The following is a 285,283-nucleotide window of genomic DNA, read 5'->3' as shown; positions in this document are numbered from 1 at the left end:
GCTGTGGTAGGCATCTGGGGCTGGTCTCGCCTTCTGGTTGCCGAGAATGTGTTCTGTGAGGATTGGTCATACGGAGTTGTTCGGTCTTCGTCATCAGTACGTTGGAGGTGCACCTGGGTGAGGATGCTCCCTTTCCCCTTAAAAAGGTTTAGTTTTTAAAATTATATGTATGTATATGTTAATGTGGAGGTGTGTGTGTGTGTGTGTGTGTGTGTGTGTGTGTGTGTGTGTGTGTGTGTGTACCCAGAGAGGTCAGAGGCATTGGATTCCCTGGAGCTGGAGTTGCAGGCTGGAGCTACCTGATGTCATGGGTGTTGGGAATTGAGTCCATCATGAGAATAATGCACACCCTTAACCTCTGGGCATCTCTCCAACCCTCTTCCCATTTTTGGTGCTGGGGATGGAACCCAAGGCCTGATGTATAGCAGGCAGGCTCTCCACACAGAGCTGCCCCTCAGCCCTACACACACACAGTTAACCAGCTACCCTCTACTCCTGCCATCATCCTCTCCATCCACCAGAAACAGGGCTGTCACAAAAGCCTGAGGGATGCTGAGGTCACCAAGTTTGAGCATCACCCCATGACCTGGTGCTTCACAACACAGAGGCATCTCATTTGCACCAGCTATTAAATAGGCATTGAGTTAGGTTGAGCTTCAGAGGCAGGTCCTTGGGCACACTGTCCAGAGCCCCCACATTGGGCACACTGTCCAGAGCCCCCACATTGGACATGGAGGACATAAAACATCTCAAGGACATTCTGGAAGGCAGTGGTGCTTCTCTCCATTGTTTTAAAGATTTATTTGTTTTTGTTTATGGGTATGGGTGTTTGCTGGCATGTATGTATGGATACCACGTGTATGCAGTGCCTGCAGAGAACAGAAGAGGGCATTGGGTCCCCTGGAACTAGAATCACAATGGTTGTGAATTTCTCTGTATCCAGTTGCTGGGAATTGAACCCATGTCTTCTTCAAGAGCAGCAAGCACTCTTAATTGCTGAGCTATCTCTCCAGCTCTTGCTATTCACTATTTATGTCTATAATAGAAACACTTTCTACTAAAAAGAAATGTTTCAAAGAGCCCCAAAACCAATGACAGAAAAACCATACAAGTCTGGATCCCCTGAATAGAACAGGCCAGGCCAGGCAAGGCCAGCTGGCTGGATGTTGGGGGAACTGGCCCAAGGAATAGGTTCAGAGATCCAAAATTGGGGCTCAGCCCCTCAGCTGGGCAGTCTGGGGACGTGGCTGAGGCTGGCCTGGGTGGGGCCAGCACACACACTGCTCTGAGCTTTTTTGGAGTCAAGTCCAAAGGCTATCCCGAGAGCTGTACAGAAGTTGGTCCAGCTCTGTGCGGAAGCCAGGGGTACTGGGAAGCAGTGTGGACCTGCTGTGGGAGTCATGCCTTCCTCCTGTTTCTAGGAGAGAGTTTCGTCCTGAGGCCAGGGGACAGCCTTGCATCCCTTCTGCAGAGATGTCTGGTCCAGGCGGGCAACCCAATGGGTTGGGGAGGCCCCAGGGTCTGGAATTCCTTGTCTATGAAGTCAGCGTGTCCTTCTGGCTTCTGCAGGGCCAGCCCCACCCCTATCCTGCCTCCCTCCTTGAGTGTTTTCTTAACTGAACCCGTGCTTCTGGAGAACCTGTGTCTTGCTGCTGACTTTAACACTCATGTGCCAAGTTCTGGCTCTTTGAGGCCATATGACAACTCCATGGGAAAACTTACGTGAAACTCACTTCACAAATGAGGGAACTGAGGCAGAGGCAGAGAAAACCTTTCCTAAGGCCACGTGATGGTGGTGGGAGGGCTGAGTAAGGATCCACAAGCCTTCCTGCAAGCCACGGTCTGTTTCCCACACTGCTGTCACCTGTGGACTCCCGCCTTTGAGCAGAGGTCTGAAGATGAAGGCCAGCCTGTCACCCTCACCCTCCCTAGCACCAGGCTCAGTGACCATGATCTGATCAGGTGGGGGCTGCCCAGGGCAGCTGGCTTTGTGTCCAGGAGCCCAGCAGTCCAGGCCCCATGACTTCATCCTCTCCACGCCCTGTCCACACCCTGAGAGTGACCCAACGATCCCATCATTTATAAGAGTCTTGTGGATGGACACTAGAGGAAAACACAAATCTACTAACACAGCGAATTGCACAAACAGCATGTTCAAGACTCTCCCTCCCCACAGGCTGCAGCACTCACTCCTTGCAATGGATGTTTCAGTCATATCCCAAGACATATTCTGTAGCATGAATCTTAAAAGTTCTTATTAATAAACTCAAACCTGAGGCTAGGTATTGGGGTGAATGCTGGAAGATCAGAGAAGCAGAACAAGCCACAGCCACCTCACCTTGCCAATTCCTCAGCTGATCCTGTTTCCCCAGACTGGAAGCCTCTGAGTTCTCATCCAGAATCAACCTCAGCTGAACTGCTGCTAGAAAGCCTGAAAGCTTAACTAGCCAAATGCTGCTAGTTCCTGGCCCTCATGCCTTATATATCTTTCTGCTTCCTGCCACCACTCCCTGGGATTAAAGGCTCACTTTCTGGGATTAAAGGCGTGTGTCACCATGCCTGGCTGTTTCTAATGTGGCCTTGAACTCACAGAGATCCAGAGGGATTTCTGCCTCTGGAATGCTAGGATTAAAGGTGTGAGTGCCACCATTTTCTAGCCTTTGTATCTAGTGGCTGTTCTGTTCTTTGACCCCAGATAAGTTTATTAGGGTGCACAATATTTTGGGGAACACAATACCACCATAATATTCCTTCTAGAAAACACTCTGACTTCCACCCTTTCAGGGCCCTTGCTGTCTTTGTAGGGGCAGGAATCCCCCCAAAGGTTGGGGCTGTTCGGATTTGGACGGGCACTCCAAGAGAGAAAGCCATGTTCCCACCTGCATGCGCCTTGTCCTCTTGTGTTGCAACGATGGGCTGGAGATGATTAAATGAAGAGTGTGGGAACCAGCCATCAGGTCAAGGGTGCTGGCGCTCCCGAGGCCCGAACGTGTGGAAACTGGAATACCATCTTCCAGGAAACTAATGAAAAACGCCTTTATGAGGCAGCTGTTCTTGGGTGTAAACTTTTAAAGAAGCCAGAGGGTCCAGAGAAAAGTTGGACCAGCCCCTGCCCTGGAGTCTGCAGGCCTTGGTTCAAGCAGGCAGAGTGACTGGCCCAAGTCACTTGACCTCCTTTTAGGAGATGACCTCTAAAGGCTCCTCTGCTCTTGACAGACACAGGGAGCACAGGACTGGGGCTCACTCTGCTGTGTGGGCCACGGAGGGGTGGACTAAATGTCCAAGATTCCCCCACTGTAATAACATCTACTGCATCAGCCTCAGCAGTGGGTGGAACATTTTATCTTTGGTTGTTGTTTGTTTTGTTTTGTTTTTTCTCTCCTTCAGATCTAGCAGTCATTTGCGGACAGCTTCTCCCATGTTTACATAAAGGGAAACCAGGATCAGTGAGGGCAAGAAACTCCTAAGATGGTCCAGTGGCACCATCAACTGACCACAGTGGTTTGGGAGCCTCAGAGGGGTGTGCCAGTGTAGGGACAGCCTGGGCTGCAGTAAGGCTCTGTGTGGACTGCTGCCCTATGAACTGACATCACCCCTCAGTGAAGGACCCCTAGGGGCAGAAGCAGGAGACATGGCCTGGCTTACCAGCACCAAGTGAGGGGAGACCCTGGCTAGCTTGCCCTCAGGGCTCCCCTAGATGTCTCCTGCATGTGTCAAAGCACCGCACGTAGAAACATCACATTCATCATTAGACACAAAGTTCCAGATGAGGCAAAATGCCCTCAAAACAGAAGGAAGGGGGAGTCTTGAGGTGCTGTGGCCACTACACGAGGACCTGAACTGGTGGCCAGGAGAGATCCCAATGCCAGGCTTGGGGCACTGTTTTCTGGGTGGCCCACACTGTGCTTGCCTCCTTTTCTACTTTTCAGTTTGTGCTTGTGTATTTGGGTCCTGCTGCACACCCGTCCCTTGGATGTTCTTCTAACCTTAGTGACATTCCCCTCCCCCACCCTCCTGGCCCAACTTTCCATGGTACCCCCCTTCTCCCTGTGACATGTTGTAGCCTGCGTTACCTTACCATCCCCTGATGGTCCTGTAGTAAACAGGTATCCTCTGACTCCAGATGTTTTGAACCCCAGAGGTGTCCACAGACACCTGGGAGAGTCCAGAAGGTCTTACTGAATGAATCTCGATTCAGCTGACCCCTCAGTTGGAAAACCAAACAAAAGGGTACTCTCTGAGGTCACTTGTGTTGTGTGACTGAGCTGGGATGTCCACCCCACCTCTTCTCACTGTCTTGGGCTTTGGGTTTTATAAAAGAACTGTAGGATTCATCCACAGATGGTCTGGGCTATTATCTCCTTATTGGTGGAGGGGTAGATGGCAGGCTGCTCCCATCTTCTAGACACAGATATTGTGCACTTGTTCTCTTTGTCTTTCTCTCTGTCTCTCTCTGTCTCTCTCTGACCAGAGATGGATGAAGGCCTCCACAGAAGGAGATTCCTGGTGGGTTGTCTCTGGTCTCACAGTGTGGAGGGCCTGGATGTCTGCAGAGTGAGGCCTTGGATCTGGACTTGGTGCCCACTGCTTCAACCCCATCCATGGGTAGTGGTACCCTGTCTGCCAACTCTCACCCTGGAGGTATGCTCTGCTGCTTTCTGCTGCATGGCCCCTGGCGGTTGACCAGCCTCTCGGTGACTCTGTTAGGGAGCTGTGAGGGTGAACGGACGTCCCTTAGAGCACGTGGGCAGCTTGTTTGTCAGCACCATGAATACCTGAGCAACATGGCTGCCTTTGTGTGCCTTCCGCTTTATAGCAACGGGGTGCAGTGGCCCTTTTGTAGAGGGAAGGAAATTCACCAAATAATCCTTGGTGGTGAGGCTGGGCATCTGAGTGCCTTAAATGGCTATCATCTGTTCAGATTGCCCTTCCAAGGAGGAGGATACCACGCCCTCCATGGTGTTGGCTGTGTCTCCCATCACCAACACCAGACATGAAATGCTCTTTATGAAAAAATTATTACATTTGTTTATTCTCTGTAGCTAGCCTGTGTGTTTGTGAGTGTGAGTGTGTGTGAGTGTGTGTGTGTATGTGTGTGTTTGTGTGTGTTTTCCTCTTCCAGCATGTGATCACAGGGATGGAATTGGTGCCTTTACCTGCTGAGCCATCTCACCATCCCATGAGAGAGAGAGAGAGAGAGAGAGAGAGAGAGAGAGAGAGAGAGAGAGAGAGAGAATGTGTTTATGTTTATATTTATGTTAGTTCTTTGAGAATTTTGTACCTGTTTTGATCATATTCATTCTACCTCCCCCAACCATTCCTAGATTTGTTAATATTTTGACAGTAGAATACACCACAAATAATTAGTTGGTTTGCCATCTCTCTCTTTTTTTTTAAAGATTTATTTATTATGTATACAGTATTCTGTTTGTATGTATCCCTGCAGGCCAGAAGAGGGAGCCAGATCTCATTACAGATGGTTTTCAGCCACCATGTGGGTGCTGGGAATTGAACTCAGGACCTCTGGAGGAACAGCCAGTGTTCTTAACCTCTGAGCCATCTCTCCAGCCCCAGTTTGCCATCTCTTTATATAGTTGTAGCTATTTGTTTCTTTCTGTTCTGGCTGGTTTTATGTCAACTGGACACAAACTATTTTGATCGAGGGACCCTTAATTGAGACAATGCCTCCACCAGATTGGCCTGTAGGCTAGTCTTTAGAACATTTTCTTGATTGATGTTTGATGTGGGAGGGCATAGCTCACTCTGGGTGGTCCCACGGGGGCCCCTGGTCCTGGATGGTATAAGAGAGCAGGCTAAGCAAGCCATTAGAAGTAAGCCAGTAAGTAGTGTTCCTCTGGGGCTTCTGCACCAGCTCCTGACGCCAGGTGTCTGTCTGCCTTTGGTTCCTGCCTTCATTTCCCTGATGTTGGACTACATCCTCATCAGGAGCCTTTGGAGGCCACAGGTGTTGGATCTCTCAGAGACAGAGTTATAAGTAGCTGAGAGCCACCTGACTTGAGTGGTGGGAACTGGCGTGTGTGTGTGTGTGTGTGTGTGTGTGTGTGTGTGTGTGCGTGCGTGTGTGTGTGTGTGTGTGTGTGTGTGTGTGTGTGTTCACATTCCTGTGTCCATGTAGCAGAAGCTGCACTAGGCAGAAACTGTCTTAGTTTCATTTTTGTTGCTGTAATGAAACATCCTGACAAAAGACACTTAGAGGAGCAAGGTTTTATTTTAGTTCCCCGCTCCAGGTTACAGTCCATCACAGCGAGCAAGTCGAGGCGGCATGAATTTACAACCACTAGGTGCGTCACATCCACAGTCAAGAGCAGAGAGAGTGACCACATTCAAGCTCAGTGCTCAGTCACCTTTTACATTCTTATACCTCTAGGATCCAAACCCAGGCAATAGTGCCACCCATAGCGCCTGGATCTTCTCATACCAGTGCAATCAAGACACTCCCCCACAGACATGGCCACGAGCCAACTTAATCTAGACCACTCCTTTTTGAGACTCAATCCTAGTTGATTGTATATTGTGTCCAGTTGCCAATTAAAAATAACACACACACACACACACACACACACACACACACACACACACACACATCCTTTGCAGAGTTGGTAGATACAAGCTGTGTAGAACCTTCAAGTTTCATGTATTAAACAGACCTGGGAGATAGCTCAGTGTGTAAAGAGTTAGCCACATGGCATGAAGACCCAAGTTTGATCCCCAGGACCCATATAAAATGCTGGTCATAGAACTCACATCTGTAACCCACCCCATCACTGGAGACGGGACAGAGATAGGCAATCCCTAGGGCTCTGTGACCAGCCAGCCTAGATGAATTGGTGAGCTCCAATTCAGTGAGAGACCCTATCTCAAAAGCTAAGATGGAAAGCAATTGAGAAAGATACCCAATGTCCACTTCTCTGACTTCTACATATACTTGTATACACATATACACACACATGTGCGAGGTCAAGCCATTAAATCTTTTCTGACATGACCATTGGTGTGTGGTCATCTAGAATGTTCTGTTTCACTCTAAGACTGCATGAATCCTTGTGTGGTTCCATTCCATACATCTGTGGTTTCTTGTCTGAAGGTCTAATCTTCAGGAATCTGTACTGGTATGAGGAAGGAGGCAGAATCCAGTTCTTCCTAGAGCTTTCTCCCTCTAAATCACAAGCCATTTATCCCACAACAATTTACAAACTATGCCATACTATCCCAGTGTGTCAACAGGGAAGCTCCCGTGGTTCCTCGGGTTGTATTTATGGGTTCTGCTCAGTTCCACGGAGTGCTGCTCAGTCTGGGGATGTGGCTCAGGCTGTAGAGCACTTGCCTAGCATGCATAAAGTCCTGGCTTTGATTCCCAGCACCCCATAAACTGTGTATGGTAGTGTATACCTGTAATTCCAGCACTAGGGAGGCTGAGGCAGGAGGATGAAGAGTTTAAGGTCATTCTTGAACAGATAATGGGTTCTGTGCCAGTCTGGGCTCCACAGGGCAAAGGAAAGAAGGGAAGGAGAGGGGGGAGAGACTGTTACACCTAGCCTGTTATTTGTCATGAGGAAGGAGAGAGACACTTATGGGTTCCAAAGATTTTATTAATTCACCAAGTAAGTGGATCACTGATCAATCAGGGCTGCAGGACAAGGACTTAGGAGCCTTATTTTTCCAGACAGCCCCGAGCAGGGACAGAAGTGGGATTTATAAGCACAAAAATCACAAACATTTGTTGCCAAGTTACAGTTACAATTTTCACCAATCAGGATTTAGAGATTAGGAGCTTCCTTGATTGTTCCATCATTGTCAATGGATATACAATGTAAGCCTTTCAGTCCAACCAATCAGATTCATTTGTTCCTTCTGTTGTTAGGAACAGCCATGATGTTTCCAGAGAACTAAAGATGTATAATGACTATTTCTATTGTTTAGGGAGGAGATTGACCAGCTATTGGAAAGGTCTAAGCTCCCCTAGGGCTTGGGAACCTGAACTCCATTTCCTACAGGTAAAATGGAGTCTGAAATCAAAATGTCAGTACTCAGGCCAAGGTGCTTTTGCCTGCACCCTTCAAGACAATTAAGTAATGCTACTTCTAGAGCACACCAAATCTCTTCTCAGGAATAATGACTTTATTTTCAGTAAAAATCATCCCCAAAAGGCTGGAGAGATGACTAGGTGGTTAAAAGCAAATACCACTCTTACAGAGGGGTTCAGTTACCCAAACTCAAGTTAGATGGCTCATAACAGCCTATAACTTCCTATAACTATAACTTCAGCTCCATGGGACCCAACACCTCTGGCCTCTAAAGACTTCTGGATTCATGTACACACACACACACACACACACACACACACACACACACACACACACACACACACACACTGTGTTCTCCTTGTATTCACCACTGTGAAGAATATCAGTGGGATTTTAGTCAGCAGGGATGAATTTAGATAAGAGAAAAGACAGGTCTGAATTCCCCATGAGGAATTCCCTTCTTTTCTGTTCTTGTTTTATAGGACTTAATAAATCTTAAGGTCTGTTCCACACAGACCTTATTGCCTTTCAGCATTTTCGTGGGTTCTATGCTGGCTCACTGCTTCTTTACGAGGTGGCTGATTAGTGTACATTGGTTTGGGGTGGGGCCTTTGGGTGGGGCACACATGACCACCCTTGGGCTCAGCCCCATGTGGTTCTTTCCCGCATAATGATACGTTACTAGTTAATTTTAGTTCCTATGCTACAACACCATGACCAAGCACAGCTCATAGAAGGAAGGATTTATTTTGGCTTATGGTTCCAGAAAGGGAGTCCATAACGGCAGGGAAATACAGCAGCAGGTGGCCCGGGACAGGAACTGAGAGATCCTGGTCCAACCCCAGGCAGAAAACAGAGCACACTGGAAGTGGAGCAAGGCTATGAGCTCCCAAAGCCTCCACAGTCCACAGCCAGTGATCAGACTTCCATCATCTCCCCAAGCAGCCCACCAACTGGGACCAAGTGTTCAAATACAGAAGCCTATGGGGAGCGGGACATTTTCATTCAAACCATCACAACAGGTTCCTCCCCTCTCTGTGGCAAATGGCACTTGGTTGAGAATACCCATGCTGTTAGAGGAAGTTTCTTTCTTTGATTTTTCCAGACAGGGCTTTTTTCTGCGTAACCCTGGCTGTCCTAGAACTCACAGAGATCTGCTTGGCTCTGCCTCCCAAGTGCTAGGATTAAAGACATGCATCACCACCATCTGGCCTTAAATTTTGCCACTTATGACCATTCTTCTCCCAAGGTCTGTATAAGTATAAAGATAAATATTTACTGATAATAAATCATAAATAAATTCATTTTAAAACAATCCTTTGATTTAATAGGATTTTACCACTTATTAAAGGCAAAAGCAAATCTGCATACTAATGAGATAAATATACTTGTATTTTGGTATAAAGATTAAATCTTGGCTGACTAGTTGACAAGATACAGCATCTTCAGTGCTGTGCAGAGTAGATTGATATTTTGATTTTATAACTGCCAATGCTGAGAATGCTGTTTCACATAACATTATAGCTTAAAAAAAATGGCAAAAGTATGTTTATAGCCATTTAGGAGATGTTAGCAATTCTGTCCTTATCCCATGCCAAAATTCATTTAATGATTTTCTTTTTTAAAACAAAACTCAAGTTAGCAATTCAGACAGCAGCATTTGGAATCAAGCATTCTAACACATTACAATCCACAGACTTAAGAATCAGTACTCACAGTGAGGGACAGAAGATACAAAAAGTCTTTGTATTCCACAATAAAGCCATGCCATTTCCAGAATAAGAGAAAACTTTGGCCACCAACCTGGGTTCTATCCCTGGATCCCACATGGTAGAAGGAGAGAATGAATCTGCAAAGACTGTTCACTGACCACATGTACAACATGACATGTGCAAAGACACCACGCAATAAATATACAACTGTCTTTAAAAACTCACTGGAATTCATGCAGATTTCCTATATATAGGAGCCTTGAATCTGAGCTGAGGTGCTGGCCGAAGTGTTTGTTGGTGTTGTGTGTCATGAGAGCGCATGCACAGTGCAAAATGCTCATATTTCATGCTCGGAACCAGGGATGCGGTCCCGTCCCTCGATGCAACACCAGTGTGCACCAATAAGAACACCTTGGACACCAGACACGTTTGACTTGGAATTAATTTTTGTATATTTAGAACCCTTTTCCTGTTTCCAGATCTTTATGACCCATGTGCGGTCGTGACCAGCAGTTTATGAAGCTGTGTTGCAGACAACAGTGTGAAGGGGAGCGGGAGGGAACGCCTGCCTTTATATCCTAGACCAGCGGTCATCAAAACAGAGGGCGGGATGCCGGGTCCTGTGGCCCCACCTTGGCCAGCTGAGGATAATTAGCACAGCTTGTAGAAACTACGATTCCCCCACCCGCATTGGAGTCAGCCTAAAAATACCAAGGGCTGAGTCATACACAGGGACCTTCATCTCTGGAGGGCTGCAAAAGGTGGCCCTTTGTCACATCCCAAGAGCCATCCTGGCATCTACATCCTCCTGCCTAGACTGTCCTCCATAGATAGCTTTGTTGGAGGGGTGCCATAGCTTCTAGGAGGGCTCGGACTTGATGGAGTCTGGGGTAGTAGTGACCAGATCGCTCCTGCCATGTGTCTTGTTTGTGTCTCGTCCCTCAGCAGACTCTTGTCTGACCCAATCCTAGCTCCCTGAAAGACACCCCAGCCTGCTTCCCATAGCATGTTCTCAATGACGTCTCCCCAAACTCTCCCAGCAGATGATCACATCTGGTTAAGGCAGGCAGAGTGGCTAATCTCCTTCTCTGTTTGTTACTGGCATCAGTGGGATCCGATAGCAAAGGGGCTAAGGAACAAGAGCCGCACCCAGCCACGTGGGAAAATCTGTTCCCCAGGGGAAACAGACACCAAATTCACTGTGTGCAATATGCTGCTGACAGGCCACAGTGCTAAGACAGGGCAGCAGTCCCCAAAGGGAGGAGCTGAAGCCCCTGATGGGAACCAGCACAGGGACGTGGGGAGAGGCCCCAGGACTTGGCCTGCCCTCATTCCTGAGTTTCCACACACTGGTGTTCTGTCTAGTTGAATAGCTTTTAAACACATCGTATTAAAGAAAAGGATTTTTAAAATCCCAGTCTGGAGCTAGGGAGATGGCTCAGTGGCTAAGAGCACTTACTGCTCTTACAGAGGACCTGGATTTGGTCCCCAGTATCCATCTCAGGCAACTCACAACTGCCCATAGTTCCAGTTCTAAGAACGAACCCTTCTTTTGGCATCTGTATGTACCTGCAGACTGATGCAGGCACACACACACACACACACACACACACACACACACACACACACACACACACACACACGCACGCATGTGCACACACATGCATATAAATAAAAACGAGAAATTAAAAGCAATAAAGTTCTAGACTGCATTCTACTGAGACTCATCTTTCTAAGCTGTGCTGTCCAAACCGGAAGCAGCTGTTTTTCCAGGTCTCAGGAAATTACAGGCTGCATTTGGAATATCAATGACAAGATGGTTGCAGCCATCAAAGGGAGTCAGGGATGGAAACACCGCCTTAGAGCCTGACCCAGCAGAAAATCATTTTTTTTTTCATTTGAAGAGCCCCCACAGATTATTTTTAGCATCTGAAGTTCATCATCCTCCTTCCTAAACTTGAACTTCAAGGAAGCAAATGTGTGTGCCTTCCCCCAGAGCACCAACAAAATGCCTGTGGCCTCATCCAGGGAGGAGACAGACACCCTTCACCGTCCAGTCTGGGCTGAAATTTCACTTTGACGAATGAGTGCTGTGGTGGTTTGGTCTGATTACAGATGCCAGATCCACAATGAGGCACAGTTGTGTGGCCTTTGGGTCTCAGGAGATGCCGGGTGGCATCTCAGAGGACCCTTGCTTGGGCAGTTATGACCTTCTGGGATGACCCATGCCTCCTTTAGTGATTGGTGGACAGGAGACCCCAGCCATTCTGCTCCACAGCAGCCCGGAGAAGCTTTGGCTGATGGTTGGGGAAACTGCAGCGTACGCTCCTTCTGGTGGGCTCTGCATTCTTTCCTAGTAAAGTAACGTGCTGGAAAACCAGAATATACGGTCAGCATTCTTCCTATAAACAGAGCGATTGTACATTGTGAAAGAGTCACTTAGCGATGACTGGAGGGTTGCCATGGTTACCCTCCCCCAGCCATGTGGTCCCAGTGCACTGTGGACGTGGAGCTGGGCGGTTCCTGATGGGAATGTGGCTGTGGAGGCATTGGGTGGCTTCTTCACTGCTCTGGTACCCTTCAAGAGCAGAGCTGTCGTCAGTGGGAAATCCTGCCCTGGCCTTCCACAACTACAAGGTCCTGTTATCATCATGCATGGGATCCAGGGTGTGAGGTAGACGCAGGTTAGGAGGTGTGAGCAGATGCTGGGAGAGCATGCTTCCCTACCCCTGTGTGTTCCCTCCCCCAGGGCTTCCCTGAGATTGCTCAGTGGACTCATTTGTCCCTAGGAAGTAATGGGAAAGTGATCAAACCCTTTCGGATCCACTTGAGGGCTAGTTTCTCACTTAGATGAATTGCATTTGAGAAAGTCCACCTCAAGGCCTAGGGAGGTGGCTCAGTGTGCAAAACACTTGCCACACAAGTCTAAGGACTGGAGCTCCCATGCCCAGAGTAGGGGGAGGGAACTGTGTAAGAGGTTGCATTAGATGCTGCAGGGTCATAAGGGGGCTTCCAGAGGCCCTACCAGCACAGCCCCTTCTTCCTTTGGTCTTCTGTATTTAACTTCTCTTTTGTAGGAATTCCCTAACAGGGATCCCCGAGTAGGGGTTGGATGGAGACATTCCATTTAGAACTAAGTGCCCCAAAGTCTCTCACTCTCTGCGTACTGTTCTGAGTTCAAGTGAGATATTCTGCCTCGATGTGTAAGGTGGAGAACAATTCAGGAAGAAAGACACCTGATCTCTCTCTCTCTCTCTCTCTCTCTCTCTCTCTCTCTCTCTCTCTCTCTCACACACACACGCACACACTCTTTTGTCTTTATTTAAATTTTTTCTTTTCTCTCTTTTTAAAAATTATTTATTTATTTATTTATTTATTTATTTATTTATTTTTGAGACAATGTATCTCTATGTGCCCTGTCCTGAAACTCTCTATGTAAAACAGGCTAGCCTTGAACTCACAAAGATCCTCCTGCCTTTGCCTCCCAAATGCTTGGTTTAAAGGCATGTGCCACCATGCCCAGCCTAAATTTTTTCATAAAACATATTTTTTTTTTTTTTTTTTTTTTGGTTTTTCAAGACAGGGTTTCTCTGTGTAGCTTTGCGCCTTTCCTGGAACTCACTTGGTAGCCCAGGCTGGCCTCGAACTCACAAAGATCCACCTGCCTCTGCCTCCCGAGTGCTGGGATTAAAGGCGTGCGCCACCACCGCCCGGCGATAAAACATATTTTGTTCATATTCTTTTCCCTCTCCAACTCCTCCTCACTTCTCAGCCATCCCAAGTCATGTTCTTTGCTCTCTCAAACATAAACAAACCCAAAACTAAAACCAAAAGTCAAAGCAAACAAACAAAACGAAGACAAAAATACCAAAGCAAAATAAAATAAAACAACAACAACAACAACAAAAACCGTGGAATCCATTTTGTGTTTTCCAACTGTTCCTGGGCACGGGGCCTGCCCTGGAGTGTGGTTGGTATTCCCAGGGAGACTGCATCAGAGACAACTGATTTCCCCCTTCCCAGTGGGTATCGATTACTAATGTCTTCTTGGTTACGGGTGGGACTTTGTGTCCACTGGCCCCTCTCAAGGACCCCATCTGGCTTGAATCTGTGCAGGCCCTGTGCGTGCTGTCGTGGTCCTTCAGAGTTCATATGTACATCGGCTCCACTGTGTCTCGAAGACACGTTTCCTTGGAGTCACCAACCCCTGCTTCTAAGATCTTAACACCTCATCTTCCACACAGATCCCTGAGCCTTGAGAAGAGCGGTTTGATGAAGACACCCCATTTGGAGCTGAGTGCTCCAGAGTCTCTCACTCTCTGAACAGTGTGGGTCTCTGTGTTAATTCCCACTTCCTGCAAGAAGAAATTTCTCTGACAAGCAATGCACCGATCCGAGTCCCCGTCTGGTGTAGTCACTGTGGGTCAAATAAATACTTTTAAAAAAGAAAATTTACCTCTGGCTGTCCAAACACACTCAGGCCCAACCTTCCACAGGACACACAGCCCAGCGGAACACCGACTTATGTACATGGAATTCCTTCTTCACTGGATTTCAGCAGGAAAGCACATGTTTTGAAATAAAAGCCTGGCTCTGGGCTGTGCTGAAAATCCCAGGCAAGAATTCTATCCACACTGTGAGGAGCGGTTTTGCCTCTTTGCACAGCTAGTTTACACGCAGCCGATTCTTTCAATCACCCGTTGAGATGGAGTGGTGGAACAAGTCTCAGTCAGTCCCACGTGATTCCAAGTAATTAAAAGCACACTCACCGATCATCGAGATGGGTCCGTGTAGACAAGCCCTCTGCCACTGGGAGTCACCAATGGCTGGGGCAGTCAGAGAGGCAGCAGCCTCGGGGGTAGGGGACAGTGGGACAGTGGTGTGTCACTGCCTGTGTGCTGCGGGAAGGTGCTAAGAAAGAGGTTGCATCAGATGCTGCAGGGGGACGAGGGGCCCGCCTGAGGGCCTTCCTCAGACGGTCTTCTGGGCTTGTTTTCTCTTTCACAGCCAGGATGGAGTTTTCTCATCTGGCTATAGAGGTGTGCAAAGGTGGGTTCTCTGAAGCCTTGGAGGTGGCAAATTATGTCCCCCTAGGTTTGGGGGTGTGCCGCTGGTAATGGCCAAAAGGCAGCAAGGGACTCAGGCCTAGAAAAAGGGCAGCTACGGTGCGATGCAGCCACCATGGGGCTCTGCTGTCTCTGAGTGGCTACTGCATTGGTAGGTCCCTTTGGCGTAGTTCTGTGTCAGGCAAGGGGTTGGACCTGTTACCAGTAATCAGTTGCCTAGCGCTGGGAAGGGCATGGCCAGGGGCCCCAGCTGGGTGTCATTGGCTGTCGAGGTCCAGGCAGTGCTGAGTGAGAAGCCTCAGTTTTGAAGAGCTTGTTGGGTAACCGGAGCATCACCACAGCTGTCTCTAGTTCTGCTCACACTTATTGTGTGACATTTTGTTTGCGTTCTGACAAATAAAACTTGCCTGGAGATCAGAGGGTGGAGCTAGCCATTTGTTAACCATAGAGGCCAGGCGGTGGTGGCACACACCTTTAATCCCAGCACAATCGGGAAGTGGAGACAGGAATATAAATGAGGTGGGTGGAGACAGGATCTCAGGCCCATTTGGTCTGAGGATTTGTAGAGGTAAAGAGTCTGTAGTGGTTGCTGCTCTGTTTCTCTGGTCTTTCAGGTTATTACCCTGATATCTGACTACTGGTTTTAATTGATAAGGGTAATTGGGATCATGCTCCACATACCGGTCACCAGGCACAGCAGAGCCACCCATCTGGAAGAGCAAGGCCCTGGGTTAGGATTGACCTTTCCCCCACAGCCCCCCACCCTCATGCCACTGCAGTTGGTCACAGAGAGGTATCTGGTGGCCCCTATTCCCTCCTCGAGGCTGTCCTGTTCACCTCTGACCCCAGACTGCAGCTTTCACAGGCCCCGGACTTCCTTCTGTTGGTGACCCCCACTGCTGGCTCCTCAGGTCGGTGTCCAGGTTGCCAGACCCTTCTCAGGCTGCCCATGTACTGTCACATGTGGTCAGGGAAGGATGGCTATGATAACTACCCCCTCTGTTTGTCCCCCAGTGAGAGCTAGTTATTTGAAGTCCATAGGCCAATTTTCCACTAGTGAGACCTATGAATTTCAAGGTGAGGAGTTCCATGTTGCCAGGAGCCATCGTGGAGGTTTGGAGGGCAGTACTTCCTGTCTCTCATCAAAGCATCCTTTCTGTTTGAGAACCTGGATGTCTAGGCTCAGACAAGGGGTGGGAAGCTGATTGCAGGGAGTAGTAGAAAGTGTGTACGTGTGTATGGAAGGGCGTGGTGGTGGTGGTGGTGGTGGTGGTGTGTGTTCTCCCCTTTGTTTCTTAGACCCATGAATTGTTCTCCAGGAGACACAGTACCATCCAATAGTCACTGGCTTGGGATGTGCCATGTCTCTTCCTTCCCGTCTTAGTCTGCTCCTGCTGCTATAACAAAATGTCTGAGGCTGGCTGGCTTAAGAACAACATGTACATATTTCTCACAGACCTAGAGACTAAAAGTTCAAGGCCCATACCCTGACAGGTTTGGTGTAAGCAAAGGGCTCAGTCTCTGTCCACAACGTGGTGTCTTGAATAGTGTGTCTCGTGTGGGAACAAGTGTGATGTCCTCACTTTGGAAAGCAGGGGGCCAAACAAGGCTTAGCGAGGTCCCTTATAAGGGCACTATGCCGACTAGGAAGAGTGGTATCATGCTGACTTAACCGCAGCCCACAGGGCCACCTTTATGACTGCCGTGTTGGCCTTAGGGTCACCAGAAGAGCTTTCAGGCTGCAGAGATGGCTCCATGGATAAAGGGCTCTCTCTCCACCTAAGCAGGAGGACCAGAGTTCAGATCTCTAGAGCCTGCATTACTGCTGGGCAGGGGCAATCTCAGCACCCAGGAGGCAAAGGTAGGGGATTCCTGGGGCAAGATGGTGGAAATGGTGAGTCTGGGTTTAGCAAGAGACCTTGCCTCATTAAATAAAGCACAAACTGGTTGAGGAAGACACCTTGACTCAATTTTGGGCCTCTACACACATACACACGTGTACATGCACGCACACAGCTACACCCAGACACATGTAAACATGCACATACACATACATGAACACACACACACACACACACACACACACACACACACGAACATCACATACATACATATACACACACACCATAGCAAACAAAAAGAATTGAGGGAGCACACATTCAAAGCCCAGCACTGACTTTTATAAAGCATGCCTCCAATGGCCACCCCAGCTGAAAGGCTGGAGGCCCTCCCCTGGCCCTGCCTAGCCAGCAGCAGTGTGCTTATGGGAACCCATTGACTTCTGGGAACCCACTGACTTCTGGGAACCCATTGTGCCTGTCACTTCCCAGCTCCATGCGGAGTAGGAGCTTTTACATGTGGCAGCTGACATGCTACACAGGGAAAAGCAGTGTGCCCACTCATGATTAATCTAGAGAATAAAAAGACTCAGGCAATTCACACAAGCTGGGGATGGGACCCACCTTTTGCTCCACTGCTGAGGGACACCCCTGTTGAGGGGGAAGTAAAGATTTCCTGGGTTTCCCGCCACACCTCTGGCACACACGCACATGTTCTGTTTGGAATTGTGTGCTGAGTGGTGGAGGAGGCACCTGCCCCTGGCACTTGGGCCTCTGAAGGACTTTCCCGGATGACTTGGCTTGGGATCAGGACCTAGGTTGTCCCATGGAGAACTGCCTGAACTGCCTTCCCAGGAAGTCTTCTGCAGGATTTCTGGCTCAGGCTCTTCATTGTGCTTCAGATGTTTGGAACATTCATTTGAAGTGTCTGAGCCAATTTTGTATTTTTTTCTCCTCACCATTAAAAATGAAGAAGGAAGAGAAGGAGGAGGAGGAGGAGGAGGAGGAGGAGGAGCAGGAGGAGAAGAAGAAGAAGAAGAAGAAGAAGAAGAAGAAGAAGAAGAAGAAGAAGAAGAAGAAGAAGAAGAAGAAAAGAAAAACCACAGCAGAAAATGAGGAACTTTTGCCTTCACCGCTGGTTTATTCCAAAACCCTGGTGGAAGCATCAGATCCCACCCCTGTTTCTAGCACTGTGTTGGCCTCTTGTGTGTGTTGTACATCCACGAAGCCAGCACCAGAGCATGGTCATCCTTCCCCTGGGGGCTCCCCCTCTCTCTAACCCTCAAGTGTCTCCAAGCCTGCTGCCTCCACCTCCCAGAATCTGGCTTTCTATGCCCACTCCCTTCTTGGTGTTCTGGACATGTGTGGTCTGTGTCTCCTCCGCTTACACCTCTGAATGGTCACAGGAGACGTGCGTGTCCCTCTCCGAGTTTCAGTTTCATTGATAACATGGAAAGACGGCAAAGAGAATTTGTTTCGTTGTCTTCATCAGCTACAAGAGGTGGTCTAAGGTGTTGAGGATGGTTCTGAGCCGCAGCCTGGATCCCCAGAAAGGACAATTATGATTGATTAACGATATTAGCAATGGGAAGGGGAGGGAAGCATGGTGAGCAGGCACCTATTATTGGCTGTACTCTGAAGTACATAACTTCATTCCCAGCCTCCCTCAGCACCTCCACACCCACCCCATGCTGTTCCCTCAAAGATGAAGATACACCGTGACCTTGGATTAGAGCACAGGAGACTGAACTTGGGCAAGCTGTGTTTCTCAGGGCGTCCACTGGACAGGTAGTCAGGCTGGTGTGGAGGCAGATCTGGTGACTCCTTGCGGGGAAAACCCTTCTTCATCTTGGAGGAGTGAAGTCTGAGGGAGTCATTGAGTTTGGGCTCCTAGGGTTCTGGACTCCCACCTCCAAGTGGAGAACATGGTGGTGCTGGAGCTGGCCTGCAGAAGCCACCGTGACCAGGGACAGTGTCTTCCTTATTTGTGGACCTGCCTCTGGCTTGAATGGAGATAAAGGATGCAGACTACCAAGCAGCAGCCCATCTCTGTGGCATCAGCCTCCCTGGCCAGCTGAAGGAGTTTGTGTGTATGGTGTGTGTATCCAAGCAACTTAATGTATGCACAGTGTGGTCAGATAGGACACCAAGATCCTGCTCTGTGGGTACAGCTGATTCATGGTCCATCTCCAGAGTCCAGAACTTTCCTTTTTTCACATACTGTCCTTCCCTTGCAGAGGTTTGTCTAATTCATCCTTGATACCCCTGGGGCTTGATATAGACCAGAACCCAGAAAGGCCAGCGATGGATGGATTTTGTCTTATGCTAGGAGTTGATGTGATAGCTGTATGTATGCAGCATCAAAGCTGACAGAGGACCCCACATGCTCTCCAACTTCGTGATGGGATAGCCAGCTCCATCTGGTTTTGTCTTAGAAAACCCCACCCCTTATGGAAAACAGATTAAGACGTATAGCCCTCCTCTGACCTAACTCACCACCCTCTGGTGGCTGGTCTGGAGGTTGGGGGTGTCCCACCCCTCTCTAGGTCACCAGCCAGCCTACTTCAGAGCAATTCCTTCACTTACCCTTCAGGGAAGAGCTATTGGTCAGGCTTGCTCACGCTGTTAACTGTTGACTCACAGTCTGAAAATGTGCTCGGGGCCCACTTGTGGCCGGGGAGCCTCAGCGGACTTCTGTGGGAGCACTCCCTTCCCAAGCACGTGCCGTCGTCAGCACCTTCCTGCCAGCTGCACAGCAACCTTCCTAACGGGACCCTCATGTTCCGGCTTAGCCGTTAGCCACAGGCTTTGGCTCAAGACCTGGTCGAGGGGGACGGAGGGAGAAAGCCATCTGGAGAGGAATCAGCGCTCAGACGAGAAAGGAAATTGCGTTGGGATGATTGAGACAGCAAAAGAGAGGGGAGCTTGCACGGCCAAGTTCAACAACGGGGGACCGGGTGAGCAGGCTGGGGCCCGAGATTTGGCCACAAAGGGCCCTGCTCTGCTGATGCTGGGGTGTTGCCCAATCTGGGCAACAAGGGGAGCGTGTCTCCCCTTCTTCTGCCTCCTTGGGCATCAGGAGTCTAGGCAGACCCAGATTGTCACTCCAGAGATGTTCGGCGTCCCCAAAACCATAGCAGAGAAGGCCAAGGTGGATCTATCTAGGGTTTTCCGTGTAACGTATGCGGCTAAGTTGCCCAGACTGGCCCTCAGCCTCACCCACAGTAGGCATCCTCGGGTACTTCACAGCTTCATCCTTCAAGTCTTTTGGGTCATTGGTACCATTTACCCTTTCAGCACTTGGTGGAGGGTTGGCCTGGCCCTTTGCTCCTGTGACCCTGGGGCTGGCTCAGAGCTGCCGGCCACACATGAAGGCCATGCCCATGTCTAGAAGATGAGGTTCTGGCCACAAGAAGCACTCGACTGGCTTAGGCCAGACAGATTTTGCCCTTTCTGTAGAGTGGAAGAAAACAGGCAGAGCTAGGCAAGGTGATAGAGAAGTAGCCAGGGCTAACATGCCTAGTGGTTGTCGCGGGCCTCCAGCTCAGCGGTGGGCCAGAGGTGTCTGGAGACTGGACTGCCTTGGTCCAGGGGATACAGCCCTCACAGCACCCCCTGCTGGTTCCTACCGGCGTTGCCACAGCTCCGTGGCTCACACAGCTCCGTGGCTCACACAGCTCCGTGGCTCAAGCAGTGGATGTGACAGGGGGCTCTTTTCTGAGGCCCGTCTGAACAGCTTATTGCTCAGCAATGACACTTGTCGCCAGGTCTGCTTGCAGCAGGTACCACTTGTGTACCTACTGTGTGTCCACTCTGGGTGCCTGCTAGGCAGAAGGAGTCTGAATGTGCACCAACCTCCTTGCTGAGTCAGGAAAGCGTGGCAGGAAAGCTGGGCCAGGGAGCCATTCTGTACTTTTCTTCTGTTTCCCCTGGGTGCCCGCTGCCCTGTGATGCCTAGAGGGAAGGGAGGGGCACCTCCTGCTCTTGTTCTCTCAGGATCTTAATGGGTATCTCAGTGTGATGGCGAATACTGACTCTCCATTTGGCAGGATCTAGAGTCAGCTCGGAGACAAACCTCTGGGCATGTCCGGGGAGAAGATCTGTAAATTGTGTTAAGGGAAGATCCACCATAACATGGGTGGCACCGTCGTGCGGGATGGAGTCCTGGATTGAACGAAAGGAGACAGTGGCTGAGCACCAACATTCATCTCCCTCTGCTTCCTGACTGTGGGTGTCACGTGAGCAGCCTGCCTCAAACTCCTGCCACCATGCCTTCCCTGGCCTGATGGATTGATGGAACCTGTGAACTGTGACCCCAAATAAACCCTTTTGTGTTCGTTTTCTCTCCACACGAGCTAGAGTCCTCTGGGAGGAAGGAACCTCAACTGAGAAAATGTCTCCATCAGACTAGCCTGTAGGCAAATCTGTGGGACATTTTCTGGATTGACGGTTGATGTGGGAGGGTAGTGACATCCTTGGGCAGGTGGTCCTGGGTGCTATAAGAAAGCAGGCCGAGCAAGCCAGCTCTCCTCCATGGCCTCTGCTTCAGTTCCTGCTTCCAGTTCCTGCCTTGAGTTCCTGCCCTGACTTCCCTCCTTGATGGACTATATACTGTAAGCCAGATAAACCCCTTTCTCCCCAGGTTGCTTGTGGCCATGGTGTTTATTGCAGCAGTAGAAACCTACTGAGCTCCAAGCACACCCTTCTTCATGTCCCTTGTTCTACCACAGCAGTGAGAAAAGTGACACAGGGGATGTTGTCGCACACGGTCCTCTGAGCTGCCATCTTCGCCAGATCAGCTGTGCCTGCTGGTGGAATCTGTGGCCTGGTGACCCTTGCTCTGAAGGAAGGAGTTTGCAGGCAGGGTCATTGGACCCTCTCCTGAGGATCCAGCTACTCTTCCCGGTCATTTGTATGCAAATTCCACACTGATTGCCTGTGACCTGGGGAGGCCTTAGGGAAGAGCTTGAGTACGTGGGCTGGGGAGTGTTAATTCTGGGGCTTCCATCTAAGTGCTGTGGGAGCACAATCATCCATGCAGGGTCAGACCTTCCGGTGTGGCGGCTTTAGGATCACACATGCTCTAGCTCCCAACCCTTTACCCATGTTCTGTAAGGCCAATAAACTCATCGCTTCTCCAGGGTAAACTTTGGTGGAACGGAACTTTGGTTAGTCATTGAGACTTCACTAGGCCAGGTGGACATTGCTTAGCATCTACAGTAGGATACAACTGGCCTTTCCAATAAAGCCAGTCCCTAAATAACAAGGCCAATCCAGAAGGGCTTGCTCTTATGACTGACATCTCTGAAAGGACCTGCTGTTTATAATTGCTCCAATGGCCTGAGTTGCACTGGGACCAGGCTGTCCTTGCAGGGCTGAGGATATAATGCTGGCTGGATTGCTAATCTTCCTCTGTTAACTGATTGCACTAACAGTACACTGCTGGGCAGAGCTCTGGACTCCCCAGCTCCATCTGGACCAGTAAGCAGGCCCTCCAGGCAGAGGTCCAGCATGGTCTACAGACAGCCCTGGAGATATCACAATGCCATGGCAGATGCCACCAACCCATTGCCAAGCTTGTTCCAACTGACTGGAGCTGGTTTTGAGTTCTCTTGAGGCTGAGTCTTCATACTCAGCTCTGGAGTCAGCAGCCATGGCTGCATCTCAGGTGAGACAGATTCCCCTGGTTGTCCTGGCCGAGGGTCCACACACTCCTGACTGTGCGTGACCAGCAGAGAAGGCAGCAGAGCTGCCTGTGCTGGCCTTTGTCTCCTGAGGACAAGCTGTGGAATGCGAGCCCTGGGCAGGGGCCAGAGGATCGCCTGTGAAGGAGAAGAGGTCCTGGCTGGGCATCTGGACACCAGACGTGAGAGGCTTAGCTCATCCAGGGGCCAGGCCAAGCTCTCCCTAGGATGCTGGAGCCAGCTTGGACCTGGGGGCTGGGGGAAGGTCAGGCTGAGGTTTGAACTGTTCAGAGAAGCCCAGAGGATCAGTGGTCCACAGATGCAATGTCCTACTGGGCAGAATGTCCTCCTGCCCTGGCTGGGCCTGGTCCTGGGTTCTTGGCTGCTCTGGGCACAAGACGATTAGGGATCTCTGGGCATTACTGTACTGGTGGATTCTGACTTTTCAAAGACCAACAGTTGTTAAAACTGCACAGATGGAGGGTTAGCCAGGGGAATGTGACTTGGTGGCGTGAACATGCGTGAAAAGGTACAGAAAGAAACAAAAGAAAGATTGCAGGAATTTCTCGCTTAGCTTCAGAGCCTTTTGTAACCCTTAGTGAACTACTATGGTCGGGAAGGGAGCCCCTTGGACTTCAGACAAAAGTGCTTCTGTGCTTCTGATGGGAGTGAGACCTAAGCAGGGCAGAGGCTGTTCAAGGCCCCAGAGCTGGCTTTGCTGGGGGCCTGTGATGCTAAGCAAGTGGTTCTCAACCTCCCTACTGCAGTAGCCCTTTAATACAGTTCCTCATGTTGTGGTGACCCCCAACCATAATATTATTTCGTTGCTCCTTCATAACTGTAATTTTGCTACTGTTATGATCATCATGTAAATATCTGTTTTTTTCCTGAAGGTCTTAGGTGACCCCTGTGAAAGTGTCGTTAGATTCCCCAAAGGGTCGTGACCCACAGGTTGAGAACTGCTGTTCTAAGCCGTTCTCGTGGACCCTTCCCCCTCCTATCAGTGACCTCCCTAGGATGTGATCCTCCCTCAAAGAGCTTCCAGTCTCATGAGGTCAAGTCCAAGTCATGTGAGCACAACTGGGGGCCACTGAGAACCTTTTGTAGACTTCATGCTCCTTTTAGGAGCAAGCTGGCTGAGCCCAGCCCTGCAGGGGTCCTACCCACCCATCTGGAAGGTGGTGACTTCACCTGGTCAGCCCTGAGGTAGTAGGGCTGGGGTGCAGGTTCCAGGACCTGTGGAGGCCTAGGTAGGTGGGAGAAAGCATGGCTGACCCAGAGCCTGATCTGAGGCAGCTGCAGTCACCCTTTCACACAGCTGGGAAGATGAGACCTCAGGAGGCAGTCATTCCCAACGGGTTTGCAGGGTTCTGCTCTGTGCCCCTGGACTGGGTGTTCCACAGAGAAGATGATTCCCACCAGACATGAGGGAATCTCGGAGCTGGGGAGGGGGTTCTCACAGATGGTGCTGGACTGTGAAAGGCCAGGAGAGCTTGCCAGCGCAGCTGGGTGTGGAGCCAATAGCCTGTCCAACTCTCAGACCACGTCAGCGCAGGCTGTGGACTCCGGCCCAGATGGCCTGGCCATCTCTATATGTTATCCGTCTGTGAAGATATGTTTCTGCAAGAAAACAGATTTATACAAGAATGCTGGGCTCCGAGATCCCCCTGGGGGTGGAATGTTCTAGCAGAACAGGAAGTAGGTGGGGGCTGGGCTGCGTTCCTCAGGCACCACACCAAGATTAGGCGGTCCCCGCCCCACCAGTGGATGGCTGGAAGAGCCACTTGGCTGACAGATGTGTACTGAGGCCTGAGAGGGGCTGTGTGTGGTAGCAGTAGGTGTGTCAAAGGATGGTCTCATTTTCTTCCTGTCCCCGAGCTTAGCCACCCTTGGGACACCACACTGGAAGTATTCTGGCACATGCTGCCTTATGCAATTGATTCTGTTACCTGTTTTCTGTCTTCCCCAGGATGTAGTTTCTTCCTATAAATAGGTCGATTTGCTGGGTGAGGATAATGTGGATCTTTTCATAGGCTCTTTTTGTTGTTTTTTTTGAGACAGGGTTTCTTGAAGCTCAGGCTGGTGGAGGATAACCTTGAACTGGTTCTCCTGCCTCTAACTCCCTCTCTGAGAGCTGGGATCACAGGTGTGTCTCACCATGCCTGGCTACTTATTTATTTATTTGCTCACAGACTTTATCGTTACTTTTCAATTTAAGTATTTTATCATAGGAAGGTTTTGTGCATGTATATATGTGCATACATGTGTGTTGTGTATATTGTGTGTATATGCATGTGTCCATGCGTGTTATGTGAATGTGGGTATGCAAATGTATGTTTGCACATGTATGTGTGGTGCACTGGCCTCTGTGTGCACAGAGGTTGAACAGGCTAAGTGTCGATGTCAGGGCATTTCTCTATGGTGTTCCATCGTAACTTTTGAGACAGGGCCTCTCACTGAACCTGCAGCACCATTTTAACTACGTTGGTTGGCCAGAAACATGCTTGTCCCCACTACCTGTTTCTTGACGGAAGCCACATGTGGATCTGAGGTGGGTGCTGGGGACCCAAACTCAGGCTCTCACACTTGCACAGTAAACACTTTACATGCTGAGCCACCACCTTGGCCGGCTCTTAGATAGAAACACTATTGCACTTACTTATTTGTACACCCCATCTTACAAGAGGGGATCAGAGGACGGTTCGTTCCACACATGGGGCCAGGGATCTAACTCTGGTCATCAGACTTGGGAGCAAGCATCCTTACCCATTGAGTCTCTGCTTTTTTATTTGTACATATGCGTGGGATATGATGTGACTTTTGGGGGGAACAGGGTTTCAATAGGTAGTCTGAACTGGCCTCACAATGATCTTCTTGCCACTACTTCCTAAGTGGTGGAATTACGAGTGCACCCCACTCTGCCTGGCCACGTGTGACGTTTTAATAGCATATAGAATTTATCAAGGTAGCTAATATACTCAATCACTTCTTAGATTTATTTTATCTTTAATTATGCACATGGATGTGAGGGTTGATCACGGCTGCCAACACCTCTGGGAACAGGAAACCTCAGCCTCCACTAGATTGGCTTGTGCAGAACTCCGTGGGACATTTTCTTGCTTGCAAGTTGATAGAGAATGGCTGATAGAGAAGCAGCTGTGGGCAGTGCCATCCCTAGGCAGGTGGACCTAGACTGTTTTAGAAGTGCAGGAGCAAGCCAGAAGGAGCAAGCCGGGGAGCCGGGTTCCTTGGTTGGTTTCTGGTTCAAGTTCCCGCCTTGAGTTTTAGCTGACTTCCCTCAGTGACAGGCTAACGTGGGAGTTGAAATAAACGCTTCCCTCCCTGTGTGGGTTTAGTCATGGTGGTTACTGAATCAACAGAGACCTTACTAGAACAGAAATTGATGCAGAGTTGGGGTGTGCTACGGCATTGTTGTTGTTGTTTTTTTCAATTTTTTTTTTTCAGGATTGTGGAAGCATTTGGAAAATGAGCTGGAAAATTTGTTGAGTACTCAGAGCTTCGTGGGCCGTTCTGTGGGAGTTTGGAAGAAAATGCAGGGGAAAATGCAGCTGATGTAGGCTTGAGTTATGAAGTTTCAGGAGGAAGTTTGAGAGTCCCTCGGAGCGTCTCTGGGGCTGTTCCTGTGATGAATTTGAATTAAGAATCTGCAGCTGTGGGTGAGGTGGGGCTGCATCTGGGATTGCCACGGGAGCAGCACCACTGTCGTGAAACTTGCCTTCTTGGGACAGTTGATGAAAGTCGGCCGGGCGTGTAAACTCAACCATGGTTAACCAGAGACCAGCATCACTGAGGCAAAATCTGGGTCAGTGCACAGAGGCTGTGGTCGGGGGGGGGGGGGGGCGCCACGCTGCACGTCAAGGTGGCAGCTGAACTTTGCAGCATGGCAGGATGTCCCACATAGAGCGGGTTTGAAGGTGTAAGAGGGGCATGAGAGAAGATAAGGTCGGCCTCCTGTGTGTGTCAGGGCCTCCTGTGTGTGTCAGGGCCTCCTGTGTGTGTCAGGGTCTCCTGTGTCAGGGCCTCCTGTGTGTGTCAGGGCCTCCTGTGTGTGTCAGGGTCTCCTGTGTGTGTCAGGGCCTCCTGTGTGTGTCAGGGTCTCCTGTGTCAGGGCCTCTGTGTGTGTCAGGGCCTCCTGTGTGTGTCAGGGCCTCCTGTGTGTGTCAGGGCCTCCTGTGTGTGTCAGGGTCTCCTGTGTCAGGGCCTCTGTGTGTGTCAGGGTCTCCTGTGTGTGTCAGGGCCTCCTGTGTGTGTCAGGGTCTCCTGTGTGTGTCAGGGCCTCTGTGTCAGGGTCTCCTGTGTGTGTCAGGGCCTCTGTGTGTGTCAGGGCCTCCTGTGTGTGTCAGGGTCTCCTGTGTGTGTCAGGGCCTCTGTGTCAGGGTCTCCTGTGTGTGTCAGGGCCTCTGTGTCAGGGTCTCCTGTGTGTGTCAGGGCCTCTGTGTCAGGGTCTCCTGTGTGTGTCAGGGCCTCTGTGTCAGGGTCTCCTGTGTGTGTCAGGGCCTCTGTGTCAGGGTCTCCTGTGTGTGTCAGGGCCTCTGTGTCAGGGTCTCCTGTGTGTGTCAGGGCCTCTGTGTCAGGGTCTCCTGTGTGTGTCAGGGCCTCTGTGTCAGGGTCTCCTGTGTGTGTCAGGGCCTCCTGTGTGTGTCAGGGCCTCTGTGTCAGGGTCAGTCTCCCTGCAGGGAGGTGATTAGTGAAGGTGAAGCCTCAGCTGCAGTGGAGACAACAGAATTGAAAGGACCATGGAGAGACGCTGAAGTTCAGTGCTGTGTCTCTGTGCGGGTCCATGACCAGCGCTGTGTCTCTGTGCGAGTACCCGAGGAGGCCAGAGTCATCGGACTGGACCCCTCTGGAGGCAGAGTCACAGGTGGCTGTGAGTCCCACAGCGTGGGTGCTGGGAGTGGAACTCAGGTCCTTCACAAGGGCAGTGCACGCTCTTTATGGCCGATCTGTCTTTCCAGTTGCAGCAATGCACTGAGGTACTGTATCCATCATCTTAATCACATCCGACGTATCAAGGTAGTGAATTTCATTGCACTGAGTCATTCAAAACTTTTGGCGTCTACTTTGGCATGTGCAGCTGGTTGAGGCCAGGGATGGTTACTCTGCCAGAACACTGACAGATGTTTATCCTGCCATCTATACCCCCTAACCAAATTTCTCCCATGCCTCCTTATTCCCAGATTCTTGGTCACTCTGTGATCATTAGAAGTGATACAAATAGTCTGTGTGTGGTGTCCGACACCTACAATCTCAGCACTTGGCAGGTAGAGGCAGAAGATCAGGAGATCAAAGTTATCCTTGTCTATACAGCAAGTCCAAGGCCAGCCTGCGCTATGTGGGATCCTGTTTCAAAAATAATTTAAAAAGTAAACAAATAAGCAATAGTAAGTACACAAATAAGGTATTGGTGGTACACACCTTTAACCCCAGCATTTAGGAGGCAGAGGCAGGCAGATCTCTGTGAGTTCAGGGCCAGCCTGGTCTACAGAGTGAGTTCCAGGACAGCCAGGGCTACACAGAGAAACCCTGTCTTGAAAAAAAGCAAAACAGCTGGGCGGCAGTGGTGCATGCCTTTAATCCCAGCACTCAGGAGGCAAAGGCAGGCGGATCTTTGTGAGTTCAAGACCAGCCTGGCTTACCGAGTGAGATCCAGGACAGGCACCAAAACTACACAGAGAAATCCTGTCTCAAAAAACGGGGGAAAAAAAGAAAGAAAAGAAAAAACAAACAATGTGTTTGTGTGTGTGTGTGTGTGTGTGTGTGTGTGTGTGTGTGTGTGTGTGTGTGTAAAGACAGAGCAGGAGGAGGAGGAAATCAGAACAGGAAGGAGAAGAAGCCTGATGATCCTAATATGCTTCTTGGATCCGAGAGGAGTCCTGCTTGGGATTGTTGATCCACTACCCGTGCCCTTGGAATTGGCCTGGAACTATGAGGAAGGTTAACATCGCATTGAAACAGCTCGGATGCCCACTGGGCTGGTGACAATGAACACACCTGGCAAGAAGCCGTGGTTTGGAAGACGCCCTTCCTCGTCAAGAGGAATGGACTGGCAGGGCCTTGCTCACACGCTGTGGCGTTGGCACTTGGCTCCCCTGGAGATGACACTCACGTGCACCAGGAAATGAGGGCCGTGGCGCCAAGCAGTTTGGCCAGTGCCCGGTGCCCATCAGAGGACGGCATGCCCATGACATGTGAAACAAAACACCTACAACAGAACAAGCCCACAAAGCCACACACACCCAAACAGGAGTAAACTGAGCTCAGGAGACAACACACACACAAACCTGAACACAAACTTTACGAACAAGAGCGGGCATCAAAGCAGCCTGATCTCATGAGTTCATTTATACACCATTCAAACGCAGACAAAACCCAACTGTGTGTTTAGGGCTGTGTAATTAGACAGAGCAACTCAGAGGAGAAGAAAGAGGCAATTACCAGGGCACCCGCACCCAGCCAGTGCTCAGAGGCCGTGCTGGGCTGCCAGCTCAGGGGCCTGGTGAGTATGTCTTTTTGTATGCACACACACGTGTGTGTGTGTGTGTGTGTGTGTGTGTGTGTGTGTGTGTGTGTGCATGCACACACACACTCAGAGGTCAGAGAACAACTTGCAGGAGTCAGTGTTCCCCTTCTGCCTTGTGGCTCCTAGATAGTGAACTCAGGCTGTCAGTCTTAGCAGGAAGTGAGCTATCTCACTGGCCTGACTGTGTCTGTTGACCCAAGAGTTGGGTCCATGGATAGTTGCTGTAGAATAATGCACATATTCTTTGTATGTATATATGTATGTGTGTGTATGTGTGTATGTATGTATGTGTGTGGATGTGTGTGCACACACGTGCATGTGTACATGTGTGTATGGAGGCCAGAGGACACTATTCAGTATCATTTCTCAAACATTTCTCCTATTTATTATTTGATTGTTTGTTTGTTTATTTAATGACACAGAGTCTCTTATTGACCTGGAGCTCCCTCGTTAGCCAGGCTGGCTGCTCTGGGACTCCTTTTCTCCAACACCTTCCCCCCACTCCGCCCCAGGCACTGGGATTACAGGTGGGTACCACCATGCCTGCCTTTTGTGTGGGTGCTGGGGGTTAAACGTGGGTCCTCAGGCTTGCCTGGCAAGCGCTTTAGGGACTGAGTCATCTCCTTTGGGACTGTCACTCTCCCAGACGACGGGACCAGGGAAGCTAGGGGATGAGTAAACTTCCCCCTGATTCCACCTGGACCTGCAGATGGACAGGGGCCACAGGCAGCCCCCACCCCATCATCAGTTCTGCCTGAGCATGGTACAGACACGGAGTTGTGGCCCTGCATCTTTACCTGTGATCTGGGGGGCCAGCATCTTCCTCTGTCTCCTGGCTCTTCCACTGTGGTGATGCTGACTGTTCAGTCAGCGCGGGTTAAGTGCTCACAGTGTTCAGGTCCCAAGTGGGTGTCAGAGGTCCCTATGGGTACCCACTGAGTGTAGACCTTCAGCAAGATATCAGAGGTCACCGTGGAGTCACAGGCATCAAGGCAGAGAGATGGGACCTGCTGCTCCAGTCCCCCACAGCTGGGGGAGTGCATCTGGCTCCGAGAGGGGATGGGCAAGCCAGGGGTGGGGGTGACACTGTGGCTGTGAGGTGACTCAGCTTTTTCTCCCCCAGTGGGCACTAGACCAGGCCTGGGTCTTGTGTAAGCTGGGCCTTCCCAGACTCAGTTTCCTCATGACAGTAGGTACAAAGCACTTGCTCTTGTGATATTGGATGGGGCAAGGTATTCTGGGAGGCTCTGGGGACCCCAAGGCCTCGCCCATGGGGATCCACCTGAGCTCCCTCTCTCTCAGAGGGCATCTCTAACTCTCTGGTGGGACTTTACTTTTATTTCTTCACTCTCCCTGGTGGTTTCCACACAGAAGGTCTTCTAAGGGAGTCTGGGACATGCAAGGCAGACACATGGGAAGAGCTGTCTCTCCTGTTGGAAGCCTTTAGCTGTTGGTATGGTTGGTGTCTCTGCCAACACACACATGCCCTGGCCTCAGCAATTCCACTCACAGCCTGCTCAGACCCACTCATCGAGGGGGACATGGTACTCTGGAACCTGGCCAAGCCTGATCTACTCTGGTCCTCCCACCTACCCTCTGAGGCAGGCTTTCCTGGACCACCAGCCTCAAAATCATGACACAGGGACTGATTATTAATTATGAATGCTTGGCCTTAGCTCAGGCTTGTTTCTAGCTAGAGTTTGTTTAAAAATTAAATTCAGCCATTTCTATTAATCTATGTGCTGTTCCAAGGCTCATTTACCTCGTCTATGTACTGTCTATCCTTCTTTCCTGCTTCCTCCATGTCTGGCTGGCTGGGCCCTGGCTGGTTGGCTCCACTTTTCTCTCTCCCCACCAATTCCACCTATCCTAGCTATTGGCTGTTCAGCTTGTTATTAGACCAGTCAGGTGCCTTAGGCAGGCAGGATGAAACAGCGACACAGCTTTACATAGTTAAACAAATACTTATTCCACAACAACCCTCCATAGCTGGTGAGTGCAATCTACAGGGAACCCATGATGGGTGCCCACCACAGCCACACGAATGAACTCTGATCACCAAATCCACCTGCTTAGCAGAGTGTGTCTGGGTCAGAGAAGCACAAAGTGAGGCAGACGGAGACATTGATCGCTGCAGAGATTTCTGGGCAGGAAGACAGACTCAGAGATAATGACAAAATCATGTGACAGCCGCAAGCCAGGCAACCAGAGTGATGGCAGAAGGTCCGGTCTGGAGGGAAAGTCAGTGTGGAGGGGAGGTGGCGGCTGAGCGGGACTGGGCCGCAGTGGTGTATGTGTGTGTGGGGAGGTGGCAGCTGAGCGGGACTGGGCCGCAGTGGTGTGTGTGGGGGGGATTAAGGGTGGGCTGGCTTTATGTGGGTGTCCTGAGAAAAGAAGAGGAGGTCCTGACTCCATGTCCCAGTCTCCTTGTGGTTGACACGAAAACGCTGGGCTGCACTAACTGGATCCAGTGCACTTGCTCGCCGTGGACATTTCTAAGGAATTGTCACAATTACTACGAGCCCATGGGCAGAGGACCCTCACTCTAGCCTGCATTCAGAGACTATGTTATCTACACATAGCTACTTGTGATGGGAAGAGAGACTCAATGTGGTCCAAGTCTTCACACACACACACACACACACACACACACACACACACACACACACACAGAGGCTTCTATGAGGTCATGATCTTGATGACATTAGAAGGCCCTTTGTCAGGCCCCTCTCCAGTCAGAGCCTCCTTTCCATTCCATCCCTCCGGGAACAAGATCACAGTTCTAGGGATGGGCTAGCTTTCCTCTGTTCTTTGGGCCATCTGCCTTAAACGCACTTCTGCAGACCCAGGGCGTCCCTGCATATGAGAACCCCCACCCCATGCTCTCACGGCCCTAGGATGAACTCAGCCCTACACTGTCTCATGTCCACTGTGATCGCTATTGTCCCTGATGGCTTCCTCGCTGGCTGCTGAGAACAGGGACAATGTCCTCACGTTCACTGCTGGGACCAGCTCAGGAAGAGGCATGGAGCTGAAGCTAAGCACAGGTGTGTTCGGTACAACAGTGATGCCACTGAGGCTCCAGGAAGCGCTAGCTGACAGAATTTGCATCTGGAAGCTTAGAGAGAGGCACCCTTCATTCTAAGAAGTGATGTCTAAGAAGTGATGTGGTTTCTGGCTCTGAGAAGCAGTGGGGGTGATAACTGAATAAGAGGAAATCTTAAAGAGCATCCATACTGGTGGAATCAGACATGGTGCTTAATGCATACACATTAAAAATACTTGACTGAGGATTGTGGGTAAATTTCAGAAACTACTAAACTACTAAAAAAGTAAATTGAAGATTAGAAACAAAACATATGCCTCCTAACCCTTCATGGATGAGCACCACAGTGGCAGTGTGCTGTGCTACTTCTGAATTAGAAAATCAGAAGCTAGAACTAAAGAAAACCTTCAGGCTCCATGGTAGGCAAAAGAATAGAAAATATAAAAAAGTAACATGAAGAGACGAGGAGATGGTTCAAGGGTAAGAGTGCTTACTGTGAATGCACAAAGACCCAAGTTCGAATCCCTAGAACCTATTTAAAAAGCTAGATGTATACACAGTTGTAATACTAGAGCTGTGGCGGGTGGAGACAAGCTGGGGCTTGTCAGCTGCCTGCTGAGCTTCTGGTTTAGTGGGAGACCTTGTCAAGGGATATGGTGAAGAGTGACAGAGCAAGACACCTGATGTCCTCCTCTGCCCTCTGTCTGTGCACCTGCACACACGCACCTCTCTCTGTCTCTCTGTCTCTGTCTGTCTGTCTCTGTTTCTGTCTGTCTGTCTGTCTCTCTCTCTCTCTCTCTCTCTCTCACACACACACACACACACACACACACACACACACACACACGCACGCACGCACGCACGCACTCACGCACCCCAACACCAGTAGCATGTAGACTACATTGAAAAAAAGCAACACTTGGAACTGCTATCCCAGGATGTTCAAGGAGATAGAATGGTGGGAATGCTATTTGATGAGAATTTTTCTGACTTCAAAGGCAAGAAGCCATAGATTTAGTCAGTGCTATTGTCCACAGCAAAATAAATTCAAAGGATACTATGTCTTATAAGAGTGAGGTAAATTTACCAAAATCCAAAGACAAAGAGAAATGTCTTTATTTATTATTAGCCAAAGGAAAACAGTGAGCTTTCAACAAGTAGCCAATCTCTCAACAGAGACAGTGGAATCCAGGCTTGGTAGAGGAAGAACCCACAGGGCTAAAAGAAAAGCCTGCTTCAGAGGAGTGTAAACCCAGGACAGAGTCCCAGCAATGAACATGAAATGATGTTTTTAGGCCATTGGAGCCCAAGAGAATTTATAATCCAATTAGCACTAAATGAAATGCATTGTTGTGAAAACATCTTCTCCAGGGGAGATTCGAACAGCATCTACCCCCTCCTCACAAGGCCCCACAGGAAAGCAGAGCCCACCGGCGTTCACCCAAGGCAGTCAAGAGAGTTTCCTGGGCTTATTCAGAGCATAGGTAAGGGTCACAGCAGGTTAGTTGGTGACCCCAGAGCAGCACTGCGAAGTCTTCACCCGGCTTCACCCAGCATGGATGATGACTGTGGAAACAAAACAATACGCTATAACTTATCAAAAGAGATACAAGGAGCAAAGGAAATTTAATATAATTTGTAAAGAAATTGAATTTTTAATTTAAAAAGTTTTGGGTCTGGTGGCTTGATTATACATTTCTTCTAAATATTCATTAAAGACCAGTGCTGATCATACATGAATTCTTGAGAGAATAGAAAATGTCCCTAACTCTGTTTACTAAGCCACCATTCCCTTGATATAAAATCTGCCAAGAATTTTACACAAAAGGAAAAGCTTAAGTTGATCTGTCTCATAGACATAGATATAAAGATTCCAATCAAAACACTGACAGATTTAATTTGGCGAAATAATAAAAGGCGTGCTACACAGGATTATTTTAGGGTTTAAAATAGCCAAGCAATGGCATGCACTACATTACCAGGATGAGCAGACCAAAGAAATCAAAGGGAACCTCGTTAGTCTAAAAAGGGAATTTGCAAAACAAACAATAAAAAACTCTGGCGGTAACAGATATCCACCACCATTGTGAAATACTAGAACCTACAACCATTATGAAATACTAGAATTGCCTTAGGAGAATGGAGCAAGGCTGTTACCACAGTAACACGCCTGAGCTTCTGGAGAGTGTGAACAGGTGCCAGCATCCGAAGGAAAAAAAGAGAGCATCTCACTCACTTCCCACAGTACAGTGTGCAGCCAGGGGCCAAAGCATGGCCCCGTGAAAGTGTTGGCATTAGAAGTGAATCTGCCAGTTGTGGAATACCAGTAGGAGATGCTGAGGAGGTGGATACAGGAGGTTCACAAGCTCGAGGCTAGCCTGAGCTGCACATTTTAGGGTTCAGAAGTTGAGAGCACTGTTGCTCTTGCAGAGGACCTGGGTTCTGTTCCTAGGTCACAACCCTCTGTAACTGCAGTTCCAGGGGACCCAATATCCTCTTCTGGACTCTATGGCCCTGCACATTTGTGGTGCTCATGCATACATGCAGGTAAAGCATTCATACACATGAAGTAAAGTGAATAAATCTAATTAAAAATAATTGAATCTGTTTAGGAGATGACTATAATGTCAAGGTAAGAACAAAACATTTGCATGATGCTGGAGAGATAGTTCAGTGGTTACTCGATCGCTGCTCTTCCCGAGGACCTCGGTTCATTCCCAGCATCCACATGGCAGCTCACAACTTTCTGTAAGTCCAGTTCCAGGAGGATCTGATGTCTGCTTCTGGCCTCCATGGATCCTGCCCACACACGGTACACGTATATGCATCCAGACCAAGCAGACATACACATAAAATAAAGAAATCTGTCAAAAAGAAAGAGAGAAAAGAAGGAAAGAGAAAGGAAGAGATGAAGGAGGGGAGGAAGGAGGGAAGGAGGGAGGGAGGGAAAACTGCTCAGATGAAAGGACACACTGATACATCATGTGTCTGGTGAAGACTCAATTAGAGAAAATCGTGGCTCATTGCTTGCTTTATCTTCTCAGAGAACTGAAGCCAGATCCCAGCAGAACTGATACGTTGATTCTAAAATTTATATGCAAGTGCAAAGGGGCAAGAATAGTCTGAAAACTACTACAGGAAAAACAAGCAGCAAGACTTGCTCTGCTGGAGAACACTGGAGAGCAGCAAGAGAGCCCTGTGTTTCCGCAGAGCTGGCCGAGGGGACAGAGCCCAAGGGACGCAGACACATGTGGCCCCTGGGCCTGTGACGAGCAGCCTCTGGTGAGGTTAGCACATAAACGGGGTTTGGTCACTCAGGTGTTCCATGCGAGGAGACGGTGAGAAAGAAGAAAGTCTTGACACTCACATCACACCCAAGAATGGCTAAGTGCAGCACAAGGACATACACCTTCTAGAAGGCAGTGTGACCATGCTGATGAAGTTGGAGGGGCTTGTGTGTCCTCCCCAGGTCACAGATAGCATCGTCAGAAAGCAAAAGGCTGATAAGCCACATTGCATTATAACTGGAAAATGCGGTTCATCCAAAGGCCCACTGAGAACACACCCGAGACTCCCGAGTGGAAGGAGACATCAACAACAGGTGTGTACCGGACAGGACTTGAATCCAGAGCACTGACAAAACCTCTGGCAAAGGGGCAAATCACTCACACCTTCACTGGAAAGAACATCTGGATGTGACATTTAACACTGAATGTCAACTTGGCAGCATCTGGAATCACTGAGAAGACAAGGCTCTGAGCCTGTGTGGGGAGGTGTTTTCTAGATTAAATTAATTGAAGTGGGGAGATTAGTTAAATTAAATGTGGGCAGCAACAGTCTACAGATGGGGTCCTGAACTCAGGGAGAAAGGAAGTTTTTATCTCTCTGCTTCCTGCGTGTGGATGAAATGTGAGCAGCCAGCTTCCTGCTCCTGGTGCCATGATGGGCTCTATCCCTCTGGAACTGTTAGGCAAAACATACCCCTTCTTTTATGATCTGCTTTTGGTCATGGTATTTCAGAACAATAGAAAAAGTAACTAATGGGTGGTGGCTGTACAGACTGTGAATGTGGGATAGACTGTGCCGTGGGACAGTTCACTTAAAACAGATCATTTATGAGATCGAACTTCACCTCAATAAACATTTTAAACCAAATGAAATAAGCCGCAATGGCACAATGAGCCAACATGCTTCAAATTAAAAATGGCTGGCAAACCAGAAGTTGAAGGGAATGAGAGCGACTAAGCCCCCTCCCCGTGGGGACGGCAGCAAGACAATGTCTGCCGCTCCTGGACTCAAAGCTGAGAGTTCCACAGACTGTGATGTTGCAACCCGGCTCCTTGAGAGCTCGGGAGGGGCGAGGATAGAGGGTCCTTCCACACAGACTGGGAATGCAGAGGGAAGATACGGGGAATGGGCATTTACAGCTAGTGAGCGGCGTGGCAGGTGAGCCCTTGGGAACCGTGCGGGGGAGTGAGTCTGCTGAGGGCGGGAACCCCATCACCTGTATTGGCACCAGATTACCAGGGAGGGTGTCAGTGGGAGCCGGGCACAGCCCAGAGGAGAGGCATTGCCGAGCCATCGGGAGAGAATCCTAAGGAGGATGAAGGGTCTCCAGAAGGGGAGGAGCCCTCAGAGACTACTAGGGACCCCAAGAGCTGCATGACAAGGCTGAGGGGACCAGACCTGTGCAGGGCAAAGTGTCACCTGTCTGTCAGTCACATTTGCCATATTCTCTTGTCTGTGATGGTTCGATGTTCCAAGGGTACTGACAGCCCAAGAGGCTGAATCCTGAAGACACCAACAGTTTGCCTGTGAACATGCCTTCTAAAATGCGTGCCAACCACCAAGGTTCCACAGCCCCACCTACCTTTCCCATGGAACAACCACACTCTAGGCTGATATTCTCTGGAACACCACTCCTATAGCCCAGCATCCTCTACAACTGTCAGCCACAGGGAAACTTGGTCAAACTCGCCTGCCTCCACTGCCTCCTATGGCCTTGCCTGCAGAAACCACAATGAAGGTCCTGCGCCTTGCATGCCTCCCATCCCCCCTGCTGCATCCTGACAGTCCCAGCACCTTCCAGAGTGTGGTCTGGTGCAGCTCTTCCTCTGGGAACTGTGAGCAGTAAATTCTTCTGTGGAAGGCATAGTTCTCTGTGTCACCTCCATGAATCCAATCTCAGTGCCATGAGATTCTGCCCAGGACTCCCCCTTACTTAATGCCTGCCCCTGCCTCCATTGGTTCTCACTGAGGCAGAGTCCACAGTTCCCAGCAAAGCAAGGACCTTTGCAGATAGACATTCTGTTCACATCCATTGTGAGCAGCCTGCCTTGGGCCTGTCCAACTCTGGGCAGGAGGACCTCAGGCCTAGCACCAATGGACTCCTTTTTTGCATTTTTTTTTTTTTTTGGACAAAGAATAAAGGAATCTATGGAGAGTAGCAATGTCCAATCTGGTATGAAATAGCCACAGAACATGGACGAGGAGTCATTTTTGCCAGAATACCAGTGTAGTTCCTGGGGTATCAAGCTAGAAGGGGCATTTGTGAGTTTCCTGGCATCCCGGAGCCCTCCATCACCCCACCCTACCCCCTCGGAGCGTAGCAATGACAGTACAGCCCTGGGCGATCACTGGCTTAGCAAGCGACAAGGCAATGCGGTGCCATGACCCCTTGGTCGCAGGCTGCCCTCTCCTGCAGAACAATCCACAGTCTGAAGCAGGCTATTTTTATCTGCTCCTCAGGGCAGACCCAGCAAGATGCCTTGCTGGCAGGAAGCCTCGGCCGTTCGTTCGCTGTTGCTGGCTGCTCCTACGGAGCTCGGTTCTTAGAACAACACAGAACTTTCTTCCTCTCCTACGTCCTCTGACTCAGACAGGCCCTTGCCTTTGTGACAGGCCCTGCCTGCCCTCTCTGGTCTCCCTTCTAGTGGGGGAGGGACCTGAGCCTCCTCCCCTGCTGCTGCTGCTGTGGCCATGTGTGCAATGACAGCCCCCCATCTGCTCTGACTCACCCTGCAAGCATCCTCTGGGGAGCTTCTACCCCTCCCAGGCTGGGCCCCAGTTTCCCAGGCTTAGGCCTTGCTTGTGCAATGCCTGGGCCTGGGCTCAGGACTCTGGTGTGGGGGCCAGACACCCCAAGGAGGCAGTGCTGTGACAGACCTAGAGGGACCACACGGAGCCAACTGACCAGAGGGGCCCTGGAAGTCCACCCTGGGTCACCACGGCAGCCAGCTGCAGCCCAGGACCCTTCTAAAAGTAGCAGTGGCTACTCTGTAACTGCCCTTAGGCTGGGGACAGAGGCCTGGTTGGCTGGGGCAGCCATGTCCAGCCCACCTCCTGTCCTCCTAAGACACCTCCTGAAATTTATGAGCAGTTAGATGGAGGGATGGAAATCTCCCACAGGAGGGGGTAGAGGAGGAGGAGGAGGGCAGGGAAATCCTGTTGCCATCACTTCCTGCAGCCTCAGAGCAGCACCCCCCCCCACCCCCATCCTTCTTCCTCCTTCCGAGGCCACCTCTCTTCCTCTCTGAGTTCATTCCCAACCCTCTAGACAATCCGTGGCCATCTTGGCACTCAGCTGAAATTAGTCTGAGCTCTGCCTAGTCAGAACTAGAGCCTTGAGTGCATCATTCCTCATGCCTGCCTCAGTTTCTCCATCTACAGGCAAGGGAGGGGCTAGGCCCTCACTTGGGGGTCTCTGCTGGAACTGAGCTCGTGTTGCAGTCTCGGGGAGTCCAAGATTTGATGATGGCCATGGAACCTGCCACGCTTTCCTTCCCAAGAAGGGACCAGCTTCTCTGGTACCAGCCGGTGAACCTGGAGTGTAGGTCCAGCCTGTCCTTCCCCACTTCCTCTCCGAGAGGCCTGCTCTGCCCGTGTCTTCCATTTCTCTCCACTGTCCCAGTGCAGGGAGAGGGAACTTAAACTCTTCTTTCCCCAAACCTGCTCTTACCCGATGAAATCACAGGAACAAATGCCCCTCCGGTCCTTCCTGGACTGTGGCCCCAGCTCTCGCTCTGCCTTCTGGTGGACGAGCAGAGCAGTCTTGTCCATGGCTTTGAGATGGAGGGCAGCTGTGTAGGTGACACATGTGGCTAGCTCAGAGAAACTGTACTTGGGGCAAAGCCAGGCATCGACCCTCACACTACACCTGGACCATGTGTATACTCTGCATTTTCCCTCCGACAGGATTGGAAGGACGGTATGCTGGCATAGTGGACTCTGCTCTGGCAGGTCCTCACAGGGCCAGCACTGAAGGAAAGTGCAAAGAACATGAGCCCCTGGAAGTGGTGAGGCTACTCTGTCTGTGGCTCCCAGCCTGGTGATTCCACAGAGTCTGTGATTGTCATTAGCCTGCAGGTTTCCAGCCAAGGGACACGGCCAGCTTGTTTACTGAATGGAGCAGACTGAAGCCTCCGTGACACACATTTTCCATGGGCAGGGGGTCTCCAGCCTCCAAGGGGTGTCAGTTCACAGGTCTGAGTGACACCCTCCAGCCTAGGGTGAGTTCTAAGTGTCAAACCTTTTGATGTTTCCAGAGAGAAGGAGGAGTCTGTTCTACAACATCCACAACACAGGCTTCTCCGGGATCTGATGCTGCTGGGCTGCGAGTCAGCTTGTGCTGTTGCCCGGGGAGAGAGAGGGAGGGAGGCAGACACAAGATGTACACACAGACTCTGGGGTGGTGGCTGAGGACGCCATGTCCATCCCAGGGGCTCAGCACTGGAAATCGCATTCTCTCGCCAGCCTCGACTCTGTCTTTTCACAAACACGATGAGGGTGGGTGTGGGGAGATTTGGGAATGAGATGAGCCTGCCTTTGCCAGGCTACTGCCTTGTTGCCTTCTTCCTTTTTGAAGTGTGTCTATTGGCTGTTCCCCAAGCATCAGATAGCTCCCAGCTAATACTTAGTGAGGGGCAGGAAGGACAGGCCCACAGACCATGGAGGACCAAGCAGGAGGAAGGTTCCTGTTCTTCTCTACCCAGATAGGTTGTGGACCCACCATCTTGCCATCCAGCTTCTCCTCAGATATAGACACTGTCCCCAAGCTACCTGCAGGGACCATCATGTCACGATATACTTGAGGTCCCAGAGTAGACTAAGACTTGTCAGCCATGCTCTGGACCTGACTAGCTTTTCATCAGGTTCACAGTCAAGGATGAATGGATCCCCATGGAGGGTCAGCCTGGCCTCCCCTGACTCTAAGGCCTACATAGGGCACCCCAGCCCTACACCCTCTCTGCAAGTTATGTGGCCAACCATCTTCCGTCGAGGGTATCGATCCAAATGCCTTCGAAGTCACAATGGCCTTGAGAATATGTGGGCAGATATAGTGCTTTCCCCTCTGGTCAGAACCATTCCCACGGCCCTGCCATGGTAATAGCCACCCCCACCCTGGGGATAGAGCCTCCGGCAGAAGAATCTGTAGGTGTCAGAAGAACCAGTAAGGCATCTCCAGCCACGAGGCACATTGAGATGGTGAATGCTTGGTACCCAGCATGGCCACCCTGTGCTAATGGATTCAGCAAGGATGTGAGCTCCTAGAGGAAAGGATGTAGCTGTTCAAAGTCAGGACATGACCAAGCCTGAGTGTAAAATTTCCAACCTCTTAGGACCAGGAAGTTCGAAGGACCTGGTGGAGCGGCTGTCTGTCCCCTAAAAGACATGTAAAAGCCTTTTCCTTCCAACCTCATGGGATGGAGGGTCAGGATCACTGATAAAGGAGCAGAAAACAGGCCAGTCTTAAGGTTTTTACCAAATGCTCAGGACAGTGGGCTCTGATGTGATTTCAATGCCGGCGGGCAGCTGCCTTCTGGAAGCACATTTCTGAAAAGAGTGTTCTGGTGCACGGAGGCCAGATGTAAGACAGGGGTCTGAGGTCTGGAGGTCTCCGGATGAGAGGAGATAGCCACGAATCAGCCCCTGTGAGCTCTTGCAAGTGAAGACTCAGAAGCAAGCCGAGAGTAGACTCAGGGTGAGTGCGTTGTCCTTTACTAAATTCTATAGACCAATAGAGGAATTTTCTTTTTCTGTTTGTGTCTCAGTTTCCTGGTTGCAGAGCGGGCGTTCATTGCCGAGGCTTTCTCATTCTGCTACTAAAAGATGTGACGTGGGACTCCTCTGTCATTCCCAATCCTGGACATTCTTGGTGTCTCGCACAATAACCCCCTGCAGGGTTTCCATGTGCAGTTTTACTTTGTGGGTATAGGGCACCCCTGGAAGTTGTCTGAGGTCCTTGAGTAGCTGCACTCCTGGCAAGAGGTTGCATACATGTTTCAGGTTCCCGGGACTGCTGTAGAGCTGACTCCAGTCTCCTGGCAGCACCCTGACAGCAGGGCATGGACAGGGAAGTGCAGCAGCTTCTGGAACTCACCATCCTGGACCAGAGCCCATGTCCCTGCTGGGTGGGCCCCAAGCCTCCTTTGGCGTTGATTCTGCAACTTTTTCCAAACCCAGGGTATGATTCACAGCCCAGATCCCAGCCCGACTTAGTGGAATTTCTGAAAGCCGAGAGCTGAGGTACTGTCTCGCTTCCGAGAGGTCCTAGCCCTACCATGGGGGGCAGCTTGCAGCAGAAGTGGGTGAACCCGCACACATTCTTCTCACATGAAGCACTGTCCTCATCTGGAGGAAGCAGCGATGACAGAAAGAGATGCCATGCTTCACGGGTGCACTCATTAAGCAACTCGGATTTACCTAGTTTGACAAGCCTGTGATAAGCTGGGCCTTAGGACAACTCCAGGCTGTGCTACCATCAGTACTGAGGAACACCGAGGGCTCTCCTTGTCCCTGCCATCCGTCTGCTGCTGACCCAGAGCAGTCCAGGCATCCATACTGCCCCTGCCAAGTCTCCCGAACAAGGCAGCCCCTTGTGAACAGGCTGGTGCCGTGTTCTTGTAGTAGTAGTAAAGAGATCAACATCTCTTGTCTGGCTAATTACCGTCTGAGTTCTCATAGTCATTTTGTTCCCCTGGGGCCTTTCATCTAGGGTACAGGATGGTCCTAGACCAAGCATGAGTGGACATGACCCTGGCTGAGCATAGCCTGATGGGAGATAAGGTCCAAAGAAAGGCGGTAGTTCCCTTGGCCTCTGAGTGACCAGAAAGCAACAAGGCCGCCATTGTGAAGGCCACAATGGGCCAGCTTTCTTTTCCAAACATGGAGGGCCCAATGGGCACTATCACCACAAGGGATATGATGGGGAGTGGGGGGTCTTCAAAGGAACAAGAGCAAGGCTGCTGTGCGTGTAGAAGATGAGCGAATCAACCAAGTTCGAGTGAGTGAACGGCCTGGGTGGTGAAGTTAGATGCTGAACCATGTTCATTGTGTGTGAGAGAGTGTGTATGCACGGTATATGTGCATGTGTGTGTGCATGGGTGCAGAGTATACACGTGGAGGCCAGAGGTATATGCAAGATGTCTTCCTCTATTGCTGTCCACTTTATAATTATTTTTAAATTTTTAATTAATTAATTAATGTCTGTGTGTGTGTGTGTGTGTGTGTGTGTGAGAGAGAGAGAGAGAGAGAGAGAGAGAGAGAGAGAGAGAGAGAGAGAGAGAGAGAGGGAGGGAGGGAGGGAGGGAGAGAGAGAGAGAGAGAGAAATGGGGAAGCACACCTGTGAGGTCAGAGGACAATTTTGGGGAGTTGTGTCTGTCTTTCCTTTTTAGGTGGGTACTGGACGTCAAGCTGAGGGCCCCAAGCTTGTGAGGCAGACCCTCTCACCCACTGGGCCATCTTGCTGGCCCCGATCTCCAGCTTAGTTTTTTGAGGTAGGGTCTCTCACTGAACTCGGAGTTCCCTAATTCTGTTAGGCAGGCTGGCTGGTCAGCCTCAGGGATTCCGCTGTCTCTGCTTCCTCAGCACTGGGATTACAGAAGTACACCATCATGCCTGGCTTTTTATGTGAGTTCTGGGGATCCAACTCAGGCCCTCTTGCTTGTGCAGCAAGGAGTTTGCATTCTGAGCCACCTCCCCAGCCCTATGCATGTGTGCGTGCGTGCCTCTGTGTGTGTGTGTGTGTGTGTGTGTGTGTGTGTGTGTGTGTGTGTGTGTTTGCCTTAGCGTGCATGTGGGAATCTGAAGATAATTTTGTAATGTTTGGTTTTTTTTTCTTCCACCATATGAGTTCTGGGGATTGAACTCAGGCCATCAGGCTTGGCAGTAAGTGCCTTTAGCTGCGGAGACATCTCTTCTTCCCCATGTTCACTTTCATTTATTTATTCATTTATTTTTAATTAATTTTTTGGTGTATGATGTTTTGCTTGCATGTATGTCTGCATACTAAGTGAGTGCAGTGTTCAGAGGAAGATGTTGGATTCCCCTAGGACTGGAGTTACAGACGCCTGTGAGCCACCATGTAGGTGCCGATAGTCAAACCACAGTCCTCTGGAAGAGCAGCCAGTGCTCTTAGCCATTGAGTCATCTCTCTAGCTCCCGCCATGTTTGTTTTTATAGGACAAACAGAGGCCTGGGATTTAGGAGATGCTAAAGGTGACTGAAAGGAGAGAGAGTACAAGGAGGGAGGGAAACACCGTGCCACTCCAAGGCTCGCGGAACCTCCCTGTGGAACTCCAGGACCTTTCCTGCTCCTCATTCAGGAGGCTCCACGTTCAGGAGGAAGACCATCCTGGGTCCCCAGCCAGGCTGCCTCCAGGAGCTGTAATGTGGGTTGTTTCCAAGCTGAAATCCTATTCGTGCCAGTTCAGCTCAAGCTGAGTTTTCCTCTCCAGCCTACCCCTCCTCCCTCCCTCTCTCCCTCCCTCCCGCCCTCTCTCTTCCTCTTCTCCCTTCCCTGCCTCTCTTCTCCCTTTTCCTCTCCCCCATGTAAAGTCTGGGTCCCGCATGAGTTTGGACATGCTGTAATGCTGACCCAGTGATCCCACACATCACCCTGAAGTTCGAGCTCAGCTTTGTCACATGGATAATAGCCTGGGTATCTTCCCTGTCTGCAGCCACTCGGTTCTCAAAGCTGGTTTAATTTTTTCTTCTTTTTATTAAATCAGATGTGGCTGCAACTCCAGGCATGATTCATCCCCAGGCAACTTTCCCTCCAGCTGTAAACCTGGGAAATCAAACATGTTCTGGGCTTCCAAAATAACAAGAGTTGGACAGGCACGGGCAGACGCCCCCTTTGCCAACAGGAGAGAGGGTAGGAAGGGAGACAGGAGGAGTCACTGGTCCCCAGAAAACCTAAAACCTGGCAGGGCAAAGTGACATTTCATCTCACAGCTCTGGGGAAAGCATTCTCGACCCCACACGCTGCCTTCTGAATGCCTTGAGGTGAGAGGGAGAGTCACCGACTGGCCTCCAGCTTCGAAGATGAAGCAGCCTGCAGGTCACAGTCCACGGCTGCTCCCCATGGAGGTGTCAGCCTGGTGACACAGCTCTACCAGACCTCACCCTAGTGGAGACTCATTGGTAAGTGTGTCTTTGAGGTAACCCTGCACCTCGCCAGTCACCTGACACTCCAGGTGTCTGCCAGCTTGGAATTCCACGTGGAAGCAGTCACACACTCCCCACACCCCTGGCTGAAGATGTGAGAGATGGTCCAGAATACAGCCTAACCAAGGCTATGGCCAGCCAGAGCCCTCTGAAGGGCTGACCAGCATGACTGGAACTCACTGTGCCTCACGGGATCCTAATGCGGTGTTGTGTAAAGGGGTTGTTCTGGAGGAGGAGAGCAGAGCTTGGGGTGACAGTGGGCAGGAGGTGTGAGCAGCCCACACTCCTGTGTTTAATTCACTTCGCCTCCCACGCTCTAGGGGCCTGGGCTGGGAGGGGTGAATTGATAACCTCGGAAATGCCTGTGGGAGTCACTCACTCCATTGTCTTATTCAAGAGCTCCTGCTTTGGATGGCCAAATCCACCCTTCCCCATTTTAGGTGTGTGTGTGTGTGTGTGTGTGTGTGTGTGTGTGTGTGTGTGTGTGTGTGTGTGTGTGTGGTATTTGGGACAGAGTCATGCCGTCTTAATCTCTGAGTTCTAGGACTATACAGGTACAGGCCCCACACCAGGTCCAATTTCCCATATTTTTAGGTTTTACTTCCTTTTTGCTTTATAATCCCGCCTTTGAATCATTTGCTGTTTTCAGTTTCCACTGTGAGCATTTGAGAGGCACCAAGCTGCACCTTGAAAACTTTCCTGAGAACCTCTCCCAGGACCCCCTTTCATCCTCACAGTCTGCCTTCTGCACACCCGACCCCTCAAAGGTCTACACAACCCAGCCCTCATCTCTGCTGCTTTGTGACCAGGCTGCCCTCTCTCTGGCTCTCCGGACTGTCTTCCTGCCGACATTCTGTCCTGGCTGTGGCTCTCTCCTCACCTGCCTGTCAGCAGTCACCCTTACCCCCACCCCCTCACAGAAATGCAAGCTTTCTCGGGCCTGTCCCTGGAGACCCTTGGAGACAGTGTGTGCTGTCCACTCCCATAACTTTATCCACTTTGCAGGTGTTGACTCTAGTAGTTCTCCTGCTTCTTACCATAGATTCTTGTCTCCCTCTGTTTGGGATGCTTTAACAAATACCAGATACTAAACAGTTCCTGAGCATCAGAAACATGCCTCTCACTGCCCTGGAAGGAGGAAGCCCACAGTCCAGAAGCCAGCAGGTCCAGCATTTGGGAGGGCCTGGTTCCCCACTCAGTGAGAGTGCCTTCCCTCTGTGTCCTAGTCTGAGGAAGGGCCAGGCAGCTCTGTGATTTTGCCCTTGAAAACTACTCAGCCCCCACTGGCCCCCACTACCCCCCACAATCCTGCTGGGAATCAGGCCTTGTCAAGGAACATGAGAGAGAAAGAATCATCCAGACCACAACACTGATTTTACTCCAGTCAATAAATGTTATGGGCCAGCAAGATGGCTCATCAGGTAAGGGTGCCTGCTGCTAAGCCTGAACCAAAGTCCAATCTCCAGGACCCACATGACAGAGGGAGACAACCAGTTGCCTCAAGTCACCCCTGATTGCCACACGGCCACTGTGACATGCGCCTGCCCCACACATACACACGAAATAAACAAATGAATAATTTCTTTTTTGGATAAGAGCAAGACTGAGCAGCCCATAAAGCTACTTCCCATGGACCGTCTGTATCCCTGCATGCCACAGCCCTCTGCCATGGTGAGGCTTTGCTACAAAGGGCAAACCACATTCATATTCACCCCAGGTCTAGTCTCCATGAGGGCCCACACTCCCTTTTTAAATATATTTAATTATTATTATTTATTATTATTATAATTATTTTTTTTGAGACCGGATTTTCTTAGCTGTCCTGTAACTCACTCTGTAGACCAGGATGTCCTTGAACTCACAGAGATCCACCTACCTCTGCCTCCTGAGTGCTGGGATTAAAGGCGTGTGCCACCACTGCCCAGCCCCTTTTATTTCTTTAAGACTAATTTTTTTAATTAATGTATATGTGTATCTCTGTCCATGTGTGTATGTACATAGGCATTCAGTGCCATCGGAGGCTGGAAGAAGGTGTTGGATCTCCTGGAGCTGGAGTTACATGCTAATGTGGGCGCTGGGAATTGAACTCTGGTCCTGGGTGCACACCAGTGGAGGTCAGAAGACAGCTTGTCAGAGGAGGCACTTGGTTCCTTCCTCCATGTGGGTCCCAGGTGTTCATGCTCCCACACTTCAAGGTATCACACGGACTATTGCAGCCCTCATTCTTTCTATGAATCTCTTGACTTTCTAGTTCATTAAAGTCTACTGTTTGCCTGGAACTGCCACTTACCTGGCCACACCTCTTTTTCTCATTGGCTGCTTGGACTCAGAGTTCCCTTTTCTAAGAGTCCAGTGGACTCAGATCGGGTGACCCAGCCTAAGAAGGCCTATAGGCTGTGCTTTATTCTGGAGTGCAGTTTGTGGCACAGGCCTTCCAGGCTCAGGAGTCCTGGAAGTATTCAAGAGATAGATATGGGGGATTCCTTCCTAGTCCTGGATCAGACTTGGGGGGCTCCTTCTTAGTCCTGGATCAGTCGTGCTGGGTGTATTATATGAAGGGGAGACTCTACCCACCGTCTCCTGGTACTGCTGGCCCAAGTATTTTCAGCATGAGGTGCTAACCTTTCAACTTGTCCTCTGCCTCTGAAGTGTCTGAACCTCGGCTTCCCAGGGCATCCTACAGGGGGGTGAGTGGCCTGTGCACAGGGCAGGGCAGGGTCAAGCGGGTCCAGTGAAGCTGACCTCTGTCCACGGAGAAGTGAGCCCTCTGCAGGTGGGAGGGGCCCCAGCATCACCGGGCAGCCTTATCCCTGTACATGACAGTTCTTGTTTGCTTTCCAGCCAGTCTCAGCAGCTGTTATTCCAGTGGAAACACAGGACCGGATTCTACGAGGTAGGAGAAGGGAGTAAACTGCCTCTTCAAACAAGGTCAGGAAGACCAGAGTCCCCTTGCCCTAGGACAGGGACTGCAGACGGCCCCTGCATGGAAGCTCAGAGCTGCAGCCCGCCAACCTGGCCCTCCTGGTGCTGCTAAGTCTGAGCTGGCCCCATAGACACCTCCCTGAGCACCCAGCTCTCTGAGACCTCAGTTCACCCCTCTCTGGGCAGCTCGGGCAGCCCCCTGTGGCTGTAGACAGGCCTAGACTGATATCCCCACAGGATCCTCGACTCCTTTTGTCTGGAGGGTGAAACCCCAGCTCTGCACTTCAGGCCTACTTGTCCACTCTGGTCTCCCCTATGGCGCTCATCTCTGGCACCTGGTCCTTAGATCCAGAAGCACAGATAGGGAGCTCTTGGAAGGCTCCGGAAGCCTTCTTCCCTTGTCCACACAACTGGGGCTACCTCTTATTCCACTTTCTTATTCTGTCTTGGTCTTTATGAGCTTGCTGTCGGCCTGCACATGTGGATTCTCATGCAGGAGCATGCCAGGTGCTGGCTCCTCTGCCTCACACACCAGCCATCTGCTCTGGAGCATGGTGGCCAGCACCGGAACCCTCCTTGGCTGCCTTTGCCTCAGCTCTTTCTGCCAAAGACAGGATTTGCTATTTTCCACTTCCTTCAGTCCATCTGTATTTCTTTGTCCTTAAGCCTCTTCCCCATCTTTTTCTAGACTCTCAGACACTCCTCGCCTGCCAGCCTGGGAGTCTCTGGTGGCCAGGTGGATGATGGGCCCAGTGAGCAGGGCTCACCTTCTTCAGAAGGATGTCTGGGAAAGTTCTGCAGGATGTCCCAGGGTCTGTGGCAGGTACTGGGTCTAAGAAGGATGGAGTTTCCTAACCAAGCTGAAGGAAAGGCGAGGTGCTCACAGGCCACGTGCAGAACAGTCCGGATATCGTGTACTTCTGGCTGTGGCCCACTCTAGGGTTCTCCACCCAGGTTTTTTGTTTGTTTGGGGTGTGTGTGTGTGTGTGTGTGTGTGTGTGTGTGTGTGTGTGTGTGTGTATGTGTGTTGTTTGTTTGTTTGTTTTGAGACAGGGTCTCACTATATAACTCTGGCTGGCCAGGAACTCACTATGTAGACCAAGCTAACTCTAAACCTACAGAGAGTTCAGGGATTAAAAGGCACAAACCACAACGCCTGCCCCCTCTCTCCCAACTGGCTAGCTTGGAGTATCTCTCCCTCCAGCCATGGTTTAGCTCTGGCCTGGACAATGGATACTCTTTCTATTGGGTTCTCTGCTCTGTGTTGTTGAGCATGTGGGACTCAAACCAACTCTGCAATCAAAGCCCATGTTCCCATGCTTTTCTCTCTATGACTACCCATGCCACACAGTGGGTGCCTCATGGAAGGGGGCTGTGCAGTGTCACACTGATATTCCCAACGTGCCTAAGAACATCTGGAAAACTGCAGGAGTTCAATAACTATCAAGAAGACCAAGGGAAGGTGAGCCACATGCTCCATCAGGACCAGGTGGAAAGAGAGCCGTGAGATAGGGCTGCAGGGTGTGCAAGGTGGCGGAAGGACAAAGAAAGATGCGGAGAGAAGTGGAGCTGTGTGGAGGGACACAGAAAGATGCAGGGATGTGGGGCCTGTGGAGGAGCATGGGAGGATGGCTTGTACTGAGCCCCACACCTGTGTGGCGAGGCTTTCCATTAGCGGCAGGGCCATCCACTTGGCATCCTGACTCTCCACCTGTCAGGCCCGCAGTTTCCCTTGGGTGTCTCTCAGACGAAGGGGCAACCAAGGTGCTTCTTGCAACACTTGTGGTCTGTGTGTGGGCGGCAACGGGGGGCGGGGAGTAGGGGCAGGGTAACATATCATCTGGAGAGATAGGCTATCTAATCTGCCTTTCCGCCTCTGAGCTTGGCAGAATTAGGAAAAGCTGCTCCATGAACAGACCTGGATCTGGTCATTGTTGGGGCTGCACAGAGGGCCTGGATGGTCTGCCTCAGACCCACAGTTTCCCATGCCAACTCAGCCAGGGATAGGGTGGTTCTGCTGGGCACTTGCTTGGTAAACCCATCAGGGCACTCCCCACTGAGGCCTGGACTGTTCCTTCTGAGGACCAGAGTCACTTCCCCTGACAGACAAAGGAAAAGATGTTGGGAGAGAGGACTAGATGGGAGCCTTGTGAAAATATTCTCCCTGGGGAGATGTAAACAATGTCCACCCCTTCCTCATAAGGTCCCAGTGACAAACCAAAGTACAGTTCCACTGAAATTCACCTTATGGGAAGCAATGAGTTTGTTGGGCTTGTTTATAGATCACAGGTGAGGCATTTCTGCCTGGAGTGTGGAAAACCCCAAACAGCTGCATTGGGAATCTTTACCCAGCATGGATCATGGCTTCCTCCCAGCCGTACATGGACTCCATCTCGGTTAAGTTCCCCAGCCTATGTACACACCAGCATCCCCCCACTAGCCAACCAAAGCCATGTGCATTTAGGGCAGAATTGCATACAAAAGGCTAAGAGCAGCCTCTGGAATCTCAGAGTAGGGCCAAACGACCCTCCATGCTCTCCCCTTCTGAGGGAACCTCAGACGTCCACAGGCCCAACAGTGATGGATCCTTGCAAGCAGGCACAGGTGATCTGACGGAGGTGGTGGCCGTTTTGCTCAGGGTATTGCACCATACAGCAGGAGCTGACTGAGGCCAGAGCCTCTCTTCCTGCCTCACCGGGTGGGAGAATCCTGAGGGTTGACTCTCCCAGCTCTAGGAGAGGACTTGAGGAGGCTTGGTGTTGTGGAATGGCCCCTATAGACTCGTGTGTCTGGATGGCAAATAGGGAGCAGCACTTTTTGGAGGTGTGGCCTTGTTGGAGGAAGTGTGTCTCTGTGGAGGTGGGCTTTGAGGTCTCATAAATGCTCAAGCCATGCTCAGGGTGGGTCTCAGTTTCCTTCTGTGGCCTGTGGATTAAGATATAGAACTCTCAACTCCTCCAGCACCACGTCTGCCCGCATGCTGCCATGCTTCTCACCATGACAATAATGGACTAAACCTCTGAAACTGTAAGCCAGCCCCAATTAAATGTTTTCCTTTATGAGAGTTGTTGTGGTTATGGTATCTCTTCACAGCAATAGAAACCCTAACTAAGGGCATATTATATTTGAAATGACAATCATCTAGTACAATTCTCTGTTATGGCAGAGGGAAGTGAGCCTAGAGCACTGTTTGATGGCCTCAGGGTCTTCCAGCTGGTAGGTGCTAGAAGGTTCCAGTTGGCCTGACACCTGGTGCCTGGTATGGTGTTCACATCATATCATTCCCAAGGCTTTCTGTATAACACACATGGAAGGGGCTGCGGAGTCTCACAGCACATCCAACTTTGTAGACAGACGGGGCAACCCTTGGCAAGGAACGCCTTGTCCTCTTCGGCATGGCCATAGCAGATGAGAAGATCTAGAACAGGGCTCTGGGACCTTTGAGTTTGGGCTATGTATCTACATTTTGTTTCCTGTAAACCTGGAATTAGGGGAAAGAGCTTGTGCCTTCTCCAGCAAGGTGTATGGTGGGGTTTGGTCAGAGCATTTGACCGTGGTGCTGGTCCCTGGGATGGGAGGGCCTGGCTTCTCCCCAGCTGAGCTCTATGAAGGCCACCTTCACACACTTGGCTGGATGTGCACCACTTGCACAAACGGCTTTATAGGCTCCACCCTCGCCTGCAGCCAACGTGTCGTGCCTTCAGACAAAGTGAGCAGTTGCCCAACTGCGACCCTAATTGTGTCTCAGCTTCAGCACCCTAGATGGAGTCCAGCAATTTTGGTTATGGCTCTCCCTGCCCTAACTACAAGTACCAGTTAGAAAGGAGAGATGTGTGGATGGACTGAGCTATAAATAGGATGTCTGGTCCCCGGAGGGCAGGCTTCTTGGGGTGAGGCATCTGGGAAGGGTTTGTGCAATAGTGAAGAACGGTGTAGCTGTGGAGATGGGTCTGGGACCTCCCACTTCCCCTCCCAGTCACCCACCTAAGCCTGCAACGGAATTATCCTTCCTGCTGCCTGACATGTGGAGTGACCAGACGCTGATAAGCCAGGCTCAGAGGTGGCCCTGCTGTTGAAAGGGGCTGGTGTTCCTCACAGAGCGGGTTTAACCTGGGTCACTAATTAACCCAGCTGTTTCCCGTCAGGACAGTCCTTCCTTCCCACACATGCCCGTCCTAGTTGGGAGAAAGCTGGAGCTTCCACTGTACCAACACGGGTGACCCCCTGGGTGACCCCAGGGTCACAGTGCACAGGCCTGCCTGTGGGTGAGGGCTGCAGGCCACAGCTGTAGGCCAGGCTTGAAGCAGCTCCCAAGGAGGCCACATGTGGCTGCTTCCTCTGGACTAACATACTTGGCTTATCTATAAAAGGGGGGATGTGGGTTAAAAGTGGGGCCGATAAACTATGGTCCCCGTGGCCTGAGTTGATGGGCCTTTCAAGCTAACCGTGGGTTTCTTCAAATGGCTGGGGAGACCAAAGAATATGACATAGACACAACATGAAATCCAGAGACCTCTCATAGCCATTCTGCCCATTACCCCGTTATTGCTTCCCCTACTCACCCCCCTCTCCCTCCTCCCTCCCTTCCTTCCTTCTTTCTTGTTTCTTCTTCATTTATTTACTGTGTGTGTTGGCAAGTGGAGGTCGGAGGACAACTGGTGGGAATTGGTTCTCTCCTTCCGTCATGTGGGTTCCAAGGATCAAACTCAGATTCCCAAGCTTGGCTATAAGGGTCCTTACCTGCTGGGCTCTGTTAGTGTGACTTTTGTACCCGACACCACAAAGCCAGGTAGTGGCCAAAGAGATCCTGGCCCCTGCCCTCAGCCATCAAGACAAAACTGTGCATCTCCTGATCCTTCTGAAGTTCCCAGACCAAGACTTAGACCCTTTAAGGGTGTGGGCCTCAGGAACAATGCTATGAAGGTCACTGTCGTCCTCCCCCCAACCAAGGCATACTGCATAGACTGTGTTCCCTGAACAAGTCTACATTCTATGTAGAACAGTTATCTTCAATAGAGAGTAGTTTTGCTTAGGGGTGTGTGTGGGGAAACATCTGGGGGTGCTGCCCCTGGCAGAATGAAGTGGGGGTGCTGCCAGCATTGGCTGGACAGAGGCCAGGGAGGTTGCCACTCATCTTGTGTGGCCCAAGATGCCTCATGCCAGACAGCCCCGAGTGTTCATGGTGCCAAAGCCAGGAAGCTCACTGTAAAGAAACACAGATCTTTCCTGTGGTCATATTCCACCAGATAGGGTGGACGCGACAGGACAGGGCTGGAGATAGCGGGGAGGTCTGGAGGCAGGCAGGCATGCTGCAGTCTCAGCAGCAGAGGTTGGAATATGCTGCCTGCATTGGCATGTGGTTCTGCCTGAGCCTGTGAATCCAGGGCCTTTGTGCTTCCTCTCGTAGGGCTCCATTAGTCAGGCCTGGCACTCAGTCCCGAGGTGCCAGGGGTGCACAAGGAGGCTAACCCCTGCTTTTAATGCATCTTAAAGACAGCAGGGGAAGGAACTCAAACCAGTGATGGCAGACAAGACCCTCTGATTGACAGACTGCTTCCTGTCCTCTGATGGTCCGTGTGCGGTTCTGGGGAGGCCCTACCTCACTTTGCTCACAATTCAAATGTTTATCTTTTAATTCCTGCATCCAGGCATCCACTCAGCACAGTCCGTTCTCCTTTAACCATCTACCCCACTTTCTCCTCCTCCTCTCTCCCTTTTCTTTCTCTTCTTTTCCCTCTCCTTACTGGGTCCCTCTGCAGCTCCACAGCTGTCCTCTCCCTATTCTGCCATCCCATTGCTGAAAAGAGGGTCATTGCCACCAAACCTGAACTTCCCAGAGGCAGATGCCGAGCCTTCTTCCATGTCGTGGCCACAACACCCGGTACCCATGACATCCAGAGCTGGTGCATCTTGCTGAACTAGTGACTTCACAGAGGTCTGAATAATCCACCAGCATCTGCCACCCATATATGGTCACTTGGAAGAGGATGGCCTCAGACTAGAGTCCACTGGGGACTCTATAGATAACTGGGAAGGTCCACAGACAGAAGCACACGACTGTGTGAGTAGGGTCTCCAATCAAGAGCAGTGGGAGAAACCAGAGTTTGACAGATAGGCCTCCTCGGGCCTCCTCTGGGTTACACTGATGAATTTTCCAGAGCTGGAATGAACTAGAGCAGACAGAAGTCATGTACAAGCTAAGAGCCTGCCCCAGCCTTCTACCTACCCTATGTGATTCATTTCCAAGGACCTGGCTCCTTACTCTCCTAGCACTGCGCTCTCCCTCCCTCCCTCCCTCCCTCCCTCCCTCCCTCTCTCTCTCTCTCTCTCTCTCTCTCTCCCTCCCTCTCTCTAAAAGTCTTTTCCATTAGAACTGTCTGTGGGGCTGAGGGTTTTTTCAGTCACACCTCATCTCACAGGACGGTCACAGAGCCATCAAGTGGGTTCAGCTTGCAGTCTCAGGTAGCCGTAAAGACCTGCCCACACTTTCCAGCTAAGATTACAGAATACACACTCTGCCCAGCTGGGAGAGTTTCATAGCACACGCTTGTTCTTTGCCTTGCCAATATCCAGTATCGAAGAAGCTGAGGTTAGAGAGGAAAAAGAGACTGTCCAAGGTCACCTAACAGGCCCGCATGGCCCTGCAGGCCCTGGTTCGTCTGTCTCCCAGAGGACTGAAATGTGCCCTCCCGCAATCAGTGGTAGAGAATGTGTTATATGTTTGCACATTTAAACCCCCCGAGTTTATTTCATCAGAACTTGAGGTGGGGGTGTCTTCAAACCCTATAGAAAGAATGGATTCAGAAACTCCATTGGCCACATGGTCTCCCCTCAGAACGTCTATTGTGGTGGCTGCCACAGAAGCCTCTCTGTAACTACCATGCTGCCTTAAGCATGCTGAACATTGGAGCTTGATATTGGCGCTGGGTCAACCATTGCCCTGCATGGCTGTGTCCTGTGCCATTCTGAAGTAGCCTCCCCCACTTGTGGCCCACCTACCTCAGAATCTTTGTACCTCCATACCCTTCAGTCACTACGCCGCTGCTCATGGGCTAGGATGAGGCCTGCCTGGGGACTTGCCCACTGCACAGGAAGATGCTGTCTTCATGCCTCCCAACCCCCTCTGTCCAGCAATTGCTCATGGCCACTGAGGTGACGGAGACTTTCCTGTGGATGGACTCACTCAGCCTGGCAGCCAGGGGAACGTGGGCTTTCTGGAACAGTAAGCTTGACTAAGGAGGGGAAAAGTAGGTCAGCTATCCAGATTAGGCAATCCCTGACCCTCCTTACCCCAGGCCTCCCTGGGCAACCTGTCTCTCAGAAAAGGCATTCTTCCAAATCCATACCCACCATCCACCCCAAAAGGGAGCCTGGGCTTCCCTTTACAAGAAACAATAGGGGCGGCGAATCCCAAATCCAGCCACCAGGGAAGGAAGAGCTGGTGAGTCATCCAAGTTAGGGGTAAAGACATACCAAAGCCCAGATGTGCAGACGGAGTCCAAACTCCAGTCGACACTCCCTATCCTCCCCCAGATTCTGATTTTACCTCAGAACTGCACAGAACGGAAGGCATTCACAGCTTCAGAGGTGCAGGACTGTTGCAAGAATTAAGTGTGGTGTTGGTCTGCATTGAGTCTGCACAGTGCCCAACACGGGCCACACGCTCCCTACACAGGATCCGCTCTTGGCATCATACTGTCCTTTATTTTATTTTATTTTTTTTTAGGAACTTGCCTGTCTATATGGGAACAGGAATGGGGAGCCAGGAGCCAGGAACCTTGAGTTCTCAGTTAGCCGCACACACAGCCATGATGTGGGCAACACTTGACTTCTGCAAGCCTTCCATGTTCTCCTTGCTGGTTTGTTCTGAGGTACAGAAGACAAAATGTGCCTGAAAGTATTACATAAACCATAGCCTTTTCCAGTGATGTTCAGTATTCATCTTCAGACAAATAGGATCCCTGCTCTCTCCAAACATCATCAGTTGACCCAACTTTCAACCTAGCATTGATAATTGCTTTAATTTGTTCAAAAAGTAAACAAAATCGTGTGTTTTGTATCCAGGATGTCCGGCGGTGGCTGATCTGAAGGAAGGCCAACAGTGCAGTCCTTTGTGAGTACAGCTCCAGTCCCTGCTGGGGTCAGGAGAGAGGGTGTCTAGCCTAGTGAGCCTCAGTTAGAGGCTGTGATGGCAGCAGCAGCCTCCTTGGCCTGACCGAAAGCTGGCCTGAGGCATTGGCTTTGAACTCCCCACCCTCGAGTGCCAGCTTTACCATCCCCATTCTTGACACAAATGTGGCCGTGCTCTGAGATCTTGCTGGGCCTATGCTAAGAGCCGGTTTCTGTTTCCCAAGAGGGCATCCGGGAGGCCTGGATGGGAAAGTGAGGTGTGGCCAAGCCCACAGTAAAGGTGACTCCTTACTTTCGAGGTGAGGGGAGTTTTGGGGGTGCCCTTGGATGAACAAGCCTGAGGATAGCCTTGTAGGGTCTGACACACGGGGTAAAAGAAGATAATCTCCCACTGTACAGCCTCGCTCCGTCTTCTCTCCTCCTGGCCCATGCAGAGCGATTTTTCTTCCATGTGTCAACCCTCCAGATATCTATCTGCAGGCAGCTGGTGAGGAAGACGGTGTCTGAGGAGAACAGATGGCCGCCTGTCAGGAAATCCCAGCTTTGAAGAAGATAGGAGGAAAACTTTCCTTGCCACCTGGCGGGGAAAATGGCGTCCCTCCCCAGCAACCAGGGGGAGAGCAAGGTCAGAAACCAGGACCATACTGGGGAAGATTTAATGATTCAGGACAAAGGCCTCGACCATTTGCCCACGGCCAGCTGCACACAGTCCTGCCCTGCCTGATTTTAAGCCATCAAATGATACCATGGGCACAGCTGGTAACAGCATCGGCCATCTATGCCTAATACCACTGCCTCCTCACGCCAGAAAGTGGGAAGGATTTGACTGGCAGGAGGGGTTAAGATTAGGGCTGTCGGGATCTGCAGGGGCAAAGGAGAGGGTCAGTCCAGAGTCACTCTGGGCAGGCACAGACCTGTGAACCCACTGAATCCCTGTGGCAATCAATCCTGTTGGTTCTCACATCACAAACCAGGAAATTGAGTTGTTGGCCGCAGTGCCTGGACCTCAGGTTTGCAGGGAGGGAAGCCCCTGGGGGACAAGAATGCCAGCCGAGGAGCCAGCCAGCCAGCCAGCCAGCCACGGGAAAGGCTGGAGGCTGACTGCTGAGTGTCTTTCCTCTGCTCCTTCCCTTCCTTTCTGAGGTCCACAAACTCCGCAGCTTCCCACCTGGGGTGGGAAGTCAGGCTGCTGCTGTTGAGACCTGCAGGAGTGGAAAGTCTGCAGCCCGGATCTGCTGCTTCTCATTAAAACCAACCTCCTTGTTGACAAAAATAAAGAGAAGCAAATCAATGCCAGCACGCACCATCTGCGGGTTGCTTTAATTTTCCTGAGAGGAGCTAGAGCCCAGGGTTCCAAGCTGGCCCAAGCCCATAGGCTTCAAAGAGTATGGGGATGCTCCTGAATGGGAAGGGGCTTTGGCTGGGTGCCCTAGGAAATGAGAACACCTCCTTAGGGGGCAGGAGCCAGAGATGCCCAAACCCAGGGTCTCATTAACACTTGTTACCCAACATTCTGGTACATTTTCCTTGGCGCACAGCTTGGATTTTCCTAACCCAGAGGTGGGACAGGAATGCAGAATGGATGTCATGGTGAGCTTGGACTGCAGTGCCAGCATTTTTGAGCCTAAGAGGCCACCGATAGGTGGTCAGCCATAGTGCTAGGTACCTGAGAGGACAGTGTTTGGGAGACAAACGGGACAAATCAGCAGAGCAGGGGTGAGCAGCAGGCAGGGTGGATCCCCATCACACCCTCTGCCAAGCTGAGAATCCAGCTGTCCTCTCACAGCTCTGAGTTTCCGGTCTTCAGAGCCAAGTGGCTACGGAGGAAAAGGTATACCGTGCAGAGATTCTGTGTCTTGAAGCTGTTGTGACAAAACTGCACCACTTGGGGACAGAGACAATACTTGCGTATTTTCCCACGGTCTTGGAGGCCAAAGGTCAGAACGGCAGCCGTGGAAGGGTCAGCTCTGTCTGGAAGTTCCTGGTCTCAGCATCTCCTGCTCATCTCATCTGTACATGGCCTCCCCTTTCCTCTCGGTGACTCTTCTCTGTGCTTCTCATGTAAGGACACCTGCCACTGGATTCAGTGCCACCCGAGTTATCCACGCCAACGCCATCTCATGTGTTTTCACTGATGTCTGTAACCACCCTTCTTCCGAATTAGGTCAAGGCCACAGCCCAATGTTTGCCCACCTAAGCTCATTATGCCGAACAATCACAACACCATTCCCTGCTTATTCCCTGTCCGGTGTCCCTGGGGACTGCATTCTGCTCTGTTTTCTCTTTCTGCACATCCTCCTACCTACCTCTCCTAGCCATTTGGAAGCGACCAGAGGACATTTTTCATGTCCAGTGTCTCTCAGAAACTCACCGAACACTGTCCCAAGCCTAACCTCCTCTGATGTGAATGTGGGTGGGTAGAGGGTCTCACATGATGTTTGGAAGGGGACTAGGACCGGACAGGCCTAGGCAGCCTTCTCATCTGCTCCCAACCTCACCCTGCGAGTCTCCCCGAGGCCCACTCCTTTTCCTGTATTCATGCTACCTGGAGCATCCCGCACTTCCTGTTGCAGATTGCCCAGGCCCTTGCCATCGTGGAACTGCTCCTGTAGCTGGGACCCTCAGTGTTTCTAGTTGCGTTTTCACTCAGTGGGTGATGTTCGGGTCATAGCCCCTCCCGGATCCACATGCTGGCTAATTTTATGTCGACTTGACACAGTCTGGGGTCATTTTGGAAGAGGAAACCCTGTCTGAGAAAATGTTCCCGCTAGATTGGTCCAGGGGAAGCCTGGGTGTGTCTTCTTGACTGATGACTGATGTAGGGGGCCTGGCTCACTATGAGAGGTGTATCCCTGGCCTATATAAGAAAGTAGGCTGAGCATGGGGATCAAGCCAGGAAGCAGCGTTCCTCTGCTTTAGTTCCTACCTTCAGCTTCCTATTTGAGTTCCTGCCCTGACTTCCCTTCATGTTGGACTACAAGCTGCAAGCTTAAATAAACTGTCCCTCCCAAGTGCTTTTGGTGATGGTGTTTCATCCTAGCAATAGAAACCTGACGAAAACACACCAGAACCCCTGCTTGAGATTGTCAGGGAAGTGGCACACAGGGTTGGCCAGTTCCTCGTAAGGACCAGAGGGAGAGGTGCCTGCTCTGTGTCCTCTATGTCCTCTCCTCTCTGAATCCAGCTGGGCTGGTGGCAGCAGGCATGCAGGCTTTCCTGGCTGCGTCCCCACCTGTTTAGGAGCGACCTAGGTCCTGTTCCTCTTCCTCCGTCCAACTCAGGAGGGATGCCTGAAGGATGTGTGACCAGGTCACCAGCCACCTGAACCCAGTCCCGCCACTGGTTCTTCCTACCCACCCAGCTCCTCCCAGCTGACACCATCTCATTTACTCTGAGATACCCTGGACTCTAGGCTGTCCCCTTGGCCAGGAGGCCTCAGAAGGGTTGTGTCCTAGCATTCTGGGGCTTCCATTACAAAATGCCACAGACTGGGTAGCTTAAAAAGCAAGCTCATTCTCTTCCAGGTCTGGAGCCTACCTGTCTAATATCAGGGTGTAGACAGGACCATGGTCCCTCTAGAGTAGTGGTTCTTAGCCTGTGGGTTGTGACACCATCAACAAACCTCTAGCTCAAAAAAAAAATACGTTATGATTCATAACAGTAGCAAAATTACAGTTATGAAGTAACAATGAAGATAGTTTATGGTTGGGGGCCACCACCACATGAGGAACTTTATTAAAGGGCCACGGTGTTGGGGAAGTTGAGAACCACCGCTCTAGGGGCTCCAGTGGCCAATCCTGCCTGCCTGCCTGGTCCTGGTGGCTCCAGGTATCCCATGGCGTATGTGAGCATCACTCCAGCTGCGCTACTGTCACCAGAGTTTATCAGTTGTCTCTGCCTCCCTCTTGGGAGGATCTTCTTGAGGGCATCTGGGCCCCACCAAACTCAAGATGGGCTAACTCAGCTTCATCTTTCTAGAACTTTCTTCTAGATATGCCAGCAGTCACAGATGGTCGATGTGGCTGTGGCCCTCTCCGTTGTCAGCCACCCAGGGCACCCCACCCCTTGTCAGCACCTCGTCCCCTTCACACCTGTCCCGCTGGGTATCAAGCTGAGCATCACCTGTAGCCAATCTTCCTGGAGGTGGACAGCAAGGGCATACATCCCAGGGGACATGTTGGCAGTGGGACTCTGCATCTCCACCTAGAAACCCTGTTGTTCTGAGTGCCACTTGGGGGTCCTGGATGCTCTTTCACTATGACTGAAGTGAGGACCTAAGCGGGTATCTGGAACTGAGGAGATACTTGTCTGTAAGTCTGAGGCCGCCACCAGTTTTATCTCTAGAACCCACCCAAAATAGATGGACATGGAGCTGGAAGGATTGTTCAGTGGTTAAGAGCACTTATTACCCTCACAGAGGATATGAGTTCTGTTTCCAGTACTCATATTAGATGACTCACAGGGAACTATGACTTCAGCTCCAGGGGACCCAATGCCCTCTTTTGGTCTCTGCAGACACCTGTATATTGTGTATATACTAACAATCTCTCTCTCACACATAAACATATACATAAGAATACTTTTTTTTAAAGAGATATGGATATGGTAGTGTGAGCTTGTATTATCAGTGCTGGGGGAGTGGAGACAGAAGGATCCCCGGGCTCAATGGCCAGCCAGGCTAGAATATCCTAGTGAGCACCAGGTCTCTGCCAAAGACTACCTCTAAAAAGAAAAAGAGAAATAATTGTCTCCTAAAGAATGACATGAAGGCTGTCTTCTGGCCTCTACATACACACCCATCACTCACAAGCATGTGTACCCGCACACATGTACTTAAACACACACACACACACATACACACACACACACACACACACACACACACACACACACACACTATATTAAGGGGTCAGATAGGTGGCTTGTTCTGGAGTCTCACCAATATCACCCTCCTCCTCTTCTTCATCCTGCCCCTCCCCAACTCCCTCCCACCCTCCCCTAATTACATACATCATCCTCCCAGGCCAAACTCTCCCTAGGAACCAAACTCAATGACTTTGAGGAACAAGTGAATTCAGCTTCTGGGTGAGACTCCAGTTAGAGAGTCTTGTTTTAAAGGCTAAATCCCTTTTTTAAATTTCCTCTTATGGAAGAAAGTCTAAGAGGGCCGATATTTCCATCAAAAACATTGGTTTAATGCTCAAAATGAAAACAAATAAAGTTAGAGCCTTCTGGAAAAACCAACAGTCCCAGTTGGAGTTTGGCAGGCACCACCATCTCACACTGCTCACAGCCCAGTGGCCAGTCCGTTTGCCAGCTGAGCCCTCCTGCTGGGAACAGGCTCTCAGAGCACAGGAAGCTGGGTGGTGTCTACACTGGCACCCAGCTGCACTGCAGGCCCTATTTGCCCTTTGTTCCAGGCCGCAGCTGTGGAGCCCAGCATCTTCTTGGCTCAAGGAGAAGGAGGGACTGGAGGGCTTGGGGCATGGATACCTGTCTTACTGTAATGCGTTGACCAGTGGCACAAAGTTCTATGTTTGTATCCTAAGCCTTGGAGCTATAAGTGTGACTTAATTTGCAAATGGATTATGTAGATGCATTTCAATTAAAGACCTTGAGATGGTGGTAAGGGCATCTTGAACTGCACATGTCTGTCACAAATGTCCTTGCTAGAGAGGCCTAGGATAATTACAAGGTGGTGTGTGTGGAGACCAAGACGGACTTCGGTACCCTGTCAGAGAAACTTGTCCCCAGCAGGAGCAGAAGAGGTATGAGGGATCCTCCAAGGACCTCTGGAAGGCAGGTGACCTGGCACACAGTCTTGCAGTCTCCAGGCTGGAGAGGTGGCTTTTGTTGCTTTTAGTTCCCGGTTTGTTCGGGTGGCAGCCCAAGATGCTTCGGTGTGGTCATTGTACTAGAACTGAGAGCAAAGCTAGATGCCTCTGCCAGTGAGTGGGTGCATTCGCCCTATCAGGGTGCTTGCCTGGCCAGGGTGTCTCAATGCCCAGGGTGAAGAATGGACGGGGGTTAATGGACCTCAGACCAAGAACCATGTAAGATGGCATTTCCAGCTTTGGGAGCTCTCAGGGGGTGCTCACTGTACTTGGGGGACCCAGTTTCAAACCCCAGCCTCACTAGGTCCTTATGAGGTGACATTAGCCACTAATGTCCTCAGGCCTCAGTGTAGGTCAGATGGTGGGCAGATGAGAGGGACCAGAAATCCACGATGCCCCTTGGCTCCTTGCTCAGGGAGTTCCAGGCCTTGGGGAGGCTTGCCTACAGCTGAACTTCGAGGCATCCTTAGGATGTGTGCATATGGCAGTAGTGGCTGCTGGGAGGGAATGACGCAGCCTGGCTCTTAGCAAAAACAAGAGTTATCACAGACCTGGATGGGTACAAAGCTCTGCTGTCCAAGATCAGCTGGGTCCCTAAGGCCCCAATTTGGTCATTTTTGAAATAGGAGTAGTTGCCTTTGAGTTCCTCACAGGGATGCTCAATTACCAGGGCTAGACAGGTGACTGAGAGTCAGTGGTAGCTATGGAGAGGAAGGTGTGTGTGGAGGTGCTAGTGGAGAGAGTGAAATTTCTGTGGCAGAACTGGTAGAACCCTGTTCTTCTCCTGTGATGGTCATCTTGGGCGCTGGTTCCTCTATCTGTGGTCTGTGCAGGGCAGAGGAGGGCAGGTCTCACGCAGGAGTGAAGGGCTACACGATCCTGGGCTGAAGGCACACCGTGATGGACAGTGGGGAGACATTTGTGCATGTCTGTGGGGCCCTGCAGCCCTTGCTTCCTGGAGTTCCAGGACATTGCTGCTCATCCTTGACCCTGCCTTCCCACCCCTAGTCCAGATAACCTCTGTTTCTGTTCTACTTGGCTTCTCTTGGTATTTTTTTTTTTTTTTGAGACAGGGTTTCTCTGTGTGGTTTTTTAGTGCCTGTCCTGGATCTCGCTCTGTCAACCAGGCTGGCCTCGAACTCACAGAGATCTGCCTGCCTCTGCCTCCCGAGTGCTGGGATTAAAGGCGTGCGCCACCACTGCCCGGCTCTACTTTGCTTCTCAATTGCTGTGATAAACACCTGACCAAAAGCAACTTAGGGAAGAAAGGGCTTATTTGGCTCACAAGCCCCGACCACAGTCCATCACTGAGGGACTCAAGGGTAAGTGAAGGTGGGGACTGAAGCAGAGACCATGGAGGAAGGCTGATGATTGGCTTGCTCCCAGTCTCCCATTCAGCTAACCTTTTATATCTCCCAGGACCACCTGTCCAGGGATGGCACCGCCCACAGTGGGCTGAGCCCTCCCACATCAATCAATGACCAAGAAAATGACACACAGCTATGCCCGCAGGGCAATCTGAGGGAGGACATTCCTCAGCTGAGGTCCCTTTCTCCTAGATGACTGTAGTTTGTGTCCAAGTGACAAAAACTAATCGGTACACCTCCCCAAAAGTGACTGTTCAAAGGAGCCAGAGATCTTTTCTGAGAGCAGGTGTGGCAAGGCCTCTCCCGCCTAGGACTGCCTCTCATCCCTGAACTCCCCACATAACTGGCCTGGCTGGCTCCGCATCAGCTGCCTATAATCCCGGCCACCATGCACACGCAGCCCTGTGTGGAGATCGGATCCTTGTGTGGGAGGGCCATCACAGACGCGCAGGAATTGAGGTGATTTTAGGTGACTTCACTGACCCTGGGGACAGTCCTCTGCAGTAGGGGCATTATCTCCACCTCTGCAGACGGCTCTTAAAGAGGCGAAACAGGAATTTCTCCCATGGACATTTTCCTTGGCCTGAAGTCTCAAGCCTGCTCTGTAAAACAGTCTACCGGAGACGATCTGTGCGCCAGCTGCCACCGTCTGGAAAACGCATCTCAGGACGCTGTCGTCTGATTCCCTGCGAACCTGCTTTTCATGCCAAAAGTCAGCCTACTGTCTCCTGAGCTGTTTTGCCTGGAAATCCCATTATTTTTAAAGGCTTGTTTGGCACCAGAGGGGAAAGGCTGGCCAGACTAGGTTAAAGAAGCCAGTCTTGGTGGACAGGACATGGAAACAGCTTGGTGCAGGGAGCGGCTGGATACACAGAGAGAAAAATCCCAGGCTACCCTGCCCCTCGGTCCCAAACCTGCCACCTACCTTCTCAGCTGAGTCTTTGGGAATCCCAGAGTCAGTTTCACCAGGTCGGTTCACAGGTGACAAACATCTCAGACAGGGAACTCCTATGAGCAGGTCCTGCAGCTAGTGGCATGCGCCCACTGTAGTGCTGGCCTGACCTCTGAAGACCTGCCGAAGGATGGATGGATGGAGCTCTCCCCTGGGCACAACACAAAGGCATCCCTGCTGGTGTGAATATCCCTAGCCATAACTCAGAACCACAGCTCATTCACAACTTTCTGTACTTACTGTGGAGCCTCAGAGGCCTGTGACTTGTTGGAGGGCCTTGGAGCCCTGCCTATAATGGTGTGAGGACAGCTGTCTGGGATACTCCATGTGCTCTGAGAAGGAGGGAACCACCTCCCACCCCAAAGAGCTTCCCCTTTGCCTCTCCTTCCCCCGGATTCTCAGGTAAAGGTCTGATGACGTTCCCTGCCCTCTCCTTCCATGAGAGCATAGCAATAGTCCACAAGCCTGGTCATGATGGACTCCTGCAAGCAGGCACAGCTGACCTGGTGATAATGGCAGCTGTTTTGCTTGGAGGACCGTATTCGACAGCAGAGAGTAATGGCATGTATGGTTGGCTGGGACATGCAGGGGCCACTGGATGGAGGGCAACCCTTTTGGCATGCCACTAGCAGATGCATATGGCCGGGCAAGATTGAAAGAGAGAGGTGCAAGCATAGCACCACTCCCATGATCATGGAATCCCGGTGCAACATCTCAGGCTGGTGTAGATGGGGCCCACGGGCAGCTTGCTTCCTGCAGACTCCCTAGAGCCTGGAGTCACGCTGGCAAACAGACTGAACAGTAAGTAGATTTCCAAGGACTCTCCATTACAATGAGATGCCACTGGGCACAGGAGGATGCTGGGTCTGGGGCTGCCTGGGCCTGAGCAGGATGGCTTGGATGCTCCTGCTGGGAGGCAGGTGTTTGAAAGTCTGTATACCATGAAAAAATAAGAATCCTGTGCCTAGTGAGCAGCTGCGGGGACTGGGCACAGCAAGTTGAGTCATAGATTTGGGGCTCTGGGTAGGCCCCTTACCCTCTCTGACTTTCCTCACCTACAGATGGGAAGAATGATCTCTCTTGTTATGTGGACCTGATGATGCAGGTTGGCGACATATGGGCCGTGTCAGCTGAGCCTGGTGAAAGTCTTATGGATGGCTGAGGCCTTCACACCCCATAGAACTCAACAATGGAATGGTAGCCCACTCTCCTACCACTCTGGGTCTACATCAAGGCACCCACTGGGAGATTTTTCTCTGAGTTTCCTGGTGAGATAAGGAACTCATTTCCCCCAGATCCAGAACTGGACCCCATTAGAAACTTTGTTTGCCAGCTTGGCCCAGTCACTGCATGGCTTACTCCTCAGAGGGTGTAAAACGTGTGTCTTAGGGTTTCTATTGCTCAGACAAAACACCATGACCAAAGCAACTTGGGGAGGAGAGGATTTATTTGGCTTACACTTCCACTGTCTATCATCAAAGCAGTCAGGGCAGGAACTCAAGCAGGGCAGGAACCTGGAGGCAGGAGCTGATGCAGCGGCCATGGAGGGGTGCTTCTCACTGGCTTGCTCCTCGTGGCTTGTTCAACCTGCTTTGTTGTAGAACCCAGGACCAGCAGCCCAGGGATTGACATAAAAACTGTCCAGCACAACATGTCTGTGTCAAGCCCAAGCTTCCCATGGCTCACAACAGGGCATTCCAGGACCTTGGGACGAACACTTAACTCTGGGCTCCTCAGGGACCAGCTTCCAGACTATCAGAAGAGAAGCTCATGTGTGCCCAGGGAAAAGTGAAGGCATTCCCCAAGATGGATGGGAAGGCCACACTGCTTGCTGGCAACCATGTTGCTGACCAGTGTCAGCACTCCTTGTCCACAGGGAGAGGCTGATCTTCTTGGAGGTGGGGGTGGGCCACTCCAGATCAAAGGGGTGTGGCAAGGCCTCATGGAGTGCCAGAGGGAAACTTTCACTCAGTGAGGTGCATGGGAAAGAGAGGATCAGAGGTCCCAGATTAATCAACACACATGCATGTACATAATACATGTAACAGACGCACGAACACATGCACATAACTCACACACATGCACATATACTTTACATATGTGCACACACACACCTTATACATATGCACATGTATGCACACATTCTACACAACATGCACACACAGGCACACAGTATACACTGCGCACACACGCGTACATGCCGCACATGTGTACATAGGCACACATGTGCACATCTCACTGCCACTCAGACAACTCATACACATACATAATTACTCCCTAACCATCTATCTGAACTGTACAGATGACGTTTAACATTTACTGTGCCATGCCTGAGGCTGTCTGTCTGCTCAGCTGTGTCCTCATGCCTGTTTTTCCTCTCTTCTCTCTCAACCCCAGCGCCCTCCTCTCTGTGCACGGTGTGATGCCCACTGTAGGGATGCCCCACACTTAGCAAAGTGTGGCTTAAGCCTGTCCTAGTCACCTGTACCCAGATTCAAGAGCCAGAGCAAGCTACCCCAGCAACTCCTGACTGCCTGTACCCCTGACTGTCTGTACCCTGACTGTCTGTACCCTGATTGTCTGTACCCCTGACTGTCTGTACCCTGACTGTACCCCTGACTGTACCCCCTGACTGTCTGTACCCTGACTGCCTGCACCCCTGACTGTCTGTACCCTGACTGTACCCTTGACTGTCTGTACCCTGACTGTCTGTACCCTGACTATCTGTACCCCTGACTGCCTGTACCCGACTGTCTGTACCTGACTGCCTGTACTTCCTGACTGCCTGTACCCCTGACTGTCTGTACCCCTGACTGCCTGTACCCAACTGCCTGTACCCCTGACTGTCTGTACCCGACTGTCTGTACCTGACTGCCTGTACTCCCTGACTGCCTGTACCCCTGACTGTCTGTACCCCTGATTGTCTGTACCCTGACTGTCTGTACCCCTGACTGTCTGTACCCCTGATTGTCTGTACCCTTGACTGTCTGTACCCTTGACTGTCTGTACCCTGACTGTCTGTACCCCTGACTGTCTGTACCCTGACTGTCTGTCTGTACCCCTGACTGCCTGCACCTTGACTGCCTGTACCCCTGATAGCCTCTGCCCTCCTGGTTGGAGAATGATGAGAAGAAAGGACATTTAGGAATCTCACTGGGGTCTGAAGATGTAACAAGAGAAAGGAGTCCCAGCCAGATGGAGTCCCATCACTCCAAAATCCTCCCAGGCGGAAATGTGTTCAGAGGCAGCCATGGCTTTGCATCTGAAAGCTTTCTTAATTCACTATGATTCTTTCTAAACAAACCCTGAAGCCCTTGGAGAAGGGCAGGGCGGTGAGTCAGGCTCTAGCAGGGCCTCCTGGGCCTGGAGAAATCTGGAGACACTCCTGTCTCTCTTTGCTCTGGATGGGGATCTGCCAGCTCTGGAAGGGGGTTTCTTCTTTTCCTTACAAGTGGTTGGGGCACTAGGGTCAGTAGGAAGAGGGTGGGGTGGGATTTGAGGCTAACCTTCATCTGATTAATAACTTGGTTACCCCAAGTCCACTTGAGGCCCCTCTGGGCATCCTTGACAATCTAGTTATGGGAGAGGTGGAAGGCGGGTCCCCAACGCTAGGTTATTCTGTCAGTCACAGTCTAGGGAGCCCCTTCTGGCTGAGTTACAAGTTGTGTCTCCGCCCAGAAGAGGAGCTCTTGGAACTCCTCCTTAAAGAGAAAGTCCGGCGTGGTAGAGCAATCTCTCTCTCTCTCTTTTGAACTCAAGCGATCAAACTTTGGGATGGGAGGTGGGGGGGCTCAACGCTAGCTCTTGGAGTCTGGCCAGGTCGGGGCACCTGGGGCGGGAAGAATCGAGGACCAGGGTGGGCCATCAGGCTCCGGAGGCCGCCGCCCAGAGCGGGGAGAAAGAACGGGGGCGCCGCCCCCGTCCCACGTCCGCTCCCGCCCCGGGCCAGCCCCTTCCTCGCCGCGACTCGCCCGCTGTCCCCACCCCCTCGCCCGCGGCGCCCAGTGGGAGGCGGGGGCCGGCTTTACTGAGCCGGGCGCCGGGCTCTGATTTGCTGCGGGCGTTGGGGATCGACAGCCTCCGCCGTGTCTGCCAGCAGCGAGGGAGGGAGGGAAAGGGGGGAAAAGTGCTGGGCGCCGAAGGCGAGGTCCGCACTCCTCGTCCCCGCGGCTGGCGCAGGACCTCACTCCAGCTGAGCGCCCACGGGGAGCGGGTCGCGGGGCGGCAGCGGCGAGGAGGCCGAGGGACTAGAAGGAGGAGGACAGGGCGCGCGCGAGCAGCCAGTGAGGGGGTCCCGGCCGTCCCGGGCCATAGTTGATCCCCGCGCCGTGGGCGAGCGCGCCCGCCGCCCCTTCCAGGACAGCCACCGCCGCGGGGGAGATCGGGCGGGCGCCGAGCTTCCTATGACTCCCTGAAGTTGTCGCGCTCCTTTCTGCGTCCGCCACCCGGGCCGTGTCCCTGGTCCCCGTGCATCGAGTGCGCCCCCGCTCCCCGGCCCGCGCGCCCCGCTGGCATGGACGTACACACCCGCTGGAAAGCTGCGCGCCCCGGCGCCCCGCTGCTGTCCCCGCCGCTGCTCCTGTTTCTGCTGCTGCTGTGGGCGCCGCCTCCGAGCCGCGCAGGTAAGGGCGCTCGGGCCTCGGGGGACCGGGCCTCGGGGACAGTAGAACGCGCGCGGAGCCGCCGGGCCGCTGTCATCCCAGACGCTTTCGCCGCCAGCCTCCTCCGAGCCTGCAGAACTTTCCCCCTTGGCCTGTGGAATGCACCGGGCAAGACAACGAATACCATTCGTTGGGGGCCCGGGAGAGGGAGCCGGGCCAACTCCATCCCCGCGGGCGTACCGCCCCCTCCTCAAACGGGCCAGTCGGGTGGGGCTGTCGCGCGAGTCAAGGAAGAGTCTGCCTCGTGTTAGATCCGAGCAGAGGTGGTCACACTTTTGTCCCCAAACCTCACATTCCCTGTCCCACATCACAGGCGACCCGCTGCGTCCCACGCAGCCCTTCAGCAGAAACTTCCCCTTTGAAAGCTGGGAAGGGCCGCCCCCTAGAGTCAAAGCCATTCAATTCCTCGGGGACTCCTAGGGGTGAAGGGGATCCCAGAAGTTTGAATCCCCAGCTTTGGACTTCCCTCGGTACACACCCTCCCGCTTGTCTGGGCTGACTCTCTGCTTTCCCAAGGGACGGGGTTCCCTGCAGTCCCCGCCAAGCGTTCAGGGGGCACTGTAGAGCCCTGTTAGGTAGTAGGCCAACTCTGCTCCTAAGCTGACCGCAAACCTCCTAACCCTTTAGAGGTAGTTTGCTTGGGCTCTCTGCCCAAAGATGGGATGAACGGAGAGCCAGGCCAGGAGAGGGCCTTGGAGTCTGGACTGGGAGCTGCTCAGATGATCTGCAGATGTGAGGCTCCTCCTGCCAGGATGGGCCCTTCGAAGGAGTCCTGGTCCCTTGGGAAGAATCAGGGAGGCACTGATTGTCCCTGTCTGGATTCCAGCACTTCCAGGCTCACGTCTGGGCAGCAACATTATTCTCAGCATCACTTTTGTTAGTTAGCTGTGGGATAAATCTTCCCAGACCCCTCAACACCATAGGCCAGGGCAGGAAGGCTTCCAGGCATGCAGCACTGGGGGAGGTGAAGGCGGTTAGGAGTTCAGGCAGCAGAACAGTGGGTGGCTGCAGCGGACTGGCCAGCCCTCGTCCAGGACAAGGCTCTTCGTAGCTGGAGCTTCCAGGACTAGTGGGAGAATCACTTTCCATGCTCCATGGCCAATTACAGTATTCTTCTCCTGCTTCCTGGCACCATTGGTGCCCAGTGGGTACATGATATAAGCAAGAGTAGGATTGGAAGGAGCTCCAGGGCCTTGGGGGACAGAGGGAGAGCATGGCAGATGCCCACTTGACTGTGACTTGGACCAACTGACTGGGATTTTGCAGGGTTCAGTTAGAAGTAGGGGATGATAAAGACTCTCAGAAAACTGGAAGATGGGCAGGATGGGGTCAGCCTCCTGCCTTTCCCCACCCCCCACAGTGCTCCCCTGGTACTTAGCCCTGTCCAGCTACTTTAGTGGGGTTTCCCTAGAACCTCAGGAGGGAATCCTTCAGTGGAATCCTCACCCGGGCAGCTGGGGTTACCGTGGGCATAAGTAGGGCATTCCTAGCACCAACCGTTGGCTCCAGCCCTGCCCTGCCCATGTCTCGGCTTCACTCCATCATTGTGCTATGTCACCCCCACCCCTGCTTTCCTTTGCTGTTGAGGGTGCGGCCACTTGGAAGGGGCTGCCTGGGTCCTGGCTGTGGTGTTAGACACTTTGCTTTGGACAAAAGACTTCAAAACATGCAAAGACACTGCATTTCTGGGTGGGCCCCAGGAGGCTTTCTCCTGCTCCTGTGGTGGGACCCACTTGGAAGGCATCCTCAGTGTGTGGCCGGAGGGGCAGCAGTCCACTTTCGATGCTGGCAAGTCAGGAGAAAAGTGCAGGCGGACCCTACCCTGTTCCTCTTCCCTCCAGGCTCTGCCAGATGTTTTCCGAGTTTGCTGTGAGCACAGTTCTTCTGCCTCCTTCTTGGCCAAGTGTGTGAAGGAGTGAGAAGTCAGATTGCCCTGGGAGCTGCTAAAAGTCTTAACGGGGGTGGGGGGTGATGGGAAATGAAACGTGACCCCAATATTTGGAAATTGAGGTCATCTCCTCCATGTGCTATTGGTGGGCTCGAATCACATGACTGCTTTTTGCAATCATTTGCAGGGCAAGGCAGCCAAGTTTTGTGAGACTTGACAGATACTGAATGGTTAAATTTCCTGTGACTCAATGAGTTGGCTACAGGGACATCCTTGGGCCCTCCCTCCATCCCTCCTTCACTTTCCCCACTCAGCCCCCTGTAGAAGCCCTCTGTGTCTGTCAGGGTGTATTACTCTGGCTGCAGGGTTGGAACTATGGGTCCTCTTCAGCTGTTCTTACCCAGCTGCGGTAGTAGAGCCCCCTCCTGGGGCTAGTTCACAGCCTCTTCTCTGATGATGTTGTCCTGGGGGCTGGTCCTGCAGTGCTGGCTAGAGACTGCCTCTCCACCCCACCCTGTAGATATTTCTGGATGCTCCTCATAGCCACACCCTTAGCGGAGGCCAGCTGATGCCCGCTGCCTGCCCCTGCCTCTGGCCGGACGCCTCTTTCTCCATTCTTTATCGCCTCGCTGAGTCAGCCTGTACCCTCTTGCGGAGGTACAATTGTTGAGTGGAGTTGGGATCGTAAGGCTCTAACCTGGCCCCCTCCTGGCACAGCACAGATGGTGAATGGTGCCTAGTGTGCCAGGAAAGCACTATCTCCCCCACCCCAGGACACCATTTACTGTAGTGTGGGGTTGTCCAATCTGCTCATCGATGGCTCTGGGCACAGTTAATGCTGGTGGCTAGTTTGCTGGTACCTATGTGGACAGAGCTCAGTAGAGGGTGAGCAGAGCCGCTGACTACCTGGCGAGAGCCCTGAGTGAACGGCGGCCCTCCGGCCTGGCCCAGGTCCAGGCATTCTGTTCTTTGATTTCACATACATTTCTTTGCTTTCCCCTGGGAGAGCCAGTACCCCGGGCTATAGTCCCAGCTTGGGGTCCCAGTCCAGTGATCCAGAGCAGATGCAAAGTTTATGCTCTTTTCTTTTGCTACCTCTACCTGATCTCTCCTTCTCTCCTCCCTGCACCCTCCTTTCCTCTGTCTCCCTTCTTTCCTCCATTCTCCCTCCCCTCACCCCTCATTTCTATCTCCTTTTGGGGGTCTGTGGCTTTCTGAAGTGGGTGTCAGTCTTCCATCTCCTTTTGGACCACCCAGCTACCTCATTGTCAGCTTTTAGCTTGCACTTGGCCTGGAGGTGCTGGGGCCAGTGTAGACGGGGTTCCTGATGCCCTCTTGGCACCAGACACCTTTCTTCTTGTTCTTGGGCCACCTCGGACATGCTGGGCCCTGTGGAACCATCTTGGAGGATCTCTCCATGGGGGTCTCTGGTGGCCTGACCCCTTTGCTTTTCATTATCCTCCCCACTGTGTCCTCTCCTCCTGACTTTAATCTTGCTCCTGTCCCTCCTTCCTCATTGGATATTCCAGACTTATCCAGGGGGGTCACCCTGGGCCCTCTCCCTCGGCTGGAAAGCCCCTCATCAGTGGGTTGGCAGGCCCCCAGTTCCTGACTGCCTTGGTGACCCTGCACCAGGAGCACAAAAGTGCCAGTGAAAGAGAGCGAGCAGGGGTCCCCAGAGCTCCGCTAACTTTCCCTGGAACCCCCGTCCTTTCGGGATGGGAGGCAGGGCCTGGCACCGTGCTAGCGGGATATGATATAGACCAGATAGGCTTTGACCTTGCCTGTGGGAACTCTGGGGATGATTTACGGGGGACATTCCTCGGTGGTGAGGTTGCTGCGGCTTCAGGGGACGTGCACAGCTGAGAAGCTGGCGTGTGCTCTCTCTGCCTCCGAGGTTGAGGGGTTTGCTAGGCCAGTCGGAGTCTCTGTGCCTCAGTTTCCATTCCTGAAAAGTGGAAAGATTAGCACGTGTCTCTTTGAGGGGGCCTGAGACTGACTGGCTGACTCTGCCTTTCAGGCAGTGGCTTAGGCTCGGGGACTCAGGTCTGTCTCACAAGCTGTGCTCTGTAGTAATTTGCAACAAGAGGTTCCCCAAGTCCTCTCGGAACATCAAGAGTCTAGAAGCTTGAGGAGGGGGGCATATGGGGAAGGAGGTACCATGCAGCTCCTGTCTTCCTGCCCTGGCTCTCATCTGCGTGTGGCACGCTGCCCAGCCCCCTCAAGGTGGTATTGTAGTCACCTGAGGAGTGTGTGTGAAGGCACTGGACAGGCCAAATCCAGGGTTGTTTCATGGATGTAATGTGCGTGTCAGATTGTGTATGTGTAATGTGCTCGCCCATGTGGGACCCAGGTCCCTGTATGTGTGAAACAACTGTGTGTGTAACTGCACATAGGTGTGGGGGTATGAAAGCACACACATGTGCGTGTGTGTTTCCACAGCTCTTCTGAGCAGTCTGTGTACTCTGTGCACAATGGGAGGTGAAGAGGTGCTCATGGCCCTGGAGCCCTGGAGCTCCTGGTGACCACAGGCCCTGGGTTCTGCCACCAAGTGGACTGGTCCACAGGTCCCCCCAGTTTGATGTGAGTCATGTCATGTGACACCTGGGCTCCCCATCTAGTTATGTTCTATGTAATCAGCTCATCTGCTGGTCAGCACTTTGACAGATGCTTGTGGCAATTCTGGCCAAGCTCTTGGATGTGCCAGGATACAGTGGGTGGAGCCTGCCCAGGCCCTTCTCACAGGCCATACTGCGGTCTCTGTGGGACACGGCCTGCCTGCAGACCAGGTGGTAGGAGGGAAGAGCAAGTGGCTTGGGTGAGGCAGCCTGCATACCCTTCCTGGCTCCGATTCTTCCCAGCTCTGTACTCAATGGCCTGGGCCTCAGTTTCCCCATTCGTGAGCAGATGAATGATTACAACTACAGCAGATTCTTGGGAGAGCAATACACAGTCATGTGAAGCGCAGATAAGTGCTACAATTTCTGTTATGATTGCTGGGGTTCTTGATGTTGCTAGAAGCCGCTGTCATGTTGGAGTCACCTGCCCTATTCCCTAGAGGGCCACACTGGGTCTTCAGGATGGGGTAAGCATGGGAAGCAGTGACCACCTCACCTCTCCCAAGGCCCCAGACTCAGCCATTGGAGGTGTGTCCTGTGCAGTGTGGACCAGGTACCTCCATGCCCTTCCCTCTGTAGCGACCTCTCTCTGAGGATCTGGGGTCAGGAAGTACGAATGGTCCCGGCCATTCATGGCTCCTGGCCACCTCTTCCCGCTCTGGGGAGGGAGGGGTGGAATGAAAGAACAGGAGATGAGACGCATTCCTGGGTGCACACTGCAGGCCACAGGTTCACTTTCTCTCACCACGACACGTAGTCTCAGTCGTCAGCATTTCAGCTCCTTATGAACACAGTCATTTTTCTGGAATATTCCCAGCTTCAGTAATGACCCCACACCAGTGGTAAATGTTACTATTATTTGGTGACTCAGACCCAAGACACGAACCACAGACTGACCCACTTTCCTCAAAATGTAATAACTTGGAGTTCCAGGGGCAGACTCTGAGATGCTTCTGGCCATGACATGGGCACACCTTTGCTTCCTTTTTATGGAGCTCTTTCTTAACATTATTTTGGTTTTGCATTTATGTGTGTGTGTGTGTGTGTGTGTGTGTGTATGTGTGTGTATTCAGAGGACAACTTGCAGGGGTCGGTTCTCTTCTATCATAAGGAATTGAGTTGAGGCTGCAAGGCTTGGCAGCAAGCATCCATAACCTGTAGAGCAATCTTTACGGCCCTAGAGCTGGGTTCTTGTGGGCAAATTCCGTTTCCATCCTTTCTTTCTTACCAGTGCCTTAGCAATGGGGAGTCTAATATCACCCTTAAAAAAAGAGAAATAAACGGCACAAAATGACATCACGATGTGTGTGTGTGTGTGTGTGGGGGGGACTGGGGACAGCTTGGAAAAACTGACTTACCAATGAGACTGGTGAGCGTCTTAGCTTAAGTGGACATTGTGGTGTGGTGAGAGTCGGAGCAGGCGGGCCGTCCTCCTGCATTGTGCAGAGGGGAAGCCTAGGGCTACCGTGAGGAAACTGGCCTCGGTGACATTTAGGTCTCATAGATTTTGTGGGTGCCAGGGCATTGGTGAGCAACTGGCGAGCCATCCCTGGCTGACAGGAACTTCTGGAGTAGGATGTGTAGAGGGGACAGACATCTGCACAGGTGAATTTGTCAAACCAAGTGCAGTTACAGTGGGAAACAGAAAAATACTCATTCACCATTGGGTGTTGTGCTAGTCATTGGCGGTACCTGCCAAGATGAGGTCGTTCCTGCCAACCCCAAAGAGGCTTTGGAGAACCAAAAGAAGACACTTGCCAGTCCCTAAGGAGCACTGGCCAATCAGAGACCAGCTTGCTAAGCACCCCGGGGTCCACCCTTTGCACAGTTGAAGGTAGGTGTCCCTTGATGGATGCAGAGGACACTTTGCCGTGCTGTTCTTTTCTGGCTCATGTTCACCTTCACTTTTAATCTTGTTCTCCAAGCATGGCCTGCTCAGAACTTGTGCTCCTTAGTGCTCCCAAAGCATGACCTGTGAAGTGCTCCCTAGGCATGACCCGTGGAGTGCTCCCCAGGCATGATCTGTGGAGTGCTTGTGCTCTCAGTCATCTTTGGATGGGACTGATCCTTCCAGGTGTGTATATGGAGCCTCTGCCAGGCCAGGTCACAAGAAGCCATGCAAGTTTGATTTTGCCTCTGGTTCTTACCACAGTCATATATACTGACGGCTTTTGACCCATGCTCAAAGCCAGTGAGGTGGACATGGCCTGGCTTCCCTGTTTCCATCAGACAGAGGTGAGTGATTCAGGAAGACAGAAATGTCCTCACCCAGGTACTTGGTGGTGATTCTCTTCCCTTTCTGATACAGGACCAGGTACCCCTGAGGCTTCCTCCTTTGGGAGGGCAGTGGTCCAGGTATATGCCCAGCTGACATGCTGAGCCCAGCTAATTTCCCTCCATTGTCAGAGCTCATAGAGGACAGTGGCAGACAATGTGGGTGTGGGAAAAGCTGGTCTCTGCCCTAGTATGGGACAACCTGCAGTTGCCATGGTGGGCACAGGGAGAGACGCTTGAATTTAGTCTGGCTCTGGGATGCTGAAGACATGGGAAGGACCTTTAGGGGAGGTGCTCTCTCAGGTCCTCCTGATAGGGCTTGAATTTCAACATTGGAGGGCCTGGCTGGGGAAGTAGTGGAAGGAGAAGCTGTGTGAAGGCTGGGTTGCCCCACAAGCCCCCTTCTTTATATAGCCTCTCCTGCCAAAGGACAGAACACTGCCTCCTTCCTGTCTGTGGGTTACAGCCATTCTTCTCCAAAGGCAAGACTCTGATGTTCAGCAAACTCCTGTCTACTTCCTAGCAGATCTTAGGGATCAGGGCTGGACTGCAGTGTATGGGAGTGTGAGGTTCTGGAACATGACATGGCTGTCAGTCTGTTAGCACTGAGGGTAGCGGGGGAAATGTCAGGCTTAGTACAACAAGGCCCCATATTCTACATGCCCCTAGGTCTGCCCACTGCCAGCCTTGCCTCATCCACCCCACCCCAGATTTCTTAAGTGGATTTCTGACACCACCTGCTTTTATTAGCGACTCTTTGGGCATATGTCTCTAAAAGCCAGCCTCCTAGGTAGAACTCGTCCACCTCTCTGGGCTCTGCCTGTTATCCTCCAGGGGTTCCCTCCCTCTAGGTGAGTCTGCTCTGCTGAAGCTACATTAGTGTGGTCTTGAGACTGCCCTTTCTTTTTGGTGACCCATCTGCGTGGGAAGGACGCCGAGAGTCACCAAGATGGAGCTTAGAGAGGGTCATTGCCCCGCAGGCCCCAGGCCAGAGGGGCAGAGGACAGCTGTTTCCCACACCCCCGGACATGCAGCTCACAATCAGGGATTGGGAAGGAAGGTCCCTGCATCTTGCCCTTCCCTGTGTACTGGGACTTAGCACAACAGAAGCATCTACCATGCCTTGGTTTCCCCATCTGCAGGGTGGACATAAAATGCTGCCTCGTCTCTGAGGCAAGCTCAGTGGGGACGGGGTGTCTGCTGTCGCCGCTCTCATTGTGTGGTGGCACATATGATGTCAGCATGTACCTATGTCAGTACACATGGAACTGCAGGACTCACATGGAGCTGTACTGCCTGGGGCTTACTAAGGAGCTGCAGGGAAGCCTGGGACTGCCCTACTTCCAGCCACCCATGGCTAGGCCGATGGTGCAGGCTCCAGCCCCTTCTCCCAGCTCCGCTATCCCCTAAGCAGATGATTCTGAGGCGGGAGGGCCTGAGGTGCCTCCACAGAGCTTGTCCTGGCTGTGTGGTTCTGAGGCCTCGGGCTGGTGCACTGAGTGACAGCCTGGGGCTGAGGAACTGCAGTGACTGCCCGGTGTGTGACACAAGGCGGGTGCTCTGTGTATTGCGCCTGTATCAGGAAAGCTGCAACCCACATGTTTTTGTACTGTCGCTGCAGCTGCACCAGGGCCTCTCCCGCCCTCTAGTAATGCCCTGGCACAGAAGGCTGGTCCCCAGAGGGCTGAATGCTAGAGGGCCTGTGACCCTGCCCAGACATGCCCATGTTGTAGGCTGATCCACTTCCTTCAGAAAGGACCTTCAGGGGCTCGGCAGGGGACCCAGAGTGAAGCCAGTAGGTGGAACCCAGCTTCAGTGGCCCCCAGGACCTTGCCTCGTGGATGTGGGTTCACAGGGGCAGTTCTAAGAAGCTCCCTGGGACCCCTTCCCCCAAATTCTGGTGCTAGTGACCCGTTGAGGGAACTTTGGGGCAGCTCTGGGCACAGCAGGCAGGCAGTCCCTGGGAAGGAGCTCAGTTGCATCTCAGACATTGGAAGAGGAAGTTCTGCAGATACTTAGAGAACAGGACAAACGAAGGGTCCTGTGAATCAGGAGAATGCGTGTGTGCTCCTGGCTGTGGGCTCTTGAGCATGCTACTTTATCTCTCTACTTGGAAGCAGAGCTGACTGTAGGAGGTAGGGGGGTTCCTGGGGACATTGAACCTGTGATAGTGAGTTGCCTCCAGTCCACGTGGGTAGTGGATGGCTGAAGAATCGAGGATGGCCTGCCATGTAACTGTATCTTTGTGACTGATTGGGATTGAGGACCACCCCTTTAATTGGTGAGAAGTGTGAAGCTGGCATGTGTGAGTACAGTGCCACACTACCTCAGTACCTCTGTAGAGCCAGGGGTCCCACTGATGATGAGGGTGAATCTCTGGGACACTCCATCCGACCTTCCCTGCATCTAACACTTGGGAGTTAGTTCAGAAGGTGTTTTTCTGCCCAGGAGTGGGAGGGCCAGCTGGCTGCTTTGGAAGGAGCAGACAGATACCCTGCAGGAGGGCTTACAGAATCTGGGGTCTGGCCTCCAGTTTCAGGCCACTTGCAGATAATGGTGCTCAGATGAGTTGGGCATTTCTGAAATCATAGGTGGTGATGAGAGGGGACTGGACCCTTGGTGATACCTGGCAGAGAGAGTCCATCTGCCATGATCCTGGTGCTGAGAAAAGGAACCTGACTGTCCTGAATCCAACCAGCCTAGTCCACCTCTTTGCCTCTGAAGGCTGGAGGTCAATGCAGGCTGTCTCATCCGGGGCCTTCCTGTCTGAGCAAGCACTGACCATCAATGTTCCCAAATATCTCTGCTCCGGATGGCGTGCAGGCAGGAGAGCCCACTCTGTCCCTGGCAGGTGCTGTAAACTACCTCCAACCCATGGTGTTAATGTAACCAAACTCGGCCAGCTTGAGGCTGGCTAGAGGTTCCCTGTTCTTTGGCAGTGACTGAAAATGGGCTTTACGTAGAGGACTCTTGTCTTTTCTGCCTTTTTAGGCCCGCCCCATTTCTTCACTGTGGCTGGCTCTGTCCATGGGGAGGGGCAGCCCCGGGTCTCCTAGCCTCGGAGCTGCCTGTCCTCGAATGCCCCATGACTCCCTGGGTCCAGCCTGTGGACACGCTCCTCCTCCTCTGCTTGGGGCCAGGGCTGGGCCGATTGCAAACAGCTGCTTGGCCCTTGAGGAGGATTTGCAGGCTCCTGGAGGGACTGCTGTACAAGGGCATGGACAGTGTGGCAGAAAGGCCACATGGAGTGTCTTAGGAGAAAGCCAAGGCCCTTCCTGCTTGCCTCTGTACCCTAGAAAGGGTGGAGAATGGGGGGCGGACGGCTGATGTACCCATTGTGGTCCTTCAGGTACCCTGCCATCAGGTCAGGACAGCTGAGGCGGGTCAGCCTCTGGACTGGAGGGTGATGGGCACTGGGCTCCAAGCAGGCTTTGGTGTCTAGTTTCTCCCCAAAGCTCCCCCCGGGTCTGGTGACTTGCGTGTGGGTTAAGATAGAGGGAAGGAAGCTTCCATACATGAAGAGGCAAGATTGTCCAATGGTCACTGAAGGTGAAGGGTAAGACTCACAGGTTGCTGTCTTCTCCTCTTCCCTTTCTTACACTCTCCTCCTTTTCTTCTTTTCCTCCTCTTCCCATTCTTACTTCTCCTCTACTTTCTCTCCCTTCCCTTCCCTTCCTGTTCCTTCCCACTCCTCCTCCCCACCCTCCTCCTCACTCCTCCTCACCCTTCTCCCTACCCCTCTTACCCAAGTTTTTTCTGTTTCTAAACCAGGCTTGCTTATGTGTTCTGTTTGAGACTCCCTTCTTTTCACGTGACCCTGGGTATACAGATACATAAAATAGGCACACAACTCTAACGTTTATGGATAAGCGTGAGGAAGGTTATTTTTAAAACAATTCTTTGCTATACACATTTTACTATCTATTAAAGATGAAATTAGGTTTGCATGCTAATGAGATGGATACACTTACTTATCTTTATGTAAAGATTAAATCTGGGCTGAATAGTGCCATCGCCAGATGTATAGTGGTTTCCATATTTTCCAAAGCCGCTCAATATCTTGATTTTATGATTGTTAGCTGAGGCCACCACTTCATGCAAGTGCATAGTACCATTTGGCAGAGGTGTGTGTGAGGCCATTTGAGAAATTGTTGGAAATTCTGTCCTAATCCCAGAATTCACTTAATGATTTTTGCTTTCATGAACAAAATTGATTTTCCTTTTTTGCTCAAATCAACAGATCAAATGACAACTTTTGAAAAATCAAACATTATAGCATAATACAATCCAAAGATATGCTAGCTTGATACTTGCACCTGAGGGATGATGGTAGGGAAATATGAAAAGACCCAGGCCCACAGAAGCCCTGCGACTGGTAAGGGACAGAGCTTGAGCCCTTAAGACAACATTTGTGCTCTGGGAATAACTCTGTCCAGCATGAGGGGTGGCACCCAGGCTCAGTGTCGGGGCCAGTAGAGAAGGCTGTGGCAGTGACATTTCAGTCTCCACTGAAATGTCTTTTTTGGGGGGGTCTCCATCCTTGTAGTAGGGGTCAAGAGGGGAGGGTCTGGGGATGGTGGCAGGGTGAAGGGTCCTGCGTCCTTCATGCCACCCCTCCCCCTGTGCCTCTGGCTGTGTGTGTGTTATCGGGGCTGGGGCTCAGGTCCCTGCCCCTCAGCATTGCTTCCTAAAGCCCCCAGCCCAGGGTTCCCTGTCTTCCGCTTGGTCTGGTCTGTCTTTGGAGAGTGCTGTGGATCTCAGCAGCAGCCAAGTGCAAGCAGCCTGTTGGTTTAGGAGTCTGAGTCACGTTTTCCATTTTAGTGGGAAGAAGGTCTGATAGTGGGGATTATGGCCAGGTAGGGGCTGTCTGCTCTATCTCAGCTGACAGCTGATGAAAGGGATATGGTGGCTGCTCCGGCACAGCCAAATGCGGATGGGGAGAGCGGGTGGGGTTGCCGGGTGGGAGTTGAGTCATCAGTCAGAGGGTGCAAGAGTTAAGCTGGTACAGCTCAGCCGTAAGCTCAGTGGGGCCAGAGAAGTCCAGCAGGGTGTGACCCACATCTTCAAGTCATGGACTTTTCAGAAAAGAAAATTCAAAAGGCAGAAAACAGTGTGACCTGGCTGTCTTGGTGTGCCCTGTGGGGCTCTGATCCTGTAACTGGTGCTTGCTGCCCAGGCCACCCACCTGGTCCCACGGTGTGCCTGGGACACTACAAAAGGAAGTGAGGGGTTCCACCTTGCACTTGTGATCTTAGACATTTTGAGCTTCAGGTCACCCAGTGGACCAGAATTCCCAGCAGACGGTAGCAGAACATAGTCCTAGCTCTGTGGAGTGGCCCTGAGGCTTGGAATTCGGGTCTCTGGCTGTAGGGGGAAGAGGGGAAGGCATCACCTAGAGGCCAAGTGTGGCATTACACCTCAGTCCTTTAAAATTGGGTGCGGTTTGGGTAGCCAGTGTGACTTCAGACACGACTTGTCTGTGTGTGTCTCAGTTTCTTCATGGACAGAGGGTGGAATGGATGATGTCCACATCTCATAGGCTTGTGGAACCTAAGAAGGTAGAGTTGAGGCCGTACAGAACCAGACAGGTCTGGAGTTTGCTGCATCTCACAGTGGACCAGCATGGGCCATGCCCACTGAATACTTTCTGGACTGAGCTGATAGTAACTTGCAAACTCTAGGGTGTTCGCTGAACAAGAGTGTAGCCATGGTGGAGTAGCACTTGGTGTTGTGAAGCCAGGGAAGCCCTGGCCCACTCTACTCAGGCCATTCTAGGGCAGGGCACAAGAGTCCTGGAAGGGCAGTTTGAGTGCTGTAGAATCGACTACTAGGATGGATGCCCTGATATCTGCAGGGAGAGAATGCCCAGTGTTTGCCCAGGGACACCTACGGACTGTGGGTTGACCAAGGAACCTGCTCGTCAGTATGTGGTGGATCAGAATAGTTGGTTTGTGGTTCTACAGCACTGTCCCCTCTCAGACACAGGTCTAGACCCAGAGCTGTGCATCAGGGTTCCAGTGGAAATTTAAACTGCCCTGGGTCTTTCAGCGATGCCCAGGAAAATAGTAGACTTATGTCTGAGCATGGTGATGGGCATCTAGGTTCTTACCCAATCTATCTGATGTCTCCAGAGAGTCCTGTGGGCACAAAGCTAAGCATGTCTTGCCTCCTCATGGAGGTGAGGTCCTTTTTATGTTATAACCTCAGGTCAGCATCAAACTCACTATGTAGCCAAAATGACCTTGAACTTTTGATCTTCCTGCTTCCACCTCCTGAGTGTTGTGATTATAGCTGTGCGCCACCACATTCAGTTTTATACAGTGCTGGGGATTGAACTCAGGGCTTTGTGCACCTTAGGCAAGCACTCCCCCAGCTGAGCCACATTCCCAGCTCTCGGCTTACGTTCTGTGTACCCTTCACCCCATTCAGCAGTCCCAGGTAGTCGCTACCCTGCCCCTGCGAGGACTTCTCAGATGGCAAGCTCACGCGGAGCCAGCCTGAGGTTGGGTTGGCACTCTTCTGGGATCTAGACCCTTCTCTGCAGCTCTCTGTTGGCCAGCTAATCCTGCCATCTTTCAGAGTTCATTCCCCAGCTGCTGCTTTCAGCCCCAGCTCATCTAATTCCAGGATCAAGCATTTCATCCCATAAAAACTTCCAGCCTTGTTTTGCAATGATTTAAATACTGCCTGCTCCTACCCACTTTCTCCAGCTACTTCTTTATGTCTGAGCCCCTCCCTGAACAGCTCTGTCATCTAGGACTTTAGGGCTGGGAAATGAGACTGTAAAGGACTCCTCGCTCTGGACACAGGCATGCTCCCAGCCCGCCCCCTCACCTCCCCCCAGGGCTAAGACTAAGCCCAGTGGAAGACACCAGGCCCTTGCCATGCTCTTTCTCCCTCAGTGCTCGCGCCTGGCTGATATCCTGGCCAACAGATAAATTCCTCGGCAGAGAGGCAGTCTGATCTCTTTCCAGTCCCTTATAAAACTGTTTCCTGGTCCGGTTCCTCTAGCGATGTTGCAGCCAGGACAGAGCCACACCCACTCAGCCCTGGCATTCCACTGTTGCTCCGTTCCATGCGGCCCCACCCCTGGGCTCTGTCAGACTGAGTGACTGGTGTGATGCTCCCACAACCTGCTTCTCTCCTGCCTGTCCAGCTACCACCTTCCTTCCCATTTTGACATCCCAACTGGCCCCGGGACTCCATCTGTAGGTACCTGAGAATCTGGCTTCCGTTTTCCCTATCACTTCCTGACTCTTAGTTGGGCACATGGAGTTCTCTGCCCAGTGACTCTCAAATTTGAACCTCACTGGTGGGGCCCTTCTTATGTACCTCAGGGGGTCACCGGTGGGCCCCTCCTACATTCCTGGGGAATCGTCACTGGTGGGGCCTCTCTTCTATCCCTGGAGGTCATGGTGGGCCCCTTCTATATCCCTGAGGAAACCTCACTGTTGGGGCCCCTCTTGCAGCCCTCAGGGGTCACAGGTGGCCATGGAAGCTGATGCCAGATTAGCGCAGGTGGCAGGGATTCTTGCTAGGACTCTCCGCCCTCATCCTCACAGCTCTGTGGCTTTACCTCGCCTCTGATCTCACTCCTGGCCTGTTCTCGAAGCTCTTCAAGGGATGGGTTTGCGTAGATGCCTGCTTGAGTGGAAACCAGCTGATGAGCTCCGAAACCGTTATTGTGTCTCTGTTGGGCCACAAATTCAAACTAGCGTCTGTACGGTGGCCCTCAAGTTCAGAGCTATTAGCCATGGAAGAACCTTGTTGGCCTCCTTCCTGGGGCTGCTGTACATCTACCCTGCCTGCTCTGCTAAACCCGGAGATTCAACTCAGCAACCCCTCTGTGGGTACCGCCAATGTCCAAGGCACTGTGCGGGACTTTGCCAAGGAGGTTAAGGAAACCTCATTCCTGAACTGCAACACAGCGAGCGAGCTCTACACACCTGTAATTGGCACAGACCTGGCACAGCCCCAGGAGAAGTGTGACGTCCTGGCTGGGCCATGGGGTCTTTGAAATCTGGGCTGCATCCTGGAGCCAGGTATGGCAGCCCTGTGGCTTTACCCAGCATGAGGCCTGAACTACCCCCACACCTCCAGTTTTCATTCCAGCAGAGGCAGGGAGGAGGAACAGACCCCATTTGGGTTGGGTCCCCAGGGGTCATAGGTCAGTCTGGTTAGGACAGCAGGAGCAGTCAGGGTTTAGCTGGCTCCGCTCCCCGCTGAAGGTGGCCGCACTGCGCGTTTCTCTCTCCGCCTTTCGTAATGGCCATGCTCTGTGGTTAAAAGATGAATCTCATTGTAGTGATCGTAGAAAATAGGAAAATGAATGAAGATGGAGCTAAAATTCACCTGTAACTCTCCAAGTCAGAGCTCATGAATGCAGAGAATAAAGACAGGAAGGGACGTCTGTCACAGTGGCTTCCTGGGGGAGTACCCGGGCACCGTAGCAGCTCCTGCGGCCACTATGCCCACTGGGCACCCCTCCCTGAAGGTGACAGCCTTGAGGCCTGAGGGCAGCAATGAGAACTCACTGTCCTTTGTCCCGTGCGCTGCAGGTTTTGCTCCATCCATCCTGACCTCTGTGTCTGATTTGTCACAGCGTCTCCCTTATTGATGGGCACTTGGGTGGCTCCTGTGCCTCATATTCCAAGCCACCTATTACAGAGAAAGCATGCTGCAGGGTGGTTGGCAAGGAAGCTCTAGCCTCCTTGGGCTGCATTTAGGGAGGAGAACACATTGGGGGGCTGGTGAGCATTCTGTGTGAGCCAATCGGGTGCAGGTGGGGAATGTATGACCCTGGTCCTTAAAAGCCAGGACACTGGCAGGAATTTAGGGTCTAGTAAAAGCTGCAATTTCACATGGGCCTTGGAAGAAAGGATTAATCACGGAACTGGGCTGGGATGATTCAGAAGCCATCTGGGGCAAAGATGCTGCTGTCTGCCCCCCTTTTGTACTAGATTCATTCCAAATGGATCAAAGATGTGAACTTTAAAAATGAAACCACAGAACCACTAGCAGAAAGCATGGGAGGTAGGTGTTTATGGTTACGAGGCGGTGGGGGTGGGGTGGGAATATGACATTGTTAGCATGACATAAACCTCAGAAATTGTAAAAGCAGATTATTGGAGTTTTTCTGCCTGGCTGAAGGGCAAAAACAACCACCGTTCCCAAGAAAAGAATGTGAACCCATGTGGCAGGAAAAGGGTCAATATGGTATAATATGCAAAGAGTTCCCACAAATCAATAAAAAGGTCAAAGGTGTGACTAGTTCTCAGGAAGGAAAACGTTTGGAACTTTTATACATGTGAAAATTGTGTAACTTCAACAAGGACAGCATGAAGGTGAAGCCTCAGGACCACAGATACACCATGGACTGTCAGCTGGGGAAGGAAACCCCTGCTTCAGTAGGCAGCCAGCGGTAGCTGTTGAGATGTTAACATGCATGTGCCCTTTGACCCAGCAGCTCTGCCCCTTGGGGTGTGTTATATTCGCCACTCCTGTGTGCAAGGCACTGCTGGGAAGAGCAGAGGCTCAAAACACCTGCAGGTTCACCAAGAGGAGCCATTTGTCCAGACAGACTCTCCTGAAGTAGCTGGCCTCAGTCGGGGTGCTGGGATAACAGGCATGCACCACCAGCCTGGTCACGGGGGAGGTATTTAAATACGTTATGGTGCATCCCCGGGACAGGACACAGCATAGAAACTGATGAAGCTTACTTTCTCCTTATGGCTTCAGATTCACAGAGCAGTGCTGGTCTTTGAGAAACTTGAAGTGAATCCCAGAAAAGAAAGAGGGCTCCTCCTTGCACGAACCCTTCCCTTCCAGAGGGAAAACACCCAGATCCATGCTTACACATGTGTCAATCATGGGAAAGGATGCTCAAATATCCAGACTCAGGTTTTTTCCTAGAATGGGTAGCAGGTCCCCAGGCCACACTTCTTACTTGCGTCTGAGAGATGAATGCAGAGTCTCAGAAGGCGTGCTGCTGGGAAGCAGGCAGATATACGGCTACAGAAAGCAGGCTGTGGAGCGCGAACCGGCTGCTCTAGGATGCATGCCTTTCCCGCTGTCAGGTGGCTGCCTTTGGCTGAAATAACAGTAAAAACTATTTGTGGCCTTAAAAGTTCATACAGCAAGGGCTGGGAAGACGGCTCAGTGGTTCAGAGCTTCTACTGTTCTAGCAGAGGACCTGAGTTTGGTTCCCAGTACCGACATCAAAAGCCTCACAACCACCTGTAACTCCAGTTCCTGGGGGATCCAATGCCCCTTTCTGGACTCTGTGGGCACCTGCACACATGTGCTCATACGCCCATACACATAATGAAAGGGAATTTTTAAAAAGTCCACGAATCTGCTGAGTGGCGGTGGTGCACACCTTTAATCCTAGCACTCTCGAGGCAGAGTCAGGCGGATCTCTGAGTTCGAGGCCAGCCTGGTCTACAGAGCGAGTTCCAAGACAGCCAGGGCTACACAGGGAAACCTTGTTTCAGAAGACAAAAGCAAAGCAAAACAAACAAACAAAAAAGTTCATAAAGCAGACCTAGGATAAGTCTGGAAGCAGCTGCCAATAGTGCTCTTGCCCTTCCTTATGTCCTGGATGTGAAACTGGCCGCTGAACGGCCGTGGCGCTAGCGGTCTCCATCCACTCACTTTACGGGAGGAGAAACTGAGGCTGCCACATGCTTCATCTGGAGTCACTTGGAAAATTGGGGTGTCTGGGCTCAGTGTAGGCTCCCTGGACTCTTCTGCTCAGGTACTGGAGTCTCTTTTCTGCAGAGCGGATTTTGGCTTCTGATGAATCTATCCAGGAATAAGAGTCCTCCCTGTGTCTTTCAGAACTCATTTTAAGTACAGCCACCCAGACTCATCCACGGGCTACACATTCCAAGAACCCCAGGGGATGCTTGAAACCACAATTATAAAGAAGCCTGGGTGTGCTGCATTTATTCCTGTGTATACACACCTGTGGCAAGCTTTCATTCGTAGACTGGGCGCTGTTCCAGACTAGCAACTGCTAAGGCAGGGCAATTGTAACAGGATGCTATAATAAAAGTTACTTAAAGTGTCTGGATTATTTTTTTCTGGACCTTTGGGTGTCATATTTGGGGACTGAGACGTGTACTGTAGCTGAGCACACTGCTGTACCAATAACTGCTGCTCTGGCGTTGGATCTGGGCTGCTTCCAGCTGTGGGCTATTGTAAATACAGCTTGGATGAACATCTTCCCAGAAGAGCCTTTCTTCCCCTCTGATTGTTTCCTTAGGGTGAATTCTGAGACACTGACTCACATGCCAAGCATAGGAATAGTAGAGCCCTGGTGCCGCTGAATTTCGTTCCTGCCGCAGTGGGCAATTACCAAGTAGCTACCACATCCTGGGTGGTGTGCTTCTCAGGTGTCAAGCCCAAGCAGACCTCACCCTGTGGAATGAGGGAGGTGGTTCAGTCTATCGTGAAGAAGGAGTCCCCTGTTTCTGGTTCTAGAGAAGCAACAGGGGGTTTTTGCTTAAAGTTTGGGACCCAGCTTGGCCCTTGTTTGTGCCTGTGACACATGCCAGGTCCCCTGGGCCTTTAGGTGAATTTTTTTTTTTTTTGGTTTTACGAGACAGGGTTTCTCTGTGTAGCTTTGTGCCTTTCCTGGATCTTGCTCTGTAGACCAAGCTGGCCTCGAACTCATAAAGATCTTCCTGGCTCTGCCTCCCGAGTGCTGGGATTAAAGGCATGCGCCACCACCGCCAGGCTTTAGGTGAATGTTTTACCCATTCTGGAGAATGGGGGCAGTACTTCCAAGTCACAAGGGCAACATGAGTACCTGAACTATTAGGAATAAGAACAGCACACATGCCAGACGTGGTGGTGCACACCTTTAATCCCAGCACTCAGGAGGCAGAAGCAGGAGGATCTCTATGAGTTCGAGGCCAGACTGGTCTACAGAGCTAGTTCCAGGGAACCAACAAAACAAATAAACAAACAAAACCCAACACACATACCTCTATGCTTCATAGCTCTCCTTCCATTAGTCAGAAATCATGATGGAACCTTCTGGAACCCAGTAGATACCTAACAGGTACTAATCACATCCCTATGCTCCCTTTCCCTTTCTGGCCATCTGTATTTGCCAATTTCTAGTCGGGGCTCACTGAGCAAGCATACTGCATTTTGCTGGTGTTAGGGTCTCCTCGACAGGTGTCCCGCTGATCGGCTGTGCTTGGGAATTACATCACAGTTTGAAATATCTGTGAGATAGTGGAGTGGGCTGGGTGAGGCTGAGTGGGGTGGGAGAGGGGCCAGCCTGAGCTGGAGAAAGATGGGTGTCTCGAGTGGTCTCTCTGCAGCCTGTTCTTAGGAAGGCGTTGTCCAAAATGCTAATTATTTCTGTGCAGCCCCATGCACTATACTCATTCACACCCAGGAGGGCTAGCTGCAGCTCCGGAGCATGCAGAGTGACATGGAGAGTCCCTTCATATCCACTCTTGGGAAGACCTTGAGAGTCAGTGTCATTTACTCATGAGAGGGGGCAGTGTTCAGCTGCGGCATGGGCTGATTGGAGGAAGGAGTCTGAGTCCTGTTCCTCAGCCTTGGGAAATCATTTCCCTCCATCACAGAACTGACTCTGAGCTTTGGGAATGGAATTTTGCATCATGTAATTGAAAGAGATCATTTTGGAGCTGTGCAGATAATCAAATAGAGGGACAGAAAGGCCGTCAGAAAGGTGTCCATCCACTCGCTGTTGTAAACAGCAAGAAAAACAGCTGGAAACTGCCTGTACACAGAAGCAGCAAAATGCCTCCTGATGGGGTGCAGTCTCTGATTGACAGTGGCGTCATTCAGACCTGGAGATTTGTGTGAATGGATGGTGTGTCAGGGTGTAGGACTGTTGGTGGCACCCGCAATCTGAAATGTACCCCATTAATTTCCTCTCCCATGTTGCTGTCTTTGCAGCAGTTAATAGGTGCTAAACCATCTTCAGGGGCCAATTTCCTTCTCTTTCTAAAGCCGTCTCTTCTAACGAGAATTGAAAGGCATGCCAGTTTTTTGCCACTGCCGGGAGGAGCGAGTGGCCAACAGACACATTTGCCTTTTGTCCACATTTTAATCTGAAAGGGCAAGGGTGAGGCAGACCCAAGGCTTGCCAAGGGGCCCTGGGAGGACTCATGGTGTGGGGTGGCCTCCTTCAAATGTCACTCTCCTGTGAAGTGTACACAGTCCCAAGAATTGAAAACGGTTTTGTTTTAGAAAGGCCAGCTGAAAATTGCCCATTATCAAGGCAAAGACCACGGGCACTGGAACCATCTTGCAGTTTGGAGTAGACATAAAGAGAGAATGTGCATTTATTCATGTAATGCTGTTTCCTGCTGGGCATTAACTGGCACTCATTCTCTATATAATATGCTGTAAAAGCAACATATGTTCATATGGGAACATTAAAAGTTACCAAGAAGCAGAGAAGAAACAAAAGCATCATAATCCCTTATTTAAGTTATGGTGATGGCAGCAATGATGATAGTGGCGACTATGATAATGACTGTGATGGTGGTGGTGGTGGTGGTGGTGATGGTGGTGATGGTAATGGTGATGGTGATGGAGATAGTGGTGATGGTGATGGTGGTGATGGTGATGATGATGATGGAGATAGTGGTGATGGTGATGGTGGTGATGATGGTGCTCGTGGTGGTGATGGTGATGATGATGGAGATAGTGGTGATGATGGTGGTCGTGGTTGCAATGGTGATGATGGTGGTGTTAATGATGACAATGGTAATGATTGATGATGGTAGTGGTGATGGTAGCGAAGATGATGATGGTGATGCTGTTGGTTTCTATTAGTTGAAGTCAAACATGTTACTAAATGAACACCTTGATGTGTTTACTTTTTTCTATTTGTTCTGTGCCCTTAGACACAATCTTGGGAATACATGTACTTTGTACACATCTTTTAAACGTAACTTAAACTTTAATGGAAGCAAGGAATAAAAGGGATGTCTTCAATATGATAAAAGTCTTGGATGTAAAATCTGTGTCGAACACAGATCAAGGAGCAGGGTGAGGCCCATGTTTTCACTCAGCCTTGAGTGGAAATCCTCGCCAATGCAATAAGGCAGGAGAAGGAAAACAAAGGGCTTAAGTTGAAAAGAAAGAGGAAAATTGTATTTGCTGACGATGGTTGTCTAAGGAATCTACAAATAGCTTCAAGAACTAATAAGACTGTTTAGGAAGGTAACAGAGTATGAAGCCAACATACAAAAGTCAGTTGTATTTCTAGATAGAAGCAATAAACAGTCAGAAGCAGGGAACTTAAAAGCCATTACAATAGCATCAAACATGTAATTCTTGAATTTGATAGACTATAGCAAAACATATGGGATCTCTATAGTGGGTATTACAGAATATCACTTATCAAAATCAAAAATTTAAGCACACAGAGCTCTATCAAGCTCATAGATCATAAAGGCTCAAATCTAAGTTGACCTGTAATTGAATGGGATGCTGGTTAACATCTTAGGCAATAGAGAATGGGAAGGTAATCATGAACTTTTTGTGTATATGTAGTATATATATGTGTGTGTTTGTGTTTATGTGCAGCTGTGCGTGCATGTATGTGGAGGCCAGAGGCTGATGGGTGTCTTCTTCAATTGCTGTATTATTTTTGAGACAGACTCTCTCATTGAACTTGGAGCTCATCCATTCGAGAGGCGACAGAGCTCCAGGAACCTGCCTGTCAACTCCCCCGCCAGGTCCCCCTTGCCCATCACCAGCACTGCGGTTACAGACATGTACCACTGGCCATGCCGGGCTTTTACATGGGTTTGGAGGAGTAAGTCTTCATACTCGTGTGACAGAAACTTTACTGAGACTTTACTAAGTCAGATTATGAAACTTTTAGGGAAATGAAAAAAAAAAACCTATAAAATAACTAAAACCACTTTATTCTTGAAGTGTCAGAAGACCCAACTCATGCTGTGTCAGTTTAAGTCAATGGTTCTCCGCCTTCCTAAGGCTGCGGCCTCTTAACACAGTTCCTCATGTTGTGCTGACCTCAACCATAAGATTGTTTTCATTGCTGCTTCATAACTGTAATTTTGCTACTGTCATGTGTTGTGATATAAATACCTGCTATGCAGGATATCCGATATGTGACCCCCGAAGGGAGAGCCGCTGGTTTAAGGCTTGGCGCCTGGAGTGATCAAGGCAGTGCAGTGTTGACATATGGGCTGAGCCATGGGTAGGCCAAAGTGCAGAGGGAGCACCTGCATTGGAGGTGTTGAGTTCCTGCCAGCAGACTGACCCCGCCCCCAGTGAAGAGAATCCCATCCATACTAGTTGTGCCGTTTTTAATGGACACAGAGGGGTCTTCATTTAATTTGAATGTATTTACTCACCAGTGACATTGAACTTCAGTTGGTTGTTAGTATACCCTCCTTAGTAATTGCAAGATGTCTCCTGGGGATTTCTGTCATAAATATACCTCCTTGTTTTTCATCAGCCCCATGTAATGTTTATCTTTGCTGCCTGATGGCCACTAGAAACCCGGTATTCTGAAACAGCCCTTATTCTGCATGTGGATCTGCTTTTGGGGTGGGGCATGCCGGGATGGCTCGTTCTCTCAGGGTCAGTGGTGTGATGTCTCAGGGCTTAGTCTCCAAGCTAGCTTCCCAGAGTGTGCAGTAAGGCCTGGCTGGTGGTCAGGGTCCTGAGGGGACTCCTCATCCGGGACCTTCTTGCCAGGATACTCTGGGTTTCTGAAGCCTGACATCTGTGCTCCAGGAGTTGAAGAGGTAGGGCCCATGGTTTTCAAAGTCAAGGCTGCAGAGTTAGCACTGTGTCCCCTTGGTCCCATGCCCTTCTCACTTTCCATAGAGCCCACCTCTGTTAGAGACAGCACCCCTTGACAGACACTAGAATCGAAGAGCTATGGCTGGTTTTAAATGCTCACACTTAAATCTTTTTAAGATTTTTTTTTTAAGTAAACAGTGCAAGTTTTGTATTGGCACATACACAGCTCTTCAGAAGTAGATGCTGGTGGGTGGCAAGCACACATTCTCCCTCACCTATCTGTCCAATCTTGGATCCATCCCAGGGCCATCGACCCCTGAGCCATTTGTTCTGGATCCTATATGTGTGGGGTGGGTTTTTAGAATCCATCAATTTCTGTTTCTTAGTTTAACACAGAGTGCTGCATGCTATCAGTGTCTCTGAACACAGTTATGTCCACTGAGCAGTGTGTCCTGGCCACCTTCTCATGTCAGGCTGTAAAAGTTGACCCCTTCCACTCGGTCTTAGTAGTGAGCTAGACAGGGACAGCTTTTTTGGATCCAACAAGTTCCTTCTTGATGGGCATAGGCCTTGCTTTTATCTCACAAGCAATCTTGCACACCCTGGTACAATATCAACCTTTCTATACAATCTACCCAAAAGGGGAGATGCCAGGTTCGTGTGGCCTGGCATCAGTATCCTCACCAAGACACTGCAGGGCACCCTTCCGCATCAAGGCTTCTTCTACTAGTGGCTATCTTTAGCTCCCAGGGCACAAACTTCTTTTATTTGTTGCCTGGTTCATTTTTTCATTGTTTAGTTGGTTCATTGGCTCGTTGGTTTGTTTGTTCATTGATTGATAGGTTGTTTCATTTGTTCATTGATTAGTTGGTCAGTGAGTTTATTCAACAGTTAGTTGGTGTGTTTGCTTGTTTATTGGTTGGTTAATTTTACTCATTGATGTGTTAGTTGATTAATTTGCTCATTGGTTAGTTGGTTCATTTTTTTCATTGGTTACTCGGTGGGTGGATTTGTTCATCGGTATTTGGTGGATGGTTCATTTGTTTATTGGTTAGTTAGTGGGTGGCTCATTTGTTCATTGGTAGTTAGTGGGTGATTTATTGATTAGTTTCTGGTTCCATGGAGCATATCAGCACTAAGGAAGGTGTCTTTCATTGCCTGTGAGCCTTGAAAACCCTGTCAGAGCATCCAGGAAAGCTTTGTGTCTCTGGTGGTGACAGGTCATCCATCTGGAAATGCTTGGGACAGGGCAGCTTTGGCCCTGCCTGGCTCTGGAATGAATCAGAGGAGCCACGATCCTTCAGCACGCTATGGCACAGCAGGTGCTCATGGAATACTGCTGAGGAAAGGCAGCCCAGAGCCGCCTAGCAGGTCTCAGTGACCCTATGGTCAGTGGGACCCTGAGAGGGTCTGACTTGCAACTGGCCCAGTTATGTAATCATCTCTGTCACCTCATCCTTAACACAGCTTGATGACCATCGAGGTGCTGAGCCTGGACTAGCCTACCCCTGAGTCTTCCCAGGAGTTGGTGGCACCCTATGAGTCACACTCACACAAGCACAAGCAACCCTACAGGGCAGGAACCGTCTGCTGGTATCATCCCCCACTTCCTTCAGAACAGCGAGGTAAAACTATCTTTGCAGAAACAAGATGAGCCGCCTGGTTCCTTGCTCAGCTCACAATGAGTAGAGTCTGCTGGCAGAGCCCATATGCAAGGAGCCTGGCACTCAGCCTGTCCCTCTGGGACACATCTTGTTTGGCAGTTGGCTGTGGGCATAATGTCCTTGACACAGGTTGTATTCTGTTGCACTCGTAATTCTTTGAGAAGGGACAGGGTGAGAGAAACCTATTTATTCATAACCATAGATGAAAAGCAGCAATGATCACCCAGAAGGAGAAACAAGATGTTGAGCAGATTTGGGAGAAGCTAGACCATCCCATTCTGAGAGTATCTTGTCCCTTGGCTGGTGACATTTCCTCCCAGCCCCTGATGGAATGGAACATAGCACCCACAGCCACTAGGACAGGCCTTATCCAGGACTCTCCTGCTGCTCCCTGGTGTGAGGTACTTCACTCCTGTGCCTGGCACAATACTCATGTGGCCCCAGACTCTGCATGGTGGCATCTGCTGATTCCCATATGGCACTGCATCTTCCTCTCTATCCTCCAGGGTTTGGCCCGGGTCTCTTTGCAGGAGCCCTTTGCATATGTTGTCTCTCTCCTCCCCCTTCCCATCCCCCTTCCCCTCCATGGAGTCTGTACTTGGCTCTTGTTTGAGTAACAGTATGTGTGTATTACAGGTGATCTTTCATCTCAGGTATCACACCTGTACTGTAGGCAACTGCATTAGGGAGAATTGCAGGTGCATGTGTTTGAGCCTTGGCCAGTGTCTGGCTTATATTACAAAGTAATGCAAAGGTGCCAGGTGTCTAGATTTCAGGTCAGCCTTCAGGAGAGGTATGGGCAGTCACAGACTAAGGGAGAAACTCTGGGCACTGACCCCTTTCATAATAATTTGTTCCCAAGCTCCCCCTTTTCCTTATTTAGATTTTCCATAAAACTGTCTATCTGGGCACAATGGTCAGTAGCTTTCTGGAGCTCTTGGCTTTCTGGCGAGGAAGGAAGAAGTGCCTTTGAGCTGGAAGAGAAAAAGCCAAGTGGTCAGAGATGCTCGCCCTGCCCAGCCATGGAGCCAGGCAGGGCACTGAGCAACTTATGGCTGGTCTTTGCTGGGGGTGGGAGCTGGGCAATGATGACTTATGTGGCTCATCTTGAGCTACTTCACTTCCTGGGGGAAGTAATTTAGTTTTAGTCTTTTCATTTGTGGTTTATCCTTTTGTATCTATTCCTTCTTCTAGCCGTGACATTATCCATGGTTTGTCTATCCATCCATCTATTCATTCATCCACCCAGCCATCATTTGCCTATCTATTCAACCATCATCCATCCATCCATCTATCTATCCAACCATCCACATATTTAGCAACCCATTCCTAAACTACCTATCAAACCATTCATACTTCATTCAATCATCCATTCATTTACCAACCATTTATTTTTCCATTCATTCAACATCCATTCAGTCTTCACCCTCCATCTACTCATCCACACACCTATTCATCCCTCTGTTCATCTAATCATCCACCCACCCATCCAGTCATCTTATCCATCCATCCATCCATCCATCTATCCATCTGTTTGTCCTTCATCCATCCATCTGCCCACACCACAATTTATCTGTTCATCCAATTATACATCCATCCAACCATTCATCCACTGCTTATCCATCTAACTACCTATCATCTAACCATTCATCTTTATCCATCCATCAATCTATACCACCGTCCATCCATCCATCCATCCATCCATTTGCCTCACTTTTGAGACAGGGTGTCTCTACATAGCCCTGGCTGTCCTGGAACTCACTCTGTAGACCAGGGTGACTGCAAAGTCATAGAGATCTACCTACCTCTGCCTCCCAAATGCAGACACTAAAGGCATGAGCCACCACACTTGGCTTATCTATCTATTCTTTATTCATCTTCCCATCTACTCACAAAATTGTTCTTCAACTCTTTTTTTTTCTATTTCCACCAGTCATCCATCATTCTATATCTGTTCTTCCATCCTAAGGGTTGATGGAACTTGCAGCTGTGGATTTTGCAAACAAATGACCTGTCTTTCCAGGGTGCTTTCTGAATGACCAGGATCAGTATTTTGATGCTGTGGAAAGTAAGATAAGGGTGGTATTTCTGCTCACAGCATGACCTCCTTGGACCCTGACATCTTCTGGAGAACAGCTCTACCCATTCTCCCTGGAGTGACCTCACCCTGTCCTTGGCCCTGTCCAGCAGTCTCCTGCATGTGAGGAGTGGGACTCAGCAGCACATCTGCTCTGGAAGCATCCTACCAGCCTCCTGTCCCATGACATAGAGGGAAAAATCAAGACTTTAGATCCCAATATGTAATTGGTTGACATTTGGCCACACCCTAGGCATCTTCCCCAATCTGTTGGTGGGGTTTCTTATTTGCTCTTGAAAGGCAGGCTCTGAAGACCGTGAGAATGAAGGAGGTTGGGCTGGAAGGTGCATAGTGCAGAGCCCCTGTTGTCCCTTCCCAAGACAAGACAGTTCTGCATGCCTTGGGGAATCTCTGTGTGCAGAGATGTCAGCCTGCTGGACCTAGTGCAGCTGCTTGCGCCCCTGGAGACACTTCCCCTGCACCTGCTGCTCCCCTCTGCCTTTCAGAGAGTGTTCACACGCTAGCTTCTGCCACTTCCCAACAGGGGTTCCCTCTTGCAGTCAGTGACAGAGACCCCATTTCCTGATATGTTCCAGATTTCTGGACTGCCCACCACCACGGCCCATGTGGGTCCATAGGGCTTATCCTTTCAGACAAAGTTCAGGGCACTGAAACGAATTTGGCAGTTACTGGGGAGGAAGGAAACATTGGGGCACCCCAGGGGGAGGAGCAGAGCTGTGCACAGTAGAACAGCATGCAACACAAACACACACCCAACCCTCCACACGTGCTCTTTTGAGGCAGAACCCTGCTGTCTAGGGAACCCTGCCTGGGCTCTCATAGAAAGGATCAGGGAGATGGCTGCTGGGTGGGTGGCCTGTGAATCTGTGTAGAGAGAAGCCCTGGGTTCTGCTTCCTAGGGGCAGACCGACTTCCAGCTACCACTCCGTGAAGAGACCCCTCTGCCTTTGGTTGCTCAAGATATTCTCCAGTTTTAATCAATCCTCATGTCTCACCCTCCACCCAATACCACGATGTCACTGCCTTTCTTTTTGTTCCATCCCTGGCTTCCATGTCTTGTCGATGGGACTGTCACCTGTACCTTACAGTCCCTCCTTGTCTCCTGCCCTATGGGGCTAGTGGGAAGTGTCCAGTAGGTGAGGCCATGGTAGAGAGGGCTGGGCGGGGCAGGAAAAGCAAGCCCTTCCAGGTGCAGGCTCCTATCAGGCTGATACTTTATGTTCATAACTGCCCTTGACAGTCTAGGTCCCACAGCTGGGACCATAGCCTCAGGCTCTTGCAGAGGGAACCAGACAGGTTCCCAGGAGTTTGGCCCCACCCAGCTCCTCACTGCTGATTCTGCTACGCTTTGGTGTCTGTCACGGGTGTGCAAATGGTCTTGTTGCAATCTGGGGCTAAATGGGGAAGGTGGTCGTGCTGTGCACCGCACAGACCCAAGCAGGCTTTGCATGGACCACGGGGGGGGGGGGGGGCGGGCGGGGCGCGGGGGTTCCCTGCAAGGCCGTGGCTGTGATGTGGAGATAGGCCAGCCAGCTCAGGGCTCCTGGGGTATGCAGTGGAGTGAGAAAGATGCTGTGTGCCAGGCTGAGATCCCCTTGCCTGGAGCAAAGCTAAAAGTTACCGAAGAGTTTGCAGGTGGGTAAAGGGACCCATGTCTGTGGTGGCATCGAGCCTGGCAAAAGGTCTGAGGTCAGGGCACCAGCGATCAGAGGCCTGGGGAGAGCAGGGGAGGGAAGAGGGCCTGCTTGGCTCCAAGTGGCCAACACTGTCTGCCTGCAGCCCTGGCCACACCCTCTGTTGTCCCCAGTTTTAGTCACAGGAGAAGAATTTTACCAGGGCCTCCAAGATACCCCGTTTGTTTTCCAACCTCCTGGTTGACCTCAGATGAGGCCACTCTCCTCAGGGAGAGCTGGTGGGAGGGACCTGGGCAGACTCTCCAATCTGCCATTCCTTCTGGCTTGACTCTCTGGCCTTTACTAAAATGGGCCCTTTGCCCTAGGAAGCCACAGGGAAAGAGAGGCATGGAAGAGAGTGAGAGGATTGGCCGCCCCAGCTTGTGAAAGTTGCTGTCCTGTCCATATGGTCAGTGCAGGAGCTGAGTAGGCTGGGCAGCAGCATGCTGTGTGGTGTTGGTAGGCTAACTATACCTCTCTGAACTTCTTTTGCTTTTCTAGGACGGGGGCTGTGAGTCCAGGTCTTGTTACTGAGCCCTCTGACGCTTACTCTTTTGTCTGTGAACCTAAAGAACTGGACCTGGGCGCTTCACTAGAAGGCTCGCACATTTTTTCTCTCACAGATAGTGAGGTTGACTTCGGAGCTTGCAGCAGGAAACACATCACTGCTTCTCTGCTCTCGTCTCTTCTGTCTGTCTTTCTGTCCTCAACCCTGTCTTTCTCAGCAACCCTGTCTTTCTCAGCAACCCTGTCTTTCTCAGCCTATCTCTTCTTCTATGTCTCTCGGTCTCTGTATACACCTCACTGCTTCTCTGCTCCCGTCTCTTCTGTCTGTCTTTCTGTCACCAACCCTGTCTTTCTCAGCCTATCTCTTCTTCTATGTCTGTCAGTCTCTGTATACGCCTCACTCTCTTTCATTCTGGCAGTCAGAAAAAGGTGGCAAATGTGACCCACAATTTCTCCCAGCAGGTGTGACATGAGGGAGCCTTGGTGGCTGAGGCAGGCTGTGGATCATGGGAAGAGGCCTGCTTGACCATAAGGTGGTAATAAACCAGCCATAGCTTGGCCTCAATGGGTCATAATGCCCCCCTTGCCTTTGCTGAGATACTAGTCACCAGTGAGCCACCCAGTGGGACCAAGGCTGCACTGGGGATTCTGGGCCAGTGACCTCCCTGTGAAGGTCACAGAGGGCACATGAATCCCTGTGGAACTTCTGGGGGATGGAGCTTTCCCGGGCACCTGTCAGGAGGGGACAGGTAGCTGGGCTGGAGGCCTCCTGCTCCTGGCAAGTACTTAAACATATGCAGTTTATTTGGGGTGTGTGCACACTGAATTGGAGCAAAGGGCAGTTATCACCCAAGTCTGTTGGGTCAGCAGTGCGGCTTCTGAGGACCTCAGACTGCTTCCCTGCTGCAGCTCCAAGGCTCATAGCTCATCTTCTCAGCTCACAGCTGCTCTGAGAACAGAGCCTGGTGGGAGACGGAATGTGGCAGCCAAGGTGAAGTGAGTTTCATTCATGGAAGCAGAACAGGAGAGCTGAACTTACTCACTTCCTTTGGCCTCTCACGTATAAAAGCCATTGGCTGACCACTCAGTCATTCAACAAACCCATCTGAGTGTTGGCTGTGCGCTGCTCCTGCCCAGCACAGGACAGAAGGCTTCTGCCCTTCTTATTTTTTTTGATGCCCACTCCAGTGGGGGTGGGGTGCAAGATGAACCCTGCACGCTGTCTCATGTAGCCCTCCTGTGGTGTTCCCTGTAAATCTCTGTTGTCCCCAAGCCTCCTGCTGAGCTGGGCAGCTGATGTGCTGAGGTCAGGGCTTGGCCCAGGTCCCCTTTGAGTGTTTCCACTCCCTGGGGTGGGCAGGACTGTGGTGGCAGAAAGCATGGAGGCGGGGATTTTAAATTCTATTCTGAGGGCACATCGTGAGTGGCTCCAGATGGTGACCCGGCCGTCTCTGGTCTTCCCGGGAGCAGGCTGCGTTTGCAGTGTTGGCACGGTGGGCCCCAGTGCCAGGCTGCTGAACATGGGGCTGGTCCTGCCGTGGAGCAGGCTGGTGTCCTCACAGATGTCACCCCTTCCGTTTCTGAGCATGAGCTATGCCATCTTTCCCCAGGCACCAATTCTGTTCTTCCTAAAACAGACTCCTCATTCCCTCTGCTCTTAGAGCCTGGGTCCTCCTGGTGCTGGGCTGCTGAGTGATGCTTCAGAGCCTGGCCGTGAGCTGTCTGCCTCATTTGGTCCTTCTGAATGGAGCGTAGGCAGAGCCTTGGGCCGCATCCTCATATGTCAGCGGCTCAGTTTTAGTTGTCCGTCTCTCTGGCTCAGGAGAGCCCATGGGCTGTGGCCACTCCAACGATGCTTCAGTGTCCTCTGTGAAGTGAGTGCATGGGAGGCATCAGGGTGACATAAGCTTGGTCACTCCAGGGCTCAGCTCTGGAGAAGCATAGAGCAGCCAAGTGCTTAGTGGTGATGAAAGAAGTGTCTCGTGGGGAAGGGCAAGGCTACCCTGTGGTTAGAAGTGACACTGTCTCTGGGGTGTGAAACATGAGAGTGATTATCCATTTGTAATATCTGTCTTTGGCATCTGCCTCCTGGTTTTCTCCATTCCTCTTTTCATTTGCTCATTGAGTGATTGATTAATCCTTCTTTCCATCCATCTACTCACCCACTACTCACTTATCTTTTTGTCCACCATCTACCCACCTGCCATTAATATCCATTCACCCACCCTCTCATCCATCCATCCATCCATCCATCCATCCATCCATCCATCCATCCATCCATTTATCCATTTATCAATCCACCTACACATCTATCCTCCATCCATTAATAAACTTGACACTAATATCCATTCCTCTGTCCATCCATCCAGTTTTCATCATCCATACATCTATCTATACATAATCTATATCTATCAATCTACCCACCTACCCCACTTACCATCCATATTTATTCATCATCCATCCACTGGTCTGTTCATTCATCCTATCCGTTTATCATCCATCCACCCACCCACTGTTCATCATTCATCAGTCCATTGGTCTGTTCATTCACCTAACCATTGAGGAATTCTGTCCTCCAAGCATGATATGGCTATTGCTGTCTTGAAATCAGAGCAACTATAATTATCCACATGAGATTCTCACAAAGATTGAGTCTACTAACATCTCTTCTAGAGGGGAAAAAGGGCTCACAAGGTGTTCTAGATGTTCACAAATGGCTCACATGGCTGCGCATGAGGCAACGTACAAGGCCTTGCTTCTCCCTGAGGATACAAGTGATTAACTATTCCTGGGTGGGGGCATGTCTCTTTCTTGTCAGCATAATCCCACCTAGCTTGTCCATGTTCCTGTAAGACCTGAGTTAAACTCATTGGTTCGCCAAGCTAGACTTGGGAGGAAACCTTTCTTTGGTCTGTCACTGTTGCTTTGTCTATGGTGAATTGATGTTTGTTCATGTCTTCCCAAGAAAACTTAATCCACCACCAATCCACCCATCCATCCATCCATCCATCCACCCATCCATCCATCCATCCATCCATCCCCTCATCCATCCACCCACCCACCCTGCCATCCATTCACCCACCCACCCATCCATCCCCCCATCCCCCACCCACCCACCATCTACTCACCCATCTACCTACTCATTTGCCCACCCATCCATCTTTCTCTCCATGTATTCACTCATCCATTCATTCACACACTCTTCTACCCACCAAACAGTCAGTCATCTGCTTATCTACCCATCCATCCATCCATCCATCCATCCATCCATCCATCCATCCATCCATCTTTTTGTCTATTCTGGCCCCTTTATTTGAGCCCTTTGGTGGCATGGCTCCATTTGTGTGTTGAATATCCAGAACTCAGCTACATGCTTCTAACTGCTTCCTTAATTACCCCTCTTTATCTTAGAACTAATCCCACCTGCATCCACTTTCCTGTTTAGAGATATCACGCCTGGTTTCATTAGCATTAAAATGGCATGGGGATGCTGGAGTGTTAGTAGCAAGTGTTTGGACTGACCGTGAACATACATGAGAGGCTGAGTCCAGCCTCTTAGGTCTCTGTCCACTGAGGGATGGGCCAACATCTGCTCCTTTCTGTGTCTAAAAGTGACAGCAGGGCTCCTGTGTCCTAGGGACTGTGTCCTTGTGTGCTGTGATGCAGACTGAGGCCAGTGGCCTGGTACTGCCCATCCCCCTCCTGTATGCTCCTCAAAGGCAAGTGTGGCATATACATAGCCCAGTAGCAGGCTGTCTGGGGGAAGGCAAGCTGTCTGGAGAGCAGATCCTGCTGGAGTCAGAAGTCTGAGGTAACATTCTAGGTCATGCTATCACAGTGAGGGTGTTACTCATGTGACCGGGCCACTGTTGCAGTAGTATGGAATCCGCTGAGGCTGGGCATCAGGCCCAAACACAGGGGTCTTAGTGTTCTGCCCACCTCACTGACACGGCTCTCAGGCAGGTCGGGGAGACTATTACTACTCATGTTCCACTTTAGGATAATCTTTGATTGGTAGGTTCTGGCTTGCCGCAATAATTCTTACTGCAAAGGCATCTGGGAAATGTAATTTTAGTCTCTCAGGCTGTGGAGCAGGACTCTCAGGGAGGAGATTGGGTCTAGCTGAAGTGAACGGCCCTCTCTTTGGAGTCTAATCTGATCATAGGTGGAACATCCTTGAAAGAGCAATGGAGTTCTTACATGCAAAAGCATTTGGAGGCGGTCTCATTTGCAGAGGGTAGTGGGTCTCAGGATTCTTCAGGCTCACCGAAGGGACTCTTACTTAGAAGCACAGGCTTCTTATTGGGAGCAAAGGCCATAGATGTATTACCATGCATTTCCTTCCCCTGAGTTTTTGGGACTCAGATAAGTCCTAAAGGCACCAAGAATACCATTCCCCCCGCCAGGGGGCCCTGCACTTGAGCTGTGGAGTTCTGGGAACTGTCCCTGGCAGGTTCCAAATGGCTTCTGCGGCTTCTTTAACTGGCTTCAGTTGGCATGATCACCCCTCCTTCAGTTGGGGAGGGGTGACCCTGCATTCTTAGCACATTCACCGTTCCAACATCCCCGGGCCACTGCAGATTGGAGGTGCTCAACCTGGGTGCGGCACTGGTTTGAAGAGCAGATGAGCATCCTATGTGGGAAGGAGAGTTTTCCAGAAGCCTGTGTTCTGGACACTACTCTGGTGCTCTCCACACCTTGTTCAAGACTAAATATATCTTGCTCTCTGGCCCAGAAAGGTCTTGGCTAGCAGGAAGGGTGGCATTGGGCCTAGGCGAGATCTGGTGGCCTTTTAAACTTGTTGCAGTTCAGGTCTGCAAACATCCCCAGGCAGGCTCCTGTGAAACCGTTCTCTGCTTTGACAATGGGGAAACCAGGCTCCGGCTTGGTCTGGGAAGAGCATCACAGTATAGATGCTGTGATGTAGGTCCAGGAAACCCTGCTGGGATCCCCATCTCTCCCCTCGGCCACTGCCAGCCTTGGAGCTGAGTTTCCGAGATGACCCAAGGTTCAGTGCTGTGTCATTCTGGCTAGGTGTGTAGGCAGTTGGCACAGCCATCTTCCCACGGCTGTGTCCAGGCCTGGGACTGGGCCACACAATCCTGCCGGCACACTCGGCATTGCCTCTGATGTACACTGGACTAGGGCCCAGGGAGGGCTTTATCACCACACAGAGTACCTGGGAGGTGCCACAGAAATGTGAGTAGCTGACACCTTAAATGGGACTGGGCACTTGGTAGTGGCTAAAAGCATCTAGGATTGTGAAATGGGTGGAGGCTATCCTGGATCAACATTGGGCTGGCTGTCCACACTGTGCCCTGCTGTCCTTCATCATGATTTCCTGTAGAGGTGGGGACCCCCTCTCTGGAGTAAATGTTGAATGATGCCAAAAAGTTGGCTGCAGACCTGACCCCTTAGGCAGCCTTGGGGCACAGGGTAACATGTGTCAGGCTCTAGACTTGGTGGCTGCTGCTGCTGCTGGAGGATGGATCAGAAACCTGCATGATCGTCTTATGTTACTACCTTCTTAAAAACAGCCTAACTGTCCTCCTGGAGAGTCCCACAGTAACACCCCCTTAGGGAGAAAGGTGGGAAGTTGGTAAATTGAGTTTGGGAGGGACAATCAAGGGATGAATTAATTTCAGCCTCCTGTGGCCTTCAGATATGGGTGCTGAGATTTTAGTTCAGGATGTGGTATTCTTAGACAGATGGGTATATACAGAATGAGCACATGGGCGTGTATAGATGCCCTTCAGGCATAGCTGGATCCAGATGCGCACTTAGTATGGCAAGAGTCTGCCTCTGCACACACCAGAGATAGCTGCCCTCTCTGTGTGTGCAGCCCACATACAGCCAAACAGCCGAGTCCTTTTCCCGGAGGAAACCACAGGATGTACAACACTGGTCCAGCTTGGTCATGTGACAGGAGGTTTCACACCCTTATGGTACCACTTTCTTCTCCTCTGGATAGACAAGAGCTTCCTATTTGTTGCAACTCAAGCTGAACATAGGTTAAACAGGAAACTAAGTAGTCTGGGGCAGGCACGTGTGGACTCCAAGGCCTCTTGATGTGAGGAAAGGGGCCTTAAGGGAGCTCTGACAGAGGGGCATGTTTTGTGTTTGGGGATGTTCCAGCTTCATTTCTGTCACTGTGACAAAGCACCCCGACAAAAAGAAACTTAGGGTAGAAAGGAATTGATTTCAGTTTACAATTCCAGGTTACAGTTCATCATTGTGAGGAAGTCAAGGCAGGGTCTTTAAACAGTTGGTCAGCACATCCACAGTCAAGAGCAGAGAGAAACAGATGCACACACACTCACCTGCTTGTCTGTGTTCAGCTTGATTTCTTCACTCTTATGCTTCAGGACCTCATGCCTAGGGAATGGTGCCATCCACAGTGGGCTGGGCCTTCCCACATCAGTTAATTTAAATTCACCCCCCCCCCCCATGGAGATGCCCACAGGCAAACCCAATATAAACAATTCCTCATGGAAACACTCCTACAAGGTTAAGTTGACAATTAAAGCTAAACTTTTCGGGGGCGGCTGATGAGCTCTTGGGCAAGTACCTGTATTTCAGAGATCAGCGGGTCAAGCTTCTGCCTTTCTCTGAGTGGCTCCCAAAAGATGGAGAGTCAGAAGCCTTCTCAAAGGGATCTGAGGTCCCTGCCAGCACTCTCCTGCCCTGGGTATTCAGGCCTAGGTATTCAGGTCTTGTGAGGGCAGACAGAAATTGGGTATTTGCTGTGACCTGTTGTCGGAACACGAAGGACAAAATGACACCAGTGGCAGTGGAGGCAAGTGGAGCTGGTGTGACTCAGGCCAGTCGAGGCTTTAGAGTGAGAAGTCCTTGCAGGCGGTAAAGCAGGAAAGGTCAGGGCTGTCAGAGGGTGTAGGCTTGGCAGCTGATTTGCAGGAACAACCTCGGGCAGTTGATTACAGGAACGGAAATAGGGCCACTTCTAAGAGGTGTCCCTCCTGGTCCCGAGCAGGCCTGGTCCCAGCCTCTCCTGAACACCAGGTGTTTGTTGGCAGGGGAGTGTGAGGGGAGGGTTGAGGGCTGGCTTCAGTTGTCTAAGACCATCCTTCTCTTGGGGTCTCCCTCAGCTGTATCCACCCTGGGGCTGACACAGCTTCTCTGTCTTTGCAGCTCAGCCATCAGATCTTCTGGAAATGCTAGATTTTCACAATTTGCCCTCAGGGGTAACGAAAACCACAGGTTTCTGTGCCACTCGACGGTCCTCCCAAGGGCCCGATGTTGCCTACCGAGTCTCTAAAGATGCACAACTCAGCATGCCCACCAAGCAGCTGTACCCTGGTAAGTGGCACTTCTTCCTGTTCTGGGTGGTGGAGGGAATGCTGGGGACTCCAGGGGCCAATGAGGAAGCTGGAGTGGGTGGTTGCAGCAGAGGCACGGGTGTGCTTTCTGGGAGTCTGCATTGTAGTGAAACCTAGTACCCACCCATCACTTGTGTGCACAAGGCCTCGTCTGTGCTTTGAGAGGTCCAAGCAGGCATGTTTCCACCAGTGACGGACCACAATGACAAAGGGCAGAAAGAAGGTGGATGCCCCCCAGGGGTGAAGTGAAGAGAGGTCTCAGGTCATGGGAAAGGAAGTGCTTGCCGTGGGGAACATGAGCCTGATTGGGGCCAGTGACATTAAGAGACACAAGTCCAACATCCTGGCTAGCAGCTAGCGTGAGAGATTCTTAATGAGAATCTGCTGCCAGGTGCCAGACCTCTGCTTTTAATTATGTATCCAGAGGGAGCCATTTTGGATGGAGGTATGCATCCAGATTATTCACCCACTTGGGTAGTTAGCTCCTATCCTCCACGCCCATTGGCACTGATTAAATGCTCTGGGAATATTCTGTGATGGGCAGGTGATGGATTCCTCTTTCCCTGCCTCAGGAGGGCCCGCTGGCTCAGTTTGAGGTGCCCTGACCCTGCTGACCTGAGTAAGGTGAGCCAGGCAAAAGACACTCCCTCTCTGCAATTAAAGTCTGTGTTCAATCTTTTGGTGGTCTGGACATGACCTCTCAACATTTGACCAGAATCGGGCAGTTTTAGCAAGCTGTGCTGTCCCGGTGAACCCCACATCTCTGCTGTACCCCTGAAGGATGCTCTTGCTGGTTGTATTCACTTCTGGCCTTCTGCTGTCTGGGTTTGTCCCCCACCTCCCAGGGTCTCTCTGAAGTCATTGTGATTTTAAGTTTGTATCTGCAGGAGAGGCTGGGTGCTTTGGTCCAAAGTGTCGTTTTTTGGATGGATGGGTATCATGCACAATGAACATCCCTTGCAACGACAGGGGAAGCAGCCTGGGGTTTCCAAGGAACGTGCCTTTGGTGCAAAACCACCCTGGGTCACAGGTGCCCAGTTTAGAGAATGCATAAATCATGATGTCCCACCATGACCCTTTCTGAGTAGGGACCCCACCCTTCATCGAGGGGAGTTGCAGGGATACTGTACCTTATTTTTGGAGAGAGCATATATTTTGAGTGGAGATCACCTTGAGAATTCCCATCTCATCTTTTTCCAGAGAGTTGTACTTTTTCTACCTTGTGGCCCAAGAGATAGAATTCCTCAGTTGGAGACATGGAGGCCTGGGCCCAAGGGAGGGCTGGAAGAGGCTGGCCAGGGACAGCAGGGTATTCTGCTGCTGTGAGTATGGCTGTGGAGAAAGGCCCCCAGCCAGGGGATAATAGACAGCCTGCGGATAATAGTTTCTCTGACCACTGTCACTCAAGGCAGGAGCGCTAGCAGAACGGGTTGTCACAGTTCCTATCTCTCACTCTCCCCCCACTGGGCTAGCTTACGGTAGAACTCTCTCGCAGTATCAGGTCACTGAGCCTAAGAAATGGAGGGGATTCCTGAACCATAGGAGAGGGGGTATTTTTGTGGTTGTTGATTAGTTTGTTGTTATTTTGTTTTTGAGGCAGAGTCTCACAGAGGCTCAGGCTGGCCTTGAACTTGCCAAGCAGCTAAGGAGACCCTGGTCTTCTGCCTCCACCTCCCAAGCGCTGGGATTACAGGCATGTGCCTGGCTTCAGTCTGTCCTGAGCTCATAGCCTCTTGCCTTAGACTCCGCCATGTGGGGATCACAGACCTTTGCCACCAGACCCCCTGGGATTTCTTTCTTTCTTTCTTTCTTTCTTTCTTTCTTTCTTTCTTTCTTTCTTTCTTTCTTTCTTTCTTTCTTTCTTTCTTTCTTTCTTCCTTCCTTCCTTCCTTCCTTCCTTCCTTCCTTCCTTCCTTCCTTCCTTCCTTCCTTCCTTTCTTTCTTTCTTTCTTTCTTTCTTTCTTTCTTGATAGAGTGTCAGGTATTCTAGGCTAGTCTCAAATTTTGCTTTACCGCCAAGGTTGACCTTGAACTTATGATCCTCTTGCATCCACTTTTCTCACCCCAAGATTGCAGGCGTGCACCAGTATGAGGTTTATGTGGTGCTGGCGACCAAGCCCAGGACTCCTTGTGGGCTAGGAGAGCACTCTGACAACTGAGTCCCAGTCCCAGTCCTGGAAAGAGTTTGTTTTTCTTTTCTCCTGCCTTCAAATTAGTAACATGATTAGACACTCAGAGTCGCTCTAACTAGGCGGGGCGGGGCTGGGGCGGGGCACTGGGCCGTGCAGTGAGTGCCAATGGCCAGTGGAGCCAAGGTGGCTTCAGAGTATTTGCAGAGGAATTTCTGTGACATCATCTCAGGTCCCACAGGTCAGTCTGGGAAAGCTGTTCAGGGGACAGTGTTATATGTCATCTGGTGTACGAGGCTGCGTACCTCAGAGCAGGTGGTTAATCCTGGAAAATCCTGGAAGGTCCTGCAGGCTTTCTGACTGGCAAGTGCTCAGGAAACAGGTCAGACCTTGTGGGATGGCTTCCACAGGCCTCCTGTGGTCACATGCCAGCCGTTGCTGCGGCCTAGGTAAGAATGGGAGTGGCTGCATGCTACTGTGCGCTTCCTTCCAGAGTGCAGGGCTGCACCAGGGCGGGGAGGCTGGCTGTGGCAGGGGCTGCACCAGGAGACCCGAGGGCCCCAGGCAACTGCAGCGAGGCTGGGTTGTCGGTAATCGTTTCACTAGTCTTACTCTAGTGAGCTGCTTGATTTTCCGTTCATAACCTGTGCACATCTGGGTCTCTAGATGGCTGGGCATGCTTGTCCAGGGAGTAGGATCTCCCGCAGGGTGGGTACTGTACCCAAAAGAAACTACCAGGCCCTGCATGAAGGTGGCCATGGATTCTTCCACAGCCAAGCTTTATGGTCCCCTGTATCTACCCAGCCATCACCAGCTTCTTGTCATGTCCCCCTAAGTCACGCTACGGCAGGACCCCTGGACTCACCTGGGTGTAGAGGCTCAATGCCCACCTTTCTTGAGCTAGGCACTGAGATCGTCCCTTTGCTATTCAGCATCTACTGTGAGGAGGTATCCAAGATGACCGGCTAACTCAGGACTCTAGGCAGGGTGGGTTGGCCTGGAGGCCTTTTCCTCATCACCCTTGCCAGGGCTCCGTCTATACTCCAGGATCCTAAGTCTTCAGCAGGCCCCAGGCTCTAGAAGTGGCCCCAGCCCAACAGAGCAGCCTGCTGCTCCGATCGCCCCCTCCCACCCTCGCCGGCAGAGGCCCTGGGTCCAGCTACCCCACTGTTGACCATAGGACGAACCACTTCTTGGCATGCAGGCCCTGGTCCATGGTCATGGGTGGAGGGCAGGGTGCTGGCTGCCTGAGCAGGCCCCATATGACAGAAAGACCTAGGACGGTGTGAGAATCCAGTACCAGGCCAGAGACACTGTATTCCTTCAGTGAGCAGAACTGTGTATATTCCCTGAGAGGCCATGCCCATCCCACCCATATAGTAGTATGTGGGATTCCCTGGTTGAGGGCTACCTCAGCCCATTTCCTACACAGTAAGGTGCAGAATCTCTTAGTTTGGCAGTGTCTTTCCCTTCCTCCCTCATACAGTGGGATTACCCTTCCTCCTTCCTCCCTCATACAGTGGGATTACCCTTCCTTCTTCCTCCCTCATATAGTGGGATTACCCTTCCTCCTTCCTCCTTCATACAGTGGGATTACCCTTCCTCCTTCATAAAGTGGGATTACCCTTCCTTCTTCCTCCCTCATATAGTGGGATTACCCTTCCTCCCTCATACAGTGGGATTACCCTTCCTCCTTCCTCCCTCATACAGTGGGATTACCCTTCCCCCCTCATACAGGATGGCCTTTGCCTTATAGCCCCATCAATATGTGAAATCCTTTGGTTGAAGGATGGCCTGCCTCTTGTCCCCACATAGAGTGGTATATGAATTCCCCCAGTTTAGGGATGTCTTGTCCCTTGCACCCCTACACAGTAGGATGTAGGGTCCCTTGTTGAAAGATGCCCCATCTCTTACACATCCCATACTGGGGCATGTGAGGGTTCCTTTGGGTAGATGGACCTTTGGCCTCTGCTTGGTGTTGGAAGTTCTCTCCCCTCACTCCGTGATAGGTTCATGGTGATAGGCCAGCTGCAGGTGCCCTGTCCTCACCTGAGGGCCTGGGGATCAGACTGGGTGGCCCCAGAATAACCTCACCCTGCAGGAAATGACAGATGACAGCTGTTCTTCAGGCTCGTCATCTTCCCCAGGGCCAATGAACAGTCCCAATGAGAATCCCTCTGGCCCACCAGGGGCCACTGAAATGCCTTGCTACCCCCCATCTGTCTCAAGTTCTCCACACCATGCAGTGATGTCCCGCCCCTTGTCCCTCCAAATAACCAAAGCCACGACCCATTGGCTATTATCCGAATAACTTACTTATTGTTTCTGTCCCTTATGGAAATGTCACTTCCTGGGAGCGAGGGGCCAGTTTGTCCCTTGCCTTCTCCCTGGAGCCTGGCCCACGTTGGAAGAATTGTCGTAACTATTGATTACCTCACCAAGGCAAGTGACCCATCGGCCTGCCCACAGCCATGGCCTTAGAATGAGACAGTTCCACGGCAGCTGCTCTCGCTGGCCTCCTACTGTACTCCTGACGCGGATGGTGCCTTTGGGCGTCAGTGGAAGGAGGGAGGCTGTGCCATGAGGGGAGCGGCTGGCCCTCTGCCGTGCTCACTTCTCAGCGGTGGCTTTTCTGAGTGAAATGAATTAGGAAGCACCAGGCAGCAGATGCACTCTTCTCCCAGACTGCCCGGAAGCCTGGAGTGCAGTGTCTGCGGCCGGCTCCTGTCATAGCTGAGAAGGGACCTTCTTAGAGTGACTATAAATCCATTGTTATTTTGCCAGGAGAGAGATTAATGTTCAACATAATTTATCTTTTTCAACTTTTGTCTTAGCTGAGAAAATTTGTTACCATAGTGATTTTAAACATTGAGAAAGAGCATTTTAATGAGCTGGGAGAGACGGGCCGGCTATCCTCAGCCGTAGATCATGATGGAGAAAGAGGACTCCCCCATGTCCCACTCTTCTTATTCTTCCAGTCAATGATGGCCGCAAGGGACAGAGTCAGGGTGGATGCAGAGGTGGGCAAATGACTGCATGGTCCACCCTGAGTGTAGACAGTGACCTCCAGACTGCTATAGGGACCTCTCCGGTGTCCACTTCCTATGGGGACAAGGCCCCGCCTCTGGCATGGCTAACTGTTGTTCTTCAGCTGTAGGGACTGCCTCTGGTATGCATGTCAGTCCTCACTGTCCACCAGCACGGGCTAAGGCTGAGACCTCCATCTTCCTTCACATCCCTGAATAGTGGAGGCTACAGTGTGATGCCCAGAGCAGCAAGGCAGTGGTGAGATCTCACTTGTCTCCTTCCAAGCACCTCCCTGAACACCCAGCCTTTTACATAGGTGCCTGACTTGGGCTAGGACATGTGGCTGTTCCATGTCAGAGTCTGAGGGCCCCTTAATGAGAGAGGTCATGACCCAATGGAGTGGTTCTTCCACTGGCTTCCTAACCCACCATGCCCTCTGCCACCCCTGGGACCTGAATAGTTTCACTGCCAAGAGATCCCACAGCCTTTGCAAGCTCTCTCTGCCTGTGTCCTACATTGGAGTGAGAAGGAACCAGAGTCAAGTGTCCCCCCCCCCACCCCAGTACTCCAGGTCCTAAGACATCTTACTTTTCCCACAGCATGGCGGTACCTGCAGCATGCAGATCTGTCAGCAGAGGGCACCCTTGGATAGCGTAGCATGGGAAGTGTGCAACCTAGGCTGGCTACAGCCGTGACTAGTGGTCTTCTGGGCCAAAAGGTTGACCTCGTTCCAACTCTAAAGGAGAAGTGGGGATAGCCAGACACTCCTGCCCTGTCCCAGCCCATAACTCAGACTCCCAGCCCTCTACAGAGAGGGCAGAACATGTCCTTCATCAGCCTGTTCCTGCTGACACCTTGCTGGGTGTCGCCCTCTGAGGGATCTGAGAGGTCTACCGTCCATGGGTGGGAGAGGGAAAGAGTGTTTCTAGATCACTCTTTCTCACATTAATTAGCTGTGTTGCTCACGCTGCCAGGCTGTTGGTGGCACAACGTCAGTCATCAAGAGGATAAAGATCCATGGGGAGGTGGCAGCCAAGGTCTCACCTAGCTTCAGCCAAGGGTGGTATCAGGAGTGAGCTCAGGTACCCTCAGGGCCAGTCTAGAGACTTACTGTATTGAAGGGGACAGTTCCTCCTTTTCAACATACTAGATATTTGTTTTTCTTGAAATTTTAAATTTGGAGTATTTTGAAATTTATTTGTACGTTTTCTTTGATTTGGCTGTTGACAAGGGAATCTCAGAGAGTGTGAGTCTAGGATTGCACCAAGCCCATAGTCTCCCACTCCCCTCTCCTCCACTCTGATCCCCTGTGACTGACACTGAATGAGACACACTGTGCCCAGGCTTTCATGCAGTGGGAGACAGAAGATGCTTCAGAAGCTGCCCCTGCTGAGGGCGGCTCTCAGTCTAGCGGGTCCTGAGCAGGACTCAAGCAGATGTGTGGAGGTGTGGGATGGAGCTAAGGAGAGGGCATTTCGGGCTCCTCACTCGAAGGGCCACTGGGGTTTGCTGGAGACGCCTGCGTTTGAAGAATGCCTTGAATTCACAGCTCGACCCCTGGTGGTAGAGGCTGCAGAAGTTTGATCCTCGGGCAGGTGAGGGGCAGAGCAGTACCGCACACAGCTGAGTGTGCCCGAGCTCTAAGCTGGCCTATTTGCCGCTCGCCATGGCTGGCCAGGATTGGAGTTCTCTTATGGACATCCCACCCTGTCCTCTGTTCCAGAGTCTGATTTTCCTGAGGACTTCTCCATCCTGACAACCGTGAAAGCCAAGAAAGGCAGCCAGGCCTTCCTGGTCTCCGTTTACAATGAGCAGGGCATCCAGCAGGTGGGGCTGGAGCTGGGCCGCTCCCCCGTCTTCCTCTATGAGGACCACACAGGGAAGCCCGGGCCTGAAGAGTATCCACTCTTCCCTGGAATCAACTTGTCAGATGGCAAGTGAGTATCCTGGTGAGGGGGAGGGGAGGGGAGCTGCTGGCCAGAGAGCATGAGACAGCAGCCAGCCAGGTAGTAGATGCCGTATGATACCCACCTACAGGGTACCAGGAGGACAGAGCACTCGACCCGGAGTCCCAAGGCCTGTGTTCCCCAGAGTCGGTTTCTTCTTGTCTCTAAAGCTCCAGGGGACCTTTGCGGTTCCATAGCCCTGTTTCCCTGCAGAATACACTGAGTGCATCCTCTGCTGGCCCTAGATCAAGAGGGACAGAGGCGGGTCATGTGACCATGTCTATCTGTTCCCAAAGGCACTTACCTTATCAAACTGGATCTGACACAATTTCTGTATGAGTGAGTCGAAAACAAAGGCTTATGCCCAATATTCTGCTGGGAGCACCCTAAATGCTGGTGATCACCCAAAAGGTAACCTTGGGGACTTCAGACCATGGTTTCTGAGTTCTTGGGCAAGACTCTGCATCAATCTAGCACATCCACCCCACAGTTGCTGTGGGGGTTCATCTCCTGCATACAGACTAGGGCTCTCGTGATAATAACGGTACTGTGACTGCAGCCTCCCTATGACACCTTCCTGTGGCTGAACCCACCCTGAGCCCTCTCGCTCATACCTTCCACGGGCACCCCAGGAGCTCACGGGGTTTGCATCTTAGAGATGAGAAGTCTGGTCTGGAGGGTCTGAGTGGACTAGAGAGAACTAGAGTCTCCTATATTTTACATCAAGAGGGCCTGCCTGACAAGCGCTCTTCCCCGAGTCTGGCCCCCTTCACTGTAAGTGGCCTATGTCAGGACTTCACAAAGCAGGACTCTCAGAAGCCCAGAACCTTCCCAGTCGCACTCAGAGATGTGGGAGATGACTAGGACAAGTGCTCTGTGGTTTATAAGCATTCACTTCTTGTTGCCTGCGGACGCTGTAGTCACCACGGGAAAAGAAGCCTACTGTAGCCTTTGGAAAAATAGCTCTGAAGCCAGTGGGTGTGATCCCTTCTTGACTCTTGGAGATTCTCTAAGTGACAGTAAGATTCTCGTGTGATCTTGCCCAGACTTGTACCCAAATTTGTCACTCAGAGGTTCTGCAGCACATGGCCCTGGGTGCACTTACGTGAATGGCCACAAAGCCACATGTTGGCCTTCTGCAGTGTGTACCCTTTCCCTGCCTGAATATCTGTGTCTTTGCAGGTGGCACCGGATTGCCATCAGTGTCCACAGGAAAAATGTCACCTTGATCCTGGACTGTAAAAAGAAGATTATAAAGTTCCTCAACCGCAGTGACCACCCCATAATAGACGTCAATGGTATCATCATGTTTGGCTCTCGGATTCTGGATGATGAAATATTTGAGGTAGGCATAAGCTAGGCATTCCCCCATGCCACTTGGGACACTTGTGGCTCCTCATGTAGGGATGCTATGGCTACTCTGGGAAATCCATCTCCTCAATTAGGGACCACTAGTTCGACTGGATTGCTCCCACAGGACGCTGTGGCCTGTGAGTGGAGAGGCCAGACTAGCTGCCATGTGAAAACCATGCAGAGATGGTAGTGACTACCTTTTTCCAAGCAATGCAGTACGTGTCTCCTGGGTGCCGGGTTGGGATGGACACCGGACACAGCAAGCTTGCTCTGACTGACACCTTCTGATGGGCCAGGGTTCTGCTGACAGTTCCTGAGTGGACTTGCAGGACAGAGCTGGACCACATAGTGGGGCTATCAGGAGGGGACCTGCTGACTCGTGTGTGTGTGTGTGTGTGTGTGTGTGTGTGTGTGTGTGTGTGTGTGTGTGTGCGCACACACGCTAAGTCAGTGGTGTTCCAGCCTAGTCCAGCAGAGCCTGCTTCCCTGGGAAACACCCTAGAGACAGACGCAGGAAGCCCAGCAGAGCAGGGGCTGGGGCCTGCACGTTAGTTCACAGAGTCCTCTGGATTCGTGTTGGGCATGGAAGGATGTTGGGAATTATCTTGCTTCAGGAAGAAGGCTGAGATGAGAGCCTGTGCAGGTGTCTGGTGGTCCCAGAGGCCACCTGAAACCAGATGAGCTGGGGCAGCCCCTGTTGTATCTCTGAGGTCTGTGTCCCAGGTGCATCTGGAGCCTGAGCCCTTGGCTGGGACATTTGTCCCAGTTCCTTTTCTTTGACATATCCTGGACTTGGTAGAAAGTTTGGGGGTATAGGGCTCCCTGGCTGGAGAAGTCTGGTAATCACCTGGAAAATGGTATCTGAGGGCTGGCTTGGCTCTCAGGTATCCCCCTCCGGGGATTGGGCAGGACAGAATGAGGCAGTGCCCGCCTGGATCCCCAAATACTATGTGAATGCCGTTTACTCCCTGTGTTGGTCACCACCAGGTGCATTGGCCACCTGTGTGTGACTGAGGCTTGCTGATGACCTCACAACCACAGTGGGGTTCCAGGGCCATGACCTCTCAGTGGCTCAGGGCCCAGCAAACCGGATGCAATGTCGAGCTGACCCTAAGTGTGCTGCTGGTAGTCTGTGGCCTGACGTGGAATTGCCATGTGACTGCTACATAGATCGGTGACAAAAATGACATGTGGTTGGAGTGTGATAAGAAGTGAGTGCTGATGAGTGTAAACTACACTCACTGTGGAGGCGAGGCCAGAGTCAGCTCGGGTAAAGATGACAGGATGGAGCCTGTAGGAGATTCTAGAACAGCCAGCTGCCCCCTGTGGAAATGGGGTGGCCCTCCAGGAGAAGAAGGGAGCAGGATGTGACTGCTGGACTCAGTTGCCTTCCTAAGGCTGATTTCTAGGACACCATAGCCTGGGGCTTCTGTCAGGTGGGATGGGCACATGGGTTGTGCAGACAGCGCCAAACCCTGTAAACCACGGAGCTGCCATCATTGCAGGCTTCTGACCAGACTTGCCCAGGAATCTGGGATGAACTGGAGGGTGGCTGAGTGTCCTCAGCTAGACAGGTTGCTCGCCTCTGCTGGGGAGCTGGTGCTGACAGCTGGCCTAGGGGTCAAGTACTGCTTTTACCTGATACCCCATGGGAGGGTCTGGGCGAAACCTGAGATGCTGGCAAGCACCAGGGCTGTCCTGGAGGGTGTGAGTAACAGGGGCACCCGAAGAGTTAGAGAACTCCCAGCCAGTGGGGCCAGGCTGGCTCCTGCTGTCAAGTGTCTGGTGACCAAATTCTTGAAGGCAGGCACGCAAGGGCATCCCATGGCAGAGCAGAACATCAGGTCTGACCGAGTCCACTGTGTACTAGTGGTGCCAGGCTGTGCCAGACACTTGTCGTTTCGGCAGGGTGTGCCAATGTGCCTTTTATCACCAAGTTTCTGGAAAAAGCTTTGCATCTTAAAAATGTGTGTGTGTGTGTGTGTGTGTGTGTGTGTGTGTGTGTGTGTGTGTGTGATTCACGCATATGCATGTGCTCACATTCATGTTGGTGTGCATTTGCACATGTACATGTGTGCACATGAAGGCCAGCAGGCAATGGCAAATGCCTTCCTAAGTCACTTTCCACTTGTTTTTGAGACAGGGTCTCTCACGGAACCTGGAGCTCACTGACTTGGCAGGACTGGCTGGTCACTAAGCTCCACGAGTTCTACTATTTCCGCTTCCCCAGACCCAGTATGACAGGCGTGCTCTACCATGCTCTGTTCTGGCCCTTCAGCCTCAGGTCCTCACGCTTGTGTGATGACCTCTTCGTTGACTGAACTATCTCCTCAGCCTTGCACCATCTTCAAACCTAGGATCCCCAAGCAAATCCTGTAATGGAGCAGCCAGTACTGTTTCTCCAGAATGCATAGGAAGGTGCCACTGAAGCTCGGGGAACTAGATCCAGCTCAGAGGTCTTGGCTGGGTTTTCTCCATAGCTGAGGCTCAATTTTCCCATCTGCAAAATGGGGACAATCATATATATATATGTTTGTGTGTGTGTGTGTGTGTGTGTGTGTGTGTAGGAATCAATCCACAGAAGGCGTACACACGCGTGATCCACAGCAAGCACTCTGTAACGGTTACCAATTTGTGTTGAGAATGAAGACAGGTCCCAATTTTCAAACCCGTTTGAATACAGGCTACAGAGTCCAGTTTTGCTCTTGTCTCTCTCTTGCTGGGTACAGGGTGGGCCTCACCGTGCATCTGATGACTGGCAGCTTGGTTGGAAGAGCAGGTTGCAATGCATTCACAGTCCCATATTTCTGGTGAGCTGTTTTCTCCTGCCGTGGAATTTGATTTGAGGGAGAGCGGCTGCCAGAAGCCAGGGATTTTTGTTGACCACAAGTTGTTAATGGTCTGAGGGCTGTGTTTTCCCAGCCCCAGGGTTTCCTGGCTGTTAGCTGTGCTCACGGCGGGAAATTGGACCTGTCTTCCTTAATGAAGACCAGCTAGGGCAGCGAGGCGGAGGGTGGCCAAGGGGGACTTCCCTCCTCTGCTTCTTATGGGCGTAATGACAGAGGTGGGGGGCTGGCCTCAGCTTCCCTGTGTCTCCTTGCAAGTGAAATGGGATTTTTATCCCTTTTGAAATAGAAGCGATTTAACTCTTTGCTGTCCAGGTTTCAGATGATAGTGCTTGCTGTTTTCTCATTTTCACCGACTGACTTCTCTAGAAGGTTCTTGCTGGAAACTTCTCCATCGGCCATTTCTTCCCACAAGAATCTCAGGCTTGTTAAAGGCCAGTTTGTTCCATAGCTGTCTGGATTTGAGAGTGGGAGGGTGCTGGCGCTGAGGCCGGGGCCAGGCTACGGCTGGCACAGGCTTACAGTGCTCCCTCTCAGTACCCCTTCTAGGAAGATTCGCCAAACTCCACATGGCTTCCAAGGGGCCTCAGGGAAGCTGGGGGTGTCCACAGCCCCCCCCCCCCGACCCTTGAACAGAGTGAACACTGAGGGAGGAGACTCCCAGGGCCCAGGTAGAGGTTTCTGCGGCACAGCGTCTTGTTCAGCTTCATGGCATATACATGTTGAGCCCAGCTGTAGTGGCCTTGGCAGGCGGTCTCTGGCAGCTGCTGGCTCCTTCAGGCATGGCCCTTTTGCCTCACTAGCTTGATTCTGAGTCTTGAGGTTTCCCTGATGTTCAAAGGAGGCTGTGCAAAGCTACATAGAGGGGAAGTGGAGGCATATAGAACACAGGCCTTCAGCTCCTCCTGGGTGGCGTTCAGGTGGTCTTCCTGGTTGAGGCCTTGGGGCTCAGCAGTCACATCTGTAAAATGGGTGCAATGGGGCCACCCCCCTGGGGCTGAGCACTGAGGGCTGCGTGAAAGGCCTGCTCAAGGGCTTCAGGGAGCCATGCTGAACCCAGGCCCTCTGGGTGGCCAGAGCCTGGCCCGTTGCTGGTGGCAGTGACTGCGTTCTCCCTGGAGGCTGTTCCACCTCCGGGTTTTCCAGACTCCTCTAGTGAGTGAGTGCTTTGACTCCTCTCAGAGATGAGGAGGGAGCGGAGCCTCCTGACCCCCCCCCCCCACCCTCGCCTCTGTCTGAGCTGAGAGACTGTAGAGAGTAGATGGACACAAAGTTGTTGGAAGCCTGGCCATAGTTACTGCTCCTGGGGGCCCGGGCCGCAGCTTTCCCCTGCCACCTCAGAAGCCCACTATGAAACACAGGCTATTGTTCTCATCACCGGGCCTCCCTCACACTGGCTGGGTCTTAGGGGCTTAGCAGGACCCCACTTCATGGTCTCCCTTGCTCACTTGGTCGACTCTAACCCCAGGCTGGTGTTTTCCTGAGGGATGTGCTGCAGTTACCCTGCACAGCTTGAGTCTTGTCCCTTTCCTTACGATGTGCCTAAGATCTGAGGTGCAGGAGGCGCTGGGCAGGCCAAGGCCCCACGATTCAGAAAGTGTGTATGTGGGGGCTGCCTCGACCTCCCCATATGGGCAAACATTCCCTTTTCATCCAGGAGTGAGCGTTGGGCTTTGGAAGCAGGGACGCAGCTGTCGGGGAAGGGTGTTGTCTGGATGGGTGGAAGCGAGCTGTTCTTTGCTGGAGTGTCCTTGCAGCCAGGCTGTGGGCAATAGCAGCCCTGTGCTCTGCCTGCCTGCCTCAAGGTGCTGGGAGCTGGGGGCTCTGTTCCCATCTGAGAGCTTGGGAAGCCGGCACCAAGACTTAGCAGCTTTATCATAGGTCACCTGCAACATGGCCGAGGGGGACTTCTGAAGCCAGGGAAGGCCTTCTTCAGCCTGGACCTCTGCCACTGGCTCTTGTGATCCTACATTAACCAAAGACATCAGAGTCCCTGGTTCTGTGAGATCTGCGTAGCTCGGAACCTCGTAGAAAGAACCAGAACAAACATCTTTCCAGGATGAAAACTCTTGCACTGTCTTGCATGACGGTTAACGACCTGCCAATCACTGTTGACTCCTCCCTCCTCCATCGTCCTATTTCCCACTTCAACCTGAACTTGGGGCTGCTCTTGTTCTGTCGTCTGCAGGTTTGGGCCTGACCAGTGTCTTCAAGGGAAGGGCAGAGGCTGGTACCCTCTGCTCACTCTAGGGCCCTGAGGTGGAAAGGCCTTCTTGCTGAAGTATGCCATGAAGGAGGGCCATGGAAGAGACTGAGGCTGCGGGGGTATGGGGAATTGCTGGCTGCAGACTCTGGGCCAGGAGCCAAATGCACTTTTAAGCTGTTGAATGTTTCAAGGGGCAACAAGACCAAACAGACTGTAAACTCAGCTTTCACTGTGCACCCCCGGTTGCTGGCGGGCGCCCCCTCCCAACCACACCTCAGCATTTGAAGAAGGCCAAGTGTTTACCTAATCCTAGCTTCCCTGTTTCCAGGAGCCCGGCTTTTCCACTGACGTGTTTTTTCCTGGAATCTGCTCTGAGACAGGAATGGGCTGTGCTGAGGAGACGCTTTCCTTGTTGGCCAGCCTGGGAGATCTGGGTCTGGCCTTCTCAAAGAAGTATGGTCTGAGAGGCAGCCATCTTCTGTGTGAGTGGGGAGCAGAGCCCCGATCTCGCGGGGAGATATTGCCGATGTGGCCCCAGATCCAGGCCCAGCTTTAGCTCTGACTCTAAGCCTCTCCCACTTTTCCTGCCCCTCACCCATCCACCAAGGGCCTCCCGGGTGAGCTTTAATGGTCCCAGGGATTCAGCTCAGGCCTAGTGTTGAGTGGGATGCAGAACCAATGAACAAGGACTTGTGTCACTGGGGAGTGGAGGAAACCGCCCCAGAGAAGCTGGTCCCAGCTGACGGGTGTCTGCTAGTGACTGGCGGACAAGCTACAGAGTCCCAGAGAGCAGCTGTCCCGGTCCAGCTCCATCTCTGTCATCTTCCCTTGTCGACCTGAATGGCGTACATGTCTCAAAAGGCGCCACAGGGAGGCATGAGGTGCTCTACCCACTGTGAGGGCAGCCACGCGAGGCTGGTTCTGATTCTGGTTGCGGATAACTATGAGGTCGCTATTCAGAAGCCCCTCTGATATCATCTCTGTGCCCTAGGTCCCCATCCATTATGTTTACAGTCCAGAGGGGACAGTCTGGGCCGGCTGTTCCTGAGATCTGGCCTGAGTCCGTGCTGCCACCCAGGCCAGTGTGGCTGTGGCTGTGGCCATGTTGGCTGTGCTGCGAGAGATTCAAAGTGCACAGCACGAAGACCCACATTCACATAGGCCTCTTGTACTGCCTGAGGGCTCTGCATCCTGACCTACACATGGGGATATGGGAGCTTCTAGAGCTAAATGGTAGGACCTGGGTTCAGTTATGAGAAGGGAAACCTCAAACCCAGGCTCTCAGCTGCCCCTCCTGGTTGGGGACAATGCATGGTGGCCTGGCAACAGACGGGAGGAGTACACCTCGGTGGGTGAGCAGGGTGAGTTTGGGGTCTTGTCCATCTGGCTGTGGACCATGACCCACATTTAGCCAGTCCTGTTCTTCTGGCTTCCACTCAGGCTTAGTGAAGGTGCTGCCTCTGGCCATCTCAGGCCATCATACATATGCTCTAGCAGACGGTGTGGACTCAGCATGTGCCCCTTTGTGTGTTGTGTATGACACTTAGGTGTATGGTGTGTGTGCGTGTGTGTGTGTGTGTGTGTGTGTGTGTGTGTGTGTGTGTGTGTGCCAGTGTGCATGCCATGGTGCACATGTGGAGGTCAGAGGACAACCCCAGTTCTTTACCTTCTTCTTCTACCTTGTAGAGATAGGATCTCTATTGTTCGCTGTTTCCTACACTTGGGCGCTGACCCACGAGATCTCAGGGATTCTATCTCCACCTCTCATCTTGCTGCAGGAACACTGGGATTACAGACGGGCACTACCGTGCCTGGCTTTACATGGCTTCTGGGGATTTGAACTCAGGCCTTCATGCTTGTGTGCCAAGGGAGCCATTTACCTAGCCACACCATGTGTCCTTTGAGAGGCCCCAGAACACTAGCAAGTGTGGACTCAAGACTTCATCTGGCTGTGTCCTCACTCTGTGTCTTCAATCTGGTAGCTTGCACTTCCCAGGAAGGGCAGAGTTTTTCTGATGGTTCTCCTGGTGCTGACCCACACATTGTCACAGGCAAAGTGGAGAACCTGTGTCCTTCTAATCTAGGAGGCTCTGAGTCCAAGGTCCAAGTGTGGGCAGGTCACATTTCCTCCCAAGGCTCAGCCTAAACCTAGTGGTTTCACTTGAAAACCCTCAACTGAACTCCATCCACATAAGGCCCATTTTTGGTCAGGTCATACTCTGGAGTTGAAGGTTAGAACTAAAACATAGCTTTGTGTGTGTGTGTGTGTGTGTGTGTGTGTGTGTGTGTGTGTGTGTGTGTGTGTGTCTCCGTTTAGCTCATGTCTCTAAAGCAGCCTGGAAAAGGCTTCTCCAGACCCACCAGAGCATGCACACCTCAGTGTAAGGCACTGGGCACTCCTGAGTGGCTTCCAATTCCCTAGTGATCAGGTTTAGGAAGAATTGGGGTTGGGAGCAGGAGCTGGCACCAGCCTGTGTGTGGCTGGCAGCTGGCCACATAGGGTTATTCATCAAGTTAAGTTGTTGGCTGGCAGGTAACCAGATGGGCAGTCTCTGCTTCTGGAGACCCAGTAAGGCACAGTACTGAGCATCAGAATAGAGATTCAGCCCTTGAGGCTTGCCTGGCCCATGAGGGTGTCAGGTTTATTTCATGGAAATTGTGAGCAGTGGCCATCTCCCAGGAGACAGGGTTGACCTTAGGTTGGAAGTCAGGCCTTGTCCAATGACATCATGCTGGGCTGGCATGCAGTGGACATTCTGATCTGGTCCCCTGAGAACATTGTGGCCAAGGAGCTCTAGGAAGTTAGTCCTCATTTCACAGAGGCACACAGTGCCAAGTCACCGAGGGAGGGGACCAGGGCAGACAGGGACACGTGTAAAGGGAGCAGAGGAGGAGTATGTCACCTGCAGGAGGAACATGTGGCTGAGGAACTTGTAAGAGCCTAGAAACTGCTATCAAACTGTTGATGGGTGAATGTGTCTGAGCCCTGATTCAGGGGTTCCATGGGGAGTCCTGTCATTTAGTTCCCATGGCTGACTGTGTGGGTGTTGGGAACATGCTCTCAGAAACACGGATGGACACCTTTGAAGCTCCTCAATGCCAGAGTTTTTGAGTAACAGGAAGCCCACAGGCTATGTCAATTTGATTGGCTGTAATCCACCAGGTGCTCCTAATTGGGTTGATAGACACTGCCGTTGGCAATCACAGGTTCTTTCATTCCGCTCTTAATGATGAATATTAGCTATATTATACATTTGTTCTGGTTAGGGTTTTTTTTTTTTTTTTGTCAACTTGATACAAGCTAGGGTCAGCTGGGAAGAGAGATCTTCAAATGAAAAATGCTTCCATCAGATGGGCCTTTGGGGCATTTTCTTGAATCATGATTGGTGTGAAATGGCCCAGCCCATTGTGGGTGTTGCCACCCCTAGAAAGCAGGCCGAGCAAGCCATGAGGAACAAGCCAGTAAGCAGTGTTCCTCCATGGTCTCTGCTTCCGTTTCTGCCTCTGGGTTCCTGCCTTGAGTTTCTACCTGGACTTCCCTTGGTGATGGACTGTGATTGGGACATGTAAGCCAAAACAACGACAACAACAACAACAACAAAACCCTTTCCTTCCCAAATTGCTTTTGGTCAGAATGTTTTGTCACAGCAATAGGAAGCTAACTAGGACCTTACCGCCCCCTCCCCACACACACATGCAAACACACACATACACACACACACCCCACTCCCCACACTACAGATGGTTAGGAGGCTGCAGGGTTCATGTGGGTATCCTATGGGGTCTGGGTTTGGCCATACCCATAGCCCTGGCTCAAGTCAATATGTAGCCTTCTTCACATAGCCTCACCCACATCATTGGGCTCAACACATCCCATGCTGATGGGTCAGGAGACCAAAGCCAGGCTCTGATCTTTGTCCTCCATCATGCCTTCCTGGATCTCTCAAGAAGAACCAACCCCCTTTTCCAATTGGGCAAATTGTCCCAAGGAAGCCTAAGGGTTGTTTTTTTCTCCCTGGAGACGAACAGTTATGACATAGAGTTATTCACCTGTGTCCCTAGACTTAGTGTGTGAAACACTGAGCATGAAGAAGGAGGAATTAAAGCTATGGCTGCTTCTGTAGGCTTTCATGCTGTAGAGGGTTGTTCAGATGATGGTGAGCCTTCACCAGGGATTGACAGCCAATTGGGATAGTTATGGTCATGACTGGGAGAGTGGTGGTGGTGTGTTGGTAGTGTGGTGATGCTGGTGGTGATGGTTGTAATGGTGGTAGTGATGATAGTAATGGTGGTGATGGTAGTCTTGGTGGTGGTCGTAATAATTGTGGTGATGACCTTGGTGATTACGGTAGTGGTAATAGTAATCTAGATGGTGATAATGGTGGTGGTAGTAGTAATAATAGTGGTGTTGATAATGGTGGTGGTAGTGGTAATAATAGTGGTAGTGATAGTATCGATAGTGGTCTTTGTGATGATGGTCTTGGTGATGGTAGTGATGGTGATGACGATAGTGAAGGTGGTAGTGGCAATGGTGGAGGTGATGGTGAAGGTGTTGGTGGTAATGATGGCGATGGCAGTGGTGATGGTGGTCTTGGTGGTGATGGTAGTAGTGATGGTGGTCTTGGTGGTGATGATAAAGGTGGTCTTGGTGGTAGTGGTGGTGGTCATGGTGGTCTTGGTGATGGTGGTGATAGTGATGACAATTATGATGGTGAAGGTGCTGGTGGTAATAGTGGTGGCGATGGTGAAGGTGTTGGTGGTAATGGTATTGTGATGGTGGTGATGGTAGTGTTGGTGGTGGTGATGGTAGTGTTGGTGGTGGTGATGGTAGTGTTGGTGGTGGTGATGGTGGTGGTGATGAGGATGGTAATCATCCATCTCTTTCTCCAGGCCCAGCTCTAAGACATTTCCTGCATGATGCCTTTATACCATGCACCCTTAATAGCATCTAGGGAAAGACAGCAAGAAGACATTTTTGACCACTTGAAGCTGTCTCCTTAACTCTCCTATAAACACAGCCCAGCCCATCTCCACAGGCATACTGAAAACCACAGAGCAGTGTATTCTCGCTAAGTCTACTGGCTTAGACATTTTTTGTTTCCATCCTGTGTAGCTCATAAGCAATCATACCAAAACAAGGTTTTAAATGTGGCTTGTGTGGGCTCCAGAAAGCCCAGATGGGTGATCTATCAACAGGAAACTTCTGAGGACATCGTGGAGTGACAGAAAGGGCCCCATGGCACCCAGTTACTCTGCTCTGGGCCTGTGGAACAATCCCCTGGCTTGTTGACAGGGTGTGTCCTGTACCTATGGGTACCTGGCATGTGCCTATGTGGCCTGGCTCTGTGATCCTTCACTGCTGTTGGAAACATGGTCATGCTGTGCTCCAGTTGAGGAAGTTGGGCTGAGGCCTCCCCTGGCGACTGCCAAGGCCAGTCCTCTTTCCATCCCCATAGATGGGGAAGTGTGGCCTGATGTGGTTTGGGAACGTGCCTAAGATCACTGAACGTGATTCAGATGGGAACCCAGGGGAGCTTGGCAGTATTACCTTCCAGTTCCACCTTCCTCCACCTGCGACAACAATCAAGGCACCCTGGGAACTTGTCCAGGCCACAGGTGCCGAGGTGTGTTTTGAATGGGTGATGGAGAGGTCTAGGGCATGGTTCTGGGGATGGCTTATGGCCAGGGAGTATGAGTGGATTTTCAAGATTTGTTTGGCTAGTACACTTGTGGGCTGCCTCTCTTGCAGCCTGGAACAAGAAGGGCTTGTTTTCTCAACTCGTTTGCACCTGTCTGTTTGTAGGCTTGAGGTAGTATTGGTAAAATTTTATGATAGAATCTGTAAGTTAAGCAGTGATCTTTGGCATCCCTGCAGAGCCCCCTTTGGATTGGGTGAGGGTCGGGTATGGCAGTCATGGTGTGGGGGAATGCCTCAGGGAGAAGGAAGAATGCAAAGGAAGGGGAGCAGAGAGAGACCCCTGTTATCAGAGGGCATATTGCAAAGCTCTCTGCTGCATGTGAGTTCACTGCATAGCCCCCAGGGTTGCAGACTCTCCAACAAAAGCTTTGCAATTTCCTCGGCCCAACGCAGCTTGGCTAAAATCTCATTATCGGCAGAGACACAACTGACTCGCTCAGCAAAACGCTTCGGGCTCCGTGAGCGCCAAGGACAGCATGATCTCGACTGTGTCCAAATAGGGATGGACCTGTCCTCTGCAGAAAAATGGACCGTTCACTTGATGCTGCCAACATGGGTGCATGGTCAGCACAGCACATTGCAACAACAGTAATGCCCAACAGGCATGGGGTAGAAGCTTCTAGAAGCTCCGTAAGGGCTCAGAAAGTAAGCCTGTGAACAGAGGCGGAAAGGGGAAGGCAAAGGCTGTTATATGAGAGTGAAAGTGGCATTCAAACATTGACACTTTCTTCTCCTCAGGTGATTTAGGGTTGCCATAGACAGGCTGTGCAGGACTGCCAGTTCTGGGTTGCGGCATTTGAAATTAAATGAAGTAATGGTAGGGCTTGGCCCTGGCCCTTGCGTTTTAGAAAAGTGGGTTGGGCTGCTACCCACCCTGTATAAGCCTGCTGGGTAACTGAGCAGTTTGAGGGTGTCCTAAGTGTGGTGTGCATAGCTTGACTCTGGCCTTATCCCCCAAAGGGGAGCAGCTCTAGGGAGCTGGGAAGGGTGCAGGCAGCCTCCGTTCTAGGTGGCCCGTGACAGTGGTCTCATCTCTCCATGTTCACACATCTGTGTCATGTAGAAGAGAAACATGAAAGAAGTCATCCATGCCCTCACCTGGAAGTGTGAGAATAGGGTAGGGTCAGGCCTGGGGAAGAGGTCACCTTTGCTGAGACACAGAGTGGGCCAGAGAAGGTTGGTGGAAACCCAAGGCAGGCTTGTCTGAGGCAGGCTCAGTCAAGGTTGCCTTTTCCTGATGTGAGCTCAGGACATCATGTGGGGGAGGGACAAGAGGTCTCAGTATAGCTCTTGAGGACCTCTGACCTGCAGTTGAGGGAGGGAACAGTGTCCCAGACACTCAGGTACTCACCTCGGTGTTCCTTGAGGGTCAGCCACTTACTGTACACTAGGGCCCTCCTATGACATGCACATGCATACAGACAAAGCAGTGCACACACAGGTATATACTACAGCTAACATATAGTCTCCACACCCATGCATGAACACAAAATCTGTGCTCCTATCTAGAAACATGCCAGACAACCTCAGCTTTTGCCTCAAGGCCTGCAGAGTGTGTGTGTGTGTCTTCACGGTCGTGTTGGGAAAGCAGACTCTGGAGAAAATCCCCAGAAGGCAGAGGACAGCAGATGAGACTCCTGCACTGAGCCCCCTTCCTGGCAGGCTAGAGGGGGGGCTGGAGTGTTCCATGGCACCACCCCACTGGTGCGTGACCTCTGCCTCTCTGGGCAGAGTCATGCTCATGGAGAAGGGGGTCTGTGGGATGGTTTGCATCAGAATGTAAGTAGGAGAAGGGTCAAGTCTGAAGGAGCTGGGGGTTGTGTCTGCCATCCTTGCATCTCTGGGGTGTGTGTGCTGGGAACAGTTAGCAATAAGACATGCCAGTAAGGGAGCCTCAGTGAGACTGGCTAGCCAGTGGCTCCATGCAGGGGCAGAGAGCCTAGCTCTCTGGAGAGAACCTCTGGCCCAATCCCGAAATCCAGCCAGTTGTTCATGAGTACCTGCGGCCAGAACCCACCTCTGGAAGAAGAGCTGGTGCTGACTTCCTTGTAGCACCCCAGTTCCTCCAGAGTGCTGCCCATGAGCAATTACAACTTCCTGGCTTCATTGAGAAGCCAGGAGTGTCCTTCTGGACTGAGGGCCTGAGACCTTTCCAGGTAGTCTCAAGCTGTGGGTGAGGTTATGAGCCCTGCCAGCCCAGGTTCTAGCTTCCTGCCTCTACCCCTGCTGGCTACTGCTAGGTCCTGAGGAGGCTTGGGGGAGAGGGGCGGGCAAACCCTGCATGTTTAGGGCCTGTATTTTTCCCTTGCCCATGCTGTCAAGAGGCCATTGTGAGATTCAGGGCTGTTGCATGGAGCCTGGATTTCTCCGGTGAAGCATTGCTAAGATGTTCTCAATGTGAGACTCTGGCCATTGGTTTTTGTTTTTAAGATTTATTTATTTTATTTTATATGTATGAATGTTTTGCCTGCATGTATATATGTGTACTTCGTGCCCATGGAGGTTAGAAGAAGGTGTTGGAGTTATGGTGGTTATGAGCAGCCATGTGGATGCTGGGAGTTGAATCCAGGTCCTCGGTGAAAGTAACAGGTTCTCTTAATGACTGAGCCCTCTCTCCAGCCCTAGGCTTGACTTTAATACACAGTTTATCTACCAGGGGCTTCCAGGCTTCTGCCACTTAGGCCATAGGCAGTGACTTCTAGAAAGCTTGCTGAGGCTGCATCCGATGTGACAGGGGAATCCAGAGAGGCTGGGCCTCTAATAGAGCCCTCTGAGCTTCCTGCAGAGCTGGCTGGTCCACAGGGGAGTGAGGCTATTGGGGACACCCTACAAGGTCTCAAGATGGGTTAATACGCTACACCCTGCTGGGGCTCCCTGCAGTGGGTACCTGCCCCCACCCAATGTTCCTAGCCCAGAGAGAGGCTGAATGAGTCAGATCCACCCAGAAGCATTCCTGAGCTCCCAGGAGGATGAAGAGGAGCACTCTTGCCCTCTGGGATGCCCTTGAAGTTGCAGCAGGGGCAGGACCTGTCCTTTTCACCTCTACCTCCCAACTCCACCAAGCCCAGCCTCTCCAGACCCACCACCGTCAGAGACTTCTAGAGGACCTGGATTTCTGAGCAGGACATGTGTGTTCTTGAGTACAAGACTGCTGTCTGCCCTCCATCCATTGTGATGTATGTATGTATGTATGTATGTATGTATGTATGTATGTATGTATGTATTTATGTATTTATGTATTTATTTATTTATTTATTTATTTATTTATTTATTTATTTATTTATTTATTTATTTATTTATTTGAGACAGGTTCTCATGTAGCCCAGGCTGGCCTCTAATTTGCTGTCTAGCCAAGGATGATCTTGAACTTCTAATCCTCTTGCTATCTATTACCTCTCTAGTGCTGAGATGTAAGTGTGGTGCTGCCATGCCTTAGTTACACAGTGCTAGGGATTGGACCCAGGGCTTTTGTGCAGCTAGACAGGCACTCTGTTACCCAGTCACCATTGCGTTTTTACCAGGTTGGCAGTGGCTCTAGGAGAGTGCCTTAGCACAGTCCCTGCATTCCTCATGACATCCCCGCTCCCAGCACCCTCTTTGGTCTGATTTTCATCTGATAGCTACCCGAAGAAGTTGGCTGAGAGATTGGACACCAGGCCCTAGCTCAGTCTGAGGCCGTGTGGTAGCCCCAGGTCAGAGGCAGCCCAGGATGGAGGTGGGGTCTTCTCAGAGCCCAGGTTGGGTTTTCAACTTTTCTCCTGCTCCTGCTCCTCTTCTCCCAGTTCTCACAAGGTCTGGGAGGGGACCGTAATGGAATCACAGCACCCTCACCCTGTCTTCCCAGCCCCAATCTGAGGCTCACACAGCTGGGGAGCAGAAACAGTTGTGAAGTAGAACCCCTGTCCTACAATCCTGTCCTCCTGCCCTACAGAAAGCTCGTTGTCCCTTGGTAGTCTCGCTGGGCACTGGGCATTTGAGGTTCTTCTCCCTTCTCCTCACATGCAGTAAAGAAAAGCTAGATGGGCCGGAGGCACCCTGGACCAGGATCAGGTATAGAGTGAAGCTGGCTCCCTGTGGGGCTTGGAGATGGACAAGGTTCAGAAAGCAGGCATTCCTTGCCCAGCCTGGGTTGATGGCATTCCACATCCAGGCCGGACACCTGACTGAGCTGAAGCCCGCTTAGCTTGAGTCCCAGAGTAGGCACACAGGAACACGGGGCTTTGTGTCAGTTGCTGGAGCCCTTTCTCCAGCCTTGGAACAAGTTGTCATGTAGTGTGTAGGTGGTGGTGTGTCCCCACACTCAGTGACAGCGAGCCACCTTCCTCCGGGCCCGCCCTCTTGACCACTAAGCTGGATTGCAGAGGTGTGCGAGACACAACTCTGCCTGAAGAGCTTGAGGTTCCTGAGGAGGCAGAGCCTGTAAGAGACAGTGGCCTCACAATGTGCCAGCTGCTAGACCCCAAAGACTCCCAGTGCACACCGCCCCACAAAGGCGCCTCTTCCTCCCACCGAGTGTGTTGGTTTGGGAAGCATTTGTTTACACGCCAAGCTGTCGACTGAAAGAGAAAATATTTTATTTGAATTGGATGAAATTTGAGCTAGAGGTCGTGTTGCTTAATGAAAAGGTGTGGTTTTCCTGCACCATCCTGCCACGAGGCTCTCATCTGTGGGAGTTTAAAACACAGGCCTCCAACATCCTCGGAGGGACACGTGTGGGAGGGAGGGAGGGAGCCAGGGCGGTGCGCACCTCTGCTGGCCTCAGAGAAGGTGGGGAGGCGTGATGGGCATTGCAGAGAAGCATCTGGACTGCATGTCGGTAGGGAAGGAGCTGCTATGTAAAATACCGAGAGGGGATCTTCGGGAGCCCTCTAGGCCCCGCCCCATTCGCTGCAGCGGAGGCTGCGGAAGGAACGTGAAGCAGAAGCAGCCAGTTTTGTGCGTCTGTTCTCTGACTCCCACATCCCCTCGTGGGCTAAGGTCCACGGCTACCCTAAGGGAGGAAGAAGCCCCTGTCCTTGCCCCTTAACCCCCAGGGGTCAAGTGTGAGCTAGGCCACCCTACCCCCAGCTGCCTCTTGCACAACTGTCCTGCCTCAGCTTCTGGTAGGAGCCTGGTGGAGCGGCGGCATGCAGCTCTTTGCAGGCAGTAGCTGCCCTGCTTGCTGCAGGGAAGAATGCTTTTCTGTCTGCAGTCTGAACAGGAGATTGTCTGCTGAGGTGGGGACAGGGATGGGGGGGGGGTGGTCAGCTGGTAGTCATGGGCATGGGCTACCTCTGGAGCTCAATGTCCTAGTTAGTTTCCATTGTCAACTTGACACAGCCTCAAGTCACCTGAGGAGGGAGTCTCAACTGAGATACATCAGCTTGGCCTGCGGGCCATGTCTGTGGTGCATATTCTTAATCGTTAATTGGTATAATAGAGTCAGTCTGGCCCAGGTTGGATTATTTTGTTCTGTAGGTCCGTTGTCCTGGGCTGTCTAAGAAAGCTGGCTGAGCCAGGCGGTGGTGACGCACGCCTTTAATTCCAGCACTCAGTTGGCAGAGGCAGGCGGATCTCTGAGTTCAAGGCCAGCCTGGTCTGTAGCATGAATCTTAAAAGTTCTTATTAATAAAAACAAACCTGGAGCCAGGTGTTGGGGTGAATGCTGGAAGATCAGAGAAGCAGAACAAGCCATAGCTTCCTCACCTCGCCAATTCCTCAGGTGATCCTGTTTCCTCAGTCTGGAAGCCTCTGGGTCCTTATCCAAATGGTTCTCAGCTGAATTGCAGCTAGAAGCCTGAATGCTTAACTAGTTCCTGGTCCTCACACCTTATATACATTTCTGCTTCCTGCTATCACTTCTTGGGATTAAAGGCGTGAGTCACCATGCCTGGCTGTTTCCAATGTGGCCTTGAACTTACAGAGATCCAGGCAGATTTATGCCTCTGGAATGCTAGGATTAAAGGTGTGAATGCCACCATTTTCTAGCCTCTGTATCTAGTGGCCATTCTATTTCTGACCCCAGATAAATTTATTAGGGTGCACAATGTTTTGGGGAACACAATACCACCACACTGGTCTACAGAGTGAGTTCCAGGACAGCCAAGACTACACAGAGAAACTCTTAAAAAACAAAAACAAGCAAACAAAAAAACTATCTGAGCATGTATGTAGCTAGAGTTTTCCTGCCTGGTCCACAGCCAGGACAAATCTCTGACACCTGCCAGTCCCACAGCCTCTCAGACCCAACCAAGTAAACACAGAGACTTATATTGCTTACCAACTGTATGGCTGTGGCAGGCTTCTTGCTAACTGTTCTTACAGCTTAAATTAATCCATTTCTATAAATCTATACCTTGCCACGTAGCTCGTGGCTTACCGGCATCTTCACATGCTGCTTGTCCTGGCGGCGGCTGGCAGTGACTCCTTCCGCCTTCCTGTTCTCTCAATTCTCCTGTTAGTCCAGCCTATACTTTCTGCCTGGCCACTGGCCAATCAGTGATTTATTTATTGACCAATCAGCAATACATCTGACATACAGACCATCCCACAGCACATGTACTTGTGGGTGAGCCATCCTCCTCCTCCTCCCTGGGTTCTGCTGAACTTCCAGCTGTGAGTGAGAGCTCTGTTTAGAGGCAATGCCTCATGGAATAGCAAATAGATCTGCCTTCAGGTTCCTGGCCTGAACTCACTCAATCCTGGGCTGTGACCTGGAAGTGTAAGCCAAGTAAGTCTGTCCCTCCCTAATTTGTTTTTGTCAGAGTGCTTTATCAGAAATGGAGAGGAAGCTAGAATACTCTCAGGGCCAGTGACCTCTCCTGAGCCACAGTCACATGAGTGACCTTAGGAAGAAATGTCTGCCCCTTCTTTTCCATAGAGGTCAGGGTTTGGGGTCTAGTCCCTGTGATGGCACCCGGAGGAAAGGACCACTTGCAGGTCACACTAGAGGCCACCCTACACAGCCATCCAAACGGACTCGGGCCTGGTTGAGGGTACTCTGAATCCCTTGCTCATTACTTGGGGTTTTCAGACTAAGCCTCCAGGGTTCAGAGGGGCTGGCCTTTGATGTATTCTGAGACTGGTTTTTGGTTCTGTCAGTGAGCACTCCCACTTCAGCCCAATTCTAGGCCAGCTGCCTCTCAGAGACAGAAACTGGAGGTGAAGGACCCTGTCCTAGATCACAAGATGTCCACACCCTCCTTCTCAGGATGGAGGATCCTAGGAAGCCCTTCTGTGGGCCCACACTCAGTGACTTCCGGTGACACACCCATCCCATCCCATCCTGCCATGGCCCAGTAGAGGCCACATCTAGACCTCTTGGCTCTGGGACCTCCAGAGAAAGGTTCGTACTCCACCTAATGAAAATCAGGGATTGGGCAAGAAGGCCACTTTTCCCTCAGAGCACAGCTTAACTATGGGTGCAGGACCAGAGGTAGTCTGAGATTCTAGCCAGAAATAGGGTGCCAACAGACGCTCAGTGATGACATGGTCTTGAGGGGATGTGATATCATCAGGAAAGCACAAGGGCAGTCTGTGGTGCTGACAGAATGTGGGCACCACCGTGTAGCTGTTTGGGGTCAGAGCGGCACCTGCAGCGTGGGACAGTGGCCGGAACTCAGCAGGTGCCAGATGGCCATTGCACGAGGAGGTTAATGGATGGATGCATGGGTGGGTACATGGATGGACAGATAGGTAAATGGATGGCAAGGGTGGGTGGATAGACATGATCTGTAAGAATGATGGATGGACCGATGGCATTAATAAATGGATGAATGAAATGATGGATGGACATAGGAATAATGTGCATCAATGGATGGAGGGCATTCATGGTTGCATGGATGACTGGATAAAAAGATGAAGTGCTTGGGTGGGTGGGTGGATGGGTGAGGAGATCAGTGAGAAAGAGCTGGGTATGTCACCCATTGTATCCACAGAAATGTGTCTAATATTTCCTTCCCTTCTTGGGTGCTCACTGTTTACTGTTGAGTCCCTCTGAGTCCCTCCTTCTGGCCCTGTGGCTTTGCTATTGACTCCTGTGGTCTGATCCTGGCTCATATGTCAGAAGTGTCTGATGGCTGTGCCTTCTCACTGCCACCCCATGTTTGTTCTTGTCCTAACTGAGTCCTCTGCTGGCCCCTGGCCCCTGGAATTCTCTGTCCTGCTGTCCCGTTAGGGCTTTTCTCTTGTGTTCACCTTTCAGCGATCCCAAGATTTGTTATTGAACACCTCGGTTACACCAGTTTGCCTGGGGGACGACAGCTCCACAGTGTCATGTGAAGTGGATATTGTTTATTTCGTGCTCATTTTTCACTGAGAGATAGCAAATCTCAGACAGGCTCCAGGCCACACAGCCGGAGAGTGGCAGAGTGGGATGGTTTTTCAGACCTCACTGTCTGTGGAGAACACTCTGCCCTGTGCCGCTGAAAGCTGGTGTTCCTGCACCCTTCCATGCCTCCCCTCTAACTCTGAACCGGTGGCAGAGGTGGGCACTGAAACCTGCTCTGCTTTGGTCAGAACTCCACAACGCCCTTATCAGGGTCTTCGGAGAGGAGAGCCATCACTGAGGTGAGCTTGGCGATCCCCTCCTTCCATGCCATGGGTGACTTGTCACACCACAGGGACTCAGCACTGCGGTCCACTAGGGCTGCAGAGCCCAGCTGGAAAGGCAGAGATGCTATTGAGCACACAGCCCATGCGGGGCTTTGGAAACCAGGCGGGTAACACTTCTGCCTGGGATGGAGAGAAAGCCCAAAATAAATCCAAGAGACTGCTGTTTTCCATATGGTACCCAGGCCTCATCCCTGCAGCCCACTGATGGAAAATTCCAAAGATCAGCCCTGTCCTTAACTGGAATATGTTACATATTATATTCCAGTGTAGTGTAATACATTCCACTGTAGTGCTTGGTGGTGGCATTGTGTGACAGGATGGGCTCCGGGCACAGAGAACTTGACACCTGGCACAGCACTCGGTCACCTCTGCTTATTGTACCCTCTCCAGTGTGGCCTTCAACATGCTAAAATGTTTTCACACCTTCTCCCCCATCCCTGAGCCCAGAAGGAGGAAGTCACTGGAACTTCGTGAGACACCCTAACAGGCCCTGCCTCACCTGCTGTTGGACTCTGAGCCCCACTTTCTTGGGCCACCGAATGGGGGCTGATAGACACACTGTGATGGCCACAATGGGAGACCATGAGCAGCTTCTTCACCCTGTGCTCAGCGAGTGGAAACACTCACTCCTGGTCACTGTCACCAGTAAACTCTGATTGGCTGGGAGGACCCAGCCCCTGCCTCAAGCTGGCCCTTGCTGTTGCCAGAAGGGTGTCTGCACATCGTGCTGTGGCCTCTGCAGGCTCTTCATTTCTTCTCTGTCTGCAGATCGTAATAAGAGAGAAGTGGAGTACATGATTCTGTGAGCTCGGCTGCCCTGTGAGCAGGTGTCTTCTGACCAGCTGGAAAGTTCCAGCATGAGCTGTGTGGGTCATCTGGGCTGTGACTTGTACTTGTGGCATTTATCAGTGCATTTCACTTATTTGCCATTTTTTTGCATGGACACATGGTGCTCCCACATCTGGGGCCATTGACAATACTGTTATGAGAGTATACATATGTGTGTTGGCCCGAGTGAGTCCCTCTTTGCTTTTAGGGGTGAACTGATTTGTGGAAGTTTGTTTAAGTGTTTGTCCTAGTTTCCAGGGTTGAAACTTCTAGGTCATATAATTCTGTGTTTAACTCAATGTATCTTAAAGAAATACCCATTGGTACTGGAGACTGATGGACACAGGGACATGCCCTCCCAAATCTTGGGCAGATGCATTTATGCTTTGTAACTGCAGTAGTTGCAAGCACCAACCTGACAAGTGTGCAACAGGTATTTGGTAGATAGATGGATGCATTGTGGGGTAGATGAATAGATGTATGGATGTATGAATGGGTGGATGGATGGATGGATGACTGGGTGGATTGTTAGATGGAAGGATGGATAAAAAGATGGGTTGGTGATTAGTGCATGGATAGATGGATGGATGGATGGATGGATGGATGGATGGATGGATGGATGGGTAAGTAGATGGGTGGGTGAATGTGGGAATAGGTGGAGGGATAATTAATGGAAGGGTAGATGAATAGATGGGTGGATAAGTGGATGGATGATGAGTGGATGGGTAGGTGAACTGATGGATAGGTAGATAGATGGATGAACAGGAAGATAGATGAATGGACAGGTGAGTTGGATAGATGGATGAATGGATGGATAAAAATGTAAGTGAGCAGATGGGTAGGTAAGAGAATTAATGTATGCTTAGATAATGGATGGATGGAAAGGTGGGTAGGTGCATAGGTGGCTGGGTAAATAGATGGCTGAGTAGATGGATGTGTGGGTGAACAGATGGATGGGGAGACGAATGGGTTAATCCCTAGATGGGCCAGCCTAGCTTAAGTAGCTCTTCAGAGCAGCATCTGCTGAGAGGAAGTGTTTTCCTAGGATATCTCCTCTCAAGGTCTCAAGGGCTGCTCTCTGGCCCAAAGCATCAGGCTAGGTCTCCTGGGTCCCCCAGGTCCCTATGAGTACCTGTGCTGCTTACTCATGAGCTTTTGTCCTTTTGTAGGGTGACATCCAACAGTTGCTCTTTGTCTCCGACCACCGGGCTGCCTATGATTACTGTGAGCACTACAGCCCCGACTGTGACACCGCGGTCCCCGACACACCTCAGTCACAGGACCCTAACCCAGATGAATACGTGAGTCACCTCTGGCTGGGTTCACGGTGGGAATACAGGCAAACCCCAGGAGCCAGCAGGATTGGGATTATAAAGGACTGTGGAAGCTGCAGGACCGAGTTTTAAACAAACCGTAGAGGAAGCAGTGTGTGATGTCTGATCCACTTTACCACGGAGTAACTACATCACCCCCGCCATGATGGAGTCTCTCAAGGGAGTGTCATCAGCAGCTTCATCCTTTAACCCTCCACACACATCCCTAGATGGATGCAGACAGGTGCCCTTTACCCCCAGGCTGGGCCTCATGTGTTCTCCAGAGCTCAGTCCATTCCCTCACGGGCACCTGAAGTTTTGCAATAGGGCATGCTCAGCCCTGTGGTATAGTGGTCGGTGCCCTGAGTCCCACAGTAGCAGCAACTCTGAAGGACAGCCATGTCTGTCCCCTTTGCCCTTCTCCCCATTTCCCACTCCGGTTGCTGGGTCACTCTCCTCACCTTCCTATGCCTTCCTGTAGCAACACCTTATTCATTTTACTTGGAGTTCTCTGGTTGGGCTGGTCTCTTGCTTCTCTGAGTATCTTTGCATCTCAATCTGTACCTCTCCATCTCTCCTCTTCCACTGCTGGCCAGAGTAGGTGGGGGCTTTCATGGGCAGTCGGGTTCCCTGGCTTAGGCCACACCCCCACATAGCCTGAGATTGTGTTGGATGGAGGTCTGAGGGCAGCCCCCACCAGGTCCCTGATTTGTATTTGAGGGCAGAATGCCTGCTTGTGACTATGAATCCCTCCCAATGGGTACCCATGCTTTGGGGCTGAAGGTCAAGTTTGGTGGCTAGTGGCTGTGGCCCACGGAAATCACACTTTATCCTGACACTGATTCCTAGGGGTCAGATGTAACCACTTTTTAGGGCTCCACTTTTGCTGACCTCTTAGGAGAGTGTGGGGTTGCCCATCCCCATGTTGGGCTTCTGGGTCTTGTTCAGCTCCTCAGGGAGCGGCTGAGGGAACAGCCCTGTCCAGGGACCCTTGGGACTGGGCAGTGCCTTATGACATCTGATTTCCCACCTGAGCCAGGGCAAGGACTCTGACAGGCTGCCCTGTAATACGTCCATTTCCTTCTTCATATGGGCACCATTGACTCCAGTACCCAGAAGGAGACGGTGAGACCTATTACTACGAGTACCCATATTATGAAGACCCTGAAGACCCGGGGAAGGAGCCTGCCCCCACGCAGAAGCCAGTGGAAGCCGCCAGAGAAACCACGGAGGTTCCTGAGGTCTGAGCTGGACTGGGACTGGGCTGGGGAGGTTCATGGTCCCTCAGGCCATGGAGCAGGGGAGGGTAGACAGCCAGAGGCTGTGAACATGGTTACACATACCCATAATCCTAGCTCTTGGGAAGCTGAGACAGGACAATCATGGGTTCTAGGCCAGCCTGGGCTACAGGATGAGGCTCCCTCCCCCACGACTCCATGCCTGCCACCTCCCCCACTGCCACCCACGCACATATGGAAGCTTAAGCTGTGGTTTGGACCTTTCCTAATGTGTCACTGGGTGGGCCTCCTTCTACTCACGCCACTCTCGATACCTGGTATTCACGCACTGGCTGCCTCCCTCATTTTCTCTGCCTTCCAGAGATTGAGGGCCCTGAACCCAAGTCCACAGGCCTTGTTTGAACTTCACATCCACACTCTGTTGCTGATCACTCTCCTACTAAAGGGATGCTAGGATGGATGCCTGGACACTCGTGGATCCAGGTACCCTGACTGCCTCTTTCTATCCTCTGCCCCCAGGAACAGACCCAGCCTCCACCAGAAGCCCCTACAGTGCCTGACACTGCCGGCAAGGAGGAGGACCCAGGAATTGGGGACTATGACTACTTCCCCACCGACGACTACTACACTCCCTCCCCTTACGAAGACCTTGGCTACGGCGAGGGTGTGGAGAACCCTGACCAGCCCACCAACCCCGACTCAGGGGCCGAGATCCCCACCAGCACCAGCGTTACCTCCAACAGCTCCAATGTAATTGCCTCCCTTTCTTTATGCCTTGAACTAGGGGCAGGGGTGCGGAAGGGGCAAAGGTCACGGCTCTGGTCGCTGCTGAGCACCTACTTCTTTGGGTGGCCTTCATCACCCACCCCCATACCCTGGCTCCCAAGTCCTCTGGAGTGGGGTTGAGTATGGTTTGGAAGCCATTGGCTTTTCTGAGTTTATTTCTATTTCCCCTGAAAAATAGGTAGATTAGCTTTGTTGGGTGTAGCTAGCATTTTCCTGGCCTGCCTGGCCCATGGTCAGGACAAATCCCTCTCACCCGCCAGTCCCACAGCTGCTCAGACCCAACCAAGTAAACACACAGAGACTTATATTGCTTACAAACTGTGTGGCCATGGCAGGCTTCTTGTTATCTAGTTCTTCTATCTTAAATTAACCCATATCTATTAGTCTGTACCTTGCCATGAGCCTCGTGGTTTACCAGTATCTTACATGTTGCTTGTCATGGCAGTGGCTGGCAGCGTCTCTCTGCCTCAGCCTTCTACTTCCCAGAATTCTCCTCTCTCCTTGTCCCGCCTATACTTCCTGCCTGGCTACTGGCCAATCAGTGTTTTATTTATTAACCAATCAGAACAGCACAGTTAACATACAGAACATCTCACAGCAGTTGGGCTATGAATTCTCATTCACAGGGTGGCTCAGATAACACTGTAGTTTTGGCTACAGGAGTACCATCTGGGAACATCACAGAGTAACCGTTATGGGACATTGTGTTCTTCACTATTGGGAAGAACCTCAGTTTCCCGTGTGCAAGCTGTAATCACCAGCTGAGTGCAGACCTCCCTGGGGATGGAGAGCAGTTCTGAGGGGCACTGCTGCTTCTCCCTGCCCTAGCTTGTTACCGTGTCTTGGGCAGTTCGGGGAGCCATCCCCGTGGTGGCTGGGAGGTGTACAGCAGAAAGGCTGTGGAGACCACAGGTCTTCCTTCGTGGAATCCCTCATGGCCTTTAGCACTAACTGTTCTGATCTGGGGCCACTGGTTGTTATATGTCCAGCAGAAATAGCTGGACCCAGTGCCTGCCAGGCAAAGTCTGCATGTCTGCTGGTCAGCCTCCCTGAGTGACCCTGCCACTTCTGTCCCTTCATCTGCAGCCAGCTCCGTCTCCTGGGGAAGGGAAGGATGACCTGGGCGGTGAGTTCACCGAGGAAACCATCAAGAATCTAGACGAAAACTACTATGACCCATACTTCGACCCCGACTCCGACTCTAACGGCTCCCCATCAGAGATAGGACCAGGCATGCCGGCTAACCAGGATACCATCTACGAGGGGGTAAGAGACCCCGGCTCCTCTGCTCAGGGGCATCTGGGCGGTGGGGAAGGGACAGCACTTCCAGAAGTCTGAGGGTGGTAAGAGTGGCCACCGTTGCCATGCGGCTTCATTCTTCTCTTTTAATTAATTAGAGACAGAATCTCACTGTGTAGCCTTGGCTAGCCTGAAATTCATTATGTAGACCAGACTGGCCTGATGTGCATATAGATCCATCTGCCTCTACCTCCCAAGCACTGGGGTTAAAGGCGTGCGCCACCATGCCTGACTGAGCTCATTCTCTGAAGTGGCCCCTCTGACTTCCATCAGGTGCCTCGTTGCCTGGCTGTGTTGACATATGCATGGCTGGGTGTGGGGATGGGCGGTCCACTTCAGCTTGTGATCCTGCTTTTGGACACGAGGGGGGCGCCTAGCTGCAGGGACCACCAGCTTTGCACCAGTTTTGTGTCACATGGACTTTTGTTTCCTTTCTCTCCCCCGTCCTTTCTCTCTGGAACCTCACATTCCACCCCCACCCAGATTGGAGGACCTCGAGGTGAGAAAGGGCAGAAGGGAGAGCCAGCCATCATTGAGCCGGTAAGGACATGTATGTGCATGTATACATCGTGTCTGTGAGCTGCGGTGTCCTCTGCTAAGCTCATGATGATTTTGTAGGGTGTGATCAGACTGTGGGTCTTCACTCTCTGCCCACCAGGCCACTCAAGAAGCCACCCCCATGTCCTCTACATCCTCTGTATCACAGATAATTGGGAGTGAAGGAGTATTCTAGAGCTCGGTCAAGGTGCCGGGCAACGTGTAGATCACACATGTCTGTACTTGTAGAGAAGGCAGAGGGTCAGAACACCTCTGCGAGAGTTCTTCGGAAGAAGGGACACAGAGCTTGAGAGGGAGACTGGACCAAGGCTGGGTGGGGCGCTCCTAGTGTAAGTAGCGGGGTGGTAGTTAGTTAAGGACTTCCTCTCTCCATGCCCTTTATGCCTCCATTCGAGTCCATTTGCTGCCACCATTGAAACGGGAAAGATCTGAAGCCATGTCAAGGGAGTGTAAGTGGCTTTGAGGTAGGACACCCTGACCCAACCCTGAGCAAATCCCCATGCCATAGAATCCTAGGTAAGTTAGCACAAGGACCTGTGTGGCTGTGTGCAGTCCATGCCCCCTCCCGGCCATGGTGAGGGCATCCTTGTCCTGCTAGGTGCTATGGCCTGTTTGGGTCCTGAGAACAGAAAGCCGTGCGATTGGCTGAACTGGGCTCGCTAGACATGGGAGTGTGGGCTCAGAATCGGCTTTGCCCAGGGGAGCTGGCCACTGAGGTCATCCATCCTAGCATATCCTGTGAGTCCCCAAGGGAGGAAGCCCTTGCCCTGCATCCTGGCCATTGCAAGGCTGAGAAGTTGTCAGTTCCACCGCCAGGACTCAACTCCCTGGGGCTGAGTTCATGACATGACCTTGGGGCTCCCTAGGACAGAGAACCAGCCTCATAGGGCCCCCACCTTCACGCAGGGGAAGCACTTAGTAGGCCAATGGGCCAGGGCAAGCTCCCTGGCTTGGCCTCTTTCCTGGCCAAGGGAAGCCCTGGAAGAAAGCCTCCTGCTGGTTCCAAGGGCTCTGCCTGCTGCTCGTGCCCCTGGCCCCCTCTGGCACTGAGCCCGAGGACACATATCCTCTTCCCAGACTGCTCTGTGGATCCAAAGAAGACAACTCTTATCTGAGGCTATGGCCTCAGGGAACAAAGGGAAAGGGTGCAGGGCATGAGGGTAGCCCAACTTGAGGATCCCTTGCTCAACTCCATGGGAAATCTCACCCCAAGTTCATGTTCACAGGAGGCTAGTCCTGAAGAGGAGCATCTCAAGGGACCAGGGCAGACTTACCTCCTGGCATGTGCCTGAGGCTTGCTCCACTCTGTGCCAGGGGGAGGCTGTAGCACAGATGGCCTCTCTGCTCTGCGGGACCTCCTTAGGGCACCACCTCAACTGGACTTGGCCCCAGGTGGACATGGTCAGCCACTGCAGCCCCTTGACGGGGTCCCTGATGCTTCACTAAAAGGGGCATCTTTCCTGAGTAGGGCAGTGAGATCCCAGAGAAGGCAGGTACCCAAGGCTCTGTGGGCCTCAAGGCTGGTCTCCAGCTTCAGAAGTGGTTGGGTAGTACCTTTAAACAGGCTTACTTAAGCTTATTGTGTGTTGGAGTTGGCACCCCAGTTCTGAAAGCAGAAGAGGCACGGAGAGAGCCCCATTAGAGGGCTGCCCTGAAGGAGGCTGTGGGCGAGGGTGGTTCAGAGACATCACTGAGCATGCGCAGGCAGTCCAAGGGACACTCGTCTCTAGACGATCCAGCTCCTCTTCTCTGGGAACAGCACAAGCCATCTGGAGGCAGTTACAGAAGGACCCCCACCCCCGCCTGATGCTCGCTTCTTCCCAGCTTCCTCAGAGTGTCCACAGGGCCTTTGGCAAGTCCCCACGGAGAGATGGTGTAAACATTTGGAATTGTCAACCTGGAGCGCCGCCAGATGTCCTCAGAGTCTTAGCTATACATAAACAGATGGAGGCCTTGGGGACTGGCGGTGCATACCCTGCTCCATGTGGGGGCGGCTGCTGTCCCCTCTCCCCAACACCTGTCCCACAGAATGGGTTTACAACAGAATGGGTTTACAACAGAATGGGGTTACAGTCCATCCCCTGCATCCAGGAGGACAGGGCTGGCCTTCCCTGCTCAGGTTTAGCTCCTCTAATTTATCCGCAAGACAAGGGGCCCCGTAAAAGGACAGATCTGACTTGGTGGATACAAGACAGACTCAGTAGTATCCTTGGCACCAGCCTACAGTGGGCTCAAGGACCTACTAGTAAGTGCTGAGTTGATGCCTCTCACCCAGTGGGGCGATGATGCCACCCACTCCACTCTGCCTTCCTGGTTTATCATTGTTTTTTGTTTTGTTTTTTTCTTTGAGATCATGTCTCATGTAGCCCAGGCTGGCCTTACTTGCTAAGTAGTTGAGGATGATCTTGAATTCCTAATCCTGGGATTATGAAGCTAGCTCCTACAGTGCTGGAGTTCAAGCCCGGGGCTTTGTGCATGCTAGGCTTTACCAAGTGAGCTCCGGCCCCAGTCCGTCATGGCTTCTAGTTTGTTCTGCTTAGCAGATGGATGGATCTCCATTAAGGATGGGTTTGAGAGCTGAGAGTGATAGCACATGCTTATGATACCGGCACCTGGGAGGTTGAGGCAGGAGGATCTGCGCTCTGAGCTAGCCTAGGCTACGGAGCAAGATCTTTTCTCACTGCAAAGTAAACAACTGTCTTCAGTTTGGCCAAGTCTGAGATCTTTTATTTATGGTTTTTGTTTAGCCATATGTATTTAAGATAACAAAACAGTATGGCTTATTTTTATAATTATTATTGTGTGTAGGTACACTTTGGTATAGATATGTGCAGTGTATGCCTATGGGTGTGTGTACATATGTGCAGAGGCCAAAGGTAGATGTCAATTGTTTTCCTCAATTGATCTCCAATTTATTCTTTTTAAGATTAAATTTATTTTTAACTATGTCTCAAGTGTCTGCCATGTGCCCTCAGTACCCTGAAGAGGGTTGCCCTGGAGGTAAGGTGGTGGAGAGCTCAGCAATGGTCTAGACTATCAGCATAGTGAGCTCCAGGGACCCACCTGTCTCCAGTTACGGGTGCACACCACCAAGCCTAGCTTTTATATGGATACTGGGATCCAGACTCAGGTTCTCATGGTTGCACACTTTGTTGACTGAGCCATCTCTCCAGCCCTCAAGCATGATGCTTTGACAGACCCGATGTATGTATACACAGTAAAGAGCTCAATCTGCCACCCCGTGTCACAGCCTTTCTTTGTGTGAGCCTGGGTCAGTGTGTGTGTGGCTGTGGTGGGGGTTAGTGAGCGTAGCTGAGTTTATTTCTCATAGACCGCTAGTGAATAAGCCCTGTCAGCTACAGAGACCTTCTCCTGTAGTGCTGAGCCCCAGTGCATTAGGAGATGGGTGGGGCGGTGGGGTGCAGGGTAGGGCCAGCATGCCTTGGAAGGTCGTGGGACCAGGGACTGGTTCCTCTAGCCACATGCCTTCCTTTTTATTCTGACCTGGGGTGATCCGGGGCTTGCCTCCTGTGAGATCCTGCGAGGCTGCCCCCGCTCCACAGAACAACAGTGTGTGTGTCTGGAAAGACAGCTGCTGTCTCCTGGGCCCTGCCAGGGCCAGTGGTTCCCTTAATCCCTTCTCCACTTCTGAGTCCTCCCAGCTGCCTGTCAGGGGAAACGGGAAGTGGGAAGATGAGCCGCTTGGATGAGTTCTCTGTGTACATCGCACGCACAAATATTTCTCCTAGTGCATCTGTGTAAACATGGCGTATAGCTTCCCAGAGACCAGGAATCCTCAGAGGCAGGGTGGATAAGGCTTGTGTGGCAGGGTACTTTGCAGCCCCTGGTCAGCTGTGCCTCACCCCCACCTCCTTGGCCATGGTGACCAGCCTTTCAGGTCTCACACCTCCGCTCGAGTGGGTCTTTTCGCTTGTCAGAGCGAAGCCCAGGTTTGAGAAGAGAGTCACATCAGAGGCATGATGGCACCCATTATCTCAGCAGAAGAGCCCTTCCCATTTCCTTTGCCTGGGAGACTAGAAAGGGACCTGGCTCAAGGCCAAGGCCTCCGGCCACTCCCTCCATTATTCCTGCAGTCTTGAGAACCAACGGGGAGACATATCTATGCATGTCTCACACCTGCCCAGCCTGTACAGCATGCAAGTGTCATGACAGGGTCCTACGGCCACCCCACCCCCCAAAGCCTGCCCCAGACTCTGGGTACTGGCTGCAGGCCTTGTGTGCAGATCCCCACCCCACCCTCCCAGCACAGATTCTCCTAAAGTGTGCATGGGACTCAGATCGGTCTGGGTGGGTGGGTGGGTGGTGACAGGGAGACCAAGAGAAATCTGAGTGGTGCTTTATGAAGGGGGTACCCAGAAATGCAGATCCCGGAGCAGAAAAGACAGGGCCAATAGGCTACAGCGGCCTTATCCCCTTTGGGGTTGGACACAGTGAGAGCAGGAGACAGGATGGAACCTCTGTTCAGGAATGATGGGAAGAAGGCAGTTGTGGGTCAGGTGACTTCAGCAGGGTGCTGGGCACTTGGGAGGAGGGGCTGGGTGTGTCCTGACTACCCTCAGCCCACGTAGTTCCTTGTCCTCAGCCTTCGTCAGTCCACCTGGGTGCCCGGTCCTGGGGTCTGTTCTACCCCGTGGGTAGCTGGATAACTCTTCAGGTAGAGGCAGAAGACAGGAGTAGTATTGGGGGCTGTTTCTCTCATCCTGGCGAACTGTGGTGCTCTTGTCAAAGTTGTGTTTGAGGAGAGCCTGTGGAATGCGAAGATGGGAAGAGTGTGTTCCCCCCCACAGGCCACTGCCCGGGAGCCCTATAAGGGCTAACTGACCCCGAGGTTGACTGTTGTAAATCTGGACTGTTTTCCACCAGCTCAGCAGCTGGGCTGGGCTGAGCCCTTGATCTCAGATGTCTTCTCCTCCTCTCTGCAGGGCATGCTGATAGAGGGGCCCCCAGGCCCTGAAGGCCCTGCTGTGAGTGTCTGGTTCTATTGCCCTCTGACCTGTGGGAGGTACTGAGGGGGGGGATCTCCCCTCTTCTGCAGCTACCGGGGCCTGGGACTTCCCTGGTTCCTCTTCTGTTCTCACTTAACTGGGAGGGAAGGTCTTTGCCCCGAGGCCACATCTGAAACTCCGTCTTGACTTTATTTTCAATTCCAGGGTCTTCCAGGACCACCAGGAACTACGGGTCCTACTGGCCAAGTGGGTGACCCTGGAGAAAGGGTAAGAGGCCGGTTCAGGTCCAAGACCACATGCTCTGTGGGGCTGTCTGCGCATCCTTCTTCCTCTTGCTTTGGTTCTTCCTCTCTCCTTCCCGCTCTGCCTCCTGCATTGTTTTTCAGTGTGGAAACGACACTAAGAACATCTACTACTTCCTCAAATTGCCCCTCTCCCCAGGGCCATCCAGTGTCACCCCCTCAGATCTTTATGGAGTTGACTCTCACCTGGCCCTGTGCCAGGAGTGTAAGAACCAAGCTGGGTCCAGAGGCAGCCAGCAGGCAGCCCTCAGCAGTGGCCCTACATGAGTGTGACAAGCTTGAAGGACCCTGCTTCTGTGTCTCACGGGCAGCTACTGACCTGGAGCCTCCATTAGTTCTCACGTTAGCCCCTCTTATTAGAAATCAAGCCACTGGCTGGGAAGTTTGTTCTGGGTGGGATGTGAGCCATGCCCTGGGCCGTGAGCTCCTACCGACACTTGGTGGTGAGTCGGAGTACTGCACGCAGCCCGTGAGTTTGCTTCCTTCCTTCCTTCCTTCCTTCCTTCCTTCCTTCCTTCCTTCCTTCCTTCCTTCCTTCCTTCCTTCCTTCCTTCCCTCCCTCCCTCCCTCCCTCCCTCCCTCCCTCCCTCCCTCCCTCCCTCCCTCCCTCTCTTCTTTCCTTTTTTGCCTGGTCATCTAATGAATGTCATCACTAATAATCAGACAGCCAAGTTGCAGACGAGGATGTCCATGTGTTAAGGACAGGCATTTGTCCCTGGAGCTGATTCTTGGCCCAGAACCGTAAGGTGTTTAAGCAGGAGGTAGAAAGGCAGATGATGGTGTGATCTCATGGAAGGGTGTCATGTAGTATGTTCAGCTGCCTATGACCTCTTCCAGGCAGTGGTTGAGGATATCATGGTGGTTTAAGCAACTCTGGATAAATGGTAAAGTTAGGTAGATACAGGGAAGACTGGGAGGGGTCCTGGGTCCACAGCCCCCTATCATGTTGCTTCTTTCTCTGGGTTTCTAGAACATTTCCTGTTACGGAGTCTTGCGCTGCTCTGTGCTTGCTAGCCTGTTTTCTGCTGCTCAGCTCTGTCCTCTTGTCTCTCTGACCAGTTTTCTTCCCTGTCTGCCTGTAGGGTCCCCCTGGGCGCCCAGGTCTTCCTGGGGCTGATGGCTTGCCCGGTCCCCCAGGCACCATGCTCATGCTGCCGGTGAGTGCTGTTAACTGGGGCTGAGGGGGGTGCAGCGGGCAGGCCCTGGAAGGGGTAGGTGTGCAGCGACCTGTGCAGCCCAGGAATGGTGTTAGGGTGGGTGGTCTTTGCAGCTGGTGCAGGTCCACATCGCTCAGCCCGTCATTGGTACCAGGAGGAGAAAGGATGGTCTCACTCTCTGGGTGAGACTCCAGGGGAAGCCTGCCACCAGACTCTCTGTGATACTGGATAGAGTCCCGGCTCCCTAAAGAGTCAACCAGTGACTGGGAGAGAAACAAGAGCTTCATTGGAAGCTACTTCTGTGGTTAGGTATCATCATCTGTGGCTGTGGTGGTTTATTCTAGAGCCTTCTGGAACCCACTGGAGTTGCCATTGAATCCTATGTAATATTCTCTGTGTCTATAACAAGTGGAGGATGGTCCCTCAGGCCAATTGTTCATAGATGAAAGACTCCAGGCTCAGAGAGTAGCTGAAGGCCAACCCGGCCTCAGGTTCCAAACCCAGATGTTTCCTAGACATCTATGTCTTGGTAGCCAGCACCCAACCACTGCTGCTGGCATTGGGGTCTCTGCAGTTGCAGGAGACCATGAGGGGAGGGGCACATGCCCTGGACTCCTGTCCATCCTCTGGAGAACAACTGGGCCCTTGCAGAAGTGCCCGCAGCATGGAGGGTTCTAGGTAGGTCAGGCCTAACAAACGTGGGAAGAAAAGGAGTTAGAGGCAGACATAGGCAGGACTGGACCAGCCCCTCAGCCACCGTGTTCTTAACTGTTTTCCTTCCCTCATCTCCTTCTCTGTGCCTGAGCACTGTGTCTCGGCACTCTAGTCAACACTGTGTCCTGAGGACTGTGTTCAGTTCTGTGTCCTCAGGACTGTGTTCAGCACTGTGTCCCAGGACTGTGTTCAGTACTGTGTCCTCAGGACTGTGTTCAGTACTGTGTCCCAGGACTGTGTTCAGTACTGTGTCCTCAGGACTGTGTTCAGTACTGTGTCCTCAGGACTGTGTTCAGCACTGTGCCCTCAGCACTGTGTTCCCAGGTCCGTGCCCTCAGCACTGTGCTCTCGGGACTATGTTCCCAGCACTAGTTAAGTCCAGTGCTCCTGGGACGGCTGGTATGGAGGAGGATGGGAAGTTGGCAGGTTCTCCTCCCGAGGGCAGATGTTAAAGAAAATGTCATCTGGTGCCCATGTTCTCTTCCTAAGGCCTCAGAACAAGAGCACCAACTGCACTTACCCCCATGTCACACCGAGGGAGACCCCACGTGGAGCCATGGTGTCCCTTGCAGGTCCCTTGGACCTTGCCCTGTTTCTCTGACCCCTGGCTACCCTTTGCCGCCATGAGGGTCTCTGGACCCTCAGGCTGCAAAGCGAAGAAGGCCCAAAGTCGTCTGTGGGCACAGGCCAGGATTCAGATGTCCAGGCTTTCAGGAGGGCTGTGATGGCTGTGGACCAGGGCGGTGTGCCTAGAGGTTCTGGGACTGGGAGTCTCTGCTTTACTTAAGGTCCATGAGACCCACCTCATGCTGGGATCAGGGTGGGTGCCATGTTCCATCCCTAGTGACCCTTCACCTTGCTCTCGCAGTTCCGGTTTGGAGGTGGTGGTGATGCTGGTTCTAAGGGCCCCATGGTCTCTGCCCAGGAGTCCCAGGCCCAGGCTATCCTCCAGCAAGCCAGGGTAAGTAATGTGGACGCCTGGGTTCTGTGTGGTGGAGCCTGGCCCCAGTGGCTGCATGATTGACTCACAGTTTGCCTGGTCAGGAGCATAGGGAGGGTGGGGCCCTCCATGTACAGCTGGAGCATGTAGGGAGCTTAAGGAAAGTTTTCAGGGTGCCCTGTCCAAGGAGAGGGGTGAGAGGCTGCTGGACCTCTGCAGCTTGTCTGACCCAGTGAACCCCTCTTCTGCCGTGTGCAGACATTCACCTCTGGGCCAGGCCTTGCACTTGGGGCTAGCCACGGGGAAAGAAACTCTCAGGGCTCCAGGTGGGGGTGCTAGGTGGTTGACTCAGTCTCCCAGGGCTGGGGTTGGGGTTGAGTGCAGGGACACACCCCAGGCAAGAGCTTGTGGACCCAGGGTCCCTCACTCTGGGCCCAGAATCTTTCATGGACCCCCGAGGCTCTTGCATTGTGTCCAGGGTCTCTCACACTGAGCCCAGGGTCACTAGGTCTGGGTCCAGGGTCCCTTCTGTCCCGAGTGAGCACATCAGTAGATGGCGTCACTAAGAATGTGGCTCCAGATTGCTGACTGCCCGTGACTGGCCTGACGCTGCCCGGTGGGGCGGGCAGGTGGGTGGTCCGCTGGTGAAGTGTGGATGAGGCCAGCATAGAAATCCTTGTTTGGGAAATGGCGATGCCACTCTGTGCAGTACAGAGGAGACATTAGTGGCCAGAGTGCACTGGGTACCTGAAGGACAGTTTCAGTATTGTGTGGTTGCCATGGAACAGAGTAGCCAGTGATAAAGCCAAATCGGATGAGGCTCTCCCTGGGATTAGCTTTGTTGACATGTGCCTGCCTGGCTGGCCTCTTCATCTGTGTGCATTTTATCAAAGCCAACTGAGAGAGGCCTTGAATGATTTTTTTTTTTAAGATTTATTTTTATTTTCTGTGAGTGTTTTGCCTGCATGTGCGTGCCTGGTGCCCATGGAGGCCAGAAGAGGCATCAGATCCTCTGGAACTGGAGTGACAGATGGTTGTGAGCCACCATGTGGGTGAGGAAAATTGACCTTGGGTCCTCTGAAAGAAGTGTTCTTAACCCCTGAGCCATCTCTCCAGCCCCGATTTTTAAAAATATTTTTAGTATTGTTTATTTTTATTTGTAAATTTAAAAACATTTAATATTATATATTTTTATTATTGTGTGTATGGGTATATTTGCACATGTGTGTGGAGGCCTGAGATGAATGTCAGATATTTTCCTCTATTGGTATCTATCTTTATTTTGAGACAATGTCTCTCACTGAACCTGGAGCTCACTGATTTGTGTAGGCTGGCTGGCCAGTGAGCCCCAGGAATCCAGCTGTTTTGCCTTCCAGCACTGGAAACAGAGACAGGTACTGGCACATCTGGCCTTCTACATGTGTGCTGGGAATCCTAACTCAGATTCTCATGTTTGCATAGCAAGCAGTTTGCCACCTCCCTAGCCTCCGGGTAGTTTTAAAATGCAAAATAATCTTCCAAACTTAAGATGGCACTGTGGAGGGGGTTGGAATCCTGCAACAGAGCAGTTCTTGGGGCAGACACGTTGTGCCCGTGTGGCGGCTTGCAGGAGTCACACCAAGTTGAGGGGTAGTGTGTGAGCAGGAGCCCAGGGCCCACAGGCTCTCCCGTGCAACACACACACACACACACACACACACACACACACACACACACACGCACGCACGACCGTACACGCACACGCACATGCACACACACACGTACGCACGCATGCACACGCGCGCACACACACACACACACACACACACACACACACACACACACACACACACACACACACACATCCTTAGTTGCTGGAGAGTTTCTCTCAGGAAATGAAACAGTCCAAATCCACAGGGAAAATATACGCCTCAGCCCAGCCCAGGAAGGAAGGCTACATTTCAGATTTGGTACAAGGGCGGTCCACAAACAGGGCCTCTCCAACAGGGCTGGAAGAGAGGAAGGCACTGGGGACCCTGCCCACAGTGAGGCAGCGGGTTGCACTGACCTCTACCTCTGTGCCCTGCTTCCCAGAACTGAGTGGGTGAGACCTCTGTGAACCTCCAGTCTTTCCTGTCCTAGGCCCCTTTCCCCCCAGGCCACGTGTCACAGGTCAGGAGCCAGAAACCCAGGCCAGGTCCACCCATAGCCCTTTTCTCATCTCGCTCCCTTTCCTTTGCAGTTGGCGCTGAGGGGACCAGCTGGTCCAATGGGTCTTACCGGGAGACCTGGCCCCATGGTGAGTGATTGGCAGGTCTGGGCCCAGTTGGTGGAGAACACTGGATGGCCCTCTGCCCAGCACCTTTGTGCCCAGTTGGGAGCCAGCTCAGACAGGTGGCCTCTTGGAGCTGTTCCATCCCGTTGTGGGAGCACACGTCAGGGGGATGGCTATGTTCACGGTCACTTGAAGTGTTGGGGGGTTCCTGGGAAATAGCCCTCAGTTTAAGCATGGTGGGAGGATGGGGGGTACTCCCTCCCCACCTCTACCCTTGAGCTCCAAGTTCTCCCTGTAAAGCACACACTCTAGGCTACCTTCACTATCACAGGGTGGGGGAGGGGCTGCTGTGCTAGAGGCCTGAAGATGTTCTCAGAGGCTGAGTCCATACAGCTAGGCTGGCTGCACCTTTGGCTCATGAGGAATCAGCTTTTCTGTCTTTCTGGGGTCTTCTTCCTTACAGTTCTGTCCCAGGGTCAAAGGCAACCCCACTGTGTGGGGTGGCGGTGGGGCGGTGGGGCGCAAACCACAAAGCTTGAAGCCTTTCCCTACCTGGTCTAGGTAATTCAGTTTGGCTCTCCTCTGGGGCATCACATTACAGCATGGATGTCATCTATCCAGGGACACTCAGCTGTCATCCAAGTGTCAAATATATGCTCTGGGGACTGGGAGTAGGACCTTACAAGGACACAGCCACCTCCCTGCCCTCCAGGGCTGAGGACTGAACCCAGAGCCTTGCACTTGCTAGGCAAGCGCTTTACCATTGAACTGAATGCCCAAAGACATGGACATACTCAAAGACATGGAATTCTTACACCATTGGTCCCCTGGCTGACTTTGTCATATGCTTCCTCCCACCCCTAGGTCTGGGCTCAGTACCCTGCACCCAGGAGTGAGGCCAGTCTCCCAGGAGGTCTTATCTTGAGCTGGACCATAGGCTATGCGGTGTGCCCCAAGCTGGGGGCTGTCACAAACCGCAGGCCAACTTGTCCTCTCTGGACTTCATGGGCTCTGTGAGCTCCGTCTCCTGGGGCTCTATGAAGAACCAGGAGGAGACTCTGGCAGCTACAGGTCCCCCTGCCTCCCAGACATCATGCTTTTCCCTTTGTCACAGCAGGCAGGCCAGCCTCGTGATGAGGGGCTCCCCGCCTGCTCCACACACAGTATCCACCCAGGGCAGCCTTGCTGTGTCCTGTGTCACTTGTCTGAGGACACACTAATCCGATTCTGTCTCCTTAGGGTCCCCCTGGGAGCGGAGGCTTGAAGGGTGAGCCAGGAGACATGGGACCTCAGGTACGTGTAAACTTACCTCTGCTTTGCTCTCAGGAGGGTAGCTCCTGGTTGCTGGGGTGACCCCATTCTTCAACAAAATCAGGAAGAGTTGTCCTTTGATACCATAGCACAAGCTCTCTGTGCTATCTGTCAATAACCCTCACTTAATGCAGGAGCTGTGTCTTGTCCCCGAGATGCCCACATGGGGGCAACTGGGACAGCAAAGCCTTAGGCTAGGTTGACAGGCATGGCGATGAATGTTCTCTTTCCTTAGAGGAGAGACATGCCCTGATGCTTTGTCCTCTGATTTCTGGCAGGGTCCGAGAGGCGTGCAAGGTCCACCTGGACCAACAGGGAAGCCTGGAAGACGGGTAAGTGCTAGGGGCTATGAGCATGGGGACAGCATCTGTGCCCAGACCGAAGGTAGACTGTCCCCTTCAGCGCCTCATTGTCCCATGTCCACATCCAAAGCTGTCGCTGAGCTGCTGCTTCAAAACAAATGCTGTGTCCAGGGGTGAGATGGCTCACCTGTCTCTACAGCCATCTCCCAGACAGGTCACAGCAGTTGGATCCACATTGTTGATGGTTGATAATAGGCCTTGTCTTTGGGGACACCTCGTGCCTCCTCTCTAGAAATGGCTTCCTCAGCTCCCGCTCAGGCCTTCAGCCCTCTAGCCTCTTGGGATTTCCTGTTGAGAATGGTGTCCTCTTGCATGGATCCAGCTGGTCTCCTCAGGAACACAGCTGCTACAAGATGCCACACTATTTAAAAGTGATGACCACGCTCCGGGAAGGCTAGAAAAGTCTTAATTAACCTGTCCTGTTCCTACAAACAGAGCTTCTCATGTGTTTCATATAGAGACCCTACCACTGTCCGCATGGCCTCCGTACCTGACCATGAGCCCACAGGCCACACCCCCAACCATGATCAGTCATTTACAGGAGACGGGAAAGAAGAGGCGGGTGTGCCTCCCGAGTGAGCAGGGGCTTGGCAGAGTCCCTGTTCCCTTGTGCCTTTCCCTGTGGTGACTGTAGCCTTTATAGCAGACTCTGAAGGTCCAGGCTCGGCCTTCAGTCCCATGGCAATCAACCAGGCACCCCAAGGCTTGCTTTTGAATATTTTTCATGTCTGGGAAGCAAGTGTGAGAGCTGACAAGATGGGTGACCATGCAGACCCTGCCTCTAGGTCGCTGTGTGGTCTGAGTGGGACACACATCCTCTGGTCCGCTCTCATACTCAGATGGACCTAGAGAGGCCTTTATTATTCCCAGGAATCTTTGGTCTTTAATTTCCTTCCCAGTAGTAGCAAAGAGCTGAGCTTCCTATGGTCATCAGCATGTCACTGGAGCCACAAAAGCAAGCTCCCCGTCCTGGGCCCCCCAAATCCCATCACCTTCTCCAAGCCTCTAGGACAGGCAACGTCAGGCTCCTGGGCAAGTCCTAATGAGACAAGCACCACATTCTTATTTGTTGGCCAGTGGTTATGGTATGGCATGACCTCGGGCTATTGGATCTGGGTCCCCTGTCCAGTCTGATGACACCACACAATTGCCCTTGGTGGGAGTGCTTTCCATGATCTCCTCCCTCAGTGTGGCTTGCTGGGAAGCTGCTCCCAGAGGATGTGGCAGGATGCTTCTTCTTCCATATGGATGGCTTGTCTTCTCTGTTCTAGGGCCGTGCTGGGAGTGATGGAGCTAGAGGCATGCCTGGACAAACAGGCCCCAAGGTAGGCTGTCGCCCATACCTCCTCATGTCAGGGGACCACATTCACCGTCATCCCTCACATTATGGTGATGACATAAACCATCATGTTTGACGAGTGTGACTATGGGGAGTGCTGACTCACTTGGATGAGTCTTTCCGGGGTGTGTTGTGGAGACAGATTGACAAGTGGATTACGTAGGCGAGAGTCAATCTCTTTAAAGGGGCAGGTGTCCTCTTCATATGGGCAGTGAGTGAGGTGGGGTGGCTCCAGTGGTGAGAGAGCCCCTTGGGAGTGTGCGGGTAAGCAGGCCACACCCTTGGAATTATGAGTGGCCCGATGATCCCAAGTCTATGGGACATGAGTCTTCCTGTACTGCCTTAGGAAGTCAGGGCCTGGACCTTGTGGGGTGGGTAGACACACCTGTGGGTGAGCAGGGGCTCCTGTGCATGCATAGCATTTGTATAGACACGTGACAGCTGTTTTCCCTCCTGATGCTGTGGATCCTGGGTTCACCCCTTTCCCCATGATCCTGCCTGGGTCACCAGGAGCTGTCACTGTTCCGTACATCTGTGTTGTGTCCCCTGGTTCCAAAGTCCTGGATGCTTCCGGTGAGGCCTGAGTTAATGAACACTGACGGCCCCGTGGATGACAGGAGGAGGAGAATCTTACCGTTCTGTCAAGTAGTTGATGACCTTTTAACTACAAAGTCATGAAAAGCCTCAAATGCCCTATTCTCGATTTCATTCTACCTGACTTATACACCCACCAGGTGGGATGCTGATCCTGGGCTCCGTGAGGCTGGGGGGCAGGAGCCAGGGTCCCTGCAGGTGAAGATGCTGGGGCCTTCACCAGTGAGTGTGAGCATCGGTGTGTGACACAAGGCTGCAGCCATCAGGACAGATGGGGCCGCTCCAGCAGAGGGCGACTCAGAGCAAATGAACACAGGCAGTGGCCTTTGATGAACCGCATGTCTACATTCCCAAGGATGCCCTGGCCTTGGCATGGGGACGGCACTGCCCCTCCCTTCCCAACCTCTGCCTCACTGGGAGAGAGGAGGTAGCATGTGCAGACTCCACAGTGGCCTGAGGCAGGAGCCCTGTGCAGGGGCCATGAGAGGACGCTGGGTCCAGGGTGCCGAGTTAAGGGTGCCACTACGAGGTCCTGCTGTCTGGGGGTGTTTGATGCAGCTCTCTTGTCCTTGCAGGGTGACCGTGGCTTTGATGGCCTGGCTGGGTTGCCGGGAGAGAAGGGCCACAGGGTGAGTATTTGCTGTGGGATTTGGGAGGGTCTTTTCCTTCCAACAGGCTCAGGTTCCTTACATGGGGCCAGGTTCCCCCATTTCACGGTGTCCCCATGTAAAGTACTGTGACTGCTCATGGAACTGACCCCTGAATGAAGTCCCTGTTGATGTAGATCTAGCCCAGAGAAGTTAGATTTCCTACTGCAGTTTATGAGCAGGCCCAGCAGGTGCCTCACCCCAGGGCATCATGGGGAACAGAGAAGTGAGAGAATACGTGTCTTAGAACTAGTTTTAGAGCCTTCTGGAGCCCACTTTCTACCTAAGGGAGGCTTGGGGAATCCAAGCAGTTACCATCTGCAAACTGCAGAGTCCGGACACTAAGGCTGTGGCCCTGGGATGGTGGGGCAGTATCGAGAGCCTGCTGCTAAGGAGGGCTGGAGTTGGCCACCATGGTGCCTGCCCACCTTACTCACCCCCAGCTGGGAGTGGATCCTCTCTGACCTGCTTTACCTTGAAGTGAGTTTATTGGTCAGTTTTAGCATTGTTTGGGACATCCAGGTACATGTGTATGTGTTACACACATGTACACAGATACCTTCATAGGCATACGCACAAAGGCACAGGGAGACATATTCATCCACACACATATGCATATACACACATTCTTAGCCACACACATGCATACACATAAACACATATTCACAAGCGCACACATGTGTATAGACATATACAAACATGGAGACATATGTAAGCGTAATCAGATAAAACCCAGATATATATGCACACAAGCACACACACACACAGACACAGGCATATAGACACCCATATGCATATACATGTATATACATAGGAGCATACAAGTATGTAAACAAGTACACATGGGCACAGACATTCATACTTATCCAGTCACACACATACATACAGACAGACATGGATATATATACATGCATATACATACATGTACATAGGGATGCAACAGTACAATTATGCATATCGTGGGCAAACTCACAGCCACCAGTGGCAGTCTTTGGGGGTAGGAGGTGGGTGTGCAGTCCTTTCACCTACTGATGAGAGCACACATTGAGCGCCTGCTACAGGCAAGACCTGGAACTGCAGGTTTTCGTGAGGTAAGTTAGCCCTGACCCTCAAGGATTCTTGGTCCAGGGTGGTACCTTTCTGTGGTACCCTCCCTTACACTGAGTGCACCATGTGCCTGGATGTCTGTGTCTCCCGATAACCCTGCTAGGTGTTCAGTCTGGTGATTCTGCTGCCATAAAGCTTAGGGGCTTGGGTGCAAGGTTCTGTGGCCAGCCTCTGGACTGACCACATATGTCCTCCTCCCAAGGGAACTAGCCTGCAAAACTGGGGGTGGTCAGGGTCAGACTTCAGGGGACAGAGAAAGGGGCTTGGGACTGTTGTAAACAACCTGCTGTACAATGGTTAACACTGACCCTGGTTGACTTACTAGGGTGACCCTGGTCCTTCTGGCCCGCCCGGACTCCCAGGAGATGATGGAGAAAGGGTATGTATCTCAGCATCCTTCTTTCTGTAAGTGTGGGCCTGGCAGGGTCGGCAAGGGTGCTGGGGAAAGGAAGCATGCATGTTGGCCCAGGGAGGTGGCTGTGTGCTCCCGAGACTGAAACAAGGCACAAGCATTCATTTTACCTTATCCTTCTTGCCAATGAGGGTCAAACTGTCATGGGTCTCAGAAGCAGAGCTTCTAACTATAGGAGGCAGGTGTCCTGGATCCTGTGGAGGGGAGATGCCAGGGGCTTAATGAGCTCTGCATCTCTGCTGATCTCATCTAAATGAGGTGTCAGATGGAGAAGCAAGGGCTTGAGGAGGGGGGCGGGCAACGACTACTACGACGACGACAAGGAAGTCATTATCTCTGGCCCCAGAGGTAGGGAAGGGCAAAGCAACTGAATATAGGAACAGAAGAGGGAGGGAAGGGCTGGAGTTGGGCTTCTGTACCCAGAGGGCTCCTCACTGTCCGCCCCAAGCATCTTCGAGGGGCTGGAGGCTAAGCTCATACTCAGGCCACAGCACAGAGGCACATGGCAGAGAATGCGTGACAGGATCTATGGGCTCCTCGCACCATTGTTGGGAAGCTCAAGAACCCCAGAAAAGTGGGAGAGATGCACTGTCCTCTCCAGATTTCAGACTTTGCCAGGGAGTTCCCCCTGTCTGGGCCTTGGCCTAATCAGCTGTAAGCTGAGGAAGGAGAGGGGTACTTTTGGATGCCCACCCTCTTGATTTAGGAAATGCTGGTGTGGGTTCTAGCATGCATTTATATGCTCATCTATGTTTCATGTGCACTGTGTTTTGTATGTGCAAAAGTGTATTCCTAGGTGTGTGTAAATATAGATAGATAGATAGATAGATAGAGATATAGGTATGTATGTATGTATGTTATGTGTGTGGCTGCACAGTTATGTCTCTATGAGTAGATGTATTGAATGTAGGCACACATGAGCATGTGTGCAGGCAGGCTGTATGTGAACATGTATGTCTTTGTGTGTGAGGAAGGCAGGAGAGCTGAGCTGTGTGAATTAGAGACATGTCTTGGCTATGCAGCCATGGGTGTGACCCAGTGGAACCAGGGCAAACATCCCATCTGGAATCAGGAGGAAAAGGCTCTTCTGAGTTTGCTGCTTTGGACCCTGGTGGACCCTGAGCTCAGGGCAGTCTGTCTGGAGCTCCTCTGTCCCTCCTCTGATGCCCCTGTACCTCAGTTTGTTACTCATGAGGGTGGCCAAGGCCTTGAACTCCATAAGTGTTCTGCCTAGCTGCCTTTGCTGCAGCTATGAATGTAGCTGGCAAGCAGGGCCTGCTTCCAAGCCTCACTGTTCCCCTGCAGTACCTGCACCCTTTCCCTTGCAGCTCCAGAGTGAGGACAGGAGCCTCTCCTAAGGGAGCAGCATTAGCAAGGCAGCATATCCTGAGCAGAGCAGGCAGAACCCTGCTGTGCAGTACTAGGGGATGGCCTCTGGGTATCCAGGCCTCATAGTGTGTCCCTAAACATCCTCTTCTTTCTCCTCCACAGGGTGACGATGGAGAAGTTGGGCCCAGGGGGCTTCCCGGGGAGCCTGTAAGTCGCTGATGGGTGGGACTCTGGGCCTCAGCTGCACAGTAACGAATTGATGGGTGTGGAGTAGATTAGAGAGCTTGCTCTGAGGAAGGAGGCAGGTGACATTTGCCCAGGAAAGAAATGAAGGAGGACGCTAGGGGCTGGGCAACTCTAGGGAATGTCCACTGACCCTTTTTACAGGAGGAAGCTGGGCCCTGGAGAGCTATAGAAAATGCCCAGGGGCATCATAGTTCCAGGGGAATTATGCCAGGTACCCAAGTGCGGCATGGAGGACATTCAGAAGTTCTGTGGTGGGCATCCTTGTGTGCCAGAGTAGACAGGAAGGCACAATATGGTGGATGTTCTGCAAGAATCACAGCAGGCAGCTTAGTCACCTGCCGGGCATCTAGGACATCATGATAGGTGTCTGGGATGCCATGGCAGGTGTCCAGTCAGCATCCATATAGTGGGTGCTGGGACAGTCAAGGGGACTGAATAGGCCTAAGCTTGCCCCAGGTCTGGCGACTGCACCCTCCAGGATGGTGCCTGACCCACGGCAGGAAAAGCTCCCTTCAGGCAGCCAACTTGTATTTAGGCTTGAAGCAGATTTCCATAAGGGTGAAAGGACATTAATTACCTTTCATTTACTGATGCTCAGAAACCTACCTTCATTATCCAAGTCAGGCGGCCGTTTGCATCTGGTGAAGCTAATTGATGAGCTCTGCCATAAGCGCCGCACGGGGCAGAGCGCGGGATCGGCATGCTCAGGTTCATTTGGGATGAAATGATACCCTAGATGTCTGATTGGCCGCTGAGGAGGATCCATCAGCGCTGCTCTCCTTAGCACACACATCTAAGCAGTGCCTTCTGGGTTATTAGCATCTCGAAAACATTAGTAAGACTTAAGTATTAAAATAATGAAGGAAGCATTTAGGACGCCGAGAATGTGAGGAAAGGCTGTTTGTGTTTTTCCATCTAAAAAGGTTCTGTCAAAATCAAGGGCACTTGAGATCCAAGTGCCTTGGGTGAAGCCTATAATTCCCAAGGTGGGCAGGTCTCCTACAGCCCCGTATCCACCCCAGACATGGGTGGTGCCTCAGACCAGGCCCTCTGTGTAGGGTTGTGCACAACCCTTCAATGCCCAGGAGAGGCATGGTGGCTCTCCCGAGCAGCTGTCCCCAACAAGGCCCTGAAGTTCCTCGCAGGCCTTTTGTCTTCTGACCCTGTTCCCTGATCCCTTGACCTCTGTAACCCCAGAAATGACAGCATTGTGTGTCACTGGGGAGAGAGACTGAAGAAAAACTCAATGATAAACAATGGATCCAGCAGAGCAATGTAATTTCGTGAGTTTTCTGTAGAGAGATTTTGTGCTCACCTCCCTGAGGTCAGGGGCAGGTGGACGAGAAAGACCCCTTCACTGAGGACATTCCTGATGCCCAGCTGAGCCCCTCTATTTCAGGAAGCCCCTGATTCTGGTTCCCAGTGTCCAGGTCGAGAGGAGGATGGGATCAGTGGGGCACAATGGCGTCCCTTTCAGGCTTCTGGCTTCACCAGCTAAGCTCGGGGTGTAGAGTACTGGACATGGTCTGTGCAGGGTGAGAAGCAGAGCACACAGGCAGGGCAGTCCTCCAGCTGGGGCTCACTTTTCCTTGTCCCTTCTTCTTGCAGGGACCACGTGGTCTGCTTGGGCCAAAAGGGCCTCCTGGCCCTCCAGGACCTCCGGTAAGTTCTGTCACCTCTTGGCATATGTGTCCACATTGTGGCGCCAAAAACCCTCTGACCTAGCCAGTGGTACTGGGGCCGCGAGGCCATGCTGACCATGGTGTGAGGCCGTAGGTGTGAGGGGCTGTGGGTCATTCATACATGAAGAACCAGAAAATGGCTAGGTAGGGTTGAGGTAGCCAGACTTGCAGCTCTTCTAGACTTTCCCACCTCCCTTTCTGGCACACTGGCGCGTGTGTGTGTGTGTGTGTGTGTGTGTGTGTGTGTGTGTGTGTGTGTGTGGTCATAAGCAATGCCTCAGGATGCCACATTGTCCCTCTGCTTCAGAGACCTTCCAGAAGCTCTGTTGGGAGTTCTGGAAGGAGGCGAGGCTCTTGGTTCTGATTGGGGCTCTGTTTCGGTGGGTCAGACTGGCCCTACCTCTTCAGCTGATCTGAAAGATTTTTCTAGAGTTCAGGATCTGCTCATATGAGGATGCTGGGGCCCGACGGCTCAGCTAACCTATGGGGAAGGGTCTGTAGCCTTGGCTGTGGGGGATGGAGAGTCGAGCCTGTCCTTTCCTGGGAGAATGTCCTGCCAGTAGTCACCTCAGGCCCATGTCCAAGCATATGGAGTGGAGTTGCTCATTCTGAGCTGAAACATCTCTTTTCTTTATCACTCTCCTGCAGGGTGTAACTGGTATGGATGGCCAGCCCGGCCCGAAAGGAAATGTGGTGAGTCCCAGGGGTCACATGACCTGGCTTTTGGTGATGGTCTGTGGGCACAGTCCATGCTTGGCTGTGGAGGTCTGTATCAGCTGGGAATTGGGGCAGGAGAGTGGGCACCTTAGCCTCTGGCCCACGGCTCGGTGCTGCCCTCTGGTGTCAGAAGCCTCTGGTGTCAGAATTTCAAGTTGGTATTTGTTATCCAAAGCTAGGAGTCAGTTCCACCAGGAAGTGGGTCTATTAGCTCTATATCTATTTCAAGGGCACACTTTTCTACTAATAGAATATTTCCTGCTCAGCTCCTGGCACACTTTCTGCCTGGAAGGGTGTTGGGGTGTGAGTGCGAGTCCACACCCCCCTTTCAGAGTCAAGTATTAATCCTAAGGGTGTGTAAGGATCTGCCTACTTTCAGTGGTGAGTCTGCTTTTCCTGGACGCTGTTCCCACACCCTGACTTCTGGGGGCCGCTGCTGCACAGTTCAGAGCGGGAGGAGAAGATGAGAAGTGAAAATGGGGTTCCTCAAAAGGGGGTGTGATACCTAGACCCTCTTCTCAGGGCCTCTACCTCTGTTTTCCTATAGGGTCCCCAGGGAGAGCCCGGACCCCCTGGACAGCAGGGTAATCCTGGTGCTCAGGTGAGTGTCCTGGGAAAGGGTAGCTTGGAGCATCGGGTGGGGCACAGATTCTGGTGTCTGGGAAGACAGACTTCAGCTCTGCCACCAACACAGTTGGTGCCTGGAATGAGGGGTGATCAGTGGGAAGATGGTGGAGGATGAGGAGGGATCCTCTGGTCAGTCTCCTCATCCCCCTGTTGTTTCTTCCCCCTAGGGTCTTCCGGGCCCCCAGGGTGCCATTGGCCCTCCAGGAGAAAAGGTAGGTGGGACAGCTGGGTGCGTCAGAGGGACTTCCTTGCCCATGAGCCATACTTCCAGGCCTGGGGGATCTGCTGGCCTTCATTAGCAGGCATGTACACCTTGCTCTGCAGAAGGCCCCCAAGCTTAGCCCTCTGGGAACTAAGCATGTCAGCCTCAGAGAGGCTCTTAAATCTTTCCTGTTAATTGATTCATACTTCCACTCACTCTCCATCTATGTGTGGAGGTGCCAGTTTTAGCAAGGGGCGAGAGAAGGGAAATCCCCAAACCAGCACACACTGTCGAGTATGAACTATCAGCCATTTATTGGAAATTCAGATTAAATTGGGCATCTTATTTAGTTGAGTTTTGGTAAATTTGGCACATAGACTTCTAGCACTTACCATGTCCTGGGACATTAGCCCTTCCAATGGCATCATAGAACCCAGGCATGGGTTGTTTCAGGAAATGCAAAATGTCTAGGTCATGACCAGCAAGACGCACTTCAGAGTGGTTCTGAGGGCACCCAACTCCTGGGGGCACTTGTTGAAATGCAGACAGCCAGGCTGTGCTAGACCTGGACCTTGTTGAGAATGTCATGAGGTAGTGGGTGGTCCAGTGGCCCTGTGACTGCCCCGCCCTGGGAGCGATTCCACGGGTGCCATTGGAGGGGACCTGAGGAAGGCACTGTGCCAGGAGCAGCTTCAGAAGGCTCCCAGGAAACCAGCATCTGCTCAGGAGATGTAAGGGAGAAGAAAGATTGGGGGTGGGGTGCTCCCATAGCAGAACTGAAGGTTCTGGTGAAGGAGGCGCCTCTTTGAATGCGGAGAACTGGATGCTGGGAGCAAGGACCACAGCAGGCCTCCTGAGTGACAATATCTGAATTATTTGGGGGGACTGTGGAGAAGGGCTGACATGCCAGGAAAGGAGGAAATATCAAAGGTGTTTCCTCACGCACTGTCTGGTTTGTACTAGGGTCCTTTGGGGAAACCAGGTCTCCCAGGAATGCCCGGCGCTGATGGACCCCCGGTGAGTAGTGCCCCCCATCCCTCTCCAGGAAGCCCCTGTCGTCTCCAGAGGGGAACTGGGAGCTTCAGTTGTCCTGAGCCACTGTGGGTAAAGCTCATGTGCTCTGGTGCGCTGTGCTGAGTGATGACTAGATTGTGGACAAGCTTTCACACCACGTTCCTGTCACAGAGGGGATGTGACGACACAGTGGGAGCGTGACTTACTTGTTAGGGTGTGCGAATCAGTCCCCCGAACTCAGCATCGTGTTTGAAACCGTGAGGAGTACCGGGCTGGGCTCCAAGCCGCCACACGTGTCCCCGGTGTGGGAAGTGAGGGGCAGGGTGTGCCAGAGGTATTTTTAGTGTTCACACACTGAGTTTGAGGGGAAGCTGTTGGGAGGGGGGGGGGTATGTCTGCAGTGAGCACAGCTGGGAGCCAGATTAGACAGCGGCTGGAAATAGCAAGTGAGTGGCAGGTCTAATCTGGGGGGCGAGCTGTGCAGAAAGGGGGGCGCCCAGAAAAGAAAGCAGTTAGGGTGTGTGTGTGTGTGTGTGTGTGTGTGTGTGTGTGTGTGTGTGTGTATCCACAGCTGCCATTCTGCCTGGAGATGTTGCTGGTTTGAGGGGATTTTAATTTTAAATTTAATTTAAATATTTTTAAAGGAAATTATTAAATCCACCCCTCCAATTTCTCTCCCTCCCCCAACTATCTCCTCCCGGCTCCATGTGCTCTTTAGTGTTTAGCGAAACTGAAAGGATGTATCTCAGAAAGCAAGATGAGATACATTAATTATTTATGACAGTTCCGTTTATTGTTTTAATAACACCATTAAAAACTAAATACGAGGGATGGGGGGGGGGGGCTAGGGGAATACCTCCGTGATAAAAGTGATTGCCGCACAAATGTGAGGACATAGTACAGATCTACAGAACCCATGCAAATGCTGAGTGGTCCCAGCATATATGGTGTCCACATATAATTCCAGCTTTGGTAAGCAGAGGCGGGGGCGGGGGCGGGGGGGAGGGGATTCACCCCAGCAAGCTGGGTAGCGAGACTAGTCCTGTCAGCAAGCTCTGGGTCGAGGTGACCTTGCCTTAGTGATCAAGGGGGACTCCTGACACCAACCTGGAGCCTCCGTGTGCTCTCACACATACATGTGCTCACCTACACACAGCTAGACCACACACTCACATGCAAAAGTAGAAAAAGAAAACAAAAACTGAATGGGGATGTTGAGTGTGCCAATGGCAAGGGAATGGTCCACCATGATCTGTCGACTCCTCTCCACGCCGAGGGTCACGTGGGCGTCTTAGACCCCACGTTATCTTTAGTGGGTCTGAGAAGACAGGTGTAGTCACTGCCACCTCCGTGTGCACATGTGGGGAGTTCAGGAGCCAAGTGACTGGTGTCTCACCGTGTGTCACGTCTGTCCTTGAACTGTCATTTCTTTTGTGCTGCAAAAAGAAAAAAATGATGATGCAAACGAACGACAGGTTTTCTAGTGGACAGTGAGGTGAGAGAAGCAGCAGATAGATGGCTCCATCCCATTCGCACCGGCCAGCACAGGTCACGGGACCATGGTTCCCTGGTGTCAGATTCCTGTGGTGGGTGATCCCCACAGGTGAAAGTCTGATGCCGTGTGTCACGCATCTCCTGCAGGGAAGAGATGGTCTGGGTGTGAGTGGCTGTGTCCTTCCCACAACCAGACAGGTCTCTGGCCTCAGTAGACCTGGCTGGTTCTGGCCTGGGATTCCTCTCCCTACACTGAACCCAGGTCCCTGAGCAAGGCCTCCTTTTACATTCTGTGGGTGGGAACCAAGAGCCCCCTGGCCCATAGACTCTCTATTTCTGTTCCCGGCTGTATTAACTTCTTCTCTGGTTGTTGTGACACAATGCTTGGCAATAACAACTTGAGGAAGGAGGTCTTCACAGTTGGAGGGAGGTGCGGTCCATCATGGCGGGAAGTCACAGCAGCAGGAGCCCGCAGCAGCTGGTCACATTGTGTCCCTATTCAGGAAGCAGAGAGAGATGGATGCTTCTTTTTATCCAGTCCAGAACCCCAGCCCATGGCTTGGGGTCACCCATAGGTAGGGGGAGTCTTTACCTCAGTTAACCTAATCTAGAAACTCCCTCACAGACAGGCCTGGGGGTTTGTCTCCCAAGGAATCCTACATCCTGTCAATTCCAACACTGGAGCTTTAAAACGTGCTGTGGGAGAGGACTGCTTTCTCCCCGGGAAGGGCCCAAAGATGGCAGATGGACTGGAAAGACACTGGGATCCTAACCAGATCCAGCTGTCCGTGTGTTTGGAAGGGAGGGAAGATGGATGGCTCTCCTTATAAAAGCAGCTTACTGTTGATAAACCTTGAAGAGGCCAGCTTGTGCTGAGGCTGTTTTACTCTAGTATTTGTTTAGTTTGGTTGTGAAGAAAGAGTGATTGACAGGCCAGGGAGATGGCCCAGTTAGTAAAGTGTTTATCCCAGGATGCGTAGAGGCTGGGCATAGCGGTGCATGCCTGTAATTTGGGGGCTGAGAAAGAGGAGACAGGAAGGTCCCTGGGCCTTCCCAGCCAGCCAGTCCAGCGAATCAGAGAGTTCTAGGTTCAATAAGAAACCCCCTTTTAAAGGTTAGAGTGGACAATCAATGGAAGAAGAACCTGCTGTCAACCTCTGGCCTCTACACACAGTCACGCACATGTATATACACTCCCACAAACATGCACACAAATGGAGGGAGAGAGGGGGAGAGAGGGGAGAGGAAGGGAGGGGAGAAAGGGGGAGAGAGAGGGGGAGAGAGGAAGGGAGGGGGAGAGAGGGGGAGAGAGGAAGGGAGGGGGAGAGAGGGGGAGAGAGAGGGAGAGAGGGGGAGAGAGGGAGAGAGTTTCAAGTCATACCTAGTGCCCTGAAATGTGATTAATTCTCCACAGCACACAGCAAAATGATGGGTAAATGGAGCCAGTAAAAATAAAATGTGAATGAATATCCAAGGTTTGGAGAAAGTGCTCATGATCCAGTATTAAATTCGGATCATATTATAGCGGCCCACTTTGTATGCACACATGCAGAGAAAATGGATGGGAAACCTGTGCCCCCGACCAGCCTCGTGGCTCTGCATGGTGGGCTGTGGAGGAGTTTAATTTCCTTTTCCGCTCTCCTAATTGTCTTCAATGAACATATATTACTTTTTTAATCAGAAAAATATCAGATACAAATAATTTAAGCTTTATTATTTTTCCATTATGAAAGAAACATTCACTGTAAAATATTGGGAAAATGTACACTGGCAGAGAGAATGCAGCCTCGCCTTGCACAGCAGGAAGATTTGTCAGTGTTAAATTTTCCTCTCTTCTCCTCAGCCTCCTGGTTAGAAACATGAGCCCTGGGCCTCCCCACTGCGGTACTTCCTTCTAGAACACAGCTGACACCCATCTAAGGCATCTGGTCAGCCATGGCAATGGTGCCCACCAGCTGCTACTGGGCACACTCTGCTTGGTGCTTGCTCAGCGCCTAGGGAATCTCTCCTTGGTGTCTCTGAGGACCTCTGTGGTATAAGCATGTGCAGTCTCCCACACGTCCCTGAAGGAGTTGCACACAGAGGGGGCATCTGGGTCGCTGCATGTGTCACAGAGATCCTGGCATATGACCTCTCGTAGTGCCCGCCCACCCTGGTTCCGGAGCAAATCCATGTCTGTGGCTGGTGGGCACTGAGATGGAGACCACAGTTACCCTTCTGGCTGCCCTGAGGTGGGACACCCTCTCCTTGCTCTCCACCAAGAGCCTCTGGTGCCTTAAACATGTTTGTCATTTCTGCAAGGCAGGGGCTTGTCCCCGGGGCCAGAGCAGCGGGGACTGTCCACCTCGGGGTGCCCCAGCTTTTCTCAAAGCTCTCTGGGCTCCCCACATAGGAACTTTGTGTCCAACTCACTTGCTAAGCTCTTTGCAAAAATCAATTAAGAGACGCAACGGAGCACATGGCCAGCTGTTCCCCAGGAGATGAGCCTGTGTCTAGGGCCCCGGGTCTTTCACCCACTCAAGCTAGAACATGTGTCTGTCATGTCATTGTTCACAAGAGGGAGCGTGGGCCCAGAGAGGGCCAGCATGCACAATAGTTTCAGTGAATCCAGAGGTAGAAGCGAGCCCCTTCTCCATTGCCTGGCCTCTGTTTTCTGGAAAATGGTGGTGGGACTGCATGTCCATAGATGGGCAGTCTTTTCACTTTCTCTACCCGTGGCTTGCAGTTTGTGAGTTTAGGGCTCTAACCCCAGGGTCAGCCTGGTGAGGCAGAGCCTATGCTGCGTTCTGGAGGATGTAATTAGCCCAAGTGTGGCTAGGTGGGAGGTGACCAGAAGACACAGGTGCCTCTGCAGGGCCACCGCTCACCTTGGCTTAGTTTCCCAGGCCCCAGGGACCCACTGAATGCGACTGAGCAAAACTGGGGTGCTAATGCACTCAGTCAGGTGAAAGATGGGCCTCTTTCTACCCTACCTGCCCTCAGTTTCCCCAAACAGCCAGTTACTGTTGTTTGACAAACAATGTGGCCCTTGCTGGTCCTGGGGACTCGGGATTCTGATCCTGAAGGTTCTTTTGGCTGGTGTGACCTTGAGTGCTGGCATAATCTCCTCTGTGGTCTATGAAGTCTGCCCTGGAGGGTAGGCTGGTCTCAGGCTGGGTGGTTGCTGTACCCTCCTCAGCTCACATTCATGTCCCTTCCATGACCAGCCAACTGGAGGGCCACACTGCTTCTCCCCATTTTGCAGATGAAGCAGCGGAGGTCTGGGGACTGGAAGTAACTTGACTGCCTGTCCAGACATCTCTGCCTCTCTTTTATTTTCCTGGGCAGAGCTAGAGGACTGTGACGTAAATGCTGCAGAGGTAGGTGGCCTCCTTCTGAGCAGGTGGCTAACTAATGAAGACCTTCTCTCTTATGACAGGGGCACCCTGGCAAAGAAGGTCCTCCAGGAGAGAAAGGAGGCCAGGTAGGTACCCACTGGCCCCTGCTCCCACAGCCAGTCTCTGAATAGGTCTCCCAGGCAGGGTGGAGGACCGTGCCTGCATTGTAAGCTCTGGTCAGTTGTTGAGAAGGTCTTTTGACTGTAGAAGGATGTCATTTTCCTGAATAGAATACCCCTGTTCCCCTCAGCTCAAAATTGCTTCACCACAAGGTGCCTAAGATGAGGACATTTTTCTTTGTCTTTTCTCAACCCAGCGCTGTGTTCATGTACATGGCTATCTCTTTCCCATCCCCTCCTGATCTCCTGGAGCTGGACACAGCATCTGATTGTCCTCAGACAATTTTGCTCTTTGAAAGGCACCACCAGCTTCCTCCATCATCAGCATCAGTATCAGTGTGGACCTCAGGCAGGGCCTCCTACATAGGCCACAAAGCTGCTTTGCAGGGTCCCATGGAGGATGCCCAGGTGCTCACACCTGAAAGGAGCTAATGTTCCTTCCCTTTGGTTTCAGGGTCCTCCTGGCCCCCAGGGTCCCATTGGCTACCCGGGTCCCCGAGGAGTCAAGGTAAGAGGGACTGTACAGCTCTAGGTCTTCCTGGGAGTCCGAGTGGGATGGGTGCACAGCCCTGGCTGGTTCCTGGAAGTTCCTCTGTGGTTAAGCCCCACTCCAGACACTCTAGTGAGGCCTGGCTCCCCAGTTCAGTGTACAGATACTGGGACCCTGGACATCAGATCTGAGCAGGTGAAAATACAGCCTGCCAGCAAGGGGACAGACTGATACAGAGCAGGGGACTAGCTCCTAGTCAGCCTGTGAAGAAGCAGGTGGCACTGGGCCATCCTCTTATGTTTACCGTTTGTCCTACCAGGCTGATCTCAGGAGCCTCTCCTGGGGGTAGATCTCATGAAGCAGGGGCATGGCCAGCCAGGGGAAACCCAGAAACAGTCCTTTGAGCCACTGCCATGTTGGAAAAGGGAAAAGAGCAGCGTGTCCTCTCAAATCCCTGGGAGGCAGGGTTTATGGGAGATGTCCATTTGTTTACAATCATGTTTCTGCTGGTAGAAATTCCTGGAACCTTGTTAAGGGACACGGAATGCCAGAGCAATATTGAGAGCAACGTCCCTTTTGTCCCTTCAGCACTAACTGTGTTTGCTCTGAGCTGCAAGATTTAATCTCGAGTTCCGAGGTTCCCAGGGCGAAGGCACATTCCTTTGTAGAAGATGAGTGTGGACAGGGCCTTTTCTTCCCCCATAACAGGGACTTAGCAGCATCTCGAAGCTCCAGGCTTCCCACCGGCAAAAAAAGATAACATTTCCTCCCTTCAAACCCGACATGAAAGGAAACACAGGTGTGCCCCGTGAGTGTGCACATGTACACAAGCGCAGGCACACAGATGACTTCTTAGGTTTGAAGACTTTACAGAAATATGATCAAGGCTGCTGCAATCACCCCCTCTACTTTGTGGCACTTTCTCTCTGTCCAGTATTGCTGCAGACCCAAAGTACACAACTGCCCTGGGGAGGGAGGAGGGAGGAGAACTCGGGACCTCAGTGTTCAGAGACTATGCAGGATCTCACCAAGCATGGTGCCCCAGTCTAGACTTGAACCCAAATGGCCCTGCTTCCGTGTCTCAGAAACGGGAACATCCCTCAAGAGCGACCTCTCAAGGACAGCAGCCTTAGGCAGGTCAGGTTCCTCCTTAAGCATGCTTTTCCCAGCAGAATGCCTAGCGAATCCTGTAAGGGGGATAATTGAGCAGCGCTGTTGATTATGGGAGCTCTATGCGTGTTTATCTTACAAATTCCTGTCGCCCACCCCAAGCCTTTGGCAGATCCTATACATGGCTAATTGCATAAGGCTTCCTCTGCAAGCTGAAAGGTGTTTACTTTAAAATGTTTATGGGGAATGCTCTTATCTATCTATCTGATTAAAATTCACCCATGACATGAGCAATCCAGTTAGACTTGGAAGCAGAGGGAAAAGCAAGATTTAAGACAGTTTCCAAAAGAGAAATAGATGCTCCCGCTCCTTGCGCTCTTGAGAACAGAAGTGATGCTGGCCACCTAGTGAGTTCCAGGCCCATGGACACAGCAGAGGTGGGGGTGCTAGCTGTCACTATTAGGGTAGTTCCTTGGCTAGGGAGGTCTGGTCCTTTCCTATCTAAACTTCTCCCTGAGAAAGGGTTCTGCCGTGGCTTATCCGTCTGCTAAGAGAAATTCCATGATCAGGGGTTTTGAAATAGAGGCTGGAGGTCCAAGGTCAAGGAGCAAGTAGGTTCATCATTTGGTCAGAGCCGCTTCCTGCTTCACAGCCCGGGTCTTCTCACTGCGGCCTCTGAAGGCAGACAGGGCTGGCCCCCCACCCCCTCCCCTCCTCACTAAGAGATGAACTCAGGGCCTTGTGCATATCTGATGAGCACTCCGCCAGCGAGCTAAGTCCCCAGGCCCCTTTTCACTTTTGGTTTTGAGGCAGAATCTCACTAAGCTGCCTAGGTGGCTGGCCTTAAACTCAGGATCCTGCTTAAGCCTCAGGAGCAGTTTGGATTACAAGTCTGTGCCAGCAGGGCTGGCCCTGAGAGTTCTTCTCTGCCAGGTTCTTGTGATTCTGTTTCTTCCCTCCATGGACGTGCCTGGAAGAGTGAAAGGGATGGGTGGGGCTTGAACAGCCACTGGAACAGCCCACCCACTGTCTTCTTCTCTGGGGACTTCCAGATTCCCAGAAGGTATCTCAGGAATGAAGAGTGTTCAGAGACCGTGAGCTCCTAGGCAGCTGGCCAGACAGGGCATATTGTGCCTTCCTGGGTCCTTTGGACCACAGATGTACTTAAACTCCTGTTGCTTGGGTATTTAGGGCCAGCCTTGCTCACAGACTGTGTGTGGACAGGCGTATGTCAGATGTCTCCATGTCTGCTCTGGGCCCCCTGCATTTTTTCTGTTCCGTCCACCTGAATTAATTAATTAATTAATTAATTAATTAATTAATTAATTAATATTCAGGTTTGAGCAAGCGCAGAGCAGACTCCCTAGAGTCGGCACCCCTTCTCCAGGACCTTTTCCTTCTTTAGTAGCCACCAAGGGCCAGGGGCTGCTGCCCTGACAGACTGGGCACCTCCACGTCAAACCACATCTATTTGTCCAGTGCCAGGATGAGTGATCTATGAACAAGAGTTGCTCTGACCCAGCTGCCACCCAGATTCTCCCTGCTCCCTGGCTGTCCATTTCACATCCCAAGTCATGCATCATGGGATGCCGAGTAGGGATGTTGCCAACAGTGGGCTTGTCTCCTGATGCTCCGAGCACTCCCTCCCTCCAGTGGTTAAGCTCTCACGGTACCTGTGCCCCTGCTTTATAGCTCCTCGCTTCCTGTGTCAAGGCCCAGGCCACAGCCCAGGCTCCTGAGTTGGTGTGTCTCCACCCTTCATTCTAAAGCTCTCCCCAACCCCAACAGAAGGCTTAGAACTACCAAGCTCTGTGGAGCTCTGGCCAGCAGAGGGCAGCTGGTGGCCCCTGGGTCCAGAAGGTAGCTCAGGCCCAGGCTGCAGCCTCATCCAGAAGAACTGGGCCACGTGGCTCCTCTGGGGTCCTAGGCAAAGGTACCTGAGGCAGCCCCTGGAGTCAATAGTGAGTCCATGTAGGTAAATGTCACTCCTTTCAGAGGCCTCAGGTCAAAAGTCATGGACTGTGAGGATGTGGCTGCATCTGTCATTAGGTCTCATAAGTTCACTTCCGTCAGCAGAGGCACTGGGCCCATTGAGAATGGGGGAAAGGGGTGTGGTCTGTGTCCTTAGAGCTGTGTCCACCCTGGGCTGAGGACAGCCGCAGTCATTGTAACATCAGTTGATGTAATACCGTGTCGCCTTTCAATGATAAAGCAGAATTAACACACAGATGGGGCACAGCTAGTCTACTGGGTGCCTAGTATGCACTGGTCACAAGGCTAGGGTCCTCATCAGTCCACTTCCAGGTAAGGAAACTGAGGCACACAGAAGACTGGGACGTCCTCAGAGGCCGTAGAACAGAGTCAGGATCTTAACCCACCTGCCTGCATTGAGTTCTTCCTAGCTGCAGGGTTGAGGGACTGTTTCTAGAACAGGCAGGCATGTTAGCATAGGAAAGTGTTCCAGGGGGTTGGGCCCTTGGAAAGGCAAAACCAGACCTTTGAGGAGTTGGCCAGGGAGAGGTTTGGATGTTTGTATAGAAAGAATTCAAAGGCCATCGTAGGAATGAAGGACACTGGGGGCCTCACGTGAGCCCCTGTCAATCAGTGTGAGCACAGGAAACGCCTCTCCCTCCTGAGATGGGGATGTGTTGGATGAGGGCTCATCTGAGGCTGGTACACACCACCTGGGGGAGCCGTTCCCTTGGCCCCCGCCCCTGGGCCTTGTGTGTTTGTGATCATTCTCTTTTCTTGCCTGCACAGGGGGCAGATGGCATCCGTGGTCTGAAGGGCACCAAAGGCGAGAAGGTAAGGGTCTGTCCCCGTGAGGGTGGGCTGGCTCAGCGTGATGCAAGACCCAGTGGGGTTTCCTCTGAATGTGGAGGGGAATTGATGTCACCCTGAAGGAAGCTCACTTGTCTGTAAAAGGAGAAAGGAGCTGCCGAGGATCGTGGTACTGTCAGTGTCTCCTGGGCTGGCCCAGAGCATGAGGCCCTCGGATGGCCACGTGGCTGTCTTCACATCCCTCCCTCTCCCAAGTCTCTCCCTGTGGGTTCTTCACAGGCAGCAGTCCTCATGGTGGTCAGTTGTCAGTGTTATTACCTGAGAAGCCCAGCATTCCTACCCAGAGTCCATCCAGGCCAGGTTTACAGTCCAGTCTCGGGGCTCAGAGCTGGAACATGTGAAGGCATGTCCAGCTCAGTGACTATTCACACTCACATATAAACCACATTTCAGAATGTGGTGCTGCCTGCTGTGGTCAAGGCTGCCTATCAGGCCTCTGTGGATCATCATTGGTTAATGCAAAGCTAACTAATGGCTCTGAATGCCATCGAGTCAGAGTGCCCAGCACCCCTGGCAGATGAGGCATCCTGACCCTCACGGAACTGTGCAGCCAGCCACTTCAGTCTGTTCCACTTGGTGGTAGGAGGCCTGGCATTTGGATGTGAGGCCTGCCCATCTTGAGTTCCATCCTATTGGGCACCCCCCTTGCCATTCTGCTGTAGCTAGCGGGTGTGTCTGCCCTTTGTGGCGGGCTGTGGAGCTCCCTGGGGTACTGGGGTCTGAAGGCTGGGAGAGCAGGGCCTGCCAGGCCTGAGCTCAAGTGCCTGTGCTTGCAGGTGTGATGCCACTGCGTCTCACAGGACACCCGTGGATATTTGCCTTCTTTCCTGGGTGATCTGCTAGCCTGAAATCTATTCTCTAGAGACTACTTCGAGGGCTATGGTGGGAACAGCACACTATCTGTGTGGTCTACCTTGTGTCTGGGTGTTAACTAACCAGCCAGCTACCCTTTGGGCAGGCCAAGAGGCCTTTCATTCTCTACCCCTTCCAAAGCACCTCCATAGGGAGAACCCTAGGCCTCCTTCTGCAGGGTCAGGGGAATGGCTGTGTCTTCTGAACCATTCAGCCAAGGACACCCCATGTGCATCTCATAGGGGTTTAGTGAAAGGCAAGTCCTCTTAGGAGCAGACCCCCCACCCCCGCCCCACCACACGCCCTTGCCAAGGGCTTTCTAAGCCCTGTGTCCCAGAATTCCCATCCTGTTGGGAGGCTCTGTGACTGGAGGGCCTCTGCCTTTTTGAGGAGGGTTTCTAGAGTCCCAGCTTCACTGCTTTACTTTGTCTTGTCTTCATGAGACAGAGCTGCATGGGAAGATGTGACTGGGTTCCATGGGACACTGCCTTACCAGGAAAGTTCCTGGGATGTTCCAAGGGGCTCAGGAAAGCAGACTGGGATGGTTCTAGGGAGAAGGGATGTCTGAGAACCTATGGCCTTGATATGTCATGCATACTGTGGCAGGGGCCTTGGGGCTGGGCCAGAGGCCGGGGGTCCACATGCCTCATTCTGTGCAGGCACGAAACTTCCTCCCTGTACAGCTCTCCTGCTTCTACCCCGGGCTTGGGACTCTGCGTTGTGCAGCGGAAAGTGGTACTGTGGAGCGGAGTTCTTCTCGGAAGGCTGATGTATTTTCTTGTCTATACTCAGGGTGAAGACGGCTTCCCTGGCTTTAAAGGCGACATGGGAATAAAGGGTGACCGGGTGAGTGTTGTGGGCCTAGGATTTGGGCCAGGGACAAGTAGAGTGGGTCTGGGGACCTGCATGAAAGCTATGGGTTTGGGGGAGCACAGAGCAGCTTATCAGAAAGAAGATAACACTTCTGCAAGACCTTGGTCTCAGGACAGAGTATCTGGAGCTGGGGGCGGGGCTTGTGCAGTGCTCTTTAGACTGCTCCTCAGTTCCCACTCCAAAGCCAGAGCTGTGTTAACCCCAAGGACAACTGTCGTCACTGGTACTCTACCCTGGGTGTAGCTTAGTAAGGACAGAGGTCCCTGGATTACAGAAAAATTTGACTCCAGAGGATGGTGAGCATCCCCAGGAAGAGGAAATGGGAGTGGGGATAGAAATCATCTAGACAGGCCCATAAGCAAGCCACTGCCCAAGATGTAGCAGATGGTCAGCAGGACCATACCCTATTGAGGGTCTGCGGTCCCTGCTGAGCTCCTAGACCATCCTGGTCCCCCAGGAGGCACCCAAGTCTCTCTTGAAGCCCATGCAATCCCAGTACTCCGCCGCTTGGTGCTGGGCAGCGGGTGAAGTTCCCACAGCCTGACCGCTTTCTGATGAGGTCCTCACCCCAGCTCCAGAGAAAGCTGTCGGTGCAGAAGAGGACATGGTTTGCTCAGGTCGGGCGTGCCCAGCACAGCAAGCACAATGAACCAGGGCTTAAGAGTGGCACAGAGGGCAGTTTCTAGGCGGTGACCTTTAGACCCACCTGCTAGCTCCTGCTGAGAAGTTCCCCCACAACTTCAGGATGAGTCAGAGCCTGGCAGAAGGTGACGCACTGTGCTCCTGGTAGCCCAGCTGTTGTACCCACCTGAGTATTGTCTATTGGCTAACTCAGGCCTGTTGTCCGCTTCTCTAATTATCCCCAAATGGGCCCCAAAGGTGCCTTCGGCTAACGTTCCAGAACAAGAGGGCCTATACACTTGACACTTGTCGTCACAACCTGACAGAGAATGGCAGAAACCACCTGCAGGTCTGTCAGAGGAGGAGAATAAAATAGGGATTTGGTGTCCCATTATGCTGCTGCTGAAGGTGGCTGTCCCAGGCCTCCTCCAGATGCAGGTTCTTCAGTGCCTCAGCTGAGGGGCTACCCCTGGGTCAACAGCAGGAGACCCTTTGACTCCTCCTCTCTGATGTCTTGGCACACACAATTAGAGTCCACTTGGCTGAGGCACAGGTGTGGTGGTGTGTGGCTGTAATCTCAAGAGACAAGGCAGGAGGATAGGTATGAGTTTGCAGCCAGTTTGGTGTTTATTGAGAGACCTTGGAGATGGGATAGAGGTAGGAGATAAATGGAGGATAGATAAATGATAGATAGATAGATAGATGGATAGAGAGATAGAGAGATAGAGAGAGAGAGAGAGAGAGATAGATAGATAGATAGATAGATAGATAGATAGATAGATAGATAGATAGATAGATAGATAGACAGATAGACAGAGAGGTAATGAGTCACACAAAAGGCGCTTCCTGGGAGCACAGTTCAGATTTCAACAGATGAGGGTGAGATGAGGGAGCAGGTGCTATGGCTTTGATTCCCTAGAGCCTTGCACTGGGCTTTCTGTAGGTGCTCAGGTGTGAATACCTAAAGGATTGGTAGGTTGAATAAGAACTCTGCGGTTGTCTGTCTCTGAGCAGTCTGTGCTTTGATGTGTGGGGGTCATCCATCTGTCTGCAGCTGCTCTTGGAAGCAGCAAGTCAGAGGACTCATGCACAGGTCACTAAGAGCCCCAGGACACCTATTTGGAGATGGCCACAGTGCTTCTGTGGCCTGAGTGGGTCTTCTTTGTCTAGATGCAGACTTCACACTTGCAACTAGGGACACTGCATGAAGTCTCTGGTGTGCATTCTGGGTCTCCTGGGTGTGGGTTATAGCCAGATCACTGTCCAGTTGGGGAGAGGTCCACCTTGATGCCTCCTGAGGCTTCAGAAGAAGGTGAATTTGAAGACTGTGATAGCTGGGTCTGGATCAACTAGGAGATACATCTCTGGGTGGGCCTTTGAGGGCATGGCCTGGAAAGATTACTGTTCTTCTAGAGAACCCCAACTAATGCAGGGACAGAGCGAGTTGCAGCCACTATTGTTAACCAGTTATTTTAGCCAGGAGTCACTGAACTAGACAGGGGAGTCAGGGAGCAGAGATGGCGGCCAGAGTGGCACTCAGTGCAGAGAGGTGACAGCGATCCACTGCACCTTGGATTTACCACTGGTTTGCAGAGAAAGGCCAGGCAAGCTCAGTTCTCACACAGCATGCCTGCTTGGCAGCCCTTACCCAGGATGGTGGGAGGCATCAGTTGGGGTTGGAGACTGGGAAGGGTCTCCTTCACCTCGTCTTTTTTGATTGCAGGGGGAGATCGGCCCACCTGGTCCTCGAGGAGAAGATGGTCCTGAAGGTCCAAAGGGTCGTGGTGGTCCCAATGGTGATCCTGGTCCTCTGGGACCCACTGGGGAGAAGGTTCGTGTTTACAATGCTTAACTATGCCTCGAGGGCTCTGAGTACCAGATGGGTAGTGGGACTCCTGAGTAGCCCATGCCCACCACCCCCAGCCTTTGCCACCTCTCCCAGTGTGTGTGTGTGTGTGTGTGTGTGTGTGTGTGTGTGTGTGTGTTGTGTGTTGTGTGTGTGTATCCATTGGTCCTTTTCCTGTTCCAAGTTCCCCTTCTGAGCCCCCCACCACACCTTGGAGGAGTGTTTTCCTCCAGGTAGAGGCAAAGCTTGGGGACCTCACCAGCCATACATGAGCACCCATCCCTATTGAGTCCTGTCTCCACTTTGGGAGTGACAGAATGTCCTCACTGCAGTCTGACAGCCCGGCATGTGCATGAGGCTCCAGTAGACACCTGTCTCTAGCCTGCCCTGTACCAGCAGTACCCTCCTACACCTTGTCCCCAGTAACCTAGGGAGGAGGGGACACAGGAGGACTCAAGCCTCCCACTCCATCTGGCCCCGGGCTAGAACTCTCACAGAGTGTTCAGAACCCCCACAGATAAGACCATTCTTCCTCCTGACCATGTTATCCATCCCTTTGCTTGGTGTTTGGTTTTCCAGGCATGCTGGTAGGGTAAGGCTTAGAGACCCACTCAGTTCCAGGCGGACATCCAGTTGCCTCTGTACACTGACCATACCCTTCCAACCTGCCCTAGCCCCTCTCAGAATACGCCAGTGTTCTCTGCTCAGAGAACAAGGTTGAGTGTTTGTGATTTATGAGTCTTTTTTCTGCTCCTAGGGAAAGCTCGGAGTGCCAGGATTACCAGGGTACCCAGGAAGACAAGGGCCAAAGGTAATTTAAGCCCTGCTAAGTATGTCCTGGCAGGCGCCATCCCATGTGGCACCCCACACGCTCCAAACCCCCTCATCCATTTTCCACTTCTTCATGGCCATAGTAGAACAATATATTCACCGTGATCTCATAGTTCCCAGACAGCCACGGGGCCAGTTCTGGGGCCTGGTGGCCTGCTGGGGGTTGGTGGCCTGCTGGGGGTGCTTAGCCCCCTGACTTACCCACGTCACTTTATTTGGAAGTTTGGAGCCTGTTTGTATCGGAGCAGGACAGCCACTGTCTTATCGGCAGTCATGTTCAGGCTTAAGTGGAACAGGTCCTAGAGGCTTTGGAAATCAGTGTGAACATTATTTTCTTCTCATCCCACATTTGATTATTCATGGTTCCTCCTTAAACAATAACCGCTGGCTGCCCTGGAGACCCGGTTAGCAGCCCTCAGCCAGCCCGCCCCAGATTTGCATCCCCGCCCTTCCGCTGCCTGCTAGCTTCGCTCTCTTTGACGCCCAAGAGCCAGGGCCTGTCAGCCAAAGGAGGGCGGGCTGTATGGGCAACTGGCGGCCTGTCCTCCGGTCCACTCCGTGTGAACACACACCCAGCCGGCAGGAGTGTGTCCCTTAGGTGTGACTACAATGTGTCTGCCACCTGGAGCCTTCCACCCCAGTGTTGGGGGATGGGTTCCACCCCAGCATTGGGGGATGGGCTCCTGGGCACGGTTTCCTTCCTCTTTTCAGGTACTTGTCTCAGGAGTAGAGAAAAGGAGTGGAGACATTTGAGAGAGGGGAGGGTGGGATGTGACTCGGGGCTGGCAGCTCTGGGGGAGCGAGAAAGCAGGATCTGAAACTCTGGGTTGTGACTCGATGCACCAATGGGCTGCACAGTGGCCTGGGAGTTCTGTGTCATCCACCCCAGGTCCCCTTGTTTCAACCTCCTGCCTGGGTGGCCAGGTGGACATAGAGAAGGACTGCAAGGCATAGAAACAAGCAGACTCTGGAACAGGAATGTGCTTGGGTCAGGATGTCAGGCCACCCAGAGGGCAGACACTCACAAAGGGCCGTAGACAACACCTGTGTTGGTGCACAGTGGGCTGCCCTGGGTATGTCCTGGGGAGCCCCTGTGGCATCTTTTTGTACATAGAGGGAGTTTGGATGCTTGGCACACTGAAGTCTTGAGAACCATATTTGGCCTGTTCATACATCTGTGCCTGGCTTTGTGTCCATTTCTGACCTTGCAAACCATCATGCTTTAGTTAAGGCATTATGGACAGATCACAAAGTATGACAGCAGGACCAGTGAACAGAGCTGAAAGATGCAACCCCCATTTCCAGGGAACCTCAGACACACATGTTCTCCCATTCCCCAAAACATCAGCTGGCAATGTGCAGTCTCTATGGGGAGCAGGATGGAATATGCTAGGACTTAACTTTGGGTTCTAGATTTGGAGTCTAGAGAATGCTCAGGAAATATTGAGTGGTAGACGGGTGTTGAATGGGTGGCAGGCAGGTGGCTAGACAAATGGATGATAGGAGAATAAAATAATGGGTGAATGGGTATTCCATGGGTGGATGAGTAGGGTGGCTAGCTGGGTGGGTGTTCCATGGGTGGATGAGTAGCGTGGTTAGCTGGGTGGTGTTCCATTGGTGGATGAGTAGGGTGGTTAGTGGGTGGGCATTCCATGGGTGGATGAGTAGGGTGGTTAGTGGGTGGGTATTCCATGGGTGGATGAGTAGGGTGGTTAGTGGGTGGGCATTCCATGGGTGGATGAGTAGGGTGGTTAGTGGGTGGGCATTCCATGGGTGGATGAGTAGGGTCATTAGTGGGTGGGCATTCCATGGGTGGATGAGTAGGGTGGTTAGTAGGTGGGCATTCCATGGGTGGATGAGTAGGGTGGTTAGTGGGTGGATATTCCATGGGTGGATGAGTAGGGTAGCTACCTAGGTCATTTAGGTACAAAGCAGATTCGGTCAGTGGGTAAGGAAGGGGTGTGACCAGTAGCAGGAAGGTGGGCATGACAGCGGGCTCTTGCTCCTGGCTTGGTGGTCTTGTTTCATCTCCCCTTAACTGTCTTGCAGGGCTCCATCGGATTCCCTGGCTTCCCGGGTGCCAACGGAGAGAAGGGCGGCAGGGTAAGGACTGCGGTTGCTCGACTGCCGTGGTGTGCAGGTGTTGGCTCTCCAGTCAGCGCTCTTGGTTTCCCCCATTTGTTATCAAAACCACTTTTTCAGAGGGAGCTAACCTTGAGCTCTAGGTCTTTCTTTAACTTTCAGTTATGGAGGCGCCATGATTGGAAGGGGCGATGGTAAGAAAGAGCATGCTGGGAAAATGGGGCTTTCTGATGGACGGGAGTCAGGAAGCTCTTGGGGCGCCTCCAGATTCTCCTCTTTGTGGGAGACTTTCCTGTCTCCCTGCGTGCAGTGTCTCCCAGACCTGCAGTTCCTGTTGGAAGTTATCCTGGTTGTAAATACAGGGCAGGGCATGACACCATTGGGTTCCCTCAGTTGTCATCCTCACAGAGGTATCTTGAGGGCCGACCTGGGGGAGCCACCCCCCTCCCCACCTTCTGTGATGTCCTTGTTGGCTCAGGCCTTTGCTGTAGAAGCAAGCCCTCCTGGACGTCACTGGTGACATTACAGAGCCTGAGCACCTCCAGCTGGGAGATGGAGTGTGATGGTCATCTTGGGCCTTGGGCATCTGGGGGACAGAGAGGCCATTGTGGTTGGGGACACAGAACAGAGTGCTCCTGACTGGCTTCTTTCCACTCACATAGGGCTGAGGCTGGGGTTCTTCCTCGCAGGACATTGCTTCATCAGAATGTCAGGTGTAAAGCAGAGTTGATGTGCTCTTGAAAACCAGGAGAATGACTTCAGGATATGAGACCATGTGAACAAGCCAGTGGTCACCAGCCACATAGTTCAGAAAGCAGGGATGTCCTGGGAGCGAGCTCACAGGGTGGAGGCTATCTACTGTTACCATCACCTCTTTCTCATGTGGTCCCTGTATCATCTTTCTATTTTTCTACGTATTTTCTATTTTCTACCTACCTACCTATCTATCTATCTATCTATCTATCTATCTATCTATCTATCTATCTATCTATCTATCTATCATCTATCCCTCTCTTCTCAGTCAGACCCTCTGTCTAGAATCATCTGACTAGTGTTTGTGGGAAGGGTTGTCCCCTGGAATATTTGGACATATTCCCTGTGAGGCCCAGGGTCTCACAGGTGTGGAAGATGCTGCTGTCACAGGATGGAAAGCCCAAGGGCTGTTGCTTTGCCTAAGAGGGAGCTCAACCAAAAATTGAGTGTCCTTGGACCACTAGGTGTGGCTGACTTTCCCCAGCTGTCCATGGAGGCTGGAGGCCGGGCTGGCCTTGCAGTCAGCCTCTGGTGCAGAATCGTATCCTGAATTAACACCGACCCCAAGGTTTGGGTTGTGTTGTCCTGTGGCTTCCTTGTGCTGTGGACCCCTGAGTCACATGGGCTTCACAGAAGGCAGTTCATTTGCTTGCACTGCACGTCTCCTAAGCCCTTGCTAAGCTCAGAGCTTACCAGGCAGGGGATGCTCCAGTGACTGAGCAAGATAAGGAGCAGCCAGTAACCAGTGCTCAAGGGTAATGAGCATGCAAGGAAGGATAAACCAAGCCCCTAGACCCGGGTACTACCGGAGGAAGAGATGTTCCTGCTAAGACCAAAAGGGGGTGGGGGGCAGAACCACTTAGAGAAGCTGGTGTAGCTGAGCCCAGGGCAGAGCTGTGGAGGCTGTGGAGGCTGTGGAGGCTGTGGAGGCTGTGGAGGCTGTGGAGGCCTTGCCTCTGCAGTGCCTCGGGGTGGGTCTTTTTCCCAAGGCAGCCAGAGTTCAGTCATGGGGTAGTAACTCTGGGGAGATTTTTAAAGCAGTTCTGGTTCCGTGTGGGAGATGATCAAGAAGGGACTGAGGGCTGTGAAGGGGGCGGGTCTGTGCTGCACCCTGGAGACCTGCTCTGCTCTGCTCGCAGATGATCTGGTTAGCAGGCCACCTCTAGCATGGGATGCCAGGCCGGGTTTACAGCACGTGCATGTGTTTGCCACTCACCCAAGCGCTACCCATACACCTCAGTCCTTGGTTACCAGAGATGGCTTCAGCAAAGCTAGTGGCTCGTGTCTGCCTGTCAGTGGGAGGTAAAGTGGGAAGCCATCCGAAGCAACACTGCACCAACCAGCCGGCGGCAGACCAAGGCAGAGCCACGACCCAAGCAAAGCCGTGTCTTAGGATGAGACTGTACCCCGACCCTCGGAGGTGTCCCAGGAGAGGAAGGCCCCGCTGAGCGAATTCAAGGCTTTTCATACTTCAGCTTGTCCTTGTGCTCCAGAAAAGTTGTAGGCAAGGCCATTGCAGGGATCTCCTATTCTTTCCTGGCGGGGTCTAGAGGCCAGGTGCACCCGAACAATTAATTTGTGAGGGAGTCCTGGATGTATGCTTCAATCAGCAACTCCAGTCACCAGGCCAAGCTCTAGTGGGGGTTAGATTACCACACACCCTGCTGAGCACCTTGCCACCCCAGGGCCCAGATGGAAGCTGGGTAGAGACCTCTTTGCCTCTTGCCAATGCTTGTGTGCCTAGATGCCCCAGGTTCCGTCAGGGCAGGCTGCAACCGGGAGCCAGGCATGCTGCAAGGTCAGATGGGATCGGAGTGTGATTGCAGGAAGTGCTAAGGGTGGGAGAGGGACATTGGTGCTGGCAGCTCAGCCTGGATGACAAACCCAGATGAGTCAGAGCTGGTTACACTGTCAGTAAGGGCACACACATCAGAAGACAGCCAATGTCTCACTTAATTTTCATATGCAAATATTTACCTGCAGCCAAAGGATGTTGTCACAGAGCTGAAGCATTGTAACAGGAATGCGTGTGTTGTTAAGGGAAAAAAAAAACATAATTCATTTGCTATGATTTGTTTCATTAAATGCCTTTCAAAATGGGAGACTCTTTTGCTTCTGATAGTGAGCAAGAGGAAAATGCTAAGGAGAGACTCATTCTATGGCTTCAGCTTATAGATCGAATTGGCCCTGTTGGTAGAGACTGGGATAAACCCGGGATGAACCTCAGAGCACTAGAGCCTCTGTGCTCAATCCATTACCTCTGTGTGCTGTGGGTAAACTGCGCTTGTGGGCCATTATATCCTTGCTATGGCAGAAAACAGAAAACAAATGCCATGCGTTTGCTTTCCGGGGTTTGGAAAATGCAGATCAGCAACAGTAAAAGGACTGAACTCCGAGAGAAGCCGGGGACTCTTGGATATATGATTTATATGTTAAATTGCAGCTTCCCTTCGCGCCCGCAGAGCCTGATGAAAATTTAATGCCTAATATTCCTAACAGTAGCGGAAGAAAATTATGTGTGATAGGAGTTGACTTTCTTCTCTCTTCGCGTAATGATTTCTGTGCCTACTAAGAGGAGAGGAGAGGAGGAGAGGGGAGGGGAGGAGAGGGGGGAAGAGGGAGGGAGCAAGTGAACCACCTAAGTAACAGACACTACCCATCAATGTTTCTGCCATGTACTTTCCCATTCACCCCCAGATAGGCCCTTCCTGACCTCATTCTGGGTTCTTGACATCTCTTGTTAACTCAGGGAGGGCAGCCTGCCGAGCAGGGCTATATATGCCCAGTGTGACTAACATCCATCCTATTCTCTGTTTGTAGGGGACACCTGGAAAGCCAGGACCTCGGGGACAGCGAGGCCCAACGGTAACGCTCCTTGTGGCCTAGGGCTGCTCTGTACACACTGAGCATGTGGGGTGTGGGTGGGTAGGCTCTGTGAATCTGGGGCCTCTGAGCTAACTGGCTTTTCTTCTCTCTATCCATCTGTTCAGGGTCCAAGGGGTGAAAGAGGCCCACGGGGCATCACTGGAAAGCCTGGCCCTAAGGTATGTTCATGGTCCTTCTGGGGTATAAGAACTGTAGCTTCACATTGTGGAGATCATCCGTGGGTGGTCTGTGGTCTTTTCATGAAACAACAACAACAAAAAGAACAATTTCCTTGAATAGCATTAAAGGGGGGTATGGTCTCTAGCAGCCTTCAGCACACTTTGTGAGTTGGACCACATGACTAACGGTAACCCTAAGGAGACCCAAGACAGACAGAGTTAGGACAGCCCTCACACATAGGAACTTCAGACCCCCAGAAGCCAGGCTAGCAGAGCCCCACCCAGGTCTGGTGGGGAAGCCTTATTTCTGGTAAAGGTGGCAAGGAACTGTAGAGATCTTCACTAGAAGGTTCTTTCTGGTGCAGGTGGAAGCTGAAGCGACCACTGCCAGGACTCCTCATGCTGAGGTGGTGAAGCCAGCTCCCTGTGCTGTAAATCTGGGGAAGAGCCATGCATGGCATGCTGCCCAGTTCGACCCAGTAGAAATCCAGAAATAAGGGGGCCAAAGAGAGACAGGCACCACAGTGTTTGAGAGCATCTGCTGCTCCTCCAGAGGACCAGGGTCTGGTTCCCAGCACCCACATGGTGGCACAAAACCATCTGTAACTCTAGTTCCAGGGCATCTGATACCATCTTTGCAGGCACCAGGCATGCAACTGACACACAGACATGCATGCAGGCAAAACAACATTGATACACATGAAAATAATTTTTAAAAAATCCCTACGGGGATCTTGCTGAGAGGAGGTTCCAGTTAGCTGAGAGTCAGAACTGACCCATTCCTGACCTATCCCCTCTTCTGTGCTAAGCTCCAGGTACATTATACACACACATACATACACACACACACACACACACACACACACACACACACACACTCACACACTCACACACTCACACACTCACACACTCACACACACACAGAGTGAACTCAGCTCTTCATGAGAACCAGAACATTCCTGAAGCTGAGTCTTGTGCTCTTTCTATCAAGTCATTTTGGTTGTTCTTGGTTGAGCACAGCCCGTGTTTGACTTGTCTTGGGGACCTGTTCTGCTATCACCACCCTGCTCATGCTAGCTCCCTACTGGCTGTGCATAGAGGCAGCCTAGCGTGGAGCTGAGGCTCAATGCCACTACACAGTACCCCGCACTGGGGTCAGGATGACCTTGAGCAGCCTTGGCTCCAGATGTTAGAGGGGCCCTGGAAGAGCGCTTGGTCATAGCAGTCATGGTGAGCTTTTCTCTCCTCTCTCAGGGCAACTCCGGAGGCGATGGCCCAGCTGGCCCTCCTGGTGAGCGGGTAAGAGTCTTCTGGGCTAGGGCTATGAGAAGATTTCCAGGGAGGAAGTTGGCCCCAAACACACTCCAGGCACTTTACCCTGGGTGATCCAGTACAGGAGGCCAACAGTGCCCTGCAGAGGGGCAGGGCTTGCTGAGGCCCAAGGGTAGCTCATATCCGGAAGTTATGTGTTCCTTGGGGAAAGACCTCATCACATCCTCTGGACGTGGTCTTGGGATGCTGGAGTTGACTAAGACCACAAAAATTATGTCTTGACCTCATACAGCAAAGAGGACTCTGGGGTATTGCCATGTAACTTGACCACCAGTGTTCCTAGCTTAGATATCTGCCTGTCTGTCTATCTGTCTATCTATCTATCTATCTATCTATCTATCTATCTATCTATCTATCTATCTATCTATCCATCTACTTACCTACCTACTTACCTTCCCTATCTTCTATTACCCATCTATCACCTATCTACTTACCTACTTACCTTTCTTACCTATCTATCTTCTATTACCCATCTATCTATCTATCTATCTATCTATCTATCTATCTATCTATCTATCTATCTATCTATCTAATCTCTCTGTCTGTCTGTCTGTCATCTATTTTTCCAATCTATCTTCTATTACCCATCTATCTACCTTCTCTATAGCATCCCTCTCTCTCTCCTCAGGTCCTCTAGAGTAAATGGGGAAATGGGGGGTCAGGTTAAACAGAGAGAAGGTTTTAGGTGCAGCCAGTGCCACAGTGAGGAAAGAGTGGGGGCTGCTAACAGGAAGAACAACTGTCCTCAAACTGGCCGTTCTCTGTTCCCAGGGACCCAATGGACCCCAAGGACCCACAGGCTTCCCCGGACCCAAGGGTCCCCCGGTAAGTACTGCTTTCTCCCACGGAGGTGGCAGGTCAGGTTTCCCTGACAACCATTCTCCTCATCTCCCTAGGATATGGGAGGAAGAGAAGGGCACACTGGACCCCTGCCAGGTGGGCAGTAGAGACAACCTCCCAAGCCTTGCTGCTCAGGCAGCCTGTGGCTGTGCCCCACCCGCATAGGCCTCCTGTTCTGGAAAGCATTTAGTTATGGACAGAATTTCCTGTCCATGAACCTCCCTGCTGAGGCCCTCCCACTGTGTGGACCTCCTATGGCAGGTCCTGCTCTCACTGAGACCAACATGACATTCTGGGCTTGCATTAGTGTCTTGGGTGACCACACAAATGTAACAAACAAGGTTTCTTAAAACAGCTGAAAGGTCTTTAGTCAATTCTGGGGCCATGTCTGAAGCCAAAGCTGGTTCCTCTCCAGGATCCAGGCAGGGCCCACAGCAGAAGTCCACAGCAAGGGAGGCCCACTCAGGGCCACCTCCTGCAGGGGAGGAAGGTACATGGTGAGAGGCATCCTACAATAATGAGAATTCATACTAGAGGAGGCTTGAGTCAGGATAAGGTCCAGAGAAGGTGAAGATCCATGCTAGGGGAAGTTCATGCCAGGGAAGGATCCATTGTAGGGGAAGGGACAAGGCATGGAACAATCCATGCCAGGGAAATTCCATGTTAGAGAAGGGACCATAGCCAGGGTCACTGTAGGGGAAGGCACATAACATAGAAGGTTCATGTCAGGGAAGGGTCTGTAGCATGGGGGGTCCACAGCAGGGAAGAACCTCAGCCGGGGATGTTCATGCCAGGGAAAGTTCTGTCCAGACCTCTCTCTGGGTCCTGGAGTGACTATCCCTCCTCAGTGATCGTCAAGCTAGACAGATGAGGGTCCCAGTGCAGCCAGGTCATCCATCCACCTGCTCAAGCTTGGGAAGCTGGCTGACCTCCCCGACCTCTGAAAACCCCTTGGGACAGCTGTGGGGATGGTGGGACAGGTTCTTCCACGGCATCTAGTTCCATGATTACTGTCCCTGTGGCTGCCGGGTGACTTCTTTTCTCAAGAGCCACTAAAATGACAGTAATTTTTGTCACCTGCCTCTCTGAGCTGCTGAACGAGCCTTCCCTGCTGTGATTCTTTCCTCAGGGCCCACCAGGCAAGGATGGGCTCCCTGGACATCCTGGCCAGAGAGGCGAGACCGTGAGTATTACAAATGCTGGGGACAAGGCTGTGCCTGGCCTCTCTGGCTGGGTCTCCCACAGCCCTACATATAACGTGCTGCTGGCTGCTGGGCATAGTCAGGGGGGTCCTTCCCAGCTGGGAAAGACCAAAGGCCTTGGCAAGGCATCCTGTGGGTCAGCCATCTGCTGCTGACTTGGGGTCAGGCTGTGGGGTGGGCAGGAGCCCCAGGATGTCGCAGTGGAAACTGGACAATGGCTCCTTGCTTGTTTTCGTAGTTTTGGCCAAAGGACATGTTTAAAGCCATTGGGACACAGTACTGTTGGCATCAACAAGACCTGTGTCTATTTCCTCAGGGTCACTGTGAGTGCAGCCTTGCTGGGACACCACAGGCCTTATCCGGAAGAGTACTTGGGGGAGGCTCTGTACCTGTGGATAGCTGATTGTTTAGGCTACAGAACCCCATGACAAGGGCCATGTCACATAGATCCTAGTATTGTCCATCTGGGAGAGTCCAGCTTGGGGAGCTGGTGGGAGGGAGCAAAAAGATGCCTTTAGCCTCCTCTGTGATGGTAAGGAAGAGTTTGTGCTGGAGAGATGAGCTGGCTCAGTGTGTAGGTGCCCAGTGGGTCAAGCATGAGGTCTGCATTTCGATCCTCAGTGCTGATGTGAAAGCTAAGCATGGAGGTGCAAGTCTGTAACTCTGGCTGAGGAGAAGTGGAGACAGGAGGCTCCCTAGGACTGGCTGGCCAGTCTAGACAATGAGTGGACTCCAGGTTCAGAAAGAGACCCCATCTCAGAAAGGGCACGTGCATGCCTGTGACCTTGGTTGCGCTTGGGACCCGGGGATTTCAGCCTTTGAACAACTGAGCCCTCCAAGGGACACCCTTGCTGCCATACTGGATCCTCTCTGTGCCCCTGCCTCATCCACAGTAAGGGGCAGTTTGAACAGGTGTAAGTGGTTCTCCCCAGCAGAGTGGGGCCCACAGGGCTGACCGGCTCCTGTGTCATTGCGTCCAGTTCGTTGTGCCTGAAGGTTTCCAGGGGGCTCTCATGGCTCAAACTGGCCCTCCTGATGTGGGCCTTTGAACGCCTCGTCAGATAGCGTCCTGGCACCTGCTTTAATACGTTGTCCCCGCTGTCTTTCAGTGCACAGGGACGAGAAGCCTTTTAATTATGCCTTTGCCAATGTTCGAGCAGCCCGTACCGGCTGATAAATGGAGATTACCTTGCTCTTTTGTTTAGAGAGAAAAATTAAAACATTTCTTTAGAGCTTTGCACATTTTCCTCTAATGCCTTTCCAAGGAGACAAGAGAGAAGAATTTTGCATACTGTGTGCTTTTCTCTCTCAGGCTCATTCTGCAGATCATTAAGCCGCCTGTCTTGGCTTGGAAAAGTACAGTTTCCAGCAACTGCTATCATGTCTGGCCACCTCTGTAGGCACAGGGGCACTTCCATGTTGCTGCTGACCCTCTGGGACTCATCTGGAGCCCTCTAAAGGGTGGACTTTCTTCTTTCTCCTCTCTTCCTCTCCTTTTTTTCTCTCTCTTCCTCCTCTGCTAATGAACACAAGTGGCCACTACTTCTCCTTAACGGGAGCCAAACACCTGTTTCTCAGGAAGGAGCAGAAGACCGGGCATGGCTGGTCCTGGAGTGACTGTGGACCTGGTGGGAGGCCTTGCTTGCCCTTCTCATGAACAGGGCCATGAGCAGAGCTTTACTTTGGCTCCTGTGTCCTGTCAGCACCCGCCCCCCCACCCCCGACCTGCCCATCACCTTGTCTTTGACTGTCAGATAAATGTGTCTTAGAAATGGTTTCTTCTGCCCACTGTGTGAGCTGAGCTGGGCTGAGAGAAAAGAGCCCTCCGGGGACTGCAGGGCAGAGTCGCATGTGGTTCATGTGGCCAGTGAATTGTGTGAGATATTAGACTGTCGCCTGCTGGCCCTGGGCCACCTGCTCACCCTCCTGCCGTAGCGATGACCTCTGCGCAGCTGGAGTGCCCTTCGCGGGCCTTGGGTAGATCCATCCTTGGACACCTGGCGGCTGCGAGTGTATCTCATTGGGCCTACTTTGCTCTGTTATCGTGCCTCAAATCAAGCTTGACTTGCTGCAGCTTCCTGCTCAATAGGAGAGTTTGGGCAGCAGAGCCTGAGTGGGGGGCGAGCCTGGACCATTCCAGGCATGAGCACTCAGATCCTCAAGGAGACAGCGTCTATGAAGTGACTTTAAACTAACACATTTGCGCTGACGGCTTCAGAGAGCCGCCAAGCCTGGCTCCCGCCTGTCCTAAATATGAAGAGAAGCAGGCTGGCGAGTCACCTGCCGTGCGCCAGAGGCGTGGATAACAAAGGCTAAAAAGTCCCACAAAGTTGCTAATGAGCACCAGGCCAGAGATGGCTCTCATGTGTCCTCAGAAAATGAACACGCAGTGACAAGAGAGAGAATAACAGACTAAAAATCCATTTCTCAGCACAAAGACACGGCATGGAGCTGCCCCACCTGGCTTCAGGACTCTCGTGAAATTAATATGGGAAGGGAGCATAAGACCTGACTCTAAATGAGAGTTTGGAGCACAGCCAGTGGGTATAGATGCTGGGTGGGCTTCTGGGGAGGCCGCAGCAGGGTGGTGGGTGCTGCAATGGCCCTCTGCTTGCTGACTCTCTCCACAGGGTTTCCAAGGCAAGACTGGCCCTCCAGGCCCCCCCGGAGTGGTTGGCCCTCAGGTGAGACCTTGTGCAGCATCCTGGGGCTGGGGGTCCGGGCTCTGGTCATTTTTTCCCAGTTCGGGGTAGTGGGGGTGGTAGATCCCACTAATGAAGAGGCTTAAGTCCCATGGCAGGTATATGCTAACTGTAGGAGATGAAGGGGGTTGTGCTGAGAGAAAGCAGGCCACTCACGGAGCATGTGGCCTGAGTTCAGCAACAGAGCTCAGGTGACCCCAGGCCAGACAGGGCCAGGCTCTGGAGTTTGACTACCCCCAAGGGCACAGGGAGGGGCCAGTGGTGTCTTCATGTCCTGTGGTGGACAACAGAGGCACCTGATTCTTCTACTCTGGTCAGTGTCTGGGGCTCTGATCCCAACAACACAGATCTGTGAAGGGTACAGGTTCTGGCTAGGGCTGATGGCTTTCGATCCAAGGGCAGTATTGTGTCTGCCACCTTGCTGCTTAGAAAGTCACACCTGCCACAATGAGAAGAGACTGACACCCATTGTCACCACAGAACTGCAGCCCGTGAGGCCTTCTCCCCTCTATAGCAAATCTGGCAGCCCTCGGCACCTTTCTGATCACATCCCAGAAACAGCCTCTAGAGAGGTGCAGGGGGACACAAGCCATGGCTAACTCTGTCCATTGACTTCATCTCTTCCTTCTGGAGTTTGGATGACAGGAGGAGCCTTGTGAGAGACTAGAGAAGAGTGATAGGTCCACTGTAGATGCTTCATCATCTTAGTTGGGGCTGTGCCTAGGCTCAGGAAGAAGATTATCCTCTTGCAAGTCACTCAAAACCAGCATGTCACTCAAAAACAACACTGTCTCTCCCCATAGGGTCCCACAGGAGAAACGGGTCCGATGGGCGAGCGTGGCCACCCTGGCCCTCCAGGCCCCCCTGGTGAACAGGGCCTCCCAGGTGTTACTGGAAAAGAAGGGACAAAGGTGAGTTTCTGGAAGCTTCCATGTCAGGGTAATCTTTTTTTTTTCCCCCTAGGGAATTGGTTAAAACTTTGTGTTTTCTCTTGATCCTTTTGGACAAATGGGTAATTTTTCAAACAAGTGCTTCTCTGAAACCCACACGTTCAGATCCATTTTGCTTGAACTTAGGGCTGTGACCCGCTGTAGACGGTGCACAGAGGGAGCGTGGGATCAAACCATCCCTGCCCCTGTGGAGAGCGCCTTCCCCTGCTGCCCACTTCTCCCAGAAACAGACTAAAGGCTCTGAGTCTTCAACAGCCAATGGAGATCTGGTAGAGCACGGTCCTTTGAAAACCCCTCCCTTGAACACACTGAAAATAGATTCTGAAAGTGAAAAAGGAATGTATTTCCAACCTTGTGCCCAGTGCCAGCTCTCACTATACTCGGTTTTTTGTAGTCTGTAGTTTTGTAGGCTCAGGTGCCCCAAATTTGTGGTTGTAATGTTTGTGTGTTAGCACAAAAACCTTCAGATTTCTGTAAGGGTAACTAACAATGCAAACTCTCAGCCTATTTTTTTTTTTATTGTTGTTGTTCTGAAACAGGGTTTCATTGTGTAGCCCTGGCTAGCCTGAAACTTGCCGTGTGTGTAGACCAGGCTATCCTTGAACTCACAGAGATCCACCTACCTCTGCCTCCTGAGTGTTAGATTAAAGGCATGTGCCACCATGCCTGGCCCACCCCACCTCTTAATGTGACCACATAAAAAGTAAATATAAATTTTAGAGACATACAGTAAATAAATACTGAAGAAAATCATACTTCATGTGTGTGTTTGAGTAAGTAAATACACATATCCTCAGATATATATGAATACACATGTGTGTATGTGAACACACATATATAATCCTAACACACACACAGCACTTGGTCTATAAATCTACTTCTAGACAGAGAGCTCATTGAGTTCAGAAAGACTTGTGTGTTCCCATGTGAAGCCCAGCGAAAATTCTGGAAGATATTCTAGCTTTTACAATTTCAGGAAAGGCAAGTCCAATGGTATCTGTTTTTAGAAGTGGACATTGGGCTGACAGCAAGTTCCTTGAGTGGCGTGTTTTTAACCACAAGTCACTGGTGTGCACTTAGCTTGGCACAGTCCCATTGAGGACCCCTTGTGGCCCTGCTGGACTTTGTAGGCCTGGGCCCTGAATAAGCACAGGGGCAGGGAGTCACAGCTGGAGTCTCTTCCCCAGAGCTACATACAGAGCCAGCCTGGAGAACATGGTTCCCGGGTGTGTACAGGGGCTGAGCTCAAGTGCACGGAGGAATAGAGGAGACATGCCAGGTCCTGGCTTCCATCCCCAACCTCCAAATCGAAACAAAACCAGAGAGTTTCTTTAAAGCCAAGGGGCTAAAGGAAGCCTAGGTCAACCCAGATCCCACTGGATCCTGATAGACGCCTCACCCTGCTCCTTAGACATGAAGGAGGTTGGTGGGAGATCAACAGCTGGAGCTTCCAGGTAGGGTTAACTCTGGCTCTCATTCCAGGGGGACCCAGGCCCCGCTGGCCTCCCTGGAAAAGATGGCCCTCCAGGATTGCGTGGATTCCCTGGGGACCGAGGGCTCCCCGGCCCCGTGGTGAGTGAGGGACTAGGTGGGTGTAGTGGTATGGTTCACAGTCCTGGCACTCCCTCTCAGTGCCCTCAATCCATATTTTTACTGCTTTGCAGGGAGCACTTGGACTAAAAGGCAGCGAAGGTCCCCCTGGACCCCCAGGTCCTGCGGTGAGTCAAAGTCTTCCATCCCATCCTATCCTTCAGACCCGTGTTCCACAGGCAAGGTGGGGTGCCCTCAGAGCTGGGAGGGCATGCCTAGCTGCCCAGGTCCCCATCAAGTATGTCAGGAGGACAGGGCAGAGCAGAGGGATAGTATTCCTGAGCCAGCGGCTGGGTTGAGAGTCACAGGGGCACCTTGTATGAAGAACAGCAGAGGAGTGGGAGCTTGGAGACCTACAAGTGACCTGTCTGGACGTGGAGGCCAGGAGGGGGACTCACACTTGGTGTGGACCCATCTTGGGTCAGCACAGAGAGGAGGTACTCTTCTTATGAACCTCAGGGACACGTTCTAGAGCAAGGTGGGCCATCTGGAACAGGTAGGGAAGGGGTCTAACTCTAGCCTGTAGTCCCGGAGCTATCACATGCTGTCTCGTGGATTAGCCAGTCCCCCACGAATCTCAGCACCCCAGCTGTGAGAGACTTTAGGACCCTGCATGCCCAGGCCCTTAGCTGCGGCTCCCGGTCTGAGGCTGCTCCTCCCCCGCACGGATGAGGACCATCAGCTTTGCTTCATTTACCATTTAAGCCAGCCTGATGGCTGTACTCATGTGTAAAGCCCAGATGAGTTTGGGAGTGACCTTCCCAGCTGGGTTCCAGACCAGGGAAGTCAGATGGGATGAGAAAAGTCTTCCCTTTTGATAGGTTATATGGAGGTTTTTCAGACTGTGTTGACCTCTTGATGTGACCCCAAGCTTAGCCTGAATCTATTATCATCAATATCTGCACTCAGATCAAGACCTCGTCTTCTAAATCTGTGAGCACTTTGTGGACAGGCGGACCCTACAGGGATGGGTAGGTGCCAGGCCTCTGGAAAAGGTCATCAAAGACAGACACAAAATAACACTTGTTCCCAGACACGTGGGGAGAGAGGGCTTGTGTAAGATAGAGTTATTTGAGGAGAAGAGCTAAGAAGAGGCCTAATGACAGCCTCAAATACTAGACCAAATATTCCACGCTTGCAGAAAGTCATACAGGGAGCCCTGAGGGCTCTAAAGTGAGTGGAAGAGTGGTGTGATCTGTTGGTGCTTAAGGAAGTCTCACCATACAGTTCAAGAGCCTCAAGTGAGTCATTTTCTTGCTATACTTTTAGGGTTCCCCAGGAGAGAGAGGACCAGCTGGTGCGGCAGGGCCCATCGGAATTCCAGGGAGACCTGGGCCTCAGGGACCTCCGGGGCCAGCTGGAGAGAAAGGGGTTCCTGTAAGTACCACCTGAGGTTGGGGTCCCCTCCCAGGTTTGGCCATGTCCCTCCTGCTGTGTTATCTCCATGGACACTCCCCTGGGGTGGGAGGAAGCAGAGGCTATGGAGTCTGATTATCCTATAGGGATAGACCTCTGAGGAGTTCCAGCCAGCTCAGCCTGGCCTACCCCGACTGCTGATATCACATTGGCTAGACACAGTCTGTCCCCTATAGACCTGTGCTCTGTCTAGCCTCTGTGCCTTCTAGGTAGTTGGGCGATACTGTCTGCTGGGTGAACATCACCTCCCCACTGGCCTCGCCCCATGGCTGGGCCTTTTAGGAAAGAGACAAGTGTTTGGGGATGGGTGGTCCCTTTATTGATGAGAGCATGGGAGGGAGACACTGTCTGGCAGTGGATGGCAGGTAGGTCCTCAGAAGGCAGAACAGCTCCTCTGTGAGGCCTGAGTTCACTGGGCTTTGAAAAGCCTCCAATGCCTGGACACTGGGCAGGCCTGGGTTTCTACACAGCCTTCTCTGATCACCCAGCATGGCTCCCTGTGCACAGTGGCACCCAAACCCCCACTTCATGTCTATAGTTCATATGCAGCTTCATGCCCTCTCATTACCCCTGATTTCCCACATCTGTGAGGGTAGGTTTCATAGATTTCAGTCCACCTTTCCGATCTCCGTGCATAGTGCCGTAAGGAGCATCCGTGTAGGATACGCATGGAGCACTGAACTAGACACATATGCCCACTGACTTAAGCGAGTGGAGCTCTGTGTTCTATGTGTCCTGCCCTCCTGGGTTCACATGGAGGAAGAACATGCAGACCACACTGGGACATCAGTACCATGGAGAATCTTGCAATGTATTGTTGCCAATTGATAGCATTGTGCCATTTTTAGTCAGGTACCCAGGACACAGGTCCAGCTGGATTCTGAGTGCAGCACAGAAGCCCTTGGAGGTTCAGGACATGTGGCACTCACAGACTTAACTGGAGGAAGCTTGCTGTTTCCAGAGACTCGATATTTAAGCAGGAACCTTGCAAGAACTGCCCTAAGCAGGGAAAAGCTCACTGTCTCCCAGAATAGCTCCAGCAGGAGGAAAGGATTGAGAGAGGGCCAGGGGTCTCTGCCGACTCCCAACCAGACAGGGGGAGATGCTGCCCAAACCCTGGACCTGCCAGAGCACTCCCAGCTTAGGGAGGACAGGCTGACTTCCAGGAGCGGGGAGTAGGGTGTAGGAAGGACAGGATGGGCTAGCCAAGCATCCGTGTCCCTCTCCTCTTGCACACAATTTCTTGGTGTCATTGGGAGAAATGAACTCCTAGCTGAGGTGAGAAAATGCTTGTTGCTCTTGGGTGATGGGATTTTGTCAAAACTGAGCATAGCAAGAACTAGTGAGGTCACTGGAGATTATGAAGGGGCACTTGTGAGAAAAATAAGTCAGTTATGAAGGCAGAAAAGATAAGGGTTTGTATGTGTATATGTCTGTGTGCATGCTTGAATGTGTGTGCATGCATGGCATGCTGTGTGAATGCCATGTGTGTGTGTATATATGAGTATACATGTCTGCATGCATTTGTGTGTGTGTATTCATGCATATGCACAAGCAGTATGCATGTGCATATCCTGTGTGTGAGCATGCCCATGGACATCTGTGTCTGTTTGTACTTGTGTGTGCACACATTGTGTATGTGTGTATGCACATGTCTGTGTTTGTGCTGTGTGGACACATGTGTGTGCATATATGTCGTGTGTATGTGTGTAGGCAGGTCTGTGTGTGCACAGGCAGGGCACTCACAAAGAACTGACAGAGTAACAGAGTTTGCACAAGCAGTTGCTGAGGCCATCCTGTAGCTCAGTGTGGTCCCTGTTCGCCAGCTCGGAGGAAGCCAAGCAGGCTCAGGGACTTACGCTCACAAGCTCTGCTAATAAGCTTTGACAAATATGTGAGAGAAGCCACTTAAATCAAAGGATTTGTTTGGACCTGTGGTTCCAGAGGTTTTGGTCCATAGTTGGTTCCATTGCTGTGGGTTTGGAGTGAGACAGAGCATTGTGATGCTCGTCTCATGGCAGCCAAGGGTGAGGTGGTGTCTCTAACAAGGTCCAGCCTCCTCGGACTTCCACAGCAACCCCAGATAGAACCAAGCCTTCACCATTGTGTGTCCAAACCACAGCACTAACTGTGTCTCAGTCTCCTCATCTCTAAAGAGTGGCCTCTAAATTGTTCCCTGTCCCCCTCTGAACCATTTCATACTGGACTCTGTGGGGCTGGACTTGATGATGTTTTACTCTGTGTAGTATTCTGAGTGTGATTCTGGTGCAGCAATGTGCCGGCCATGCAGAGTTGAGAGCTGGGCAAAATCACCTCCAAGCCCCTCCTGGCACGTTAGGACAGTGATGGTCCTAACCACTCCCTCACACCCCCAGGGTCCTGCCCCAGGGCCCCTCTCTGGGGTGTGAAGTGGTGGCGTGATGTACCCAATATGAAGCCGTATTGAATCTGAATTGCTTGTTCTCTCTAGGGTGAGAAAGGTCCACAAGGCCCAGCTGGCCGAGATGGCCTCCAAGGTCCTGTGGGGCTCCCTGGTCCAGCCGGCCCTGTGGGTCCTCCTGGAGAAGATGGAGATAAGGTATGGAGAAGCAGGAGTGCATGTGGTCAGGCAGGCAGTGAGTGCAGGCAGTGTTTTAAACAGCATCATGTATGCTACAGATAGAGGGCTCAGCTGGCAGAGCAGTGCTGTGCCCCTTCAGACCTGGCGTGAGGGGATGCTTTTGAAGTAGCTCATAAATAAATGACAACAGATAAGACCTGTCACGTGTGTGGGGAGCCTGGAAAGCACATGGCTCCTTGACAGCATTTCTGTTGCCTGAGACTTGGGCAGGTCGCACCCAGAGCTGAGGAAATTGCTCCCTGCTCCCTTCTGAACCCTTTCAGACTGGGACTGTGTGGGGCTGGATTCCATGAGGTTTTACTCTGTGTCTATTTTTAAGTGTCTTCCCTTGAATGATCGAGGTTCTGTTTTTATTACTCTTTCTGATGCCATTACTGTGGAGCCTGGATTTTATACTTCATTAAGGAAAGACTGTGCGGCTTATCTCTTCAGCTCCACTCTCCGTTTGTCATAGCTCTCTGATGATATTTCTGACTTTGTCACCTCTGCATAAAGGAAGTCTTAGTCTTATGTCTCCATGTGGGAGGCAGTCCAATGGAAACACTGGAGAGGACGGTAGACTGCCACATCACCACGTCTACTAACACCTCTGCAATGATCTGAGTGTCATAAAGGAAATTGAGGAGCTGGGGAGATGGTTCATCATAAACCGCTTGCTTTGCAAGCATTAGGACATGAATTTGACTCCCCAAACCCACATTTTAAGAAGCCAGATGTGGTGGTGTGTCTGTAATCTCAGAACCTGGGAGGTGGAGGTGAGAAGACCCCTGAGGCTCTCTGGCTGGCCAGTCTAGTCTATGGAGGCAAGTTCAAGGCCACTGAGAAACGTGTCTCCAAAAGGAGCAGATAAGGAGTCGGGGACTGTAGAGATGTCTTGGTGATTAAGAGCATTGGCTGCTCTTGTAGAGGACCAGGGTTCAGTCCCCAGAACCCACATGGCAGCTCACACCTGCCTGTCACTGCAGTTCCAAGGGATCCAACAACTTTGTCTGGCCTCCTTAGAGAGTCCACATGCAGTGTGCAGACATACATTCAGGCCATGTGCACCTGTACACACACACACACACACACACACACACACACACACACACACACACACATTAAAATCAGAAACGAAATCAAGTTCACATAAGGACATGCAAATCTTGTTTGCAAATCTTGGGACCATCTGGAGAGCAACTGTTGTTAGTCTCCAAGAAAGATTGCCCTTGGGACTGGGGAAAGGCACAGACAGCCACTGACAGCATCCTTCCTGTCCCTCCCCAGGGAGAGATCGGGGAGCCAGGCCAGAAAGGAAGCAAGGGGGACAAAGGCGAGCAGGTAAGTGTGAGTGTGCTGGGGTGACTGCTGAAGCAGAATGACCCCGTGTTCAGACTCTATGATCCCAGCACTGCAGACTCCTGGTCACACCAGTTGGGTTTCTTTCCTGAGAATATCCCACATGCATGTGTGTTCAGGCGTGTGAGGGAATCCATTGGTACAAGAACATGACCAGTCACGTGTCTGCCTGGGGGCCCATCCCTGAGAACCACAGAGCTCTGCAGAGGCCAAGTGTCCATTGTCCCTTGGTCTTTCATACATTCAGGGATGCTGGGTTGTGGCTGCCGAAACCCTGTCACCTACACCAGCCCCCTCCAAACTAGGGACTCATCTGAGCCTCAGACTAGTATTGGGGCACTCACTACTCCTGAAGTGATCTCAGCGGGCTTCAGTACGGGCCTCTGGCTCTCTGTTCCTGCACCTACAGTGATAGGCACTTGAGGAGAGCGTGTGAGTGAGGGTCCCTAGCTCAGCTCTTAGGAACTTTGAGACCTCTGACCTTGTTGTCTGAGGGGGCGTGTGGTTGTTGCTGAGAGGGCACAGAGTGACGTGCCCTGCCTCTGTTACCCATAGCAACTCGATCATGGTTGAATTGAGAGCCATGCCCCCTTCTCAGAGCCCACAACCTGTGCCATGATGTTAATAGTGTTCCCCTGATGACTGGCACATTTGGGGAGTAACTCTGATAAGTCACATCCTGAACAAGCCAGCCGCTTCCAGTGACAGAATTGACCTACTCCTGGGCTCATCTGCAATTCCAAAATAATTATGTCTCTGTTTGACCCCTACAGGGTCCTCCTGGACCTACGGGTCCTCAAGGCCCCATTGGACAGCCAGGCCCCTCGGTGAGTATGTTGAATGATGTAGCGAGGCCCACCTCTCAAGCTGTTGCCAGTCCTCACCCATGCTCACTTCCATCCTCCAGGGAGCAGATGGTGAGCCTGGCCCTCGTGGACAGCAAGGCCTGTTCGGGCAGAAGGGAGATGAAGGCTCAAGAGGTTTCCCAGGACCACCAGGGCCAGTGGGATTACAGGTAACCATGGAGCTTCCCAGGACCCCGCCCCCAGCAGAGGTGCCAATATCTTGCTGGGTCCACTCTTCCTGTTGTAGGAATGAGGAAATTGAGCCACACACACACACACACACACACACACACACACGCACGCACGCACGCACGCACGCACGCACGCACGCACTTGCGTGATGCTCTTGCTTCGGCATTTACCATGGAATCCTGGAAAATGGTGACCTGTAAGAAAGGGGTATAAAGTCCACATCTGAACAAACCACCTAGAAGTAACAGCCATCAACCCAGCCCACTTCATCCAGTGTCCTCTCGGTTACCTGTTACTGCTCACATGACCCTGCTGGGTGTCAGTAAAACCCCACACTCGCCATGCACCGTAAAGCGTACACCAGCCTTTTGTTTTATGTTATGGGGCATGTTGAATGCCATTAAATATTCTTTGAACACAAGCCTTTATTTTGAAAAACACAATTTTTAGTTACTGGTGGTATTTGGCATATGGTGGGCACTTGATTTATCCGGAAGCTTCCCTGCTGCTGGCTCATTAGGTTTATTGTTTTATGGGAAGCTGCCATAAGCGCTGGTCCCCATAAATCTCTGCATTCTCCCCTGATTATGTCCTCGGCTGTTAGAGCCCTGGAAGCAGGAAAAATCCTTCCATGGGACAGACTCATGGAAACACATTTCGGGGCCTTCGGGAAACATCTTGGGAGTGGCAATCATGGTGGGAGCCATGTGCCTCTCTCACAGAGTAGCACCTCACCAGTTTCCTGTCCACAGGGTTTGCCAGGACCTCCAGGAGAGAAGGGTGAGACCGGAGATGTGGGCCAGATGGTAAGTGGTTGGGCCATCGAGACCCAGCGTGGCTCCCCTGGTTTACGTTCTGGGGAAGTGTGTTTACATCTTGTCTTGCTCAATGGCCTGTCTTCCTCCTAGGGCCCCCCTGGTCCCCCAGGCCCCCGAGGACCCTCTGGAGCTCCAGGTGCTGATGGGCCACAGGGTCCTCCTGGAGGAATCGGCAACCCTGGCGCAGTGGGAGAAAAGGTAATGTCTGTCTGTCTACTCATCACAGTGCCTGCCCCACAGCTACATGAGAAGTAGTGTGTTCATGTGTACACACAGTCCTGTGTGCCTGTGTATGTGCACACACATGCATGTATGCATGCGTGTTTGTGCAGAGACACTCCCATCACATCCATCTTGAAACCTAAAAGTAGATTCATGCCCCTAAGTTCGGAGCTCTGACACTGTTCATTTGTAACAGCTGTTTGCAAAATCCAAAGCAGTAACACGTCTGTCCCTCCAAGCCCCACTCCCTCCCATCCCTGCGACTCAGATCTGGTGAAAGTCCTTCACATCGAGCTTGCTGTGGCCGCCTCTTCCCAGCTGCACTTTCTCACAGCCAGCGCCTTGTTATTCCCTCTGGCTGGTGTTAGGGCCGGGCCCTTGAGACTGCCTGAGCACGGTGAGCCCAAGTGTGTGGGCACAAGTATGTGTGGGTATGTGCACGTACGCTTGTGAATACACATGTGTGAACATGAATATGTGTGTGGGCACCGTGACAGTTTCACTGTGAGACTGAGCTCCACAGGGTGCTGGGAACACAGCCTTAGGAGGCCATCTTGGGCCTTGGGAGGGCTGGAAGCCTGACGCCTGCCCTTCCTGGGACTTGTTTCTGATGCAGGGCATTATGCCTAGAACATTTGTTCTTTTTGATAAGAAAGGTGGAGAGGAATGGGTGTGGGTGAGAGATACTGCTGCCCCCTCCCCACTGCCTCACCCCTGCACTGCCCTTGCTTGCCACCACGTCACAGGCCTTTCTTCCTGTCTCAGCGCTGCAGGGAAACACCCCGGGTCTCCGAGCTTCTGCCCTGATTGCCCGTGTTAATTACTTTTCCCATTGCTGTGACGACAACAAAATCAACGTAAAGGCCGATGGGCTTGTCTGGCTTATCACAGTGGGGAAGGCGTGGTGGCCAGTGTGCAAGGAGGCTGATCACACCACGTGTGTCAGGACGCAGAGCACCTGCTTGGAGCAGCTTTGAGTCAGTGTCCCTTGTGACCTGTACAGTGCCCCGACACCTGCTCCCCACACATCTCCATCATACCTCTCACATTCCTCATTGGCTTCCTGCTGCCTTCCTGTGGGCTATCTGACAACCCTGACCCCACAGAGCCCTGGACACCAGATGCCCAAGGATAGGCAGGTGGATAGGCAGGTGCTGGCAGATGGCCCGTCCGTTGTCACCATCAGTGAGGGAACATTCTAACACTGACTTATCTCTTCAGGGAGATCCTGGTGAACCTGGAGAGCCTGGTCTTCCAGGAGAAGGAGGTCCTCTGGTGAGTGTGGCCCTGGAGGAGCAGTGGGGTATGCCTAGTGGGAACATTGACAAGGCAATGGACCAGAAGCATCACCCTTGCCTCAGTTTCCCCTCCCATGAAATGAGTCATGACCTTGCTGTGTCGAACAACATAGAACTATGATGGGAAAGTGTGGCGTCTTGTGGGGGTTGAGCTTGTGTGCATGCATGTGTACATACGTGGGGCTGAGCACACATGTGCAGACCTCAGCAATGACCTCACAACTCATGGTCACCAGTAACTACCATCTGTGGTACGTAGGCCCTCTCACAGGCTGCCGTGAGTGTGAGCATTGCTACCCTGTTGACTCGACTAGCCTGAGAATATCCAGACCTCTGAAGGTTGGGTATGGTCACTGAGAGGACATCCCCAGAGTAGCTTTGGGCCTAGGAAGCATCTTGGGGGATTGAGGCATCTTAGTTTCCTGCTGTTTTCTGTGCCTGAGAACTATGGGGCTCCCTACCTGCCTTTCTTCTGTCTGGGAGCCAGCCCTTACCTAGAGCTGAGATAGGCCTTTGAGGTTTTAGAAGGCCATAGCTCTTTGCCTGCCTGGTGGAACATGGAGTTGCTATGGAGAATGGGAACCAAGAACAGTACCATCCCCATCCTGGGGCCCAGGGGATGCTGGGAAGGGGCTGCCGGTGAGACGCAGCAATGAGTGCATGGATGGCCCGTTGCAGGCCAGCACCTTTCCTGCTCTAGGTGAGCATACAGTGGGCTCTGAGAACTGAACCATCTTCCTCTCCAGGGACCTAAAGGAGAAAGAGGGGAGAAGGGAGAGGCTGGCCCCTCTGGTGCTGCTGGACCCCCTGGACCCAAAGGCCCTCCTGGAGATGATGGTCCCAAAGGCAGCCCTGTGAGTAATGCTAGATGCTGTGGTGTCTGGACAGTGTCCATTCCGAGTCTTTGTAGTGCCTGCATTGTGTGCTCCCTGGCCTAGGAACAGCTGTGTGAATGCTGTGTGTCTCAAGGGTGATTCTGTCTACTCTAGAGGTTTCCACAGCAGCTACTGATGAAGCTGCATGGGGGGATATGGGGAGGCATGGGATAGAAGCAGCAGCCAGTGAGGGGCCCTGATGAAAGATCTGCAGGCTCAGGGCACTGCTCTTCCCTGTTGGCCCCATTTTACATCAGAAGTCGAAGGGGCCACCAGAACGGATGTGTGGGTAGGACGCCTGTCCTCACTAGTCTCAAAAGAGCAGAAGGCTGCTGCTCCGTGCCTGCCTCCTGGGTGGGTTTGCTTTTCTGTGCACTCTTCAGGATTGGGGCCTCCTGATCAAAAGTGCTGGAGGTGTTGGGACTGTCCCTTGTCCTGTGACCTGGGTTGTGGTAGGCCAGGCAGGGTGTGTCAGGATGCTGATAGCTTGCTTCTCTCTTCTCAGGGTCCTGTGGGCTTTCCCGGAGACCCTGGACCCCCTGGAGAACCAGGCCCCGCAGTAAGTGTCCATCCATTCCTGCTCCCGCTTGCCACCCCCAATTTGCTTCTACCCCTCTCCCTGGTTCTTTGGATCACATCACCCCTCCAGGTTGTCCCTGTTCCAATGCCCAGGGTCTGGGGAAGGATCCGAGATACACTGAGGCTAGAGAGTGAACTTGAGCTATCCAGTGGAAGTAACAACTTTCTTGTTCCCACAGGGTCAAGATGGTCCACCTGGAGATAAAGGGGATGATGGCGAACCTGGACAGACGGTGAGTGTATGGTCTGATGGCTTCCTGATGGGAGCGTCCCTGCATTCTTGGGTCTTTATGAGAAGCCCAAACTTAGGTCTCTCTTGACTATGACCAGAGCTTAGGAGCCCTAAAGACCTAATGATGGCTGAGACCCTTCCTCCAAAGGGAAGATGCGTACACAGTCCCACCAGGGAACCTGTACAAAGCTCTAAGGGCTCTGCAAAGTGTCCCATAGTTCACCCTGAATGTCAGCCAAAACTACCCAACAGGTGCACACCTTCTCTCACAGGCTCAACATCCCTGTGACTGAGGCCACTTGGCCTTGGGCAGCTGTTTTAGTGCAAGGTGGTCTCCTTGGGGTGGGACCAGGTGACCCCTCAGGTTCCTGGACTGGACTGTGCCTTTCTCAGAGGTCTCTCCAGCTCACCTCCAAGGTGTGGCCAGCTCCTAGGGATGACTGACTATCTAGGTCTTTTTGCTACTGATATGATGTTACAGGCTGGTGCATTAAAATAAATTAATAAATGTGTTTGACTCAGGGTGCTAGAGGCTAGGAAATCAAGATAGAGGGGCCTGATCACATGGGGGGTCCTGCTGTGGCTTAGCAAGGCAAGAACAGATACGGTGGCTCATGCTTCTGATTCCAGCACTCGGGAAACTGAGACAGGAGGCTTGCTATAAGTTTGGGACTTTCTGGTCTACATAATGAGTTCAATGTGTCAGCCTTGGTTTCAGAGTAACATCCTGTCTTAAATAATGATAATATAGTGGATGTCGTCATAAAGTGATGGGGAAGGGGAAGTGGGCCTAATCACCCTATTATAATCAGCTCATTTCTGTGACAGGGGTACTCTATCTATGCACACTCAAAAGACCTGATCACCAGGCCCTGCCTCTCAACACCAGCACAAGGGCAATTTGATATGAGCCTGGGTTTCAGAGGCCGTTCAGACCGTATCACTGAGCCAAGGGCAAAGACTTGTATCACTGATCTGAGACAGGCAGCAATGAAAATGAAGGGCTGGGGTCACAGGCTGTGACCAGATGTGTCCCGTGCATGCCCCTGTGACCCTACCCCCTGCCTTGGACTCCCGTCTTCGTCCTTCTGAAAATGAGATGTAGGCGATGGTGGAGACCAGACAGTCTGAGCGTTAGACTCAAGCACACCCCAGGGGGGATACCTGTGCTCAAGATGCAGCAAGTGTGGGATGTGAGTTGGATTCTCTGAGTGCCACCAGCAGGGTCCAGGACTTGCTATGCTCACACCACAGAGGAGGCCATGCAGGCCTAGCCATAGAAAGGACTGAATCTCCAAGTGTTTGCCTGGCTGTGGGCCACACAGCCCTGTGTCCTGATGAGACGAATTTCTAATGTTCTGTGTTCTTTCCCAACCAGGGATCCCCAGGTCCTACTGGTGAACCTGGTCCATCTGGACCTCCAGGAAAGAGGGTAAGCCCTTCTGCCCGCCCCTCCCCACTTTCTGGCTGTTTCCTGTACAAAGCCCTCCACCCCTTGTGGAGCCTCTGGTGCCCCACATGGCCCTGAGGAGGGGACATGGATACCTGAAGTGTGGGACACACTCATCAGGTCACAGATCTGTGGGGTGATACAGGGGGGGGGGACTCTGAGGAAGCAGAGTCTAGTCCAGGGGTGTCTAGGATGGCCAATGACTGACACGTCTGTTATGCCATCACGGGAGAGAACATTTTCAAAAGCTGGACTCTCCTTGTCCCTAGACCAGCCTATCTGAACAGAGGAGATCCAAGGCAAGGAACAGATGTCCATATTGCAAGCTCTAGTGGGTGCCTGGACTGTGGTGTTTGAGCCTAGGAGTGTACAGGCAGGAGAGGGCCTTCTATACTCAAGGCGTCTAGGGCATCCCTAGATCCACCAGAAGCTTTGCAGGCTCCTGGAGTCGTGGGACCCTGCATGGGGGCCTACATCTTCACTGGAGAGTGGTCCAGGGTGGCCTCACAGCCTGCAGCTCTCCCTGGAGTCTGGGCCTGGTCTCCAAACTCAGAGCTCAAGTCTTCATTGTTATATTTTTTTCTCTAGGGTCCCCCAGGCCCTGCAGGCCCTGAAGGCAGGCAAGGGGAGAAAGGAGCCAAGGTAAGTTACCCTGGTGGCTGTGGCCTCTGTGGGCCTGAGAGAGGCTGGGGCAGTGGCAGGGAGCGGTCTGAGGACAGAGGAGCCGAGCCATGGAGCCCAAGAGAGGATGAGGAAGGCAGAGGGAGGAGGCAGAAGCCAGGGTGTGTTCACAGGTCACACCCAGTCTTTGATCTATGACAGAGGGAAGACAGCACACACAGGAAGTGGGGCCTTAGGAGACTGGCATGACCATTACCTAAGTGGCGTGTGTGGTGCCCAGCACTGGAACACCCAGCCACTCCTGCAGTGAGGTGGCCGGCAGGCCTGGATGGGAACATTTGCCATCTTTCTCTGAGGCTTAGTGAGCTCTGCATCTGGGTAACTGTGTGTCTCAGCACCTGGTGGGTGACCTGCTGTGGCTGTGGTAGTTACCACGATCAGCAGGAATCAGGGAGTCGCTATGTTTGGATATTAACAGGATGGAGCTCGGGCCAAGTCAGCCTTCACAGGAAGGTGGGAAGTAACACCATCTAAGACACATGGGGGCATCTCTGCAGTACCCCAGGGGTCGTGGTCTGGGTGCCTTGAGCCGCTGAACACCCATATCCTCTTCTGCAGGGAGAAGCCGGTTTAGAAGGCCCTCCTGGGAAGACTGGCCCTATTGGCCCCCAAGGGGCCCCTGGGAAGCCAGGCCCTGATGGTCTTCGTGGGATCCCTGGTCCTGTGGTAAGTGGCCTAGCAGGCCTAGGATGAGGGAGAGGTGCTGGTGGGGGCACATATCATATCCAGGAACTCTGTTTCAGGGTGAACAAGGCCTCCCAGGATCCCCAGGCCCTGATGGTCCACCTGGCCCCCTGGTGAGTAGCATGAAATGTCAGTGTGTCTCTGTAGGCAGGGCACTGGGAACTTCTGGGACAAGGACACTGACACCTCTCCCTTCTCCTACAGGGTCCTCCAGGACTCCCTGGACTCAAAGGAGACTCTGGTCCCAAAGGTGAAAAGGTGAGATAAACTTAGGGGACTCCAATATTGCAATAATAACACCATTAACTCATTCACAGGCATTATTGACCCACCTCCAAGTACCTGCCGTGACTGTCATGGGACCTGGAGGTAGATCGACAAAGGAGAAATACACCCAGGGCTTTGAGACTCATGTCTGTATCAAGGTGTCCTAGGAGCCCCAGAATTGACAAGAACCTTCTAGAGGCCCTGGTAGCTTCATTAACTGATGGTGACTTTTCTCCTCCTTATATCGATTTATTTGTAAATAAATGAGCTTGCAATACAAACAGCTGTTCACGGAGAAGGCAGAAGAGATACTCTTTTCCACTTTGATATCCTTCACCAGCATAATGGAAGCTGGAAGTCCTTCCAGAACATTTTAGAAACTCACGTGAAACCAAAAGATGTATAAGGCAGATATGGTGGATTTTTCTCCTGAAAGATTTTCAAATGAATATAAATCCTTAGCACTCTACAGTTTCCATTTGGTGTCGGCCTCAGGCCTTGTGGGAAAGGGTACATGCTTATCAAAAGTCAGAAAGTTCACTAAGTAAAAAGATAGATGCAAACTATCCCTCAGGGAAATCCAGAGGCCTCTGGGTCTGGGTACCCCTGTATGCTTCTTTTTGGCTGTTATTGGGGTCCAGTGCCAGGGATGATGGTGTGGAATTGAGCCCAGGGCCTCACACATGCTAGTCCAGTACCTTACTGCAAATATGTTCCTTACCGGCTAGGGGACATGAGACCTGTCGTCACGTGGCCTCTTATTTCCAGTCCTCAACATGTTGACTGTGGCACATTGCCCTGCGTTATGGCTGTGTGCCAGGTCACCTGGCCCACTGTGTGGTGGACTCGGGGCACTGGCGGCATGGATACCTCACACCTTCATTTTCTCACAGGGCCATCCGGGACTCATTGGACTCATCGGACCTCCGGGTGAGCAGGGTGAAAAGGGTGACCGAGGACTCCCAGGCCCCCAGGGCTCATCTGGTCCTAAAGGAGAACAGGTATCTATAGTAACTAACCTTACATCCCTGGAGCAGTTTCTGGTTTCCCTGGAGCCTGGGAGGAGGTCCCCATTGTCATGGAGTACCGAATCTTGCTTTGCTGATGGGGCCAGTGGGGGCTCAGGACTTAGCTAGGTCCCCAAGGCACAAGTTAGAACATACCCTAACCCCAGGTCCTAGGTGGAGGCAGGAGCTCACTGCTATGGTGACCCTCAGAATCAGAAGGCCTTAGCAGTCAGACCTTTCCCGCCACTTCACCTCCATGCAAGAGCCTCTGACCTGACTAGCTGGGCAGGAGACTGTGGTGGACAATCAGCCATGTTCACTTGTGGAGAGAGGTGGAACAGTGACCACAAATATCCCGGCCCCCACCTTGCCACAGATGCCCACATCTGACCCCAGACTTCCCCTGGGATCCACTGTAGTCGGTTAGCTTGCAGTCTTGGTGAGCCATGGTGGAGGAAACCCTCGCTGCATGTTGGTTTGGCTGTGGGAGGTAAAATGGAGGAGACCCCCAAGCTGAAAGAAGGGTTGTCTGTGTTTGGCACAGGAGAAAAGACATACATGTCTTTGCATGGGAATCCCCACTCATGATAATGGGATTCCCCACTTTGTACTCCCAGTATGAGAGCACTCACATCTGGGGATCTTTGCTTACCCACACCTAGGTCTATCCCTAAAGATAGTCAGATGTGGGGGTGACAGTAGCCTCTGGAGACTGAGCAAACAGTAGACATACTCTATAGGTCATATTGGAAGTAGATGGCATCAAAGGATGAGGCCCTGTGGAGCCTTGCCTCAGCCACCGTGGGCAGTTCTCTGACTGCCAAGTGTCGCCAGGCTTCAGTGGCACTCTTAGACCTGTGTGGCTCTGCAATGGAGGTTCACTCACTTCTCCACACACATTGTGGTCTTGGCCATGTGCAGGCTTGAGAAGTATGGGACACACAAGGGACCCAAAGACCCAGGCCCTGTGAGCTAACAATGGAGGGAGACACTTTCTCCTCTGTGAGGCTGGGCTGTCAACTGTGGCTGGACAGACTAGACTTTGGGATACTCACTGCTTTCCCTATGCCCACTGTGGTGAGACCTAACACCATGTAGCCAAGCTGGGCAGGAGGTTGAAGCAGACCTGTCTGAGTTCCATAGTGTGTGGTGGGGGTGGTATCTTAATTCCCGGTTCCTTCCAGCCTGGGCACAGGGCTGGGCCTGTGGATTTCAGCCTGTGGCTGGTGTTCTGGTGAATCAGTCTAATCCAGTGAGGAAACATGTTGGCTCTCACCGTGAAGTAAATTCTAGAGTGGATGACTACAGCTGCCTGCCAGGCTTCAGTGTCCCTGGAAAGGAGACTGTGAGGGAGCCTGGAATCATGGCAGGGTCACAGGGGTCACCTTCCCCAATTCCACTCCTATCTAAAAGCTGGTAACCTGCATTTTCTGGTCCTTTCTAGGGCATCACTGGTCCTTCTGGCCCACTCGGGCCTCCTGGGCCCCCTGGCTTGCCGGTACGTATGTAGGATGGGCACAGGGGATAGAGGACCCAGTGGATACAAGGAGGGAAGGGAGGTGGACGAACCGGCCTAGAGAACACAAGAAAGTCAGGAGAGATGATGGGTGGACCAGGGATTATTTGTATGTAACACAACATTGGGGTTCCAAGTCACAGGAGCAGGAGAGGGGTGGCTGGTCCCCTGGTTGCCTTGCCAAAGGGGAAGGGAAGGGCAAACTTTAATACCTGAACCCCCTCCCAAAGAATGGAGATCCTTCTGTAAGCATCTGGGGAGGTGGAGGGAGGTCTTGGCTCTCCTCTTCCTGGTGTGCATGAGTTGGGCCAGTCTAGTCCAGGCTTGAGAATGTCCTTTTGACAACCTGGGCTGGGCCTCCCTTGTGTTTTCAGGGTCCAGCACCCCAATGTCATTCCCAAATCCCTAGCTCTGCCCACTCTGACCCGTCTGTGTCAGTCGGGCCTTGGGCCCACATGGCCATGGATGTCCAGCAGCCGCCTCCTTCCAGGCCCCTCAGTAGACCAGGCGCTCCCTTGACTCTTGATGTCCAAATGTCTTCCCAAGCTGAGCATTGTGGGCAGGGTGGCATCTCATCAGACACCCTCTGTCTCCCGGGGTGGGGGAGGCGTGAGTGGCAGCCACAACCAGCCCTCCTCCTGCCAACCAGCAGAGAGGACACTTAGGGAGTTGGGGACAGGCTGAGCAATATAGGACCTGTTTGTCCCCTCCGTCTCCTGACATTCTGACCTCTGCTCTCTGCAGGGCCCTCCAGGTCCCAAAGGTGCTAAAGGCTCTTCGGTAAGTGACTCTGCCTTGACGGGGCCCATGATACCTGAGACTACCTTGGGGTGGGAGAGGAGTCCCCTGGGAAGTGGGTCACCTGGACGCCCACCCTGACCCATGGAGGTCCCCTCCACCTCTCCTCTCTTCCTCGTCATACTATGCGTTGTCGGTATTCTTTGTTTTGATTCTGTTGCTCTGCTGCTGGCTGCTTTTAAGGATTATTTTAATTGTTGCTGTTCATGGGGCACAGTGGGAGGAGATCAATGAGACGAGCTAGCTCTGCCAGACCCTGCAACCTCTTCACACTCCGGCTAACATACCAAACCCCCGGAATGGGTCTCGCTGTGGCTTTTCTCTACGTGCATAGGACATGTCCTGATCGAGTTGGGGTCATTAGCGTTTCTGTGTCTTTATTGTTACAATGTGTGGGAGCCCTCCAGCCTCTCTAGATATTCATGAAGCCTAGCAGGCTAGTCCGTGTGTCGGCCCCACTGTGCTATAGAACACCACGATTCATTCCTCCTGTGTAACTGTGTTTGGTACCCATCACCCATCCTCCATCCTTCGAATGTTCCAGTCCCCCACCCCCTCCCCCAGCCTCGGAAATCACTATTCTGTCATCTACTTTCTATGAACTATTAATGTTCAAATTATTCTACATTATATTTCTGGTAATGTTCACTTCAGAGTGCCTCTAGTCATCCCCCTGCCCCGCGTCCCCCCTGCACAAGACAAGATGGCCTTCTTTATGCCTGAGCAATGTGTGTGCGTGTGCATGTGAGAGAGAGAGAGAGAGAGAGAGAGAGAGAGAGAGAGAGAGAGAGAGAGAGAGAGAGAGAGAGAGAGACCTTATCGACTGGCTGGAGCACCCAGGCTGATCCCATGTCCCCGCTGCCCATCAGTGCAGTAACCGCTCGGGTGTGCGAGTGTCACACAGACAAAGTGACTTTGTGTCCTCGGATGCGCATTCAGAGGTGGCACAGTGAGATCGTGTAGCGTGTCCATCTCTCTTTAGTTTCCATGTTGCGGAGCTATTCTGCGTTCCCACCACAGTGTCACCCTCTCTGACACTTCCTTCCCTCGCTGACAATGGCCCTGCTGGCTGAGGTGGGATGGAATCCTGCCAGGGCTGGGTTTACATTTCCTGCATGCAGCCCTGTGCTTCCAGAAACCTGTTTGCTGACACTTTCCCTTCCTTTTGATACCTGTCTCCTCTGTTCTGAATGAGCCCGGCCCATCTTAGGCCAACACGCCTGGGCGGCTTGCTCCCTGCCGAGGAGGGTGCTGGCCTCGGAAGCAGAGACCTGCCTTGTCCCCTTGCCTGGCTTTCTGGAGGGAGTGGGTCCAGCAGGTCATGTCAGTGCCTGACCGAGTTCCGGTTTGTCACTTTCTCTCCAGGGTCCCACCGGCCCGAAGGGCGAGGCAGGCCACCCAGGACTCCCTGGCCCACCCGTGAGTATCTGTGAAGTGTGGAGGGAGATGAGGGAGTGTCTGTCTGTCTGTGGGGCTTGCTGTCTGAGATGCAGAGAGACTGAGGGCATTCCCAGGGCCTGATTCCCAGGGATGCAGAGGGACCGTCAATGTCACAGTCCTGTCATGGAGCTCATAGACTGACTTGCCCTGGGGAGGATTACTGGCCAGAGAGAGAGAGAATGTGCATATACATGTATGTGGGTATATGTGACTATGTAAGTGTGTCATATGTCTATACATACATATGTGTGCTTAGTTATGTGTGTATATATTCCTATGTGTAAGTAATATTTGTTTCTGTGTTCATGCTTATAAGTATGGACTTGTGCATTTGTCTGTACCATATATATTATATGTATGTGTGAACATGCATGCATGTGTGTGAGTATATTTATTTGTGTACATTGTGCATGTGTGTTTGTCAACATACCTATGTAAATTTACAGGCATGTTTCTCTATGTATATGTGTGTGAATATGCATGTGTGTTTTTATATGTGTGTATTATGCATGTATGTGTATGTACATGAATATGCATGTATAAATGTGTAGGCATTTCTAGATGTATATGTGTGAACATGAATGTGTGTTTCTATATGTGTATTATGCATATGTATGAGTGTGAACAGACATGTATAAGCATTCAGGCATGTTTCTATAAGAGTATTATGCATGTGTGTTGTTGTATGACAAAACAGCAGACAAAGCTAAGGCCTTGAGCCACTGCGTTCTGGAGAGGAGGCAGGGCCTTGGGCGGGGGCAGGGGGAATGGACACCTGGTAGGTGGATGGTCACAGAATGTTAAGGATATAGAAAGGAGGTGAGAAAACAGTGAGCTGGCAGCTGTCCTCCAACCAGGACAGAACCCGAGGGACCCAGCCTTCTGGTTCAGGGTCACAGGGCCGTCCTTGTCCCCTCCGACCCATGGCTGCTCTCTTCTGCACACCAGGGCCCTCCAGGTGAGGTCATCCAGCCCCTGCCAATCCAGGCGTCCAGGACTCGGCGGAACATCGACGCCAGCCAGCTCCTGGACGATGGGGCTGGGGAGAGCTATGTGGACTATGCTGATGGCATGGAGGAGATCTTCGGCTCCCTCAACTCCCTGAAGCAGGAGATCGAGCAGATGAAGCGGCCACTGGGCACGCAGCAGAACCCTGCCCGCACCTGCAAGGACCTTCAGCTCTGCCATCCTGATTTCCCAGACGGTGAGGGAGGGCCTCCTCACTCACTCGCCACCGTGGGAGGATGACTAGGCTGGACCCCTTATTAATCTGTGGAAACATCAGAGAGGCGGTTACATGGTCAGGGGAGGCCAGACAGGGAGCCGAGCATCAAGGCTGACCAGGCATTTTCCTGCCTTACCCTCAGCCTCATTGCCCCTGATCTGTAAAATGGGGCCAGAAACACTCCCTGTGAGTGGCAAATGGACCGTGTATAAAACGCATTTGGCCTGGCGCCCTTAGCTGGCCCAGAAGGCAGCTTGCTGTCAGGATGTGCCGTGCTGGGGCAAGCGGATTTTAAACACTGACAGAACTGTGGAGCGTCACTCTCTTCAAACCGAGAGTAAACCAAAACCAGCTTGTCTTCCATGGGGAAGCAGGGATGCTCCTCCTGCAGGATGTGAGGGCTGTCTGATTCCAGTTCCTCCTGACTCCACCCTTGTGAATTTCCAGGTTCATTTCAGAGAATTCTTTGTCTTTCTGTCGTCCACCCGTCAAGGTCAGCAGACACTCACAGTGTGCTGCACGCCCCGGCTGTGTGAACAGGGCTGTCTGCTGCGCTTTATGCTTCCCACAGGAACAGGAAAGGGCTGTGAGATGAAGAGGATAGGCTGTGCCCGTGGCTTTATGGCCCTGGCTGTGCATTTAACAGCTAGACTGAAATGTTACAGTGGCTTCTGCTACTGTCCGGGGAGCCATTCTCATGAATCTGCCTCCCTGCCTCTAAAATCCAGGTGAATACTGGGTCGATCCCAACCAAGGGTGCTCCAGGGACTCCTTCAAAGTCTACTGCAATTTCACAGCCGGAGGGTCCACGTGTGTCTTCCCCGACAAGAAGTCTGAGGGGGTGAGTACCCGTGTCAACCGCCCGCTTCCGCTTGGGTCAGGGCTTCAGTATTTCTTGTGTGTATGCAGCTTTAAGGCTAAAAGCCAGAGGCCAGTCAGTTTCGGAACCAAGAGCATTCTTCTGGAAGTCGCTCTTAAGTGGTCCTAAGATGTACTTCAGGTACGTGGAGGCAGGTGCAACCTCGGTTGTAGCACGTGGAAGAATGGCTGGCTGCCCTGAGTGTTCCTCCAGCCACCCACAGTAGGATTATTGGGGCTCAGCAGCATCACAGCCCAGACCAACCTAAAACTTCAGGAGCAAGTGTGATGAAGAGCCCCAGATGTCTGGAGGAACAGAGGAGAGGAGAGGAGAGGAGAGGAGAGGAGAGGAGAGGAGAGGAGAGGAGAGGAGAGGAGAGGAGAGGAGAGGAGAGGAGAGGCTGTGTGCTTAACCTGGGGGTGCCAGCTTATTTTTGTAGAATTTGTTCCAGGCCTCTCAGGTGCCCAGCAGGGGTATGTGTGAGGAATCTGCAGGCAGAAAGCCAGGTTCTGACTAAAGAGATTTTGTGGGGTACCAGTTAGTCACCCCTGTGGCCCTTCAGGAGTTCAGTCCTATAGGTAGGAATTTGTGTGCACATGATGCGTGTGTAAATTATGTGCTGGGGAGTCTGTGGAAAGGGCTACTCTGGCCTAGGACAGGCAGGAAGAGGATGAGCCTTTTGCATATCTGACCTCAGCCTCAGTGTCCCTCCATCTGGCCTGGGATGGCTCAGAGTTTTCCCATGCCATTTTCTGGAGGCCACAGCAGTGTGTGTGTGTGTGTGTGTGTGTGTGTGTGTGTGTGTGTGTGTGTGTGTGTGTGTGTGTTCCACACCACAACTTCCTTGTGACCCTAGCACCTGGGAAGTGAGCTCCTTCCTGCTGGAGGGAGCATAAGGGCTCCTTGGGGTTGCCCTTCTCTCTCTAAATCACACCATAAAAGTGGTAAGTGCCAGCTAGCCCCTGGTCACACCCTGCTGGTGGCTGCGGCAACAGAGCAGGGGTGGGAGATTCAGAGGCTCTGTCATCCATCCATCCCTCCTGCATCCTCATTTCCTAGACTCCCAGAGACAAGCCAGAGCTTCACTGAGGCCAGAGACACAAGAGCTACTCTGTGGGTCCTGTATCCCTCCATCTGGTCAGAGCTGGGGATGGAACTGAACTAAGACATTTCTCACCCATCTTGGTGCTCTGCCCTCTACTCACAGCCTCTGGTGGCCAAGCTGTCTCTAGGACTATGTCAGATGGAGTCTTTACAGACCCTGCACTTTGCCTCTTTGCTTCTTCCACATGTATGGACTGCAGGCTGGGCCAGGGCTGCCCAGGAGGAAGAGACCCTCTCCTAGTAGCACTGGGACACAGGGCTCCAGGGCCTGGAGCATGTTTGAACAGAAGTTCAAGTTGAAGCTTGCTCTCTCTGTCCCTGACTTGGAAGGAACTGCTCCCACACAATTTGAGTGTGCTCTTGACTGAGAGATCTGAAAACCACCATGGAGAAAGGTGGAAGATTCTGGAGGGTCAGGCAGACAGGACACCTAATTTCCCCAGCAGTCTGTTCTGTCCTTGCACCCAGCCATCTCAAGGGAGGCAATCAATAGTGACTCACATCTCTGCTTCTCCCTAACTTAACATCTGGACCCGGGTCCCAGACATGGGTCTCTAAAGGACCAGCTCAGCCCAATCTGGGCCAGGATTTCTGGAGGACTCTTTTTCCACACCTACAGTGAATCAGTCCAGAGACACCATCTCCTACCCTCACCCTACAGAGACTCAGCCCCCCACTAGACCCAAGTGAGACTCTGCTAGGGAGGCACAGAAGCAAGTCCATGATGAAGGGTGTCAACTTAGCCCTGAAATTACAAGAGGCTTTGGGGCAGCCTTTGTTCCCTTGTCATGGCATGTTACCTAATGGCTTCAAGGACCCCAAAGATCACAAGTCCCCGGTGAAGACCTTCACACACACACACACACACACACACACACACACACACACACACACACACACACACACACCTCTGTTGTTTGACTTTTTCTGGGGAGACAATGACAAACACCTTTTCACCTCAGATAAGGGGGCATCAACAACAGAGCAAAGAACAAAAAGTGATTTCACCCAGGTCTAGCTGAGTGAAGCTGTGAGTTTATTGGGGTTACTTACAGGGGTTTGAGTGACTCAAAGGCAACTGTCTCACTGAAGATACCACTGCACCAGGCCTACAATTCACAAAAGTTGTATCATTGGAGTTCCGTGACTGGCAGACAGCTTGGGTAGTCAGAGAACCTCTTCTTCTCATTGCTTTTATAGCCTTTTAAGGGTTGCCTTGTGTATCCTGTAACTCTGAGGAGGTTGCTGAGACTTGTGAGTTGTCTTTACTTTCTGAGCCTTAGTAAACTTAGCTGTAGGAAAAGATGTTTCCATTTGGAGGATATAGGTACACAACAAACACTTCAGCACTTCTTCTGGCTCTAGCATTGTTTCTACACCTTCTTCTATGATATTTCTTTTCATGAGCCCTAGAGAGTGTGATGAAGATGTTTGATGATTTTCCTTCATAAAGGGTCACCATGCCACAGCAACAGTCTCATAGTCTCTGTGACTGGTTATGAGCCTCTTCAATTTACCTCCTATTGCAAAATAAATAAATAAATAAATAAATAAATAAACTTCTTTTCACGACCAGCTGAGACAGTTGGTCATGAAAAGAAGGCTCTGTCATCTGTGTAGGAATAAACACCAGTGATTAGGAGGCAACTTGATAGGATCATCACATCCATTCACAAAGCAAGAGCAGTGGCCTCCCCTCTAGAGCCTGTCATCTCCCCACCCATGGGCTTTATCCCTGGCTTACAGTCCGGATGTGAGTTCCCTTCTGTGAAGTGGGTCTTAAACCTATTGAACCTCAGCTGGTTACACCATAACAGTTGTATCGCTTATGGCACCAGTGTGTACATCTTGTCTGGCTTGTTGGCAGCATAGCATGCAGGACCCATAACATCCTTCCAGCAACCTACTTAGTGTCTCCTAGCACTAAGGAAGTCAACCAGAAGGGAGGAAGCTTCTGGCTCAGTCTCAGCCTGCTTTTCCCATGGCTTGCAGCCAGCCAGCATAGAGGGAGCTTCCCATATGGTTATGTACTCAACACATACCATACCCATGTACCTTAGGCACACACACATATCATGCATACACACTTATGCACATATACACACATACTGTGTGTATATATATGTGTGTGTATACACATATATGTATATACATATATATACACGCACATATCTATCTATCATCTATCTATCTATCTATCTATCTATCTATCTATCTATCTATCTATCTATCTATCTCCATGCACCACATACACAGAGGGGCTGTCCATGTTGCTGTGGAGGCAGGTGGCAGCTGAAAGGCCATAGCCATTGCGTCTCAAGATTGAGAGTGGGATGAGATACCCACACATTGCTAGCCCAGCGGTCATGCTGGCTGCAACTTTCCCGTCACTGACACGAGACTCCTGCATTGGTCGACACTTGACGCCCTGGTGCACACAGGCTGATAGGTGCAGTCTGTAGCCCTGGCGTGACTTGGCCAGGACCTGTGCTTGGCCACTGTAGAGCTCCAGAGCTGCTGTCACCCCACGTCACTGTGGTAAGGCCTCCGCTCTTAGGGAGGCGTAGGCACCTTGGCAAGACGTGGGGCTGGGAAAGCTGGGAAGGTCTGTCTGCAGAGGCAGAAGTAACCCTTTCGTTTTCTGTTTCTCTCCCCCTCCCCACCATCCCTGCCGGATATGTAGGCCAGAATCACTTCTTGGCCCAAAGAGAACCCAGGTTCCTGGTTCAGTGAATTCAAGCGTGGGAAACTGGTAAGGTGGCCGCACGTCCTTTGCCGATGTCTCTTTAAACCCGCCATCTCCTATCTTGCAGAGTAAAATGGCCCGCTGGCCCAAAGAGCAGCCTTCCACCTGGTATAGTCAGTACAAACGGGGTTCCCTGGTAAGTGGCCGCCTCACGCTGCCTGCTTGCCGCTCGGCCTGGCTCTGGGGGCTGCATGGGACTGGTCGCAGCTGGGGCCACACCTGCTACTGCCCATTAGGCCAAAACGGCTCCACATGCCTGACAGCAAGGCCCGATGGGTGTGGTGTCCCTTCCTCTTGCCTCTTCTTTCACCCAGGTCAGAGTTCCTTCCATGCTGGAAGTAGGTGGGTAGCTTCCCAATGAGATTCAGGGCATCCACAGCTGGAGGTGGGCGCTCCAGTAAAGCCGCAGGCCGCTTACAGGTGGCACAACCTGGCTGACGCACCACAGGGCAGAGATGTGCCCAAGTCCACGGGCACAGCAGACGAGGTGGCCCACAGAGGGGTCCTCCAGGCTGCTGCCATTCACACCCTCTTCCTGGGCTGTGCAGGGCCTACAGGCCCTGGCTGCTGGTGACCTCGCAGTCCCCAGTTGCACCCGTCATACATTAGTCTGTGTTTAACTTACGGGAGGTGTATCTCAGAACCCAATCACCTCAGAGGTGAAAAGACCTTAAAACATCAACCAGAAGGCTCTGTGGCCAGCATGGAGGCCAGGAACTACTTCAATGCACTGCTGTGAGACCAGTGTTCTCCCACTCAAAACAGGATATGTTCCCTCCCCTAAGCACCCTGAGCCTTTCCTGGAGTCAGCTCAAAGCTCTGTGACATTCTGCCAGACTCCAGGTTCCGGGTCCCGAGTAGAGCCCACACCTTCTTCTGACTCCCCTCTTGAATCTCGGGGGCCTCACCCTATGGGTCCTTGCTCGCACAAGCCCCATTTTGGGCTTCCACTGCCTTTCAGCGCTGCACCAGCCTCAGCCTTTCGTGAACACACAGCCACGTATTTCTGAGCACTAAGTAGCTTCTGGGATCATCCTGCCCCCACCCACCTCTCTGTCATCCCTTGGCCTGGAGGCATGCCGGCCTCTGTCAGGGTCCTGAGGAGCTCAGCCCATGCACAGAAGCTGCAGGCCTGTGCTCTTCTGACTTCAGCCCCCACAGCCTTCTCTTCCCTTGTTGGGAGCTGGGCATCCTCATCTGTCATTTCCTCTGCTTCCTTTGCTTTCTTCGGAGGAGGACCACTGGTACACAGAAGGACCTGTGGGGAGGGAAGCCTGGTGAGCAGTGACAAGAGACCTGAGCAAGAAGGGCTGTCGGAGTGAAACTGCCCAGGGCTGAGATCCACTGGGTCCTGTCTGCCTGACCTTGGGCCGGCTTCTCCCCTTTCAAAATGACTTCCACCTGGTATAGTCCAGGTCCCCCGGGGGGCGCCCACCCCAGCCACTGTCCATGCTAAAGGAGCAAATGATGTCTAGGCAGCCCCCTCTCATCTTTATCCTGAGTTGGCTGCCGGGGACAGAGGTGCAGGGACCGTCCAGGGCAAACCAGCCTGCCTCCAGGCTCCACTGCCTCATTCCCAGCTCCCAGTAGCAACCACGGTAACTGGGGGGGGGGGGCAGTCTCTGAGCTGCCTAAGATGGCCGCTCACCCTGAAACTGCAGGGAATCCCCTAGGGCAGGGCTACCTGAAGACTCCAACCCGGGATAGTACTGGAGCTTCGGGTCCTTCTGTGTCTGGTGCCAACCCTGCCTCTGCTGTGGCATATATCCTTTCTCGAGTCAGTCACGTGACCTTCCAGGAGCGCCAGATGCCCAGACCGACGGTTGGTATGCATTTTCCTCTGCAGAGTCTGACTGGTTCTTCTCCAGCTGTCTCCAAGGGGGTGAAGTTTGCTGATAGCTTGGGAACCCGCAGAGTGTCCTGCTGCCATGGCGGGAAGGAGCAGGGTCCTGGGCCTGGCTCCACCACCCCATTCTTTCCTCCTATTACTACTGAAAACGTGGGTTCTAAAGTGCTCACTGTTCTTAGTCATCGTGCCCTGTGCCCCCAGCATTCCTTCAGTGCCCACATGTGTAGATGTAACCAACAATCTTATTAAATAAGAAACACAGAACCAATGTAAAAGAGAAAGCCGAGAGGTCAGAGCTAAAATCTCACCCTTCCTCCTGCGGTGTCCCAGCTTCCCGAAAGAGACCTATATCCTGTCTGTCCGTCTTTTTATAGTATTTTGTTCTGCCTTCTCATTGGTTGTAAACCCAAACACGTGACTGCCTCGTCACTGTCTGTATGTACAGCCCCCCAGGTCTTAAAGGCATATGTCTCCAATGCTGGCTGTATCCCTGAACACACAGAGATCTATGGGATTAAAGGCATGTGCCACCACCGCCACACTCTGTCTATGGCTCTAATAGCTCTGACCCCCGGGTAACTTTATTTATTAACATACAATCAAAATCACATTTCAGTACAATTAGATTACCACCACACACATGCCCTTTGGAGTGGCTAACACAGAACAGTGTTAGAGCCGTGGCTGACTGGAGATGGGCTTATCAGAGTGAGACACGGACCTCTGGGCAGCCTCTTTTCCTCGAAGAAAATGTCATTACAGGAACTGCCCCGCTGAGCCCTGCTAGTCTGCCTGGAGAGAGGCCTCCAGTCACACCCAGGCTGGGGAGGCGGTGTCTTGTCCCACGGCTAAGAGTTTAGCACCCCTGAAATGCTGATGTCTCAGAAAACTCTCTGCAAAAGAGATGTCGAAAATGAGACTCTCCTCTTGGGATGCCCATGCCAATCTGCGCTAGCAGAGCAGAGTGGCTTGAGATACTGGTGACACCGTGGAAGCCACTTACCAAGTGGCCTTCTCTTTCCCTGATGCTGGCCCTAGTTGGCTGTGGAGAGTGGTGCCTTCCAGTGAGGGGTCCTCTCTCCAGAGACCTGTTTCTTGTTTGCTATAGCCAGTGGTCAGTGGGATCGCCTGTTTGCTATCTCAGAATCCTGTCTCCTGATAGAAGAGGACCCGCTTCTACATCTGGTCACTCAAATTCCCACACAGCTCAGATCCTACTCAGGCTGGTCCATCACCCATCCAGGCCGTGCCATTCCCCAAAGTCTCTTGGCCATTCTAGCTCTTGCGTCTAGCAGATTGCCAAGTGGGGCCTTGTGCATCCTGAACACTCACAAGGCTGCCTCCCATCCGTCCACAAGAGCCCTTCTTTTGCTCAGCACAGTGAAGGGACAACATGCTGAGCTCTGTGACATACATGGTCCAAGGAAGGTGACAGATAGGCACCAGAACACGGGACCTGAGCTGGTGTAGAGGGAGGCTGGTGCACACAGCCTCAGGGGACAGTGAAGGGCAGTGACAGGGCTGTGACCAACTGTGACAGTTGTAGCATCTCCTGCCTGTGGGCCATGTGCCCAGCAGAGAGAAGAACCTCTGTCAAGGCTCGGGGTCAGATAAAACACTCAACACCTGCCGGGACAGCGAAGGGCAGGGTCACCAGGACCCCAGGAGCCTTTTCTACTCCCAGGCCTTATTCCCAGGAAGTAAGACCTGGCCTCTTGCTCCTAATGTCCTGACTCACTGATGGGAGTGTAGAGCCTTCTGTGTCCTGTAGATGAGAGGACAGGTCTTCATGAAGGAACATGTTCATTCAGTGCCATCAAGCCCAGCAGACCCTGCCAAGTTGGGAGGAGATGGTTGGCTCCTCATAAGTGGCCTGGAAGCTGGAGACAGAAAAGAGGGCCAAATGCAAGAAAAACAGGACCCAGAGAGGCTTATTGAAGGAAGTAGTGCAGGCACTGAACCTGGAGAGGCAGGGCTGCTGGATGAAGGGTAAGAAGCAGGACTGTCTGTCCCTGGAGAACACAGGTGTGTTTTCACTTGGCTCCTGTTCCCGGAGCTCCTCAGGGGCAAGGAAAACGGAAGTTTCCAGGCAGCAGCCTCAGGGAGATGGGCTTGGGTGAAGCCCTGTGGATGTGGGCAACGCTGTGGCCATTGCTGTGTCTCCAGTCTGCTGATCCTCTTGCTGTACCCACCCCCCACCCCAGCTCTCCTACGTGGATGCTGAAGGCAACCCTGTGGGCGTGGTACAAATGACCTTCCTGCGGCTGCTGAGTGCCTCTGCCCACCAGAACGTCACCTATAACTGCTACCAGTCAGTGGCCTGGCAGGATGCCGCCACAGGCAGCTACGACAAGGCTATCCGCTTCTTGGGCTCCAACGATGAGGAGATGTCTTACGATAACAACCCCTACATCCGCGCCCTGGTGGATGGCTGTGCTGTGAGTATCACATGTGCCCGCGATATCACCTTGTGTGCCCTCCCTTGGGTGCACTGCTCACTTAGTGCAAATTTGTGGGGTACCTTCTGTGTTCCATTCCCTGAACTGTATGTTGGGGATACAGGGAGGGCTAAATATGCCCCAGCCTGGCCATATCAGAATGTAGCTGACCTGTTCAGGTCTGCCTTGGAGTTTAGAGACAATTTCCACTTAAGTAGCTCTTTTCTAGGCAGGGTGAGAACATGGACTGGGCACCTTTGTGTGTATGGAAACATGTGTCTATATTTGTGTGTGTGCACTTGTATGCATTAGTGTTGGGGGAGGGTGCATGTGGATGGCACAAATGATGGTTACTCCTCTTGAGTGACGAGGTCTCTCACTGGCTTTAATTTGTCAAGAAAGTTAAGCTGGCTGGCTAGTGAACTCCAGGAATCTGGCAGCTTCCCCCCAGACATACCCCCAGCACTAAGACTGCCAGCATGTGCCACCATACCCAGCTTTTATTGGAAGGACTTATTTTATTTTTATTTTATGTGTGTGAGTGTTTTGCTCCACACGTATGTCTATGTACCACCTGCATGCCTGATGCCCACGGAGGCCAGAAGAGAGCATTTAATCCCCCGGAACCGGAGCTGTGGATAGTTGTGAGCCACCATGTGGGTGCTTGAGACTGAACCCAGGTCCTCTGCAAGAGTGACAGGTGCTCTCGGCCACTGAGCCATCTCTCCAGCCCTCATACCCAGCTTTTAAAATGTGTGTTCTGGGGATGAGATTCTGGCCTTCATGCTTGCGAGACAAGCACTCCACTGACTGACCATTTCCACAGTCCAGGACTGGACTTCTAAGTGGGGGGAGCCAACCATACTGGGGAGCTCTCTACATACCTCCAGGGGCAGGCTGACCACCTCCTCTGGGGAGGGCCATTCTAGTCGCAGCACAGAACATCATTCTGAGCTGTGGTATCCATAGCCTCTCTGGATGCAGAGGCAAGTATAGAACAGAAGTGTATCGGGCTGGAGAGGGAGACGCAGCCTCCTCCTGTTTTTACTCCTGAAAAGAAAAGATCCTGCCTTGGAAAAGGTGGGGGAAATAATGACTCAGAACAGAATAACCCGCTGATGGGGAAAATTGGCTCTGTGTACTGGGAGGGAACTCAGGGAGAGGGAACAGACTGGCAGGGCTGTGGAGGCACAAGGCAACCCGAGGGGAACAGCATGCAAGGCTGACTAGGGTGGCCAACACGCTCTCTGCTCCCAAACCCCCGAGAAGTTCAGCCACGATTTGAAAGGTCACAATCCTCTCGTTCAATTGCAGGGCTCCTTCAGGAGGTTTTTGTCGTCCACATGCAGGCCAGTGGTGCCAAGGCCTGCCCAGCCTTGGGAGGCCGGCTTGATTCATTTTGTAATCACAGCCACTGAAATTGGAATTCCAACACTGGTATTGTGTGGCTGGGTAGCCTGATTGACGGGGCTGCCAAGCGACCAGCCCTGTGGAGGGGCCGGGAGTCACTCCACATCAATCCCGTTGTTTGTGCGGCTTTGTGTGCCCCTGGGGGGCCGTTGCTAGCTGGCAATGGTTATTTATGTCTCTTCTTTAAATACGTCCCTCTCTAAGCGCTCTGATAATTGGAGCAACGGGGCCCCACAAATCCATGTGAAATCGCCTGCCAGCTCCACACATGGTGGCCCCTGGGGTGGGAGAGAGACTCACTCCATGCTGATGCTGTAAAGGGGGGAAGTGGGGCCTGCTGTAAGCTTGTAGGCTCATGACTCACTGGTATACAAAAATGGAGACCCCATCACTGACCTCACATAGCTCTCCAAGACTATACCACCTTCCAGAGCCCAGGAAAGACCAGGCTGATGACCTCATGCAAGTCTGGGTCTGTGAGCAGAGACCAAGGTAACAGCCTAGATGGTAGGGCAGCTCCCACACTGGCCAGGAGGTGAGAGTCTCACCTACCTCACAGTTAGCTTCATGGCTATGTAAATACAGCCCCTGAAGATATCCCTTCCTTTTTTTTTTTTTTTTTTTTTTTTTTTTTTTTTTTTGAGGCAGGGTTTTTTTGTGTAGCTCTGGCTGTCCTGGAACTCTCTCTGTAGACTAGGCTGGCCTGGAACTCACAGAAATTCACCTGCCTCTGCCTCCTGAGTGCTGGGATTAAAGGCATGGGCCACTGTCCTTGTATTTTTTTCCTTTTATATTTTGTGTGTGTGTGTTGTACATATTTGTGTGTATGCATGTTTTTTTCATGTATAAACACATATATGGGTACACATGTACTTGTATATGTACGTGTGTGTGTGTGTGTGTGTGTGTGTGTGTGTGCATATGTAGAGGCCTAGCATTGGATTCTGTTGGGAATCATGGATCTTATTCATTGGGACTGTCTCTCTCAATTAAACGCAGAGTTCACTGATAGGGCTTGTCTTGCTAGCTAGCTTGCTGTGGGATCCCATCTGTCTTCCAAAGCTGGAATTTCATGTGGACTGCCGCATTCGTGTGTATTCCCGAGGGTTCAAACTTCTCTTCATATGTGCATAGCAAACACTTTAACCACTGAGCCATCTCTCTAGCCCCCAGATACATCACATGATAAGTTCCAGGCATGACCATGAAAATCCCTGGCCAGATCTGCCCTCAAACTGAACTATGTTCTAAGCAAGCAGCATCTGTGCCGGGCTCCTGGTGGCAAGTTCTTTCAATGTTTCTCAAGGGACAGCCAGAAAACTATAAATGACAAAATCACCCAAGACTCCTATTTAAGACAATTTTGCAGATTCTGAATCTACCCCAAGTTAGTCTGGGTGGGTGGAGCCTGCAGTATTCATCTGCTCCTGGGCCACGGTGTGTCCCCAGCCTGGCTTTGAGCACAAGACAGAGGTGTCTTATCCGGACAGCTGTGGGTGGGCGGGGTCTGGGTGAATGGAAGTTGAGAGCAGTGAAGACAGGACTTTGATGCCAGGTAGAGAGGGCGCTGCCCACCTTCCCACTCACCCCTGCACTCTCAGCAAGCCTGCCACATTCCAGCTGGAGACTCGAGCAGCAGAGTGTGTTATCTGTTGTATGTAACATCTTAGCCTGCAAAGCTTCCCAGTCTTAAACAAAGAATTCACCAGTGTGCTCGGGCCCCAGATCGGAAGTCTGAGAGAGTGGCTTAGTCTGCAGCTGTGGCTCAGGGCGGCTTGGGTTGGTTTGGTCGTGATCACCAATGACCATCGCCTAAGTGGCTTATAAACGACAGGAACTGCCCACAGTTCTTCAGGCAGGAAGTCCAAGGTTGAGACCATCACCCCGGGTCGTGCATGGTCACCTTGCAATGTTATCACATGGCAAAGATGGAGAAGGGTCCTTCTGGGGTCCCTTCATAAGGGAACCAATCTCACTCATGAGGGATCCTTCCTCATGGTCCAATCATCTTTCCAAAGCCCAGCCCCCCACCATCACCTGGAGCAATAGGGCTCCTATTTGGACTTGGGGTACCCACTCAGTTTATACCCAGGGAGATAAGGCCCTGAAGCTGGGCACCAAACATGGGAGATTGAGGACTGACCCAGGGTTAGTAGAGGACCCTCTTCAGGGCAGTACCCTGGCATGTTGCACCCACAAAGGAGACGCTTGCTGTCCATCTCCTTTTTCCTCGTGATTTCTCCAGGGGTTAGGCAGCAGAGGGAAAGCCTTCCCAGGTCAGACAGTTTCATGTGAATGCAGTCTACATCCAACGTATGGGAGCCCTGACTCAGGACAGATGGCTGGTGGGTAACCCAAGATTCATAGTGGAAAGGCGGATGTTGGGGACCATTGAAGGAAGCTGACAGGATGGCAGGACCAGATTGTCCTCCGTGATAATGCCTCCATGATAAATGTTCTCAACACCTGAAGTTAAGCTTGCTTGGTATTGAGGACAGAAGTACTCATGTCTTCCTCCCTATATTCTGGGCTGAGAGGGATGTCTCTGCTGGCAACTTCCCCCACCTGGCTGAGGCTCAGCCTGCTTTTCCTAAGAGAGCTTTGTCCTCCTTTCCCCAAGAGTGCTAGTCTGAACACAAGAGGGACACTGGCTTCTCTAACAGACTGCTCAGGAACTGCATCCTTCTGTGCCTCAGTTTACCCAGTTCACTCTGGAACAGGTAGTATGGAAGGATCCTTTGCCTGCCCACACCTGTGGAGGGGGCTGGAATGGGAGCAGAGTGCCTCCTGCCTCTCTTGTGTGAAGTCTTATGAGAAGTCCCATTGCCTCTTTGCTCGGCCATGTTTCCTCCAACTTGCTCTCTTGGTGGCTTAGGAGCTGGTAGGGCCTTGGGGCAGAGGGGGACCTGGGTCAGGGATGGCAGGTGACCTAAACACCTTAACCTCCCCCAAGAAGTCCCCAGCTTTAACTGCCTTTGCCTTCTTCCCCGTTCCTAGACCAAGAAAGGCTACCAGAAAACGGTGCTGGAGATTGATACACCCAAAGTGGAGCAAGTCCCCATCGTGGACATCATGTTCAACGACTTTGGTGAAGCCTCACAGAAATTTGGATTTGAAGTGGGGCCAGCTTGCTTCCTGGGTTAGGAGCTGCTGAGCCCACTGGTCTCCAGAGCAACCTCGTGACCTCAGCACCCCACTTGTGGGTGTCCTGTGCACGGCCCATCCTGGACAGTGAACATTTCTCACCCCTGCCTGCCTGACTCATCTGTGCCTCGGACCCTCCGTGGCATTGGACCCCACACCCAGAGAGAACAAAGAGAAAGCCGTGTCCCCACGGAGCCGAATCACATGACCTAGCCACACCACAGCCTCTTGCCACACTGCAGGCCCTGGTCCCCAGCTCTCCTGACAGGTTCATCAAAGGTGTTCATGGACTGTTAGCCGGGAGTCAGGGGCTAACATTTGGGGCAGTATTTGGAAATCACTTTAAAAAAAAAAAATTCGACTTGAAGATATATACTTCCCTTGACCTTCAAAAGATGTTCTGAGGTGGTCTTGTAAAGGTCGCCAAAGCCTTTATCTTCTTCTTTTTTTTAAATAACCCTCAACACATCCACTCAGAGGCCAAATGTCATTCCACACGTGCCTTTCCGATGGATTAAAGGTGCTTATGTTTTTGTGAGAGTTTTAAGTAAATATTTGTATTGTATTGTTATAAATGTTAAGTGTGTCTGGCTTTCAATCTTGCATGGAAACTCAGCCTCAGGCCCATGGGGAGAGCGGGCAGCTGGGACGGGGCACCAGCTCGGGCTTGCAATCTGGCTCTCCGTAGAGGGCATCTCCTCACTCCCCCCACCCCCAGAACGTGCAATAAATTGGAAATTTGCTCAGTCAGCAAGAAGCTATGTTACCACTGCAGGTGCCTGGGCCCCTTTCCAGACTTTTAATTATTTTTCTCTTTTTGATTAGCTCTGAATAATTTTTTATGGGGAGGGGAAAAAAGGCATTTGAGATCCTGCCTTTCCTACATGCACTCAGATTAAAACACAGGCTTAAATTAATCCTGATTGCTTCCTTTTTCCATGTTCCTTCCTGCAGAGGCTGATGGGACAGTGTCCAGGGCTGGAGAACCACGTGTTCTGTAAATGATAAATAACTATGAACATTGGTGCTGATTTTTTTACACTTGTCTCCTGTGGTGCTATGTGTTCTAGAGGCAGCATTAGGGTGCCTGCCGTGCCTCCCCCCACCTTCCTTTATCCAGGCCATTTCTCCACATTCTGAGATTTTGCCAAGGACCTAAAGATCGGATTGGTGCCAGAGATCTTTCTTCCCTGCAGGCACCCCATGCTCATGATAGTGGGGAGTCCTTCCTGAAGCCCGACCCCCCTCTGTGTTCTGCTTACTTCATTTGAAAAACGCTTGCTCCAAACAAAGACTTCCTACATGGTACATCGCGTATCCATGATCGTGTTCAGTTGCTGCGTGTTTGTGGTGCTAATTTCTGTGTGCGTGCTAAGGATGGGATGGAAAGCCACTGGGTGCTCACGCTGAGAGCCAGACTGCCTTGTGAGCAGCGGGTGGACAGAGATATGCAATGGACTTTGTGGCTCCAGGGCTGCTGTTTGGGTTTCCACCAGAGGGGTGGCCTGAGTGCCAGTGTCTGTTCTGGGGTCAGTATGGATCCCTCTGCATGCTGCCCTCTCCCTCCTCCTCCTCCAAGGTCTGTGTGATGGAGGGGCTGCCTTCCAGGTGCAGGGGTCTCCAGGACCAGCAAGGAAAAAGAACGGCTGACTGTGAGTCGCAGGGAGTCAGTCCACCACGAGGAAGCTATGGTGCCCCCGGAGCCAGCCATCACACTCTGGTGCTCCTGTCCCCGCCCTACCCCTAAAGTGAAGGAAACCACAGCGAAGCACTCAGGAGCGACCAGGATTGATGAATGCCACCAACCTGCATCCCCGAAGTTTCCTGAAGAACAAGTTTTACTCTTGCCAAAGAAAAGCCTGGCCTGGAGATTCCTCCTGAAAGCCAGGATGCCATGTGAGCCAGGGACTGCTGTGCATGACTCTGCGTGAGAAAAGCCATATTGGAAGATGGCCATGTGATGCCCTGTGGATTCTGTGTAGGTCATGTGATTCGGTTTCTGCCTCTCGCCCCATCTGATTTATCCTTCCACTCTGTCCTGTTCTGTCAGTCCCTTCCAAGTTGCAATTTGTATTGAAGTCCAAAATGTGTCCTGTTCTCCTCAGTCCACTTCAGTTTCAATATTTTACAATAAAATTACTTCTTATATTTGCAGAAATGCTCCTGGCATCATTTTATGTTTCCATTTTCTCTGGTGTGTGCTCTCCCTCCATATACGTATAATTGGGCAAATGCTGGCGAAAATATACACAAAAACATAAATAGAATGCTGTGATAAAAACTATGGGACCTTGGGTCCTTTAAAATCCCAGGCCAAAGGATACACTGTATATTTCCCAGCAGTCTAACGGGAAACCTCAAATTTTAACTTCTCCCCAGGAAGAGTGTTCTAAAATATTTTAAAACTGTGTAACAAAGGAACCATTGTAACAGTGTCTCAATAAAGGAGTTTACTGTTTACACCCCAGAGACTTGACTGGCTGTCTTCTTTGCCTGGCCAGGCCCTCCACCTCCTGATTCTTCTGTTGATACACAGTTCCCGACATTAGGAACTATGAACTTGAGCAAGGTGACAGTCTAGGAGGGATGGAGAAGAGTTACCTGACTGTGACCTCACACTGCTGTGGGCCCAGCTGTGGGCTGCTTTGTACCCATGAATGACTATTAGGATGTAGCTGGTGCTGGCTTCAGAGGCCTTCCTTGTCACTGTGGGCTTTTGACACCCTGAGGGGAAGTGTCACTAAATCCATCAGGTGACACCTTTGCAGCTAGATAATCAGATCACACTCCTTTGCTCCTTGTGGCTGGAGGAGGGAACAGGTGGTTCACCTTCAGCAGATGGGACACGTACCTCCTGCCTCTGAAGGAGTGGCTCCCTATGTATGTCACCAGTCACGGCAACATCCCAGCAGGTTCTGGTGTCATTCCCACTAGACTGTCATGAACTCGTACCATCACTCCAGGAAGCACGTTTGGCTGCTTTGAGCCATCTCAAGTGATGTTTGTTATCACAGAGCTCCAGGCCACAGGATCTCAGTAAGGTTCACAGCCCCCAGGCAGTACACCACTCTGCTCTACAGATGCTCTGCAAGGCAGGCTAGGCATCTGTTTCAGCCAAGGTGATTCACAGGCTGGGTCATTTGGGAGCACTGCCCTGATGACCCCTGAACTGTAAAGGACTTGGTAAGGGGGGGGGAGACCTCCCTTCTGTGCGAACTAAAGCTGACAGTCACACAGGCAGGACATTGAGTCTCATAGCTGCTTAATAACTTGATAGCTTCAAGGCTTGGAAGTGAATGATGAGGCAATAACCCAAGCCCTGGGTAGGAAAAAGCTGGCCTCAAGGCAAGTTGCTCCTGCCTGCTTTAAAAAGCACATGAGAAAAACAGCCCTGAAGTGTAGAAAGCAAAGCCTCCAGAGTTGAGGATTTGCAGGGCTGGACCAAGTTTCTCAGCATCCACTACGGAAATATCCAATTGAGAAAAGCTCTGTGGGACACACCAATCAGAACTTGGCCAGTGTGGCTGAGCTGCTGGAATTCAGGCTTGGAGTGGGAGCAGGTGATAGCAAATACATCTTGTGGGTTGCAGGGAGAGGCTCAGGAAAGGGACACCAATAGTGTGACACTGTCACAGGCTGGGAGAATAGGAGTTCTGGGGACCCATGGTGGGAGGTGCCCCTGGTGGGGCCTCCGAACTGCTCAGGTGGAAAGCTGGCCATCTCTAAGAGATGGGATTCACAGAAAGGGCCTCCAGCAGGGTCTGGAGAAGTCGGTGATGAAATCTTGCAGTATCCCTTGACCTGGACCCACATGGAGTGCACCTGGCAGGAAGATGGCCCAGCTCACCTGTGTGGGAACTGCACCTACAGGCTAGAGACTTTCTTGAGTGCAGAGCCTCCTCCAGACCACAGTGGGCAGCTTCCTGGCTGAGAATAGAAGGTCCAGGTACCAACTGGGGCCTATTCTAGGGTGACCATAAACCTGCACTTGGTCCCAGACCTTGATAGAGTGAGTGGCTTCTAACTGGATTTAGCATGATATTCCCACCACCCAGGTGGAGGCCCCCAGCCCGAGGCCTCGCTCCTCCTGAGTTAAGTTCTAGAACAACCTAAGGGACTGGGAAGCTGTGTGAACAGTGACTCTCCTGACTTCTCCCAGTGACCCTTGGTTGTGGTGAACACAGAGGCGTGGGCCATGAGCTCATCCACTAAGGCTAGGGAAGATCACAGGGTCCCACTGAAGCCACAATTTCCTCTGCTCCAATGTGGGCCAAGTTTCAGAGGCTCCTCTTTCCATCTCTTCCTCCTCATCTTACTCAAAGAACAGGTAGAGACTCGAGCTCTGACCAGGCATGCCTCTGTGATGGTCCCTTCCTTCACGCCACTTGGAACAAAGCCTCTGTGAGACACTTGGATTGGAATGGTCAGCTGACTCTCTCTGAATGGCTGGACAGCTGGACACTGTTTGGGGTATTGGAACCTCCCTGCCCTGCTGCAATGTGGTGGGTGAGGATAGCCCCACCCCCAGCAGGAACCCAGGCTAGATCCCTAGCTTGGCTGCAGTGAGTTCTATCTTGGAAGGTCCCAGATCAGCTCTTTGACCCATCCTTCCCTCAGCCTGTGGAAGCCAACACTTTGGAATGCAAGGCCCGGGTTTCCATCTGTTCTCTACTCCTCTAACTTCCCGAACATGAGCCATAAGCATCTGTCACTGCCACACTCCACTCACATGGGACTTCTGTCAGGTACCAGGTCTGTTCTGTGCCCGAGGCAGGAAGACATCCCTCCCCAGCCACATCCCAGGAGTAAACACATAACAGAAGCCACACATGTGTCCTCCCAAAGGCATGCCACATCCCTTCTTTCCAGATTGACGAGTGGAAATCGCATCCGTTTGGGAGACATCTAGTCCCCAGGCATATGTTGTGAGCCAACATGTTCAACTGTGCAAGAATCCATTGCCCTCTGGGACTTCCTCAAGTTCATTTCAAACTGGAAGCCAATGCACAGAGAACCTTTTCAGGGTCGAAGCTACTAAAAAGAATCTTCTCCAAGATGGGAGCCCATGTAACTCGAATTCTAAAATGGTCTTCTAATAAAAAATAAAAATAAATAAAAAACAAACCCGGAGCCAGATTTTGGGGCAAATGCTAAAAGATCAGAGAGACAAAGGAACAAGCCACTGCCACGTCTTACCTTTAGCCAAAAGGGCTTCTTCAGTTGAAAAGCTTTAGTTCCTGTCTCCTCACACACTTTCTCTACCCAACCATCACTTCCTTCTTAGTGCTGGGATTAATGGCTGTGTGTGCTTCCCCAGCAAAGGCATGAGATCTCAAGTGCTGGGATTAAAGGCGTGTGATTCCCAAATACTGGGATTAAAGGTGTGTGCCACCACTGCCTGGCTCTGCTTCTCTCCTAGACTGAGTCAATCTCATGTAGTCCAGGGTGGCTTTGAACTCACAGAGATCCAGACGGATCTCTGCCTCCCAAGTGCTAGGATTAGAGGTATGTGCCACCACTGCCTGTCCTCTATGTTTAATCGAGTGGCTTGTTCTGTTCTCTGATCTTCAGGCAAATTTATATAGGTGCTAATTATATAGCACCACAAGCCCACCCCCTTTGTGTCTGGATTCACTGTGGAGTAACCCGAGACCCCGAGACACAGAGGCTTCAGACAGCTCACAGTTTCATCCCACAGCTCCTAGAGAGAGCTTCAGCAGACCCTGAGGTGCAGGGTCTCTCCTGACATTGCAACCAGGTGCCTGTGAGGATCCAGGTCTTATTGATAGGGTTCACCAGAGAAGGCCCTACTTCCAAGTGCCCTTGATGGTGACAGGGTTCGGGTCCTTGGATGCTGTTGATTGGCAGCCATTGCATGTGGTTGGGATAGCTCCCATAGTATGGGTGCATCACAGAAGGCCACACAGGACACTAGGCACAGCTAGAGCAGTGGCTTGAGCCACTTCTGTATATTTAGTTTGTTCATCAGCTTTCCGTGGTTTTCACAAAATATCTGAGAAGATCAGTGTACGAAGAGGAAAGTTTCACTTGTGTCCTGTCTTTGGAGATTCCATGTCACAGCAAAGGGACAAAGGAGTCATTTGATGGGGAGCATGGCTATGAGTATGGACTTGGCATAGAGGATAGGCCTGGGGTGGGGCACAGAGGCCTTTTGGAAAATCATTCCAAAGGCCAGTGAAATATAGAGGTTTTAAATGAAAACATGGACACCACATGCCTTTTGTCAACGTCTGGCCTGACCAAAGGTGGGTGTCACTCACCTATCTGCATGTTGATGTCTATGTGGTCCAGGATCGGGTGTCACACACCTGTGCAGTCAAACTCCCCTATACCTATTCTTTCCATGGTCTCCATTCGCTGTCCTCTGGTGCCCTGGCCTTCTTATCATGTCTGGAATCCTCCAAGGTTTTTGCCTCTTTCTGTAGACTTCATCCCTAATATTGCAGCTCTGAGCCCCACCTCACCTATCACTTTACAGACCTGGGCATGTGAAGACTCACTCTGAAGGCTGCATCTGTCTGTCTTTCCTACATGATGGACAGCAACTTTTCCTCCTAGGAGAATGTACTAAGTACTCAGAGAGGCAATTACAAAGTAGGCTACGCTTCCACTTTGTGACGTCAAATGTCAGTGCAGAGAAAAGCCAAATGGCCAATACACCAACCTGGTGCAGAAGAGTTGTATTTATAGTCCCTGATTGTGAGAAATTCCTGCGCTGTTTTTCCCATAGGTTGATACTCCACTCCTACTTCCCAGGTACCAGGTCGACCCCCCCCCCCCAATCCATTTCCTGGTACCTGGGTTCTGAGGGCTTGGTCACAGAGCAGACACTGTTCCTTTTCAACCCTGAGATAAACTAAAATGCCTCCAGGCAGGTGGGAGCTACCTACTAGCTAGGGGAAGACAGGGACCCTGTGCCTCCTGCTTATTTGTGATTCCCTGATGAACTCTAAATTCAACTCATACTAAAAATGGACCATAAAGATTTCTTTCTAACATCATCTGCACAAATAATTCAGGGCATGACTTCTTAAGCTTTTTCTGGTTTTGACCCTTTTTCTCCCAAGAAATTTTATATAACTCTAGGTATATAGACACATAAAACAGATATACATACCAAGCATTTATTGATAATAAGTTGTAAAAGAAATTATTTTAAATTAACTATTTTAAAGAAATTATTTTAAGATAATCCTTTGCTAGACATATTAATTTTATCATTCATTAAAGACAAAAACCAAATTTGCCTGCCAATGCATGGCTGTGCTGTGTGGCTGAGCTTATTTGTACATAAAGATCCATTCTCACCTGAGTATTTGACACTGTGAGACCTAGAGACTCTTCAATCTTTTTCAGGGTCGACTGATATTTTGATTTTACAACCATCAATGCCACTTTGCATATAAACATAGTACAAGATAGCAGGAAAATATTTAGAACACTTTCAGAAACTGTTGGGAATTCTGTCCTAATCCCAACCCAAAATTCACTGAGCATTTTTTAAAATAAAGCTCAAGTTGGCAATTCAAACAACGATTTTTAAAAAATCAAATATTCTCTTCTATTTTGGGTTGTGAGTCTAGCTAGCATTTAACGGCTGAGCCATCTCTCCAGCCCCCACAGCCATCTCTCAATTCAAAGACATACTAACATGCTGAAGAACAATGAGAGGGCAATATTTGAAATACATTCTCCCCCTGTCGTTAAGTCATAATGTTTTTCTAAGAGCTGAAAACTCTGTATGTACAGCGTAGACATTGCAGTTCACAGCAGTCAGGGGTCTCACATCTGAGCAGCAATCTTCAGGCAGCTTGACAATGCACAGTGCTCATTCACATGGTTCAGCACAGGTCAGCACTGCCAGGAACACATGAACCCTGGAAGAGGTTGATCTTGAATTCATTGAGTATGTGGAAATTTTCCACTATGGACAAATTTTTCACCACCCCACAGTCAGTTATGAGATCCCGTAGGCATCATGACTCACTACTCACTAGTGTAGTTTAGGAAACTGGGCTGTGGGGCCACTATGAACCACACCCTGTTAAGGCACAGCAGAAAAGCAGGTGAGGTCTGATGTGGATGTGGTCGTGGAGATGGGAATGGTCCTATGGGTGCATATATTTGGATGTTTCATCCCTATTTGGTGGAACTGTTTGGGGAGGATTAGGAGGCAGCCTTGGTGGAGGAGGTATGTCCCTGGGAATGGGGCTTCAGGTTTCTGAAGACTTGTGCCATTTCCGGTGTCTCTCAAGCTCCCAGCTGCCCCTGCCACCATGCCTTTGCTCCACCATCATGGATTCTAACCCCTGGTTAGAACTCAATTAAACCTTTTCTCTCTTTTTTTATAAGCTGTCTTAAACATGGTGTTTTATCACAGCAATGGAAAAGAAACGGATACAGAGGATGAGTGGTAGAAGCAGCAGAAGGTCGCCATGGAGAGGATCTATAGGTACCTAGCTCTCTCTTGCTTGTTTTCCCCTACTATGAACTCTGAGAGACAAACAGGAGTCCCATAGACTCAGAGGATCGAAAGTGAAGCAATTTATTCTACAACCTTGCACCGTGCGGCATGAGTCTAGAGAAGGGGTGAAAACATTGACCAATTTGGCACATGGCAGTGGGTTTTGTTTTGTTTGTTGTTGTTATTGTTGTTTATTCCTAATGGCATTTCTCTGTCCTCTGAATTCTTCACTGGCTGGGTTTTCCCTGGAAGAGATACAATCTTTCCTACTTGTCTACCATAGTCCCTTCCCCAAGTCCCCCATCCTTCTGGGGGTTTAGAAGACCATGATCTCCCTGCTCTTTCTTGACTGTATGTGACTGTTCAGCCCATAGGTAAATGACAAAACACCCAGTCAAGTAGGCACCAGTGGCTAGCTGGGGAAGCAGGAGCCTAGAGCCTCCTGCTTATCTACGATTCATTAACACGTTATAATGTGCTTCTTCCTAAAAGACGGACTATAATGACTTATTTCCAAGAAGGCAGCTGTATTGTCAGACAGAGGACTTGGGAACAAGGTTACCATCATGGCTGGGCATATGACCTGGTTTTATTTCTGTTCCTGTGATAAAATATTTTGGCTGAGAGCAATTTAGGGGAGAAAGGGTTTTAGTTCACAAGTCCAGGTTACAGTCCATCACTGCAGAAAAGTCAAGGCAGGAGCTTGAAGCAGCCAGTCACATCACATCCATAATCAAGAGCAGGGCAATAAATGAATGCTTGGTGCTTAGCTTACCACTCCAGCTCATCACAGGCATCACTGGAAACTCCATCCCCAACTCAAGGGACCAGACAGAGGCACCCTGTGAAAGCCTGGCAGCCGGCCCTGCAGGAAGGACTGGAGTGGTTTAACAGCGACCGGCCTGTCTGCAGCACCCTGCCAGGCCTCTTCTGAGGAGGGGCAGTTCATACTCATACAGTGGACATGGCATTTTCTGACCCCACAGTAGAGTGCTCATGATGCCTGGCATAGAATCAAGACCCACATGTAGCCTGTTGTCAAGAAGAAATAGAAACACGTGGATGCCTCAGATGTCAGAAGTGTTTGCAGCCAACACTTTAACCATACATATGACAGAAAAGAAGATCACAGGTGAGGACATGGGGGGTTCAGAAGAGATGGGGGAAAGCAAACACGAACTAAATGTAAATTCGGAAGATGGAAATCTAGAGAACCAACAGATACAGGGAGCTTTGGTAGCATGGCTCCAGCTGGGGTTTAGAAGACATGCTTTTGAAGATTTATTTAATTTTTGAGTTATGGTGTGGGAAGGTGTATTTGTATGTGTACATTTGCCCTTGGGGACCGGAAGAGGAAGTCAGATTTCCCAGAGCTTGAGCCACCGCATGGGTCCTGGGAACCCAACCTGATTCCTCTGGGAGAGCAACCAGCACTCTCAATCACCCCGAAGAAGGCGTGGTTTATAAAGTAAGAACAGTCAGCCTCCATCCCCAGGAGGGAAGGAGCAAGCAGGCACAGTGAGCCTCCAGCTGAGGAGTGGGGGAGGTGGGGTCAGAGGAATACGGGCTGAAGAAGTCCAACTCTGATGAGCAGCAGCTGGCACGACCCATCTGAGGCCTTGGGGAGATGACATTCCGGCCTGAATACAGAGAAACTGGAGAAACATCTTCCAAGAGCAGAGAGTGAAGGAAGCATTCCCTGGAAGACAGCAGAGGGGTGCGACAGGAAAAGTGACCAGAAAAATGAGGACATGGCGACATTGAGGGAGACAATGAACGGTAGCCGTAACCTTGGAGTCACATCTAGTGAAACAGCGGAAGAGAATAGTTCGGACTGTGGGCAGACCTATGTCCCAGCTGTGCTGCGGGGCCCTCCAGCTGAGGAGGCACAGGAAAGGACGGAAAGCAACGGTTCTTAGTGGGGGGGAGAAGTGACATCGGTGAGCGCTCTCTAAAATGCCTTTCTCACTGTTAAAATGGTGCAGAACCAGGCCCGGTGGCCCCTGCCTACTACAGAGCCAGGGGCCGCAGGCCGGCCTAAGCTACATCCTGGGACATTATTTCAAGTAAGCAGAGAGACAGATGGACAGAGAGAAAGCCCCCTAGATGTAAACCTTGACTTATAAGATAAAATGAGAGTGCAGTCAGAGCTCACAATATATGTAAAAATGAAATCCATGGCCACAACAAGTATATACATTATGTTTCTCCTCAATACGACAGAATGCCGACGGAGACGACCTAGGCTGGAAAGAGTTCCTTTCGGCTCCCAGTGATAATGCACACAGGTTCATCGTGACAGAGAAGCCACGGCTGCAGGAGCTGGAGGCAGCCAGGCAGGTTACATCCACAGTGAGGAAGCAGAGAGAGACAAATACTGGTGCTCAGCCCACTTTCTCCTCTTTATTTTTTATTTTTTACGTGTAGGTCTCCAGCTCCACTGGTGCCTCTCATATTCAGTGGGTCTTTCTATCTCAGTTAAACCATTCTGGTGACATCCTCACAGACACACCGGTGATGTGTTTCCATGGTGATTCCAAAGCTGATGAAGTTGATTGGCAATGAAGATTGATTATTTAGTGAGTAGGTGCAGGAGCCAAGCAGGCTCCAAACCCATCCCCTCTGGGGTGATGTAGCTGGGTTCCCGGGTTAGGTGTGGATGAGGTTGCCCAGGAGGCAGCTGTGTTCAGGAGCACTCCGGAACCCCTAGGGAACCAAATGGCCCACAGGTAGCCTCTCTTTGGATCCTCAGTTTCCCCATCCATAGAGAGGCAGCTGACCTGGGCCTGATATAAACAGTGAGGCTTCTCTGCTGTTTTATCAGCTGGTAAATCTTAGTTTTTACACAAAGGTGACTCTGAGTGTTACCTTCAGCTTTAAAAAAGTTTCATTTAAGTGTGATTTGTTCAATGTCTTTAAATGACATTCCCAAACCCTGTGCTTTCTTAAGCTTTGAATTTGACTTATAAACCTGACTTCCCATATAACATACAACTTTAATAACCTCCTTTAAGGAGCCCATAAATGATTCTTGGCCTCTTCGCTAGCTTATCCGATTTAACAGACTTAAACATTTTAATTGCATTTTACAAAATTAATCTATTCAAATTCATGTCTTTGAGGCCTGCTCTGACAAAGTCTGTGGGTATGAGCTCATTTTTAGAAATCTGGCCATTGAAACATGAGTATGATGAACTTGGGGGAGGCTTAGCTGTTCTCCTGTGACGCATAAACATGTCTAAATTGAAATCACCGACTCATTCCTTCACTCAGTGTCACCTTTCCAGATGGCCCGCCACGTCATCACCAAAAGACAAACTCCCCCCAGACCTTGCCGGTACTCAGGATGCTGATGACAAACTGCTGCTGGGAATGGAGTGCCATTTGGTCCAGATTCAGGAAGAAGCACACCAGCATGGTCTGTCCGCATGCTGGAGGCCAAATGATCGGGGTCAGGCCGCTGTGAGCCCCTGGCCAACATCTCCAAGGGAGGATGCCATGCAGAGATGAGGTCCCTGGCCCTGGCTTCTCTTTTCTAATTCCCTCTAGGGGAGCTTGCTCCTCCTAGCTGGGTGAATCCCAAGGAACGCAGCACCTCCTCGGTCCTGGAGAGGTCTAGGTGTTTAAAGAAAGGTCACTGGCAGGGAGATGCCTCAGTGTGTAGGGCACCAGCCTTGTAAGCATAAGGATCTAGGCTCAGATCCCCAGTACTCAGCTAAAAAGCTGGGTGCGGCAGCTTGTGTCTGTGACCCATGTGAAGACAGGTAGATTCTGGGAGCTCACTGGCCAGTCTAACCCAAACCTGTAAGATCCAGACTCAGTGAGAAACCCCATGTCAAAAAATAAGGCTGAGAGCAACAGAGGAGGACACCCAATGTCAGCCTCTGGCCTTCACACCCTACTGCACAAGCAAGCATACCTGAATATACCACAGGAACGCACGCGCGCGCACACGCGCGCGCGCGCACACGCGCGCGCACACACACACTACAGGAACACATACACGTCCCACAGGAACATACACACACAAGGGTGTGTGTGTAGTGAAATTGATTTTTTTTTTAAAATTTGTGTCTCATCTTTTGAGAGCTGTCTGTGGAAATCAGTATTGGGCGGGGGGGGGGGGGGGGGGCGGGGGGGGCGGGGGGGCTGGGGGGCGGGGGGGGGCGGGGGGGGGGGCCGGGACACGACGGGACTCCAAGAACTAAGAAGCATTCTCTTCTAGGACCAGCTACACCATTTCTGGAATCTACCCGAAGGACTCCAAGCCAACACACCACAGAGATACCAACACACCTGAGCTTACTGTAACTCGCAATGACTAAGCGATGGGCCAACCTAGGCATCTACATACAGCAGAGGAATGGATAAGGAAACATGGCATACACACCGTGGAATTCTCTTCAGCCTTAAGGAAAGCAGAAGTGGTCTCATTTGCAGGAAAACGGTTGATGAATTAAACCCTTCTCAGAAAGACAAATATGTTTTCTCTCATTTGATGTTCCTAGATTTCACACAGCCACATGAAGTCACAGATGTACATATAAGTAGAAATAAAACTGTGTAGAGGAACAAAGAAGGGTGAACAGGATGGGTGGGGAGGGGAGGGGGAGGAGGGAGAGAAGCTCAACACACAACTAGTACCTAAGAGAACTGTTCCTTTTGAATTTAAAAAGGAGAAAGGACATTAACTATCATAGGAAAAAAAAAAAAATACCAGGCTCCGCGCTCTCAACTTGTGGTGGTTTTCCCTGACGTGGGGTCTTGGAGGCAATCTTTCCAACACCCAGAGCTATTCTGGATGTCCCTGCCTCCATGTTCTTGCAGCCATCCCTGATCCAGTCTACCAGGGGCACCAGGGCCATGCAAGGGCTGCACAAGCACCGTTCGGCTTTTTCACCATAAAATCACTACTCTCTGGTCGTAATGCTCATACCTTTAACCTCAGCACTAGGAGGCCGAGGCAGGAGGTTTGCCAGAAATTAGGGATTTTCCTTGTGACTTTGGGGTCAGCCTGGGCTAACAAAGTTAGATCATGTCTCAAGACAGAAACAGAACAAATACCAGTGTCGCCGGTCAACTGGGGAAGCCTCTGCCTCACGCTGCCCTCCAACCCTAACCCCTTATGCCACGGTAAATTCCTATGAAATCTCTTTCAGATTGCATTGCTGTGCCTTTTTGTGATTTTGATTTCGAATGGAGTGGGCTGAGCTGGTCACACTGAGGGCTGCTGGGCGAGTGGTGAGGATTGCCAGGAGCTGCTAGCTCTGGCTGCCAGGATAGCCTGGGGAGCCATGGCATAAGCTCTCTGGCTGTGAAGAGCTGCCTGGAGAGCAGTTAGCAACAGCTGCAAGAGCTGCTGAGCCACAGCGCTAGGGGAGAAGCTCATCCTTCTCCTGTTTGGGAACTGGAGCTGAACGAAGAAGCCTCTGCCCATTGGCAGCAGTGAGGACCGCTGGAAGCCTGTGCCCTGGGCCGTGTACCATTTATGTTTGTCAGAGCTCAGAGAGATGGACTTGACTCATGATAAGCAGCATGTAATTAAAGTGTACAGATGAGTAATCTTGACATACAATCAGTTTATGAAATCATCACCCTGGTCAAGATGATGAACATACCTGTCGGTCATCTCCCCAAGCTTCCCTCAGGGAAACTTGGCATCCAGCATCTCAGTGCCTTGTGCTCCAGGTGACATCTGTTCTGCCACTGTGAATTAACCTTCTCTCTCTCTCTCTCTCTCTCTCTCTCTCTCTCTGTATTTGTGTGTGTGTGTGTGTGTATGTGTGTGTGTGTGTGTGTGTGTGTGTGTGTGTGCGCACATGCATGTGTGCACAGGTGAGCTCACATGCACTCATGTATGGAGACATGCATGCATCTGTGTAAGTGCATGCATGTGGAATCCAGAGGACAACTTCAAGAGTCTTCAAGAACCATCTACCTTCATTTTTCAAGACAGGGTCTCTCCCTGGCCTCTCCCTGACCTGGAACTTGCCACCTGAATTCCAGAGATCCAGCTGTGTCTGCCTCGCCAGTATTAGGGTTGCAAGTGGGTCCCATCACATCCAGCTTCTTTACATAGATCTGTAAGGCTGGAGACTGGACTCAGGGCCTCACACTTGAATGCCACTTTCCAGACAGTGCTTCCCCTCCAGCCCTCCCAGTGCTTTCTGTCAATGACAGCGCCAGCTGTTTCACTTTCCATGTACTTATGGAGAGCCTCGGTGGATAGAGAATCTGCAGTTCATTCCTCCTTATGCCCAGTAGCACCAGTGATATCCTGTCTATTTTCTATAACCACATATTCCACCAGGCCCAGATTGAAATTATTTGGAGGGAAATTTGCATATTATGGAACATCTGTATACTTTTGTTTTCTTTTCAAATTATTCCCTGAACTATGTAATACAACAACTGTTTACATAGCAATTACACTGTGCTGGGCATTGTAGGTCACCCAGAAGGGCTTAAAGCACCCAGAAGGATGTACACATTTTCTATGCAAACATCAGATTACATTAAATAAGGTACTTGGGCACCAAGAGATTTTGGTAGCTGCATTTTGTCATATATTCATTCATTGGTTCTGGGGCTGTTATTCAGGCTGCTACATAAGATTCAGAAATGCTTCCTCTGAGTCTCTTTATTTTTTTAATTCCTGTTGTTTCAATGTGAAAATGTCAGCAGGGCGTAGCTACCGTATGCCTTTAATACCAGCACTTGGGAAGCTGGCCTGGTCTAAATAGCAAGTTCAAGGCTACACAGTGATTCTCAAATATATGCACATCACACACACACACACACACACACACACACACACACACACACACACACACACACACACATCAATGTGACATGTTTCAACACTTATCAACACTTAGTCTCCAGCGTTGGTAGAGTTTAGGGAAGTTGCAGAACCTTTGGGCCGTGTGACTTAGCTAGCAGAAGGCAGGAGCTTGAAGATAATGTCCACTTTTGCTGACAGCCCATGCTTTCTGAGTCCTGATTGGCCTCTGTCATGCCCTTCTCATCCTGTGGACACCACCACATCGTCTCCCTGTGATGAGCGGACACTGTAATTCAGAATAAATCCTTCCTCCCTTGAGCTGCCTCTGGCATTTGGTCCCAGCAATGAAGAAATGAACCAATACAACGCCCCCAAACTAGCCTTTTAAAGGGTGGAAGGGGTGTGGCTTCGGCGGCTTCTGTCTGTCAGTATTTTCTCACTGGAGATGGTACTTCAGGAAACCGACTCAAGACAATTTTTTTAATTCTAGATATTTCCTACTTTTTATTTAACATTTAGGTCTGTGGTCCATTTCAGGTTGGTTTTGCATATGGTGTGAGGTAGGGTCGACATCTTTTGTTGCTGTTACAAGCTGGTTTTCCCAGCATCCCCTCTGAACAGCTTATTCTCTACACTTCCTCCATGCCTTGGTCTAGCAGCCATCTATTTATCTGAGTAAAGAGTCTCCATTCTGGTTCATTGTTCCATTGTCTACCTTTAAATAAATACCCCATTACTGAGTTAATAAATCTGAGATAATCATATATTGTATCGACATTTTCTATACCACTATTTCAGAGCCCATCAAGTTATGTAGTAATATTAGCACAATAACAAATGAAATCATGTCACATCTTTCAACTTGATTCTTTTTTCCCTCAGATTTTCGGTCAGTTCTACCTCTTGTGCTTTTCCATGTGAACTCTAGGATCAATCTCGATGGCTCGGAAGATACGGGCTGCTGGGATTCTGATTTGGACCAAGTTGCATCATTAGATTCATTTCAGACAGAACCAGTCTTAACTTTCTGCCCTATGAACCAGCTATGCCTTTAATTTCAGCAGAAAGTATTTGTGTGCATGCATGTGTGTGTGCATGTATGTGCACGTGCGTGTGTATGCATGTTCACATCAGGATGGTGTGTACACGTGCATATGGAGGCCACAGCACAGCCTCAAGTATCAGTGTCATTTGCCAGTCCCTTGTACCCTTGCTTGTTTTATTTTTGAGACAGGATTTCTCACTGGCCTGGAGCTCCTCTTACCATTTCAGGTAGACTAGCTGACAGAAAGCTCCAGGAATCCTAGGAATCCTCCTGCCTCTTCCTCCCCAACACTGGGACTATAAGCATGTATGACCATACCCAGTTTTTTAAATGGTTGCTGGGGATCGAACTCTGGTCCTCTTGCTTTCAAGACAAAGTTTGCCAAGCAAGCCACCTCCCCAGACCCCGCTTTTCATCATTTTTAGTGCATCATTCAGTTTTGTACCACCAATGTCATGTGAGCTGGGGACATCTTTTGATAGTTTGTTGAGCAGGTTTCCCTCCGTGATGACAGACCCTCAAGTGTCCCCAGACTCCTTGTGCCTTGCTAGCCCACCTTGCCATGTTCCTTCTCCCTGAGTGTAGACAGACCTGTGGGTTGCTTCTGTCTGGTAGCATTAAAGATGAAGTGTGTGTGTGTGTGTGTGTGTGTGTGTGTGTGTGTGTGTGTGTGAGAGAGAGAGAGAGAGAGAGAGAGAGAGAGAGAAACAGAGACAGAGACAGAGAGACAGAGACAGAGAGAGACAGAGAGACAGACACAGAGAGAGAGACACAGACACAGAGATACAGAGACAGACAGACAGACAGACAGGCTGTGATCATATGAAATGGCAGCTCCTGCTAGGCAAGCCTTGCTGTTCTCTCTTCTTGCTGACTGAGGATGGAGGTAGTCCATGTTAGTGAAGCCATGGCAGGCAGCCTTTAGGTACAATGGCATCTTCCAGCCAACGCGCTTTGGGAGCTGCACCCACTTTTGGGAGTCTACAGCCACAGGGGCTGGACCCTGGAGAAGCAACTCCAGGAACTTAGACACAGCTTGCTCCCCAGCTGGTCTCAGAGATGACAGAAATTTGGTTGTCACCTTTGACCCTCAGCAGAGGACCCAGTGAAGCCACGTGTGGGCTTCAGACCCACGTGTGAACCACAGGAGGATGAAAATGTGTTCCTTCATGCTGGAACCTGCTAGGCCTTTCTACCCCTTGCATCCTAAGAGCTTTTGAGATGGGGAATGGATCACAATTGCAAATACGTTTCCCTTTCTCTTGAGATGACCATGTAGTTTTCCATTTCAGCCCAGTAAGATGAAGAATGGCATTGATTTCCAAGTGGTAAACACACCTCCCATCCCCTGGCTAAACCTCAGCTGCTCATGATGTGTTCTTTTTATACATTATATTGTTGGGCTCAATTTGCTGAAGTCTTGCTTAGAATTGTTGCATCCGTGTTCACAAAGGTTATTGATCCATCATTATTCTTTTCTTGTGGTAATTTTTGTCTAGTGTTAGTATTAGGGAAGGCTGGCCTTGAAGAGTAAGTTAGGAAATATATGTAACTTTTTGATTTTCAGAAAATAGTGGTGGAAGAATTGCTATTATTATGTCTGGATTACTTCATCCTTAAAGCCACCTGGGTCTGGGTTTCCTCTGTGGACTCTGTTCGGTTTATTGGTCAAGAAATTACCTTAAGAGCAGTGCCGTATTACAGGATAAAGTGTGTGTGTGTGTGTGTGTGTGTGTGTGTGTGTGTGTGTGTGTGTGTCTTGACTTTCATTTCAATTCCTTTTATCCATATGGAGTTTTTCAGGCTCTGTGTTTCTTTAAAACATTTTTCTTAACATTTTACTTATTTTAGTGTGTGTGTGATGGGGTGGGTGGGGTTGTGTGTGTGTGTATGTGTGTGTTCATTCACACATATGCAGTGCTGTGCACATGGAGATCAGAGGCCAACTTTTGGGAACTGGTTCTTTTCATCCATTGTGAGGGTTCCAGGGATTAAACTCAGGTGTCAGGCATGGTAGTGACAGCTGTAACCTACCCAAACGGCTCATGGGCTCTAGGCTGTGTATTTCTTGAGTGACTTTGGTGCTCAAACACATTGTTGTTGAATTTCTTGGCACAGATTTTTAAGATAATATCTCCATAAATTCATTTAATATTCGCAGAATATGTATTAATGATATCTATTTCTGAGTGATTTTAATATTCTGTTCTCTCTCTCTCTCTCTCTCTCTCTCTCTCTCTCTCTCTCTTTCCTTCTCTCACTTTCTCTTAATAAGACTGGCTACAGGTTTATAAATTTTATTGACTTTCTCAAAGAACCAGCAGCTTTGGCTATATTGATTTCCTCCACCATTCCTAGCTCTTTCTCATTACTATTCATTGTCTCCTACTTTGGATTTAATTTGCTCTTTGTTCCGGTGTCTGAGGTGGAAGGTGCTCACCCTCCTCCTCCTCCTCCTCCTCCTCCTCCTCCTCCTCCTCACAGACCTTTGCTGCTTTGACTTCCCAGTGCCACTTCAGCAATGCACACCAGCTCTGAGAACTTGTGTTTTTTTGTTTTTATTGGTTTAAAATCAGTTGACATTTCTCTTTTGATCTCTTCTGTTATCTGTGGTTTTTAGAAGAAAGTTGAAGTTATTGAGTTGCCAGATATTCAGGGAATTTTCTACAGGTTCTCTAGAGACCTTTATTTTACTGATTTCTGAAATCTATAGAGGTTCAGGACTTTCTCTGCATATCTTGAATCTGTCCCTTTAGTAGTTAATATTGTGTTGGGGTGTCTTCACTGCGGCACAGACACCCCTGCAGAGCCCTCTGCCTCCGTTCTGATCTCTTCCATCTCCCTCCCCTCTGCGTGGCCATGCTCAGCACATGCTAGAACCATGCTGGGCAGTGGGGCAGAGGTGTAGAGGGAAACTTCTGGAAGAGGAAATGAAAGGAGTGTGGCTGAACAAGGCAGGACTGGTTGTGAACACCTCTGCCCCTGCTTGGAGCCTTGGCTTCTTCAGACACGAGAGGGTGACAGCAATGTCCCCGGGCTCCCGCGATGGGGCTCCAGGGGCTTCTCTGTTTCCATTTTGCTCATGTGTTGTTTTTGTGGGCAGTTTTGTACCCAACAAAGACTTCACATCTTTGTTGTTCAAAATGAATTCAATTTCTGTATATCTAATACGGTACTTGCAGTGGCCAAATTCTGCCTTTTTTTTTTTTCTTTTTTAAGGTTTCTTTACTTATTTTTATGTGTATGGTTGTGTGCTTTCATAAGTTTATGTGCATGGTGGCACCACTGAGGCCAGAGGACATGCTGTAGGTGGTTATGAGTTTCCTGATATGGGTCCTGGGAACTGAGCCCAGGCTCTCTGGGAGAACCGTGAACCTTCTGAAGCCTTAGCCATCTCTTGAGTTGCTTTTGCTCTGGGAGAGTCCATGTAGCACGTATCTCAGGTTCCTCTAGTCTCCACTAGGTTTGGGGTCTCAGTGGAAACCCTAGGTTGAAGATGTATTAGGAGGGAGAGGAGGATGGACACACAGCCTCCCCGCTCCATCTCAGGGCTCTGGGTGGAGAGGCTGTGGAACATAGGCCACCCTGCTTCTGTTTCCAACTGACTCAGAAGTGGGAATAAGCCCCTGAGTGGTGGAGTCCCAGGCACTCTGGGCTGCCAGTGTGAATTCCTAGTCTCCCCACAAGCTGAGACCTTATACTTGTCCCTTTCCTTTGCTGGGACAACGGATGCTGGTCGGCTGGAGCTAGAGATCAGCTGTGATTAAGAAGAGGCCAGCACTATTGAGGTAAAGTCTTCTGGGAAGTGTTTCCTCAGGGTTAGCATGCAGAAGCCCTGTTCCAGAGGTAGCCGAGATTGTACCTTGTGCTGGCAGCAGAACGTGGTAAGGTGTAACAGTCACCCAGTGGTGCCAGTTTTGAAGGCATGAAGGGTTAACAAAGAGCTTCTGAGGCTTGGCACTGTGTGGTAGGGCTGGAGTCCCTGAAGAGAGCCTGGGAGAGGAAGGATATTGACGAAAATACAGTCCAGTTGCAGCAGAAGATCCTAGCATTTTGGAGTTGCCAGCACCATGGGATGACCAAGAACAGCAGCAGCAGTGGAGTGGAGCCAGCTGGGGCCTAGAAGACAAGCTGTGTGTGCTGCAGAGGGCAGAGCTGGAGAAGTCACTCGGGCATTTTGGAGAAGTCCAGAAGATTGTGAGTGGCTCCCAGACACTGGACACTGAATTACTTACTTTATTTGATTTTGCTTTGTTCAGCTTGTGACTGTACCTGGTTCTTCCCTCTTGAAGTAAGCAAGTATTTAACTTATTTTTAATTTTATAGGAGCCCACAGTTGTGAACTTTAGATTTTTTTTGAAAGAGACTAAACTTTTAAGATATTTGAATTTGTAAGACTGTGGAACTTTTTAAAATGTTTTATACTGTAAAATTAAAATTAAATTGCTCCTCCCCACCCCGCTCCTCCTGCCATGCTACAACAGCACGCAGGTCATACTCCTGGGACAGCTACCCAGCTCCCTCCCCTCACACTGTGAACTGATATACTCTTTCTAGCTAACTGACCCAGAAAGCAGTCCAACCACAGACCAGTTTCTCTCTCTTCCTGGAGACTTCTGGATCCCCAGTGTAGCCCTGGACCTCCCAAAGCATCCCAGGTCTGCACAGTTTGGGATGGTACCTTCCTCTTGTGCTCAGAGAACCCAGCAAGGCCCAGGGCCAAGGCAACAGCAGTCACTGAGTGAGTGAGTGAGTGAGTGAATGAGTGAGTGAGTGAGTGAGTGAGTGAGTGAGTGAGTGAGTGAGTGAGTGAGTTTGTTTTCAGGGTCTTGTGTAGGTTAGGTTGACCAGGGACTTACTATGTAGCCAAGGATGATCTTAAGTCTCCGTCTTCCTGTTTTCACCCTTGGCGTGCTGAGCTGGGCAGTGTGTAGTCCCAGCTTGGAGAATATGGAGCTGTGGATCAAAGGCAGAGCATCCTGCATGTTAAGCAATGGCTCTGCCTTCTGAGCCCCAGCTCCAGTTCCTGGCCCAAGCCTAAGTATCGGAATCTACACAAGTTCTCCTGGGATGCTGGTTCCTCCAGGAAGTGAGAGCGCTCTGAAGCTGTGATTAATAGAGGTTAAACCTTGAGAGATACTTGTTCAAAAAACATTTACCTTCACAAGTATGTGTCATTATTGCAGGAGACAAAAATAAACGATTAAAGACAGAAACATTTTTTAATCTGTCAAGCTAGAAGTTTTTTCCCCCTAAAGTGTTGTTTTTAAATCTTGCTTAACTGAGTGATGAGTTAAAAATAATTTTTATAAATAAATTTCAAAAATTTAAGCCCTGATGTAATGTGTTTATGAGCATCTTTGCTTTATCTTAATAAGGATTTTAAAATATTTATAAAAAGGCCAAGGTATTTGGGAGAGGAACGCCTTTTGAAATCACCCCAGTAAGATTTACATATGAGCGAGTGTTTGTGGGTTCCTGGGAGGTGCAGGCTCATGGCACAGGGAGGCCTCACTGCTTGGTTGGTGAAGGCTCCACATCTTTCTAGAAGCCAGGTGGATGTTCTTTCCCCACCCATTCTGTCTCTGGTTCCATGAGCCACCTCTTCTGTGAACCATGGGTTCCCTGGCTAGTTTTCCATCACTGTAACAAAAGACTAGAGGCCATTAACTTCTGTGAGAAGAAAGGTTACCTTCCGGGGTTCCACTTCTTCAGGAAAGGCTTGTTTAGACTAATGGATTTAGAAACTCCAATCCGTGGTCAGTTATGCATAAGGTGGCCTCGTAGGCATGTGCAGTGGGGGAAGCCACTTACATTATGATCAGAGAAGAGAAGGAGTCCACAGACCACTTGAAGGGAACACACCCAGTGTTTTAAAACCTCCAGGTAGACCCCACCTCTTAAAGGAGCCACACTGTGCAACAGTCCTTTAACACACGGGCCTGTGGGAAACATTTAGCATCCAAAGCATAGCACCTGTCCATCGACTCAACGCCTTAGGGTGGTTAATAGGAAGTAATATTAGAAGAGGCTGCCATGTCAGCTAGTGCTTGACAGGTTTGGGAAGTATGTGATTGCTCCTCTGAAATGGGGTCTTAGTCACTATGATTTAGATATAAAACACCTCCCACAGGCTCATGCATTTAAATATTCTGTTCCCAGTTCATGATACAATTTTAAAGGTTGAAATTTTGATAGGTTGTGAAGCTTAAGAAGGTAAAATCTGGATGGAGTAAGTGGACGGCTGGAGGCAAGTCTTGAGGTTTGCTTGGCTTGTTTGTTTTTGGTTTTTTGATGTATTTGTTTTATGTGTGTGAGTGTTTTGTCTATATGTATAGTAAGTGCACCATATGCTTTGCAATGCCTATGGAAGTCAAAAGAGGGCATCATATCCCCTGGAACTTATGGATGGTTAGGAACCACCACGTGGGTGCTGGGACTCGAACCTGGTCCTCTGGAAGAGCAATAAGTGTTCTTCACTGCTAAGCCACTACCCAGCTCCAAGGGCCTTGAGACTTTGTAGCTTTGCCTGCTTCCTGCTTTATTTTCTTGGCTTCCAGATCCACCCAGATGTCAATAGGCAGCCTCCTGTTCTCACCGCCACAGCCCCTGGCTTCTCTTGCTGCCCAAAGAAGCTGGACTTCCCAGCATGCTGGACTGTGTCTTCATATCATGAATCACAATAAGTCCTCCCTTAAGTTACTTCTTGTCAGGTATTGATCAGTGAGGAAGAAAAGTAAGTAATAGACTGATCCAGGCTGTGTTAACAAAGCCCCAGGAGAGAGGCATACCTGTGCACCACAGGACTCTAAAGGTAGAGTCCACCATTGGTGGAGCTAACTCACTAGATGGCATCTTCTCCCTCCATCCCCTGCTTCCCACCTCATTATTTCCACAGTGGCAATGGCTGGTGCTGTACTGTTTTCCCAGCCCTAGGTGCCTCCTTTCGCTAATCAAATTGCACCTGAAATTGACCATCACCAAGTCATCTCAGGAAGGGTCACAGTGGTCTAATTTTTAGCAACAGAAAGGAAAACCCCAGACTTGAGCCTTCACCCCCATCCTCCAGGGCAGCAAAGGCACCTGCTTTGGTCAGCTGCTTCAGGTGCCTGCCTTCTCTTTTCCTCCCCACAAATGGTACACATCACCTAGTTGAGAGTCTAAGACTTGTGCATATGCCACAAGTCCCAGGAGCATCCACAGATGCCAAGCTCTCCTGAGATTATTGGGGAAGTGTCCTGACTCTTGGGTCTTCCGCACATGCTCTTCCGGAGACAAGGAGGCATTTCACAGCTATACCCCACACACTGGAAACTGAGCAGGGCAGAAGCATGACCTGCATTTTTCACCAACTTGGCCTAAGTTTCCCTTCAATCCTCCAGAGTCAGGATTGTGCGTGCATGCGTGCGTGCGTGCGTGCGTGCGTGCGTGCGTGCGTGTGTGTGTGTGTGTGTGTGTGTGTGTGTGTGTGTAGCTAGAGTCTTTCTCTCTGGGTTCCCCCAAGCCCCGGCAGTGCCGTAGCCCACTTATAAAATAAACATACAGATGCTTATATTATTTAAACTGCTCGGCCATTAGCTCAGGCCTACCATTGTCTAGCTCTTACTCTTATACTCGGCCCATTTCTGTTCATCTATATGTCTCCATGTGTTCCGGGGCTTTACCTGCTGCTTTTCCATGTTACTCCCTGGATGGCGGGATGGCGACTCCTCCAAACTTCCACCTCCCAGCCTCTCTTCTCTGTTTGTCCTGCCCATCCTATATTTCTTGCCTAGCTACTGGCCAATCAGTGTTTTATTTATCAATCAATCATAGCAACATATATTCACAACATACAGGACATCCCAGAGCACGTGTGTGTTTGTGTGCTGATACATTTGTTGATGTGTGCACATGAGGAGACCAGAAGCCAATGTTAGTCTTCCTTTATTGCGCTCCACCTTGCTTTCTGAGACAGGGTCTCTCACTGGACCTGGAGCTTGCCACTCCCAGTTTTGCCTAGACTGGCTGGCTGGAGCCCCAGGAGAGCTTCCTGTCTGTGCCTCCTCAGCACTGAGATCGCAAGCGTGCACCACCATGCCCGAATTTCACACGGGTGACTGGACTCAGGTCCTTGTGCTTACACAGCAAGTACTTTACCCATGGAGGCACTCTCCAGCCCCCACACTTCAAAGTTGGAGTGCAAATGCAGGCAGTTCATGTTCCAGTCCACAGCTGGAGCGCACATCTGTGGAGAAGAGGCTGTGTCTTTATACAATCCCCATTCCCATTGGCCAACAGTGTTGGAGACGGTGTCTTCGAAAAGAACAGTGTCATGTGCTCACTTTGATCTTTGGTCCTCTTCCTGTGGGAAGGACTCATTTCTAAACCCATCAGGCAGCAGATGGGACCATATAATAGATGTTTGGTATCAGATGGCCACAGAGGTTCTACAGATATTTGCAGCTCCTAAGTCTTTTGTGCCATGTAGAAAAACCCCAATACACTCTGCCAGGCTATAAAGCAGTACCAGGAGGCAACGTGATGGTGACCCTGGGGTTTCTGTCACAACACCCATACGCTTTCTTGCTCACTCATAGAGAAATCCATAGCAGATCTACTTTTGATTTAAATCTACAGGCCAGGCCTCAGTACTGATAGGGGGCTATGGGGCAGAAGACTGTCTGATCAATGTGTTGCTCACAACAACTTTGAGGGTGGATGCGCGGAGTATCCTTTACAGCCCCCAGGGGAGAGCTGGAAACACAGGATTCTAACAGTGTGTGTTGTTTTTCTTGGCTGCCTGGCTAGGTGTTGTGGAGGAGAAGAGCCTCGCAGTTGGTAAGCAGGAACAAAGCAGGCTGCAGGCTCCAGGAGGCTGGGGGCTTTCAGGGATGGAAATGCCAGCACAGCCCAGATTCCTAAACAATAAGAGGGAAGGTTTTAAACGCCTGTTGTCAACCAGGACAAGCAGATTCCTTTCTGTATAGTGACTCGGCCTTGTCATAAAGGTCCCTCCTGGCTGGGGGATGATAGGTAAAGTGATGCTCTACGAACTTGAGGGACTTGAGTTCAATCCCTGGAAACATGTAAAGCGCCAGGCATGGTAGTGCACACATCCCAGAGCTGGAGATGTGAGTTCACTGGCCAGCCAGTGGAGCCTACTTGGCAAGCAGAGGCCCTGTCTCCAAAAAGTGAAAAAGTGAGTAACTCCAGAGAAACAGTGGCTGAGTTTGTTCTCTGACTTACTCATGTGAACAGAGAGGCAGGGGGGAGGGGGGAGGAAGGGAGGGAGGGAAGAGGGAGAAAGGGAAGCAGAGATTCTTCCTGTCTGAGCCTGGACCATCTCAAGGAGATGGCCTCATGACAATAGATACAGAGAGGCAGGGAACACGTCCCACTGACTTGAGGACTGTCTCAGAGGGAGCCTGGGTAGGGCTGGGGGAAGGAACTCTGTGTCCAAAGGGATCCTGTTCTTAGATCCCAGGACCCTGCTCTGCTTGCCCTGCCCTGCTCTGACTATGACCTGGACAACAGCAAGGGTGAGTCTGTGTCTATCCCAGGGAGGCAGAGTGCCTTGTTCCAATGCACTGCCAGGAGAGATGGTGGACAGAGAACAGTGAGGAGGCCGGCTGGAGAAAACCTACGTCGCTCTCAGCAGCCCAGAGACAGCCTGGGCTCCGCACAAGCGCTGCCTCCCCTGCGGTCTTCAGCTGCTCTTTAGTGGTTCTGAATGACTTATGCTGCTGTCACTGTCACAGTGACAAGTCAACCGGCAACATATGGGTGGGGGGCGGCCAGTGATGTGATTCCTGGAGATGCGCGGAGACTCTGTTCCTCCCACCCACCACCCACCACGGCATGTGTCAGGAGTCCCAGCCAGTAAAGCAGCTAGGGGCCATCTGAAGACCCATCTGTCCCCAGACAGCAGCGAGGACTCGCGGAGCTTTGTTCTGCGGTGGGAAGAAGAGTTTTAACCCTAAGTCAGGTTGGAGGAGAGTCACATTTTACAGTAAAAACTGAGATGCAGCCGCCTAGGTCCCCTGTCCACCCAGACCATGGGCCTGTCAGCTCCTCATGACCCATGTCTGGAAAGTCTTTGGAGCCTGCGGGCATAGGCTGCCTGAAATCATCCCGAAAAGGGCAGGACAGTCCCTCTGGGCCTGTAGGGTCTTCCCACTGAAGGAGACTGCATTTTCAGAGGAGCCGATCTTTGTGTGGGCTCCTTGCACAGCAGAAAGTCTAAAGCCAGACACTGCGCTACAGAAGGGGGCTTGCTGAGGATGGTAGCCAAGAAAAGGGACTTGAAACATACCCTAACCAAGTCTGGCCCAAGCTCCCATCACAGGATGTGCTTGGCTGTGGATGCAGACATGGCTGCCACACTGCTCAGCAGAGTGGCGGAAGTTCAGGTCATGTGGACAGAGGCTACCCAGAACTCTCAGTCATCCTTAATCTGAGCTGTGTAAACTGGGTTTGAGTGACTCCTATCTGGGAAGGTTGCTCTGCCCAGTTTTCTTCGGGCATTTGAGCAGCAGTTCTTAACCTGTGGGTTGCTCCCCTTTGGGAGTCAAACGGCCCTTTCACAGTGGTCACCTAAGACCATTGGAAAACACATATTTATATTGTGATCCATAATAGTAGCTGTAAGGATTATGTCCCTATTATGTCATCAGCCTGCGACAGAGTCTCAGCCTAAAAAGCGGGCGTGCCCTCCCACGGGCCCTCTTTCCTATTCTCTCTCCTTCAGTATTCCCTCTGTACTGCCCCTCCGTGCAGTCTCTCTGTCTTTCTGTCTCTCTGTCTCTCTGTCTCTGTCATCTCTCTGTCTCTTTGTCTCTCTCTCCTAATAAAGCTCTAGAAAGGTAACCATGGCTCATGATTCTTCCGCCACTGCAGCATCCAGCGCTCTCTTCCGTTACCGTGGCCACCGCGTTAAACCCCATTAAACCCTTCAGTAGCAAAATTACAGTTATGAAGTAGCAATGAGAATAATTTTATGGTTGGGGGGTCACCACCACATGAGGAACTGCATTAAAGGGTCGCAGCATTAGGAAGGTTGAGAACCACTGGTCTAAAGTGAACTTTACTCTGACAGCCTGAGGATCTGCAGATCCTGCAGGTTCCAGTCTTGACTGCCCATCACAACCATCCAGGAAGACTCATAAAAGAGAGCCATGGCCCTTCTCAGACCTAGGAAGCCTCAATCCCAGCAGGCAACACCCAGAATCTAAAAGCTTCCTATGGATTCTGGCCCATGGTGAAAACCACGTGGCCCCTGGAAAGATAGCTCAACCAGTAAAACACTGAAAAGCATGAGGACCTGAGTTCAAACCCCCAGCATCCACTCAAAAAGCCAGGTGTGGTGATATACATCTGTTATCTCAGTGCTGAGGGGAAAGGGAGGAGAAGGAGGCTCCCTGGAGGCTGGATGGCCAGCGGTCTAGCCAATCAGTAAGCACCAGTTTCAGTGAGAGACCCTATCTCAAAAAATAAGATGGAGGGAAATAGAAGAGGACATCCAGTGTTGGCCCCTGGCCTCCATGGGCATAGGTGCGGACACATACATACTACATACACACACACAGGCCATGTGGCAGTACATCAAGTAGACCTGACAACCACAGGTCACTCTACAGGCCACATGTCCCCAGGACCCCAAACCATCTCCTAAGTGCAGGCATGAAAGAGCTGAATCAGAAAGAAATGGGGAAGAAACCCTGAGTGAGGCTGGTGACAAGAATATCTGTCACCTTACATCAGAGGCCTGGTAGTGTCGTGGTGGTGGCTGAATCCTTCTGATCCCACATCAGTGACAGTGAATGCTCTGTGAATCAACAGGCTCACCAAGAAACTCACTCCTTGGAGGAAACCCAACAGTAGAGAGACGGCTTCGTATACACACATGTGGCATGCTGTGCAGGGTCCAAGCCCACAGTAAAAGAATGGCCATTTCCTCAAGTGAGTTAGTGGCTATTTAAAAAGCTAAATGTGCAAACACTTGTAACATGGAAACTAACTGTAACATTAAGAAATAAAAATCACAGGTTATTTTCCATAAAAATTCACAATTATGTATACATAAAATTTGTACAATTTTGCATGCATAGGATAAAATAAAATCTTACCTAAAATTTATGAAAAACTACATTTCAAATTAGAATATAAAAAATGTAGATGTCCACATCCTTTAATAAATTAGAAGGGATGGTGGGAGGTCAGATTCCTTCTAAAGACAAATGAATAAAACCCAGAGGGGCACAGAACCAGAAGGAGCAGGGCCCCACAGGGAAAAGGAACCCAAGGGGAGACTAGACCCAAGGAGCAGGGACCCAAGGGAGCAGGGACCCAGGGGAGCAGGAATCCAGAGAGGTGGGGATCTAGAGGGAGCAGGCACTCAGAGGGGAAGGAATCTAGGGGAAGCAGGGACCCTGGGGAGCAGGGACCCAGACAGGCAGGGACCCAAGGGTAGCTGGGACCCATTGCAGGACACTTACAGTTGCTAAGCTGGGGTCATCACCAGTAGAAGAGCCTGAATTCCTAGGGAGGTCTAAGAGGTTCAAAGGTCAATTTGAGCCACAGAAAATGAAGCCATAGGCTGTGTAGTGGACACTTAGGGGCACATTTTGGGACATCTGCATCTTAGAGGTGACAAAAAGTGCCTGATGAGCTGAAGGAAGAAAAAAAAAGTCAGGAGGCAGATTGGAGAGATAATCAAAATTGGGGGCTATTAACATTACCAAGACAGAGGATTCTCTGCTCAAACAGTAACACAATCTACCTTGTCCCAGAAGGGTTTTAAAGGGACCAGAGTCTCATAACAACAAGATTAAAAAAGTCCAGTCTACAGTCCCAAATTGTATGGGGATGCAAAGAATCAAGAAAACACACGATGCTGAAGAAGAAAGACAACCCTGCTCCCGCTGCTTATAAGACTAAGTCAGGAGCACCAAAAACTCAAGATGGATGCCAGGACCGTGCTTCAGGAGGTAACGACAAACCCTCCTGAAATGAATGGCGATGTCCCCATCACAGACCTGGATGCTGTGGGATGGAATTGAAGGGAAATTTCAAAACAAAACAAACAAACAAACAAAAACCCAAGAATAGGAATGAAGTTTTCACATGGTGGGAAGTGTCTCCCCCCCCCCCCCCCGCACGGTGTAGTGGCATGTAGCTATAATCTCAGTGTTGGGGAACAGGGACAGATGAATTTCTGGAATTCGCTGGACAACCAGCCTGGCCTAACCAGCAAGCCCCGGGTCTTAGCAAGAGATCTCATCTCAAGTAAATAAATAAATAAACAAACAAGTGCATGGTGACGGAGGACTGGCACTCTGGACTGAGCTCTGAGTTGATGTGCATGGGCAGCTCCCACACACATGCACACACTAATAAATAAGTAAATGAAAATAAAATGGGGCAAATGAAGCACAGGTAACAAATGTGGAATTTATCGCCGGGAGAACTGCATTTTAAAAAGTAACTATGGGAGGGGCTAGAGAGGTGGCTTCGTGGCCAAGAATTTGGACTGTGCAATCATGAGGACAAACCCTGGGTTTGAGTTCCAGCACCCACGTAACAAGCTGTATAAATTACAAATGTGTGTAACTCCAGCTCCCAGGGATCCAGTGCCGCCTTCTGCACTAGGTGTGCACCCGCACACACAGGTGCATACACTCATGCACCCACGCACATCCATGCACACATACATTAACATTTAATTAATTAAGGTATGCATCTACGATGTTGCGATGTAGTGGATAGCCGGTCCAGCTTTGACCTGGAAGTGCCACCCCGCCAATGAGGCTTCGGCAGCTGTCACACCTACAAGGCAGAGCCGAGAGAGGACCCCTGAAGACCCGAGATCCGGATGTGCCAGCCTCTCTTGGTTCCTGGATCCTGGATGCTGGAGGTAGACTGAGCAGAGTTCTCCAGAGAACACCGCTGGACTGTGCTCCACCTTTCCCAGACCCTGTTACCTATCCCTTCACTTGTAAGTTACCCCACAAAATAAACCTCCCTTTTAACTATGTGAAGTTGCCTTAATATTTAAACCAATACCCACCCCTTGCCGTGCAGACAGCTGCTTCCTTTGCTGCTGAGGAGAATTCTGTGGGGCTGCTGTCTCTGTGATTTTCTTGGTACATTCTCCTTGTGGTGAGCACTGGGATTCACTCTGGTCTGAGAGTCTTTAGTTCCTGGACAGGCCTCTTGCAGCCACACTGGTGTCTCCAGGTCATGAAGGGCACTCTCTAGGTATGAGGTATGTGGTACGATCATGGCTGAGGTCCTCCCGTGACTTTGATGCATGTTTATTATTTTCAGATTGGCCACAGCCTTCCGGTGGCTGCCGCTGGTGAGTGGACCTCTTGTCCCCTAAACGTGGCCTTGCTCCTCTAGAGGCTTTAGTGGGCTGTGTTAGTACCTCACTTGGTTATGGTTTGCATTTCTCTCATAGGTATAATTTTATAAATAAACTGAAACATTTTTTTTTTAAAATACGAGGATGTTTTTAGAAGTCTAAATTATTTGGAGCCTTTTACCAAATGCATCGGACTCAATTTCATGAGATGCTTGCTCAAATCTCATGCCTTCTTTGTTTCGTTCGATCCTGCCTTTCAAACTCAGTGCCTGTGCATACTGGTCAGGGGCTCTACCACCAAGCTACATCTCAAGCCCAAATACTAGGTTTTACTGGCCTGCTGGGATATTTTTTTTACTGTTATTATTAGATCGTGCCATTTGGGTTTTGTGGCTGTTATTAGCTTATTTGCTTGAGATAGGGGTTCATGTATCAAAGACTGGCTTTAAACCTGAGATAGCCTTGAACTTCTGACCTTTCTGCCTCTATCCCCTGAACACTAGAGTAAGAGGTGTACACCACCACACCCAGTTTACACAATACTGGTAATCAAATCCAGAACTTGCAGGCTAGGCTGGCACTCTACAAACTGAGGTATGTCTCCAGTTCTGTTTGGTTTGTTTGTTTGTTTGTTTGTTTGTTTGTTTGTTTGTAATAGGATGTGGTGGACAGGGTAATATGTCCTCTGCTGAAGATTTTTTGCCTGATGTCCAGAACCTGTAAAGTTTCCAGAGAGAAAGTTGGCTATGTGACTCCCCAAGACCTGTGAGGTATTTCTAAGCAGACTATCTAACTCCAGTCAGAAATGGAGACCCATTCCAGGTGACAGACAGCTGTAGGTCAGATTGATACACTGTTGCTGGCTTTAAAGCTGGACAAAGGAACGACAGAAAAGGCAGTCAGGGTACCCGGGAAGCTGGAGGGGCTGGGAGCCAAGCTCCATGCCAGGCATCTGGAGGAAAGCACACCAGCGTCTTGACTTTGGCCAGCTGGACCTCTACAAGTCTTATTATCTTGGGAACTGTGGGTAATGGGTCCTGCTGTTTTAAGCCTAAATGTGTGGGTGTCGGTTGAAGCAGAGGTATGGGGCTGAACATGAGTGTGTAGAGGGATTCTATCCTTCTGGGCCCTTAATTCCTTCCTCTTTGTGCCTCATAAGCCGATGGTCTAGTTTGAATGGGGCATACCCACCTCTCTCTTCCTCCTGCTCAGACCCCCTGAATCCTAGGGAGAAACTAGCCCTAGTCTATGAGGAGTACCTCTCCTTTTCCCCAGAAACTCCCACTCACTTCTGTCAATTAGAATTGAGGTTCCGGAGATGAGATGTGCCCTGGGTGAGGCAGGCCCCTCTTCATCTTCCCCTCAGATACTGCTGGCTCTCTGTGGCCAGTGCTCCCCACACCCGCTATTCATGGGAAGCTGCTGGCTCACAGAGACATTTACACAGCAAGCAGAAGGGGTCTTGCATGCTCCCAACCTCTTATGAACATTTCCTAGCCCCCAGGTGACCTTTTGATGGACATGTAAATTGCTGTGAGTGAGCTATAAGGGAACACGGGGCTGGGATGGGGACAGGTCACTTATGGTAGTGACAGAGCTGAGGGTCAGAGGCAGATGGCCCCAGGGAAGCAGGCATTGGTCTGCATTTATAAATGGACTTTCCAACTCTTCCTGACTGTCAAGGTCATAGACAGCTCTGCTGGATGATACAGATGTGGCGAAAGACTAAAAAGTGACACAGAAAACCCACAGACACATGTCTGTCAGAGAACAAGCAGCTTTGGGAAATGCAATTTTTCCTTTGGAATGAAAATGTAAGTATGTGAGGAAGGCTGTCCTGGAGGTCATGGGCTGTGTGGACTGTGGGTAAAAGGGCAGAGCAGGGCAGGGTGGGCACATTCCTTCCTCAGCTGGTAATAAAGATGGAGTCCTTCCTGTGGTGGGAGCTAGGTGAGGCGCACCTTCATCTCAGAAACCTTGTAGCTATAGTTGTAGCCTCCCCATGACCTCCAGTTCACACCATCTGCGTAGCTCTTATGGGGCCCCCTGAGGTAGAGGCCATTCAGGTTGGAACTGTGACAATCACTGTACCACCAGGCTCCATGGTAACGCAGCGCACAGTTGGAAGAACTCGGGTCATTGTCTTGGTCTTTGGTAGAGAAAAATTGGTTGTTTTGGGAAGTCAGGGAGTCACCTGTTCAGAAAGAACATGTGTCATGTAGATGCTAGACACAAACACTAGACGGCCCCATCTCCTGCCTGTGACTCGCCTATTCTCGGCTGGATAATTCATCAGTTGAGGTCCAGGTGAGGGACCCATCTTCACAAGCCTTGGGAAAGAGTATAACGCCAGATATGACCCCCTCCTCCTGGTCCAGCAAGTCCCTGTGGCCATTGTTATCTCTCCCCAGCCACTCTCTGCTCCCTCAGGGAGCCTCTGAACAGCGTCACCAGTACCAATTCTCTCCTCACGGCAGCCTGCAGCTCTCTCTAGGACTTCTCTTACCTTCCCTCTTGCCCTGGCTGTTTCTGAGTCAGCTCCAAATGGTCATGCCTCCAGAGTTTACCCTATTGCACCTCCACGCTGGGCACACAGCTTCTGACGCCCTCGGTTTCCCCACATACAGACTTTGTTTTCTTTCCTAAAAGTCCCAGGTGAGATGGTGCAAAGTGGGTGCATAAATTTCAGAGCTGTCACCTCCAAAGCTCCCGAGAGAGTGGCCTGCCCCACTTAGCTGTGGGTTCAGCGGTTAAATAGGTGTGGTCATGACCCACGGCTCCCTGTACCCAGACACATACGTTGTAGGATGGACTTTCCAAACCACAGGGCCAAAGTCCTTCGGGAAAGAGGGCTGCTGTGGTTTAGAGATGAACTCTCCCCACAAAGCTTTGTATATTGAAGGCTCAATCCCAATTCGAGCAGTGTTTGGGGATTCGGGTGATTGGATGAAGAGAGCTGAGGCCTCCTTTGTGGGTTAGTCACTGATAGAGTCCTAGTAGTCCATAGGGAGCTGGTGACCAGCAGGGCCTAGTTAGAGGAAATGGGTCACTAGAGACATGCCTTTGAGGGGTGTTCCCTTTCAGTCTCTTTCTTTGCTTCCCATCGGCCCTAAAATGAAAGGCTTCGTCCTATCACAAGCTTCCACCATGATATTCCACCTCACCTTTGGTCCACAGTAAAGGGTCTGGCTAATGCAGTGTCCCTAAGGTGCTTTCTATAAGAGATAGGGCGTTAGCACCCATGGAGAGATGCCCATCTCCTTCTGACTCTATCGTATATGGTAGTCAGTGGTCCCCACTCACTGTGCAGTGGAGCTGGGTGTGGGCCCTTAGTTCTGGCCTATTGGGCAGTCTTGGGGGTGCTAACAGACTGCATCTATGGTCCTCACCTAGTATAAGGATGTGGATATTGGTGTTTTGCCGATGGCAACCCTAGGCTCAGAGCCATAGACCCAGCTCAAGGCCACCGGGGGAGTAGAAGGCAGGCCCCTCTACTCCCAGACTGGTTCCGAAGCGGCCATCTCACAGCCCCTCCTCAAGCTGCTCACCAGCACCACCTCCAACAAAATTTCCCAGGACGAGCTTGTATTTCTCAGCCTCTCCTTCGATCTTGAAGGAGCTGTACTTGGCAAAGTCATGCTTGCCTTCGAAGTCTGTAAGATCCACTCGCAGCTCGCTGGTTCCTGCAGAGAGTTGGGGACGGGGGGGGGGGGTGCGTGTTAAGGCTTCTAAGGTTCAGCTTTTGAGCCTTCACCCTGGGCAGCCCTAGGGAATTCACCTGGGTAGTCACCAACATCTGTTGGCCACGGGGGGGGGGGGGGGGAGCACTATTTCTAAGCACCCTCCCATCTGGTCCACAGGCAGTACCTGAAAACCTACTGGCCACACTCCCTTGGCATGACCTACCATGCTTTATTTTGTGAATTCTCCCAGAGGGCTGTGCCCTGAAATGCAGTAGCCCCAACCTGGATGTGAACAGTTTTGTTCTTTTCTTCGCCCCCAAAAATTGGATGCCCAGGAGCAGACACAATAAGGTGTCCTGACAGTGAGTGAGAGACCAAGGCTATGTGGTTTCCACTGGATCATAGGACAGACCATGAGCTAGTGTTATGTGCTGTAGTGGGGTGAGAAGGGCTTTGGGGAGCCTGCTCTCTATGGCAAGAAGGAGGCAAGAGGGACTTCTGCAGGACCCAGAGGCAAGTGTTCTGGAGGAATTAACAGCTAGAGATGAGAAGGGATGCTCCCAAGACTACCATCATACCTCTTCTGTTGGGTCCTGAGATGTCAGTAGCCCACACTAGAGAGATCCCTTATCCCCTGATCCTCACCTTCTGGAAGGTCACGGCAGGGATCTCATGCCCTGGGGTGCCATTGCTGTGTGATCTAACACCCTGGGACTCTTCTGACCCATGGTCCAGGACTCAGAGCCCCAAGGTTACCCCATCTGGCTGGCACTGCCTACCCTGGGTGGTTAGGGCATGGATGTTGTCATTTCCCAGCCAGAACTCCCCCAGCTGACTGCCGAAGCCACGCTTGTATGAGGCCCAGTCCCGAAAGAAGTCCACAGAGCCATCGAGCCTCCTCTGGAAGACCTGGGACAGGGAGGTGTACGCAGAAGTCAAAAAGGCAGGCAAACTTTCTACAGCACGGGGGGCCAAGCCTCAAAGCAGAACAGGAACCCAGGATTCCCAGAACACTGGGAACCTAGTGCCATAAGCATGCCATTGCGGACCCCCACGCAACGAAGTAAGTGACAGCTAAGAGAGTAGGCCACATGTCCCAAGCCACACAGCAGGAAGTGGAGTGTGCTGGCATCATCTGGTCCGCCCCTTCAACATAGGCTTTCCCACAGAGGTGGCCTGCCAGCACTGCTGGTTCTCTGCCTTCAGGGAAGGAAGGGCTCCCTCTGAGGTACAAAGGGACAGAGAATCCACACATCTCATTTTCTGTTGGCCGTGGAACTTGGGTCCTGATAGTTCTGTGCCTGAGAGCTAACCCAGTACTCACGGTCCAGCCCCCACCATCCGTGTCCATGTCACACAGCACAGTCAGGGGCCTGCAATCCGGCAAGTAGATGGTATACCAACCAGTAAGAAAGTGGCCCCGGGTGAGCATTTCCTTGCAGGCCCGAGGTCCTGTGGATGGAAGCAGGGAGCGAAGGTTGGACTGGAACCCTGGTGTGCTCAAAGAAAGTAGGCAACGAGCTCAAAGTCACACAGCAGGGGCCTGGGAAGGGAGGCAGGGACAGGGAATATCCACATGGGGACAGGATAGGTGATGTGGTCACCTGTAGCACACGACTGAAATGGCCCGGTGTCTCCTGTGTGGGGAGAGAAGAGACCTGGTCTTAAGTGTGTGGTCATCAGCTTCATCCCCACTCACCCCTATCATATGAGCTGGGTAATTCCAGGACTCTCCTAGGCCCTACTCTCGGGGATACATGGTCCAGCTGCCTGGCTTTTCCTCTGCAGCTGTGGTAAGTGCTGTCCCTGACAGCACCCTTGTCCAGGCCTTGGGTACCAAAGAGAGTGGGTAGCCCCTTCCGTAGTCCCAGAATGCTTAGACTATGCTCTGCCAGAGTGTCTACCCAGGAGGCCTTGTGAGTGAGGGGTGCCCACGGCATTCAGAACACAGATAGGTCCCCCTCAATTGTAAAGGAAACATGAGGTTGCCTCTTAGAACTTCATAATTAAAAAATAAATAAATAAATAAATAAATAAATAAATAAATAAATAAATAAGCATCAATTAGAAAAGAATTCAAATCAGTTTTGCTAATCACCCAGCTAGACCACAGGCAGGTGCTAGGATATGAGTCCTCAGAGTTTGAACATCCTGGTCCCTGCCACCTACTCTACCCCCTGCCCAGACAATAGGACCTCAGACTGAGGACCCTCTCCCTAGGTATGACTGGGCACGGCAGACCCCCAAGACACAACACATGGACTCACCTTTCTCTCCACGTACTCCCTTCTCTCCACGTACTCCCTTCTCTCCTTGTACTCCTTTCTCTCCTCGGTCTCCTGCGGAAGCAGAGAGCATGATGCCGATGCCCAGAGCATCTGATCAATCAGGAGACCCACCAAATGGGACTAGTCACCCAAGGCAGGCACTGCTTAGGGTCAGCTGGGAGCTGGAAGCCCGCAGGAGTGGGGGCAGGCAACCCCTGCTGTTGGGGGCAGGCAACCCCTGATGCTAGCAGGAAGGGACACTGAGGCCTGCGGTAGGGCAGAGTCCTTCCCCATCTCTTTCTCCAGCCCCCATGTCTTCATGGACAGATCGAGGTGCCTACTTAGCACCCTTGCTGTCTGCCAGGCTGTTACCTTTGGGTCCAGTCGGTCCTGCCTTTCCAGGGTGTCCAGGGAGGCCGTTCTCTCCTGCAAATTCAAATATACTTTCTGAGCAAAGCATCCACATTGTCCCCGTGGACAGTCTTTGCTGTCATGCTGGCCTTAGTGACCTTTGGGACTATAACCAGGCTCACTGTGGAGGGTGCAGAGGGTGGTACAGTCTAACCCATGGGGAGGGTGTAGAGGGTGGGGTAGCCTAACCCATGACTGGGGAGGGCGTAGAGGGTGGGGTGTACCCTAGCCCGTGGCTGGACACTGGGGCCTCCAGCAGGCTTTCAGTAAGCTCTCATTTGCTCATTTTGTCCAACGTGAGTGAACCAGGCCTGGGCCACAGCGACCTCACAGGGGGAGAGGGAGAAAGGGAACATGGCTGTGTCATCCCCTCAGACCCTGTGCCATCTAGTTTTTATGCCAGTTTTATGACACAGGCTAGAGTCATTTGGAAAGAGAGAACACCAGCTGAGAAAATGGCCCTACCAGACTGGCCTGCAGGCAAGCCTATGGGGACATTTTCTTGGTTAGTGATGGATGTGGTGGGCCCAGGTCACTGTGGGTGGTGCCACCTCTAGGCTGGTGGTCCTGGGAGCCAAAAAGACAGGCTGAGAGAGCTTTGAGGAGCAAGCCAGTAAGCAGCTTTTCTTCACGGCCTCTGCATCACCTGCTGCCTCCGGGTTCCTGCCTTGACTTCCTGCTCTGACTTTCCTGGATGACAGACTACAAGCTGTGGGATGAAATAAAACCTCTCCTTCCCAAGTTGCTTTTGGTCATGACGTTATATTGCAGCAACAGAAACCCAACTAAGATGTTCCCTGGCTCAACAGAAGCTATGAGGCAGTCATGAGGTCCTCCTGGCAGATCCTGGTCTCGGGAGCCACGCTGGCCCCCAGCACAGCATTGCTGGTGTCTGCAGCAGCTTGAGGACTCCAGGCTTCTGTTGTCAGGTGTGATCAAGAACAGAGTGGACTTGTTCATCCTCTACAGATGAGGGTCAGGAGCAGCAACTCTAGAGGCCCAAATTGCTCAGGGCCAGAGAATCTGAGCTTGCTTTACCCAGCAGGCCTGCATAAGGGGATGATTTGACCACGGGTGTGGTTACCAGGTATTTGGAAGGGTCTACACTTGGCTGTATCTAGCAAGAGGGAGGTCTTTTGCCTTATTATAAAAAGTCCTTTTGAATAAAGTTCTGGGCCATTGGGTATTGACCCAGGTCTTCCTGAAGCTATCCTGTGTTTCTGTCTTTCTTCTCATCTTCAAGGTCTCTCTCTTTATATCTAATATTTTCTTATCCCTCTCTCCTCAAGAGTACCTAGGGTAGATTGGGGGCAAGTCCCCCACAAGCAACATCACTTCAGGGACACTGACCCTGCAGAGCACCCGGGCACACTAGTTCCCACTTTGGGTCAATTCAGCAATGCACAGAAGTAGCAACTTAGTTATACAGAAGTAGAGTCCAAAGCCAGAGGCCAACACCCCTCCCTCATGGCTGGCTGTCCCATCCTGGCCATGGGATAACCTCTTCCCCCAAAGTCCCTCAGCAAGGCTCTGGGGACAGAAGTCTCCTCCCCTAATGGGACCACAGAAGCGAGCAGGCAAGTGGGACTTGGCTTGGGGTGACTCACATTAGCTTTAAGCCTGGCATCTTCTAGGGGTATCATAGAGGTATCCAGGTTTGTCCTGTCACCACCAGATCATCACCAGGCTCTGCCTGGGGTACCTTCAGACATGTGGCTCCCCTGGGCAGCTCTGCTGCCGAACCTCAGCACATCCAAGTCTGATTCAGGAAATATAGGCACCACCACTCTCTCCCATTTGGGGAGAACAAGTGTGCTTGAGGTCCCCACAAGTGCTAAGGTTCAGGGCTCCAGGGGCCATACTCTGAAGCAGATCCCAGATGGAGGCTGCCCCACTCTCTCAGGAGGGCCAACTCAGGGAGGAACTGGTCCCTTTGAGCCTTTGTTCGATCACCAGAGGCAGGTGAAGAAGAAAGTGCCAGCCCAGCTTTCAGGTGAGAATGTGGAAGTATCTAGTGCCTAGATGTCTCCTAGTGGCCAAGTGGAGCAGACATCTGTAGGGAACCAAGAGGTGGGGCCTCAAAGCATGCCTGGAGCACCTAAAATGGTCCAGAAAAGCCCTCCTGGATCTTGTCAGACTGACTGGACCCGGTTTCTGCCATTGGCCATTGTACCAAGATACCCAGTGCAAGTCTTAGAATCAGGGAGGGCCTGAGGTGGTCACCCAAGTCCAGAAGACCAGACTCAGGGCCCCTCCCCCATTGCTGTGCCTTCCATGTGTCCTCCCCTTCCCCAAAACACACCTTTATCTCCTTTGGCCCCTGCCTCTCCCTTGGGCCCCAGGGCTCCGGGCCCACCAGGGCAGCCTCGAAGGATGGTGAGCTTGTTGGAACCGTCCAGATCCAGGACTTTCACTTCTGCAGAACAACACAAGCATCAATCAGTAGGACCATCTTGGGCCACCTGCCCTAAGGGCAACTGCCAGCTCAGCCATGTCGGACATGGGTAGATGGCTGCAGCCAGAATCACCAGCCTCCTCCACAGAGATGGGGCAGAATTTAGGTCTTCCTATGATGGAGACTAGGTCTGTCCTTGCCCTGGGGAGCTGGGCAGCTGAGAGGGGAATGCAGGATAGAGTCCTGCCTGGTGGGTGGAAGGAGCCCTCCAGGTACCAGTGTTGTGGTCCTTTGACAGATCACCTAAGGCCCCCGAGTCTCTCTGTCCCTCAGCCCCAAGTGGTTGTAGGAACTGGAGAGATGGCTCAGCGGTTAATAGCACTTGTTCTTGCAGAGGACCCAGGTTTGGTTCCCACCACCCACATGGCAGCTCACAACTGTCTGTAATTCCAGTTCCAGAGGATCTTCTGGCCTTTGCAGGCACCAGGCATGCAAGTGGTACACAGACATACATGCAGGTGAAACTTCCATACACATTTAAAAGTGTGGTTTCTTAAAGAATAGGGGTGTGGGAGGAACTCAGTTTGAGAATGACTTTAGAAAGCTAAAGTCTTGCCATTCTGGCATTTAGAGAGAGCTTCATAAATGGTTATTGTATCTGAAAAACAATAATCAATCTTGCTAAGAAATTCTGTCAATGTAACATTTTCTCTCAGTCTTGACAATTGACCAGGGAACAACTGGGCTGCAAGAGGTCTTCTAGGGAGGGGATGTGCATGTCTCAAGGCACAGCTGGAACCAAACAGAAGTTGCTACATTGTTTAAAATGTTGCTAAGTTGTGACTTGAAAAGTGCACGCACTTGCAGAACTCTTGGGATATCAGAACAGGGCGGGTTTCAGCTCAGTGACCAGAGACTGTCTTTGGTGTGCTCCTCGGTGGGGAGGACCACCTCTCTGGCTCCCGTCTTTCCTCCATTGCCTGCAGTTCTGTGTGTAGGGTCGAAGCCTCGCAGGCTTTTCCCATCCAGTTTTCCTGCTGCCTCTTTTCCCTGGGGTGGGCTGTGTCTTGCTGCTGTCCGAGGCCCCTTTCTAATCATGCCACCGCCTAGGACAGCTGTCCTGTGCTTAGGAGCAATATTCCCAGGGTGGACAGAGGCAATCAGGGATATTCCCAACCCCAAATCCTTGCCCATATGTACCATACGAGACCGTGGAGTACATTTTCACCAAAGTTATCAAGGGGATGTGTCAGCCACCAGATTAGAGGCTCCTAACATTTCTCTCTGAACTCCCTAAGAAGGTAGAAAATGTCGGCGTCATCTTCATCTGTGAAGCTCCTGGGGTCAGACTGCAGGCCTTGGGGTCAGCAGGCACAGGCCCATGAAACCTCCACCCTACCTGGTGCTGGTCACTCAGAGTCTGTCTTCAGAGGGTGACACTGAGCTAACCAGGAGCTTCTCAGAAGAGGTGAGCGCAGGGACATTAAGTGGGCAATGAGTGGGGTAGTTCCCTACTTTCAAGGACTTAGAGTTCATCTCACCTGGGCAGGTGTCATCAGCATGAGTGATCAGGCCTTTGATGAGCAGGGTCAAGATGAATAGGGCGGCAGGTCCCGGAGCCATGGTAAGTGCAAACCTTCCACCCTTCTCCATAGCTGTGCAGAAGCGCTCTGTCTGCTCTTATAAAGCAGGAACCCAGCTCCTCTCCTTGGGTTCCAGTGTCCCAATCCCCAGGAGACAAACACTTCCTGGAGGCCCATGGTTGCACAAGAGGCCTGAAATCGTCCCCAGGGTATGTCTGTTCTTCCAGTGAGGCCTCCCAAGGCTCACTTCCCCTGCAGAGGCATCTGAGCCCAGCCCAGGGTCACCTCTATTTGCAAAGGACTTGCCCTGTTGGCTTAAGTTAAGCCCAACCTCCCATTCCCTTCTCATTTCCCATCAGGCTCTAGATCATCTCTTGTGGTTAGGGAGGATTCTGGAAGCCAGTCCCCAGGGCAGACAGGAGGGAGCTGGTCACTGGGGATTCGATGTGGAAGGGAAAAGAAGTCCAGATCAGCCGTGACACCCCAAGCACTGCTTGTTCCTTGTCGTTACCGCCACCAAGGTAGAAGAACTTGCCTGGTGTTTACAGGTAGAGAACTACAGGGAGGTCTCACAGCCTGCAAGGATCGGACACTGGGCTCAGTTCTGTGTGAGATCCAGTGCATCAGGGGCTGTTCATCACACCCGAGGGTGAGGACACCTCTTGCTCCGCCACGCCTGTCTCCCTGCCTTCAGGCTAAATTCTATCTTTTGTGCTCTGTACCCTGCACGCTCAGCCTAAGCTGGCAGTAGCTGTTCAGCTGAATGGTGTGGGCATCTGATGTCGTCAGAAAGTAGCAGGGCGGGGTTTCAAGGGACAGCTATTTTTCTGGGCCACTGTGCAGAGTAGATCCTATCCATTCTGCTTGTGCCAGGGGGATAGACGCAGGGACAGACAGATAAGAAGTCTAGAAAAATATGGGATGCGTACAGGAGCATCGTTGCCGAGTGTGGTGCACAGCTCAGGACTGCACTGTGGAGAAAGTATATGCAGGCTTTTTTTCTGAGTCTCCCAGTGCCCCTGAACCAGGAAGGACAGGGCTGAGGCTCAGCCAGGCAAGCTTCTTTGTGCCAACTAGGTGGTGGATGGATATTCACCTGGGGTTCGGTCAAGACAGAGAGAGGGAATAAGGCTTTGGACCCCTATGCCAGCTGTCTCTGCTGGCACTGCTCCTTCTGCACAGGTCCCGGGGAGATGTCACCAGTGCAGTCATGCAGCAGGGGAATGCTGCTGAGGTGTGGCTATGGCGATGAAGAGTGTAGACGCCATGTTTGAAGAGTGTAGGAACTAATTCCACTGCAGTGTTTGGAGGTGGGGCCTCGGGGGCGGTTAGGAGGAGGTAAGTGTGACGGTTACTTTTCTATCGCTGTGATAAAACACTGAGACCAAGACAACTAGTAGAGGAAAGCATTTACTCAGGGCTTACATTTCCAGAGAGTTAGAGCCCGTAATGGTGGACCAGAGGTGGCAGGCGGCTGGAGCAGCAGTTGAGAGCACATATCTCAAATGGCAAGCAGGAAAAAGAAAGGCACTGAGGATAACACCAGGACTTGAAACCTAAAAGCTCACCCCCAGTGGCACGCTTCCTCCAGCAAGGCCACACCTCCTAATCCCTCCCAAACAGCTCCACTAACTGGGGACTGAGTATCCAAATGCCTGAGACTATTGGGGAACATCTCATTCAAACCACACAGTAAAGCTGTCTGGGAGTAAACTCCGCAGTCAGTCCTGGTGGCTCTATAGGAAGAGAGAGAACCAGGACACATACATGAGCATATCCATACACCCACATTTGCACATATGTGTATATATACCTTCATGAATGTGCACACACATGCATGAGCACATGAATGTGTGCACATATGTACATGCACACATACCCAGTAATACATACACATATATTCATATTACATGCATGTTCATATATACATGTTATATTCATAATATATGCATGTATATATATTCATGCATGCACATAAACACATATACGTAAACACACACAAGTATTCCTGCCTTTCACTGGGGACCCATGTCACACTGCCAGCATGCCCGGAGCCATGAGTTCAAACAAACCTGTTATTTATGAATCACCTGTTCTGTGGTCTGTCAGTAACATACAAGAGACAAACACAGCAGATTCTGTCACAGTCAAAAACTTTAAATTTGACTGCATGGGAACCACTGACCTCTGGCATTCAGGACTGTCTATCCTGCTGGGGACAAACAGCAAAAGGTCACACACTTGCATGCAGGCTCAGCTACAGCTGCTGTGCTCCGGGAACATAAATCTTAAGGCTTTTTTTTTTTTTTGCCATGAGAATTTGCCAAACTCAAAAGCTGCTAGACAACTGTGTATAGTTAAAGGTCAAAGGTAAGTGTCAAGGACCAGGAAGAGTCTGGGTTTAGGATCCAGAAGGGCTCCACCCTTAGAAGCAGAGTGAGCTAGCCCTCAGCACTCCTGTAGACTGCCTTTGAGGAGGTGTGTGCTGGGAAAAACTCAGTTCTAGAAACATCCTCAGGTCTCCCCAGGTTGCTCGTGCTGCTGGCTGTCGGCAGAAACCTTTTTAGAGGAGAAAGCAGCATTGTGGGCTTCACAAGATTTCTATAGTGTGTGTGTGTGTGTGTGTGTGTGTGTGTGTGTGTGTGTGTGTGTGTGTGTCTTGTAAATGTCAGAAAAGGATGGGAGACAACCACGCTCGAAAGGAGGAAAACAACAGGTCCAAGAACCAGAAAAGAGAACCCAGGACACAGAACACAGAGGCCACAGGTGCCAAAGCTACACCCTGCAAGCATCCTCTGAGATAGGAATCCAGAGTCCACACACAAGACCAGGATCTTGGAGATCTGTGTTCATGGAAGTCTGTTCTGTATTCATGGATCAGGATATCCATGCAGCTTGTCCCCTGAGTGTGCTACATATCCACTATATATATATATCAGTTAACTGCCCCCCACCCCAGCATGACACTGGACAAGATGGATTTATAACATACAGAAAACCCATGATACTCCTGAGCAGGACCAAGAGACCCTGGTCTGCTCTGCCAGGCACCAAAGCGTCCCCCACCAAAGCAGCGGTAACTCAGACAGCATGCTGCTGGCTTGGGGCTACACAGTCAGGCAGTAGGACCAGCAACGTGTCCAGAAACAAAGCAGGGGTATCCCGCTTTTGATCTGTGCCAGTGGTGGCTCTACAGAGAAACAAGCAATGAAAACATTGAATAAATGCCACAAACAACTGACTATGAGTATAGAAAAACAAGAAATGGGAGTTGACTTCAATCATACAAATGAAATCAACATTGGGAGAGCTGTAAAGCCCAACATGAATGGTAAAACCTAGCGGCTTTAGATCGTATAATAAGTTATCAGATAGCCCCGTCGGTGTCTTATGTGGAATAGAAAACTGCCAGGCACAAAGGGGAAGTTTAAAAACTGGTGTGAACTATGGAGAATAACATTTGTTTTTCAAAATACACCAAAGTGTGGGGGAGACGAACTTGAGACACGTGAATGCATGCATGTCAGAGGGCGAGCTACCCTCCTATGGAAAGTGGAGCAGTGACCTCAAGAGATGCTTATAAACATGGATACTTCATCCCAACAGAAACAGCAAAGCACATGCAGCACTGTGACCAGAGAAGTACTTAAAAACACAAGACACCACCATCCATGAGACACCACCATCCATTCAATCTAGGAGGAGAACCTTTCCAAAGAAGCAAACTACACAGGGATTTGGTGAGGATACGTGAGAAGTGGGGACCCTCGCCCATTATCACAGAGGGTGTACATGGTACAAACACATCTGAAAGCCTCTTGGCATCATGTCCACAATTCTCTGTGACCAGTGAACTCAGCATCCAGCCTCGGGTAGCTCACTTGAGCTCAGCAGGAAGATGCTGGGACACACTAAAAGGACAAAAGAGCCACCTGCTACAGAATGGACAGGACCCTGCAGGGGGTTTGTACTGGGGAAGCCTGTCCAGCAGGGACATAAAGCCATCACAGCCTCTGCAGAAGCATGCTGGAATTTACAGACAACCAAGCACTAAATGGAAGAAGCTAAGATTAAAAGAATGCTGGGCACAGGCTATTGGGCTTGCTGAACAAGTATGAGGACCTGAGTTCAGATCCCCAGCATCTACATAAAAGCCAGTGTTGGTGGGGTGCATCTGCAACCCTCTCTCAAAAAGTGAGGTGGAGAGCCATTGAGGAGGACCTCTAGCCTCTACACAGATGCACACACACAAGCACATGTAAACATGTGCATACACCACATGCACGCAAGTGCATGTGTGCATACCACACACACACACAGAGGGGGGGGGGAGGGAGGGAGGGAGGGAGGGAGGGAGGGAGGGAGGGAGGGAGGGAGGGCGGGCGAACGTTTGTAATTGAATTGTGTTTGTACAAAGTTCAGGAGTAGGGAGGAGCCTGAGCAGTGGGATTAAAGAGTGTGGTTAGTGGTGAAGTAGAGAGAGAAGTGAGACTCCTGCCTCCCTGAGGGCTGTGTTAAGTTTCATGGGCTTTGGTGAATGGATGTTTTGGATCACTGAAGGAAGGTCAGAGCAAGGAAGGCTGAGCACAGGTGTCAAGGTCAGCCTTTATTGTCTCCTGCTGAAGCTCCAGACCAACCATTGGCAGGAAGCCCGGATATGGAGGGCCCAGAGACCCTTTCCATACCCTCACTTCTAGGAGACCAAACAAGCACCACCACCCACTTTGGCTCCCAGTGCTGGTGCTGAAGCCAAAAGAGAGGGACTCTGGACAGACAGAATGTTCCTTCTACAGGGACCATGCCCACATTGCCTGGGCCCCCAACCCCCTTGCTACACCTTGAAAGATGCAATGACAGGGTGTTCAGTTCAGTTCCATTGGTCCACGTGTCAGTTTTTATGCCAGTACCATGCTGTTTTTATTACTGTAACTCTATAGTAGAGCTTGAAGTCAGACCTCAACATAAATCCAGTTACTCTGAACCTGATAGAAGAGAAAGTAAGAAGTAGTCTTGAATGCATTGGCACTAGTGATCACTTCCTAAATATAACACCAGTAGCACAGACACTGAGAGAAACAATTAATAAATGGGATCTCTTGAAACTGAGAAGCTTTTGTAGAGCAAAGGACACGGTCAACAAGACAAAACCACAGCCAACAGAATGGGAAAAGATCTTCACCAACCCTACATCTGACAGAGGGCTGATATCCAGAACATATAAAAAACTTAAGAAATTAGACATCAAAATATCCAACAGTCCAATTAAAAAATGGGCTATAGAGCTAAACAGAGAATTATCAACAGAAGAATCTCAAATGGCTGAAAGACTTTTAAGGAATTGCTCAACATCCTTAGTCATCAGGGAAATGCAAATCAAAATGACTCTGAGATACCATCTTATACCCGTCAGAATGGCTAAGATAAAAAACACTGAAGACACCTTATATTGGAGAGGATGTGGAGTAAGGGGGAACACTCCTCCACTGTTGGTGGGAATGCAAACTTTACAGTCACTTTGGAAATCAATATGGCACTTTCCTAGAAAATTGGGAATCAACCTCCCTCAAGAGGTTATACCACTCTTGGGCGTATACCCAAGGAATGCTCAAATGTACCACAAGGACACATGCTCAACTATGTTCATAGCAGCATTATTTGTAATAGCCAGAACCTGGAAATAACCTAGATGTCCTTCAACTGAAGAATGGATAAAGAAAATGTGGTACATATACACAATGGAGTACCACTCAGTAGAGAAAAACAATGACATCATGAGGTTTGCAGGCAAATGGATGGATCTAGAAAAAATCATCCTGAGTGAGTTAACCCAGACTCAGAAAGACAAACTAGGTATGTACTCACTCATAAATGGATACTAGATATAAAGCAAAGGATAACCAGACTGCAACTCACAACTCCAGGGGGGGCTACCTACTAAAGAGGACCCTAAGAAAGACACAGGGATCGCCCAACGACAGAGAAATGGATGAGATCTACATGAGCAAAATGTGTGTAGGGGGGTAATGGAGGGTAAGGGTCAGGGGAAAGAGAGTTTAGGGAAGCGGGAGGTCCTACCTGGATCAGGAACAGAGTGGGAGAACAAGGAAAGAGATACCATGATAAGTGAAGACCCCATGGGAATAGGAAGAAGTAGAGTGCTAGAGAGGTCCCCAGAAATCCACAAAGATACCTCCACTATAGACTACTGGCAATGGTCGAGAGAAAGCTCGAGCTGACCTGCTCTGGTGATCGGATGGCCAAACACTCTAACTGTGATGATAGAACTCTCATCCAGTAACTGGTGGAAGCAGATGCAGAGATCCACAGCCAAACTCCAGGTGGAGCTCCAGGAGTCCAACCAGTGAGAGAGAGAGGAGGGATTATATGAGCAAGAGATATGGAGACCATGATTGGAAAAAGTACAGAGACAACTAGCCAAACTAGTGGAAACACATAAACTGTGAACCAATGGCTTAGGAGCCCCCATGGAACTGGACCAGGCCCTGTGGATAAGTGAGACAGCTGATGAGATTGAACTGTTTGAGAGGCCCCCAGGCTGTGAGACCAGGACCTGTCCTTGGTGCATGGGCTGGCTTTTTGGAATCTAGGGCCTATGCTGAGACACTTTGCTCAGCCTTGGTGCAGGGAGGAGGGGACTGGACCTGCCTCAACTGAATCTACCAGGCTGGGCTGACTCCCCAGTCAGCCTTGGAGAAGGTGGGAATGGGGGTTGGATTGAGGAATAAGTCTGGGGGGTGGGAGGAGGGAGGACAGGGGAATCAGTGGCCAATATGTAAAATTAAATTAATTATAAAATAAAAACATTTTAACTTCAAAAGAAAGAAAGAAAGAAAGAAAGAAAGAAAGAAAGAAAGAAAGAAGGAAGGAAGGAAGGAAGGAAGGAAGGAAGGAAGGAAGGAAGGAAGGAAGGAAGGAAGGAAGGAAGGAAGGAAGGAAGGAAAGAGAGAGAGAGAGAGAGAGAGAGAGAGAGAGAGAGAGAAAGAAAGAAAGAAAGAAAGAAAGAAAGAAAGAGAGAGAGAGAGAGAGAGAGAGAGAGAGAGAGAGAGAGAGAGAAAGAAAGAAAGAAAGAAAGAAAGATGAATGGATCCGGCTCCTCATTGGGTGAGCTTCTCTGCAGGTTCTAGGGAGGTGACCTGGCCAGCCGTCCCTCCCAGGACCACAACTAAGGCAGCCAGCTAGCCACTTCACCATGAAAGGCCCTCTTTTCCAGGGTACCTGGACTTTCCCCTGTCTCTCCACTGGGTGTACTCACTCCCATGGAGTCCGGAAGGCTGTGGAAGGGACCTTGCATTGCTCCATCTCTGAGCTGCCGGGACAGCTGTGTCCCCTGTGAGGACATCTGCCCTCAACCCTTCTGTGCAGAGGAATCTGCCAAGTTCCGAGCTCAAGAAAAAGGGCTGAATCTCCTTTCACCACCCAGTTTGGGACAGTCCCCATTTGTGAGGGAAACAGGTCTTGTGTCTATACCTGTGGGGTGCTTTCTCCCCAGCCGTGGGCCACTCACCCCACCCTTCCTGCCTGCGGATTCAGTTGGCCCTCCCCCACCCCCAGGTTCTTGAGTAGCCAGCTTCCCCATCCTCCCTTCCCTCCACAGTCTCTTTCTTACAGGCTGGGGCCTGGCTCTGGGGATACACCATTAAACATTGTGAGATCTTTCTGTTCCATTGCCCCCAGCTGAAGACCCTTCATCTCAGAGGTCCTCAAGCCTGGCTGCCTCCACCCCACTGAGATCTTCCTGGTGGGGTCCTAGGGAGAACCCAGAGGGCTCTGCATCCCATCCTCTTCTCCTTTACCTCTGCAGACAGACACAGCAGTCAGGAGTCCAGGAAGTGGGTACATGGCAAGCAGCTGTTGTGGAAAACACTCAGAGTTGTCACATGACCCAGAACTTTGGCTCCTGGGTGAAGACTTAAGAGTAGAAGGGATGTGCATGTCCACACACTTGTCACTGTAAGGTCACGAGGGCCCAAAGGTGGGACATGTCCCTCAGCTGGTGAGTGAGCAAACAGAACACAAGCCATCCCATGAGGATGAGCTTCCAGGAGAGAGCCAAACCACGCTGTATAAGGCCCTCATGCTCCCCCAGAACAGGCAGGTTCACAGAGAATGTGCACAGTGGTTGTCAGAGCCTGGGGCGGAAGAGAGGGAGTCTGGAGAATGGGTCTGGGGTTGCCTTTCAGGTGATGAACATTTTCTAAATTATTATGGAATTATAGAATGTGCTGATAACACATGACTCTAAAAAATACAAAATCCTACCAACTTGGACACTTCAAACGGGTGAATTCTGTGGCGTGAGGAGTCTCTTAATAAAGTTGTCAAAGAATAAAGGGACTGTGAAGAAGTGGATAAAAAAGGCCTCCCTCAGACCCAGGAACACAAGTCAGGGGTCCTTAAACACTGCAGACATATGTGTGTGTTCATGTATGTTCGGGTACGTGTGCACAAGTATTCAGGGACATGTAGAGGCCGGAAGTCAGGTCCAGCTGTTATTCCTCACTCACTGTTCACCTTGCTTTGCATTTCTTATTTGTTTGTTTGGTTCGGTTTTTGTTTCTTTGTTTTGATACAGGGTCTGACTCACTATGTACTCTGGCCAGCCTGGAGCTTGATTTGTAGACTAGGCAGACCTCAAATTCAGAGATCCACCTGTCTCTGACTCCTGAGTGCTGGGATTAAAGACATGCACACAATGCCCAGGTGGTTTTACTTTAATAGTGTGTGTGTGTGTGTGTGTGTGTGTGTGTGTGTGTGTGTGTGTGTGTGTATGTGTGGTGTGAAAGTGCATATGTGCACGTGTCTGCACTCACATACCGTGCTGTTCCTATGGAGGTCAGAAGACAACTGTGGACATTGGCTGACCCTCTCCTCCTACCTAGTGGGTCTAGGGTTGAAGTCAGGTTGTCCTACTTGGTGGCAAGTACCTTTACCCACCCACTGGGCCACTTTGCTGGGCACCACCTTGGATTTTGCCGGAAGATTTCCCAGTAGGTTAGCTTGACTGGCTAGTGAGCCCCAGGGGTCTACCGGTCTTCATCTCCGTTATGTTGGGATTATAAGCGTGTGGCACAATACCCAACTTCTCTCTCTCTCTCTCTCTCTCTCTCTCTCTCTCTCTCTCTCTCTCTCTCTCTCTCTCTCTCTCTCTCTCTCTCGGGTTCTGAGTCCTCATGCTTACAAGCAAGCCCTTTGCTGACTAAGCCGTCTTCCCAGTTCCAATCCTGGAGACTTGAAGGGAGTGTTGTCTTTGGTCCAGTCCAGGGTTACAGGGTGGGAGGAGTCCTTGCCTTCTGCCTTCTTCCTCTTCTCCTCTCCCTCCCTTCTCCCCCTCTGTTTCTTCCCTGCCTCTTATCAGCTCCCCTTCTTTCACCTTCCTTTGTCAGGAACCCGTGCCCTGCTACCCTGTCTCTAGAAAGCCACCTCCCAGCTGTGTGGTACTGGGAAGAGCTCGGCAGCCCTGGGGTGGGGGTGGGGCGCAGAGGGTGTGAGGGAGGGTATCAGGCAATGCCAGCCCGAAGCAAAACTCCCAGTGGCGGTTGCCAAGGTCAGCCTGGGCCATGAGACAGAGTCACCTGGGGCTCAGCAGGACGCATTCCTCACCCACGGCCAGTTCTAATTTCCCAGAGATAAAAACGGGGCACAAAGCACCTGCCAGGCACCCGAAGACAGATGACCAGTACTTGCCGCATAATAGTCTGTGTCACAGAAAATTGGAATTTATATCTCCTGAGGCATGGGATCTCTTCACACCGTTTCTGCATCCCTAGGACGCGGGGAGTCCGCCCTGGGCTGCTCGTGAATATACAAACAAAGACAGAGCACCGTGGAGGAACTCTGCTCCCCGAGTCCTATTTTTAATGTCTTAATTGAGTCTACAAGCCCTAGGACAGTATGGAGCAAACAGATCTCATGATATCCTCTTCAGCTCCGCCAGGGATGAAGGTCACGCTCACCTTCTAAAGCACAAGCGCGGCACGTCAGGCAGACGAGACTGCCGTGTTCCTGGGGTTTTGTTCTGTCTTTGTGATTGTTCTTGCTTGGTTCTCTGTGTTTTTAAAGCTTGTGAACAAACTAGGAAAATCCAAGAGTATGTCCCCACCTGAGTTAACCTAGTCGTTCTTAAAACCCCAAATCCATCTGCAGCCTTTTGTTCCCAGGGCCCAGAACACAATCCGCTTTGCTCTTGATTTAAGCACGCTGACAGGTCTCTGCCCGCATGCCTGCACTGTGGCAGGAGTGGAACGGGGCTTTCATATATAATGCATGAGCCGAGCACAGTGGATGCAGGGACCATGATCTGGGGGCTGTGTGGACCTTGTGTGCCATCTGCCCTGGAGCTCAGTTTTTAGAGTCACAGCACAAACATATTTACTCTGGGTAAAAGAATGGGATGAGGCTGCACAGGACATTTGTTCACCGAAGTAGATTTAATTTTTAAACTCGCATTAGGACAGGATTAACCTTGCTGAAGGGTACTGAGACATGGACAGAATGTATAAAACTCATCCCAGTATGCACGGTATGGGAGAAACACTGGTGAAATTAAACATTTATGGTATGTAAATGCCTTTTCCTCTGTCTCCTTCCTCCCCGTAATCATCTCTGAGGGGCTGGCTCTTTGCCCTATGGAGTGGAACACAGGCTACGGCATAGGCCTAGCCACGTGGTGTTCCTTTCGGTCTCCTGACACCCTGGCCCTGTCATCCTGGGGACAGGTAGGTCGGCTTGCAGGCTCATGCATGCACAGGTGTGCACACACACATAGAAACACAGTCCCTGCCAAGGCTCTTTAGAGACATGTTCTCTGCAAGTCAGAGTACCTGATGTGGTCTCTGTCCTATCCTGTGAATTGGAGGCACTGTAGGGTTAAAAACAAACCAACAAAAACAGAGAAGGCTCCAATTGGCTGGTCAGCACGTCTGAGGGAGCTTTGTGGGAAAGGGAACCCTCACACTGGAGAAGGCTGACCCACTGGTTGAGACTTTCTTAATCTAGGAAATCCTTCAGTCCCACATAAACCATGATCGATCTCTCTTTACTCAAGAGTCCATCTAGAAACTTCCAAACCTGATTAGTGAGCTGGACAAGCAAGCTATTGCTTCTTTTCCAAGCACTTTATTTTTGCAATTTCTCCACAAACTCTTTCAACAACCAACATTTCAAAAGGACCAGCAAAGGAGAACTGAAACTGGGCCGTGGTCCGCCTTGTGGTTTCCTCAGCAGAACCCAGGTCTCCGTTCCAACTGGTGGCTTAGCTGAAATGCCCTTGGGAAATTGCTGGTGTATGCCAGCCACGTGCCAACTGGTGACAGGTTCCTCTTTCCAAGCACTGGGCTGTGGGCGTGCCCTGAGACTAGCGGGGAGCCACACACAGCGCCGTCACTGCAGCCATCTCTCTACACAAAGACCTAAGGAAAGCGGGGAGGTCGGGTAACTCCTGTGCACCAACAGCCGCCATTGGGAGAGCTTGTCTTCCTTTCCCACTGAGTAGGGGGCTGGGGCCTCAGCAACTCCTGAATCACCCCAGTGGCTTGCAGTATGATTGAGGACGAGTACCCCATGACCCCTGGAAGCATGGTGGAGAACCTGGAGCTGACTCTCTCTGCTTGGACTGGCTAGTTATATGTCATCTTGGCACAAGCTGCAGTCATCTGAGAGGAGGGAACCTCAGTTAAGAAAATGCCTCCATAAGATCCGGTTGTAGGCAGGCTTAGAAGGCCTGTAAAGCATTTTCTTAATTAGTGGTTGTTGGGTGAGGGCACAGCATATTGTGGGAGGTTCTATCCCTGGCCTAGTAGTTCTGGGTTCTATAGGGTAGCAGGCTGAGCCAGGACCTCTCCACGACTTCTGCATCAGCTCCTGCCTCCAGGATCCCGTCCTCACTACTTTTGCTGATGAGCAGTGATATGGATGATGAGCAGTGATATGAAAGTGTGAGTGAAATAAACCCTTCCCTCCCCAAGTTGCTTTGGTCATGGTGTTTCATCACAGAAATAGTAACCCTTACTGAGATACTCTCCTGAACCTGTGTAGGGACAGGAAAATCTCAACACCATTAGTCGCTGCAGAGGAGTGACCCCCAGGAGGAGACATCTATCTACACTTTTCAACCATCTTTGACATAAAGAATATCCTTAGTGAATTAAGAGTGAGTGGTGTTCAGTGAGGGATCAGGGTGGTACCCATAAGCAAGTCCCCTTCTTTAACCCGCAGGGAGGGGTGTCCATCATTCTTCTGTTTCAAGGATTAGAGACTACCCAAAGAGGTCACACAGGCTGGTCTAGCCCTCTGTTCCCAGGTAAGACTCCCTGTGTGAGGCTCATCTCTCAAATTAGCCTCTGTCCCAGCTCATATAGTGACTGGTACCTCATCCTGTACGGAAGGGGCTGCTTTGAACTTCCTTCCCTTTGAACAGGAGTCCAAATGGACAATCGAACCAAGGAGATGGCCTCTTAAATCAGGGAATGTCACTGTCTCTGGCTCTCTATCCAGTACCTCTCCCCCTTCTCCTCCTCCCAAACACCAAAAGATGGAGGAGAGCCTTCTGCTAGGTGCCCTGTGGATTTTGGAAGACCTCCAAGCCCATCTTCCAGTGTGGACTGACTTGTTCCTAAAGCAGGGGTCAGGACCAGCTCCAGCAAAAAGGAGTGTCCCAGGATCTGGGCCAGTGGTAGACGTCATCACCCCACCCTCCCTCTAAGATTCCCTTTCTGGCCTTCTGGAGGCCAGACTGCCATCTTGGGAGCAAGGGTAACACTGAGTGCCTGACCTGGACATGACCACAATGGACGTGGTCAGAGGGGGAGTCGGGCACGGGCAGCTCGGGGTTGTTGGCAAATGCTAGGTCTGACCAGGGAAGGATTCTCTGCTCACCATACCACATGCTCCCTGGTGCCAGCGGTCAGCTGTGTTCCCTGCTTTGCCACAGCCAGCCTTGTGGATACTAGCCTAGGGTGGCATTCTTCACCCGGCTGTCACTCTTCTACCTGGGCATCAAAGCAAAGGCTGTCACCACCAGAAACAACGCAAGGAACCCTTAGGGTACCAGCTTGCTCCTCTGGGCCTCCAATTCCCAATCTTAGTGGTGTGATGCTGCTGGATCTATGGGCATTGTGTGCTGCAGGCCTGGAAAGCTGATGTTCCCGGCTACTAGAAGTTTCCAAAACCAGAATAACTTGGAGCTGGTGCCGGATCAGGCAGCGGAGCCTCCCCTGCCTGTCCCGATCTTTAGCAGCCTCAGCCACAGGGAGAGGAAGACCCCACACAGCCCCTCCCCTCAGCCCACACCCAGTTTGAGTTCACTTACTCAGCTGCAGATGTTCACGTTCCTCCTCCATCTTCAAGGTCTCACCTCCAACCCTCCCCTCTCACGCTACCTCCCAGTTGCAGCTCCACCAAGCCATGGAGCTGCAGCCCAGAAGGTCCCCGTATGAGCCCCGAGCCCCAGCACACAACCAGGACCAGAGAGAAAAGTGCGCTGTTGTGCCTCTGTGCAGACCCTTCCACACTGTCCTGTTAAGGCCGTTCGACGGACTCAGACCTTCCCCGCTGCCCCAGCCTCCAGGCCTGTTCTCCTGTTTCTCCGGCCTTGTCCTATCCCAGTGTCTCATCTCACTCCCATCACAAGTACCAGCCGAAGCCTCCTGCAGGTTCAGCTTCCTCCTGCAGACCTCCACGGGCTTTCCTATGTGCTTCTGTCATGGCCCGCTAACTGCTACACATCCTTCTGTCTTATCCACCCACGTAGCCGCTCCTCTCCTGCCATCCTTCCTGAGGGAGGGCATGCTGCAGCTTGCCCTCTGAATCCACCCATCTGGGACCTAATCTACCCATGAGCAGCAAACCCTGAGCTGCATGAGCACAGGGCTGGGGGCCATGACCACCAGGGATTAAGTGAATGACTGGGACAGGTAGATTGATAGGTGGGTAGAAATGTGGGTGGACAGATGGCTGGTCAGGTGAACATTAGAACGGTGGATGGGTGGGTGGGCAAATAGTTGGGTAAGTGGAAGCGTGGGTAGCTGTGTCGGTGGGTGGGTGGATAAGTAAGTGGGCGAATGGATAGATAGATGGGCCAGTGAGTGAATGGATAGATGGGTGGGTGGGTGGGTGGATGAACAGTGTGCTGGCTAGTTTTTCATGTTAACCTGACACAGGCTAAAGTCATCTGAGAGGAAGAAATCTCAATTGAGAAAATGCCTTTACCAGACTAGCCTTTAGGCAAAGCTATGGTGCTTTCCTTGATTGATGGTTGATGTGGGAAGGCCCAGCTCACTGTGGGTGCTGCCACTCCTGGGTGGTATAAGAAAGCAGACTGAGCAAGCCCTGAGGAGCAAACTCAGTAAGCAGCATTACTCCATGGCTTCTGCATCCATTCCTGTCTCCAGATTCCTACCTGGAATTCCTGCCGACTTCCCTCTGTAATGGAGTGTGACCTGAGAATTTTAAGCTGAAATAAACCCTTTCCTCCCCAAATTGCTTTTGGTGATAGTGTTTTATCACAGCTATAGAAACCCTAACTAGGGCAGATAGGTAGGTAAGTGAGGAGGTAGATAAATGGATAATGAATGGGTAGGTGGATGGGTGGGTAAATGGATGGATGGAGGGACAGATACTTTGGTAGGTAGGTGGGTGGATGAATGCATGGATGAATGAGTGGATAAATGGATGGGCAGTTGAGTGGATAGAGAGGTAGGTGGATAGATGGATAAGTGGGTGGATAGTCAAAGGATAGACTGATGGATGTTGGACAGATGGATGGGTAAATAAGTAGATTAGTGGGTGGATGGATGGATGAAGATTTGTCTAAAGAGGTCCTTTCACCCTGAAAATGACTCAGGGAACTAAAGTTCGGGTAGGTCTTGTTTGGTGGTAACTAAGCCTTGCCTGCACCCAGTCACCTGATTCCAGATAGGGACAGTGGCTCTGTTTGGGCCATTGTCTTCACAACATCCCCCCTACCCCTGGCTTGTTGGGGAGAAGCACAAATGGCAGTTATAGCCACTGCAGTGAGTCTAGAGGAACCCCATGGCACTGAGGGTGGGAGGCACGATTGGATGTGACCTGGCTGTGCAGATGAGGCTCTGACCTGTGGACCTGGCCGGGTCTGAGAGCCAGACCAGTCTCAGACTCTGGAAACATAACCAGAACTAAGGACTTCCCATTGATATCCTAAGAAGGCCCTGGTCCGGGGTAGGGTCGACTTGGGTTTCCTGCTTGGCTCAGTGGCTGCACCTGGGGACAGGATGCTGGCAGGGCCGTTCTTACTAGAACACTGAGCACACCATGGTCAGCTGTGAGAGCTTCCAAAATGGTTCAGAAGATGCTAAGACCAATCCCACCCTCCAGAGGCATCTCGGTCCCAGATGGGGACTCAGGAGCAGGGTGGGATGTGATTCTCCAGTCACAGCTGAGCTCTGAACAGCTGCAAGTTTTTCACCTCGGGCTGGTGGCTTCTCTCCAACAGTGTTGGCTGCTGCTTCCATCACAGACCCAAGCAGGGTTGTCTAGGCAGAGAGACTCTATTCCCAATGACCTTGGTCTTTCTATGGCAGAGAGAAAGGACTTCCTGCTGCCACCACGCATGCACCTGTGGGGATGGGCATCTCAGCAGCGCCAGAGCAGGCAACCTCCACCAGGACCCTCTGCTGCTTCCTGTGCATGAGTTTCTCTGCTGTGACCCAGGTACCCCTCCCATGGAGCCCTCCCATGCTCCTGTCCTCTTTGCTGGACTATTCTACACATGGACCGAGCACTAACCCTGGGCCTGGGTTCAGAGACAGAGCTTTGAGCACAGTCAGCGGGTCCCCTTCAGGGACTCCTGACCTCCCCCTGAGTTGGGGGTAGCAGTAGAGGCAAACACAGGGTGTACACTGTGCTGGGTGGAGATCAATGCTTGCAGAAAGAAAAAATGGAATGAGAAGACAGAAAGGGACAGAGTGCCCCACTGAGAGGAGCTGAGACAGGCATTGACAAGGTGACAGCTGAGCCACAGCCCAAGCACTAGCATGTGTTCTTATTCCAGGAGCACATCTGTCCTTATGTCCGCCTCAGCCCTGTTCTGCAGATGGAAGAGCAAAGCTCAGAGAGAGTGTGTAGATGACCAGAAGGCACACAGCAAATGGGCAGGTATGAGCCCATTTCTCCTCTCTCAGAGGCTTTCTGCTTCTGCACCAGGAGAAGTGTTGCCAGGTGCCCACAGGCCAGGGTGACTCTCCCTCTTGTCTGTGTTACAGTTTCTCTGCTTTCCAAACTCTCTGTAGTGGGGTCTCTTCTTTCAAAGGCCAGATATAATACATAAAATATACTTCATCTAGTTTTTGAAAGGCATCCAAATGCCCCTAATCTGGTGGCCAGAACACTGTGAAGTGTCAGATCCTTCCCTGTGCCAATTTGAATTAAAGAGCGGTGCCATGAAGTGAACATGGATGTTCCCAGTTGGTGGCCCTATTCCTGGAAGGGATGGGACCTTTAGGAGGCGAGGCCTGGCTGGTGGAAGCAGGTCACCAGATGCAGGTTCTTGGGTGTGTTCTCAGTTCCTGCCTGGTCATCTGTCGTCTGTGATGTGAGCAGTTCCACCACAAGCTCCCACTGCCACAAACTGAGTCACTACTGCCATGATGGACAGAAACACCGAGTCAAAACCAATCCTTCATTCTTCAAGTTACTTCTGTCAGGAATTAGGGTCCTGGTGAGGTCAAAGTAACCAATATAGATGACCACAAGGTGAAGTCCCAGCCTGTCTCAGGCCCACTGAGCTTCCTAATCTGAGCATGCCAGCTCCCCTGTGCCCGGGATGATGCAGGCGCATCCTTCACAGACGATAAAGGGCTGTGTTCTACTTCCATTTCTGCTGCTGTGACAAACACCATGACCAAAAACAATATTGGGAGGAGAGGCTCAATTTCAGCTTACAGGTCACAGCCCATTACTGAAGATTGATCAGTCACGGCAGGAACTCAAGGCAGGAGCTTGAAGTAAAGACCACGGAGAGACACTGTTTCCCGGCTTGTTCACTCCTGCTCACGATCAGCCAGCTTTCTTACACACAGTGGTCTGGGCCCTCCTCCATTAATTAGCAATCAAAAACGGTCCCACAGATGTATACAGGCCAGTCTGTTAGAGGCAATTCCTCACTTGAGGTTCCCTCTTCTTGGGTGACTCAGTGTCAAGTTGACAATATAAACTAAACTGTATAGGCATTGACCCAATGACAAGCCTTTAGATAAGTAAGAATGGACACCCAATGGTCACCACCTCAGGAAGGGTCAATGGGGACAGTCCGCTGCCCTGCTGGCCAGGGCTGAGGACAGAGGCTGGTAGTAGGTCCTGAGCCTGGACAAATCAGCTGGAGGGGAGGGGGGCTTAACCCTGTGAATAACCCAGAGTCCTGTGTCCTGGCTGCCCACCCCCACTGCACCTGTGTGAGGGACCAAGGACACCTTCAGTGATTTGAAGGAAACCGATGAATTCTTTAAGTGACAAAGGAAGAGCCACTTCTGTGCCTACCCACTCATCCCCATCATCCCTTCCACCCCCTACCCCACCCCACCCCATCCCACCCCTGCCTTCTGAGATTGGAGGCATCTCTCCTTGAGTTCTTTTGTTTCTCACTCCCTGAAAGCCTTCAGCTTCTCTGTGGCTACAGGAAGCTTTGATTCGCTGCCGAGAATCTGGGCTGCGGCTTTGGGGCTCAAAAAAAAGGGGGGACCATTTCTCCTGGGGAGGCACGGGAGGAAAATCATTTCGGTGACTGTAGGTAATTAAGTCGCCACAGCGCTATGGAACATGCATTATATTATACCATGATTAATCCCTGGGACAGCGGGGAGATTTTTCATCTTCAAAGCTCTCCTCAGCTGCTCATTAATCATCTCAGTCCCAAGGAAAGAGAGGCTGTTTCTGTTCCTGGAAGTGGGGAAACTGAGTCAGCTGGGTGTCTTTGACCCCAGCCTCGGGGCTCAGGGTGGAAGCAGTGCAGGTCAGAGCCACCAAGGGCTTGCTCCCCAGGTGCCTCGTCTTGGTGGCATCAGCCTGCTTCCCAGCCTCATGGGGACCTGCATGAGAATCAATAGAAATGTTATTTTAAATGAAAGGAAAGCTGCCCAGCTCTGCTGGTGGGGGCTGCCAATGCCCGCCCGTTTTTATCTGCTTTTGTTCTCTCTGCCTGGGTACCTGCAAATATGCAGTGCGCAGCCTCCCTGGGAAAGCAACGCATCTTCCAGTTTTCTCAGTGAGCTGTTTAAAGGAAAGTGCTGTTTTTCTCACAGACGCCTTCCTTTGCAATTGGGACATCGTGCTATAAATACAGCCCATCCTGCTTTGCATTCAAATTGTTGTGAAAGTTTGGGGCTGTAAATAATATGTTCTAGGTGCTCGAGACAGAATTTTTATTATTATTTTTTTTCCTCCCAGTTCCTGGAGCCCGTGATAAATTAAACATTTCTTTTGCACTCCCACCCTGCAATACGAAATACAGGGCTGATTGCTTCACACCTGACATCAAGCGTAAAGGTGACCTGTGGGTGAGCAGAGGGTGGGGGGCTGCTCTGATTCGGAGAGGTTGGGGAGCAGGGATGGAAGATGCTTTTCTGAACTTGACCTTCCCCATGATGATGATTTTGTCCGAAAGACCTTCTGATAGCAAGAAGGGGTCACCCCCAAAGATATCTTTCACACAGGGGAAACTGAGGCTGAGAGATGTCTGCGGCAAACATATCTACTATGACTACATTGTGCCCCCTGGCCTGCAGTGCTTTTACTCTGGGAATGCTGGATGGTAGAGATGGGAACAGCTTGTCTTTGAGCCCAGCTGGAAGAGACAGGCTGCCAGGCACTGTGGACAGGCAGAGCCCACTGGCAGCAGCAGATGGGCCCTTACGGCATAACCTCATGCATAATCTCCTGTCTCAGCTCCCTTGCCTTGAAATGAAGTTTAAAAAAAAAAAAAAAAAAAAAAACAGAATTCCTTAGGCCCTGAGAAGGAGTAAGAAAGGTTTCTGATGTGCTTATGGGGGAGCAGCTGTGACCACGGACCCCATGCCCAGGAATGATGCCACTCCTTAAGCTATTGAAGATACATGCAGGGTGCTAGGAACTCCAGCCAACAACAAACCCATAGGTGTCTTTTCTTACTCTCTAAGCCCCTTGGGTAGGTCCACCAGGAAGCTGCATCCATCAGACAGATCTAGATAGGACCTGTATTGTATGCAAGAGGGTTCATCCAGGGTGTGGCTGAGCTGCTTTCAGACCCCAGGCTGCAGGAGGCATGGTCAAGCCTCTGCTGTCTTCTGATGGAGACTGCTGGCATTTTCACAAAAAAAAAAAAGACGCATAGAACACATACCCACAGACTCACAACTCACAGGCTCAGAGGCTTACAGCACACACGCAGGCTCACATACACATGCTCAGAGACTCACGTGCACATAAGCTCACAGGCTTACATGCACAAGTGCTCATGGGCTCAAGCATGCACTTTTCACAAGTTCACATGCTTGTGCACTCCAGGCTTATATGAAAACACACTCATAGGCTGTCATGTATACACATTCATGGTTTTGCACACACTCTTCAGCATATTCATCATCCACCACTCCCACCCTGTCCCAGTAGATGCTTCCCCTCAGGCCAGTGCAAGCTCTGTGCTCCCTGGAGCAATGTCACACACGCCCAGCAGCAGCAGCAACAGGTACAGAAGCCACAGAAAGCAGTTGGAGATCAGGGATCATGTCTGCCCCAGCTCACCTCCAGACCAGGACATATGGGTCCCTACCCAGCTCTGTGGACACTATTGCCATCTGTTTTAGAGGACTCTGAGGACAGACAGGGACAGGCTAAGCTGCTCTAGGCTGCTCCTCCAATCCAGACCTCAGTGACTATTTTCTGTGCTTCGGTACCCTTTGCTATACCAAATCAGCCTGAGGGCCCCCATGTGTGGATGAGGAGGGAGGGAACTGGGGCTCCCAGCACAGCCCTGGCTGCTCTCTCAGACACAGCAGGGTTCTTAGATTCAGATGACACACCCACCCCGAACTCAGTAGCCTGGGGTCTTTTCAGGCAGTACCAACAGGGTGGAGAATCCCTTGGAAAAGCCTAGAAAGCTCTTAGCATTGTGAAGAGTCCTTTCAGCTATTCCAAATTGGCCTACCAGCAATGCTATACCATCCTCTGCAGAGACTCTTGCTCCTCAAGTGGCACTGTGCCCTGAGGTGTTATGACTCTAGCATCAGGGTCCAAGTGCTTGCTAGCCTTGAAGACTCAGTACAGAGCTGTTTGACCATCCCACCCTGTCCCTCCCAACCTCAGCACACTGAAGCCCGGCTGATCCAGCTCCATCCCTCTGGTTTCATTTGCCTTCCTTGAAGCAAAACCTTTATTTTATGAGGCTGCTTGCTAGGATTACCCGCCTAGCTTCACTCCCACCAGAGTGTCAGCCCGTTGACTGTCCACCTGTATAGCCCTCTTCGTGTCCTCCTAGGAAAACAGCAGACAGTTCATCTCCTCTTGTGGTACTCAGTGGCATCCCCATCCTCACCACCTGTTCCCAGTGTCCCCAGACCTTACCTTGGCAGACAACACTATGGTACAGTGTGTGATCCTTGGCAGCTCAACCCTGGGGTCCAGAGAGGCCCATTGCAATCCACAGACAAGTTTCTCAAAGCCTCCCTCTGGCACAGCATCCACCAGGAGTCCCTTCACCCCCAGAGAGCACTAAAGCTTGCTGCATACACATTGTGTGGCCTCAGCTCTTAGAACCGTTGGATGCTGTTAGCCCCCATGACGCCGAGGCAATGTGCACCCAAGAAATATATTTTCAGTTATGAGACACCTGATCCTAAGCTACTTTCTTGCCCCCATATCCCATCCCTCACCCCTAAGTGGGAGTGATGAGCTAAATCTCAGAACACGTGCAAAGAGCCAGGGACGGGAACTTCAGGGAGAGTGAGCTCTGATGAGCTGAGTGGCTTTGAGCGCTAAGATGAGCTCAGCTTTCTGATTACAAATACCATGCAGCTTGTCATGGTAAGGCTGGAGAAACACAAAACGGAGAAAAAGGAAATCAAGAGATACCAAGACACAACAACCACAGATATTTCAGAGGCCCCCACCATCTGTCTGTGAACATCTGGAAGCCACCCAGTCAGCCTCTGGCTGGGACCTCACACCAAGGGGAGGTGCCTGCATGTGACTCGCATCTCTGCTTTTATGGATGCTTGGCACGTCATACTCACTTTCCCCACCACAGCCAGCAGGCTTTGCATGAACTCCTGTGTAGTGGCACCTGTTGAACCTCTTCCTCACAAGGATGCAGGTTCTCCTCAGCCCGGGTCAGTCAACCCGCCATCACATTGGTGAGAAACTGAGCTTCCATGGAGAACTTTGTTGGGCCATGTCCCATCTGAAGAGCTGGGGCCAAACCCACCTGCTTCTAAAGGCTGGCCTCCAGCCCCAGGCTCCCCACCATCTAGATCCAAGGGGCAGACAACAAACATAGACCTTTGAGTAACACAAGGACATTTTAGATCAGCCCAAACCCACTGCTCAGAGATGGAAGAGGCATCTCCAGCTCTAGTGAGGATTCTTGGGGCCCTGTGGCTCCCCAGAAGCATCTAGTCCAGCTACTGTGATTGAGTCACACAAAGCTATTGTGGGTCTTGCTTCTGATTAAGAACAGAGTGTGTGCAGCATCCTCCACCATGAGCAGCATGGATAAATGGCAGGAAGCCATGCCTGCCTGTCCTAACACTACCACCGAGAGGCCTCCCCAGAAACTTGCTTGTTCATAGTGCTGGGGCTGACCTTCTCCAAAGGTGGCTTCAGTTTAGGATGCCTGGAACGCCTGCAGTGCTTCACACCAGAATCATTAACTCACTAGGGGTCCCATCTATGGGAGGGCAGAGGCTAGCCCACTAACTGGTGTGTGTGTGTGTGTGTGTGTGTGTGTGTGTGTGTGTGTGTGTGTATGAATTTGTTAGAATGACTTACAGGCTGTTATCCAGCTAGTTCAATAATGGCTGTCTATCAACAGAAGGACCAAGAATTCAGTAGTTGTTCAGTTCACAAGGCTGGATGCCTCAGCTGGTCTTCAGTGTATGATGAAATCCCACAGAAGTAGGCTATAATGCCAGGAATGGCATTAGAAGGACTGGACTTGCCAGCCAAAGCAAGCAGGCAAAGAGAGCAAGCTTCCTTCTTCCACGTCCTTTCTATAGGCTGCCAGCAGAAGGTGTGGCCCAGATTAAAGGTGGGTTTTCCTGCCTCAAAAGATCTGGATTGAAGGTGTATCTTCCCATCTCAAAAGATCTGGATTAGAAGTGGATCTTCCCACTTCGAATGATTTAATTAAGAAAAAAAAATCCCTCACAGTTGTGCACAGTCACTTGGGGTTTAGTTAATTCCAGATGTTGTCAAGTTGACAACCAAGAACAGCCATCACACCT

At 51.4% G+C, this 285,283-nt stretch overlaps 2 protein-coding genes across 3 annotated transcripts; one reads left to right on the top strand and one right to left on the bottom strand.

The window, feature by feature from the left end:
• The first annotated feature begins 67,834 nt into the window (after positions 1-67,834).
• Col5a1 (collagen type V alpha 1 chain) lies at positions 67,835-224,290 on the top strand. 2 transcript variants are annotated; one of them, XM_015986637.3, is made up of 66 exons: positions 67,835-68,207; positions 103,892-104,059; positions 110,959-111,172; positions 112,364-112,526; positions 133,874-134,005; positions 135,127-135,258; positions 135,775-136,005; positions 137,128-137,307; positions 137,824-137,880; positions 142,842-142,883; positions 143,070-143,132; positions 144,250-144,324; positions 145,907-145,999; positions 148,200-148,256; positions 149,472-149,525; positions 149,822-149,875; positions 151,177-151,230; positions 152,414-152,467; positions 153,918-153,971; positions 155,496-155,540; positions 157,188-157,241; positions 157,910-157,954; positions 158,526-158,579; positions 158,773-158,817; positions 159,771-159,824; positions 164,734-164,778; positions 165,266-165,319; positions 169,172-169,216; positions 170,897-170,950; positions 173,322-173,429; positions 174,202-174,255; positions 176,325-176,378; positions 179,931-179,975; positions 180,101-180,154; positions 181,409-181,453; positions 182,258-182,311; positions 183,456-183,509; positions 186,159-186,212; positions 187,034-187,141; positions 188,663-188,752; positions 188,845-188,898; positions 190,040-190,147; positions 192,657-192,764; positions 194,073-194,126; positions 194,918-194,971; positions 195,052-195,159; positions 195,934-195,987; positions 196,090-196,197; positions 197,443-197,496; positions 198,266-198,373; positions 198,900-198,953; positions 199,153-199,206; positions 200,584-200,637; positions 201,244-201,297; positions 201,895-202,002; positions 202,080-202,133; positions 202,225-202,278; positions 203,181-203,288; positions 204,739-204,792; positions 205,555-205,590; positions 206,974-207,027; positions 207,997-208,252; positions 209,002-209,114; positions 212,920-212,988; positions 217,036-217,269; positions 221,677-224,290. In XM_015986637.3, exons 1-66 carry the CDS (start codon positions 68,099-68,101, stop codon positions 221,821-221,823), a joined length of 5,514 nt encoding a protein of 1,837 aa, XP_015842123.2. In that variant the 5' UTR covers positions 67,835-68,098; the 3' UTR covers positions 221,824-224,290. The 2 variants fall into 2 exon arrangements, with proteins under 2 accessions (XP_015842123.2, XP_015842124.2); XM_015986638.3 differs by lacking the exon at positions 212,920-212,988 and adding an exon at positions 213,050-213,118 and having other exon boundaries at positions 67,947-68,207.
• Positions 224,291-254,260: 29,970 nt separating this feature from the next.
• LOC102914391 (ficolin-2) lies at positions 254,261-262,935 on the bottom strand. Its single transcript, XM_015986608.3, has 9 exons — positions 262,779-262,935; positions 261,145-261,258; positions 258,804-258,857; positions 258,432-258,503; positions 257,769-257,801; positions 257,489-257,616; positions 256,944-257,073; positions 256,030-256,164; positions 254,261-254,675 (listed from the first exon to the last, which is right to left on the bottom strand). Exons 1-9 carry the CDS (start codon positions 262,888-262,890, stop codon positions 254,428-254,430), a joined length of 1,026 nt encoding a protein of 341 aa, XP_015842094.3. The 5' UTR covers positions 262,891-262,935; the 3' UTR covers positions 254,261-254,427.
• Between the last annotated feature and the right edge of the window lie 22,348 nt (positions 262,936-285,283).

The sequence above is a fragment of the Peromyscus maniculatus genome, chromosome 4 (assembly GCF_049852395.1).
Source record: "Peromyscus maniculatus bairdii isolate BWxNUB_F1_BW_parent chromosome 4, HU_Pman_BW_mat_3.1, whole genome shotgun sequence".
NCBI lineage: Eukaryota > Metazoa > Chordata > Mammalia > Rodentia > Cricetidae > Peromyscus > Peromyscus maniculatus.
The sequence above is the reverse complement of the archived record's forward strand: the minus strand, read 5'-3'. Positions and strand labels throughout refer to the sequence as shown.

Excerpts from the sequence above, each read along its gene's own strand:
- Col5a1 (XM_015986637.3), top strand. The coding sequence starts at position 68,099 with ATGGACGTACACACCCGCTGGAAAGCTGCGCGCCCCGGCGCCCCGCTG. Across the intron at positions 146,000-148,199 it reads CTATCCTCCAGCAAGCCAGG|TTGGCGCTGAGGGGACCAGC; the intron begins GTAAGTAATGTG and ends TTTCCTTTGCAG. Across the intron at positions 151,231-152,413 it reads CTGGACAAACAGGCCCCAAG|GGTGACCGTGGCTTTGATGG; the intron begins GTAGGCTGTCGC and ends TTGTCCTTGCAG.
- LOC102914391 (XM_015986608.3), bottom strand. The coding sequence starts at position 262,890 with ATGGAGAAGGGTGGAAGGTTTGCACTTACCATGGCTCCGGGACCTGCC. Across the intron at positions 257,074-257,488 it reads CGGATGGTGGGGGCTGGACC|GTCTTCCAGAGGAGGCTCGA; the intron begins GTGAGTACTGGG and ends TCCCTGTCCCAG. Across the intron at positions 256,165-256,943 it reads CCATGCCCTAACCACCCAGG|GAACCAGCGAGCTGCGAGTG; the intron begins GTAGGCAGTGCC and ends AACTCTCTGCAG.